Source organism: Nomascus leucogenys, chromosome 3 (genome assembly GCF_006542625.1).
Source record: "Nomascus leucogenys isolate Asia chromosome 3, Asia_NLE_v1, whole genome shotgun sequence".
In the NCBI taxonomy this organism is placed as follows: Eukaryota; Metazoa; Chordata; class Mammalia; order Primates; family Hylobatidae; genus Nomascus; species Nomascus leucogenys.
The window spans coordinates 23,388,036-23,636,199 of NC_044383.1; the positions used below are offsets into that span (position 1 = coordinate 23,388,036).

General features: G+C 41.0%; 2 protein-coding genes across 10 annotated transcripts; one reads left to right on the plus strand and one right to left on the minus strand.

Annotated features, from left to right (window-relative positions):
• Window positions 1-20,936: 20,936 nt before the first annotated feature.
• Window positions 20,937-25,578, plus strand: LOC115832293. The gene is made up of 3 exons (XM_030802310.1): window positions 20,937-21,643; window positions 23,095-23,214; window positions 24,736-25,578. The coding sequence occupies exons 1-3, from the start codon at window positions 21,594-21,596 to the stop codon at window positions 24,938-24,940; spliced, it is 375 nt and encodes a 124-aa protein (XP_030658170.1). The 5' UTR covers window positions 20,937-21,593; the 3' UTR covers window positions 24,941-25,578.
• Window positions 25,579-37,646: 12,068 nt separating this feature from the next.
• On the minus strand, window positions 37,647-211,762 carry ADD3 (adducin 3). 9 transcript variants are annotated; one of them, XM_030807295.1, is made up of 15 exons: window positions 211,742-211,762; window positions 72,486-72,709; window positions 60,048-60,186; window positions 55,948-56,099; window positions 54,951-55,031; window positions 53,698-53,847; window positions 53,084-53,227; window positions 52,876-52,974; window positions 51,501-51,683; window positions 49,505-49,762; window positions 47,836-47,955; window positions 47,280-47,366; window positions 42,884-43,007; window positions 40,967-41,062; window positions 37,647-39,884 (listed from the first exon to the last, which is right to left on the minus strand). In XM_030807295.1, exons 2-15 carry the CDS (start codon window positions 72,678-72,680, stop codon window positions 39,592-39,594), a joined length of 2,121 nt encoding a protein of 706 aa, XP_030663155.1. In that variant the 5' UTR covers window positions 72,681-72,709; window positions 211,742-211,762; the 3' UTR covers window positions 37,647-39,591. The 9 variants fall into 9 exon arrangements, with proteins under 9 accessions (XP_030663155.1, XP_030663147.1, XP_030663144.1 ...); XM_030807287.1 differs by lacking the exon at window positions 211,742-211,762 and adding an exon at window positions 170,035-170,466; XM_030807284.1 differs by lacking the exon at window positions 211,742-211,762 and adding an exon at window positions 170,031-170,466.
• Between the last annotated feature and the right edge of the window lie 36,402 nt (window positions 211,763-248,164).

Consider the following 248,164-nt stretch of genomic DNA (forward strand, 5'->3'; position numbering starts at 1 on the left):
AGGTAAAATAATATTAACTAAAAAGGGAAGATAATATGGAAGTTTAAGTAGATCTGTGGAAAAGTACATATGAAACAATTTCAGGTAAATAAAGAATAGAAAACAGTTTCCAAGCCTTGATTACACCAGTGTAAAATCATATAAGCATAGTGATAATGACAGTAGGGAGACAGCATAACATAAAAATAACAGTTGTTTTAAAGTAAATGGGCATTACTGTCATTCTTAGTCATGTTTGCTTAATACGCATGAGAAATCTTGAAGGTAGCAAGAGAGAGACACGTGACATCTGGCTGTCAGAGCACTGCAAAACAGCAACCATGCAGATTAGAAGAAAACAAGTGCACAGTAATGGGGAAAATCAGGAAAAGTTGTGGTTATTCGAGTTGGAATTTGAGTGGCTTAATGGTAGACAAATGCTCAGCTGACACCATTTCTGGGGACCCCAGAAACACAAAGCCAAACCAAAGAATGTGCAGCAGGACCTATGATAGACCTTCAGACACAGAGCCAGCACGCTGGGGGAGAGTTTTAGGGTGCAGGGCGCCCTCTTCCACATCCTTCAAATCACATCAGTAACTTGGATGCCCATTAGTCACATGAAAGACAAGTTCTTAAACTGTGGTTAAGTCTTTCTGTGATGTTTAAAAAATATAAATAAGGCCTGGTGTGGTGGCTCACACCCGTAATCCCAGCACTTTGGGAGGCCAAGGAGGGCGGATCGTTTGAGGTCAGGAATTCAAGATCAGCCTGGCCAACATGGTGAAACCCCGTCTCTACAAAAATACAAAAATTAGCCAGGCATGATGATGGGTGTCTGTAATCCCAGCTACTTGGGAGGCTGAGGAAAGAGAATTGCTTGAACCCAGGAGCAAGAGGTTGCAGTAAGCTGTGATTTTGCCACTGCATTCCAGCCTGGGCGACAGAGCAAGATTCCGTCTCAAAAAAAAATATATATATATATATGTGTGTTCGTGTGCATGTGTGTGTGTGTGTGTGTACTCTCAGACTAAAAGTGGGTTTATTTGGTGGGTTGAGTTTCAGGCTGTGCGGTTTAGGGTAAAGACGGCTTGTCGAGAGGATGGATGTGCTGGCTTCCCTTTGATCCCCAAAACATCCTACGTTGAAATTTCTGATAATAAAACGTGGCTTCTATGAAGCAAATTGGATGCACACTCATCTTTGTTCTTTCCTATTATTTTGTAGTTCATATATATATATATATATATGGTTGCATCCGTTGTTGCATCCAACATCACATAGTGGTGATTTGCGCACAGTTCTAACTTTGAAACATGAGGTGTGACATCCTCCTCCTGGGAGAGGAAAGGTAAGGTTCACTCAGCCATGATCTTAGGTGAGTCATTTCCCTTCAGATACTGCATCTATAAAGGCAGGGTTAGGCTCCCAGCGGACGACTGGGATTCTCCTCAGCTCAGAGCCTCAGGGAGTCACTGGACCTGAAAGAAAAGGATGATCTGCCCCCCACAAGGGGCAGCTGCCTTCCAACAAGGAGTCATTGCAAGACAGATCTCAGCCCTTTGTGCAAATTACAGCAAACCCTCCCGGAAAACAGTCTGGGTTTTTAATTTTTATTTTTTTTCTAGTTTCATATTTTGACTCCTGATCTCCCATTTCTGTTAGAAAGTTTATAGTTCCTCAGTGCAGTGTGAGATAGAGGAATTATTCTTTGCTAGCAGATTAAAAAAAAATGGTTTTGGCCACTGATGGACCCAGCAGCCCACAAGGACTACACAATAAATGAGCTGGGGAGGAAGGGAGAAAGGCGGGGATCCTCTCCAGGAAGGCCTGGGAGGACCACACATCAGGCTTAATTTCCCGGAGCCCAAATGCAAACAGAAAGAAAATCTACCCCGGATTGTTTAAAGTCCGTGCCTCAAGGCTGTTAGGGAGAGGAAGGATCCCATTCTGCAACCCCCCAGGCTGCCAGAAAACTTCTTCTGCAAAGCCACAACCATTCCTGCCCCTAGGGTGTCCTCCTGCTACAAGTTGAGAGAAAAGGACAAGGAAACTGACCTTCTAGGGGGGCGGCCGCCATGGCCAAGTCCAGGGTGATAAAGGGCTCAAGGGCAGCTCCAGGGTCATCACTTCAACTGTACCATGTGAGCAGCTGCTCCGGGTTGGGGATGTGGCAGAGCCCAGCCCCTGGTCCAGAAGCATTGACCCCTCCCCATTGACAAATAGCTGCTCTAGTCCCCCCACCAGCCTTTAGGCTCTAGGGGACATCGTGTGAATCTCTGACACCCAGGATGTTAAACCAAATCTGTCACTGCTGTGGAGACCCGCTGGGGCTGGTGAAACCCTCCCATTTGCAGCGCAGGAGATCACAGTAGCAAAGGCTTGCAGGATACTTTCATGTGGATTTTCTTATTTATTTCTCAATGTAATCATGTGAAGTGGATATTCGTTATTATTTCTTTTTTCTTTCTTCCTTTTTTTAACAGATGAATAAACGGAGACTTAGAGAGGTTAAGTGGCAGATGCGAGATCAGTTCCAAGACAGTCTCTGCAAAGCCTGAGCATTTAACCTCTACATCACGGGAAGATTCTGGGCTCCTCTCAGAGGTGCAAAACATGCACGATGTCCTCCATCCCCTGAAGGCCATTCAATGGGAAGTGTTCAGCCCTCTCTCTCTCCCTTCCTTCTGAAAAATGTGGGGTGGAAGCAGTTGTTCCAGAGGTCTTGGGGCACACGTTCAACACCAGTGGGGAGAAGGGAGATGAGGAGGTGGTAGGGGAGAGAGGCACATGTTCAGTGCAAGGAGGATGCTTGGGATCCAGCCACCTTGACTACCCTGGGACCCTCTTCCTGAGTATCTTGCTCCCCTTTTCTAACACATTCCAAAAGCTGTTTTGTGCTAGTGACTATTGACTGCCATTAAGTCACCATCACAAACACTTTTACCGGGGGCCTTCTAGAAATAAAGATGTGACACTTTGGGTGATTTGTGGTGCCTGGAGGGTCTGAGGGGCAGAGTTCTACCTCTTCCTCAAATTGTACCTGGGAGGTTGCCACACAGCCTTAAGAATCCTCATATTCGGGCCGGGCGCGGTGGCTCACGCTTGTAATCCCAGCACTTTGGGAGGCCGAGGCGGGCGGATCACGAGGTCAGGAGATCGAGACCATGGTGAAACCCCGTCTCTACTAAAGATACAAAAAAAGTTAGCCGTGCGTGGTGGCGGGCGCCTGTAGTCCCAGCTACTTGGAGAGGCTGAGGCAGGAGAATGGCGTGAACCCGGGAGGCGGAGCTTGCAGTGAGGCGAGATCGCGCCACCGCACTCCAGCCTGGGTGACAGAGCGAGACTCCGTCTCAAAAAAAAAAAAAAAAAAAAAAAGAATCCTCATATTCAAAGGGAAGAAAAAAATACTGGGGAGAGGAGAGTAAGGGGGATGTGGTACCTGCCTTCAGATACCTGCAGGGCTGTCACACAAAAAAAGATTAGGAGGTGGGGCTTCAGAGGGCAGAGAATCCCCTTGGATATACATCTTAGAGAGGGAGATGTTCTTTAGCATAAGAAAGAACATCAGACTACTTTCTTGCTGTTGTTGTTGTTGTTATTGTTATTCTAGCAACAGCCATTTATGGAGGACAATGTCAAGTCGTATGCTAAGCACTTTCATCTGTACTGGCTTAAGTAAACCTCCTGACCACCTGGGAAGTAGATGCCTGCAATTAATTACTGCCCCCAGATCACAGATGGGAAATTAAGTTCAGTGAAGTTAAGTAACTGGTTGAATGTGGCTGAGCTAGCACCTGGGAGAGCGGACGTCCCTACCCGCTGCTGGTTCTAAAGTCCACACTCTTAACCATTAACTCCATCCTCCTCACAACCTTTGACAGCCAGTGGTGAGTTCCGCATTCCCAGAGGTATTCAAGAGATGCTGTAACTTATTTGATACATGAATTGCCTAGATGCTCCTCCACCTCCAGATTCTCAGGCCTCGCCCTCCAGAACCATAGCTGAATCTCCGGGGAAGGGGGGGTGGGGCAGGGGTTGGTCCCCAGAGTTTGCTTTTAGCAAGCGCTAAGTAGGCGGGGGAGGCATGGCCTTAGGGAGTCCCCACTGAGAGGAAGCTGCACCCGATACTCTATCAGGGCTTCCGACTCCTGTGTGGCCTGAGATTTGGAGATTCTATTTTTAGGCAGGTCCTTCCTGAGCCACTGTGTCAGACTTTCTGGCACCTTCTGATGGCTCCAGGGCACCTGAGCTGTCTTCAGAGCCGCCCTGATGCCCCAGAGATACCTAGAGCAGGGCTGGGAGGAGCTCTGGGAGCCAGGAAAAAGCAGAGGAAAACCACATTTGCCAGATGAAGGGGAGGAGGTGAAGCGGGAGACTTTTCATTTCTAGCTGGGAGGGGATTCAATGATTTTCTCCGCCCTGAGGCTGACAGTAGAGAGCCAGTCCTCATTAAAACTCTGTCTTGCAGAGGAGAAGTTATCCCTTTCGAGACAGTATGGATGGATGGAGGGAGGTTTTCGTGGACCATTCTCCCTATTGCTTTGGTGGATGCTTTTTTGGGAAGCTGGCAAAGGAGATATTATAGAGAAGTCTTGTCTCTTGGGAACCCCTGCAGCAGCAAAATGACGGTGATGGCTGCTGAGCCTTTACTGATGCTTGCTGGATGCTGTGCTGAGCACCCTAAATCCTGCCCCCTAGTTAACCCTCACGGAAGTCTCATGAAATGAGTGCCATGGTTGCTCTCACTTTAAGGATGTGTTAATAGGCTTAGAGAGGTACAGTTACTTGTCCCCAGCCCCGCTTAAACTGACAGAGATTTCAGACCTCATGGGTGGGACTACTACACTCTTAACCACCCCACGATACTGCCTCTCGGGCCCCAAGAGAACGCCAGTGTTTCTTAACCTTCTTTTGGAACATTGACTTTTGAAGATGTGCCAAAAGCTATTATTTTGTCAGCTAATGATCAGTAATATCTACCACAGGTCAAGTGCTGTTCTAGGTGCTTTACATGTACTAATTCATTTAATCCTAGCAACAACCCATATGGTAAGTATTCTCATTATCCCCATTTTACAGATGAGAGAGCAGAGCTTCAAAGAAGTTGAGTAACTTGTGTCACTGGTTGTAAACTGGTATAGCCAGGTTTCAAACGTGGTGAGTGTGACTCCACAGTCCACACCATTAGGCACATGAGCGTGCATGTGCATTCACACACACACATGCACAATTGTGTAGTCAATTTCAAGGGATTTGTGGCTCTGAAAGTCCTCTTTTGGGGACCAGTTCCAGGTGAGCAACACTTCAGAATTAATTAAAAAAAAAAAAACTCAAAACAGGCCAGGTATAGTAGCACACACCTGTAATTCCAGGACTTTGGGAGGTTGATGTGGGAGTATTGCTTGAGCCCAGGAGTTCAAGAACAGCCTGGGCGACACAGCAAGACCCCATCTCTACCAAAAATTTAAAAATTAGCTTCACATGGTGGCATGGACCTGTAGTCCCAGCTACTCAAGCGGCTGAGATGGGAGCATCACTTGAGCCTGGGAAGTCAAAGCTACAGTGAGCCGAGATTGTGCCATTGCACTCCAGCCTGGGCAACAGAGCGAGGACCTGTCTCACAATAAAAATGAAAGAATAAAATAAAAACTCAAGACTAATATTGGGGTTTAGACTTCTGCAAAGACCATGTGCTGGAGGAGGGAAGACCCAGGCCGGGGGTCTTTGGCCAGGCTGCTTTGGGGCCATCTTTTCCCTTTCACCAATTCCCGATTCTAGGGTCTGTCCCAGGCTAGAGAAGGGGGCTGGCCTGTCCACATCATCCTTTCTGAATGACCATGCTGTTGGGCCACTCCGCCACCCACCTGACCCCCTGCCCTGAAATTACTGGGTGGGCTGACATTTGCTCCACCAGTAGAGTGTGAGCCAGGGATTGAGTCCAGGAAAGGTACCTGGGAGTGGAGCAGGTGAAGGAAGTTCTACAACTAGATCACGGTTTCTAGATTTTAGTTGACGTCACAATTACCTGTTCAAAAGCAGATTCCTGGGCCCCATCCTGAAGGATTCTGATTGAGTAGATCTGAGGTGGAGCCCAGGAATTGGTGTTTATTTTATTTTATTTTATTTATTTTATTTTCTTGAGATGGAGTCTCACTGTGTCTCCCAGGCTGGAGTGCAGTGGTGCGATCTCAGCTCACTGCAACCTCTGCCTCCTGGGTTCAAGGGATTCTTGTGCCTCAGCCTCCCAAGTAGCTGGGATTACAGGCATGCGCCACCACGCCCAGCTAATTTTTGTACTTTTAGTAGAGACAGGGTTTCGCCATATTGGCCAGGCTGGTCTAGGACTCCTGACCTCAGGTGATCCACCCACCTCGACCTCCCAAAGTGCTGGGATTACAGGCGTGAGCCACCACGCCCAGCCAGAATTAGTGTTTTCAATAAAGGTCATTATCGTTCCTGATAACATGGCCCATTGAGCAAGACTGGCTCAGAGTCCACATTGTCATCTCTGCTGATGGTTCTAGTCAAAAGTAGGACTTTCAGTTAATTCTACTCACATCTGGGGCCACGGCATCCATGGAGAATTCCAGAGGGGCGGGGGGCATCCTGGTTTTGTGCAGTGAGCAGGGAGGAGAGGAGGAGGTGGTCCCTGGAGCTGTTCCCTCCTGATTTTGAGCTAACTGCCCAGCGCTCAGTCAGGCGCCAGTCCCCACTTCAAGCGGTGGGAGCTGCTGAGGGGTGCAAGGCTGAATTTATGACAAGACAGAGTCCCTGGCCTCAAGGGACACAGAGATTAGTTGAGAAGGTGGATGAGTCAACTGAGAAATGCCAGTGAAGCTGGGGCCTTTGAAGCCAGCGAATGAGGGAGCCAGAGCTCAGGGAGCGGGAAAGCAGAGAGCGTGCATGTGCACGAGGGGTGGGGGATTCCAAGGGAGAGGCTGCAGGGAGTCCTGGGTGGGCAATAAAGGCCACCAGAGGGGGGCCTGGGAAGTAGGGTGACTAACCGACCTGGTTTGCCTGGGATGGAGGGGTTTCCTGGAATCGGGGCCATTCAGTGCAAAAATCAGGAGAAAGTCTTTTTTTTTTTTTTTTTTTTTTTTGAGACGGAATCTCGCTCTGTCACCCAGGCTGGAGTGCAGTGGCGCAATCTTGGCTCACTGCAAGCTCCGCCTCCCGGGTTCATGCCATTCTCCTGCCTCAGCCTCTCCGAGTAGCTGGGACTACAGGCGCCCGCCACCACGCCCGGCTAATTTTTTTTGTATTTTTAGTAGAGACGGGGTTTCACCGTGGTCTCGATCTCCTGACCTCGTGATCCGCCTGCCTCGGCCTCCCAAAGTGCCGGGATTACAAGCGTGAGCCACTGCGCCCGGCCCAGGAGAAAGTCTTAAGCAAAACCTATAAGGAAGGCAAGTCAAGGTCTCTTCAGAGGGCCCTGTGTGTTCTCCTAAGACACAGAAGAGTCTCCCTGAACTCTTCATGACACTAGACTCTCTCTTTCTACACAAGGAGGAGGTGGCAGGAAGCTTGGGAGTCTGGGCAGAGACCTCTGCAGGTCTGGGGACTACTTGCAAACACTCAAAGCTATTTTACAAACCTTGTTGGGTCCTTTGAAAGACACAGAAGACTGGATCAGATCACATCACGTTTCAAGGAAACAAATGAGTTATACTACAAATAAGCAGTGGGAGGAGCAGTGACTAAATTAGTTCTCATTAGCCGGGCGTGGTGGCATGCATCTGGAGTCCCAGTTACTCAGGAGGCTGAGGTGGGAGGATTGCTTGAGCCCAGAAGGTCGAGGCTGCAGTGAGCTGTGATTGTGTGCCACTGCACTCCAGCCTCCGTGACAGAGCAAAACCCTGTCTTGAAAAAAAAAAAGTTCTTAATTGAGCTCTTACTATGTGCCAGGACTGTGATAAATGTCTCGGAGAAGCTGTGTCATTTAGTCCTCATAACTTCCCCGGGAGGCAGACTTTATTACCCCCACTGAACAGATGAGAAAACAGAGGCACAGAGGGAGGAGCCCACTTACCCAGAGTCACGCAGCTGGCAGTGGCTGTGCTGGAACTTTGACAAAGCACCCCTTAATAGAGAATCAATCAATCACTAATAGGAAATGAATAAATAAAGCTTCACAGGATATTTGCTCCAATTTGTCAATGTGAAACCCCCCAGAGTTATTTATTTATTTAGAGACAGGGTCTTGCTGTATTGCCTAGCCTGGAGTGCAGTGGTGTGGTCAGAGCTCACTGCAACCTTGAACTCCCAGGCTCAAGTGATCGTCCCACCTTGGCCTCCCAGGTAGCTGGGACCACAGGTGCATGCTATTACACCTATTAATTTTTAAATTTTTTTGTAGAGATGGGTCTCACCCTGTTGCCCAGGCTGGTCTCAAACTCTTGGGCTCAAGTGATCCTCCCACCTGAGCCTCCTAAAGTGCTGGGATTACAGAAGTGAGCCACGTGCCCAGCCAGTCCCTGAAGTTTTAAACAATACTCACCCATCACAGAGAATGAGAATCAGGGCAAGGAAATGACTTATGCCCAGGCACAATATTTTAAGAAAGAAAAACACAGCAGCTAAAGAGAAATGTCCAACAGTCAAAGTCAAAATGAGTTTTCAGAATGGAAGGCATGGGAGTCACATTCTGGATGTCTAAATCTAACCTAGAAGCTTGAGCCCCCAAAACAAGCCTGTTTTTCCCAGGTGGAAATGTGCTTCTGGTCGGGAAGGCTGAGCAGCATTTGAAAAAAGAATGAAAGAATGTGCATTTCTGGGGCACACTGGATAACAAAGGGGGCCTCTGTCATTCTCTGGGTCCAGTGAGGTGACACTGCTAATCCTAAAATCTGTCCTGCAATCACGCAGCCAGGGAGAGGCCCCCGTCCCCAGAGCCCTCAGCAGACAGTCAGACAGGTTCAGTTGGGAAAGTAGGGAAGCCCTCACATGGTAATTACCCTAGTACTGAAAGGGGAGCTCTAGATCAATGTCTTTTTGAATGTTTTGACTAAAATCCACAGTAAGAAATACATTTTTTATCACAAACCAGTGCATACATGTGTGCACGTGTGCTTCACAAAGCAAAACTTACCCATGTTAAATGCCATACCCTCTGTTATTTTCTGTTCCATCCCAATTCATTTGTTTTAAAGCTAGTTGTAACCTACTGCATTGATTTCATTACCCACAAATGGTTTATAGTTTGTAGTTTTAAAAACACCTAGCATTGTGAGCAGGGCCAGGGAAACTGAATGGGAGGTTAGAATGACAGGAATTTATATTGCAGTCATTATCTCTACCATTGTGTCTTTGAATAGTGTTTTGTGTTTACCCTACTTTCACCTAATAAACTTCTCAAACTGTGCTCCATGGGTTGCCTTTATTCCAGGAGAGTTTAATAGGTGTTTTACTCCGAAGTGCTTCTGCGGTCAAACAAGTTTGGGAAAGGATACACGGGATAGCCACATCTGACATGTCCCAGTGCTTTTACCATATTTAAGGCTCTGAGAAGGTCTGCAGTGAAGGTACCTGGTTAACTCTGTTAATCCTGCCTTTCCCAGACTTCTCTCTCTCTTTTTTTTTTTTTTTTTTTTTTTTTGACCAGAGAGCCAGTTTGGGGAGTAAGCCACTTACTTCCTCATGGGAAGTTTGGTGTTCCCCAGAAACCAGTCAGAGCCTGATTGCTTCACATTCTCCTTTGCGAATCCTCACCCACCGGTGTCCCTGTGAGGTCAGGAAGAGGGATGCTCCGTGGGAGGACTGTTGGAACAGACAGTTCACTTACCTGTCTGATCTCCCACATCAACTTGGGGCCAGAGCTGGGCCAGAGCCAGGCTTCCTCCCTCACCATCACATGGGGGAGCCCTTGGGCAGTGCCATTGATCCTAAGGGGCCACATTCCTGATGGCACGAGGAAACGCCTCCCCACTGAGCTGCATGCAAGAACAGCAGAAGGGTGTGGGCACCAACAGCTGCGGTCTGCATTGCCTCCAGGGTGCCGAGTATCCCAGGAGTTCAAAGCTCAGCCTGAAGAATCTTTAGTTCCTCAACCTCCCCGGAGGCAAGAAAGGAACGGGAAGTGGCCATCCCCACCCTTTTGCTTCTGAAGCGAGGTAAAGTAACTCACACAGCAATTCTGCAGGAAAAATAGCCACCCGTGACTTTCAGTTCCTGTTGTAGCTCAGGTCAAACTTGGCTGAAGAACATGTATTCAGGTTAGTGAAACAACTCTGCTGGTTTCTTTTATTAATTTTTTCGAATATGCATTTATTTCTCTGGATACAAAAGAGACATGGGGATGTATGATAAACGTTTCTCTCCTATCTCTTGCCAAATCACCCAGTTTCTCCATGGAGTCAACCAAATGCACTAGTATCTAGTATCTATGCAAACACTCCTTTTCCCTACACATACACACACACACGCATGCACACGATAAACAAATTAACATACTTTGAACACTGTCTGCACCTTATTTTATTTATTTATTTATTTATTTATTTATTTATTTATTTATTTATTTTTTGAGACAGAGTCTCGTTCTGTCGCCCCGGCTGGAATGCAGTGGCGCAATCTTGGCTCACTGCAACCTCTGCCTCCCGGGTTCCAGAGATTCTCCTGCCTCAGCCTCCTGAGCAGCTGGACTACAGGCACGCGCCACCACACCCAGCTAATTTTTGTATTTTTTAGTAGAGACGGGGTTTCACCATATTGGCCAGGCTGGTCTCGAACTCCTGACCTCATGATCCACCCATCTCGGCCTCCCAAAATGCTGGGATGACAGGTGTGAGCCACTGCGCCTGGCCTCTGCACCTTATTTTTTAACTTAATGATGGATCTTAGAGATCATTCCTTTTTAGTACACACAGAGCTTTCTCATCCTTTTTTACTGCTACATAAATTATGTTCCTTTATGGATGCAGCATAACTAGGCCCCCACTGGTGAACACAGATTACCTCCAGGGTTTTTTGTTATGAACAATGCTGCGGCAGATAACCACGTACTTAAGTCGTGGTACACATGTGTGCGTGTGTATGTGGGTAAAGTTCTAGAAGTGGAATTGCCGGGTCAAAGCACAGGCACGTCTTTAGGTGGTGCTGAGTACTGCCTGGTACCCCTGCTCTGGCGGCTGGGATCCCAGGAAGAGACGAAGGTTTTTCCTTTTTCGTTGGATGTTTAATCCCAGGCAGCTTCAAACATTGACACCGGACACAGGAAACACGCGGTGTAGTCCTGCCCTGTCTTTGCAGGTGGATCTCCATTTGCGCCAGCACCATTTATTGAAGACTCTTATTTTCACCACTGAATGGTCCTGCCATCCTGGTTGATAATTGATTGACAGCTGGGCCTGGTGGCTCACGCCTATAAATCCCAGCACTTTGGGAGGCCGAGGTGGGAGGATCGCTTGAGCCCAGGAGATCGAGACCAGCCTGGACAACATAGTGAGACCCTATTTTTATTTTTAAGGAAAAAAAAAAAAAGAAAATCAATTGACCATAACTGTGAGAGTTATTTCTGGTCCCTCATTTCTATTCCATTGATCTCTTTGTCTGTCTTTAGACAAGTACCACACTGTCTTAATTACTGTAGCTTTGTAGTAAATTTTTAAATTGAGAAGTATGAATCCTCTATTTTTCTATTCAAAATTGTTTTGGCTATTCTGGGTTGCTTGCATTTCCACATGCATTTTACAAGCATTCCACATTCATTTGATCAGCTTATCAACTTCTACAAAGAAGTCAGTTGGAATTTTGATAGGGATTGCATTGAATCTGTTATATCAATTTGGGGAATATTGCCATCTTAGCAATATTAAGCCTTCCAATTCACAACTATGGGATGTTGTTCCATTTATTTAGGTCTTCTTCAATTTCCTTCAACAATATTTTACAGTTTTGAATGTACACATCTTGTACTTCTGTTAAGTTTATGCCTATGTACTTTATTCCTTTTGATACTACTAGATGTGAAATTGTTTTCTAAATTCTATTTTTGAAACTTTAATTGCTAGCTTATGGATATAGAATTAATTTTTATATGCAGATCTTATATTTTGAAATCTTACTGAACTTGTTTATTAGCTCTAATAGCCTGGTGTTTGGGGGTAGATATCTTAGTATTTTCTATATAAAAGATTATTTGTCAACAGAGATAGTTTTACTTCTTCTTTTCCAAACTGGCCTTTTATTTCACTTTCTTGCCTAATTTCCCTGGCTAGCCCCTCCAGCACAATGTTGAATAGAAGTGACAATAGCAGCCACCCTTGTCTTGTTCATGATCTTAGGGGAAAGCTTTCAGTCTTTTACCATTAATTACGATGTTAGTTGTTAACTATGCAATTTTAAGTTTTCTAGTAGCCACAATTTTAAAATGTAAGAGTAAATGGTAAAATTAATTTTACAGATAAATTTTATTTAACCCAATATATCAAAAATATTTCAACATGTAATTATTATAAAATATTAATGAGATATTTTACTTTGCATACTAAGCCTTTGAAATCTGATGTGTGTTTTATACTTCCAGCATATCTCGAACTCCTGACCTCAGTTGATCCACCCTCCTTAGCCTCTCAAACTGCTGGGATTACAGGCATGAGCCACTGAGCTTGGTCCTTTTAGCATATCTTAATTCAGAGTAGCTACATTTTTGGAGGGGGCGGCGGTGGGGAGTAGGTACATTTTAAGTGCTATTCTCTACTGTATTGGACAGCACAGATCTAGAACATGGCTGGCTCAAAACAAGAAGAGCTAATGTTTACTGAACACTTCCCACGGGCTGGTGACTCTTCTAAACTTTTTCACGTATTAACTAAATTAATCTTACAATGAGGAAGCTAAGGCATGGAGAGGTTATATTACTTGCATAAAATTGCCCAACTAGTGAAATAGCAGAGCTAGGATTCCAACCTGGGAAGTCAGACTTCAGAGCCTGAACTTTCTACTTTTAATAAATTTATGGAGATCTAATTCACATACCATACAATTCACCCATTTAAAGTATACAATCAGACAGTTTTTAGTGCATTAACAGAGTCCTGCAACCATCACCACAAACAATCTTAGAACATTTCATCATCCCAGAAAGAGAGCCCATACCCGTTAACAGTCACTCCCCGTTTCCCCGCAACCCCTCAGTCCTATCTACTTCCGTCTGTATAGATTAGCCTGTTCTGGGTATTTCATATAAATAGGATTATATGATACGTGGTCCTTTGTGGCTGGCTTGTTTCATTTAGCATAATGATTGCAAGGTTCCTCCCTGTTGTAGCATCTATCAGCACTTCCATTTCCAAAAAATGGTCCATTGTATGGACAGATCAACTTTGTTTATCTACTTGTCAACTGATGAACTGGGTTGTTTTCACGTTTTCAGTGTTATGAATAATGCTGCTATGACCAAGCATGAGCAAGTTTTTGGATGGACATACGTTTTCATCTCTCCTGGGTATACACCTGGGAGTGGAACTGCTGGATGATAGGGGAACCTAGAACATATGTTTTTAATAGTTAGAGGAACTGCTAGACTGTTTTCCAAAGTGGTTGCACCATGTTACCTTCCCACCAGCAGCGTATGGGGGCTCCAGTTTCTCCACAACCTTGTCAACACTTGTTATTGTCTTTTTGTTTATAGCCATCCCAGTGGGTATGAACTGACCCAGAGCTTAAACTTTTAGCTGTTATTCTAGACCGGAGGCACTTAATGAACATGTGTTGAATGAATGAAAAAATAAACACATCTTGTCATTGTCCGTTGTGGGGTGTTCTGAATAATGGAACAAGATGGCTCAAAACTTGCGAACAAGAAGCTTTAACAGAAGAGAAGGCTGTTTTCCTTTAAAATGTTGATCTGCTGGCTGGATCCGAGCCACCTGAGGGGCATTTTAAAAGTACAGATTCCCAGGCCCCATTCCCAGAGATTGATTTGGTAGGTAAGGTGGTGTCTGGGAATCCATATATATATATATTTTTTTTTTAAGAAAGCCTACCCAGATGATTCGGACATGCCATCAGGTTTGGGATCAGTCATCTAAAAGGGCATTTTGGAGTATAGTGCATGTATTTGCAATAAGCCAGTCACGTAAGTGTCTGCCAGAAAAACAAGTCTGTGGGAAGGACTGCAGTGACACCTGGCTGAGGTGTGGAAGCTGAGGCCCTGCTCAGTGCTGCTTTCCACATGATGGGGGTAAGAAGAAAACTAACAAGTAAGACTCGTTGAGAGCTTACTTCCTTCCATCTATGTCTCTACATGCAATACCTCCTTTAATCTTTAAAACTTCACCCTATGAGAAAGGTACTGTTAATGATTCCTTCTTTGCAGATGAAAAAACTCAGTCTCAGAGGAATTAAGTTGCCCAAGGTCTCACAACTCAGTCGAGTTAGGCTTGCAGCATGGTCTGTTTGACTCCTCTCTGCTGTTTTTCCTTCCTGGCCAGTTCACTAGCCTTGAGGCACTCCCAGGATTCTGGAGGAGTCAGGACACAAATTAAAATATGCAGTAGCTGGAAAGGCCAACCAGGTAGAAACAAGATGCCTCGTGGGGTGTGCAGACAGGTTATGGCTGAAGTATTAGGGAGGAGGAGGGGAGGGGGCTCAAACAGAGGAAAAAGAAGTGGTTCTTTGTGGCAGGGCCTTTGGACAACTGGCAAGCCTCCAGCTGTCCCAACTCCTGCTGCACCACAAGCTTCCTCTGTCCCCTATGCCTTCCACCAGTCGGGGTGCTAATTTGCACGCTGGCCTTGCTTGCCCCAGAATGCCTTTCCACCCACCCTCTCCAGAGAGACTCAGATACAGCAAATATCCCTTAGATGCTTTCAGGTGCCATATCTCATTTAGATGCACTTTCAGATGAGGAAACTAAGGCTCAGAGACATCAAGTCACTTGCCTAAAATCCCACAGCAAATCAGTCGCAATGCTGAGATTCAAACTTTATTTTTAACAACCTGATGTGGTTTAAATGTGTGTGCTCCTGCCCCCAATTTTTGTATTGAAGCCTAATCCCCAATGTGATAGGAGGTGAGGCCTTTGGGAGGTGATGTGGGTCATGAGGGCAGAAACCTCATGGTGGGATTACAACCCTTATAAAAGAGGCCAGATAGAGAGAGAGAGTCCTTGCCCCTTCCATCATGTGAGGACAGAGCGAAAAGATGGCCATCTATTAGCCAGGAAATGGGTCACTACCAGACACAGAAACTATTCACCAGGAAGCACCCAGGCTGGGGTGCAGTGGCGCGATCTTGGCTCACTACAGCCTTGACCTCTGGGGCACAGACGATTCTCCCACCTCAGCCTCCCAAGTAGCTGGGACTACAGGCGTGCACCACTATGACCAGCTAATTTTCTGTATTTTTTTATAGAGATGGGGTTCTCGCTATGTTGCCCAGGCTGGTCTCAAACTCCCGGCTCAAGCGATTCTCCACCTCAGCCTCCCAAAGTGCTGGGATTGCAGGCATGAGCCACTGCACCCGGCCTTATTAGTGATTCTTAATTTGGGATAAATTGTGGGGCCCTTTGGATCCTGTCAAAAGCTCCCTTCCCCGTGTTGTGAGTGCACACCCTGTGCGTGTGTGGGGCTCACTCACAGGGCATGTGCAGGGCAGTGTTCACACCCTGGTTAATAGGCTCTGCTTTATTTGTGATTTGAGGGGCCCCTCGCAGCAGCAGCAGTTTCACAAAGAACATACAAAAATCTCTCAAAGACAAAGGCAACTTAACATACTGGTTTATCACAGGGGTGGGCTGCTTCTTCACTGGCCCATGGGGACCCGGAAACCATCAAAAGCTGAGGCTGGGAAACCCAGCTTCCTGCTTCTGGCCTCAATTCCCCACCGCTGTCACCACCATGACCACTAAAAATAAGATCAAACCCAGCCCACGCCCTCTCGACGTCGTTCTCCTCATGATTTAGCTCCCCGCTTCCTGTTGATTTTTCTTGTTTTGTTTCACAGCCTCTGACTTCTGCTCACACCCCACTAGGCATCTCCCCAGTTTGAGCAGAAACAGCGTTTAACCAGAAAGAAAAAGGGAAGGTGGACGTGGGAAGCCGCAGGGGACTGAGGGTCGGTGTCCTGCCTCTCTGCATCCACACTTGCACCCTCCACCCGGTGGCTGCCCTAGGGGACTCTGGTCCAGACCCCATTCAAATGCTGCCAGGCAAGTTTGATGACTGCCTGGTCATAGGTTTTTGATAAATGTACTCAATCTCCCACCAATGCTTGTAGGAGTACGGAAGGCACAATCTCTATCCAGAATTATTCAATCACATGAGGTGAGGACTGGGCCACACAGGACACAAAATCTCTGGAAGCAGTTGATGAGAAATGCCATTTGCCCCTTCCCATTTGTCTCGTGGAAATTGAGGGTTGTATGCTCAGTTTTCTGGTGGTGCCCCCAAATGCTTCTTCCAGCCATACTTTTTTTTTTTTTTTTTTGAGACAGAGTCTCTCTCTGTCGCCCAGGCTAAAGTGCAGTGGTGTGATCATAGCTTGATGCAGCCTTGACCTCCCAGGTTCAAGTGATCCTCCCACCTCAGCCTCTCTAGTAGCTGGGACTACAGGCATGTGCCACCACACCTGGCTAATTTTTGTATTTCTTTGGTAGAAACAGGGTTTTGCCATGTTGCCCAGGCTGGTCTTGACCTCCTGGGCTCGGGTGATCTGCCCGCCTCGACCTCCCAAAGTCCTGGGATTACAGGTGTGAGGCACCACGGCCGGCCTCAGCCATAATTTCAGACTCCTTCCCTCCCAGGAGAGCTCCCTGGAGCCCTTCAGTAGAACTGAACTCCACCCTCTCCCAGTCTCTTGGCCTCCCTCTGCAATTTTTGTACTCGTCTTCCTTGCTAGATTGTGAACCCTTGGAGGGGCAAGGATGATCTCTTAATCACTCTTTTTAGAAATTTCACAACTAATAGATGTTTACTATGTGGAAATATTAGAAAATTCAGATGGCTTCCCCACCACCTCCCCTGCAGAAAGGATAAAATGTATCCCTGATGCCCAGCCGGGACCTGTAACATTTTGGTGATCTTTCCATTTTCTTACGCAGACACACACACACACACACACACGAACGCACATGCACACGCACACACGCACGCGTGCACACGCTCACCTAACAGAATGGAATCCAATACTCTATTTTGAGTCTATTACTCCTTTTTTAACTACTCAATGACCTTAAAACATTTTCATACCAACATTTTCATCATTGAAAATCACTGCAGAGATGTCTATCAGTTGTATCACAGTTTTCTCAATAAGCCCCTATTGTTGGACATTTAGGTTATAGTCATTTTTTTGAGACAGGATCTCACTCTCTCACCGAGGCTGGAGTGCAGTGGTGCAGACATGGCTCACTACAGGCTTGACCCCTTGGGCTCAAGTGATTCTCCCACCTCAGCCTCCCAAGTAACTGGGGCTACAGCCATATACCACCATGCGTGGCTAATTTTTTTTTTTAAATTTTGTAGAAAGGAAGTCTCACTATGTTGCCCAGGCTGGTCTTGAATTCCTGGCCCAATGTTTTTTTTTTTGAGACGGAGTCTCGCTCTGTCGCCCAGGCTAGAGTGCAGTGGCGCAATCTCGGCTCACTGCAAGCTCCGCCTCCCGGGTTCACACCATTCTCCTGCCTCAGCCTCTCCGAGTAGCTGGGACTACAGGCGCCCGCCACCGCGCCCGGCTAATTTTTTGTATTTTTAGTAGAGACGGGGTTTCACCGTGGTCTCGATCTCCTGACCTCGTGATCCGCCCGCCTCGGCCTCCCAAAGTGCTGGAATTACAAGCGTGAGCCACCGCGCCCGGTCTCCTGGCCCAATTTTTTAAAAACAGCTTTGTCGGGATATAATTCACATACCATAAAATTCACCATTTTAGGGTGTACAATTCAGTGGTTTTTACAATATTTACAGAGTTCTGAAACCATTACCATTATCTGATTTTAGAACATTTCCATCACACCCAAAAGAAACCCCACAGCCATTTCTGTCACTGCATTTACCCCACACCCCGAGGCCATGGGAATCCTTAAACTTCATTACGTGTTTATGGATTTTTACTATTTTTTTTTCTTTTGAGACGGAGTCTTGCTCTGTCTCCCAGGCTGGAGGTGCAGTGGTGCAATCTCGGCTCACTGCAACCTCTGCCTCCTGGGTTCCAGCAATTCTGCCTCAGTCTCCCGAGTAGCTGGGATTACGGGCACCCGCCACCGCGTCCAACTAATTTTTTGTATTTTTAGTAGACACAGGGTTTCACCCTGTTGGCCAGGCTCATCTCATCTCCAACTCGTGACTTCAAGTGATGCACGTGCCTCAGCCTCCCAAACTGCTGGGATAACAGGCATGAGCCACGGCACCTGGCTGATTTTTACTATTCTTGACATCTCAAGACATTCACATGTAAGTGAAATGTTACAATAGGTGTCTTCTTTCACTTAGCACAGTGTTTTCACGGTTCATGTTGTAGCATTTATCAGTACTTCATCCCTTTACATGGCTAAATAATATTCCTTGAATGCATATGCCACGTTTTGTTTATTCATTCATCAGTTGATGGACATTTGAGTTGTTTCCAGATTTTGGCTATGATGAATAATGCATTTGTGTGAAAATTTTTACACGGACATATGTTTTCATTTCTCTTGGGTATATAGTGAGTAGTAGAATTGGTAACTCTATGTTTAACTTTTTGAGGAACTGCCAAACTGTTTTTCAAATATGGTTGTACCATTTTACGTTCCCATTAGCAATGTATGAAGACTCTGATTTCTCCATATCTTTGCCAACACGTTATTGCCCACCAATTAATTTTTCATTCTGTGCAACACCCAGACACGTTCCTTGAATACAGGAAATGCTGAATCTGTTTGTTGGACTGATCATGCACTTCCCCTAAACAGAAACTTTTTGGATCTCTGAAATTCATTTACGTACTCTGTCCCCTAAAACACCAAGCCAGATCAGGCCTCCACACTCGTAGTGGGGGAAGGTTTCATGAAGGAGGAGGTATTTGAGCTGGGAAATAGATGTAACAGGAAAACATGGATTTAGGCTCATAATTGATCTAGGATTGAATTCTGTTTAACCACTTGAGACTTGGTTTTATCACCTACTAAGTGGGGATAATAGTATCTGTCTCATGAAATAATGCAAATAAAATGCTTAGCATAGTGCCTGCCACATAGCATGTTTCCTTCCTCCCCGGAGGATAAGAAGTTGGCTCTCAGTTGAGCAGGGTAAGGACCTGTCAAGCGGAGAAAAGAACATGTGCAATGGCCTAGTAGTGTGAATGCAAGTGGCAGAGTGAGGTGACTGGTGGGAGGGTAGCAACCAAGCCAGGAGGCAGATAAGGCCAGGGCACCAATGGACTCTCTCCCTGCAAAGGAAGTTGGATCTCATCTCTCACAAGTCATAGGCAACTAGGCTGTGAGTGACAGACCGTGATTTGCATTTTAAAGAGCTTGTTCTCCAGCAGTGGGAGGTTGGACTGAGGGTTGAGACAGGGGGTTCCGGGAAGACCAGTAAGGGTGTCAATGAATTCATTGTTTAAATGAATTCAGGTGGCAAACCAGGGGCTTAGACTGGGGCTGTGACAATGGGGACAGAAAGAGGAGCTGAATAGGAGAGAGGTTTCGGAAGTAGTGTCAGTGGGCAATGGTGGCCACGTGGCCTGTGAGTTATGGTCTGACAAGCTCTCTGCACACCTGCCAGGGAGGGAGGGCAGGGTGCTCTCCAAGTCGCACCTTATTAAATCCTCACAACACCTCGGCAAGGAGGCACCCGCTTTCCCAGTTACAGATCAAGAAACCAATACTCACAGAAAGTAAGCAACTTGCCCAAAGTCATAAAGAGCAGGGATGAAGTTTGAATCCAGGTCTGTCTGCTTTCTTTCATCTTGGTGCCTCTCTGGGAAGGACTTAGCTGCACAGGAAAGCCTGGGATGGATTTGAACAGGCAGGGAGAAGAGGCAAAGTCAGTTCTTTTTCGTGGTGAGCAGCCTTGGTGTGATTGACAGGTCAGAGCTCAGGGGATCCAGCTGAGGCCTGGGAGAGTTCTCTAAGGAGCCAAGGCAGAAATGTGGAAGTAAGAGAATTTGTCCAACAGGAGGTTGGGATGTCTCTGATCCTCTTTTCCTCAGGGTGGTGGGCACAGTAAGACGCCTTGGAAACAGAAGTAGGTTGAATGGAATGACCATGCTGGGGTGAGGGTGGTACAGGGTCCCAGGCAGAGAGCAGGCAGCTTCCTTCCTCCTTCCCCATTCAGAACCCCATCCCGTGCTGGAAGCCTGGATCCTCTGGGTTTGGGGCCACGCTGGAAGGGAGTGGAGGGTGTTCACAGGGCTGGTGGCCACAACCAGGCTCTCCCAAGCAGCGTTGAGCCTCTCCCTGAGCTCTGCCACCAGTAGGGCTGTTACAGACCCCAGCGCCTTGCAGGAAAACTTAACATTCACACTGCATGGAGCTGTCCCAGGGCCGCCCTCACAGGAGCTGCCAGGTGGTGTGGAGATGGTGCGAGATCCCTCTGAACAAGTTCGGAGCTTGGATTCCTCTCCTGGTGCCTGGGGGAGGGGACGCCAGGCCCAGACTCTCAAGCTGCCAGGCCTCACACACAAGGGGAACCCCTGGCTTCTCCTCTCCCCCAGGGCACACCTCTCATGGCCCCCTTCATGTGCACATTGGCCTTTGTCCACCAGGCCCTGCTCACTTGGCTTAAAGTTAGCAGAGGCCCAGATGGGGACATGGCAGGGAGCCATCTGGTCTTCTCCCAAGACTCTCAGCCCCCCACCCTCCCAATGCCTCAGCCTGCCTTGTCCCGACGACCCCCTGCTTCTCTCTCCCAAAGTCTTTATCCGTGTTTACTATCTGTCAATTAGGCGGCCTCAATACCCTGCACATGGAAAGCCAGCCAGCCAAGCGTGGTAATCCCTCAGCCCCCTCTCCACGCCTCTTTCCCTTTGGGTTAGGGGAGCGGGCAGGAGGAGGAAGGCCGTCTGCAGTTTCCCCTCCAGTGAAAAGTGGCCGTGGCGTGGTCTCTGTGGTCAACGTTTTCTCCCTCACTGCAGACCCCTCCCAGGCCACAGCTGGAGTGGGCGGAGGTCGGGGTGAGGAGGGACGGCAGCAAGCAGGTGCCTGTGAGTGAGGGGTGGGTAGGGGCCAGAGGCGTGGGGTGAGGCTGCCATGAGACACACGCTCCTGACTGACTCAAGGCCTGGCTCAGTTCGCCTTTCCAGCTCGAAGTGTTCCAGGCTACGGGCAGGTGTGTCTAGTGGGTCCTCCCCAAGGGAGAGCCAGGCTCAGCACATCTCCTTGGCCACTCTGAGGCCTCCATCCATGCAGAAGGAAGAGGGAAAGAAAGAATGAAAGTGGAAGAGGAAGGAGACAGGGAGAGAGGTGGTGCGGGGGGACTGGGGACAGAGGGCGCGTCCCAGGAGGAGCCTCTCGTGCCCTCCAGTGACAGCATCTGGATGCCTGCCGTGGACCCCTCCAGCACCGGGCACTGACCCACACTCCCTTCATCCCAGCCTCAGCTCTAAGAAGATGAGGGGCTCATCCCTACGCCACAGCTGAGAACACTGAGCTCAGGGAAAACACTCGGCTGGTCCCTGGCAAAACTTCTGGATCCATGGTTCTTCTTCCCCTCAGCCTCCTCACAGCCCAGCGCCTCCCCACCAGGTGGGGAATCCGCCTTCTTGCGGGACACAGGCACTCTGATTTCAGGCTCCTGGTTTGTTCTGGAAAAGCCTGTCTTGCTACAGGGATCACAGGAGCTGCCCTAACAGCTTCCCAGGGCAAGATGGCCCAGGCTCCGTCCATTCCCAGGGAGGGGGTGGAGCACAGCAGAGGCACAGAAGAGCCACAGATTGGAGGTCGCAAGCTCTGAAAGGCGACTTTTCTCAGGAGAGACACAGTGGCTCAAAGGGCTCAGCAGTCAGAGACACCAGGCTTTCAGTCCTGAACCCCACTTACTAGCCACCAGTTTGAGCAAGATGTTTAGCTTCCCTGTGCCTGCAGTTCCTCCCTCCTAAGGCAGGTAGGTGATAATGGTGCCTACCCCGTGGGGGTGTCCTGGGAGGGTGATAGTCCAGGTAAACCCTCCAGAGCCCTGCCTTAGACTTGAGGGTCCCCACACGTGCTGGTGGAATTGATCGCTTTTGTACTTTCTCCCCCCAGGCTGACCTCTCCCAGGGCCCAAGCAACACACCAGGCAAGAGTTTTTTCATCTGCACACAACACGGACTGGCTCTGACTCCCAGCTGCCCTCCAGGCAGGAGGTGGACTCCCCTGCTTTGTTCATCAATGTCAAATGTCCCAGGTTCTTGCAAGTGAGGGATAAACCCCATCTAAGAGGACAGGAAAAATTCCGGTCGAATTGCTGGCCCTAAAGCCAGCATGCAGGTCTGAGGGGAAGGCGGACAGCTGGCAGGGCAGCTAGTTTTAGGCTTGGTCGCCCCAGAGTCTCCCTTTATCCCAGTCAGTGGTGGCTCTGATCCATCCCATAAAGCCCCTACTTGGAGGGCGGCCTGCCCCACACGTGCGCTGCTCCAGCCAGGGTGGGCTGAGACCTGGTCCTTCTATTTGAGCTAACAACTTGGTGTCCTGGCCTGCTGATACCCTCTCAGTATCTGTTACTTCTTTTTCTGGAGAGGTGTTGAGCACAGAGAGAAGGGTGGAGGGCCAAGTAGGGTGGGGTGAGAGTGGCAATGGGCTTCTAACACACAACCACACCCAGAGAGAAAGGCCCTGCTGTTCACCAGATTGTCATCTTTGGCAACCAATGGATGCTAGAGGTCTCAATGCCTTCCTCCACCTCAGAGTGTTTTATCAGAGTCTTCTTTTTTAGAAAAAAATGTTTTTAATAGAGACGAGGTCTCGCTATGTTGATCAGGCTGGTGGAAATCCTGGCCTCAAGTGATCCAGCCCCGTTGGCCTTCCAAAGTGCTGGGATGATAGGCATGAGCCACTGTGCCAGCCGTAGTATTCTTTCAACCACAGACAGTAGACTTCCTACGAGGAATTCCAGGAAGTTGATGTTTTTCATCTTTTCCACCTTTGTCAGAATGGATTTTAAGTCCCTTACAGACTGGAGCGCTGGCTAACAGCTGTTGACCTGCTTCTTACTCCAGCTCTGGTTCCAACAATAACACTGGCCCCTCAAACTTCCAACCCAAGGAACAGTTTCTGCCAAGAAAATGTGCCTTAGGAGCTGAGACTACCAGTGGAGCAGAATTCCAGCGATTCTCCAGGTATGAGCTCCCAGGAGAAGGGACAGTGTTGCCTAGAGAATCCATCAGAAAGTTTGTTTTCTAGAAGGACAGGACTGGCCGATGCTGAGAAGGGAGGGGAGTAGGAGAGGCGGGAACTCCCAGCACAGACCCCGGCCACTTGACCTGTCACCCCAAAGAGCTGGTCATGCCCCGGATCCCGTTTCATCTCCCAGCGGGGAAAGGCAGCCAGCCACCCTCGGAGGAAAGCATCCATGTGGCCACCGATGACAGGGAGAGCAGTGTGGGGACAAATCTTTTTTGGAAGAGGAGACACAGTTGGATGGGTGGTTCCCTGGCCTTATCAGGCCTCTGCAGTCCAGCATGGCACTGGGAGAGATGGGCCGTCCTATCTCCGCCCTGCTGGGCTTGGCTCAGTCCTCATTAGACGGAGGGCTTTGCCTTCTCACCCCTGCACTCCATGCCACCCCGCTTCATTGACCCCACTGGCCTCCAGGCCGCAGCCAGCTGTAGTGGGAAGAGGAGTGGGTTGACTCTCAAAGTCAGGGGTAAGGACAGGCATGGCACTGCCTGGACTGGGCAAATACTGGCAATGGCAGAAAGCAGGAGAGGTGTGTTGAAGGGGAGGTAAGATCCAGAGCATTTAGAGACAAATTAAACAGCTCTTCTAGAATTCACTCAACTGGAGGTATTGATCACAATTTTCCCTGGTGGCAAAATGGACATGGCTTAGATAAGTCAAGGTAGCACATACTTGGCAATGCTTTCCATTTTCCACTGAGGTAGGTGATGGCACAGCTGTGGCTTCAGGCTACGTGCTTGACATACTCTGACACTAACAATGTGACCTCGGACAAGCCGTATCTCCACCTAGTCTCACTTTCCTCATCTGTAAAACTGAGAAAAAGTTTTCACGAAATTAAACCCAGGCCAGGCATGATGGCTCACCGTTTAATTCCAGCACTGTGGGAAGCCAAGGCGGGCGGATCACTTGAGGTCAGGAGTTCGAGACTAGCCTGGCCAACATGGTGAAACCCTGACTCTACTAAAAATACAAAACTTAGCCGGGAGTGGTGGCGCATGCCTGTAGTCCCAGCTACTCAGGAGGCTGAGACATGAGAATCGCTTGAACCCAGGAGGCAGAGGTTGCAGTGAGTCGAGATTGCACCACTGCACTCCAGCCTGGAGGACAGAGTGAGACCCTGTCAAAAAAAAAAAATTAAACACAATAATGTATGTGAAGTACAGAGCCTAGGACACAGAAGGTACTCAGTCATTGTTCCCTCCTTCTGAAAGCACCTTTCCATCATTTTCCACTTGACTAATCTGATATTGAATAATTGATTATTATAAGCCATGGTGGTTTTAAAACATGTTCACCGATTTTTTGACACTCCTTTCTTCCAAAGGTGGAAACTAATGTCCCTCCCCTTCGATTTGGCTGAACTTAGTGACTCGCTTCTAATGATTAGAATGTGGCTGAAGTGCAAGTGTGTGTCACTGTGGTTTCTGCTTTGTTCTCCCTTGGATTGTTTGCTGCAGGGGCTGCCTGTCACGAGGGCACTCAAGCTGCCTGCGGAGAGGCCCATACAGGGAGCATCTCAGGTCCCATCAACAGCTGGCACCAACTTGCCAACCATCTGGGAAGAAGACCCTCCAGCCCCAGTCAAGCTTGCAAATGGCTGTGGCTCTGGCTGATGTCTCAACTGCAAACCTCTTGAAAGACTCCAAGCCAGAACATTCCTGAATTTCTGACCCCCCAAGACTGCGAGATATATTAAATGTATATTGTTATTTTAAATTTCTACGTTTTGATTTGTTATAGAGCAATAGATAACTAGCATATATCCTGTTGCCTTCCAAAACGGTTTTGAAACTGTATATAGGTAAAGTCATAGCTCTAACTAAATGAAAAGCTATTAGAACAGGATTTAAAAGGACACAGAGAAATAATAAATAGGGTAGGTATAGGGAGGAGTCTGGCTGTACTAGAAAACCTGGCTAAGGACAAAACATGGCTCTAGGCTCCTTGCAAGCCAGGGCAAAAGTGGAAACTTGATAGGTCACATTAAAACTTTTTGTGGTGGTGGTGGTGACTCCGAATGCGGATGTGCATTTGACATGCGGACCTTTAGGTAGACAGCATCACACTGTCTGGTGGATGGTGCCGTGCAGACGCTCCACCTACTGTAGATCAGACCCTGCGTGTTTGAAATGGTGAATACAGTAGTGCATACGGTTCACGTATAACCATGCACATTCTGACAGTTTTCAGGAACTCCTGGCATCATAAAAACAGAAAAAATATATTAATACATACATACATATTCAAAAGATATAACTTTTAACATAGGTACTAGTTTTTGTTTGTTTGTTTTTTGTTTTTTTTTCTGAGACAGAGTCTCGCTCTGTTGCCCAGGCTGGAGTGCAGTGGCACGATCTCAGCTCACTGCAACCTCCTCCTCCCAGGTTCAAGCGATTCTCCTGCCTCAGCCGCCCGAATAGCTGGGATTACAGGTGCCCACTACCACACCCAACTAATTTTTGTATTTTTAGTAGAGACGGGGTTTTACCATGTCAGCCAGGCTGGTCTCGAACTCCTGAGCTCAGGTGATCCGCCCGCCTCGGCCTCCCAAAGTGCTGGGATTACAGGCATGAGCCACTGCTCCCAGCTCATAGGTACTGGATTTTTAAAAAGGCATAAAAGGGTTGATAGTGGAAAGAAAGTCTCCATTCCACCCGTCCCCCACAGGCCAGTTTCCTTTCCCGTGACCAACCCAATGTGATTTCTGGCTTAGACTTCCAGGGATATTTTATACACATACAAGCAAGTCATATAAATTGTTTCCCCTTCATTATACTAATGGCAGCATACCATAGGCATTGTTCTGCACTGCGAGCTTTTTATTACTCCGCATTGACATGACTCCAAGAAACATCTTCCCCTAACTATCACAATTTTTGATTTTCTGAGTTTCTACTGTTTCATGGTTCAACACTGAGAAATATAAAAAAGTTGGTGTTGTGGCTCATGCCTATAATCCCAGCACTTTGTGAGGCTGAGGCAGGAGGATCACTTGAGGCAAGGAGCTTGAGACAAGCCTGGGAAACATAGCCAGATCCCATCTCTACCAAAAACATTAAAAAATTAGCTGGGCAAGGTGGCATTTGTCTGTAGTCCTAACTACTCAGGAGGCTGAGGCGGGAGGACTGCTTGAGCCCAGGAGTTCGAAGCTGCAGTGAGCTATGATTGTGCCACTGCACCCTAGCCTGGGTGACAGGGAGTTCCTGTCTCTTAAAAAAATTACATATATATATATATATATGCACACACTCATATACATACATGAGTTAATATATACATATACACACACATATAAGAGTTAAGACAATAAAAGGCACTTGTAATTCCTCCAAGAAAGCACTGTTAAATCCATGCTGTTCGAGTGTGTTCTTTCCTGTCTTCCCCTTGTAAATATGAATATGTGTACCGCGTTTAATTTTCAAACTAAAATTGGCACCAAAGTGTAGAAATAATTTTACAATCTGGCTTTTTTCCCCATTTACTATACATACTTTCCCCCCTCCCCAACCATTATATTGTGAGTATAAGCAGGGTTTTCTTTTCTTTTCTTTTTTTTTTTTTTGAGATGGAGTTTCCCTCTTTTTGCCCAGGCTGGAGTGCAATGGTGCGATCTCATCTCACCACAACTTCCACCCCCTGGGTTCAAGCGATTCTCCTGCTTCAGCCTCCCGAGTAGCTGGGATTACAGGCATGTGCCACCATGCCCGGCTAATTTTGTATTTTTAGTAGAGACGGGGTTTCTCCATGTTGGTCAAGCTGGTCTTGAACTCCCAACCTCAGGTGATCCGCCCGCCTCAACCTCCCAAAGTGCTGGGATGACAGGCGTGAGTTACCGCGCCCAGCCATATGCAGGGTTTTCTTAAGAAGCAGAGTTATTTTTCTTAATGTTCTGCCAGCACAGGACCAACATGAACCTGCCTTTTCTGTGTCTGCTCCAGACTGCTGAGAACAGCTTGGTCTAACCTCTGTTACCAGAGCATCCCCAAGATGGAAAACTTGGTATCTGCAAGACACCAAGAAAACCGAAATTGTGAAGCATTAAGCTTGTTCATACAAGACTTTCCTAGATTTCCAAGATGAAATAGTCAGGGCCACACAGCCTGCAGATGACCAGCCCCCTGTGCCTCCTCAGTATTCAAGGGGCAAAGAGAGCTACAAAATGTCCTTTCTTTTTTTTTTTTTTTTTTTTTTTTTTGAGACGGAGTCTCGCTCTGTCGCCCAGGATGGAGTGCAGTGGTGCAATCTCGGCTCACTGCAAGCTCCGCCTCCCGGGTTCACGCCATTCTCCTGCCTCAGCCTCTCCGAGTAGCTGGGACTACAGGCGCCCGCCACCACGCCCGGCTAATTTTTTGTATTTTTAGTAGAGACGGGGTTTCACCATGGTCTCGATCTCCTGACCTCGTGATCCACCCGCCTCGGCCTCCCAAAGTGCTGGGATTACAAGCATGAGCCACCGCGCCCAGCCCAAAATGTCCTTTCAACAACAGCCTGAAAGGCAGCGGCTTCCACTGAACACATCTTAGAACCACAGTGACTTGTCTGTCATATTCCTCTAGAATTCTCCAGGAAGCTGCTTGCAGTCTAGGTATTCCCATTGATCTTGAAGCTGCTGCTCTACACCATCCTTGTCTTGGGGGGAGTCATCACAATCTTTTAATCCATCACCTTCTCAAGGCACAAATCATACTTCCCAACAATGGGGTTTCTTACTGGAAAAGAGTAAATTACATAACTTATCTGTCCATTACTCATCTTCTGTCCTTTTTCAAAGACTAGAAAACTGGTCACAATTCAGCAAAGAATTCCATAAAGAATAGGAATGACAAATTTCAAGTGGATAACTGTGAGAGATAAGCCAGCGATTGTTTAATCTGTCTCCTAATATGCGTTCTCTTCTAGCAGATCGAGATAGAGAAAAGTGATAATACAAACAATACCAACATCAATTGAGGGCTTCCTGATACTAAAGTCTGCTAAGTTTTTTTTTTTGTATATTATAATCTTGCTTCTTATTACAATCCTAAGAGTTTAGCATAATTATTATACCCATTTCATAGAAAAGTGAAGAGGTAGGAATCAAACTCAGGTCTCTATGACTCTACAGCAATAATGCCTTACTATTGGACAAAGAAAAAAAGTGCTACAACAATTTAAAATGTGGAAATTTCAGGGTATTATTGGTGTAAATGCTTAATGAGATAACATGCAGCATATCATGTGTCATAGCTATTCTATCATGAAATTGAGTGGGAAAGAAAACACAAGCCCGGTATAATGTAATGTTTTATTTAACTGATGCCAGCTGTCCCCAGAGATCCACAGTAAACTAAGATGATGAATAAGACAGCAAGTATTTTTGGGAATCAGGGAAAGTGGAAGTATAAACTCTCAAGTTTGATCGCTTAGGTTTGAACCCCAGCTTTGACACTAACTGTGTGATCTTGGGCAACTTCTCTAAGCTTTAGTTTTCTTCTCTGTAAAATGGAGATGATAACAATCTACCTCAGAGGTTTGTTGTATTAAATTAATGCATCAACTTAAAGTACCTGGTGCTCAGTAAATTCTAGCCATTACATTTTACTCAGAGTTAAAATGTGCCAACAACCTCTATCGATGACAGCAGCCCTCAGTTAAATAAACAATTAGTGAAGATCCAATGGACAATACATGAATTAGAAAACCACACTGCTGATCAGAATAGTGAAAGTGTGCTATCATTATTCATTTTATCAGCATGCTTGTAGTAGGGTTTGCTAAGACCAGTACCCAGTCTTTTATCCTTTTCACATCCCCAAAGTTATCCTTGGCTACCTAACTGAAGCGACACTGGTGCTCTGGAAGGCCCTCTGCACCCTAGATTAGCAAATGCCAGTGGGGGTGCCAACTCTTTCTCACCTAGAAGCCACTTTAGCCATGAGAGAGACAAGTTGGGGAAGGCTTCTCTGACGTTGCTGCAAGCTCTAATACCTGATTTTCCTGCTAGCTGGTGAGAAGGCTGCACTCAGTGAATAACCTGGCATAACAGTTAGAAACACTTAGGAGTCTGAATCCACTTACTAAGTGATGAAATGAGAAAAATTCCTTAGCCTCTCTCTAAACCTGTTTCCCCCTTTGGTGGAGATAACCATATAGTGCAGGATTGAGGATTAAATGAGATAATGTAATTAAAACATGTAGTACAAAGCCTACATGGTAGGCTCTTGATAAACTGTAGCTATTATTATTATTAGCTTTATAGATCCGACTAATGGCTCCAAGGAGGATTTTCACCCTAAGCCACTTCCTGACTTTCACTATTTAAGATATATGAGAACATCTTTCTGCTATGTACATGTTATTAACATGTCACCAACATGAACAGTGTTGTCCATTGTGAGCAACAGAAACACAGAATCTATTTTTGGCCAAGCATGGTGAAGACAAAAGGATGAACAAGGTATATACAGTCCCTGCTTTCCCAGAGCTTATGATCTTGTAGGGGAGACAGACGCATAATCAATAATGCTTACAGGACTGGCTAAGTATGATCCTGAAGTGCTACTGGAGTTTGGTAAAAGAAGAAGTCATTTTGATGAAAGGAAACATCCTCTATCAGTGTGCCCAGGTGCAGAAGGGTGCCTGGAGAGCTAAGGCGGTCACTGGGAGGGTATACGTCTTCTGCCGGGTACCCAGGTTGGGGAAGATGGGGTGGGAAAGAAGGCCGGCTTGCCAGGTGACAGGGCTGGGTGTTCTATGGACAACTGTGGGAGGACTGGATGACTCATGCAGCTGGCTCCTGAGTCCCTCGGATGATGACAGATCGGAGCTTCTACAGGTACGGTCCTAAGGAAGCCATTCTCTCCAGAAGCAGGTTGGAGGAGTGAACTGAGAGGTCATTATTTGGGCGGACGTGGCAAGACAAATCAGAGAGGCCTCTGACTCAGTGGCAAACGGCTATTGCCACGACCAGAGGGTTATGGAGGACGCCATGTGGAATCGAAGGTGTTTTGCCAGCATAAAATCATAGCCTCATTTTTTATAGGAGGAGGAAACACAAACCACTGTCTTCGATTCCCTTCTATTCAATTAGTGTTCTTGAGGTGCATCTTATAGTGACTCCTGGTAAGAGGGTGGTGGGGTCGGGGGCGGGGAAGGGCAGAGACATCACTGGAGCTAAATTTTTCTATAGTGAAACTGCCTCCAGATCGGAAAATTAGTTCACAGGAAATATGGGGCCATCTTCACAGCCAGTGTTTCAGTAGCACTTGGCCTTTGCTTATTCATCTTTGCTAGCCCTCAGGTAGGTTCTAGTGTGAAATATTAACTCATTCCTGCAGCCACTCTTACGTGGCTGTCTTGTTATCACACAGGGTTGCTTCCATTGTGTCAGGTCAGGGCGCTTCCCTGTCTCTGCAGTGCGCCTCTCCCACAACGACTAGGGTCACTTGACCCGCTTACCTGGCTGTGGTGTCCAGGACTAGTCCTAATGAGGCCAGCGGAACTGAGGTAGCTCTAGCTCCTGGCTCTGGGACTCACTCAGCACCAAGCCAAGCCTGTCCCCAGGCCAGTCGTGACCTTGTCTTGGCTCTGAGCACTGCCTGGCTCCTGGGATTCTGAGCACTATTGTGTACCTCAGTTCTGATAACAGGATTCCCACCTGTCATTTTCCTTCTATCCGAGTTCCTGTCTTGAGGAACTGATAACTATACCCAGGCCCCTTAAGCCTGAGGTCTTGCCATGATCTTGCCATTACCCCACAGGAAGTAGAGGAAGCGCTGCTCTTAGAGCTTAGCCTGTGGCTGGCACTCCTACACATGCTGCTGGGCTTCTGCCATCCTGCTGTCTTACTCCAGAATCCTGAGTGGGACTCCCACTTCCCTGATGCAGGCCATTTACCAGACTATGCTTTTGGCTGATGGCTGTGTTCTCCAGGCTCCATGTTTCACTGGCTGGGCTGGGCTTCCTACTAGCTCTCCAGCTCAAGCTGTTCCCCCAGTGACTGACTTTGCTCAGTGAGGGGGTAGAATTCCTCAGCCTGCCCCACCCAGCCTGCCCTGTTCCTCTGCAGTTAATTGAGCCATGCTCAGCTTGGCTTTGGCAAGTACATGTGCATATACCCTTGCTCAATATTAACTTAAAGGTCAAAAGGGAGAAACACGACCATACCTACATACCAAAAAGTTTCATATTTTGAAAATATGTTCTAAAGTAAAACACTATTTTAAAAATAATTTAAAAACAAAACAGCTCAATTATCACACAGGATATTTTAAATTAAATAATTTAAAAGGCTTAAGATACCCAAACATCCGGGTGCAGTGAGTCTTACCGCGATGTGGACCAGTAGATAATATTTGGGATACAGTCTTGGTTGTCCTAATAGCCGCGAATGACCTTTATTTCAGTTGAAACAATTGAAGCCAACGTTTCCAAAACAGAAATCAGGTAGGAAGAAATGTTGAACTTTAACTCCTTAGTCCAGCAGACACCTTTGGAAGAGATTGCCTGTGCATGCCAACAAGCTGGCTGTATCTACATGTTCTCTCATAAAACTAGGAGCTCATCTACTCTGAAGTCAAAGTCTAGCAAGCCAGTTGACACTGAATCCAACCTCTAGAGCATTACTCAACAGGAAAGGGGTGAGTTATAGCACGCAACAACTACTTCCTCCCTAGCTCCTGCTTAGTGAAAATCTTCAGAAGCTATTGCTTTCGGGAAAAAAAAAAAAATTAGTTTAGATCTTGACTGTCTATGAAAGAAAATGGTCTTCAAGGAAGGACAGAACACAACCGGAAAACCACTGAGAAGAGTCTAGCAGCACTGTAGCTCCAGGCCCAGGCTGGGGGCTGTCACTATATTTGTTTTATAAACCCAGAAAAGATAAGTCAGGAGTACCAGAGGGAAATCCAAAAGAGCCTGACTTTTTTTTTTTTTGAGATGGAGTCTCGCTCTGTTGCCAGGCTGGAGTGCAGTGGCGCAGTCTCAGCTCACTGCAACCTCTGCCTCCCGGGTTCAAACGATTCTCCTGCCTCAGCCTCCCAAGTAGCTGGGACTACAGGCGTGCACCACCATGCCCGGCTAATTTTTGTATCTTTAGTAGAGAGGGGGTTTCACCATGTTGGCCAGGATGGTCTCAATTCCCTGACCTCGTGATCCGCCCGCCTCAGCCTCCCAATGTGCTGGGATTTCTTGGGCCCAGCTGAGTCTGCCTCTTAAGGCCTGCATTTTGCTGGGTGCAGTGGCTCATGCCTGTAATTCCAGCACTTTGGGAGGCCAAGGCAGGTGGGATCACCTGCCAGGAGTTTGAGACCAGCTTGGCCAATATGGTGAAAACTTGTCTGTACTAAAAATACAAAAAATTAACTGGGCGTGGTGGTGGGCATCTGTAATCCCAGCTACTTGGGAGACTGAGGCGGGACAATTGCTTGAACCTGGGAAGCGGAGGTTGCAGTGAGCTGAGATCATGCCACTGCACCCCAGCCTGGGCGCGACAGTGAGACTCTGTCTCAAAGAAAAAAATAATAATCAAGCCTGCATTTTATAACTGTACTACTTCTTCATTTCCATCCCTATCTGCTAGAATATATTATATTGCTTTGGGAAATCCAAGTTTTTCTCAAAAATTTCAAGTCTAAATATCAATCTGAAGGGACATTGTTTGGTCTAAAAAGTCCAATTAACACTCTGCAATGGTCTTTCTATAGGGCTCACATATTTACCAGCTTTTTGAGTGCAAGTCTAATATGAATAGACAATGAGGAAAATCTTGTCTATAAGTCCTTTCATCTGGTGCTGCAAGTTTGTACTACATATTGATTCTGCCATTTCATAAACACTTTAAAAAAAAATCCTAGCGTTTCTTAGAAATCTAATATTCTTCAATACACATTCAAATTAGATGAATAAAATCAATACTATTAAAGCATGTTGTTTAGCAAGGAACGAGTATTTTGCCTAGTGACAGCAGTCATATAGCACTGGAGAGGTTTTCTTACCATCAGAAGCAAGGTCAGGACTGACTCTGGAGAATGACAAAACCGTTTGTGTAAAAATAAAATCTAGAAACAAAAAGGCAACTTAATAACTTTCACAGGCCGGGCATGGTGGCTCACGCCTGTAATCCCAGCACTTTGGAAGGCTGAGGCGGGTGGATCACCTGAGGTCAGGAGTTCAAGACCAGCCTGGACAACATGGTGAAACCCTATTTCTACTAAAAATACAAAAATTAGCCAGGTGTGGTGGTGGGCACCTGTAATCCCAGCTACTTGGGAGGCTGAGGCAGGAGAATCGCTTGAACCCAGGAGGCGGAGGTTGCAGTGAGCCAAGATTGCACCACTGCATTCCAGCTTGGGCACAGAGTGAGACTCCATCTCAAAACAACAACAAAAACCCCCTTCACCACAGCTTCAGTATAAAGACTTACCCAACCAGAAATTACATAGGCCTTAAAAATAATTGTGGGCCAGGCCTACTTTGGTTGCGTGAAGGAGGGTGAAAATTCTGTGTCATGGCAGCTCTGAGTCCGTGGAGTCAACACCATGAGCAAAGATCTCCTGAGTTGAAAAAATTTATAGACAAGAATTATTGTTGGATTTAACTGGTGACAGACATGTCCAAGGAATATTGCAGGGATTTGATCCCTTTATGAATCTTTTGATTGATGGATGTGTGGAGATTGCAACTAGTAGGTAACAAAATGATATTCCTCATGGTGATACGAGGAAATTGTATCATGTTAGAAGCCTTGGGATAAGTATAAATCAAGGCTGTTTTGCAGAGAAATCCATGACCTGTCTCCAAAGGGCCTATTTTACTATGATGTAAAAATTGGGTCATGTATATTTTCATATTAAACTTTTTGTTAAATAAAAAGGAATTGTGGACTGGATATATATTCATCTATTTTTCTGCTAGATAAAAAACTTTTTTTTTTTTTTTGCTACAGAAGGAATATCAAAATGTGCCCATTTGTCACTTGAAATGTAAATGGCATTTAAAATACCAGAGGTTCCAACAGTAAAGAAATCAGCAACTTGAGACAATACTGTAAAGACTCATTGGGCATCTAAAAACTTGAAATTTTAGGAAAGAATTATGGATAAATAATAATTAGGCTTGGTCTTGCAATGTGTTTCTCTAAACTGTTCCCGTAATAAAGTTCTAAACATCACAATTTGCAGTAAACTTTAGAAAATGTATCTATTATCTATTTTATCCACTCCTAGGTTATGCCCTGATGGGTTTTCAAGGAAAACTGTGGTATGACAAACATGAAATGCAGACTTAAAGACCTTTTCTTGAATGCGGGCCTTAGCCCCGCCATGAAGTGTATGACATTAGGTAAGCACCAACTCTCCGAAGGATAACTCTTACCAAGTCAGAACAAGATAACCAGGCTGTAAGGAACAAATAAAATAATCTGGTATCTATAAACTTTCCTCAACCTTAGACTGCCCCTAGCAATGCATAATCAAAATAGAGTTCTAAATCAAGCCCAAAGATACTTTGGAGTTCCCTCAATGAGCTAAAACTAAATTTGGATGCAGTATTGCCCCCTAATGGTCAGCTCTTAGAAATGAAACCCGTTTGAAAGTATGCAAATTCAGGGTTTTTTTCTATCAAGTTTCCTCAAAAGGCTTGTACATTAGGTTTTTCTCCAAGACAGATCACCTTCAATTACATTCATTTAAATAAAATTTTAGATACAGTTTATTTCTGACCTTTAAAATGACTTCTGTAACTAGATTAAGCTACCTTTTCTGGTTTTAAAAACATTTTCCTTAGAATGTCTGTTTCCAATAATGGAAATCAAGAAGAAAAAGAAAAAGGGCTTCTTCTCAAGTCTCTGCTGCACCTTAAGCAAAAGTATGATAACTTGTCTTCCAGGTGTCATGATGAAAATTTAAGAGCTGGTTCTTTATCCTAAAGGTTGCTATCACCACAGGTCATTCCTGCTTCTCAGGTATCCACCAATTTCTTCATTCTTGAGGTGATTTGTTAGGCAAAAAGTTTTCCAAATCAAAAGTCAATGTTTGATCCCAAATCTACTTACATCAAAATGCAAGTTCACCATGGCTTGACTTACAGTCCAAACTAAGGTAACTGCCTCTTCCTAAAAACCACGGAATGTACTGCAGCCACAGGGTCTGGCACACAGATGGAATGAGTAATGACAGAAGTCTGAATCTCTATGGGTGGAATCCTACCACCTACTTTTCATCTTCTACAAGCCTTAGTTTCATTATCTACAAAATGGGGATAATATCATCTACTTTGTTGGGATACTGGGAAGGCCAAATGAAGTCATATATGAAAAGCATTTAGCCTAACGTTTGGTACACAGAAGGCATCAACAAAAAATATTATCGGTTAGCTCCTTGGTAAAAAAAAAAAAAAAAATGCCAATTATTGAAGGAGGCATTATCTTGTCACTCACAGGTATGAAAACTCTGAGGTGTCACATTCTATCACAGCCTCTGAGAGCACACCGCAACAACCTTCTATGTGTTCTCCACTGTGGGTGGTATCTGTAATGGGACCTGCTAAGGAAACAAAGTCGAGAACTATCTACTGAGGAGAATAAGCAACAAAGGAAATGCCTTCTCTTTCAAGTTCTGGGTATTTCACAACAAACACGGTGCCTACAGACTAAATTTAGGGAAGTTGAGTGCAAGGACTGGAAACATTGGATTGTTAAGATCTATTACTCCCTCTAGTGGCCACAAACAAGACTGTTTTTCAAAATCCCAGTTTGGCCAAGATTGCAACTTGGATATGTGTATGTATCAACCTTGAGTTTGAAAAAAAATGACCACTTTGTATTTTCTGCCTATGTGGGGCAAAAAAGGGGCCTGATGTTAAGAAAAGCCAATGCTGTCACAAATTTTATCAGTTTCTTTTTATTCCTTGCTGAATGAAAATACTAATCAATGAAGAAAAGGCACATGCTAACTTTCGTGCTATATTGACTCTCAAGTGAGAACTGAAGATAATCGCCTTTGTTGCTTTATGAAAGGGAATTTTGAAATGAGCATCTTTCTAAAATAGCAATTTTTTACCACAGGGTTATTTACAAGCCAAGGTAATAATTAAATATGCCCAAGACTACGACTATTTTTCTCTGACCAAACCCTTCATTTTTATAATGGGTAATTATAGTAAAAACTTCAATTAACCAGAGCCCTCAATTAACATGTTATCCTCCTCTTGTACTGTATTTTTAGGACAAAGTAGAAAAATAATCACAAGAAATTATTTATATGACAGATTTAGTTTGAAAGTCTTCTAGATGGGTTACCTAAGTAGGAAAAAAAAAACCCCGAAAAATTACATTCACACCATAATATATAAAAAACACCTATATATAAATGATATATATATATATAACTATATCTACATATAACTAGATAACAGCTGGAAGGGAATATAATTTTTTAAAATGTGAATATGGACCAGGCATGGTGGCTCACGTCTATCATCCTAATGATTTGAAAGGCTGAGGCAAAAGCATCACTTGAATCCAGGACAACATGGTGAGATTGTGTCTCAACAAAAAACAAACAAAATAGCTGGGTGTGGTGGTGCATGCCTGTAGTCCAACCTACCTGGGAGGCTAAGGAAGGAAGATCACTTGAGCCCAGGAGTTTGAGGCTGCATTGAGCTATGATCACACCACTGCACTCCAGCCTGGGTGACCATGTCAAAAAGGAAAAAAGGCTGGGCGCAGTGGCTTACGCCTGTAATCCCAGCACTTTGGGAGGCCGAGGTGGGTGGATTGTTTGAAATCAGGAGTTCAGGACCAGCCTGATCAACATGGCAAAACTCTGTCTCTACTAAAATTACAAAAATTAGTTGGGCATGGTGGCGCACGCCTGTAATCCCAGCTACTCGACAGGCTGAGGCATGAGAATCCCTTGAACGTGGGAGGTGGAGGTTGCAGTGAACCAAGTTTGTGCCACTGCACTCCAGACTGGGCAAGAGTGAGACTCCGTCCCAAAAAGAAAAAAAAAAAAAAAGTGAATGTGATGAAATTGTGAACTATTTTCTACTCTTTCTGCTGTTTTTCTGTTACATTGTTATTTGTACAACAAATACATTAAAAATCAGAGAGGTACATATCCTGCAACATCTATTCTTTGATAGAGGCCGCCATACCCATTATCAAGAGACAAAACAGGTCTCTCAAGGAATATCTCCTCCAACATAAGCTGAAACAAGACAGGTTTTGTATATAGATATATAATTTTCAACTAATTTGAAAATATATTTATCAGGATATTCTTTATTCAGAAGCATCAATAACTTAAAGTTTCACTGAAGTATAAAACTCAACAGACCACGAATAGGCTAAGTAACCACCTGTGAATGGAAACCTCATGATACAAATCCGTATATTTAAAATACTGTTTATTTGTGATTTAACATTAATTAGCATTACATCTAAGAGCAACATCAGATAACATTTATACATTTTTCCACAGGACACAGAGGTTCATTGGCTCATTCTTTATGCCAAAGAAAGTAAATAGAGGCATTAGCAAAAGGTGCAATAGTTCACTGTTATGTTTAAAAAATATGTATGCACATTGCATTCATTTAGATATATATTTTTAAAAAGTTATGGAAAAGCATAGTTCACAGGTTACTGTTTCTACATACATTGTAATACAACATAAATGATGTAGAACATTAAAAAAGTCTTCCAATAGAGAGTTAAGCAACTGAAAGTTTCCACCAAGAGATTAAAACACTGATTCCAGTAGTTAGTGAGATCTAGAATGACATTTCCAGGCTCTGGCTCAACTCTGCATTATCATATGCACACAGTCAAACAGAGCCAGCTCCAAAACACACTGTAATCAATGTAATTTTTTGCATGCCAACTCACCCTTAAGAAACACTTTGAGTTATTTTTACCCACTGATCATTCCGGATCACTGATTTTGCATCGAACTGTGACATCATTTGGGTGAAAGGGGAAAAGCCTATATTAAGCCTAGGTTTAAATTTGTATTTACATTCAAGAGAAAGTTAACTGAAAAGATTTTTTTAAATCTGTAGAAATCAAGAAGTGGTAGTTTTCTTACTGGTGGGATTAGACCTGCAGATTTCTTCTAGTGCTGCCCTCTAAAGATACACAAGATTAGAAAGATTTGACCCTTTTAAAACTCAAATATCAACCAAGAAAGACATTGCTTTTGGCAGAGCAGCAGAATTGTAGAAATTTGGGACATGTTTCCAACAAATCACACTTTGTATCCTATCGTGAATACGAGTCACTATCAAACTAGAATTCTCCTTTTCACATCCCATCTTTTGTTCCCTTAATTTTTCACTTGCCCTTTCACTCTTTTTCATTTGGCTACCTTATGAGACTTTTCTTTACTCATTAGCAATACTAAGAGAAAAATACAGTATAAGACTCAAATATGAATCTAGATGTACCTTTATATGCTCTAATCCCGTTTTGACACCAAGTCCCTGGATTCTTGAGTTATATTTAAGAATACTCAGTACCAAGCAGCCTTAAGTATGCTCTACTGTGAAAAGATTGGCTAATATGCTTAGGACACTTTCATACTGAATGGTATACAAACATCAACATACAAAAAATTTTTTTTTTTTGCCAGAGTTAAACTAAATAACCCATGTTATGTGTACAAAATCCCCTTTGTTGAAAAATAAGGGGCTTTCTAAACTAATAAAAAAGGAAGTTTTCAAAAATTATAGTTTATTAAAACAACGTTTTTGGCAAACAAAGTTACTTCAGGTGAGGAAATTTTATACTGTGAATAATATTTCAAATGAATCTTTTCTTAAAACTTTTTAAAAAATTATGTGCCAGTGTATACTAATGCTATAGATTCTTGTCTTAGAAGCTTTTAAAGCATTCTGTTAATGCCCATTGAAACAATGGGACTCCAAAAATATAGTCAATAATCATGATAAAAAATTATAATCTGATTACCCAAGTGAAGCAAGTATTGAGAAATAAAAATTCTCACTTGCTCACTGGCAATTTCTTTCTAACAGATATTATGGAGAAGGCCTGAAGTAATTCAGACAGATAGCTGTTTATGGTGAATTATAATAATACTTCATGAGGGCAGAGCTAATTTAAAACTAGTAATTGCTTAAAATTCAAAGCCATTTTTGGACATATAAAATGAGAGATGAATCTGAAAGTTTTTATTTTGTAAAACCTCTTTCCAGTTCTTAAAATCCAGTTTGCTACATCCCCCAATCTGATCTACCATTGCATATTAATGGTCAACTTAAATGTGGTATTTAAATGTGCAATGTCACATTGTTATAATAATAATTATAAAAAGACTTTAGGCCTCAACTTTCTCCTTTTTTTTGTTCTTTTTCAGAAAAGAAGGAGTGCGGAATTTCTTCTTTTTCTTGGATGGCGATTTTGAAGGGGAGCCTTCAGGTGACAGGACTTCTTCGATTTTCTCTGAAGACTTAATTGTAATCTCGATGTTTTCTATGGTTGTACTTGTGGTTAACTTACTCACTCGCTTAGCAAGCTCATCTTCAACATCATGTATATCATCCTTGCCATTTACTACCATGACAGGCACTTCCATGGAGATGAAGCTCTTGGAAAACAGCTCATGGTTTTCTATGAAAGGGGAGGGTTTTTTGGGGGTTATTTTATATACTTAACATTTTTGCTTTACTTTACAAAACTGCAATGCTTTAGCAATGTAATAAGGCATTACTTTGATTCCAATGAAGACAGATCATTATTTTAATAAACTGTGATCTATTAGCATGAAGCTAATTTTCTTTAATGATATAAAGGGGAAAGGAACAAAGTTGTTAAACCAAAGAGCAAAAGCTAGATAATCCCAGTTTAATGAAATGACAGTTTCATTGTAAATCAAGTAAGCATAAATGAGGAAGACAACACATTTTTCTTTAGTTTTGGGATCATTTGGCAATCAATACCGAAAAAGATTTCATGCTGCTAATTGGGAGATGTTTATTTTAATTCCACAAATTCTTTTTTTTTTTTTTTTGAGGCAGAGTCTCGCTCTGTCGCCCAGGCTGGTGTGCAGTGGTACGATTTTGGCTCACTGCAAGCTTCACCTCCCGGGTTCACGCCATTCTCCTGCCTCAGCCTCCCGAGTAGATGGGACTACAGGTGCCCGCCACCATGCCCAGCTAATTTTTTGTATTTTTTTTTTTGAGATGGAGTCTCACTCTGTCGCCCAGGCTGGAGCGCAGTGGCGCAATCTCAGCTCACTGCAAGCTCCACCTCCCGGGTTCACGCCATTCTCCTGCCTCAGCCTCCTGAGTAGCTGGGACTACAGGCACCCGCCACCGCGCCCGGTTAATTTTTTTTTGTATTCTTAGTAGAGACAGGGTTTCACTGTGGTCTGGATCTCCTGACCTCGTGATCCGCCTGCCTCGGCCTCCCAAAGTGCTGGGATTACAGGCTTGAGCCACCGCGCCCGGCCTCACAAATTCTTAAGAACTGTGGGTTGCCAATACTCAGATTAAAGTAAATCAATATAAATGTTGAACAAAAGTAGTGCCCCATTTTTAATGATATAAAATATGTAATTATTGGGAGATATAAGTAAAATATGGAAAACTTACTGTGATGAGGTATCCAACTTCCTCACATGAAAACAAAACACAGAGGGACAGACTCAAGACTAACTCAGTGAATGCTATGCGGGAAATTACATTGAGTACCTTCTAATTTTTCAGAGACATTTTGCGGTGACTGAGTTTGAGACTGAATTTGTGAAACAGATGAAGCGTCATCTGAGAGTAATTCCTGCTCAGCATCTGTTGGATAAGAGTTTAGTTAAAAGCCATGCAAAACAAAACAAAGCAGCATATGATTTTAGGGAGGTTAGTGCATACATCAAATGCCCGTATACACAGAGATGATAAATTCTTCAGCAGTGAGCTGAGCATGCTAACAGTTATCCCATATATCCATAATTATACAGTAAGAGGAGGTTAACGTGTTAACATTTCTGGCTGCTAATGGTTATTTTACATACAGGTTACAAAAGATGCACAGCTACTGGCAGCCCAGGCAAATGATATGTTGCATGTAGCTCTTGCTAGCATTAGAAAACCAAAACACGCTGCGCAGCCAGATGAAAAAAATTAGAAAGCCTCACCAATGATGCTACATTAATGAGGCAGAACGCTTCATGGAATTTTTGAACAATATTTAATTAGTGATTCCTGTCAGAGCAATGTTACTGAGCTAATTCATAAGGTCACAATAAATGTGGAAGAAACTAGTTATAAAGTTTTATAAAAAAGGTGACGGTTCTAGAGTGCAACATTTGTTACCTGGCATCTTTAGGCTTTCAAAAAACAAGAGATTAAAGAGGGACATTTTACAAAATACGAAAAACAGAGAAAGCTCCTAACTTTATGTTAGAATAAACAAGTTCAATAACACCACTTAGAAAATTTAGTATAATTACATTAATGAATCAGGATGACTCCCTTTTGTGACAAAGGCACAGAAAACTGTTCCTTGGATGATCCAGATGTCATTAGTTTTCCTACATGATATCTAACATGGACAAAAATTCATTAACTATTGGCTTGTTTTGCTTTGCACAAAAATTTCAACCGTATGTTGTAGATGCTCTAAAGCAGAGGCTCCTTATCCTCTTTTTGGGTGACAGGCTTCTTGTTCCTGACCCTGAACCCTTCGCTCTCTAAATGTGTACCTTAAACAATTAAGCATGTGTTTTTCAGGTGGCGCATGGACTGCCTGAAGCTTATCTAAAGACTCAAGATACAGAACTCCTGCTAGGAAGAATCTCTTATTCCAGAGAAAAAGGGAGCTAGTAGTCAATTGTTTAAGATGTTTTCATTAACAAGTCTTAAATATAATCCTAACAATCTACTTACTAAGGGTTCCGAAGCCAGAAAACTCAACCTACTACAGTGTCCGTGTGCTTAAGGAAAGTCACATCAAAATTTTAGAAGTTAGTTTTAAATTTTGAAGTGACAATGTTGGCACCTTGAGATAACCAGAAATAGAGATTTTACAAAGCATCAAAACTACATACTTATGAATCTATAATTATTTAAAATTAAGAGTTAAAAAGCCACATAATTATGAAATGTTTAAATCCATTAATTTATCTACATCTACTTTGGCTAGTAATTCTTTACTCATCTGGGAATCTCACTTTCTAGAAGATTTTATTATAAAATAGTAGCATTCAGATTGTTTTCTTTTTCTTTTTTCTTTTTTTTTTTTTGAGACGGAGTCTCTCTCTGTCGCCCAGGCTGCAGTGCAGTGGTGCGATCTCGGCTCACTGCAACCTCTGCCTCCCAGGTTCAAGCGATTCTCCTGCCTCAGCCTCCTCAGTAGCTAGGACTACAGGCGTGCACCACCATGCCCGGCTAATTTTTTTAATTTTTAATAGAGACGGGGTTTCACCATGTTGGCCAGGCTGTTCTCAAACTCCTGACCTCAAGCAATCCGCCTGCCTTGGTCTCCCAAAGTACTGGGATTACAGGCGTGAGCCATGGTGCCCAGTCACACTGACTGCTTTCCATCATCCAACGTGAGGTACTTTATTGTTATCAGTGTGGCTTATCCTAGGTTGAATGGAAAGATTAACTAACCTTCTAGGCCTTGTTGTTTACGTTCGATTGTCTTCTTATACTCTTCAAGTTCTCCTTCTGTGAGATGACTAAATGGGTTAGGAGGAGCTGGCGGGCCATGATCATCATCTTCAAATTGCATAGTCTTACAAAGAAAAAATAAAAATCGATTCATTACCAAGAGTTTTACTCATATATCCATCCATCCATCCATCTATATACACACAAATGCACATATGATGTTTGTGAAGCCTTATTTCACAACAATGCTAAGAAATGCAAGGTAACATGCTTTGTTTAAAATGCTCTTGTAAGATTAATGCTCTTAAACTACTGATCCAATGGACTAAAATTGCCAGTGATATTTCCTCAATAAGCCTGTATAAGTAAATTTTTAATAATTTTTAAAAGCTATTATGCCAAGTTTTAATAAGCTTCACATAAAAAAAAAAACTTGAAAAAAACAAGAATTGCTCCATTTCAAAGACCTTTGTAAAAAAGGCTTACAGAAATGAAACTGTACCAAAAGTAGTTCTTTAAATCGTTATGAAAATAAGCTTGTAGCTGTTTTCTCCAGGAAAGGAAATAATGAGAATTTCAGTTGCAATTGGCATATGGAACCCATGTATTTATTTTTCATCCCTCCCAAAACCCCACTAAAATGATAGTAAAGGAATAGAAAAAACAACAACAACAACAAAAAAAAACAAAACGAAACAAAAAACCCTTAAGGACAAAAGAATGTGAGAGGAAACAACAAAGAATGAGAAATGTTAACATATTTTTGGAAGATGGAATGCAAGTGGAACAGCAGGTAGCAGAGCTGAGAAAGTTGAAGCCTCAGTCCTGAAAAAAAAGGATGCAAATGAGAAGCATGCTCATTTGCCCTGAAGAGGTCTGATAAGGCCCAGAAACTAGAGGCAATAGGTACCATAGAAGGTGGTGGTAAGGAAAAGGTGAAAATAGAGGAACAAGTTAAAAGTCTGAATAAGAAACAGATTCCCAGATTCACTTCACTATTCCACAGAGTGAAGCATTTCCCTCTCTCTCATCTCTGCAGAAGATCAGAGGCTTAAGAAAGAAAAACTAGGCCGGGTGCAGTGGCTCACGCCTGATTATCTCCCAGCACTTTGGGAGGCTGAGGCAGGCAGATCACCTGAAGTCTGGAGTTCGAGACCAGCCTGACCAACATGGAGAAACCCCGTTTCTACTAAAAATACAAAATTAGCCAGGCATGGTGGCGCATGCCTGTAATCCCAGCTACGCAGGAGGCTGAGGCAGGAGAATGGTTTGAACCCGGGAGGCAGAGGTTGCTGTGAGCTGAGATCACGCCATTGCACTCCAGCCTGGGCAACAAGAGCGAAATTCCGTCTCAAAAAAAAAAAGAAAGAAAGAAAGAAAGAGAAAGAAAGAAAGAAAGAAAGAAAGAAAGAAAGAAAGAAAGAAAGAAAGAAAGAAAGAAAGAAAGAAAGAAAAACTAACTAGGGGACACAAAATACAGCTGCAGGCTCCTAGAATGATGGTTGGAAACTGGCAGGAGACTGGAGTTCTTTTCCAGATAAACTAAATAGTCCCAGATAAAAGAATTACAGAGAACAATGTTTGGGGATTCCCCAGAGAAACAACCTGGTCCACATCCAATCACCCTACAGTGAAGCCCACTAATCCCCGAGCTCTGTGTATACCCAGAGCTTCTGATAGGCTTTAATGTCTCATTCTTCCATATAAACAGACATATGGAACAACTCAGAACAGACAAAGAGAACAAAGGCAGACAAAATTTAAATTGATACCCTTAGAGCAATAAGAGAAAGTGTAAAGATCAGGATGTTATTAAAAAGGAACATTCAGAGAATAAGAACTCTTAAAAATAAAAAAAGTTGGCTGGGCGCGGCGGCTCATGCCTGTAATCCCAGCACTTTGGGAGGCCGAGGCAGACAGATCATGAGGTCAGGAGATCGAAACCATCCTGGCTAACATGGTGAAATCCCGTCTCTACTAAAAATAGAAAAAATTAACCGGGTGTGGTGGCAGGCGCCTGTAGTCCCAGCTACTCGGGAGGCTGGGGCAGAGAATGGAGTGAACCCAGGAGGCGGAGCTTGCAGTGAGCCAAGATCGCACCACTGCACTCCAGCCTGGGCGACAATGCAAGACTCCATCTCAAAAAAAAATAAATAAAATAAAATAAAATAAATAAAAAAGTTAACATCAAAATAAAAAATTAAAAGGGTTAGAAAACATTCTCCCAGAAAGTAGGATACAAAGATAAAGAGATGGCAAGTAGGAGAGAAAAGAAAAAAATCAGAGGCTCAAAGAGGCCCAACATCCAAACTAACATAATATACTGACAGAAAAAGAAATGGGAAGAAAATACTCTTGAAGAAACACTTTAAAAAAACTCCCAGGCCGGGCGCGGTGGCTCACGCCTGTAATCCCAGCACTTTGGGAGGCCGAGGCGGGCGGATCACGAGGTCAGGAGATCGAGACCACAGTGAAACCCCGTCTCTACTAAAAATACAAAAAATTAGCCGGGCGTGGTGGCGGGCGCCTGTAGTCCCAGCTACTCGGAGAAGCTGAGGCAGGAGAATGGCAGGAACCCGCGAGGTGGAGCTTGCAGTGAGCCGAGATCGTGCCACTGCACTCCAGCCTGAGTGACACAGCAAGACTCCGTCTCAAAAAAAAAAAAAAAAAAACAACTCCCAGAACTGAAGGATATGACTCTGTAGATTGAAAAGGGTTACTAATTACTTAGAAAAAAGACTAAAGAGAGATCTATGAAGCACATAATCATAAAATTTCAGAACAGCAGGGATGCAGAAAAGGTCTAAAACCAAAAAAAAAAAATCCTAAACAAAGGTTCAGGAATTCCAATGCCTTCCTACTTCAACAATAAAATAGGGAACAGAATGATGCTTTTCATATTTCAGGGGAAAATTATTTCTAAACTATTCTATATCCATTATATGCACATTTGAAGGTAGAATAAAGGCATTTCAGACTGTTACCACCTATGTATCCTTTTCTCAGAAAGTTATTAGAGGGTGCGTTCTGCGATAAAGGAGGAAATCAAGAAAGCAGAAGACACAAGATACAGGAAACGGAATACAATGTAGATCAGCAGCACAGGAATCCTCCAGATTAACCTGTGCAGCTGGCCTAAGAGCAACCAATTTAGATTTGGATCAGAATGAAGGGGGGCTGGAACAGAGAGATTACCTGTTGCCTTTCACCTGATGGAAAATAATATTAGGACGGATTTTATGTTATTCTTTTTTTTTTTTTTTGAGACGGAGTCTTGCTCTGTCACCAGGCTGGACTACAGTGGCACAATCTTGGCTCACTACAACCTCCGCCTCCCGGGTTCAAGTGATTCTCCTGCCTCAGCCTCCTGAGTAGCTGTGACTACAGGTGCATGCCACCATGCCCAGTTAATTTTTGTATTTTCAGTAGAGACGGGGTTTCACCATGTTGGCCAGGGTGGTCTTGATCTCTCCACCTCATGATCTGCCCACCTCGGCCTCCCAAAGTGCTGGGATTACAGGCATGAGCCACCGCGCCCAGCCGGGACTTTACAATTCTGTTAAAAAGTTTGGGAAGAACTAAGCCAATGTACCCCAAATAATAAGGCAATGAAAAAAAGGCAAGATGAGGGTAGGGAGGGGTAACTTATGTAAGAAAGGAAATACTACCTGGCTCAGCAACAAACATGTAGTAATATAAATAATGAAAGCTGATCTAACAGAAAAAAAAAAAACCAAAAAACAAACAAAAAAAACTGTGATGTATCCTTACTAGGAGAATGGGGAGAGGGAAAAAGGGAAGCATTGTATAAACAGGCTAAATCCCCATCTTTCAAAAATATTTCATTAATTCTAAGATGAACTTTTTCCATCTCTGAAATTGGGAATCATCTTATGGCTTCCTACAATTATAACTGGCAGTGCTTTTTCTCTTTTAGTGACATATAAAAACAATGGTACTTCTTATAACGGATAACACAGATTTGATGAAAAATAGTCAAGGTCTAAAACTGATAGACCAAGAAAAAGTAGAAGATGCTCTTTAGAAACATCAAAGTAGGACCAGGAGCAGTGGTTTATACCTGTAATCTCGATACTTCAGGAGGTCAAGGCTGGAGGATCACCTGAGGCCAGGTGTTCACGACTATCCTGGGCAACAGAGTGAGACCTCATCTCAACTAACTAGAAACATCAAAGTAAACATTAGAAGCAATGAAAAGAACAGAAAGTGGCTGCACCTGGAAACTGGGAATTGTGGGTGGCATTTTAAATCTTGTGAGTTGACTTTTTAACTTGTGCTTATATTAACCTTAGTAAAAATAAATATTTGTATTTAAAAATCAATGAAATTAATGTGGTAAATCAAAAACAAAGATCATATTGCTTTGTAAACTTACAGGAGGTGGCTTATCCACAACAATTCCAGCAAGCAACTGAGATTGTGGTCCTGCTGTTTTCAAGTCATATCGATTTTGTTCCCGAATCTGAATTGAAAAACAATTCAATACAAAGTTCTTGAGGGCAACTATGCAGATGACCTTTGCTTTATCTTTTCATAAAAGCTTACTATGTGACATTTCCAGAGTGAGAGTCTCTTCAATTCCCACCTCCATAAAGACCTATTTTACCATCCTAACAACTCACATTAGTCTCCTCTACTCTTCCTGGCAAGTTATTTCCTTTTGTCTTAGGTTGTTAGAGAACTGAATTTCCCCCTAGTAGCAGGGTTCTCTAAGGCAGAAATATGTTTAATACATCTTCCCCATGTAGCCTTTCACCAATTACTAGCACAGAGCTGGAGGCATTCAATATAAGCTAAAATTATACTGAATTAAGTTCCAAATTCTTCTGTATTCAAACTTCTAAGTTTGACATTAACCAGATTCAATCACTGGTGATTTAAACATAAAACAATTAAAATGTCTCCCCTGGCTATAGAAAACCATGTCTTACCTTATTTCTCTTTTCTAGTACCTCGTTCGGGTTTGTGTTTAAAGGAACAAACTGATTTGGATCTTCAATTTTGATAGGTGTTCCACCACTAACTTTAGATGAGTCTTCCGCTTTCATCCACTAAAGAATCAAAAATTTTCTACAATGAAGCTTTGTGTTAAGAAAATATTAGTAGATTGCTAGATAACTGCTTATAGTCTCAAGAGGGGCATTGCCAATGTTTACATAATTTCACTAAGCAGTATCTTAGCAGTGAATTAGTTTCATCTCATACTAGTTAGAAAAGGCTCAAAATCAGCATTTACTTAAAAAATAAATGCCATTACGATTCACACAAATATTCAATTATACTGCTAATCTCCTCTTGTCCAGTGAAAATATGATGCTGAAACTACTTCAAGCACAGAGAGCATGATCTCACATTCACTCACATTCAGTGTTCTGTCTTCTGCACTGAAGACAGCAGTCAGATGAAGATGGCCAAGAAGTAATAATAAAAAAAAACCTTAAGAAATATCTTAAGATTTAGTTTATCAGACTTCACTTTTTATTTTTGGCTGACAGAAAAGGCCAAGCCCTAATCAGCATTTTATAATGGGGATAATCTGGTATATAATAGCAAAATAGAACCATAGGGTTGGAAGGAGCTTACATAATTCTTCTCATTTACCCCATATTATAATCCTTAAAGAAAGAGAATCTCGATCAAGATTAATGATGGCTGACCATCAAACTCTGTAAACAAAATGAATTCTGAGAAACCAATGAGTTTAATTATGTTCTTTTACCGGGAGGCAAGAAATCTTATAGACTACAGAAAAGACATTTTGATGCCTAGGTATTTTCGTATTAATGCCATTAGTTTATAGAAGATGAACTAATTCTGAATATCTAGAGCTGTGGTGTCCAATCTTTTGACTTCCCTGGGCCACACTGGAAGAAGAATTGTCTTGGGCCACATATAAAATACACCAACACTAACAATAGCTGATTAGCTTAAAAAAAAAATCACAAAAAATTCTCATAATGTTTTAATAAAGTTTACAAATTTGTGTTGAGCTGCATCCAAAGCCATCCTGGGCGATGGATTGGACAAGCTTGACCTAGAGAATGTTTGGTGGTATGCACTCCAAAACCAAACCAAACCAAATCTAATGCAAAGTTCTGAAAAAGATAAAATAACCCATCTCTCTACCTACAAGATCTTGCCTAAGGGTAGCTAGCTATGTGTAGTGATTCATGCAGCTTTGGTACAATTAGGTGTTGATAACTTTTATAATTTTAATTCACTGGTGAATTAAACTACTGCTGTAGTTTAATAGAAACTACAGAACAGTATCATGTAGTGGGCAAGAACTGGGCTCAAGAGTCAGACTGTCTTCATGCAAATCCTGAGTTTACCATTAAAACATGATTAATTAACCCTTCTTGCCTTGGTTTTCTCATCTATAAAATAGAAAAACAGCATCATTCATATTAGGAGAGTTAAATGAGATAATTCGTGTATGGCACTTAGAAGACTGTCTTGCACAAAGTTAAAGCCACATAAGTGACAGTAATATTTTTAATATCATTTTACTTTCCAAATATTTTCAATATAGAACATTCAATTCTTGAGTAACTAGGCAAAATATTTAGTAAAGGCAAACTACGTAAAATACTGGCATACCGTGATTTTGGTTCGGGGACTGGTTTCTCCATTCCGAGACTCCTCAGGCACATTCACTTTCATGTAAGTATTTGGTGAGTTCAGCCATCTTGTTTTTTCACGCTGTTGCCTCTGTGCCATGTATTTGAGAGGAGAGAGTGGCACTGTATCGTCTTCAAAGGAAAAAGCAGTCACAGTTGCTGGGATTTCCACATCACTCTTGTGCCTCGGCTTCTCCCGAATGAGAGGATGCCTGTAAGCATAGCCTGTTCTATACCCCTAAGGGAGAGAAAAACCACATTTGAGGCATCAAACCTGTATCAACAACAGCATTTGGATCCTAATTCCTTTTGTATACAAATGATTTAAAAGACTCCTTTGCTGAAAAACAAAGAAAAAAGCATCCTTCCAAACACCACATAACTTTCATGTAACACTGGAGTTGAAATTATGCAAATTTCAAGACCTAGTTAAAGCTGATTACAGCTGATATTGCAATTTCCACTCACACAACTGTTCCCAACAAAGGAACAGTTCTAAGTTGCTGACCAGAAGTGCTTTTCTATCTATAAAACTGTTTTGGGGAAGCAAATCTCAGTGCTCATTTAAGTCTTTGTTCCCGGGTCTGAAGGCAGGCAGCCTTCTGAGCCTTCACAGAAGAGGGTAAAATCTAAGATAACATTTGCCAAACCATACATCTTTTAAGGGGTTACTATCCAAAATATATCGGGAACTCAAAAAATAGCAAGAGAAGAACCCAATTAAAAAATGGGCAAAGGATCTGAATAAACATTTCTCAAAAGACATACAAATGGTCAACAAGTGTATTAAAACATCACTAATCAAGAAAATGCAAATTAAAGCATGAGATATCATGTCCTATCTGTTAGAATCGCTATTATAAAAAAGATGAAAGACAACAAGTCTTAGAATGTAGGGAGAAAGGGACCCTTTGCACACTGTTGGTAGCAATGTAAATTAGTAAAGCCATTGTGGAAAACAGTATGGAGGTTCCTCATACAATGAAAACTACCATATGACCCAGCAGTCTCACTACTGGATATATATCTAAAGGAAATGTAATCAGTATGTCAAAGAGGAATCTGCACTCTCATGTTAGGTACACCATTATTCACAATAGCCAAGATATGGAATCATCCTAAGTGTCCATTGATGGATAGGATATAAATGTGGTATATATAACATAATGGAATACTATTCAGCCTTAAAAAAGAAATTCTGTCAACTGTGACAACATGGATGAACCTAGAGGACATCATATTAAATAAAATAAACGAGGCACAGAAAGACAAATACCCCATGATCTCACTTATATACAGAATCTTAAAAAGTTGAACTTGTTAGGCATGGCAGCTCACGCCAGTAATCCCAGCACTTTGGGAGGCTGAGGTGGGAGGGCTGCTTGAGCCCAGGAGTTCAAGACCAGCCTAGGCAACATGGAGAAACTCTATCTCTACAAAAAGTAAAAAAAAAAAAAAAAAAAAAAAAAAATTAGCCAGGCGTGGCGGCACACACCTATGGTCCCAGCTACACAGGAGGCTGAGGTGGAAGAATGGTTTGAGCCCAGCAGGTTGAGGCTGCAAGTGAGCCCTGATTGTATCACGGCACTCCAAGCAAGATCCTGCCTCCAAAAAAAAAAAAAGTTGAACTCATAAAAGTAGAGTAGAATAGTGGTTACTAGGAGGTGGGGGTGGGGAAATGTTGATCAAAGGATACAAAATTTCCGTTAGACAGGAGGAAAAATTTCAAGAGATATATTGTACTATGGTGACTACAGTTAATAACAATATATTGTAATCTTGAAAAAAAAAAAAAAAAAAGGACATTTGTAAGTTCTGTTTAATTCTCAAAGGTGTGGTTAAATCACACTGAAATGCTTTCCTAGGGCCAAACTCAGCTTCTGGAAAAGTATGGAGCATGTTCTACAAAAATGGAAGCATCTGCTCTTGAATCTGAAGACATTAAACCCAAGTTTTATTTCAATTTTGCAACCTACCAAGTTGTCCAGAGTCCTCATAAGCCCTTCAAACTCAATTTCGCCAACCTTCCATTTTTGATGGGAACCCATATTCACACCTCCTCCACCAGACGCTGCTACAGTGTAAGTGAAAGCTTTATACTTCTGAAAGTCCAGTACATGGAGATTGTCTACTCCACCTGCCCCTGCTAGGGCCTGAACCTGTAATCAATGGTAAAATATACAGAGATACAAAACCATAAAGATTGTAATGAGTATTTTACTTTCAAAAAGGCACAATTTCAATCTGGCAAATATCTATAATACTTGCTCAGGCTACTAACAACAAAGACAAGATGACACTCTTGTGCCAGCAGACAGCTGAAGTGTCTTTTCCACCTATCTGAAAAAGAAACCTTCCAAGACTCTGAGAAGAGGAGGAGGGACCATTAAAGCAAAAAAGAAGTTGATTGTTAGGACAAGTTAATGTTGGTAGAAAAAGGTTTTTTTTTTGGTTGTTTTTTTTCCCCCTTTCTTGTGTCCCTTCCAATAAATTAAGATTATTACCATTTGCTTCATGAGAATCTGCCTTATTTATTTATTTATTTATTGAGACGGAGTTTCACTCTTGTTGCCCAGGCTGGAGTGCAATGGTGCGATCTCAGCTCACTGCAACTTCCGCGTTCTGGGTTCAAGCGATTCTCCTGCCTTAGCCTCCCGAGTAGCTGGGATTACAGGCACGTGACACCACGCCCTGCTAATTTTGTATTTTTAGTACAGACAGGGTTTCTCCATGTTGGTCAGGCTGGTCTCGAACTCCTGACCTCAGGTGATCCACCCACCTCGACCTCCCAAAGTGCTGGGATTAGAGGCGTGAGCTACCGTGCCCAGCCAAATCTGCTTGATTTAAAGAGAAAATTAGGGCCTTTAAATACATTCAGCATCTCTGATGAAAAAAATGGTTAATAAATGTCCAACCTCTTATCATAATGAGGCTGTGGAATTGTTGAAAACTGCAATTTCATAAAACTTCTGGTCCTAGTCAAACTTTTTACAAAAGTGACCACAAGACATTTGATTCTTGATTTGCAGCTGTTTTTCTTTTTTAATTAGCACCACCACTAGAGGGTGAAAACAGAGAAATATGCAATTGTCCTAACTTAAAAAGCAGGATTGTAGGGAAAATGATGTTTATGAGGCCCTTAGATTGTGTGTGAGAAAATTTTAATTTCCTTTACTCCTATTTTCAATTCAAGAGATAACTGAGTTGATAACCCTGTTTATATAAGTAGAGCAGAACTTCTCTTAAAAGACAAAAAGCCACTAACTAATAAGTATTTGCAAATAAGTACACAAAATCCAATGAAACAAGCAAATAACAAAGCAATTAAAAAAGGGGAATAATGTTTCCTACCTGAATCTCACAGGCTAGCTGCACATTAAAAATATAATGAAAAGCCTCCTCTAATGTTTCTCCAAGGGCTACCACACCATGATTCCTGAGTACCAGCACCTAAAATAGAATGCCCACAGCAATCACTTGAAATAACTGGCATAGCTCACAGTTTTCATCAACAGCAGCAGCAACAAAAATAGCTCCTTAGACAAACTCTACTACATACCTTACAACTTGGCCCCAGAACTTTCTGCAGTTGAATTCTCTCCTCCTGTTCTTCAAGTGACCCTTGGTAGTCATAATAGGCAACATCTCCCAGAAGAAGAGACTCTTGAGAAATTGGAAGGATCCCACATTTCATGGAGGATACCTATTTGGTTTGGCCCATACCAAGATAACACATTTGGTTACTACATTTTCATAGGAACCTAATTGTTTGGTCAGCTCAGGAAAACACTGGCCTATTCACTGTGTTCACCATTGCAGCCCACTTCCCACTTTATTCACTTCCCATTTTGTTTCTTCCACACACACACAAAAAGGACTTAGGGAATGCAACTCAACTTGAATGCTGTGTCAAATATCATGAAAGAAGCTTTGCTCCAAAAAACTCAATGACCCAATTTTCAAACTGGTTAGTTTTAAAATCCAAATGCTATTTCTCCAGTTGTTTCCTAGAATGGTAGCATTTGGTCCCAAAGGCCTTTTGCTTTCTGGGTATGCAGATTATTATATCAAATATGATTTTGAAAAGCAGATAGTAAAGCACCCTGTTGAGAAAGCCACAAAAATAATACATCTTCCAGCGTCACTGTCAGTTTTGGCCTTTCATTGACTTACAGCTGCTGTTGCAAGGGTATGGATGTGTATCACACACTTAACATCAGGACGTGTTGAATAGATTGCAGCATGGGGACTGAATCCTGTATGGTCAATTTTCAAACTGGTACTTCCCTGGTCAACCACTTCTCCTATTATATTGACTTTCACCTGGAAAAAAAATCAGAAAGACATTTAACTGGTACATATGTATCAAAGTTTATGTTTCACAAGCTAAACCAGGCAGTAGCAAACCTTTTTGTGAAAGGCCAGATAGTAAATATTTTGGACTTTGTGGGCCTGTGCTGCAATTATTCAAATCTGCAGCTGCAGTACAAAAGCAGCCATAAACAATCTGTAAGTTAACAGGTGTAGCTTTGTTCCCATAAAAACTTTATTTATAAAACAGGTGCAACAAAACTTAGTACTTGGCAAGAAGTACAGTTTCCAAGAAACGGAGAAACTTAAGCACTTCATCGGAGGTCTGAACAAGTCTGGCATGTATAGAATTGGCTAGAAAACTTCTATTTGCTAACATTGCAGCAAGCACCCAGAACCAAGGTAGCTCCTGTCACTCTGTAAGCTGATGACAGTGGCTAGGAGTAGTCATGGAAAAGATAAAATACTAAAGGTCAGATCCTATACTCATACCAGCTGAACTTTGTTTAAATCTAGCTATGAACATTGTGTGTGTGTGTTTTCTTGCCCTGTAGCCCAGGCTGGAGTGCAACGGCGCTATCTTGGCTCACTGCAACCTCCACCTCATGGGTTCAAGCGATTCTCCTGCCTCAGCCTCCTGAGTAGCAGGGATTACAAGTGTGAACCACCATGCCCAGCTAATTTTTTGTATCTTTACTAGAGATGGGGTTTCACCATGTTGGCCAGGCTGGTCTTGAACTCCTGACCTCGTGATCCACCTGCCTCAGCCTCCCAAAGTGCTGGGATTACAGGCATGAGCCACTGCGCCTGGCCGCGTGTGTTTTTTTTTTTTTAAGACAAATTTCTGAGTGTATAGGGTGGAAAAAAAATCACAATTCCCTTCAAAACACAGACAAATTAACTGATAAGACCAACTCATTTATTAGTCTCTTCAATTACGCTGTTCTCTAAAGCTTTTCTTTAAAACAACAACATGGTTCAAATTCCCTTCACTGTTCACCAGTAAACGTTTTTCCATCCATACCTTCTTATTCTGTCCTGTGCTAAAAGCTAAAAACTGTCAGAAAAAAAAAAAGAAAGCTCAGAAAAAGCAACACAGGAATGGAAAATTATACCAAATTGGAGGCTGTAGCTTCAGAAAAAGATAGGCCTCTGGGAATTATAATAATGTGGTCTTGCTCCTTACTTATTCTTACCTGGAAAAAAAAACAACAGAGAATTACTATGAAGTGGTTCATATTTTGCAGTGGAAACATGACTACAAATATATTTACAATGAATAATTGTAAGAGATCAGGAAAAAAAAAAACAACAAAGCAAAAATTAAAGGTCTACAACACGAAACTTTCCTGAAGTTTCCCTCAAGTACTTGCTAAAAAATTCTGACTTTAGTTTCTTATTTACTGGACTTACCTAAAAGCATTATTTTGGGGCTCTAAGGTTATTTAGGGTCAGCTACGTTCATGAAAAATAAATGCTAATATTATTGAAGCCAATGTGGTAATGATTATAACCTTAATTTATAACTTGGAAGTTAAGGCAAAATGGGCAAAGGAAAGAGAAAAAAATCTCTTCCTAGGAAGGAATTAAAATAAAGATGGAAAGGGGAAAGGAAGAAAGATTCTTGGTGGACTGCATCTGTACCATTTCCATTGTACAATATTTTAATCCTCTTTTGTTTCCAAATAACATCTTTTTCCAAGTGTGGCAAAATAAAAACATGATGGTGAATGGAAAGAATATATTTAAAAAATAAAGACCAGGGAGGAAACTTCCCTGACCTCCTCTATCTTCCTTGCCTCAAATGCTTTTTAAAGCCACTGATGCTCAGATACAATTATCATGGAGAGGGACAATTTTGCCAGAAGGGTTTCTTCCTGGATAGATTCTACAGTTGGTCTGAACCAAAGGAACAACACAGAGGAGAAGAAAGATGGGGGAACTGTAGCCTCTCCCTTGGGGATAAGGTTTACATCAGTATTTGGTTGTGATCTAGCATACCAGGTTTAGAGAATAAGTCTGAAAACTGGACTTCCAGGTAAAGGTAAGAAGAGTATAGTTGCCTTCTAGTTGCAATATTTTAAAAAAGGAATTGAAAGCTGAAGAACTCACTGAGATATAGGTATTTGCCAGGTGTGCCCATCCAAACAAGTCTACAAGTCTGTACAGGCTGGCAAGTTTACAGCGAGTAAGTTTTTCTCCCTTCATATATGAGGATGTATCTGCACCAGGAAGGTCATTGATAGGTGTGACCATGCCAAGACCTAAAAGAGCAAAAAATGTGGAGAGAGATACGAGTCACGCAATCCCTTACCTGGAAATTAGTTGCCAGGAAGTAGCCTGCGTCTGGGAGTATCCCAGCCTTGTATATAATAATCTGAAATTTATCAGCCCATACAATATTTTATTAGCTTATTCTCCTTCAGAGAGGTACACTGAGAGTAAAAATAAGTATCAGCTATCTTTGATTGCTTAGTAAAAGTTGCTTCATCTAGTGCTTGCTAAGGAGTGACTATATCAAAGGCTCACACCACTGGGGAAAAATGGTTACATATAATCTCCAAGGGTAAAAGTGTTAAATACTGAGGTTACTGCTAGTTTTATGATGAAAAGACCTCAACAGAAAGCTACTTTTCTATTATCTCTCTTGACTTTTATTCAAACACAAAAAACATTTGAGATGGAAAATAATGCGTGCAAATAGTAGTATGATTTCTATCCTATTGAAGGTCTTGAAGGAGTCTTGAAGGTCTCTAATGATCTAACTGCCAAGTTCAACTGTTACCAAGTTCAACTTTTGCTCAGTCTTCATTCTCCTTGACCTCTTTACAGCTTGACACGATTTACACTGCCTCATTCCTAGAACTCTTCTCAAGGCCCATGTAATACTATCCTAGATGTCTTGTTCCTTGTCTACCTGCTTTTCTCCTTTAACAAGTTCATCTGTTCCTTTGCCCAACTTTGGCTCTTTCTCAAAGCTCAGTCCTCCACCATGTTCTTTCTCATTTTACTTTTCCCTATAAAAACATTATAGACTCTCGAGCCTCCCTACTGTTATTTTTGTGTAGATGACTCACTCCCTGGTCTTTAGTTCTGATCAGGTCCTCCTCCCCATTTTCCAGCCTGCTTTTTTGTTTTGTTTTGTTTTGAGATGGAGTTTCACTCTTGTTGCCCAGGGTGGAGTGCAATGGCACGATCTCGGCTCACTGCAACCTCCACCTCCTGGGTTCAAAGCGATTCTCCTGCCTCAGCCTCCTGAGAAGCTGGGATTACAGGCGTGTGCCACCACGCCCAGCTAATTCTGCATTTTAGTAGAGACGGGTTTTTTCCTTGTTGGTCAGGGTGGTCTCAAACTCCTGACCTCAGATGATCCACCTACCTTGGCCTCTCAAAGTGCTGGGATTATAGGCGTGAGCCACTGCACCTGGCCCCAGCCTATTTTTTTTTTTGAGGCAGGGGTATCACTCTGTCACCCAGGCTGCAGTGCAGTGGTGTGATCATGGCTCACTGCAGCCTTGAACTCCGGGGCTCAAGAAATCCTTCCACCTCAGCCTCCTGAGTAGCTAGGACCACAGGGCACACTGCCACACCTGGCTAATTTTTTAATTTTTTAGTGGAGATGGGGGCTCACTATGTTGCACAGGCTGGTCTTGAACTCTTGGCCTCCAGTGACCCTCCTGCCTTGGCCTCCCAAAGTGCTAGGATTATAGACATGAGCCACCATGCCCAGCCTAGCCTGCTATTTCTAACTGCCTACAACACAGTAACATGAAAATTAAAAGGGTCTAAAGGTGATTTTATCTTCTGTCTCCTGGTTTTTCTTACCTTCTCTCTTCTCCTTACTTTGCTTTTAATACTGATATTACCATTCCCATATGCTCAAACTCTGAGTTTGAGTAACCTCTACCTCTTAACCTCTCCTGGGTTACCATATATAATGTCACATTTCATGACTGTTTTCTTCAAAAGGTCCCTCGTTGTCCACACTTGAGTTCAGCCCTTAACTCATGCGTGGATCCCTGCAATAACCCTTATTCTTGTCCTTGACTGTGTAGCCCCTTTCTTTGTAAATTCATTATGCATAAAGCCATTGAGTTTTCTAAAGCACTGCTTTTTACCTGAGAATATGAGCAAGAACTTTTTTTTTTTTTTTTTTTTTGAGACGGAGTCTTGCTCTGTCACCCAGGCTGGAGTGCAGTGGCCCGATCTCGGCTCACTGCAAGCTCCGCCTCCCGGGTTCACGCCATTCTCCTGCCTCAGCCTCTCCGAGTAGCTGGGACTACAGGCGCCCGCCACCACACCCGGCTAATTTTTTTGTATTTTTAGTAGAGACGGGGTTTCACTGTGGTCTCGATCTCCTGACCTCGTGATCCGCCCGCCTCGGCCACCCAGTGCTGGGATTACAAGCGTGAGCCACCGCACCCGGCCGAGCAAGAACTTTTAAGAGAATATTTCAATGGAAAACCTTTTAATTTTGAGATGTTTTGAAGTAATTTGAATAGTTTTAATACATAAGCCACACAAAATAGTACAATTTCTGACAAAATTTTAGAGTCGGCCATTAACCTGTCCCCTATTCTCCCCGTAACCTTCCAACGTTAACTTCTGCTTTTCACAACACCACGTAAGTATTTCAGGCAACTGGTCGCTATTTCCTGATCTCCAAACTGTGGCACATGGCTTTCCTCCTGCCGTGCCTTTGTACATTCCAGCCAGCAGGCCAAGGTCTCCTGTAGCTCCTTGTTCCCGCCATGGAATCCAGGACACTTGCAGGGCAGCTTCTTTTACTATTTCTGTTTTCCCTGACTAGTCTTCCTCTCTGAGCTTTTGAGGTTTTCTCTTTGGAATCTTTTGTCAGCCCATACTCTTGTACGATTATTTAATCAATGTCCACAGCTTTGAGTACTACTTCCCTATGGCCATCTGCCAAGTGTTTCTCCTAAGCTCTCTGACTGCATTTCCAATTGCTGCAATGTCTTGGCAATGCAAATGGAGCATGCCCAAAGTTGAACTTCCTCTATTTCCCAAGCCAAACTAGATCCCCAACTATTCTATTTTTGTTAATACTACTATGAAATCTCCAAGTTCATTCTTCACGCAGAAAATATAGTGGTCTTGGCCGGGCGCGGTGGCTCACGCTTGTAATCCCAGCACTTTGGGAGGCCGAGGCGGGCGGATCACGAGGTCAGGAGATGGAGACCACGGTGAAACCCCGTCTCTACTAAAAATACAAAAAAAAATTAGCCAGGCGTGGTGGCGGGCGCCTGTAGTCCCAGCTACTCGGAGAGGCTGAGGCAGGAGAATGGCGTGAACCCGGGAGGCGGAGCTTGCAGTGAGCCGAGATTGCACCACTGCACTCCAGCCTGGGTGACAGAGCGAGACTCTGTCTCAAGAAAAAAAAAAAAAAAAAAAGAAAATATAGTGGTCTTTTAAAATCATCTTTCTGCTTAAAATGGCTTCCCATCAAAGGAATAAAACCCAAACTTCCAAATCCAACTGTGATATGATTTATATCCAGCCACATTAAAATCAGATTATTTTAGAAAACAGAGACAGGGTCAGCCTGGTGCAGTGGCTCATGCCTGTAATCCCAGCACTTTGGGAGGCCAAGGTGGGTAGATCACGAGGTCAGGAGTTCAAGACCAGCCTGACCAACACGGTGAAACCCCGTCTCTACTAAAAATACAACAAATTAGCCAGGCGTGGTGGCGTGCACCTGTAATCTCAGCTACTCAGGAGGCTGAGGCAGGAGAATCGCTTGAACCTGGGAGGTGGAGGTTGCAGTGAGCCGAGATCGGGCCACTGTACTCCAGCCTGGGCGACAGAGCAAGACTCCTGTCTCAAAAGAAAAAACGAACAACAACAACAAAAAACAAAAATAGAGACAAAGTTTTCACTTTGTTGCTAGGCTGGTCTGGAACTCCTGGGCTCAAGCATTTCTCCCACATCAGCCTCCCATGTGGCTGAGACTACTGACACATGCCACAAGTCCCAGCCCAGAATCATGTCTTATATCATCTTATAATCTGTATAAAGTGTAGTAAATGCCTGGTTGATATGAAAAGGTAGGACGTTCTAACACTATGTTACTCTAAGTATTAGATGTTATAAACTTAAGGACTGAACCTGAGCATAATATGCTGCTAGAGATGTACAGTGTTCCAAAGTGGAAGTAAAATTATAACGTTTAAAACTCTCCAAAACTGACATACTGAGAGGAGGTGAAGAAAAACCCGAGAAAGAATTGGCCATGATGTAATCTGCAATCTGCTGTAATGCTAGTAATCCAGTTGGGTTGTGGCCTTTCTTCATCTGTTCTTGAATAAGGCATTCCAAGTCTTCCCGAAAGGCCTGTAATACACAAAAATAAAGACTGAGCAAGCAAGACTGAAAGGCCCAAAAGTAACTTGTTCCGATACAATCAATCTTTCCCCCATCCCTTTTCTGAATAGCTTTTACCTGTACTATTTAAAAACAAATATAAAACACAAAATAATAAAATCAAAGCATTGCAAGAAGCAGCAAGAAGCTTGCTTTTAGGGGAGAAAACCACTAGGCATTCTTCATGTCAAAGAAAATGAGATATTATAATATCTACACTAGACAGGCACAGATAAAACTCCTCTAATTAATATACAACTCAAGTACCAAGAAACCGTTGTAAAAAAAAGGTGACCCACTCCTTGCTTAGCTAAGACAGAGTCCCTGGCCGGGCGTGGTGGTTCACGCCTGTAATCCTAGCACTTTGGGAGGCCAAGGCGGGCGGATCACCTGAGGTGGGGAGTTGGAGACCAGCCTGACCAACATGGAGAATCTCCCTCTCTGCTAAAAATACAAAATTAGCCCAGCATGGTGGTGCATGCCTGTAATCCCAGCTACTCGGGAGGCTGAGGCAGGAGAATAGCTTGAACTTGGGAGGAGGAGGATGCGGTGAGCCGAGATCATGCCATTGCACTCCAGCCTGGGCAACAAGAGCGAAACTCCATCTCAAAAAAAAAAAAGAGTTCCCATGTGAATGGGGCACAACTTTGAATACAGAGTGACTCAATGGCAAAAGTTTTCACTGAGACATACTAAAATAAATAATTTCTATTTTATGATTTCCATGGCAATTCCTTAGCTCCATAAACTCTGAAAGTAAATTAATAAGAGTTGAGTTCTAATTACTCTTCTGCAACACTGTGGTAAATGACAGTTTTTTTGTTTTGTTTTGTTTTGAGACGGAGTTTCGCTCTTGTTGCCCAGGCTAGAGTGCAATGGCGTGATCTCAGCTCACCACAACCTCCGTCTTCCGGGTTGAAGCGATTCTCCTGCCTCAGCCTCCTGAGTAGCTGGGATTACAGGCATGGGCCACCACCCCAGCTAATTTTGTATTTTTAGTAGAGACTGGGTTTCTCCATGTTGGTCAGGCTGGTCTTGAACTGCTGACCTCAGGTGATCTGCCCACCTCTGCCTCCCAAAGTGCTGGGATTACAAGTGTGAGCCACCGTGCCCAGCTAAATGACAGTTTTTAATGGAACTTGGGTTCCATATGTTCCCATCCTGGAGTTCTGTATCTTTTTGGGGATGGGGTGGGGTGGGGTGAGGTAGTGGCAGAAACAGTGTTTATAGAGATCAAAATCCTGAACATTAAGAGAACACCTCTATTCCAGTAACCCTCGAGTTACTAATATGGCTCATGATCTGAAACTTCTCCCAATCCTTCACATCACAAATAGTTGGTTCTGACTTTCCATCACACCCAATCAACACTTATTTTATTAAGTTTGTCATTTGTTCTCTTGCTCATGTCTCCTTCATTTTAAAGATGAAGGTTCTTGCAACAAAAGTCACTTAAAACCCTTGCTCTTCCATTTGAGATTAGTTACTTATGTAGCAGGATGCCCTGCCAGAAATTAAGTTCCATTTCCCCCACTTTGCCTAAGAGGGAGAAGGCAGAAAATTATTTTGGAATCACTCCCTCCAAGAAGGGTAGGTATGAAAACCTGGGAGATAACTGAGAAAACCTCCTTTAGAAGGGTGAATCTCTTTTGAGTCACTGACAGTGGTCTGCCTCATGACAGTAGGAATAAAATCTCCTGGAGTCTCCACTCAGACGGAGCCTTTCTGAGAGGGTGGGTATATAACCCAGAGGTCTAGGAAACTTTTTTTTTTTTCCGCTCTGTTGCCCAGATTGGAGTGCAGTGGTGCAATCTCGGCTCACTGCAACCTCCACCTCCTGGGTTCAAGTGATTCTCCTATCTCAGCCTCTCAAGTAGCTGGAATTAAAGGTGTGCACAACCATGCCTGGCTAATTTTTGTAGTTTTAGTGGAGATGGGGTTTCACCATGTTGGTCAGGTTGGTCTCAAACTCCTGTCCTCAAGTGATCCACCCCTCTCGGCCCAAAGTGGTGGGATTACAGGTGTGAGCCACCACACTCAGCCAAGAACTTTAAACAAAAAAAAAAATGGCATAGGAGCTCATGGTGGTTAAGGGGAAATGTGGTTCTAAGGGTATGAGGTGGTAGATGTTAGAACCAGTCCTGACTCAGTGTTTGCAGTGCACTTAGAACAATAGTTGAGAAGTTTCCATGATGTGAACTCTAAGAGCTGGGTGCTAAGAGTTGTCATCTTGGGTGCTCAACCATAAAGGACTGAGCTTAGCACTGGAAGATCCCTCCCTAATGCACTGTGGTGGCCTGCACAAACATCTGGGTCAACAGTGAACCTATAGCTCCTGTTGGACAGTTTAAGACTGGTTTTCAACATTCTACCATAGGGCAGGGAAGTACAGTGGCAGTGGTGGGCTGAACAGACTCTAGTGTGTCTCCCTCACATACATATATACAGATGCATGGACACACGACCCACACCCATCTTGGATATGGCGGCCACTGATTAACCCAGTCAGTGTAAGTCACTAAAGTTCTGGAAAAATTCAGAGAAAAGCAGAAATTCCAAGAGAAAGATGGTGTACTTTCCGCTAATAAGGCAAGTGGATATTTGAGTGATTAATTTTTAAAAATACTAATTGTGACATTTGAATCCTAAGTTCATGGAACAGTTTACACCAGTTAAATATGGCTTTTCTTTTTACAAATTCAAGGCTTATTAAGTATCAATCATTCACACAATATAATAAAAGTTCAAAAACATCTGGTTCTATTGACGGTATCTAGTTCATTTAAATATACTATTTAAATCAGAAAAACTGTCCTGTAAAATATCCTCTACAAAGATATACTTCATTGATCAGAAAACTCCATTAGGGAGTTTTCTTGTTCATCCAAGACCCTGTGAAGATAAGATGGCTGAGAGCTGTATACAAGATAGATGGACACCTTCATACAGATAAGCAACGTAACTATCTTACCATACTTAAGGCTGAAAGGAAAAAAAATGTTCCAGATATCCTCATTTATCTTTATATAAAGTACAGAAAACTTCTGGACACATGGTAACAGGCCAGTCTGCTCTTTTGGAACTCTATCTTCCCTTCAAAACCAAACTATTTAAACTTTTCTCAGTTCAAAGTAGTTATTAACCAATATTCTTTGATTCAGTTTTTAAAAACACAAAATTAATGATACCTACTATGTGTATCACTCATTACATATATTACAATAGCTTGGAGAAGCAGGCATTATCTATTTTATTAAATATCTTGCACCCATGTTCTTCCAGGAAAAATTTAAGGCAGCTTCCATAGATTAAAATGCTACAAAAGTAAATATAGGTAAGAAAAATAAAGCTGAAGAGAAAATAAGCATAAGGAGGGTAGACAGAGCCAGGAATGAGGTTAAGATATGAAGTGAATGCCATAAAATTGTATGCATTTGCTAGAGATGGGACAAATTTTATCTCAACTCTGGCAGTCAACATGAATTAAGACAGCCTGCTCAGTGTATTGATTTACAATGGTTTTTAGATTAAAAAAAAAAATCAACCGGGTACTCAAGAGAATCACAATTATTTATTAAACTGGTGAGAAATTTCTGCTGGGTGGGATGAGAAAGTTAAAGAAAGGTTGAAAACCTGTTCACGGACATACAGCTAGTAAATGCCAGGGGCAAGGACACAGGTCCAATGCTCTTTTTACATTAGTGAAATGCTTTCTTCATTACCATATATCCCATAATATGTGAATACCATTCTAAAACCTTTGGGATAGCTATGGTGTCATAAACAGATGTATAAGCCCTTCTGAAATCAAATTAAGAGTAAGAGGGAAAATACAAACATCTCCTTTAAAGCTGACGAATAGCTTCTACACAGTATAGGTACAAAAAAATTTTTTTTTCAAAGTATATGAAATCTCCCCAGCCTTGTTTACAGTTCACAGTGCTTCAACAGGTAAGAATTCTTCCAGTGCAAAAAAGGTTTAATATTTTGTCATGAACATTTATTACTCATTTCCACATGTTTCAAATGTTTCTCAAATATTGTTCAGATAATTACCTAAGTCATAAAACAGTAAGTGTAAAAATTACTAATATAAGACTAATATAAAAAATAACTAATTACTAATTTCAGCTGATTTTTAAATTTATCAGTAAATTTATTGAGCTTTCATTAAAATATTAAGATAAAAGTTTTATTTATCTTTGAGATGGGTAGTTAATCATATTTTTACTAAAGTTCAATGTTAATAATCCTTTATAGTTGATTCATTTGAGTCTCACCACAAAGTCCTGAGATAGGCAATGACTTGCTCGAGGTTACAAAGCTAATAAGTAAATGGAATAAAGATTTGAATCTGGAACCCTTAACTGGGCACAAGATCTTTTCCTAATTTTATTCAGACTTGGATTGTATCTCTGAAACCAAATACAACTAATAAGCTAGCAGGCATGTTGTGATCTGAAATGTTGAGTAAACCTCTTAGGCTAGATTAGAGCATTAGATTGCAATGGCAGATAAAGCAAAAATATATATATACTGGCAGATTATGGTGATCCTGGAATACCAGGCTAAGTACTTGCCCTCTTGTAGCTAAGAATTCATCAAAACATAATGAGAAACATAATTTCTAATCAGGGTGGTGAGGCCACATACTGGGCTTAAGTCAGATTAGCCAAGAGTTCCCTGGAGTCTCCACTAGAGAAGAACTGGGTTAAGAAGATCAAACAACATATACACAAAACCATGGCATAAACTATGTCTTCTTTCTCAGATACAGAAGAGCATAGAAGAGGAGGTAGTGGAGTTGTTAAATTTTGTGAAGATGAATAAACCAGAATGCCATCAGGGTGAAAGATTCAAGACCTTCAAAACCCAAAATAGAGTCTAAGGAATTAAAATCTTCAAGTGTTGCCACAAAAGCATAATGTACTTCAAATTAGCAGTAAATATATAATTTCCAAAAAATAGTTGCCCACTACGTGCTGCGTGCTGTACTGCATGCTCTTATGTTATTTTATTTGTCACAACCGTGTGAGGTATTTTCCCCATTTTATCAACAAGGAAACTGAAGCTCAAGTTAAATGAGCTTCCTAATGTCACATAGCTAGTAAGTGGTAGGCAAAGTAAAATTTGAACCCAGATCCCAAACAAACACTTTTATAAAAAATTGTGTAAACAAAATGGGCAATGATGAGAAAATGTACTGACTCCTAACTTAGGTCAAAAAGGCTTGGTACTGCAAAATTTCCATAGTCTGCTGCTATGTAATTTTTTTTGCTTTATCTGCCATTACTACCTCATGCTTTAGCCTATGAGGTTCTTGCAGCATTCTCTGATTGCAACTTGCACTTCTCTAGCCCTGCTCGATCTACTTCATCCAATGGAAGTACTGACTTCCACTGTTCTTCTTCCTAATGAATTCTTTCCTTTATTCAACACATCATAAATGCTACCTTCTCCTTGAAGTCACCTAATCATCCAAGTTAGGAGAGATCTCTGTATTTCTTCTCTTCTACACTTCACTGTGAACTTTCCCTATACTATACTTAGGGTACCTATTGTATGACTGTGATTGTTTAACTATTTTCCTACTCTACTATACCATATTATCTGAGGACTGAAACTGTGTCTTTCACATTTCTAGATTCTCCCTGAGTGTGTAGTTCAGTGCTCAATTAATACTAAGAGTTTCTTTTCATTTTCCTAGACATAAAGAAAGCGAAGAATCTGATCTCAATCTTGACTCAGTTAACGTAGCAAATATCCATTTCATAGGTTATTAGCTAGAAAACAGTCTTATCAGTCTACTACTTGAATGAGAAATCCCTCCTGCATAATTAGGCCTACCCATAATCTACTAGGTAAGATTTATTTTCTTTAAATCAGAAATTCATCCTCATTGAATGTTATAAACTTTTAAAAAGCCATTTAATTCTTCAACTCAAACAAAATCTTACTTGAAAACTTAATTTGCCCCCAGAACATTATAGTTTGAACAACTCTTCAAACACAGGTCCAAAAAGTATGGTAAAAAAATCACTAGGTGAAAAGCAAAATGTTTAAGTTAGAGACAGGGTGCCTTAAAAGCCTTATCTGAATCTCACATCCTTTGATTTTATGTGTCTATCAATGTCAAGGGAGTGAGGCTATAAACTTTGAATTCATAAAGTATGGACATAAGTGGACTTCTAAAAATGTCAAATATTCAAAGATTTGAGATTCATGTAGGCTAAGAACACACTTTAAGTACTCACATATTCCGGAATACTATAAACCAAAAGTAGAATTCACTTGAGGCATCACATTTTAAGGCTCTGTATCCAAGGTCAGAACTTTCAGGAGAAAGTGGCAGGAGATAAAATACTTACGTCACAGAAAAGAGAACCAATCTGATTTTTTAAAAAAAACCTGACCTGATAAAATTATTTCAATTAATGCTTAAAAAAAACCAAAACTCCATGTTGGCTCATTTATCAGTAATGTCTAACTTACACTCAGATAATAACACTGATAAATATTGGCGACATCAGAGATGAATTTTAAATATCCACATCTGGATGTTTTACCTCAAAATTACTAGAGAGGAAAATTGGGGCAAAAAGTAAAAAAAAAAAAAAAAAAAAAAGATTACAGACTTGCTGCTCCCAAGGCACCCTATAATTATGTTATTAGAGCTCTCCTAAAGCAGGATTAGGAGCATAACAAACTTACTTAGAATTTCTCCATTAAGAAATGTACTCATTTGGAAATAGAATACCACTGGCCCTGTTGAAAGCAGAAAAAAAAAATAAACCATATTTTCTTCTGGATGGTCTTCCTTCTGTACCTAAGTCTTAATTAACATGAAGCTAAAGGTTAGAATATTTTTCTTGAAGCTGTGTACAACAGAAATGTAAATAAAGTTAAGAATACTTGCATCTTAAACTTCTCAATGGACCACAGATCATGGTGATTTTGACCAATTTGAATCAAGGAACCCTGTTAACACGTAGGCCTTACTTCCAGTGATATCCTAAAATGTATACGCCTTTGACGTTTCTCCTTGCATCAAAATAAGCTTGCAGCAGTATGCATTGCCCTGTTATTAAAAACTGTTAGTATGTCATGTGCCCAGGCTACCATCACATACACTCCTGTTATTTTTCAGAATAACACTGCACATTTGTGTCAACCAGTCTAAACTGCTTCCCAAGGTGGTAAGGCTTAGGAAGCTCAGCAACTGTTTTCCTTGTTAAGCAGTCAAGTTCAGTAGGAGCCTGTTGGACAATATTCAAATGTTTAATGTTTCAAAGCCCACCTAGCTATTCACTATCCATCCATGCATTCAGAATTTAATAACCATCTCTTGTATTCAATGTGCTATTGCTTAGTTTTTCAATTTATATGCTTCTTTAACTTTGAAAAGGCATCACTTAATTCCAATAGTTTGTGACACTTCGTTTTGAGAAAAGGGGGTAAATTACAACTTAGGGTCTCCACAGACATCATATACGAATACAGCGGACAAAGAGAACTTGTGGATTTTCTCTACTGCAACAAAATCTCAAGCCAAATTAATTTACCAAGTGGTATTTGATTTCTAAGATAAATATTTTATTTTAAAAAATTAAGTATGATAAAAAGGCTGTGAAATTCCTAGAAATAAGTAATACCTGAGGGCCAGAATAAGAAAAATTATTTGTTATTTTCTCAGCTCAAAGCAATAAGGGGTGGTTTTTGTCATCCAAATTTACATTTACACCAAAACGTCTTGTGATTATAAACTCTTCCAGGTTGCGTTGAATTAACTTGAGCAGCAGGCTTTGAAGATGAATAGGATGATATAAAAACATATAGGCAGAATTTTTTCATTGTCATTGAATGCTGTAAGTGGTAAAGCCTAGTGATTACAGGTGTAAGCTTTGCAGTTTAAATTCTGACCACATCATTTAACTAAGCTGTAAAACTTCAGCAAGTTATCTAATGTCTCTAAGTTTCAGTTTATGCCATCTGTAACTTAGGCATCTTAATACTTCTTTAACTGAATTGCTTTGAGGATTAAAGATACATAATAGGTGCTTGGCATATAGTAAGTGCTTAATAAAAAAGTATTATACTTTGCTTTTATTAATTTCTCTCCCGATTTCTCTTCTACGCAAATTAGCTGAGAATTTTAAATAGAAGGTGTACAAATTTGTCACTTACAAACATGAATTAGTAAAATCTGACTTTAATCTTTATTGGTTATGGATTTTGTTTAACAGAGTGAATCCCAATATTTACAGGAGACTGACAAATTTTTTAAAGAATTATATCAGCAGAAACCCTGTAAGCTTGGGCTGAAAGGAACAAAGGCAGTACAAAAGGAAAAGGGGCCTTTGGACCCCTAAAACTTCTGTAAGAAGAAAGCAGACTAAGAAAAACACAAAGTGGCAAACACAGCCTACCTTTCAAGAAAAAGGAAGGATGATTTAGACAGTGGAACCAAGAACCTAGTGGGCAGAGTCAAGCACCAGGGAGGTTCAGTCCTGGTAAATAGTAGGACTGAGTCCTAATCAAAACACTTCCGAACATTTGTCCAGATGGATTTCACAACTGCTTTGGACCAGTGTCTCCTTTGTATTTCTCAATTTTCTCCTTTTTGAAGAGGAATGTCTATAGCAGTTATCTTATGCCTTCTCCTGCCACTGGGGAGAAGATAACATGAATCTTTATTTCACAGGTTAATAGATTTACAGGACCTGTACTTAAGGTTCTACACCCTGAGGACAATCATCTGCAGCTGGATTACATTTAGATGATGAGATTCTGGATTCAAGCTAATGTTGGAATGGGATAAGACTTTTTAGGAGGTGCTAAGAGAAGAAGAGTGTATTTTGCACGTGGGAGGAAGAAAAATAAATTGTGGCAGAAGGACAGACTGCGGTTCCTTTAAAATAAATTGTGACCTACCAGGCATGGTGGCACACACCTGTAGTCCCAGCTACTCAAGAGGCTGAGGCAAGAGGATCGCTTGAGCACAGGATTTTGTGTGCTATGATTGTGCCTGTTAACAGCCACTGCACACTAGCCTGGGCAACACAGTAAGACCCTGTCTCTAAATAAATAAATAGTAACTAGAGAGTGGACAATTCTCTCCTCAAAAGATGGAGCTTAATTTCTCTCCCCTGGAGCATGGGGAGAATTGAATGACTCACTTCTAACTAATAAATATGGTAGAAGTGATAGTGTGTGATGTCTGAGATTAGTTCAAAAGCAGCATTGCAGGCTGCTCTCTCTTGGATCCTTGCTCTGGGGAAGAACACTCAAGCAGCTTTAGAAAAAGGTCCACGTGGCAAGGAATTGTGGTCTTTTGCCAAAAGCCATGTGAGTGACCCAACTTAAGAGTGGATCCTCCAGCCCCAGTAAAGCATTCAAATGACAGCAGCTCTGGCTAACATATTGACTGCAACTTCATCAGGGAACTTGAGCCAGAAAAACTCAGCTAACCTGCTCCTAAACTTCTGACCCACAGAAATGGTGAGATAATGAATGCTTGTTTTAAGCTGCTAAGTTCTGGAATAATCTGTTATTTAGCAGTAGATAACTAATACAAGCCACCAAGCATCATTTCCCTTGGTAAAGTTTCTGTTGCATTAAAAGAAACTTAAAAACCACTGTCCTGAAATATGGCAGGAAGACAAAATGTATACACTTTCTTAAGTCTTTCACAAAGAAGATTTTAAATTCATTAGCCAAGATCTAGGAAAAAAAGTATCAACTTTTAATTCTTTTAAATCTCAGCCTTCTTTGTTCCTCTCTGGGCAGAAAGTGATCACTCTTGTTAAGTGAATAGGGAAATGATACACTATGTGTTTGCCCTTTCACATTATTTCACTAAGTTCCCCAAGGCATAAGTAAAATTGTTACTTTTAAGCCAACTTACAAATAGAAATACTAAGTATAAAAAAATTAATCTACTTAACATTATGCACCTTTAGTTTAATAGGTAAACTATAAGACAAAAACCCTGGCATAAAAATGGAGTTTAGTACTTTCTTTCATTTAAACTCTACAGTTAGAATTCAATGGTCCTCTTTGAGATACTTCCTAAAGAAATCTCAATATTTAACAACCTTAACCAAAATTGAAACTTCATTCTTTCAGTTACTATATGCTATCTGTTACTACAATCATTTGGTTGATAAGTTCTCTTAAAATTTTTTTTTGAGACAGGGTCTTGCTCTGTCACCCAGGCTGGAGTGCCATGGTGTGATAACGGCTCACTGTAGCCTTGATCTACGGGGCTCAAGTAATCCTTTCACCTCAGCCTCCCAAGTATGAGACTACAGACTCACACCACCACGCTCGACTAATTTTTTAATTTCTTGCAAAGACTGGGTCTCACTATGTTGCCCAGGCTCTTCTCAAACTCGTAGGCTCAAGCAATCCTCTTGCCTTGGCATCCTAAAGTGCTGGGATTACAACAGGCGTGAGCCACCATTTCCAGTCTAGTAAGTTAGTTCTTAAAAATGGGGTTTCTTTGGAGAAGGAAACAAATCTATTTTGATCTAAATAATTAATGTGCTCTTCAAGTCTTTATAAACCTTGACACTCAAGTTTGCATAAAGTAAGGCACTGAACATTTACTCTCTCATCATGACTTTTCTGATGAATCTTTCCATTTGGAAAGAGTTTCTTTAAAGTGGGCACTATAAAAAAATAAAATTACTCAAAGCTTACATTGTTTTTATAACTTGTACTTCAATGCTTTCACCAAGGCCACTGGTATGGGAGAATTAATTACTCAGAGTGGAATTCCCCTTTGGTTTTGGACTTACCTCTATGAATAAATTCACAAGGACACAACAAAAATGATTTACCAGGGCTATTTCAGGCAGCTCTATGCCTTGGTGCTAATTTTGATATCCAAGTTGGAAACCTAATATAACCCTAACCTGGGCATCACGTGTCTGTGTGCTGAACTCTGCCTTAAGGGTGCATGATCTTCATTATGCAGAAAGTTACGAATTCCTTTTGTATTTTAAATCAAACTGTTCTCTCATTTTCCATCATGTATTAATACATTTCCACTAAGATTTTGTAAGAAAACAGATCACTTGAATATGATTCACAAAGTCTGACTATTGCTGTGCAGACATGATTTTTCAGCTTAAGTTGAATTTTTTTTTTCTTTTTTTTTTTTGAGATAAGGTCTCACTCTTGTTGCCCAGGCTGGAATGCAGTGGCATGATCACGGCTCACAGCAGTCTTGACCTTCTGGGCTCAAGGGATCCTCCTGCCTCAGCCTCCCAGGAGTAGGTGGGACTACATGTACACATCGCCACACCCAGTTAATTTTTAAATTTTTTTGTAGAGACAAGGATTCACTATGCTGCCTAGGCTGGTTTCAAACTCCTGTGCTCAAGTGATCCTCCTGCCTCAGCTTCCCAAAGTGCTGGGATTACACCGTAAGCCACTGAGCCTGGCCTATAATCTACTTTTAATTTAGTTAATTTAGTGTGTATGCACGTGTGCCTGCAATAGGCATATGTAATACTAGGCTGCCAAATCACAGATGTCCTCAAAAACCTTAAGTCTTTTCATGCCGCTCTGGGCGTCAAGGTACCCAAAGGAAGAAGAAAATACGTGCATGGGATATACCTAACTTATTTATTGGTTTCCTATGACTTGAATCATGCCTTTCTTTTCTTTACATATTCAGTCTGAATGGGGTATCCTCCTTTAATAAAGTGCTATACCTGGCCGGGCGCGGTGGCTCACGCTTGTAATCCCAGCACTTTGGGAGGCCGAGGCGGATGGATCACGAGGTCAGGAGATCGAGACCACGGTGAAACCCCGTCTCTACTAAAAGTACAAAAAAATTAGCCGGGCGTGGTGGCGGGCGCCTGTAGTCCCAGCTACTCGGAGAGGCTGAGGCAGGAGAATGGTGTGAACCCGGGAGGCGGAGCTTGCAATGAACCGAGATCGCGCCACAGCACTCCAGCCTGGGTGAGAGAGCGAGACTCCGTCTCAAAAAAAATAAAATAAAAAAAAATAATAATAAAGTGCTATACCCAGAAAACACACAAAATTCAAACCACCAAACACAATACTAGTTTGTCATTAAGGCTCTGCAAAGCAAATACACAAATTAGATGTCCATTTCTCCTTTGAAAGACTGGAAGCAACTGGTCATCACTCCTCCTCTACCCCTCTTTTAACCTGAGGGTAGTTTGAGAAACCTTCTACCTTATTATACTAATATTTCCAAAGAGGGAGAAAAATTACAGCTTTCTAATTCAACTCACAGGACTTTGCAGGATCTGAGTAACTCGTTTCCTCTGCTCCATCATGTTGAAGTCTTGTCGTAGATCAGGAGACATGTTCCTCTCCCTAATGTATTCTGGGTCATTTTCATTGATGCGGTCAAAATATCTCTCTTTGTGAGGCATGCTGGGAGGAGGAGGAGTGGTAATCACGCCTTGGCTGGCATCTGAGCTCATGTTTTAAGTCTGTGGATTACTCTTGTTATCTGTGTTAATAAACACAAAGAAGGACATCCATGATAAATTCATTAAATTCAAAATTTACATGGGTCAATCAGAACTTTTACATTTTGCCCTCAGAGTTAACAGGTGCACTTTAAAAAGTAGCTTCTCAAAAATCTTAGAACAATTTTTTATTCATATAAAAAGATCTTAGATTATAATGCTCAATTTGAAATTGGTATTTTCAGAGCTAACAGAAACTCATGGTTCAGTTAAATTATGTTAATGTTATCAACTGCCTTTTTTTTTTTTTTTGAGATGGAGTCTCACTCTGTCACCCAGGCTGGAGTGCAGTGACGTGATCTTGGCTCACTGCAACCTCCACCTCCTGGGTTCAAGAGATTCTCCTGCCTCACCTCCTGAGTAGTTGGGACTACAGGCACGTGCCACTACGCCCAGCTAATTTTTGTATTTTTTTTTAGTAGAGATGGGGTTTTACCATATTGACCATGCTGGTCTTGAACTACTGACCTCATGGTCTGCCCACCTCGGCCTCCCAAAGCATTGGGATTACAGGCATGAGCCACTGTGCCCAGCTGGGCTGAAGTGACCCTCCTGTCTTGGCCTCCCAAAGTGATAAGATTACAGGCATGAGCCTCTGTGCCCGGCCCCCAACTCCTACTTTTAATACTACATATGCAAAGTCATACTTTCTAAGTATTTCAGAGTAATAGGAACTAGTACAAACCAGTACAAATTACATTAGGAAAAAAATAGTCTTAAAAAACATTCCTTTAAAATGCTGCAAAGAACAAATTTTTAAAAAGTAGTTATGAAACTTGTGAACACTAAGGGCTTCCCTCTGATGTAGCCTTTGGCCATGCAGATTAGAAATAAGGTATCATGTATATACAAAATTCTAGTTCTAAAAATCTTATGCAAATATTTATGCAACAACTATCCAACATGCATGTTTAAAAAACATTAGGTTCAAAACACAAATAGATGAAACACTCCAGAATGGTGGCTTTCAAACATTTTATATTGTATTCACATACAAATATATAAGATACATAACTGAAATAAATTAATGACATACTTTCCCTTACTATGTGGTATATTCCGATATTTTCTATTTTAATCTATTTCATTTTAATAAACGCTAGTCAAATTGATTCATGATCCACTAATGGGTTGTGACCCACAGCTTGAAAAACAATGCCCTAGAAACTCTGAAGTTATGGTCAGGTAGGAAACGGAAGGGAGAAGGGGTAGGAAATGTTAATTGAGAATGAATATATGCTAGAGAGGAGAGTAAGACCGTTTTTTTGAAGAAATGTTGCAGCTTATTACATATTTCTTTACATATTAATATTTTAAAAATAGTACCCTTACAGTAAATCACATTTTTGTATTTTTTTTTTTTTTTTTTTTTTTTTACGTAGAGTTTAGGCTGGGCATGGTGGCTCATGCTTATAATCCCAGCATTTTGGGAGACTGAGGTGGGAGGATCACTTGAGCCCAGGAGTTCCAGATCAGCCTGGGCAACATAGTGAAACCCTGTCTCTACAAAATAAATTAAAAAAAAAAAAAAAAAAAAAAAAAAAAACCCAGGTGTGTCGGCATGCACCTGTAGTCCTAGCTACTTAGGAGGTGGAGATGGAGGATTCCTTGAGCCCAGGAGGTTGAGGCTGCAGTGAGCCATGATCACACCACAGCATTCCACTCTGGGTGATGGAGTGAGGCAAAAAAGTTTCTGTATTCAGGCCAGCACAGTGGCTCATGCCCATAATCCCAGCACTTTGGGAGGCCAAGGGGGCAGATCACAAGGTCAGGAGTTCGAGACCAGCCTGGCCAACATAGTGAAACCCCGCCTTTACTAAAAATACAAAAAATTAGTCGGGCGTGGTGGTAGGTGCCTGTAATCCCAGCTACTCGGGAGGCTGAGGCAGGAGAATCGCTGGAACCTGGGAGGCAGAGGTTGCAGTGAGCTGAGATCACGCCACTGCACTCCAGCCTGGGCAACAGAGAGAGACTCCATCTCAAAAAAAAAAAAAAAAAATTTTGTATTCAAGAAAATAGTTCACAATTTGCTTTAAGAAACATGGGTGTTCAAAGAACTTTAGCCAGTCACAGATAAAATGTCACAACTATCTGCTTAGTTTAGATAGAAGGCTTTGCAAATAGCACAATGTCTACCCATTTAAAACACATCAGTGTCAGCACTGCAGAAAGATAAAAACATTTTCAAGCTCTCTGAGGATATTACAAAGGGCTGTTTATGATTCTATGAATTATACATCTGAAAGCACATTTTTGGGGAGGATTTTTGAAAACAAGTACCTATAAAACAGATACTCTAAACACAGAGCCACTTAAAGATACTCCCAATGATTACATTTCTATCCAGTCCCTTAGCCATCCAACTCCTAGGATTATTATTCACAGATAAGAATAATATTTCTGCAATGTTTCAGTATATTCAACCATTTCAAAACAGAACTACAGAAGACTAGGTTCCTCTGAATGAAATCAATTGACTGCCTTAAATTGAGGATCATCGTACAAAACAACTGGCCAGTACTCTTCAATCACGTCAAGATCATGAAAAATAAAAGACTAAGCTGGGCGCGGTAGCTCACGCCTGTAATCCCAGCACTTTGGGAGGCCAAGGCAGGCAGATCATGAGGTCAGGAGATCGAGACCATCCTGGCTACACGGTGAAACCCTGTCTCTACTAAAAATACAAAAAAATTAGCCAGGCGTGGTGGCGGGCGCCTGTAGTCCCAGCTACCCAGGAGGCTGAGGCAGGAGAATGGTGTGAACCCGGGAGGTGGAGCTTGCAGTGAGCTGAGATTACGCCACTGCACTCCAGCCTGGGTGACAGAGCGAGACTCTATCTCAAAAAAAAAAAAAAAGAAAAAAAAGAAAAACAAAGACTAAGGAACTGTTCCAGATTAAAGACAAACGAGACTAAGACATGACAATTAAATGCAACATGTAATCTTGGATCAGATCCTAGACCAGGAAAAGGACATTAGGGAGACAATTGGTGAAATTTAAATAGAATCTGTAAATTTGATAACAGTATTTACATCAATGTTAATTTCCTGAAACTGATAATTACAACGTGGTTATGGAAGATATTATCATTTAGGGAATCTGGGTAAAGGACAAACAGGAATTCTTTCACTATTTTTGCCAACTCTTTTGTAAGTCTGAAATAATTTCAAAACAAAGCACAAAAAATCCAAAATATATACATAAACATTAATCCAATATAAGACAAACCCAATCGCAACACAGTCAAAGGAAAATATTAATACCACAATTTTCAGGGCCCTCCTGAATTTTATAGTATACCATGTTCTTTCCTCACCAAAGAATTTTTAAAAGTTTGCTCACAGGTAAGATAGGATACAAAACACACTTACGAAAAGAAAACCCCCAAACAATACCTCAGCTATTACACAAAAACAGTCATACATATGAAAACTATATTCCCAATCCACTTAGATTGGTATAAGAACCCTCAAAACTCAAAGTAACAGAGGTAACATTGTATAACTGTTAATATACTTAAACAGTATCTGACACACGCTTATACCATATATTTTGTAAAGCTGTTCATTATCAAATTAACCCAAAGTGTTCACAGACTGAGAAAAATATCCCTACGTTCACTTTCGAGCTCACCAGCACTGCTAGTGCCAAGCTTGCCTATCTTACAATCTGGTTTGCTTGTATTCAGGTCCACTTGTAGAGCCCTTTCCACCTGAGTTACGTTAGATGTCTCTAGATGAGCTGGACTCCTGATTTGGGCTCTGCGGTACATGGTTTTTCGAAGACAGCCTCAGGAATTCTTCCATGCTTCCCTGCAATCCACTTTTTCCACTAAAAAGTAGAGACTATTTTCCTATCCCTTAAATCTGGTTTGGACTTGCGATTTGCTTTGACTAATAGAATGTGGCTGAAGTGACATTATACACTTTGAGGGTTGTGCAGCTGCCACACCATGAAGAAGCCCATAATGAAAAATGAGGAGAAAGAGGCCCAGCTGTCCCCAGTAAGCCAGGTTCCCAGCAGACCCCACCAGCTAACTATTGCAACATGAATGAGTCCAGGTAAAAGCAGGTAAGGTGCTACTCAGCCAACATACAGAATCATGAGAAATAATAAATTGTTAAAGACACAAAGCTTTGTTTTTTTGTTGTTGTTGTTTCTTTTTTTTTACACAGCAACAGATAACTAAAGTGAAAACTGGTGTTACTGGTGCTGTAATAACAAAAACTGAAAACATGGCATTAGCTCTGGGGCCTAGGCAGTGGGGAGGCTATTAGTGGAGGCTGACAAAGCAGTGAGGAGACTGCTACTGGAGGCTGGAGAGAGGGTTATGTTGCATAATGAAAGCACAAACTAACAAGAATGTGTTAACTTGAAAACTAGAAAACATGCTTAACAAATGTGGAGCTGGCTAAGATTTCTAGGTAGAATGCTGAAAGAGCCAACTGAGTTTTGTTTTTTTCCAAAAAAATATTTTTATATAATTATCTATAATAAATAATACAGACATCCCTTATGCCCTTTTCCCCAGTTTCTCCCAATGGCAACACATTGCAAAACTATATTACAGTATCACAACCAGGACACTGACAGTAATACAGTCAAGAAGGAGATTATTTCCATCACCAGAAGTACTCCTCATGCTGCCCTTTAATAGCAATGCCCATTTCCACTCCCTCCTTAATCAGCAGCAACCACTAATCCATTCTCTATTGCTATAATTGTCATTTAAAGAATATTATACAAATGAAAATATGCAATATATAAAACCTTTGGGGATTGGCTTTTTTCACTCAGAATCATTTACTGAAGATTTATGGAGGCTATCGTATCAATAATTTGTTCCTTTTTACTGTTGAATGCTATTCTATGGTATGGCTGTATCATTATTTGTTTAATCATTTGCCTACTCAAAGACAACTGGTTATTTTCCGTCTTTGACTATTATATAATTATAGCATATTTTTTCATTAATAGCAAAAAGTAGAAACAACCCAAACATCTATCAACTGACAAACACATGGTATTTTGTCATATGGTAATCCAGAAAGTGGAATATTATATGGCAATAGAAGGAAATGGAATACTGATATGTGCTTCAACATGGATGAACCTTGAAACATTGTAAGTGAAAGAAGCTAGTCACCAAGGACCACATATTGCATGACTCCATTTATATGAAATGTTTAGAAGAGACAAATCTATAGAGGTAGAAAACAGATTAATGGCTGCCTAGCACTATGGGAAAATGAGGAGTGGCTGCTAATGAGATTTATTTTTGGAGTGATGAACATGTTCTAAAATTATTGTGGTGATAGTTGTACAACTCTGTGACTACATTAAAAACCACTGAATTGTATAGTTTATATGGGCAAATTGCATGGTATTTGAATTATCTCCATAAAACTGTTATTTTAAAAATCCAACCTGAGAAGCTACTGACCACCTTGCAAGCTTGGGAATGGGGACTATCTTGTAGTCCTCACAATGGAAGAGAACTCCATAAATGGGGGCTGAATTAAGTTACTTTACTATATCACAACTCCTTCCAAATAAATCTGGTTTGCATTATTTCTAGGCTGGGAATAGTAAAAACAATCTTTTGAAAAGAAGTTATTACTTACAAAAAATCTTTCCAAACTTAAAATTCTTGGCAGTTTGAACAGCTTTCTTTAGAATAAGCAAAGAGATGGCTGTACTTTCAAGTACCAGACCTATTGTTCCACACTTAAAAGAATAATCAAAGATATGCCAAGACCACAAAGCAGCATATTTGGTTAAAAAACAAAACAACAAAGGCTATTTTAGTTTTTCTTGATGAAAGTTATTATGAAATTTTAAAGTTATTTGAAGTTCTAGAAAACAACTTAGACCCTACACAAACTATGACAAGCTACTATCCTTAGATCACTAGTGAAATTTTCTTCATTTTAAGTTCTAAAAGACATGAGCTACTTTTAAATGCTAGCCAAAATTTTATATACAACTGACATGGAAATTGACAGATCTGAAAACTTGAAGCAGAAATAGATAAAAATGAAGAAAAATGGGAGAAAAACCCAAATGAACCAGGCATTGAGCAGCACTGAGTAATACAGATGGCACTAAGTGCGCAAATGGAGAAAAATTTAATTATCCCACAAAGCACTAGGCTCTTATTCCTAAAAAGTTATTGATTTTATATGAGCTTCTCTTGAAATATTTCAGACTAGATTCAATGATCACTTTTTACAGATGAGAGAAAACTATACTCAGTGGTGTTGAGTGACTTTTCTAAAGTTACGTTGCTCAAATATCATATTATAAAATCATAATAATGATGTTTATTAGCATTACCATGTCATCCAGATTGCCCCATAATCAAAATTTACTCCTTCAATGAAATATAAGAAAGAAAACAGACCCATCACACCATGTTTATGTATGTATTTTATAAATACCATCCACTGAGAGGAACAGGCTATTAAGAAGAGCTAAAATTCTAGTGCTTGTAATAGACTTTTAATAGTCCATTTGCCTAGCATGCACAGAAAAATAGATGTACAAGTGGGGTAGTTGTATAATGGTGATTTATTTGACCTAAATACCAAAGGGACAAGTTTTAAGTAACTATGTCATTAAATATTAAAAAGTACTCACTACCATTTTATCAATACAGTAGTAGTTCCCCTCCTTAACTACAGTTTCAGTTACCTGTGGTCAACCACTGTTCAAAAATAGGTGAATATAGTACAAGAACATTTTGAGATAGAGGGAAAGAAAGACCACATTCACATAACTGTATTTTTCATACATACACACACACCCCCACACATCATAAAGACACTTGGTATCTTTGCCATTGGTACTTAGCAAAACATATAAATAAGATGCATAAAGACAAAGAGTATTAGGAGATGGGCAGACCAAGAAGCTCAATGAGCAGGCAGATAAATGGTATAACAAAATATCATGGAACATTCCACACAACTTTGAGTTCCAAACAAAAAGGAACTACATGCAAGGTACGGACCACTAAATTGGCTCAAGTCCATCTGAAAAGGAGACTACGTTGGCTATTGATCAGTATATAGGAAGTCTTAACTCTTTACCTGACAGATGACCACTATGACTTAATTAGAAGCTATTAACAAAATGACATTGATTGTGCTCTGGGTAATAATAAATTGTATTTAAGTTTCACTTTAATATAATTTAGCATCATATTAAAAGAGTTGAGGGCTGTATTATGAAACAAAACAAACCTCAGAAAAAGATTCTGTTGGGACCTAAAGAGTTAAGTATAATACACCAACTGAAATGAGTGGTAATAGAAATTGGTCTAATATAGATACTAAATAGAAATGCATGTATACATAAACATGCCTAAACTACAAAATCAGTAATTTAATGAAACATTTTAAAGCAATCACAGAATTCCAGGTACTATGCTCTACACAGATTATCTCATTTAACATCCTTTACAACTCTGGCCAGGTGTGGTGGCTCACGCTGGTAATCCCAGCACTTTGGGAGGCCAAGGTGGGTGGATTACTTGAGGTCAGGAGTTGGAGACCAGCCTGGCAAACATGGTGAAACCCCATCTCTACTAAAAATGCAAAAATTAGCTGGGCATGGTGGCATGTGTCTGTAATCCTAGCTACTCAGAGGCTGGGGCAGGAGAATTGCTTGAACCCAAGAGGTGGAGGCTGCAATAAGCCAAGATTGCACCACTGCACTCCAGCATGGGTGACAGAGTGACACTCTGTCTCCCCAACCTCCAAGAAAAATCCTTCACAACTCTGAAAAGGCAACCAGTATCCCCAACTTTATAGATAAGAAAACTGAGGGGTTTTTTTTTCCAGTTTAAAAAATAAATTGTATTTATTTAAAGTATACAACATAATGTTTCCCCACCTCTTTTATGTTAGGTTCAGGGGGTACATGTGCAGGTCCGTTACATAGGTAAATTGTACGGCATTGGGGTTTGGAGTACAAATCATCTCATAAGCCAAGTAAGTGAGCGGAGGACCTGATAGGCAGTTTTTCCGCCTTCACGCTCCTCCTACCTTCCCATTCAAGTAGGCCCGGTGTCTATTGTTCCCACCTTTGTGTCCATGTGTATTCAATGTTTAGTTACCATTATAGGTGAGAACATGCAGTATTTGGTTTTCTGTTCCTGTGTTAATTTGCTTAGGGTAATGGCCTCCATCTGCATCCATGTTGCTGCAAAGGACATGATTTCATGTTTTGTTATGGCTGCATAGTATTCCAAGATATATATGTACCAAATTTTCTTCATCAGACCACTGTTATGGACATCTAGGTGGTTGATTCCATGTCTTTGCTATCATGGATAGTGCTGCAATGAACATACTTGTGCTTGTGTCTTTTTGGTAGAATAATTTATATTCCTTTGGGTATATACCCAGTAAATGGGATTGCTGGGTCGAATGGTAGTTCCGTTTTAAATTCTGTGAGAAGCCTCCTGCTTTCCACAGTGGCTGGACAGCAGTGTGTAAGTGTTCCCTTTTCTCCACAACCTTGCCAACATCTGTTATTTTCTGACATTTGAATAACAGTCATCCTGACTGGTATGAGAAGGTATCTCCCTGTGGTTTTGATTTGCACTTCTCTGATGATTAGTGATGTTGAGCATTTTTCCATATGCATGTTGATTGTGTCTATGTCTTCTGAGAAGTGGATGTTCATGTCCTTTGACTATTTTCTTACGGGGTTGTTTACCTGTTGGGTTAAGTTCCTCATAAACTCTGGATATTACACCTTTGTTGGATGCATAGTTTGTAAATATTTTCTACCATTCTGCAGGTTGTCTGTTTTCTATGTTGATAGTTTCTTTTGCCGTGCAGAAGGCTCTTTAATTATGTCATACTAGTTTATTTTTGTTTTTTGCAATTGCTTTTGGAGACTTCATCATGAAATCCAGGTTTTCTCCTAGAGTTTATAGTTTTAGGTCTCACATGTAAGTCTTTGATCCACCTTGAGTTGAATTTTGTATATGGTGAAAGGAAAAGGTCCAGTTTCAATCTTCTGCATATGATGGCTAGTCAATTATCCCAGCACCATTTATTGAATAGGGAATCCTTTCCCCATTGCTTGTTATTGTTGACTTTGTCAAAGATCAGATGGTTGTAGGTGTGTGGCTTTATTTCTGGGTTATCTAACCTGTTCCATTGGTCTATGTGTCTGTTTTTGAACCAGTACCAGGCTTTTAGTTACTGTAGCCTTGTAGTATAAAAACTGAGGTTTAATAAATTTGTCTCAGATTACCAAAGGTTCTTCACAAGTAAGGAAATTACTCATGGTTATAGATCTTAACAGGTATGGTGGAGTTAGCCAAAAAAGATGAGATGGCTCAAAGGACTATCATTTCCTAGAGATATATCCAGCCATTAGATCACTGACTTTATTGGGGGGCGGGGGGGCTGAAAATATTATATGATCACAATACTCAACACCAAAGTGGAAATAGTAAATATTCTGAAAGTAGCAATAAAATTTGCACGAAGTCTTCCATGGCTATCAAACCTACACATGTGGAAACCTACCTAACTCTCTGGCCTGCTGCTGGAATTGTCAGATTGATCTATATTATTCTTAAATTCCTGAATCCCCTTTTTGTTCTTTTGAAATGACTTCTGTTATCTTTAAAACTAAATTCTAAACATCAATATGAAGTCCAGGAAACAATAAATCTATAGTTGTTTAGTAAAAGTTAGGACTGAGCCTTAGTTTAAAATCCAACTTAAAGTCAAGGGAAAAAAACTCCACAACAATAACAAAATGAAATAAAATAGTAACAGCAACCCACTGTGGTACTAAATGTTCTGTACTTAATGGAAGCTGATGTCTGACTAAGCAGTCATTCAAAAAAGATAAAATAAGTGTCAAATGGAGGCCACAGCTAAGAGGGTGTTTCAGTTTCAAATTTTGTTTTATAAATAAAAATATAATATGAATTAATATAAACTCTTAGCAAACATGAGTCTGCTTGTGATTGGAACAAAGCAGTTAGATGTAGTCATAACACACACATTGTTCACAATGTAAATGCAGAACAGTAAGTAAAAAAATGTCAAGTAGGGGCTGGGCATGGTGGCTCACACCTGTAATCCCAGCACTTTGGAAGGCCAAGGCAGGCGGACTGCCTGAGCTCAGGAGTTCAAGACAAGCCTTGGCAACATGGTGAAACCCCATCTCTACTAAAAATACAAAACATTAGCTGGGCGTGGTGATACATACCTATAGTCCCAGCTACTTGGGAGGCCAAAGCATGAGAATCGCTTGAATCCAGGAGGTGAAGGTTGCAGTGAGCTGAGATCACGCCACTGCACTACAGCCTGGGTGACGGAGCGAGACTCTGTCTGTCCCCCCGCCCCCCCAAAAAAAAAGTCAAGTAGGTCCTTGTTATGTCAATATAATCATTCAACAGGGTGATTCAAAGACTAAAGACAGAGTTGGACAATGCTGAGGATCAATCTAACCTCTGTGTCACTAACGATGAAGGATATTTTATTGATCTACGTTACCTGTTACAAGGAACAGTGAGGAAAACAGATTTCTGTACTTGAGGTGATGGTGGGGGCTGGGAGAGGAAGAGAGGCAGTTACTTGCTTAGACATTGGTAGAGGTGAAAATAACATTCATTGGTAACTTGAAATAAAAATCTTTATTATAATTAGGTCAAATTTACCAATTACAACGGCCATACAAGGGGCAGGGTTACAAAGTTGAAAACATGTACAGAAAGTTCAGAGAAAGTATTTCTTCAAGTCCAAACTCAATCATTAGTCATTATCTAACATTAACTTGAATTGTTCCCAAAATAAACCATTTGGAAAAGTAAATATGAAACATTTTATACATATTATAATATATATTATAAACATATATCATATGTACACATGTGTGTACATATATATATATTTTTTCCTATGAAATGAGTAAAACAACCACAGAAAGGCAATCCCTCAAGTATCTTACAGAACCCAAAGACACATGGCCTTGGTGTGCCTTTACTCTCCTTTCTACAAAATATGATGAACATTCTATATATATTCCCTTAGTCACCATTTGTCTTCAACATGGAGTTTTGGAAAATGGTTGAGAAACAAAAGAAGGGTTCCCCACCCCACATCCCAACCCCTTCCTTAAAGAAAGCTGACAGAGACTAGTGGATTGATTACTTGGATGTGCGTCTCAGACATTTAGTTTCTGTTGAGTTCCCTCCTATTAGAGAAAATTTTAAAACTGAGATCCAGGAAACTATCCAGAACTTGACAGCTCATGATAAACGAGAGGTTTTAAAAAGAGGAATCACTAGAAATTATTTTTAAATAAACACTCATTGCTCTCAATTTCAGGAGATACCTTAAGTCTCTGACTCTTCTTTGGTAGTCTTTCTAGGCAAAAAGCTTTTTTATTTTTATTTTTATTTTTTAAAGAAACATCAACTCTCATATACTGCATACCCACTCTACAAATCTCAGTGGACCTTTTCTAAAATGAATATTCAAATACAAATAATATAAGAAATTTAACTTCCCCAAATTCCAATCTTACATCTACCTATTTCACAAGCTGAAATTAGATTTTAACTGAAGAAATGCAAATAATCCAACAAAGCTTATTATTAAAAATGAGCTGAGTCTGCAAAATATGCACTGAAAAAGCTAGTCTAGGAAACGGATTTGTTACCATGGACTCTATTTCTGTGTTCCATTCCTAATACAGTCATTGTGACATGCCACGGTGGGGGAAAGGGAGGGATGGAAAGGCATAAAAAAATGAGACAAAGTTCCTTATTTTAAAAATTGGAGGAAAATACACAAAAAAATATTAAAGAACCACAGGGCATAATTACCAAGAGTTCATTTTGATCTACTATTTCAGATATTCAAGCTAAAGACTTTTGGCTTTCATAACTTATAAAATACAGCTGCAAAAGTCAATCCAAAAACTGTAGGTAACTCAACACACTGCAACTGCAAAGCAGTCTGATTTGAAGGAGGAGTTTCTGCCTTCAGATTTTGGCTGCTAAGGAACATTTCAAGATCATCACAACTTGATCTGTTTTCTTTATGAAACGCCTAATATTGTGCCATGAAAATGCATCTTATTAAGCACAGATAACGGTACTTGAAAATTACTTTCAAAAATACTTTTTGGTTATAACCTGCCACTTCAGCAATTGGTTAATGGTTTTAAGTGGAAGTTCACGAAAAGAGATTTTTATCAATCTCAGAAATCTGTTTCTCAAAATGGATGTGTCAAAAACTGGCTTTTTCAAATGAATCATCTTTTAAATCTAAAGACTGACATTCAGCCATACTACCATACTATAGTGGTTGAATAGTGTCTTCCCTAAAAATTCATGTCCCCAGAAACTCACAATGTGGCCTATTTAAAAATAGGGTTTGTAGATCAAATTAAGATGAGATCATACTGGATTAGGGTGAGTCCTAAATCCAACGACTAGTATCTTTATAAGAGGAAAGTGAGAGAGATTTGGACAACATAACAGAAAAGACACACAGGAAGAAAAAAGCCCTGTGATAACAGGACAGGGATTGAAATGCTGCAGCACAAGCCCAGGGACCAAGCTGCAAGCTGGGAACCATGAGAAGCCCAGGGAGGGGCATGGAATAGATTTTTCCCTCAGACCCCTCAGAACGAACCAATCCTGCCAACACCTTGATTTTGGACCTCTGGCCTCCAGAACTGTAAGAGAATAGATCTGTTGTTTTTAGCCACCGGGATTACAATACTTTGTTACAGCAGTTCTAGGAAACTAAAACATACACTGTTCCAAAGGAATTTCCATCCTAATATCTATTTTTGAAAGCATTTTACCATCAACAGTGTGAATAGATAGCACACCTTTGCAGAATCAATGTCAGCTCTTCAGAAATAACAAATCATCAAAACACTAACCTGAACAAGACATCTGATATACATAAGTACAATGCAACATTCTGGTTTTCCACAACGGCATGTGGAAACCCTGTCAGTCAGTGTTTCCAAGGAAATCTAAAGCAAGAAAAATATGAACATTCTTGTCACATCAAATGAACAAACATTTCTTTGTAAAAGTGAAGATTCATAATGAAGGCCAACCACAAATTAAAGATGCAGCAGGCTGTACTGCTTCCATCATAGCAGAAACACTGTTAACGCAGTTATTAAATCATAAAATACTATGGAATATATTTTCACTTAAGCAAGGGTGGACTTAAAAGCCACTTGCTCAGGGCCAGGTGTGGTAACTCATGCCTGTAATCCCAGCAATTTGAGAGGCCAAGGCAGGTGGATCACTTGAGGTCAGGAGTTCAAGACCAGCCTGGCCAACATCTCTACTAAACTCCATCCCTATTAAAAATACAAAAATTAGCCAGGCGTGGTGGTGGGTGCCTGTAATCCCAGTTACTTGGAAGGCTGAGGCAGGAGAATTGCTGGAACCTGGGAGGCAGAGGTTGCAGTGAGCTGAGCTGGCGTGCCACTGCACTCCAGCCTGGGTGACAAAGCCAGACTCAGTCTCAAAAAAATAAAATAAAAAAAGCCACTTTCTAAGGCGAGTGGGTTTCTTGCCATGTGTACATACATGCTGCATTTCTGCTATTCTACTCACATTGGAGACTGCTGAACCAACACCTTGCAGGTTCATGCCAGGCTCTGGGACCCTTGGATTATGAGAAACCCTAAGAAACTAGTTCAGCATCTCAGCATCAAGTCAGTCTTGCAGTTGTTCCCACTCTGATGTTCTGACACTGATGTAAAGAACTATCTGAGACTAAGTAATCTATAAAGAGGTTTAATTTACCACAGTTCAACAGGCTATACAGGAAGCTTGGCTGGAGTGGCCTCAGGAAACCTACAATCACGGCAGAAGGGTGAAGGGGAAGCAAGCATGTCTTCGCATGGTGGCAGGAGAGCAAGCGAGCGAAAGAGGAGATGCTACATACACACTTTGAACCAACAAGATCTTGTGAGAACTCTATCACGAGACAGCACTAAGGAGATGGTACTAAACCATTAGAAACAACCCTCATGATCCAATCAACTCCTGCCAGACCCCACCTCCAATACTTGGAATCACAATTTAATATGAGATTTGGGTAAGGACACAAATCCAAACCATATCAAGCCTGTTTTTTGTTGTTGTTTTGGAGATGGAGTCTCACTCTGTCCCCAGGCTGAAGTGCAGTGGCATGATCTCGGCTCACTGCAACCTCTACCTTCTGGGTTCAAGCGATTCTCCTGCCTCAGCCTCCTGAGCAGCTGGGACTACAGGCACGTGCCACCATGCCCAGCTAATTTTTGTATATTTAGTAGAGATGAGGTTTCACTCTGTTGGCCAGGATGGTCTCGATCTCCTGACCTCGTGATCCGCCCACCTCGGCCTCCCAAAGTGCTAGAATTACAGGCGTGAGCTACTGCGCCCACAATTTTTCTTTTTCTTTTTGTTTCTTAGACGGAGTTTCGCTCTGTCACCCAGGCTGGAGTGCGATGGTGCGATCTCGGCTTACTGAAACCTCCGCCTCCCAGGTTCAAGCGATTCTCGTGCTTCCGCTGTCCTAGTAGCTGGGATTACAGGCTTGTAACACCACGCCCAGCTAATTTTGTATTTTTAGTACAGAAGGGGTTTCTCCATGTTAGTCAGGCTGGACTCGAACTCCCGACCTCAGGTGATCTGCCCGCCTCGGCCTCCCTAAGCGCTGGGATTACAGGTGTGAGCCACCATGCCCGGCCCAAGTCTGTTTCTTAATCTTTAAACTCTGAGCCACTCCACTCACTCTCAAGCAGCCTAATTCACTTTCTTGTTTCTCTATCAGGTAACTTCAAATACTTTTACAATTGAAGGTCTATGCCTGAACCCTAGGACCCACGTCTCAGTCTTAGACCCTTCTATCATTTGCCACTGTTCCCTGAGGTCACCTGATAGCTCACATCTTTGCATATGGCAGTAGATCTCTGATGCCATGCAGATCTCCCTGGTACTGATTGGATCTGGACTTCTACCAATCACCACCCTTTACCAAAAATTCCCTGTCCCTAAACTGCCTATGTGCTACCACTTTGACACCTACTGAATCTCACTCATATTGACTTTTCACATACCTGGACTCATTCCTATTGAGAGGTGACAGCATGCTGGCAGTCCTCACAGCCCTCACTCGCTCTCGGGGCCTCCTCTGCCTGGGCTCCCACTTTGGCGGCACTTAAGGAGCCCTTCAGCCCACTGCTGCACTGTGGGAGCCCCTTTCTGGGCTGGCCAAGGCCGGAGCCTGCTTCCGCAGCTTGCAGGGAGGTGTAGAGGGAGAGGAGCGAGTGGGAATCGGGGCTGTGAGTGGCACTTGCGGGCCAGCTGGAGTTCTGGGTGAGCTGGGCTTGGCAGGCCCCACACTTGGAGCAGCCGGCCCGGGCAACGAGGGGCTCAGCACCCAGGCCAGCGGCTGCAGAGGGTGTACTGGGTCCCCCAGCAGTGCCAGCCCGCCGGCGCTGCACTCGATTTCTCACCGGGCCTTAGCTGTCTTCGCGGGGGGCAGGGCTTGGGACCTGCAGCCCACCATGCCTGAGCCCCCCACCCCCTCCGTGGGCTCCTGTGTGGCCCGAGCCTCCCCGATGAGTGCCACCCCCTGCTACACAGCGCCCAGTCCCATCAACCACCCAAGGGCTGAGGGGTACAGGCGCACGGCATGGGACTGGCAGGCAGCTCCACCTGCAGCCCCGGTGCGGGATCCACTGGGTGAAGCCAGCTGGGCTCCTGAGTCTGGTGGGGACGTGGAGAACCTTTATGTCTAGCTCAGGGATTATAAATACACCAATCAGCACCCTGTGTCTAGCTCAGGGTTTGTGAATGCACCAATCGACACTCTGTATCTAGCTACTCTGGTGGGGCCTTGGAGAACCTTTATGTCTAGCTCAGGGATTGTAAATACACCAATTGGCACTCTGTATCTAGCTCAAGGTTTGTAAACACACCAATCAGCACCCTGTGTCTAGCTCAGGGTTTGTGAATGCACCAATCGACACTCTGTAGCTACTCTGGTGGGGACTTGGAGAACCTTTGTGTTGACACTCTGTATCTAGCTAATTTAGTGGGGATGTGGAGAACCTTTGTGTCTAGCTCAGGGATTGTAAACACACCAACCAGCACCCTGTGTCTAGCTCAGGGTTTGTGAATGCACCACTCGACACTCTAGCTACTCTGGTGGGGACTTGGAGAACCTTTGTGTCCATACTCTGTATCTAGCTAATCTAGTGGGGACGTGGAGAACCTTTGTGTCTAGCTCAGGGATTGCAAACGCACCAATCAGTGCCCTGCCAAAACAGACCACTTTGCTCTACCAATCAGCAGGATGTGGGTGGGGCCAGATAAGAGAATAAAAGCAGGCTGCCCGAGCCAGCAGTGGCAACGCGCTCGGGTCCCCTTCCACACTGTGGAAGCTTTGTTCTTTTGCTGTTTGCAATAAATCTTGCTACTGCTCACTCTTTGGGTCCACACTGCTTTTATGAGCTGTAACACTCACCGCGAAGGTCTACAGCTTCACTCCTGAGCCAGCAAGACCACGAACCCAGCAGAAGGAAGAAAACTCCGAACACATCCGAACATCAGAAGTTCGGAACAAACTCCAGACGCGCCACCTTAAGAGCTGTAACACTCACCGCGAGGGTCCGCGGCTTCATTCTTGAAGTCAGTGAGACCAAGAACCCACCAATTCCGGACACACTATTGCCCATTTCTGGGAATCTGCTCCTGACTGTTTACCTGGATTCCAGTCAGTAAAATCCCCTGGGTATTCACCAAATTAAATCTTCAACAAAGTGTAATCTAAACTATAATTATGAACTTCAGAAAAAGTTCTCTAGATCCTGGTCTCCAGATTATATATGCCCCATTATTTCATTTTGAACTGTGTTGGACATTAACTGCCATGCAAGCTTGTGGGTGCATTTAAAGAGGTCTAGGCTCTGTCCTGATAAAACAGGATTTAGCTTTGAAAAGTAGGCCTAGTTGATATGAATAAGAATTCTAAAAATGTACGCATACATTGATATGTTATGACACCAAACTAATTCATATCAAAAAAAGGGGGGGGGAATTAAAATTATTTCTAACATGAAGAAACTGGAAATAATGAGAAGATAAAGAGACAACAACCCAAGTCTCCAGTCCACTGCTAGAAACTGAACTCTCAATAAAAAATGAGAAAATCTGGCAAAAGACCTGAGAAGTCTAATATCAAATTCAGGAAAAAGAGATAATTAACTATTTAATTTATGGAGGAAAGTTTATCAAAAACAAAAGAAATGCAGACTTTAAAACAACGAAGAATAACTTTCATACCTTTTTTAGGGTTGTAGAGAAACAACATTGCTTTGTAAATACAACTAAGAACTCTTCCAACAAGAGGAGTTTTTCCCTGATATTACCTAATGAGAGCAAAAAGAGGAATAGTATCCTTAGAATTTAAAGGTGTTAGAGCTTAAAAGGATGTAAGATATTATCAAATCTTATTCTACCTCATTTCTCATATGGAGAAAGGTATAACAGATACTAAGAGAGAGAGTGACGTGTCCCAAGTCCCTCAATTTATCTTACCCAATACTTTTCACTTTATCTAGATTAGAATGAGATACATAAGACTGTAGACCATATGATCTGTTCATATAAGAAAAATTTAAAACATGAACTGCACTTAGAAATTTATTTAACTAAAGATTTTGGTAAGCACAATTTTAAGCACATTTCAGGTGCTACTGTACATTAAATAAACTGTTAACTTTTATTTTTAAAAAGCCAGGTAATGCCTCATGTTACAATTTCTTGATTTTAAGGGGTTTGTAGGTATTTGCTCATGATTAATATACAAAACATTTTGTTGGTGTTATTTCCATAAGAATCTAAAACAATTTTTACTATTTTAAAATAGAGAGTGCTTTTCTTTCAAGCTTTCATGGTAATTCACCAGGAAGAGTAAACTTCATGACTCAGCTTTTTGTGCCCACTCACACATGCCTGAAAGGTCCACTGAAATTGCTTGCTATATTTTAAATTCCAGCTTGAAGTAGGACTCTTGTTTTTCTGAGGCTCACAAAGACTAGACTCACAGCTTAGTTCTATAGTGTCTATTTAGCTGGACTTAAAGCCTACATCAAGTACTTTATTGTCAAATAAAAAGCTATCTATGAGGAGCTTAGTAACTTAAGTAGCTCTCCAGAGTTTGGTAAATATTTTGTGTCTACTTTTGATCTCTATTGTCTAGGAAAGGTTCTGTCAAGTTGTAAAGTGCTAGAAAGTGTTATTTTAAACCTTTAAAAGGTAGTAAGAGTACTACAACCCTGGGATCCTTGGTTGCAACAAAGAAGCACAAAGCCAACTACTATAGTTTTCCAAAAACACCATTTCCTCAGTCCCTCCCCCAAGGAAATAAAAAAGCATCCAGGAAGTCCCATCTTTAAAGAATACTTAGCTATCAGCCTGGGGCTTCTAAAATTCAGGCCCTGAAAAAACGATAGGAAAGACTTCAAAGTCTATCCCTATTAGGTTTAGAGGGAAATGACTCTTCCTAAAAAAAAAGCCATCCCCCTGATTGTTGCTTTGCTCACTATACTTCTTTTTCTTTTTTCTTTCTTTTTTTTTTTTGAGACAGAGTCTTGCTCTGTCACCCATGCTGGAGTGCAGTGGCATGATCTCGGCTCACTGCAAGCTCCGCCTCCCGGGTTCACTCCATTCTCCTGCCTCAGCCTCCTGAGTAGCTGGGACTACAGGTGCCCACCACTATGCCTGGCTAATTTTTTGTATTTTTAGTAGAGACGGGGTTTCACCGTGTTAGCCAGGATGCTCACCGTATCTTATACACTTGGACTGTTTTCCCCTCTCATCTCCATCCATCCATCCAGTATTTGTCTATACTTTGAATTCTTATTCAAAAGCCAACCCCTTCCATAGTGACTTTCCTAAGTTCCTCCATCTTAGCTCTCCCCGCAACCTTAGTGTTAAAAGCACTTTGTCATAGTCTGTATTGCCTTTTAATTATTTGAGTATGTCCGTTGGCTCCAAGTAACTGGGTCAATATTTTTTCCTTTCTTTACTGTCCACTTAGAGTTACTCAATAAGGGTTTATTAACTCACTGAGGTGAGTAAGGCTCTTGACTCATAATACCCCCATTCTCTACTTGTCTTAGAATAAACCAGGACAGGGAATCTAGAGCAAACTCTGAAAACTGGGCTATTCATGGTTTGATAAGACTGGCCAAGTATCCAAGATGGTTGAGGTAATGAATATTGTGACCTGAATATGAAATGTCTTATGAGAAGAGCATTATCTGTATCTGGAAATACTTAAAATAAGTAAATACATACATAAAAAGAGCAATTTCTAAAAATCTATATTTACCGCCATGTTTTGAGACCAGGTACAAATAATGATACAAAAATGTTATCTTCAAACACCAAAGAAACTACTGATCCAATCAATCAGCAAATGCTAATTCAGGTGTTAGGAAAAGGCTATAACGACTATTTAAGGCACAGCTCTGATTCCTGCCCTTAAGGACTTTCCAGTTTATTAATAATTGTGGAGAGAAGTAAACCAAATAAGCTAACTCGTAAGACAGTTTAATGTTTTATAGAACTTGAATTTGTGGCTTCCAAAACTCAAAATAGGTCTTTAAATGGACATTTTTCATACCCAAAAGGTATGTTTAAAATAATTCATTCTCATCTAAGGACAGGAAGTGTGTAGAGAGTAAGCTAAGCCTGCAAAAGGTCATAACCACTATTAAAGCATTTTTTTTCTGATCTTTTTAACTGTCATGACTTTTATGCTCAACAGTTACTGATGGTCAAATGTATTCTGAAGCTCAGCCAAAGCTTTTTTTTTTTTTTTAAGAGTGATACTCAAAACAAAGCAAATATTGGCTTAGTCATGACACTTGTTGTTCTAAAACGTTAATAGCCTATTGTTCACTGTGGTTGTCTCAGCAAGATAATACATTGAAAAACAGCATTTCCTGATAGGAAGTGAATTCCCACTGTGTGTCACAGGACCCTAGCCAAATGCTGGGCTCCAAAAGAGAAACAGCAGTGCCTTCTGGGACTGCGTAACAGACCAGGGTAATGAGACTTCCCCCTCTCTCGTTTAAAATCTCTGTTTCAGCTCAAACTACAATCTATTTGACTGACTTTGCTACCATAGGACTGTTTTCCTAAAATGGCTTCAAATGCTTTAGACAAAGTTTGTTCAACATCCTGTAGACAGCAGCATCCTGTATATTTCTAACTATGAAGAATTTCCTTAGTTATATATGCCACAATGGATGGGGTAATTTGACAAAGAAGCCATCAGGATGTATCTTCAAAACAGTGTGTGACCATTTTCAAGCGTGGTTTCATGTAAGCAATTGTTAAAAAATCGTAATATGTGAAGCACAATAATTGCAACAGATTTTCATACATCAGATACGTTTTAGTAGACAAAAATTTAGGCTCAATTAGTTAGTCCAAGCACCACAGCATTACTTAGAGTTCAATTAGTTAGAAACTGATGTCACCAGCAGAGCCTCATACAGAAGAGTGTGCCTCCAAAGTAACTGACACTGTACTAAGACATTAAGACCTCCTTTTTAAACACTGAAAACATACTTTTCATCTATTTTCACAGATTCGAATTTAAATAATTTTTTTTTTTTGCCAAGTTCCAATCACCAGTGGATATGAGAAAGCTCCAACAACGCAAGAAACAGGAGCAGTTGTCATTTTAGAGGATTCTAAGCAAGACTGTCTCAGTTACCTAGGTACTCCCAGCATTTAATTCAGTGCTTGGCTGCTAGAAGGTCTTCGATACATTTTGCTAAGTGGAATTGTATGTCAAAAAATGTGTATGAAAATTAACAAGGAATACTAATAATTATCTAGCATTATTTGAATAATAAATAATGTCTCAGATTCTCAGATTATAGAAAAGTATATTCAAGGTATATTAAGCCTTCTGCCAAGAAACTAAGGTAACCACCACACAAACATACAAACTCTCCTACCTTCTGGCCAAGAAAATGTCTTTTATCTTCCAGTTGTAATCACACAAACTAAATGAAGTCCTTACATCATTTTATCTTTAGAACAGCTGTCATTTGATTGAATTATGAAACTAAAACTGTGAAACAGGCAATGCTACCCAATGCTAAATATCCTATGTGTGATGCAGCAAAAATACTGCTTTTGTTACTTTATAACTTTGCCATGTAACTTTGTAACTCTTCCGGCAGGATATAGTTCACCTCTAAAGCAGCTTCCTCAGCATCAAATCTGAAAACTTTAGTTAAATAATGTCAGTTTTAGCATTTAACGAAACAAGGAGATGGATTAAAGGGCTAGAATGTGCAAACAGTTTAAACAAGAAACCTGAAGCCAAGTTTCAAAGCCCTAGGATTACTTCTGAATGGTCGGACTCACTGAAAATTATAAGGATCCATTTTAAAAACAAACATAACCTCACAATCTTCTTCCTCAAGTATTCAAGCTTGATAAAAAGGATTTGCTTTTAATTCTGGAATGGGTTTTATACTTTTGAAATTGACTTTTTAGAAAAGGATAGTTTACGTAAAATATAGAATGATATTCAACTTTCCTTTTTTACATTCTTAAACTTTAAATAGCTTAGGCCATATGGAAGGTCAAATAAATTACAGACCACACAATATATACAAAAGATGTTTTTAATTTAAATACGAGAAACGTCATATAATTTGGGTTATCCAGTTTAAATCAATATTCCAACAAAAATACTACATAAATATGGAAGTTGGATGGGACATTAAAACTCATCTATTTCAATCTCTCATTTTATAGATGGTAAAACTGAGCATTCAAGGAGGTCAGGTGACCCACCCCAATACCACACCCAAGTTACCCAACTTTGAACCCAATGTTCTTTCACTGCTCTGAGGAGAAATGACTTCCTCCCGGGGCAGTTCTTACCCGCCCCCCCGCCCCAACCCATGAATGCCTGGGATAGTGCGGCCTACTTTTGGAGCCCTAGTCTGATAAATAGAAGTTGGTGAGGGAATTTTCTATTTCCACACAGCACTATTATACCTTCCCTATAGTACCCGAGTTCTGGGTTCTATCCCAAAATGGAGGTAGGAGAAGACTGATAGCGTAAGTACGTCTGATGGAGAGGGGATGGGAACAAACTTGGAAATGATCCAAATATCCATCAAAGGAGAAATAACTGAGTTACAGTACATCCATCCACACAATAAAGTACTATAAAGCCATTAAAAAGAATGAAGTAGGCTGGGTGCAGTGGCTCATGCCTGCAATCCCAGCACTCTGGGAGGCTGAGGCAGGTGGATCACTTGAGGTCAGGAGTTTTGAGACCAGCCCGGCCAACATGGTGAAACCCCATCTCTACTAAAAATACAACAATTAGCCGAGCTGTAATCCCAGCTACTCAGGAGGCTAAGGCAGGAGAATCCCTTGAACCTGGAAGGCAGAGGTTGCAGTGAACCAAGATCGCGCCACTACACTCCAACCTAGGCGACAAAGCGAGACTCTGTCTCAAAAAAAAAAAAGAAAAAGAAAAGAGTAGATACATAATGGTATGCATGGTATAATTTTATATGGATTAAAAAGATATTCAGGTAGATCACACACACACACACACACACACACACTCTGTCTCTCTCTCTCATCGACATTTTTTTGAAAAATAAATTCCCCTCTGGGGAGTGGGGCTGAGGGATTAGGGTGGGAAAAACATTTTGTCACATGCCCTTTTATATTATTTCATCTTTTTACCATATGCATTTTTTAGCAAAATTACCTTTTTAAAGTACATTAAAGCAGAGAAAGGAAATTCCGTGGAGCTCTGGGAGATAACTCTGGTGATGAAGATAAAGAAAGGGTTTATCAATGGTAATTTGACACTGTATATCTAATGTACATGACACATTATATCTAGTTCCCTAGAAAAGCCCTCTCAATGCTTTTCATGTCGCGATATGTGTATTAGTTCTCACTAATAGGGTATGCATAAATAAGACAAAGCTTGCATAGCAGACTGGAGTAAACAGGAGGAGATTGAGGGGCAGATGCACAGGGCTTGGTAAAAAAATATTCCATTTTCTTTATATTATGTACTTAGGAAAAGATAGAGTATTATTGGAGATATTAACTATGATTTTCTATTAAAGTTCCAAATAAAAATCTATTTAAAAATCTTCTAATTTCAATATTTAACAGCAAATTCGTTGGCAAGCTTTGCTCCAGCATAACTGTAAAAGTCGAAGTTTAACTGTATTCCTCCAGAGTTTAAAGGGATAGTAAAATGTAACCAATATTTTTTGAAATGAAACAGAACAGAAAATAGCGTTTTCTGTGTTGTAAGAGAAATTTATTTCAGAGATGTAAAGTGGTTCATGTGTGTCATGATTGGGTCATGATACAAAATATACTGAAAAAAGTTTGAAAGCCACTTTTACCCAAGGCTACACAACTAATAGCTGTACACTGAGTAGCCAATGTTTAAGGTCCACGAAAACACTTGTGGCAGGAGGTTGGCCTAATTTCAACTTGAAAATGCTGATGAGATGATTTATATAGCTAGTTCTACTACTCAGATATTAAAAAGTAAATTTCAAAATTCCTGACAGACACAACTTCTTAAAGTAAAGCTTTAGTTTTCATGTCACTTATAAGAATGACTGAGTTAACATCCAAACATTTTTCTCTCAATTCTAGTATATTCCCTTTAGCATTGCTGGAATAGTCATGTGTCTTCACAAAGAAAATTAGCGTACTCAAAGCTAGAAAAGATCTTAGAGGAGGCTAACCCAAATTCCTAATTGTATAGGTAAAGAAACTAATGTCCAAAGAGGTAAAACAGTCTCTTGATTCCCAGGCTAGTGCTTTTTGCTATGATACCACACCTGTGCTTTATTCTTACATCCTTATGAAGTTAGAAGACAGCTAAATCCAATTACTACCAAGTAAAAAGGAGGAAGCTGAAGCAAGGAGATGCTAAGCCAAGTCTTAGTTCAAAAAGGATGACACAATGTCACCCCTGCAAGCTTTACAGAAATTAGCCATTTTCAACATTCAGCTTTGATTTCAACAGAGGCAGTTGTTCAATTTGCTTGCACCAAATGAGTGTCTACCCAAAGTGTACACGTGACCACACACCAGAGAGTATCGATAACACAAAGCACAGCCTCTCTCTCTCCACATGCCCACTTCAGTCAGTGAATAATTAAACACTCCAAAGGCATTTAAAACTCAGGTACAAAGAGAAAGTGTGTGAGGGGGAAAAAAGATCAGACAGAACCCAGTTGCAAAAAAAAAAAAAAAAAAATTGCTGAACATGGACCTCAATGAACAACAATAATTCTCCTATAGTTCAACTCACCATTCACGTCACAAACTCTAGAAAGAACACAGAGGCACGGAACTGATGAGGCATGGAACAGAACTTTGGGCTGCAGCCTGCCCCAACTCTTCTGACAAATACCCAACAGCAACAGGACAAAGCATCATTATGACAGAAATAAAAGGCTCTTTAGATGCTGCCTTTTTTTTAATTCAATGAACCCACTCTTACACACAAAGTTCATGTCACGATGTCTCGAAATACAGTATTGCCAGATTATGCTATTAATGGGTCCAATAAATTCAGTACAAAACACTACTTCAAGCATTTTCAAGTTAAATAACCAGCATATTTGGGGGAATACTATTTGCCTTCATTTGAACAGTCAGTGTCATCCCCAAAATCGTTAAAAATAACAATTCAGTAAACTGTTTAAGAAACGGAAAGAAAAAAAAAGCAGACAAGTGAACTAAAAGAAAAAAAACTTAGTTGAGTGATAAAGCCAGAGGCTCCTCCCAAAGAAGAATATTGCAATGTTACTAGCAGCTGGCACAAAGCTTAACCATCTATCTTATCTGTGTTTCCCCTTAAGCTGTGAGCAATCAGTATTACAATAGACAATCCATTACTTACAAAAAAATTGAAGGGCTGTACATTTCTTAAGCTGGTTTTTGTATGGCAATTCTGTTGCAATACTGCCCTAAAAATGAACTTTGTTTTAAAGAGCAAGATATCCACACTCAATGTGGTTAGAGCAAGGGTGGAGCTCACTCTGGGGGAAACAACACACCCAGGCAGACTTCAGTGAGAGCAAACTGCACGTTAATATTGCCACACATTTTTCAGAGCCTCAGAGTCACAATTAATTGATTAGTCCTCCTAAAAAAGTGGGGGAGAGTTCACGTTTGTAGATCAGCTTTCCTGCCTTGAAGTAAAATGTATTCTCATTTCTTGTTTGTGAAGAAAGTAAAGATAAAACGCAAGACAGATCACACAGTTCAACCAACACAATGTTAGATGGAAGTGGAGTACTATAAAGGAAGTCCAACCATGCCAACTTCTAAGTTTAGCAACAGCAGCTTTTACATATCTCAAGGTGTCAGAAGCATTGCTCATTCTAAAACATTACTTCAGCCTGTTTCCAGAGGTCCTGAACATGAACACAAATTACCTCTTTCTCTCCTCACCAGTGCTCTAGTTCTCCTAGCAATGCACAAACAATAAAAACATTTTATTATCAACTAGCAATAGTTCCTTTCAAAATAAGATGTCATTTATGGAGTTGCTTTGGTAGAATATTGAAATGTACATGTAAAAAAAGAAAATTATTACACATACCATACTTTTAAAAATTTTATACTCACCCACTTTTTCAATAATTTTGTAGGAATTTTATTTTAAAAAGTTTTCCACAGTATGTGTAAATACTGTACAAATATCTTTAATAGGATCTAAAATAATTTATCAGTTATTGAAACTATTATCGAACATCTGATAATTATTCAAAGTGATTTTAACCAATACTATTTTCTGTATATGCATATTCAGAAACACAACCAAGAGTTATTTTTAATTGAATTCCTATAATCATAAAATTAAAGTTTGAGTAAAATAAGCATATAAAAAACTATATAATTGTTTACAAAGAATTTAAAATGAACAATGGAAAAGGATTTGAGAGAACACCAGGAAAATATTATTTTTAATGATGCATGTTGTCACGTTACTCTAACCAAGAGCTACTCTCTCACATTGGAACAATAAATCAGTTTGGAGTATTGAACATTTCAATATTTTGAGAGATGGCCTAGAACATCCTCTCTCAGGACCTTAGTGAGGGTCTGTTGATTGATCTTGCCTTTGTTGGATTATGAGGTCACTTCTGCCACATGATAAATTAACCATTCCAACATACTCTTCTCATAGTCTACCAGCCTGATTTATTTTTTCAACCATCTATGTAATTATGATTATCTACTATCTCTTCCTCATCTCCCCCTCAAACTAACAATTCAAAGTTACCAGTTGGTTATTATAGTAGAAGAATCCTGTCTTGATACTTTTTGGATTTGCACTGGCAGAATGTGTTTTCAAGTCAAACTTCACTTTCACAGCTGCAAAGGAAATGACAAGGAAGAAAAACACAGCCAATATATATCAGCAATTAATTCCATCCACAACTGCCCAGCTGTTTGTGCATGGAAGAATCAATCTGTTTCCTTTTGGGGCTTTCACCACTGAAAATTGATACTGCACATTCAGAGACACAAGCTGTTTGTAACATGTCAGGAATGTGCGCAAGATCACATAGAGTTGAAGAGACAAAATGAAATCCAGATCTAGTTTTCTTGGGACTTGCCAGTATTATTTCATAGCTTTAAAACAAAACAAAACAAAACAAAAAAACAAAAAACCATAAAAACACCGTAATCACAGAGAGAGCAAAATACATGAAAAAATATTCTCCCTTCTGAATATCACCCTTCCAATAAAGAGAAAATCTGCCAATGATACCAGATTTAGTATCAAGAATAGACACTGATTTATTGGCATAGACAAGGTGTGACATTCTTAGGAATCCGCATGCCCTCAGTATGTTAAATCCAGCCAATACTCCGGACTACACAGCTACTTGCCCAATGTGTAGTTAGTCCCTTTAAAAAATCCTTATAAATGTGAAAGTTGTTGGGAACCAATGCTTTCACCACAGTCATGCAGAAAAGCAAGTTTTTCTTGGTTAGTCTTGATATTATTTGGCACTCACATACATGCCTGTTTCAGGGATTCATGTAAATTTACAGATCCAATCTTCTAGGGTAACTTTCAAGCAATGAAATTTCTCCTTCCCTCCCCCCTCCTCAGTTTTGTGGATTTTAAATAAAAATACTCTACTGAGTGCCAGAGGCTTAACAACTAAAGTATGGGCTTGTGTGCAACTCATGAAGCATGCTATCCCCCTTCTCTCCCTGTCCTCCAACTCCAATTTTATTTCAAATATTTGTTTCATTTAAATTTTGTAAAATGTCATTTTGTCATATTGTATTTTCAGCACATAAAATGACTTGCGATTAGTTATTGTTATGAAAGTTAGTGAAAAAAGATAGCATTTTTAAAACAAAATAATTGAAAACATCTTTTAGCTTTGTTTAAGATAAAAAAAAAAAAAAGGAAATGAGGTAGCCCCATGACTGAATTCATTGTCCTAAGGGCCTTCACCTTCCCCTTTTGCCCTCCAATCAACGTCAGCTGCACAAGAGTTCACGCACTCCTGATGCCTGTACATTCTCAAATACAACACAGACAGGACATTCACTCTGGGCACCACTAGGGTCTAGGGCTTGATCAATGAAGAGAAGACAAACTGTCTACTCCAAATAGGGGAGTGAATGAAACATTCCATAAGCTTCCAAATGGAGATGTTTTCAAGTGCCAGAAATCAAACCAGCACAATGAGAAACTGTCTCTAACTAAAGTGCTATGAATCCTGAAGTCACGAAGTTTGATTTGTTAAGGAACTACTAGGCATCTCAAACATGTGGTAGACGAAAAGCACAAAACCAAAAAAAAGGGCTTTTTCTTTTGAACAAACATCATCTGGTCAAGGATATATCGGGTTGGCAGAGGAGAGGAGAGAAGTTTAATCTTTGGCTGATGGTGACACCAACTTCTAGAAATGTGGTATAACTATTAGTGACTTAAAACAGCCACAGAGATGAGCTTTGCTTGGCAAGCTTCAGCTCTGTGGGACATTCAGTCTAGCTTGAAATGTCTATGGAAAGTAACCTCTCCACCTACTACAAGACTGGCTAAGGAAAAAAAAGTCCTGTCTAAACTGTTTAAATCAGGTTAAATTCATGTCAGTCTGGGGGTGGGAAGCTGGCTGCTTCCATGGGTTCCTCTACTCAGTTGGGAGCACCTTTGTATTCCAACAGATAGCAGAGCTTAGAGCTTAGCCCACTGAAATCATCTGTAAGTGCTGAATGGTAATAGGCATTTAGTTATAATAAAAACAAAACAACTAAGAATGAACACTCTCCAAAAAAGAAAGCAAAATGACAGAAAAATAGGGGGCAAGGAGATGATCAGAGTAAAATGCATGAAATATTAAAAAGATTAAAAGCCAACTGTGCAAACTTGTGTGTTCTCACAGATCTAAATGCTGCTAAGCAGTTAAAGTGCCACTGGAATAATTCAGACTGCTGTGCAGTGCACTTTACATACTTATTCCATGTACTTCCATGGCAACCCTATCGGTAGTACTGTTATGATGCCTCCTTTACAGATAAGAAAACTAGGGCTGGGCGCGGTGGCTCAAGCCTGTAATCCCAGCACTTTGGGAGGCTGAGGTGGGCGGATCACGAGGTCAGGAGATCAAGATCATCCCTGCTAAAATGGTGAAATCCTGTCTCTATTAAAAATACAAAAAATTAGCTGGGTGTGGTGGTGGGTGCCTGCAGTCCCAGCTACTCGGGAGGCTGAGGCAGGAGAATGGTATGAATCTGGGAGGTGGAGCTTGAGTGAGCCACTGCACTCCAGCCTGGGTGACAGAGCTAGACTCAGTCTCAAAAAAAATAATAAAAAAAGAAAACTAAAACTCAGAGGTTAAGCAAATAAGGTCATACAACTAGTGGCAATAGAGATAAGTCGAACAGTGATTTTTTCATCGCTGGTAATTTTCACAATAGGCCAATTTTACACATACTATGGAGGTTCTAGGTTGAAGAAAACTCAGTTGTGGGATTCAGCTGAGGGAGTAAAACTCAAGGGGAGAAAAAAAGGCCTGGACAAAAGGTAAACCAAAGCCAAGGTGTAAGAGTTGTGTGAGTTCTATGTAGGAGGAAGCTTCATGAAACAGTCTGCCATCCTATAGTTAAAATTCAGAGATGTCCCTTGAACTGTAGAAGGGCTCAAGAGTAGCTCTTACTCTCACAGCTTTTGTTCCCCCAGTTAACTGTTCTCACAAGTGATAATACCACATAGATAACTCCTTGATAAAAATGCTGACCATGGTGTTCATGCTTCAGAAGATAGTGAGAGCCTATCCAAGTTGGTGAAATCCAACTGCTGTCTGCAGGCATTTCTGACTATATTCTATAATTTCCTATTTGAGGGATGCCCTGGTTTAGCCTCTCCTGCAAAGACGGATTTGTGAAGAAAAGCCTCCTACAGGCCTCCACCCGGTAAAGCCTCAAGTCCCACAACCCTCTGGCTTACTTCCAACATAGCACTCCTTACACTGTTCCCTGGGTATACCTCTCACACATACAGTGTGCAACTTGAGGGCAGGGCCCCTCAGGACCTAGACCAGGGGTTGAAAAAGGAGTTTAAAAAATATTATACATGGTGGCCAGGCGCGGTGGCTCACGCCTGTAATCCCAGCACTTTGGGAGGCTGAGGTGGGTGGATCACAAGATCAGGAGATCGAGATCATCCTGGCTAACATGATGAATACAAAATACAAAATACTACTAAATACAAAAAAATCAGCTGGGCGTGGTGGCAGGCGCCTGTAGTCCTAGCTACTCGGGAGGCTGAGGCAGGAGAATGGTGTGAACCCAAGAAGCGGAGCTTGCAGTGAGCTGAGATCGCGCCACTGAGCTCCAGCCTGGGTGACAGAGCGAGACTTCGTCTAAAAATAAATAAATAAACAAAATTATACATGGTAAATGAATAATGTCCCTTGCCTATTTAATATGTAATAGATGGTTATTTGTTAAAACAGGTAATCCAGGATTTAAAAAGGAAGAATTATAGAAAAGGCAAGGTTGGGGATAAGTGAAATATGGTTAACGTTCAAAATAGGCTTTTTCTGGATAAAAAAATGTAAACAACATAACCTACAATGATTGATAAGTTCAGCTTATTAAAGCTGAGGTTGAAATTCAGTTAAGTCATTAGGTCTAAAGATCAGGCATGATCCCCATTTAAGACAAAAATTAACCAAACTAGTGAGGTTGTATTATATCTTCAAGGTTGCCAAACTAGAGGTAGAAAGACATAATACGGCTTTGACTCTATTGATGGCATAATACTTCTGAAATCTATGCATTTTATTAACACCTTGTGAAGACACAGAGTACATGAAAAAGAAAAAAGCACAGAATAAAAAGTGAAGAATAAATCTATTTGTGCCATTAAAAAATCTGCAATCATGAATAATTTCTGTTTTGGGAAAAGTTCTAAAACGGAATAGAAAACAAGTAAAAACAAAATGAAATATAGCCACAATATACGAAATATTCATGACACATGCAACTTGTTTTTACGTTCTAAATCTTTGAGGTATAACTTTTATTTTTAACTGTGGTAAGAATACATGAGATCTACCCTCTTAAATTTAAGTATACATTACTGTTGATTATAGGTACAATGTTCTATAGCAAACCTAAAGAACCTTTTTATTTTGTTGGACTGAAATCCTCTCCCCTGCAATTTGTTAAAAAAGTTACTTTTGCTTTGAGCTGTTCCATCTAAGGATATGGGGCTCTGTAGGCATCTTTAAATTGCTTTTTCCCACTATGAGACATCTCTTTACTTGGAAAAATATGTTTTATGTTTCAAATACTTTATTCAGTAAAAGCCATTCCCCCAGTGTTTTTTAATCTTGGGAAATTTAAGTATTTATCAATGATGTTTCTAAAAATTATCCTCCTAAAACAAATTCAAGCACTTAGCTTCAAACACTGCTGTCGGATAGGTAGGAGGCAAAGCTGGCTCCCCACCCCCCCCAAAAAAAACAACAAAAAACTAAAAACAAACAAAAAAAACCACATGAAGTGTTTGTAGGCCTAGTAACAATCTCAGCTTCTCTGAGATCTAGCTCTAGAACTTGGGCTGCCTGTATATGACAAGAGCCACATCCCAGCCTCTAAAATTAATGCTTTAAGAGTCCTCAGATATGATAAGTAAGCTTTTTCCAAGACAGAGCGAGAGACAAGTTTGGATATCCGCACCCCTACCCCCCAATCTTTATCTTTCAACCCCTGCATAACTCTGCCTGCCTTAAAGTATCTTAATGTGTTTTTCCACTCAATGGTTGATAGATTTGCTATATACTCAGTAACATGATAGAAGGTGTAACAAAAACCAAAACAAAACTGGTCTGTAAATGTATCTCTTCTGTACATTTTAGAGGGATTGCAGTTTACAGAATCATACATACTGCTCCCAAACATAACTGAAGTGTAGATTATCAATTTATTTTCTGCAACCTACAGCTGTACTGATCACATAACCTACTTTGATCTTAGATTTTTTAAATTTATATTTAAATTCTGAGTTGGTAAATCAATTCACCATATATTTCTTTTCTACTTTTTTCTTAAATACATTTATTCTACTAACTATTCATTCCCCAACTATTACATGCTACAATTGAACAGGTAGCATGGTAGAAAATGTAGAAATGAATAGACATTGTCTCTGACCCTAAAATACTAGCAATTTAGTGGGTTGGGGCAGGGAGGAGGGAGAGACAATTGTAGCACACTCTGTTATTATGTTTTAATAGATATACTACAGATTCAGAGAAAGGAGCCTATTTGAAAGGTTACAGGGCAAGTTATCCTGGAGCTTGGTCTAAAAGGAATGAGTATATATATGTATGGAATGAAGAGAAGAAAGATTAAAAAAAGACAATATATGTTTTAATAAACTTTTAATACATGGCTTTACTTTAAATAAAAGTATCACAGATTACAACTAATACAAAAGGGAAATCAAAATTGCCACTGGGTAACAGTTTACTGTGGTTTGTATAATTTAAGCTACAGGAAGCCTACAATCTATTAGCGAACCACACAGTTTTGTGTCATGTGCTTTTGCTTTCACTCTAATCTGACTTGCATGCTAGGAAAAGAAACTCAAAAGCCATTTATATTCTTTTTTAAACAATGCTTGTTCTTACACTGCATTAACCAATGACTTAGAAATAATTAAGACCAATTATCTTAAAAGCCAATCAAATTGTAATCTGACACCACATCACCATGAGAAGAGGCTAAGAATGTTCTAGGTTAATACTAAGGTCAGTAAACAAATTTCATGGTCAACGTGGCACTATAGTATATTATACCCTATGGGCTCAAATCCTTAAAGGCATTAAGCATAAGCAAGGTAGATTTAATGAGAGAGGGTGGGAAGGGAAAAAAAAAAACACAACTAAAAAGCATTATGTTTTGTAAGGCACTTAAGTTCTAAGGTTCACTGGCCCAGAAAGCTGTTGATATATGAGAAAGGTTACTTTTGTGGATTGAAAAATGGGCTAAGGTGATTAAATATACATTTAAAGCTGAATGGGATGATATGTTAAATTGCTGAGACTGGGTCACTCATTTGATCAACTTATTATTGATGAGAAAATGCCACAGGATTAATGTTTAAGATGCTTCCACATTGAAGTACAAATAAATAACAAATCTTCCATTTTTATGAAGAAGAATATGCAGATCATTTGCAGCATATACAATCATGACAATCTGAGAGGAAAAATCCTTTAAAACGGAAAAATTAAGGTAGGATTATTTATGTAAATTATTTAAAGATTCCTTGCCAGGTTCTCTTAAATAGTAATCGCACCTGCATTTAACCATGTTATATTGAGATACAGGCAATTTTTTTTTTTTTTAAGACAGGGTCCCACTCTGTTGCCCAGGCTGGGTGCAGTGGCATGATCATGGCTCATGGCAGCCACAACCTCCCCAGGCTCAAATAATCCTCCCAGCTCAGCCTCCTAAGTAGCTGGGACCACAGACTCACATGACGACGCCCAGCTAATTTTTCTATTTTTTGCAGAGACGAGGTCTCACCATGTTGCCCAGGCTGATCTCAAACTACTGTGCTCAAGCGATCCAGCTCCCTCAGCCTCCCAAAGTGCTGGGATTACAGGAACGAGCCACCATGCCCAGCCACTAGCCAACTTTTTAGGAGCATATACTTTATACAAAGCAAGGGCTATAAGTACTTTATACTAATTAATTCACACCTACAAATCTAAACTTCTACAAAAAAGAAAAAATCCTTTTGCCTTTCAAAACGTTCACTTCAGGAGTTTAATCCTGGAGTAGGAAATCCTCAATGAATTCTTTGGACAGTGTGTATGTACAGCTGTCCCTGGGTATCCATCAGGGATTAGTTCCAGGACCTCCCATGGCCACCAAAATCCAGGATGCTCAAGTCTCTGATATAAAATGAAGTGGTATCTGCATAAAACTTTGTACTTCCTCCTGTATACTTTAATCTCTAGATTACTTACGATGCCTAATACAATGTAAATGCTATGTAAGTAGTTATTCTGTATTTTTATTCTAATATTTTCAATCTGCGGTTGGTTCAATCTGAGAATGTGAAACCCTCAGAAGTGGAAGGCCAACTGTAACTTCCTCAGAAGATTCAGAGAAAAGGGGTGGGGGGGGTGGAAAAGCTCATGACAATTGCTTCTGAACCTCTGAGAAGGAAAGTGACAGGAGTAGTACAAAAACTGGGTGGAAGGGGGAAAAGGACGAGCTAAGAAAGCAGATGAAGAGACAATATAGGGAGCCAAGGGTGACATGAGATAAGGCGATCAAGTAACTGTGGCAGCCAAAGAGGCTGGGCCACACCCATAGAGAGCTATGTGGCTTATTTCAAGGGGGTGGAACACTGAGCAAGTGAACAATTTTGGTTTTGTTTAACTGAAAGGTTGCACAATCCTGTAAATGGGGGAAGGAAAGGGGGTGTTTTTCCAGTATAGAGAAAGTTAGGATAAATAGCTATCACTTTAAAAAATATTAAACAAAGAGAAGTAATAACTAAATCATAGGAATATGAAAAAAACAAAGCAAATCAAAGCAAAAATAATCTGGCATTGTTGGTATTTTAGAAAAGCAATGTATACCTTATACATGAAAATGAAAAACTGAGAACCTTCAGGAAAGAAATATAAACTCTATGTAAACCCCGAACATTACTTATTGACTGTCATGATGAAGCTTTTTATCTTGTGGACCATGCCATCCTTCAAACTACAAGATCCCCATAAAGTACACTGACACGAATTCTGGGGTATGTGGATCAGTGTAAGGTTCTTCCTCAGTCCAACTTTAAATCTGGCAGCTTATAGAAATAATTCTCAATGACTGGATTCTTAAAACTTAATCCAAGATAAGCAATACTGTGACTCCTGTGGGATATTTCCAAGTTATTAATCTGAAACAGTTCCCAGCCTCTTTAAACTCATTCCTGCTGGTCCAATATAATAAATGATATGATGCTTTAAATAAAAAGGGGAGGCAGAGGGAAGAAAGAAGGCCCAAGTTAGCACCTCTGAAGTTGCTTTAAAGTTTAAAAAAACTGCAAATGAGAAGTAATAACATAATATACATTTATTATATTTTTCAATCATGTGGCTAAAAACTACAGAAAAAATTTTAGAAAGGCTTTCTTCCAGATGCAAATTACTTTATTTGATCTCATGTTTAACAGTTAGTGCCTTTACTACACTCTAGGAAATGCAAGTTGAAAAAATATTTCAGGTTTTTTGTAGATGATTTATTAATCAAATCTATCTGATTTTTCTAAGCATTAATATCTTCCTACAGGGATTTTTTTAAAAGCCACTATACATTTAACAAGCGTTTGCTTTCACCATAATACAAAAGTCAAGGTGTGCTTGCTAAACCAGAAACCAATCAGTGCACCTAGACCCGTGTTCTTAACACAGTCAGAACACAGCAACCAAGTGTAGCTTTAACATTTTGGCTTACCAGTTTGTAAACAAAAATTTGTAGCTAGAGTGCAAAAGAGGGATCTAAATATACAAACCTCTCTCAACATCATGTCATTATATAGATCACACCATTAGTAAGAAACGCTCATGGAAAAGCTCTTATTTTAGAATTTCCAAAAAATTCTAGACAATTATATCTCAAAGAAATATAAGCTGCTTAACATTTACAGAAGAATTTCAGAGTCATAGTCAACAACTAGAAACCAGGTTTTCTTCAAGTCACAAATTGTGGGGCTAGGCTTATCGAAGCCTGTAACAGACTTCTATAAGATGGGGAGTTGTTACAGAGAACCCCACACACACAAAAAAAATGTTGAAGGGTTCATTCTTAGTTAAAAGGTTGACCAAAAAGAAAGAAAAAAAAAATATATCCCTTAACGGAGAGAATTAAAAACCCAAATCAAGGTCCGGGCACAGTGGCTCACACCTGTAATCCCAGCACTTTCGAAGGCCAAGGAGGGTGGATCACGAGGTCAGGAGATCGAGACCATCCTGGCTAACACAGTGAAATCCTGTCTCTACTAAAAATACAAAAATTAGCCAGGCATGGTGGCACGCACCTGTAGTCCCAGCTACTCAGGAGGCTGAGGCAGGAGAACTGCTTGAACCTCGGAGGCAGAGGTTGCAGTGAGCCAAGATCGTGCCATTGCCCTCCAGCCTGGGCGACAGCGAGAGACTCCGTCTCAAAAACAAACAAAACAAACACTCAAATCAAAAAGCCTTCTCTGTCTTTTCCAGAACACTGAATGGAAAAAGTCTCCCTTGCTAATCTGTAACAAGAGGCCCACACTCACAAAGATTTGAGATTTGGGTTTATACACCAGCATGGTCCAGAAAACCCCAAGTCAAGAGAGAAACATGAAGTGGTCTTCATGTTTCAACACCCTTAAATTAAGATAAGTGTTCAAAACCCTTAAAGATAAAATTAGAAGCATGAGAAAGGAAGATTTTATAAAGACCAGCAGATTTTAAGGACTACTGAATAATCGAAAAAACTTAATGGAGTAACAGTATATGAGACCCAAGAGAGTAAACTAAAATACAGACTTGAAAAAACTAGCCAGAATGAAGCACAGAGAGACAAAGAAACGAAATATACAGAAGAGAGGCTAAAAGAGGTCGGGCGTCGTGGCTCACGCCTGTAATCCCAGTACTTTGGGAGGCTGAGGCAGGTGGATCATTTAAGGCCAGGAGTTCGAGACCAGCCTGGCCAAAATGGTGAAACCTCATCTCTACTAAAAATACAAAAATTAGCCGGGCATGGTGGCACACACCTGTAATCCTAGCTACTCAGGAGGCTGAGGCAAGAGGATCACTTGAACCTGGGAGGCGAAGGGTGCAGTGAGCCAAGATCGAGCCACTGCACTCCAGCCTGAGCAACAGAATGAGATTCTTTCTCAAAAAAAAAAAAAGGGGGGGGGTGGAGAGAGAGAGGCTAAGAAAAAACAAGACAGAGAGAGAGACAGACAGAGACAGACACACACTAAGGGACTTTAGTAAAGTCCAACATACCAAAGTTCCTGAAGAGGAAATAGATCAGGGGAGATATTCAAGGAAATCATGGCTAGAGACTTTCTGCAGAGTGGTCCAGGGACAGATTGCCTACAAAGAACTGACAAATAAATCTACAACAGACTTCAAAAGAAAACTAAATAAAAACAATGAGACAAAGAAATATATTCAAATTGCTGGGAGAAGATGTCAGTCTAGGAATTGTATATCTAACAAAACTATCTTTGGAGAATAAGACTAAAATAAAACACTGTCTCACTAAAAAGTTCTATGAACTTACTAAAGGAACTTTTAAAGGACAAATTCCAGGAAGAAAGAAATTAAAACTGGAAGGGCAGGCTGGGATGGAAGAAACAACAGTGAGTGAAGAAATTTTTAAGTTTTTTTTCTTTTCTGAAACAGGGTCTCGCTCTGTCGCCTAGACAAGATCTCAGCTCACTGCAACCTCTTGCTTCCCAGGTTCAAGCGATCCACCCATTTCAGCCTCCTGCGTAGCTAGGACTACAGGTGCATGCCACCACCCCTGGCTAATTTTTGTATTTTTTGTAGAGATAAGGTTTTGCCATGTTGCCCAGACTGGGAAACATGTAGTTTTAAAAATACTATATAAAACAATAGCAATAACAAATGCAGGTGTTTAAAAACAAGGTGAACTAATATCCTGGTTAATAATAGCATATAAAATAAGAATAGAAAATAAGAGTGTTTTAAGATCCTGTATTGTTCAGAAAAAGGGAAGAGACAGCTATTAACTTTGGATTTTAAGAATGGATGTTAACATTTTAAGGGTATCTGATAAAAGATAATCCAGAATATATCTTTTTAAACCATTGATATCAATAATAAGAAAAATAACCCAATTTTTCTATTAGTAAAAGACGTGAACAGCACTTTGCAAAAGAACATCCAAAAAACCAGTAAGTACATTAAGAAGTGCCCATCATCATTAGTTATAAGGGAAATAAAAATTAAAGCCACAGTGAGATACCACTATCTACCTACCAGTATGGCTAAAATGAAAACAGAAACAAAAAACTGTTAATATCAAGCACTGGCAAGGATGTGGAACATCTGGAACTCAAAGTTGGTGTGTCAATTAGTACAAATACTTCCGGAAACTGGCCTTATCTGCAAAAGTTGGAGACACACATGCCTGTAAGCCAGCCACTCCTCTCCCAGAAATACACTCAAAAGAGCTGCATGGACATGAACACCAAAAACCATACAACAAGGATGTTCATGGCAGAATTATTTTTAATAGATGCAAACTGGAAACAATCTGAATGACCATCATCTAAATGAATTATTTTATGTTCATAAAATGGAATACAGTACATACAATAAAGAGAATGAATTATTGTTACATTTAACAACAAAGACAAATCCCGCAGGGAAAAAAATGCTGGGCCAAAGAAGCGGGAGACAAAAGAGTAGATACTGAATGATTCCATGTATACAAAATCCTGCAACAGGCAACGCTACTCTATGGTATTCAAAACTAAATTTTGAATTTAGAATATGGTATGTTCAAAACTAAATTATGTCAGGATTATGGCTACCTTGCAGACAGAGGGGAAATGCCTGAGAACCCAGAGCAGGGTGTTGCTAGCCTAGCATTCTAGTTCTTGACTTAGGTAGGTCACACACGGTGTTCACTTTATATATATATATAGAATATATATATAATGAATATATATATACATATTCATCAAGCTGTACTGTTATGATTTCTGTACTTTTCTATATATATATATGTTAAACTTGCATTTAAAAGTTTATCCGAAAAAATTAAGTGATTTAAAAGAAAGAAAAGCCCCCCCTCTTTCTATAGCAAGAACTTCTAACTTGATGCCATTTTTTCTGTTGGTTAGCTTAGCTCTCTGGAGACACTGTTAAATCCTCTTTCTCACAAAACCAAAGCATTTTCGTATCCACTTTCTTATAAGAAGTAATCTAAGTTCTCTTATATGAGCTCTATATATACTCCTATACAAAATATAAATGATCCATGTAATAACTACTTAGCATGGAGGCATAATAAATAAAGAAATTCAAGAAAATTTAGGTCTCAAATCAGTATACTAGTTACTCCGCTTCTCCACCTCAACAATATAATGGATTTAAATATACAGTGCAGCATAAATTATCAATGTTCAATCACTGTGGCCAACAGCAGTGTTACAGTATTAATGCACTCTGTTGTCTGAATTCAACAGCTTCTCCCATCTTCAGCTCCTGATGCCATTTTTCAGTGGTAAGAAACATTAACAACACATTCACAAAACACAATCTAAATCAGGCCTTCTAGTCGTTAAAAAAAAATGAAGATATTGTTCAAAACTAAATTATGTAAAATGAGAACAAAAACCTACATGTAACCACTAACCCACAACAAATAATTAAGAATCATTTTTTCCCTTAATCACAATCTTTCTGCTGGGCAGAGATAATCAGAACAGATCCTGAAATATCTGTTCAAGACTAACACATTTCAGGGTTACACAATCTTGCCCTATCCAATCTTGTCCTAAGAGAATTTTCTGAATTCTCAGTGTAATAGAAATTTTATATCCATATTATGCTACTTTTGACTAATACTGTTTTATCTCATAGTTTAAGAATCTGATAGAGAGTGTGATATGGAAACATATCTGCTGGTAGAATGCTACTTTCTGATATGTTACTGAAGAGCAAAGGCTGGGAGGAAGATTCCTAGAAAAAACTAATTTTGTCTTCTTCACTAACTTATTAAAATTGGTTACCATTTTGAAAATTTTGGGGGCACATTTCATACTTTCAAATATATACAGGTAGGTTTGTATTATTTTTATTTAATTTTTGAGACAGGGTCTTGCTCTGTTGCCCAGGCGAGAGTGCAGTGGTGAGATCACAGCTCACTGCAGCCCTGACCTCCTGGGCTCAAGCAATCCTCCCACCTCAGCCACCTAAGTAGCTGGGACCACAGGTACACACCCTCACGCCAGCTTTTTTTTTTTTGAGACGGAGTTTCACTCTTGCTGCTTAGGCTGCAGTGCAGTGGCATGATCTCGGCTCACCGCAACCTCCGCCTTCCGGGTTCAAGCCATTCTCCTGCCTCAGCCTCCCAGGTATCTGGGATTACAGGCATGTGCCACCACGCCCAGCTAACTCTGTATTATTATTATTTTTTTTTTTTTTTAGTAGAGACAGGGTGTCTCCATGTTCGTCAGGCTGCTCTTGAACTCCCGACCTCAGGTGATCCGCCCGCCTCGGCCTCCCAAAGTGCTGGGATTACAGGCATGAGCCACTGCACCTGGCCTCGATTTTTTATTTTTTGTAAAGATGGGGTATCCTCCTGTTGCCCAGGCTAGCCTCGAACTCCTGGGCTCAAGGGATCCTCCTGCCCTGGAACCCCAAAGTGTTGGGATTATAGGTGTGAGCCACAGTGTCTGGCCTGGCCAATTTGCATTCTTAACAGTGAAAATCTAGTAGTCAGCAGAACTAGGTTCTAGTTCCAGTTCTAGCTCTGATTTTAACTCACACAATGATTTTGGTTAAGTTACTCAGTCTTTCTAGGCCTCACTTTGCTCAAGTGAAAATGAGAGGACTGAATTAGATGCCCTTGAAGATTTCAAACAATTCTAATATCCTATAATGGATCTAGTGTAGAATGTATCGCAGACTAGAAATTTACAAGGATGATTATGGTACCCAGATAAAGATAATACAGCAATAAAAAAGAAAAGCAAATAGTTAACCCTTAATTAGCCAGTCCAATTTGTTAAGTTAGGTCTCTGTCCAAATGGATATTCCTTCCTCTACAAGCACCTGGATTTCATCTATTTCAGCACTTACGTGCACTGCAGAAGTGTTTATGAAATACAGTACCTATTTGCTTTATACCTTGCAAAAGTACTTCTTGAAGATGCTATCATTCTGCTTTCCCAAAGGAAAGCTGACTCCAGTCAATCCTCTCTCATTTAGACTTTCAACATCAATTAGCATTAAGGGGACACACACAGAAACCACCACCCCACCCAAAAAAAGACTGACAACCCTTTTCCAGGCTGCACTACACCAATAAAACTGTCATTGAGTAAGTCAATCCCATAAGCCCCTCTCTACTACATACACTGTCAGGAAGCCATCAGCATTACCTGTATCTACTTTGGCTGTCATTTATGGCTCTGCTGGATGAGCCTCACCATCTGGAATACCATGGCTTCATCTTTCTAAATTAAACAGCTCAGCTGGCTTACCTCTTTCTCATCTTTCATATTATATAGTGGTGGGTCTTTCAGAGTAATAGGCACTAATACAATGAGAGGGACAACATAGTCGTAGCACAAAGCTCAAGGCTCAGTGAATGTCACATACGGTCGAAAGGACCGTATAGGTCATCTAGTCCAATTCTTTCTTTTCACTTGTGAGAATTCAGAGGTGCCCAATGTCACTATCTAAGGTCATACAGAATGTGCATATCCTAACTTCAGGCTAGTACTCTTTCTACTCTATAAAATTTAAAGTTGCCTCTCAGGAAAGAACGCTTAAATTGGAAGCCACCTCCTATAGAACACGGTAATTGTCATTCCTCTATATCAACAATGAAATATCCACTTCAAATGAGATGAGATACTGAAAAACTTCAAGTTCTGTCTGTCCAAATGTCAAAAAATGAATTTGTGCTAATAGACACAATCTACTAGCATATTAGGCTCAGACAGAGTGCAAAATACCAAGGAAGGAAGTAGTTTAATATTGTTCCAGCAGCAAAGATTTTTAGGATAGTGAGATGAAAGAAATGTCCCGAAGTTGTCCTCAAGCTTTGAGAGAGAATAAAATGGTGGAATGGTTAGAACACAGAGCAAGCATTTGATTCTCTATAAAGAAATTATGTGATTTGCAAAGAAATAAGACAACTGCTTCAATTATAGCACTAGGCTAAAATATCCAAGTGCTTTTGGGATTTTCTTGTAAAAATTTATTCGGGGGGCTGGGTTTCCTTGTCATTTAGTTTTTGCAGCACACACACCCCATATTTAATCCACTATCTGCCTACAACCTAGTATTTAGCTATTATTCACATTCTCATGTGGGCATATACCCAACTTCTTACTCCATCAAACACTGGAATAAATGGTAATATATTAGGAAATTAGAAAAACGAAATGAACAGGAGGGAAAGCAAATACATTTTCACACAAAGTACAGGATACAGCTGTGATCTGTCAGGCTTACAAGACTGTCTCCTTAGCTAACAGCAAAGCTACAGGACTATCTTCTCAGCTGAACAGGAAGTCGCAGTCTAAAAAATATAAATGTTCCCAAGCCTCAACTCTATTCCCTTCACTTCACATTTCTAGCACACATTCACCCTTTGACCAGGCCTGTGTAATACACCCATTCAAGTAGCCTTGACGAGGTGTCAGCAAGTCTATGGATGACAAGTACTTTGAGAGTCCACAGAATAACCTTTAATCATGATGTCCCTAAATAAAAAGCCATGTGGGACTAATGTGTTTGGTTGTACTCTTCAGAATAAACAGGTTGTAGCAAGTAAGACAAAACCAACTTTGGCCTTTAAGAAAGTCATACTTGTATGAATGATCTTTACTTTTTTTTATTTTTTTTGAGACAGAGTCTCGCTTTGTCACCCAGGCTGGAATGCAGTGGCACCATCTTGGCTCATTGCAACCTCGGCCTCCTGGGTTCAAGCGATCCTTCTGCCTCAGCCTCCCGAGTAGCTGGGACTACAGGCGCAAGCCACTACAGCCAGCTAATTTTTGTATTTTTGGTAGAGACGGGGTGTCTCTATATGGTGATAGTGGCCAGGCTGTTCTCGAACTCCTGATCTTGTGATCCACCCGCCTTGGCCTCCCAAAGTGCTGGGATTACAGGCGTGAGCCACCACATCCGGCCTATTTTTTATTTATGAGACAGAGTCTTGCTCACTTTGTCACCCAGGCTGGAGTATAGTGGCGTGCACTCAGCTCACTGCAACCTCCGCCTCCCGGGTTCAAGCAATTCTCCTGCCTCAGCCTCCCGAGTAGCTGGGATTACAGGCATGCGCCACCACGCCCAGCTAATTTTTGTATTTTTAGTTTAGACAGGACTTCACCATTTTGGCCAGACAGTCCTCAAACTCCTGACTTCAAGTGATTCAACTGCCTCAGCCTCCCAAAGTGCTGGGATCACAGGCATGAGCCACAGCATCCAGCCTGTATGGGTGATCTTTAGTTTTCCAGTTCTGAAAGTGTTTCCATGGTACCAAAATATAACTAAAAAAAATAGAATTTCCTTTATCTTTCATAGGATCCTATGTCAGCTAACAGACAAGGCACCTAACCCAGGCCCAAGGCAATGGAGGTGAAAAGAGAGCACTTCACAATGGATCTAATGTAATTTTTAAGTTATTTATAAATTAAATGTCCCTTATAAACTATAATTTTAAAAGATGAGAGTCTAGGAAAGAAGGAAGACAGTGTTGTAGGCACTGGGAAAAATTTTGCAACCAATGATAATTTAACAGTAATATGGCAGATCCTTCCTACAGTTCCACTTTAGAATGGACTTGTGATACTGAAAAGAATCATGAGCTAGATACTTAGATGCTGATTAGAGGTGCCCAGGTACATCAGCAGATCATATTCCAAATGGTAGTTCAACATACATGAAAGGCTCAATACAAAGGAAATAGTGATATCCTCAAATGGTGTGTTTAGAAAAGAGAGGAGGTGGTGAGCATTTTTTCCCCAAGAAAATGCTACAGAATTATTTTCAAATTAATACTCCTTTCAATGTCTTGATTTCCCAGCTTACGCTTTACATCAGAGGAGAGCACAGCACTGTTGCCACAGTCCTCACAAAGTACTATCACCATGGGTATGATACACACAGAATGGAGCTAACTCTCAAACAGGAAGTCACCATCTTGTCAATCAGATGGTACACATTAGAAATGAAAAGATCAGCAATATGTGTAGAAAGCAATAAAGAACATGTAGAATCGAGAGAAGGAATTCTGAGATCTTGCCCTTTTTCACAGGCGGCTCCACAATTTATGAACAGCTGGGAAATTTCCTGTTCACAGGAAAAGGATGACTTCTTAGTTCACATTAAAGTGGAAATGACAAAAACTGACTGCATCACACAGAAAAAAGGTGTTTCCTGAAAAAAGGAGAGACAGAGTGCTGCCTTTATTTGCAAAAGAAATCGCCCTCCTCAAAAAATAGACCACAAAAACCCAAAGTACAAAGGAAAAGCAAAATAACATGCATATGGCAAGCCAAAAAAAAAAAAAAAATCTTCAGGAGATAAAGGAGAAAATAACTAAATCAAAAATATTTCATGGTAAGAGTTAGCTTCAGTGGGAAAATCATTTTGTCCCTGTGGGTTATTTTAAATGCAAATATGCATAAGGGAAATGATAGCATATTTCTACTTGATATTCATGCAAAGATTTTTATCTGTAATTTTTAAAAATGATTATCTAGCATCAGCTTTTCTACATACATACACAGAAGAATCCATACTTCATCACTAACTTATCATTAGCTCCTATAGATTATTTCAAAGAATCAATGCTTGGTTTATTCTTTAAATTATAGTGATTCTTAAAAAGTACATTCTTTCATTGCAACAAAAAATATTTGCTGGGTGCCTACTGTTTACCATTTTACATGCTGGGGTCTCAGCGGAGAACAAGCTCCCTGCCTTCCTGGAGTTTTGCCTAGTTTTGTTTTATTGACTAGAGCAGTGGTTTTCAAACTTCACTGTCAATTAGAATCAGATGAAGAGCTTTAAAAAAATCCCAGTACCCAGACTGCACCGACACCATTTAAATCAAAATCTCAGCAGTGATACCCAGACATCAATAATTGTGAAGCACCAAGTGACTCCAAAGAACAATAATGTTTGAATACCAGTAGATCTAAAGCATTAGTTCCTAGCTAGGAGCGGTAGCTTAGCCCATAATCCCAGCGCTTTGGGAGGCCCAGGCAGGAGGACTGATTGAGGCCAGAAGTTTGAAAGCATTAGTCCTCAACTTTGGGTCTTTGAAAAAACACCTCTTGGTCAGTAAAACTGTTTTCCTGCATCTTTAAGGAAGACGAATTTTCCAGAACTACTAGGAAAAATTACTGGCAACTATTTTTGGATAAGTAACAATATAATACATTCAATGCAGAGAAGAGTTAGTTGTCACATAATACCCAATTAGAAAAATGCAGAGTGGGGTACAGAAAGGGTTGATATGGGGAGAATTGGGGGTATGAAAAAATGCACTGGGTCACTAACCCCAGCCCATCTCTTATCCACAAAGGCATCAAAATATTTTGCAACCTAAGGAACTCTTGAAAAATAATTGGAAACTGTTAAGAACCTAGAGTTTCCCTATATCACTGACCACAGGAATCCAAAGAACTTTCAAATAAAGACATGGGTCTAGAAAGAACCAAAACTAACCTAATTATAATCCCATCTTCCCATTAGTATAGCCACTGCCCAAATAGTCCCTGTGATAGCTAAAGAAGACCAGTAAAAAGGAAGAGTTTTTCCTTTGCTCCAGGTGCATGGTAAGGGTACTTTTGAGGAAGGTGAGATAAAAAGGAACTTCAAGTTTTACTCGGTATAGAGATCTTAGAATTTAAATTTGTGACAATTGTTTCAAATTCAATACTTTAAGGAATCTATTCAGTGTTGACTAGTTGACTAGAAAAATCTGATTTGTCCATTTCCCATTTCCTTCTATTAACTCTTAGAGCAAATTAATACTCTAAACCACAAAATTATTTTCACTTTCTACTCCAAGTCCTGTAATTATTTTGCAAAAAATTCCATTTATTTCCCAAGCATAAGGAAAGGTATTTTCTACTTCTAAAAATTAATGCCTACTACTGTTTGTGATAAGGAGAAAAAACCCTTACTTCGGCTGTGCTGTCATCTTCAAAGCAGTTTTAATTCCCAATATAAAATGGGGTTGACACTAATTCTCTTGATCTTCGCTAGTTTTCAATTGCACTTTCCTGCTTTTGTAAATATTATGTTTATGCCTAAAATTAATCATTTATCAGTTGATTAGAAAACATATCAATGTAAGAACAGAATGTCTGCAAATGCAAAATGAAAGTAACTCTAGTATGCAATTTATTATTGAAACTAAAGATTATATACATTTGAGCATCATCAGAACCTACTGTGAATTATGTTAGTTTGAGGATTAAGGCTTTCCCTAAACCCAAGAGCCAAGGAAGGGTAGCAGTGATGCAGCTAGTTATCTCATTAACACTGGAATTGTGATGTGATTTCAGATGTCTTTGCTGACTTATAAAAATCTGCTTGCAATACAACAGTCTTCAGGTCACAAACTCATACATATGCTACTAAAGGGATTATATAGTCTGCATATTTAGCTAGGCCAAGAGATTTCATAGTGGTTAGCATGAATTTATGTTTCATTTGACCATTACTGTCTTATTCCATTGAGAAAATTTGTATAATGAGCTTTATGTCATTTAATAAACTATGCGAAGAAAGTCTTGATTAGAAGGAGCTGTGTAATCTCTTTCTATCAGCATAGTGTCTTCAAGTTTATAATGCACTTTTACATCCTTCATTTCATTTTATGCTCAAAACAACTTTTAAAAACCATAGCTCCAATACATAGACTAAGATCCGTCTTGTGGCTTAGAGAAGTTAAGGGATTTACTCAAGGACACAGAGTTACTAAGTTGCTGAGTTAGGACAGGAATCAAAGTCTCTGATGCCTGCCTCTTTGTTGTTAGACAATTGAGCTGCCATAGTTACTCACTTATACTTTATCCATTTTTGTTTTAATCTGGGCTTTTCTTAGAAAAAAAATCAAGAAAAAATAAGATATTAATATTGTAAATATTCATTAAAGGCTGAATCCGAGATAATACCATCGCCAAATAACTTATGCTGTGAAACTTCAGCAACCCATATTTTTTTTTATCAACTGCCAAATACGGAACACCAAACTCAGTACTTGTCCCAAAACATGTTTATTTCTCAGCAAATTAACGTTCAAGAAGTACCACATGTAATATTTCTGAAATTAAGGGTAATAGCGACAAGCAGCTGAGTGGCTTATGTAAACAGACTGGTTTACCACTATTTTCTATGGTCATGCAATACCATAATTCAGAACACCCTGGCAAGAAGTTCAACAGTTCAATAAAATATTTTGACTACACCTGCCCGTATGTTTTTATCATCATAACTTATTCCTGTTTCTTGTCTGATATTTTTTCCAGACTGACATGTCAATCAAGAAAGACTTCAGTAGCATTAAAACAGCTAATATTATTGGGCACTTACTAGAGGTAAACACTTTACATGAATTTCATTTAATGAGAAAACTGCTGGGTGCGGTGGCTCATGCTTGTAATCCCAGCACTTTGGGAGGTGGAGGCAGGCGGATCACGAGGTCAGGAGTTCAAAACCAGCCTAGCCAACATGGAGAAACCCTGTCTCTACTAAAGATACGAAAAATTTGCCAGGCATGGAGGCCGGGCACAGTGGCTCACGCCTGTAATCCCAGCACTTTGGGAGACCGAGGCAGGCAGATCACGAGGTCAGGAGATCGAGACCATCCTGGCTAACACGGTGAAACCCCATCTCTACTAAAAATACAAAAAAATTAGCCGGGCATGGTGGCAGACACCTGTAGTCCCAGCTACTTGGGAGGCTGAGGCAGGAGAATGGCATGAACCCAGGGATGTGGAGCTTGCAGTGAGCGGAGATCATGCCACTGCACTGCAGCCTGGGTGACAGAGCGAGACTCCGTCTGAAAAAAAAAAAAAAAAAGAAATGTTGCCAGGCATGGTGGTGCGTGCCTGTAATCCCAGCTATTCGGGAGGCTGAGGCAGGAGAATCACTTGAACCTGGAAGGCAGAGGTTGCAGTGAGCCAAGATCGTGCCATTGCACTCCAGCCTGGGCAACATGGCGAGACTCCATCTCAAAAAAAAAAAAAAAAAAAAAAAACCCAATGAGAAAACTGGCTTTCTCCCAAGATCTTGCAGCTAGTTGAGCGATAGTCCTAGATTATCAATCTAGGGCTTCTAATTCTAAACCCAAGACTCCCTGTACTACACACAAATAATAGCATTATCTGATAGTGCTAAAATATTTTGCGACTCAGATTTATGGCTCTTAATCTTTATACTACATTCTTGATTTCTGAAAATGTATTATAAAAGCAACACATACTCAATATTCACATACCATTCCCCCAAAATAAATTTTAATCAAAGTCAGGTACATCTTTCATACATTTTCTCAGCATATATAAATAGAAACTTTATTGTTCATACTTTTAAAAATCTATTATATTGCATATTCTGTTCTACAGCTTAGTTTTCAAACATTTATAGTGGACATTTTATTCTAAGTCAGTACACATCAAATGACCTCATTCTTCAATGGTTGCTGTGCGTGATTATGGCATACACATCTCCCATTTCCAGGTCGGTTTGTTTTCTTGTCATTACCAATTCTGCTATGATAAACATCTTCGTACATAGAACTTTGCATTTTCTGGAACTAAAATGTAAATTTCTAGAAACGTAACTGACAAGTCGAGGGTAGGCGCATTTAACCTCTGACAAACTGCCTTCCATAAAAGTTAAACTTATTAATACTTTCATCACCAGTGTGTACATGAGAATTGGAGTTTTCTGTTCTAGGGGAATTTTACCTACTCTTATTTTACCTATTGATGAGAACAATAATCCTCAAGGAAAATGAATCAGTCATTCTATTAACTTCACAGTGAAAATTAAGACTACTGATGGTTAGTAAAGGTTCCAATTACTATTTTTTTAAAGTTAAAAAAATGAACAAAATCAAGCTAGAAAACAAATTCGTAACACAAGTACACCCTGTGAGAGAAAATGTACTACTTTAAGTTTTTTCATAGAAAAACAATAGTCTTGGATGGGCGCGGTGGCTCACGCTTGTAATCCCAGCACTTTGGGAGGCCGAGGCGGGCAGATCATGAGGTCAGGAGATCGAGACCACGGTGAAACCCCGTCTCTACTAAAAATACAAAAAATTGGCCGGGCGTGGTGGCGGGCGCCTGTGGTCCCAGCTACTCGGAGAGGCTGAGGCAGGAGAATGGCGTGAACCTGGGAGGCGGAGCTTGCAGTGAGCCGAGATTGCGCCACTGCACTCCAGCCTGGGTGACAGAGCAAGACTCCGTTTCAAAAAAAAAAAAAAAAAAAAAAAAAAAAGAAAAACAATAGTCTTGGGTATTACAGCATATGTACTAATTTCTAATGAGTATTACTAGAAATGCAGACATAAAATTTAAACATAGCACTGAACTTTATAGAATCCAGATAGACAGTTTCTAACAGTTATAACCAAAAAGAAGATACATTGAGAAATGGTCAATGAAAAGTAAAAAGCTATTTTATATTCCATTATCATTTGCCACAACAACAACAAAAAAATCCACATTATACCCAAGCAGAAACTGGCATTATGTAAATTCGTCTACTTGAAAGTGAATCCAAGAGCATTCTTTTTATTACTATTGAACTAAATGTGAAAATGTAGACAGATCACTATGGCAAATTGTTCAGCTGATTTTTCCCCATTCTGCTATGCTCTTATGCTCTCAGCCATCTGGCTTGTATTTACTGTACTACTGGGAAGCTGTATTTGCTCACTAACAAAAGTAAAACTCTATTTTTCCTATTGTGTTTGCATAGTTATTCCCATGTGTGTGTTTGTTTTTTTCCATTTTCTAATTTTTTTGCCCACCTCAGGACAAACTCTTCAAGGCCTCATTATTATTTGTATCTTCACAGAACATACTATATTTACGGTCGTTCCTGCACTCCGTTTGAACAATGATTTCTTCAAGCTCTAAGGAAATTCACCTTTTCTACTTCAACTTCTACAACCCTGTCTTTGAATGGACCTTAGTTCCTTTCATTTGAGTCACTGACTTTCCTATCAAATATAACCTCTGAAATGGTTTTCAGGCTTAAAAATATAACTATTCACTTATTTACGTTTTTGATATAAGCTATTTGTCAAAGTAACCACGTATCTTTATGTACAGAAGGAGCCTGCAGTTTAAGAAAGCTGTTTTACCCTAAACATTTATTAGCATATACCATCAGTCCCCAACTTTTTTGGCACCAGGGAAGACAATTTTTCCGCAGACTGGGGGTGGGGAAGAAGGGGGATGGTTTCCCGATGAAACTGTGGCTCTGATTATCAGGCACTACATTCTCATAAGGAGTGTGCAACCTAGATTCCTCGAATGCACAGTTCACAACAGGGTTCGGGCCCCTATAAGAATCTAATGCTACCACTGATCTGACAGGAAGTGGAGCTCAGGTGGTTATGCTCACTTGCCTGCCACACAGCCCGGTTCCTAACAGCTACTGGTCGGGGTCCCAGGGAATGTGAACCCCTGGCAGGGACCATTAGGCTGAAGTAGGTATCTTATGAGCAGTGATTCTTTGGTGTTTTCCTAAAGAGGGAGAGGGTACCTACTTCTTACTTTCCAGGTAGACAGAGACGATATGAAAGATCCCTCTATAAAAGAACATTATTGGTATAATTTTTTTTTCAATTCACTTATAAGTAATACCTGTACATAGTAAACAATTCAGTGGTACAGAAAAAGCCAAACTGGGCTGGGCATGAAGGCTCACACCTGTAATCTCAGCACCTTGGGAAGCTGAGAGAGCACCTTGGGAAGCCCGGGTGCTTGAGACCAGCCTGGGCAACATGGCAAGACCTTGTCTCTAGAAAAAAAAATTTTAAACTTAGGCATAATGGCGTGGACCTGTGGTCCCAGCTACTTGGGAGGCTGGGTTGGAGGATCACTTGAACCCAGAAGGTTGAGGCTGCAGTGAGCCATGTTCGTGCCACTACACTTCAGTCTGGGCAACAGAGCAAGACTCTGTCTCAAGAATAAGTAAATAAATAAAAAGCCAACTGTAAAAAGGAATCTATACAATTAAGTTAGTCTTCCTCTCAACCTCGAACTCCTTCCTAGAAAGAACTACTTTTGCCACCTTGTGATTCTTTCTATGCATTTCCTGTTTTTACAAAAATTGGAGAATGCACACTTCTCTACATCTTGCTTTGTTCTACTTAATGGTATACCCTAGAATATGTTCTATTTCAGGACTTAGAGAGCCATCTAACTTATTTTTAAATGGTTGCACAGTATTCCATTGTATGAATGTATCACTATTTAGCAAATTCCCTACAACAGGCATATAGATTTTCCCTAATATTTCACTATTATAATGATGCACTTATATATACTTATTTGCAAATATTTATATAAATTTTGTATTATGTTTAACTTTTGGAGGAACCACTGTATAGTTTTTCCATAGCAGTTGCACCATTTTACATTACCGGCAGCAATTTCTAATTTCTCCACATCCTCATCAACATTTTAGATTTTGGTAAAGTTCAATTATCTAGTTTTCCTTTTGTTGCCTGTTTTTGGTGTCACATCCAAGAAATCATTTCCAAATCTGATGTCATGAAGATTTCCCTCTGGTTTCTTCTAAGAGTCATGGTTTTAGCTCTTTATTTAGGTTTTTGATCCATTTTGAGTTTATTTTTGTACGTTGTACAAGGGTCTTACTTCATTTTTTTGCATGAGGACATCCAGTTTTCCCAGCGCTATTTCTTGAAAAAGACCATCTTCTCCCCCTTGAAAGGCACCCTTGTCAAAAAAATCAATTGACTGTATATGTGAGAGTTACTTTCTGGGACAATATTAATTTTGATACTGGCAAACTGCCCTCCAAACACCAACTTATACTCCAACTGATACATGAGAGGGTTCATTTTCCACATCATCCAAACACATTTGAGAGCAATATAATACGGCTTGATGTACTAGTCCATTTTCACACTGCTAATAAAAACATACCTGAGACTGGGTAATTTATAAAGGCACGGTGGCTCATGCCTGTAATCCAGCACTTTGGGAGGCCGAGATGGGGAGATCACTTGAGGTAGGGAGTTCAAGACCAGCCTGGCCAACATGGTGTAACCCTGTCTTCACTAAAAAACGAAAATTAGCTCGGGGTGGTGGTACACACCTGTAATCCCAGCTACTTGGAAGGCTGAGGCAGGAGAATCGCTTAAACCCAGGAGGCAGAGGTTGCACTGAGCTGAGATTGTGCTACTGTACTCCAGCCTGGGCAACAGAGCGAGACTCCACTTCAGGAAAAAAAAAAAAAAAAAAAAAGAGGTTTAATGGACTCACAGTTCCACGTGGCTGGGGAGGTCTCGCAATCATGGTGGAAGGCGAAAGACATGTCTTATATGGTGGCAGACAAGAGAGAATGAGAGCCAAGTTAAAGGGGAAACCCCTTATAAAATCATTAGATCTCAGACTTATTCACTACCACAAGAACAGTATAGAGGAAACTGCCCCATGATTCAACTACCTCCCACTGGGTCCCTCCTACAGCACATGGGAATCATGGGAGCTACAATTCAAGATGAGATGTGGGTGGGGACACAGCCAAGCCATATCATTCCACCCCGGCCCCTCCAAATCTCATGTTCTCATATTTCAAAACCAATCATGCCTTTCCAACAGTCCCCCAAAGTCTTAACTCATTTCAGCATTAACTCAAAGTCCACAGTCCAAAGTCTCATCTGAGACAAGACCAGTCCCTTCTGCCTATGAGCCTATAAAATCAAAAGCAAGTTAGTTACTTCCTAGATACAGTGGGGTCCAGGCATTGGGTAAATACAGCTGTTCCAAATGGGAGAAATTGACCAAAACAAAGAGGCTACAGACCCCATGTAAGTCCAAAATCCAACAGGGCAGTCAATTTTTTTTTTTTTTTTTTTTTTTTTTTTTTGAGACGGAGTCTCACTCTGTCGCCCAGGCTGGAGTGCAGTGGCGCGATCTCAGCTCACAGCAAGCTCCACCTCCCGGGTTCATGCCATTCTCCTGCCTCGGCCTCCCGAGTAGCTGGGACTACAGGCGCCTGCCACAACGCCAGGCTAGTTTTTTGCATTTTTAGTAGAGATGGGGTTTCACTGTGTTAGCCAGGATGGTCTTGATCTCCTGACCTCATGATCTGCATGCCTTGGCCTCCCAAAGTGCTGGGATTACAGGCATGAGCCACCGCGCCTGGCCAAGGCAGTCAAATCTTAAAGTTCCAAAATGATCTCCTTTGACTCCATGTCTCACATCCAGGTCACGCTGATGCAAGAGGTGGGTTCGTATGATCTTGAGAAGCTCCGCCCCTGTGGCTTTGCAGGATATAGCACCACCCTGGCTGCTTTCCCAGGCATTGAGTGTCTGCGGCTGTTCCAGGCACACAGTGCAATCTGTCAGTGGATCTACCATTCTGGGGTCTGGAGGACAGTGGCCCTCTTCTCACAGCTCCACTAGGCAGCACCCCAGTGGGAACTCTATGTGGGGGCTTCAACCCCACATTTCCCTTCTGCACTGCTCTAGCAGAGGTTCTCCATGAGGGCCCCAGCCCTGCAGCAAACTTCTGCCTGGAATCCAGGCGTTTCCATACATCCTCGGAAATCTAAGTGGAGGTTCCCAAACCTCAATTCTTGACTTCTGTGCACCCACAGGCTCAAAACCATGTGGAAGCTGCCAAGGCTTGGGGCTTGCACCCTCTGAGGCCACGGCATGAGCTGTAACTTGGCCCCTTCTAGCCTTGGCTAGAGTGATTGGGACACAAGGCACCAAGTCCCTAGGTTGCACACAGCAGGGGGACTCTGGGCCCAGTCCATGAAACCATTTTTTCCTCCATGCCTCTGGGCCTGTGATGGGAGGGGCTGGCACAAAGTTTTCTGACATGCCCTGGAAATATTTTCCCCATTGTTTTGGCGATTAACATTTGGCTCCTCATCACTTGTGCAAATTTCTGCAGCCAGCTTGAATTTCTCCCCGAGAAAATGGGTTTTCCCTTTCTATCACATCATCAGGCTGCAAGTTTTCCAAACTTTATGCTCTGTTTCCCTTTCAAAACTGAACGCTTTTAACAGCACCCAAGTCACCTCTTGAATGCTTTGCTATTTAGAAATTTCTTCTGCCAGATACCCTGTCATCTTTCTCAAGTTCAAAGTTCCACAGATCTCTGGGGCAGGGGCAAAATGTTGGCAGTCTCTTTGCTAAAACACAGCAAGAGTCACCTTTACCCCAGTTCCCACCAAGTTCCTAATCTCCATCTAAGACCACCTCAGCCTAAATTTCATTGTCCATATGATTGTCAGCATTTTGGTCAAAGCCATTCAACAAGTCTCTAGGAAGTTCCAAACTTTCCTATATTTTCCTGTCTTCTTCTGAGCCCTCCAAATGGTTCCAACCTCCGCCCGTTACCCAGTTCCAAAGGAGCTTCCACATTTTGGGGCATCTTTACAGCAGCACCCCACTCCTGGTGCCAATTTACAGTATTGGTCCATTTTCATGCTGCTGATAAAGACATACCCAAGGCTGGGTAGTTCATAAAGAAAAAGATTTATGGACTCACAGTTCCACATGGCTGGGGAGGCCTCAAAATCATGGTGGAAGGGGAAAGGCCATGTCTTACATGGTGGCAGACAAGAGAGAATGAGAGTCAAACGAAAGGGGAAACCCCTTATAAAATCATCAGATCTCGTGAGACTTATGCACCACCACAAGAACAGGATCAGGGAAACTGCCCCCATAATTTAACTATCTCCCACTGGGACCCTCTCACAACACATGGGAATTATGGGAGCTACAATTCAATATGGGATTTGGGTGGGGACACAGCCACACCATATCACTTGAGAAAGGATACATTTCATATTATACTTAGCTAAATATTTTTAAAGTATAGTAATAATATGTTTGTTTCTAATGGGATAGTGGTTCTCATTAGTTCAGTTGGATTTTAAACATACTCATTTTTACCTTACCAGCTGAAGACACTCCCAAGATATTCTCTGAGGATATATATTAAACAATTTTTTTCCCACAGATAATTCTCTAGAATTTACATTTTTTTCATTTGTGCTTCTGTGAAGCTATCTCACTTCTCATTTTGCAACAGAGACTTTTTCCTATAACTGTCTTTCCTTATTTTCCTAAGTCATACGATAAGTGGCATGACAAGTTTCTCTATTAGTTCCCAAATACTTAAGATTCAAAGAATATTAAAAGATAGTATCTGCACAAATTTTCATTTATAAAATGGTTTTTAGGGATACATTAAAAAATTACCTAGGCCTCAACCTATACAGGTTCTGATTTAGAAGACCTGGAATGGGACCCAGATATATATATTTGGAAAATGCTAGCACCTGATTTTAATAGAGTTCCCCCACTTAAGAACCACTAGAACTCATTTGATCATCATGACAATTCTATGTACTAATTCTGTGTTATAGTGTGCATTTACAGATGAGCAATCTGAGGCTGAGAGAGCCAAGCAACTTGCCCAAAGTCATATACTAGAAGCCAAGTCTCCAACTATAAGTACACTATGTAAAACTGTCTAAGCCTAATAATACTCAGACTGTTGCTAAAAGTGTGTTAATTCAGTACATCTACTTTGTAAATTGTAAGTTACCCATATTATTGAGTTTTAAACATATAAATGATCTATTAATAGCATGACTTTTACAACTGTCCTAAAGGTAAATAGAAAGATAATGAATAATATTTATTTAGCTACTGGAACTAGCTATCTGTATTATTCAGGGCACATTAGAATAGCATGGCTTTTAAAATATCTATCACAAAGAGTGATCTGGTGGAAATTCCATTCTGCTGTCTTTGGGGTGAAAACTACTATGTCTCAGTAGTCAGCACTTGTGACCCTTTGGGCTTATAGTAGACATCACTTCAGAATTACTGAACTTCAGCATTGCTTCAATACAAACTTCATAAAACCAAAAAAAAGGACAAAATTATCCTGGATTATGACAGTATTTATTTAAGGTGTTGTTCTTTTTCAATTTCAAACCAAGTATTTCCAAACCAGTATTTAGTGCTTGATTACCAGCTACTATTTTTAAAGCACCTATTATGTAAAAGGCATCATGCTAAGTGATTTACATATTTATTTTATTTAATACTCACCACTGCCTTAGTGAGGCAACAATTACCTCCATCTTGTAGATGAGGAAAACAAGACCTAGAAAAGTTCAGCAACTTCCCCAAAGTGACAACAGTAGGTAGAATTTGAATACCCTTGCTCTTGTAACTTTGCTTTCCATTTAACCTATACATCTATGTATATTCTATAAAAATTTCACTTTAGATGAGATTTTATATCCTTCAAAGCTTTTGATCCTCCCCATCTCTAGAATTACATACAGATGACCCTTGAACAACATGGGAGGTTAGGGGCACCAGCCTCTGACGCAGTCAAAAAAAAAAAAAATCCACATATAACTTTGGACTCTCCCCAACTATTAATAGCCTACCATTGACTGGAAGCTTTAGTGATAGCATAAACAGTTGATTATGTATGTTATATATAAAGCAAGCTATAGAAAATACTAAGAAAATATTAAGAAAATCATAAGAAAATACATTTACAGTACTGTACTGTATTTATTGATATCATAAATTTATGTCATCTGTTTACAAGACGAATCATTTGTCTGAAATGGTGGCAACAGCAGCTGCAGACCTCAATCTATGGTACGCATCAAGCAATTCAACTTTTTCTTAGAATGTCATGACTTTTCTCTGCTTCTTGAAAGCATCACTTGAAAGCAGCACTTTGTATGGGTCTCATGGTGTTATTCAAGGTTTACACTTCTGCATTAGACACAATGAAAGATACACAATACTGAGAGGTCACTTTTTACTGAAATACGCAATTTACTGGAAGGATGAACTGTTCACATAGATGATTAGCATCACACAGCTTTTTAAGTAAATACTCCTAACACTGGAGCTCACAGCAACAGCAACAAGAGGTGGCTACATGATTACAGGACTACAGTATGTACTAGAGTTAATTATATGCAGCTATGATTTAATACTGCCTTTTTATGTTTGTTTACATTTCTCTCAACTGTGACAGTGCCATGTATGGTCCGTGTTTGTGTAAGTTTTGATAAATTTTAATTTTATAATAGATGTGTGTATATTTTATGGTGGTAAATGACAAAAGTAGACTAGAATCTACATATATTTTCTGCATTCATGACTTTATTCTTATTTTGATATTTCTAGTTCATCCATTTTTCCAAATTGTCACAAATCTCCAAATAATTTTCCAAAAGATGTACTGAAAAATATCTTCATGTAAGTGGACCTGTGCTGTTCAAACCCACATTGCTCAAGGGTCAACTATAAGGCGATAAAATTTATACAGATCTTTGCTATAACTAATATTATAGCTCAAAAGTGCTAAACAGCAATAGAGGAACCAAAACCATTCTATTCTTTCACCATAGGTACTTTCTCTCTTTTTTCTTTTTTCTTTTTTTTTTTTTTTTGAGACAGAGTCGTGCTGTGTTACCCAGGCTGGAGTGCAGTGGCACAATCTCGGCTCACTGCAACCTCTGACTCCTGGGTTCAAGCAATTCTCTTGCCTTAGCCTCCCGAGTAGCTGGGACTACAGGCGCACGCCGCCACGCCCAGCTAATTTTTGTATTTTTAGTAGAGACGGGGTTTCACTATGTTGGCCAGGCTGGTCTTGAACTCCTGACCTTGTGATCCACCCCACCTTGACTCCCAAAGTGTTGGGATTACAGGCATGAGCCACTGCGCCCAGCCAGGTACTTTACTTCAAACTACCCAGTGTTTGGGAAAAGTATTTTCTACTGAGTAACCAACTAGTCCCCCAACACCTTGAATAATTGATGTTCTTCCTCAGGTCTGGAACTACTTTACAGTAAGATTCCACTTGTAAGACTGTAGTCAAAATTCAAATGCACATAGCCAAACGCACATAGCAATCTATTTTGAGGACTATGCATAGTTATACACATAGTTTTACTACGAGTATAGCACTTTTAGAAACAGCATTTGATAAGGTCATACAGTTACCTAGTCCCAAAGTATAAATCACATAGCTTCATTTTGAATTAAAAGGGTCTTATTAATTGAATCTCATGGGAGAAATCTGAAGACTCTCTGCTACCTCCTCTTTTGACACCTATTACTTCTTTAGTCTACAATTTTATTTTGAAGGAATATATTTGTTCTCCTCCCCATTACATCACTAACTGTATCTGAAATAAAAATTTCATTGGTGTTACTTATCAGCTGTGGATGTTCTATGAATATTTTTAACATTTTGAAGCTCATGTACAGAAGGCAGCACCTATGTTACATTAAACAAAGAATATATGAAGTGCTTGTCTGATTTTGTATGGAAAATTCTAGCTTCCTAGTTGATTCATCTCTCAAAAATCATATGATAAGCATCAATTAAGTAGGAAGTTCTAGAAACACAAAGATAAAAATATATGATTCTCACTGTCAAGGAGCCAATGGTCTAATAGGCCAGAAGACACAATAATACAAAGCGATAAATTCTCACATCAGCTGTCCTAATATAATCAATCTATAAAGTTTCATTTATAGAATCAGAAGTTTCCTTTTTCTAAATGTTCAACAAAATTTTTTTTCTTTTTTTTTTTTTTGAGACAGAGTCTCGCTCTGTCACCCAGGACGGAGTTCAGGGGCGCGATTTTGGCTCACTGCAACCTCCGCCTCCCAGGTTCAAGTGATCTCATGCCTCAGCCTCCCGAGTAGCTGGGACCACAGGTGTGTGTCACCACACCTGGCTAATTTTTGTTATTTTAGAGACAGGGTTTCACCATGTTGATCAGACTGGTCTTGAACTCCTGACCTCATGATCCCCCCACCTCAGCCTCCCAAAATGCTGGGATTACAGGCGTGAGCCACCACACCCGACCTGTTCAACAAATTTTATAAGTCTCATATCTCCCCTAATTTTCACTCCTCTCAACCCAAAAATAATATTTCCTTTGAGCTACCACAGCTCTTAATCTGTACTTTTCACTGTAGTTATTTAAGCACACAGTGTATCTTCTCCATTGACCAGATATTCCTTAAGAATCTATTTCTGATTTATCATTGTATCCCCCATAATGTTTATTATCAGCAAAAATTAAAATATTTACTGAATGAAGAATTTAGAGCCCTGATGCAATAATTTGAAAATAACACCTTAGTTTCAAGAGACTAACATAGCTTTTACAATTTCCCAATCTACTCTTAGGAGAACTTACGCAGTGGAAAAATGTGGCTCCAACATTTCTCCCTAAGAAATACACGTTAATTTTACTGTATCATTCTTACCAAGCTATTTATCCTTGGTTAAAAAAATACAAATAAAGCAGCAGGCTGCTAAGTTAACCCTAAAAATGGAATAACAGCAAATAGGTGAGTGATATATCTAGAAACATCCAAACGCAACTTTTGTAGTAAAGATAGAAAGTCACACAAAAAAAGATCAGCCATACTTAAAAAATAAATAGCATTTGTTTAAAAAGAAAACCTGGGAGGGGGTCAATTTCTTTATTTAAGTTATAGATTTCTCTAAAGAACATTAATTCGGATGCAAGTTAAAAGAAATACTCATTTGGAAGAGAAGTCCACCTGTAAAGGCCAAGCCGTTCAACTGAAAACTGGGCTGGCCCAACAACCACACACACCAAGATCTTCAGGACATAATTAAAACACAAACAAAATTGCTATGTCCTCTGTAGGCTATTCCACAGCCTGCAAATAAGTTTTTAAAGTCAACATTCTTGATCACTGAGCCAAGATTAATCATTACTAGGCCAGTGCATGCCATTTGCTGAAAAGCTGAAATACGTGATCATTAATTAAAAATATTAAATGTGACCCACTGAAACTCTGAAGTAGAAAAATACACATTCTATGTTTTCCCCTCAAAGTTTTAATAACTACTTTGAAAAAAATTAATTTAAATTATCTTGGTATGGATGTACTTTAGACAAAGAACAAAATCAAACTGCTTTACCATTACTGCAAACTTTCTCATGAAATAACTGGATGATAGAAATTGAAGCAGTACTTATTACCAGGAGATTACCAGGAGAATTCGATTTGGTTCCCAAACCTAAGAAGTAAAAAAACTGATGGAAAAAAAAAGAGCACCAGACAAAATTCAGTTATCAATAAGACTATTAATATTTTATTAGTGTGCTAATTCTAACTTTTTCTAGATAACACCAAAATCCAAATTCCATGTTATTAGACTATTTCTTGATTAAAGATAGCATTATTTTAATTGAAATAAATTTATTTTAAAAATCATGAGTGGTTTTTTTGGTAAGAAGATTTAAGATTATTTCTCAGCTCACTGAACATACACTTCCAAGCACCTCTAAGTCACTTGAGCAAGACTGACTGACAAACATGAACAAGAAAGGCTTTACTTGCACTAGGAAAGCCCCCTGAATGCCTGGACTCTTTGTCATCTCCTGGCTGCCTTACTACCACTGCCCTTGCTGACACCCTCCCCTCACCCAAGTAGTACAGAACAGAATGTTTAAAATAACTAGTAGTTATTCCAATATAATTGTGCTCCAAATCACCTTATTTTTCTTAAAGTGGCACTAGTTTATCCACAGAATAGGTGGCTGTCTTCTAATTATGGCAAGCTCAAACAACACTATTTAAAAATTAAAACTACTATAGAAATACTTACCTACAAAGATCTAATCACAAAGTTTATTTCCAAAGAAATATGCTTCTCCTTTTACAACTAATAAAGTCATAAAATATTCCAGAAGTGGATTTTTATCTGGAAAAGGAATTTCTTAATACAGGGTCATGGATCCTAAGAGATGCTACCAACTTTAGAATATTTTTATTTGAATTGTCTCAAATATAAAAAAATTATCCACACATTTTTTCGGGGGAGAATCCATGGCCTTTATTAGTTCTTACAGGGGGTCTGTGATCCCAAAAGAATTTTAAAAGTAGTCTAACTAGCCTGGGAGTTTAAAGTAATGGTTTTGTTGCTAAATGCCTATCAGCTGTGAGGTGTCTATTGCAAGTAACTTGTCGTTGATTAAGTACAAAAATTTCTGAACTAGTTGCTTTTCAAACATGTAACAGAGCAGGCCCAAGGTTACTGTTATAATAGCATAGTTCTCACAATCTTGCATTTCTTGTATGACAGAGAACCAGAGCAGTGGAAATTGCCCATAATTCTAAGCATGTCTGTGGAAATGTGAGTGTGAACATCCTATGTCACACATAATCTAGAAGAAAAAAGCTTGAGAACTGCTGATTTGAACCAACTCTTTGATTTTACAGATGAGGAAACCTAGGCTTAGAGATGTTAAATGATTTATTTGAAGTCACAAAGGGGTCTGATACCTTATTCAATGTAACCTCAAGCAGGGCTGGGATTGAAATGGATCCCTACACTGGCATTTTCTTAGTCTGGATTGTGGCTATAAAAAGGATGATTTTATACCTTGGTATTCAACAAAGTTCCATCCCTGGTGTACTTCTCTCACTCTGCACATTCACCTTAGACAACCTCATCTGCCTCCCACAACTTCAACTCTCAATTCTCCTGCTATTAATTCGCAGATCTGTTATTTACAGTCCTGTCAAACTTCTAGCTTGTGCTCCAGATCTCTATGTCCAACTGCCTACTTAAAATCTCCTGCTGTGGTCTGCTGTTCAAGTATCTCAATCTTCACATGTTGAAAAATCAAACTCTTATCACCCACATATTCTTCCAAAGACAGAGAGACAGCGAGAGAGACAGTGAGACACAGCATGAGCAAGAGATACAGCGTGAGTGAGACAGAGAGGGACAGAGAGACAGAGAGAGAGACAGACACAGAGAGAGAGAGCGTGTGCACGCAAGCTCTTTGTTCCAGTTTTCTTTCTCCATGCCAGAAACTAGGCACTTCTTTAACCTGAGATTCAACTCCATCATTGCTTCTGTTTTACCATTTTTCCTTTCAGGAAAAGTCTCTTCCTCTCTATCCGAGTCCACTGATTTAGTTCAGGCACTCATTCTCTCTCTCTCCTGGAATACTTTAGTAATCTCTTTACTTTCAACCTTCTCAGTCTACTCTCAATACTGTTGCCAAAGAAAGATTTTTAAAACACAAATCTGACCACATCATTCCACTTATTATAAATCTTTCATTGGCTCCCTATTTCCCACAGAAAAAAAGTCCAAATTCCATAACACAACATTTAGGGTATGTAAATTCCATAACATAACATTTAGGGTATGTAAATGTCTCCATGGTATAATCTTTGTTATAAAACTATCTGCTTTATACTGCAATGGAATAATGAGTACTTAAATATGCAATTAAGTATTCCTAATTATGGATGATAATCATCAAAAATTACTGGGTACATATATTAATTGGCCAAACTAAATTTGTGCTGTGTGATCCTGCCAGTGTCAATCTGTTCCATCATGTTTCAGGTAAGCTGGCCTATTAATCACCTTCCAGTCTTGGCAAAGGTTTTACATAATGTATCTCCACTAGGTTAAGAAAGCTGCATCACATGTTCCACTAAGTATATTCTCACCCAAACCTCATGCAAACTTGAATGTCTAACATATCTTTATGAGGTAAAGATTGGAAATCTGAAAAAAAAAAAATAACTTCCCTAACGATTTACCTAACAACAGCCTATGTATTTGCAGCAGGCAACCTCTAAGAAGTCCCTAACCATCCCATCCTCCTGGTATTCACAACCATGTGTAGTCCCTTCTCACGTTGTATCACAGTTGGTCTGAGAGAGCAATAGCAATAGGGGCAGAAGTGGTGGTATGTTCACAAGATGAGATTATTTTTAAAACTGGCTTCCATCTTGGGTCCTCCCCGTCCTTCTACTTGTTCCAAGGGAAGCCTGCTGCCACATCTTAAGAACACTCAGATGGCCCTGTGATGAAGCTCACTTAGCAAGGAACTGAGGGTCTCCACCATAAGCTCATGAGGAACTATGGCATGCCAACAAACAAGAGCAAAGTTAGAGGCAGCTTCTCTAGCCCCAGTCAAGCCTTGAAATGACTGAAGCCCCAAGCCGGCAGCTTGACTGCAACATCATAAAACATCCTGAGCCAGAACCCAGCAAAGCTGCTCTTGGATTCCTGATCCACAGAAACTGTGAGATAATAAATGTTTGTTGTCTAAAGCTGCTTAGTTTGGGGGTAATTTGTTATGTAGCAATAGATAACTAATACAGTATTTTATGGTTTTGCTTTTTTCTTTGAACAAGAGGCTCATTGTATGCTTTCCCACTGGAAATAACTTCAGCAGTTTATAATAGCTTCACTTTGATATACATAATTAGCATTAACTTCAAAAGACAATCCTCCTAGATTATATCCAGGTGGCTGGGACTCTCTGCCACTGCATCATGCCTCAAGGGCAGGGCCACACTCCTCCTTCCTCATTAGTCCCTCCACCTAAATTGCAGCCCTGAACATTTTTTTTTTTTTAACTTCACCAATTCAAGCTCTTTCCCAATCAGTTCCTGAGTGCTTAAACTGGGGTAGGAGAACTTTTAAGTCAGAAGGTCTTGAAGGATGGGAGGAGGTGGTGGCAGAGTAATTGAGTGGGGCAAGCAACGACATGATTACTCTGGAAGGAGAAGAGTTAGGAAGACTCAAAGCCAGAAGCAATGTGCAAGGTAAGGGAGAGGGTCTGGTGAGAGTGGGCTTAAATAAGAATCATTGTTACAATTGAAAACTACAGAAACATTTCTGAAGAGTTTCTGAAAAGTTAAAAATCACCACAAATCTGCCAACGCAGAGATAATCGCTAGGAAACACTGTGGTAATAGCCTCCAAACACACATAAGGGTATCTGTTCATATATACATGTACATTCATGTAATTAATTTTTCATATTACACATATTATAGCCTATCATTTACTGTAACATCTTTCTAAGCAAATAAACATCATTGTTAATGGCTGTGTTATATTCTAATGTTGTATCATGTGTGTAGTTACTAACACTTATTTGACCAGTCTCTTTCAAACATGCCCAGTTTTTTCTAGTCTTTACTAGTTCACAAATATAATTTTCATCCTTATGCATTTAACTTTTCACATTTGGACTCTGCAGGTAAATTCTTTGGAGAATTATCAAGTCAATGAATACAAACATTTTAACACATATATATATATATGTGTGACCCTTAAGAAACAGTGCATCAAGACAACGTGCTTTTAAAGAGCAGCTAAAAGAGTCCTTTTATAGTAGACAGGCTTTTATATCTGTTTAAAAAGAACAGTTAATAATAAGACAGATTGTAAGGGCTGCATAATATTCTAATAGTACTTAATGATTAAGGACAAATGTTAAACAAATGTTTTAATAAAACAGCATACAAAATTGTTTTTACGCTGCTGTCCCAGATTTGAGCTCTAGTTCTTAAGACCTACTATGGATTCTTCCAAGGTCTCTCCTTCCTTACAGGCTGGCTGCAAAAGATCCAAGATGCAGGGCAGAATTCAAAGGCTCTGGGGGATGGGGGCCACCAGATGAATTAGCCTGGGTCCACAAACCCTCTTCTACCCCCACCTAGTCTACACTGAACTACACGTAAGTGGAAAATAAGTCACTGAAATCTGGAGATGTTAATAAGCATAGATAACCTATCTTAATATAAGAGGCTATCTCTGGGTGGTGCTTTACTGCTAATTTTTATCCACCAATTTATTGCTGTATTTTCCAAGTATTTTTTTTTCTTTTTTTTTGAGACGGAGTTTTGCTCTTGTTGCCCAGGCTGGAGTGCAATGGCACGATCTCGGCTCACCACAACCTCTGCCTCCCGGGTTCAAGTGATTCTCCTGCCTCAGCCTCCCGAGTAGCTGGGATTACAGGCATGCGCCACCACACCCGGCTAATTTTGTATTTTTTAGTAGAGACGGGGTTTCACCATGTTGGCCAGGCTGATCTCAAATTCCTGACCTCAAGTGATCCGCCCGCCTCGGCCTCCCAAAGTGCTGGGATTATAGGCGTTGAGTCACCTGCCTGGCCTATACAACTTAAGAAGCTGAACTGTGTGGCTGGTCACTACGTGACTGTGTCACAAAATTTCATGCCAGTATTAAAGAACAGCAGGAACCCATGGTAAGACTGAAACAGTGGTCAACTGATGAGTGTTTAACTGGCTGTAAAACTTTAGGCAAGTCCAGGAAATGTTCCATTTCCTACCATATAAATTGAGAAAGCTGAACTCGAAAACCTCTGAAGGTCTATGGTCAATTCTTTCCAACTGGTATTTTCTTTCTTATGATGTACCTAGTGCTCTCAGAATGCTTCATATCCTAGAAAACCCACCTCTTACCCTCAGAAATTAGAACCTGACCACTTAACGGGAAGCAAAAAGCACTAGTTCTAGTTAACTGTGGCCCAAGTAAAAAAGAGGCTGTATTTTTTGTGGCTAAAGCAGTGGCTGCCTGAAGAGGAATATGCAAAAGCTCTTTCTCCTCACCTAATATCTAACTCCAGAAGGCTAGTCATAACACTACTTTCTACTGCTGGGGAATGACCTGCATGTTCCTCTATGAAATGCTATCCCCATGCCTTAAACAGCCAATATATATTTAGAAGATTACGTATATGACAATACCTCAGAGAGTGAAAGCATCTACTTAAATATTGAAATGTAATCATGTAAAAAAAAAAAAAGAAGGCTGGGCGCGGTGGCTCACGCCTGTAATCCCAGAACTTTGAGAGGCCCAGGCGGACGGATCACGAGGACAGGAGATAGAGACCACCCTCACAGTGAAACCCCGTCTCTACTAAAAATACAAAAATTAGCCAGGCGTGGTGGCGGGCGCCTATAGTCCCAGCTACTTGGGAGGCTGAGGCAGGAGAATGGCATGAACCTGGGAGGCGGGGCTTGCAGTGAGCCAAGATCACGCCACTGCACTCCAGCCTGGGTGACAGAGCAAGACTCCGTTTCAAGAAAAAAAAAAAAAAAAAGACACTTTCTAAACTATGTAAGGGGATTATCACATGAGAAATATAACTTGGAGAAGGTATGAACAATTCCAAAACTGGTAAAGATATTCTAAGTTATAATAATGAAACTGGACTCCATGGTAAAATGCTGCCTCACTGTAGATGAAACCAATATAGGAACAGCTAATAAGAAAAGAGCTTCTGGGACAGTCCACAACAGATGACAGGTTTGTTTTTTTGAGATGGAGTCTCGTTCTGCTGCCCAGGCTGGAGTGCAGTGGCATGACCTCGGCTCACTGTAACCCCCACCTCCTGAGTTCAAGCGATTCTCCTGCCTCAGCCTCCTGAGTAGCTGGGATTACAGGCATCCGACACCACACCCAGCTCGTTTTTTGTATTTTTAGTAGAGACGAGTTTCATCATGTTGACCGGGCTGGTCTTGAACTCCTGACCTCAGGTAATCTGCCTGCTTCAGCCTCCCAAAGTGTTGGGATTACAGGCATGAGCCACCACGCCCGGCAGATGATAGGCTTTGATGGGGACAGCAGTGGCATAAGAAACAGGAAAAGAGAAAATTCAAAGACATTTCTTAGTCTAAAAAAAACACTGAGTCTCAAACTTGGTCTCAAACCAATAGCATCACCTGGTAACTTGTGAGAATGCAAATTACTGGGCCTTACTTCAGACTTAAAGAATCAAAGTATAGGGTGTGGCCTAGCAATTTATGGTTTAACAAGCCCTCCAAGTGCTTCCAATGAATGCTAAAGTCTGAGTACCACTAGTCTAAAAGGATTCATACTATTACTGGTAGTAGAAAGGAGAGAGGGTCAAACTACAGGCAGCTGACAAAGCGCCGCAAGTGCAATTTCTGTTTAGTCAGTAAGTCTAGCTTGGATTTAGAGCCTTTAATGGCACTTCTGTTGATGGGCAGTTGCTTCGCTTCCTGATGGAGTCAGTTATCATTAATCATTAGGCTTCCTCACCAAGCAATATCCTTCAGAATAAAGACTGTTCTAGTCAGTTTACTCCCTTTACCTGTAATTTCTTTAAAACATGGGATGCAGTTAGGTGGGGTTGGGGATAGAGCAGAGGGTGGAAAGGGAATATCAATGAAGGTATAGCAGCAAAGGGGCACTGAGATAATGATGAGAAATGGATGAGCTCATTACCTTACAGATCTTGTACCATCTAATGAAACCCTAAGGACAAAAAGTTTATTTTATATTTCAGTGTGAAAGAATCCCTCCCTCAGAATTCCACTTGGTGTTTGATGGTCTGGTTATAAATACTACTTAGCATTAAACATGCCATTTTTATTTATTCAGCAAATGGTAAGCCAAAGCTAACAAACATGGTCTTCCAAATGCAACTGAAAAAATTGTCTCATGATTTGGTTTGAGGGTTAATGGCAAAGAACTATTTTTCTAGTAGGTTACATTTATACATTACATGTTCCAAAACCTGAAACATGGCTGGTTAATCTTTTTTGGTTTAATTTACTTAATTTATGCATTGGCTTACACTTAGAAGCTTGTCTATACTTAGTATTTCCTATTACTCACAAAATGACACAACTTTCCAGTTTTACAACCTGGGGATGATTCAGGATCCACATTTAGATATAACATTTTTTAAAAAACATTCTCAGATGTCATTTTTAAGGAATTCATGGAAAGCAAAGAAATGTTTAAAACCCTTTATATTCAGATTAGAGAATACAAACAGTAGACTGGTATACGTAAGTAATTTGCTTATCTTTAGAGTGTGATTGTCTAGGTTGAGAGTCTCAAAACCTCATTTAATATAACTGATTACATGGCAGTATCTTGGATTACTGAAATCTTTGGTTTTCCTTTCAGCTCAAATGAGAATTATAGACTAGTTTAATTGCTACTAAAACATTTATCTTACAGTTGAATTTAAAATAATATTTTATTTTATTAATGAAAAATATAATTTTAAATTATAAAATACTTGCTAAAGAAATTATCTGGTTTATCAAAAAATGTAATTTTTTGAAACAAAAGGAAAATTATATTTACAAAATATCAAAATGCCCCAAGATATATGTCAATATCAATTCAAAGACATACCCTATAGAAATTAACATTTCTATGTAAAATGACCTTATGAATACTGATTTTTAAAACAAAAGCATTATATCCCCTAGGCTGAGATATTTGTAACTACAAATTTTAATTGTAATAGTTCCAAAATGTAATAAAAAAAATAAACTCTAGAGATTTGTTAACTCATAACTTAAGGGCAGTGTTTTCCCTAAGAGTGTTCTAAGAAACAGGAGCTCCATGGGATGGAACTAAAGAGACTGATTTCTGTGGTCTAGTGACATACTTGAGACACACTGAGTTTTAACAAAACAAGGCAAACCCTGTACTTAATTGCAGTACTTCTCAGTCTTTGCTATGCTAAGGTACAATATGAACCTTTAAGAGATGGTACAGAAAGTAGTTTCCCAAACATATTTGGCACTATTTATCCTGAGAAATCTCTTAGAACTAATGATCTACATTAGTGGGAAATGCAGATGAGTTAATCCTAATAAACACTACAGGCAACTAGCAAATTATGGTCCCGGAGACTCAAAATAGAAATTAAAGGCAGCTGAGTACAGCACAATGACTTTATTGTCCCTGCTATTTATTATTTACAAGATGCACAAAGTATTTGCACTATATACATAATACTTGTACTATATACATTTTAATATAGCACTTATGAGAATTTTAAAATTAAACATTAACTGGTTTTTAAGTGACTATACTTCAAGAACACTGCTCCCTCTATGAAATCCCATTCCTCAGAAACGGGCCCATCTGATTAGCACAGCTGATCTGCCAGCTGGATGGATCCCAAGTAAATTTCAAACCAGGACTTGGCAAAATATCCCTGTACCCAGCATTTTACATGGAACACAAACTAAAGATGCATTCTGGGACTGCCCTGAGAACCAAACAATTGTATGGCAACATGAACATATTCAGTTTATCCTCTTTATATTAAATTTGCTAGATGACCAATTTAAACAATACTTCACATGTTGTGCTTGAATTCTGGTTACATCTATTCTGTTATTAGTCTGTTGGCATCTAACACTGGATCAGAAAAGACTGCCATCTGGTAGTTATAGCAACCCTTCACTAACTTGGTCAGAAGTTGAAGACCATAAGCCTCAAAGAAATGCAAACCAAGTTTATTACTATGAATATATCAAAATCTTCTTTTTGTAAAGCCATTCAATAGGGTTTTTCATTCAAAGAGAAACACTGTGCTCACACACATTATATAATCGACCTACAAAAGTCAGGTTTTAAAGGAGTTAAAGGGATGAATGATTAAATTAAATGAGTAATTAGGTCCACATTCCCCTCACCCACAAGGCTGCCACTGTCTCTTTTATAAAGCCGAGGGATGAGAGCCAAATTGGCCCTATTTAAATTGGCTATTTAATATAACTCTAACTTCTCTTAATCATAATGTGTGTGTTCTTGGGTACAATTTTTTTCCTCTTGATAAAGTTTCTGGTAGGCAATACTTTAGATGAAGAGAAATAATTAACAGTATAAAAACAATAACAACATATATACAGCATATGAGCATGCACAAAGTGTTTTCAAACTTAACATGAGCTTAATCAGGAAGGAAAGCCAGAGAAGTATTAATAAAATAGCGATTAATTCAGATTCTACACTTTCATAAGGTTACATAGTTAGGGTAATGGTAGAGCTGAGAAAGCTGAATCCACACTACCTAGTTAGAAATTCTCTTTCTAGCATACTATACTCTCTTTCCTGAAATAGTATTTTACAGTTTACATAGCTCTTAGTATTATAAACACAATATGCATGTACATGTACAAATACTATGCACTCTGAATTTGCCCAAGTATCCCTGCTGCCCACTTCCCCAGTCAGGTTTTACTCCCTTTTTCCTTTTTTGTCCTTCCTTTTCTCTCCTTATCTTTCCAAAGTCACCATCACTTGCTTGAGCCTGAACGAAGGCAGAAGTGGATGAGTGAATGCAGAAGCACGCATGATTTGTGATCACACCTATTCTTAGAGACTAGCATGCCAACACATGAACTATTTTCCCGAGCTCTCATTCTTAATGCAACAATGTCAAGGACATGGCCATTAAGAGATGACCTAGGATTATGTAACACTTATCCAGCTTAATATGCTTATTCTATCCCATTATTTTACTTCAACCCTCTTTGTCTATAAAAATTCCTTTTCCTTATATGGCCAGTCTCTGAAATCCAAGATTTGATATTCCTGGCATTTAGCAAAGGAGATTCTCTTCTTGTATCTCTTCCTGAAGGCAGCTGAAACATTTTTTGTGACTGATTTTCCAGGTGGCAAAGTCACAGGCTTGATCTATACTGTTCAACTGGCTGCCAATAAGATTAAATCTCTTTGAAGTTGCTAAGAGGGGAATTTTAAATGTTTTTGCCACAAAAAAAAAAAAAAAAAAAAAGTATTGAGGTAATACATATGTCAATTAGACTGATTAATGCATTCTCATAAATCATATTCCAAAACCTTATGTTCTAAATGTACACATATTCCAAATCATGTTTTACATAATACATACATGTAACTTTTGTCAATTTTAAAAAGTTACTTAAAAAAAAAAAACAGCTCACGTCTCTTCATTAACATCTAGGCCACTCAATAGGTATTAGATAGGGTAGCGCATTAAAGTCATCCACCAAGACAAAGGAAAACAACTTAAAGATCCTAAGTATTGATCAGTCAACACCATTCGCCAAGAAACTCCTTTATAAACAGTACTCCACTTCATGTTAAAGGACACACATAGGAAATGAAAACATAAGGGAGTATAATACAGCTGAAAGAACACTGGTTCTAGAACCAGGCTGGCTTGGGTTGGAATTCCATTCTGCCACCTACTAGCTGGCCACTTACCCAGGACAAAGTCACACTGTATCTGAATCTGTTTCTTTGTAATTTATAATATAAATCCGGTGGAACTGATGTGATGATTCATGATTTTACGTAAAGTACCTAGCACAGTACCTCACACATGGCAGGTGCCCAATGGATAGTGGCCATAAATTTATTTTTTATTTTTATTTTTTGAGGGACAGAGTTTTGCTCTTGTTGCCCAGGCTGGAGTGCAATGGCACAATCTCAGCTCAATGCAACCTCTACCTCTGGGTTCAAGCGATTCCCCTGCCTCAGTCTCCCGAGTAACTGGGATTACAGGCATGCGCCACAACGCCCAGCTAATTTTGTATTTTTAGTACAGACAGTGTTTCTTCATGTTGGTCAGCTGGTCTTGAACCCCCGACCTCAGGTGATCCGCCCGCCTCGGTCTCCCAAAGTGCTGGGATTACAGGCATGAGCCACCGCGCCTGGACTTATAAATTTATTTTTATCACCTGTTTTCAAGAAGCTGGTCAGGAGTTAGCAACCATTAAAAGATAGTGGGTGGAGCAAGTGGTTTGGTTTCGTTTTTTAAACTTCATCAATGGGAGAGTTAGAGAAGGAGTAGAGGTTGCTTGTAGGCAATAGCTCTCAAAACAGCACTGTAATGCAAATTGGCCCAGCCAAGTCAGCTGGAATAGCTGTACCTAATGTAATCAATATAAAAAAAAGTTATTTTATGTTCTTTTTCTTGTACTAGGTCTTTGAAATCTGTATATTTTTATAATTATAGCACATCTCAACTAGGACTAGCCACATTTCAAGTGATAAACTGTTGCGGGAAGTCAGGGACCCCAAATGGAGGGACCGGGCTGAAGCTGTGGCAGAAGAACGTGGATTGTGAAGATTTTATGGACATTTATTAGTTCCCCAAATTAATACTTTTGTAATTTCTCACGCCTGTCTTTACTGCAATCTCTAAACATAAATTGTAAAGATTTCATGGACACTTATCACTTCCCCAATCAATACCCTTCGTGATTTCCTATGCCTGTCTTTACTTTAATCTCTTAATCCTGTTAGCTGAGGAGGATGTATATCGTTCCAGGACCCTGTAATAATTGTGTTAACTACAAAATTGTACAGCATGTGTGTTTGAGCAATGTGAAATGTGGGCACCCTGAAAAAAGAACCGGATAACAGCAATTGTTCAGGGAATAAGAGAGATAACCTTAAACTCACCGCCGGTGAGCCAGGCAGAACAGAGCCATATTTCTCTTCTTTCAAAAGCAAATAGGAGAAATATCGCTGAATTCCTTTTCTCAGCACGGAATGTCCCTGAGAAAGAGAATGCGCACCTAGGGGTAGGTCTCTGAACTGGCCACCCCAGGGCGTATCTGTCTCTTATGGTCGAGATTGCAGAGGTGAAATAAACTCCAGTCTCCCACAGCACTCCCAAGCTTATTAGGAAGAGGAAATTCCCACCTAATAAATTTTGGTCAGACCGGTTGATCTCAAAACCCTGTCTCCTGATAAGATGTTATCAATGACGGTGGTGCCCAAAACTTCATTAGCAATTTTAATTTTGCCTCAGTCCTGTGGTCCTGTGATCTCGCCCTGCCTCCACTTGCCTGTGATATTCTATTACCCTGTTAAGTACTTGATGTCTGTCACCCACACCTATTCGTATACTCCCTCCCCTTTTGAAACTCCCTAATAAAAACTTGCTGGTTTTTGTGGCTTGTGGGGCATCACGGATCCTACCAACGTGTTATGTCTCCCCCGGACACCCAGCTTTAAAATTTCTCTCTTTTGTACTCTGTCCTTTTATTTCTCAAGCCAGCCGACGCTTAGGAAACTAGAAAAGAACCTACGTGATCATGGGGGCAGGTTCCCCGATAATAAACAGCCACACACAGCTAGTGGTTACCATAATGACGGTGGAACTCTATAATTCTGGCACCAAGCCTGGGCCCATTCCAAAGAATCTACCCTAATACCTTTTTCATAGGTTAGCCTAGATCCATGCCACTTAAAATCATCTCACAAATCTCTAGGTTACCAAGAGAATCTAGTTGCTTAGACTACTATAAAACACCTATATGTCAAAAGCTCACAGTCAGCTTGACAAACATATACACAAGTATATAACTAGTACTAGCTGTCAGAAGGTTTCAGAAATTGGTGGAGCAATGCCAATCACATAATAATCAACACTGTCTTTTTTTTTTTTTTTTTTTTTAAAGATGGAGTTTCGCTCTTGTTGCCCAGGCTGGAGTGCAATGGCGCGACCTCGGCTCACCGCAACCTCCGCCTCCCGGTTCAAGCGATTCTCCTGCCTCAGCCTCCCGAGTAGCTGGGATTACAGGCATGTGCCACCACGCCAGGCTAATTTTGTATTTTTAGTAGAGATGGGGTTTCTCCATGTTGGTCAGGCTGGTCTCGAACTCCCGACCTCAGGTGATCCGCCCGCCTCAGCCTCCCAAAGTGCTGGGATTACAGGCATGGGCCACCGTGCCCGGCCATCAGCACTTTCTTGATTGTCTATTAGTAGAGTACATTCCAATCAGGTGAGCTATCTTCAAAATTCCACAAATCTGAAGGAAGTTTTAATAAATAAGACTCCTTAAGAGTGTTACTAAAATAAAGTACAAGTCTGGGCCATTTTTAAAGGCCAATAATAACTTTAAAAATTCTTTATCTCTGATTTGTCAGGATATTCCATGCATTTGGACAATCATACCTTTAGTTAAGTTTGTTAAAAATTCAACTAAACTGTAAGCAACTTTCAATCAGGTAAGAAAAGTCTTGTCATATGGTTTGCTTTTTTGCAATTCAAAAAATACTTTCAAAGTATATAAAGTGCAACCAGATGCTACTGGCAAGAAAACTGGATTTTTCAAATGTGACTGATTTCCAAGAACATTACCACAGATGAGGCCTACACATTGGTGAGCTTAAAGCTTTGGAAAGCTCTTATCTAATCATCTGTTCAGAACTCTCCATGTTTTCCCACTTTTCAGTATTTCAAATTTTCAAATAAATATCTCAAAATATATAGCAAATCAGAAATATGATACGTATAGGAGGACTTCTCCTTAACAGATTCGGAACACATTGTTACACAGCTAACGTCATAGAAAGTACAAATTAATGTTAATACCGGAAGAACAATATGCCATTTGCATTATAACAAGAAGTGTAGTCGCCAAGTGGCTGTTTTCTTCCATTTAGAGATGTTTTCCTTAGTTCCAATTACTACAAGTTTATAATCATCACAACAATCTATTACTCTGTATATTAAACTTGCAAAGTAGACATAAAATGTTTACATTCCAAATTGCAATAACTACTGTGATAAAACTTTTAAAGAAATGGAAAGTGAGCCAGGCACAGTGGCTCACGCCTGTAATCTCAGCACTTTGGGAGGCCGAGGCAGGTGTATCACCTGAGGTGGGGAGTTTGAGACTAGCCTGACCAACATGGAGAAACCCCGTCTCTACTAAAAATACAAAATTAGCTAGGCATGGTGGTGCATGCCTGTAATCCCAGCTACTCGGAGGCTGAGGCAGGAGAATTGCTTGAACCCGGGAGGCGGAGGTTGCAGTGAGCCGAGATCGTGCCATTACACTCCAGCCTGGGCAACAAGAGCAAAAACTCCGTTTCAAAAAAAAAAAAGAATGTAAAGTAATGAATTTGTATCATATGTAGGGAAAGATGAAAAGTTAATTGTGATTTTTCTCTTAACTGAAACAAATTCAGAAACGTTTACTAATGCTATTAATGGTGTAAGTACATGGAAATAAAATTAGCAAAATTCATTTCTTTCTATTTAAACAATGCAGAGTATGAATGATTCCACATCATTACTTTCTGAACTTTTCAGATAAAAGTACTGAATTGAAATCTCAATCACAATGCTTAGAGACTCATTTGCTCAGGTCAAACACTGAGTCCCAGTCAAATTTGTAAATGGGCTATTTATTTTTTCTTTTGCTTTGAGACAGAATCTCACTCTGTCGCCCAGACTGGAGTGCAATGGCATGATGTCAGCTCACTGCAACCTCTGCCTCCCGGGTTCAAGCTATTCTCCCTGCCTCAGCCTCCTGAGTAGCTGGGATTACAGGAGGCGCCTGCCACCACGCCCAGCTGATTTTTGTATTTTTAGTAGAGATGAGGTTTCACCATGTTGGCCAGGCTGGTCTCGAACTCCTGACTTCAGGTGATCCACCCACCTCAGCCTCCCAAAGTGCTGGGATTACAGGCATGAGCCACCATGCCCAGCCAGGCTGTTTATTTAATATACTTCTACATTCATTTTAGGCTTTTCTCCTCTCTTTTCCTGTCTCATAAGGGGAGACGGGGGTCAGGGATGTAAATAAGCAGCAAGCATTTATTCAATACATATTTATTGAGCACCTACTATGTACCAAATATTACCCATATTACACACTTTATGTACGTCATCTCATATAACCCTCATAGCAACTTGAGAGGTATTTAAGCCCAATTCTATGTATGAAGAAAATAAAAAGGCTCAGAGAAGGTAGCTAACTTGTTCAAGGCCAACAGGATTCTAAGATTTGAAGTCAAAACCTGTCCCAACTTTTCTTTCCCTGCAACCTTTTCTACCCAAGCTCTCCTCTCACTTAAGCATAACCAACTGAACCTGCCCCTCTGAAGTTTTCATCAGTAACAGTTACATTTTTTCAGTAGTACTAGCTTTTGGTTATCACATAAAGCACAAATGGTTAAAACATGCCCCAAGAATGGTTTAATGTGTTTTTTTCCTCTCTGAAGTGTCTCATTTTCCTTTCAATTATAGAGGGAGCATACGAAGAAATGGCAAGACTTTAGTCCCCCCTAGAAAAACCGCTAGTGGAGGAATTCTCACCCGAGGTGGGATAAAAGAGAAAGATGTTCCAGGGATATGCTATCCAATTTGATAGCCACTAGTCACATGTGACTACTGAAAACTTGAAATGTGGCTAGTCTGAATTAAGATGTGCTAAGTGTAAAATACAGACAGGACTGAGCAAAAAATTTTTATGCTGATTACATGTTGAAATTATATTTTAAATGTATTAGGTTAAATCAAATATATTGAAACTAATTTCACGCCTGTTTCTTTAAAAAAAATTTTAATGTGGCTTCTACAACATTTTAAATTACATACATGGCTCACATTTTGGGGTGGAGAGAACAGTACTATTTCAGGGCCTTCCTATGAGACTTCAAATTATACCATGCAGGTAGTTCTAGCTACTCAACGTGTACAAAAGGCTCGCTGAACAGAAGGCCTAATCCTTATGATTACAACTCTTGATAGCTCACTAGATTTTCTCTTAAAAGACAAACATTTTGGGAGGAACCCACCTTATTACTCTGATCAGAAATGGCAAACAAATTCTTACAGTAATAAGCCAAACTAATGCAGTCTTCTCCCTCATTCCCCCATCTTAAAAGCCATTTTTCCAATTTTTGGTTTCATATACTTTCATGAACATATTTATCTTTACTGTTTAAGAATTATGCAAGTATTAGGATCTTCATTCTAAATATTGATTCTAAGTATAGAAGACCAGAGAAGGTATAGTTAGCATCTGCTGATTTTAGGACCCAGCCAGAAGATACCACTTCGAATACATTACTGAAATCCAATGGTATTCTTAATCATTTGGTCCTCATTAAAATGAAGAACCCAAACTTTCAGGTAATTGAAGTTTCCGCTTAACTGACATATTATTCTCTACCAACCAAAATCTCAGGCAAAGGCACTAGAAGTTTAAAAAAAAAATCAATCATTAACTTAAAAGAAATATTACATAGTTTTTATGAAAACTGACCTACCAGATTTTTAATATGAATATTGTCACCAGGAAACACAACCAGACTCCAACCAGTTTAAACCAACGTAAAACATTAAATCCAAAATTCTCAAGTACCTTGACCTTGTACCTGGTCCTATTAAAATTGACTTAAAAGTACGATCAGCCGGGTGCGGTGGCGCACGTCTGTAATCCCAGCACTTTGGGAGGCTGAGGTGGGCAGATCACCTGAGGTCGGGAGTTCAAGACCAGCCTGACCAACGTGGAGACACCCCATCTCTACTAAAAACACAAAATTAGCCGGGCGTGGTGGCACGTGCCTGTAATCCCAGCTTCTCAGGAGGCTGAGGCAGGAGAATCGCTTGAACTGGGAGGCCAAGGTTGCAGTGAGCCGAGATCACGCCACTGCACTCTAGCCTGGGCAACAAGAGTGAAACTCCGTTTAAAAAAAAAAAAACAAGAAAATTAGCGTCATAAGTTCTATATCTATTTCACTCAAATGACCTAAAACTATTCCTTTTCATTGAGGGGTAGAACTGTTTCTCATTTAAATACATTCCTTTCCAAAAGAAAAAGGAATGTCAAGGCAGCCAAATACATCCATTCTGAATTTTCAATATAATGTTCCTAAACATGTCAGAAACATTTACCATGTACATGACTTGCTTCAGCGGTGAGCACACTAAAATTGGAACAATATACAGAACATCAGTGTGGCTTCTATTAAGAAAACAAGAAAGTTCCTGACACATTACAGATTTTGGAAAAAACTTCACAAAACTTTCCCAAATTCAATGAAAATTTTTTTTCTTTTTTAAGGAAAAGGAAAAAACAGGTACCTTGAAAAGAAGCCTCAAATCTGAGAAACCGGGGTCTCTCATCCTGTCCAAACCCTGCTCTAGGGAAGGTCAGGTGGAATTCTGACAAAACCCCTCACCCCAGAATTGCATGAATGGAGTTAAGATGGCTCATAATGTAATGAAGTGAAAAAGCACTGGACAGAGGCAGGAATCTTAGTTGTGAGTCTAGATCTGCCACAAGCAACATGTTGCCTTAAACACGGCACTTTCTTTAATCAGACCAGGTTCTTCATTCTTCTTTTTTTTTTTTTTTTTGTACACAATACAGTTTATTTTAAAAAAAAAATTGCCTTTCTCTCTTAAGGAATTCATGTAGAAATGTTTCTATGTGATTATTGGTCATTTCCTTTTTTTATTATTATACTTTTAAGTTTTAGGGTACATGTGCACAATGTGCAGGTTTGTTACATATGTATCCATGTGCCATGTTGTTGTGCTGCACCCATTAACTCGTCATTTAGCATTAGGTATATCTCCTAATGCTGTCCCTCCCCCTACCCCCACCCCACAACAGTCCCCGGAGTGTGATGTTCAGGTTCTTCATTCTTAAAATGAGGTAAGGTTTCGCAATTCTATGAATCTAGATTTTATCACCCTCTCTCTCTTTATTCCTATTTGCTTCTCCTTTAAAGTATACAGAGAATTCCTACGTCTACTCATATAACAGAAAGTCTGATTTTACACAAAGGCATAATTTTAGCATCTGAAGAAACTTGCAAGCCTAGAGACCCCTTACTTCTATTACTAGGGGACTTGCTTTTAATTGAACCATGGAGGCAGAAGTTGGCTACCATCACTCTGAAGATTCCCATCTCTCCCATAAATATTGAACTAAAATTAAAAAATATGAAATTAAATTAGTATTATTAAATTTAAAAAGTTTATTTATACTACAGTACGAGTTAAAGATTATTATAGCTACCACCTCCCACTTTCTGTACCTCTGCCTTAGCGGAAGGGACGCTAGGAAAGGAAACGTTTTAATAAAATCAGACAATGGATCCAGAAACCACATCTAGGAGAAGAATTCAGGTGGTTCTTTCCCCAGGTTTTTCTGAGCCTAAAGCTATTTCTTATGCAGCAATTCATTTCCCAGGTGTAGGCAGGCCAAGTCTTGATTCAGGAATTTTAAAATAAACAATGAAAAACATTTCTGACCTAATGTACACGAAAAGACAGCCAGCCAGGTGCGGTGGCTCACACCTGTAATCCCAGCACTTTGGGAGGCCAAGGTGGGTGGATCACTTGAGGCCAGGAGTTTAAGAGCAGCCTGGCCAACACGCAAAACCCGACTCTATTAAAAATACAAAAAAATTAGCCAGGCATGGTGGCGCATAACTGTAACTCCAGCTATTCAGGAGGCTGAGGCACAAGAACCCACTTGAACCCACTGCACTCCTGCCTGGGTGATGGAGTGAGACTCTGTCTCCAAAAAAAAACAGAAAAGAAAAGAGGAGGAAACTTCAGTGGTTTGGGGGTGACAACTTACTTTTCACTGTATACGCTTTTGTGCCTTATTTTGTTCCATGTCCTTATATTTCTTATTCAAAATTTCAAGTATTTAAAAAATAAAATGGATTTTATAAAAATTTGATTCAAATAGTAAGTTTAACTTTAAAACCAATAAAATCATTATTGCTTTTAAAAAACTGAGTGCTTTTCACTGATTTTCATTTTACTAAGAATTACTTTTGAGTAAGTTATTTTAAACATCTAACACTTAAAAATTTTAAGCATGGAAATTTTACATTGAAATAATCTAGAAGTTAGTTCTGTCAAATTCAGTGTTTTCTCCCACCCATTTATGAAATCACTATGTCCTAATATAAAGCCCTGTGTTAAATATCTTATTACAAGGAGCTACAAACAAAAATGGTCAACTGTGCCTGTAACAAAGCTACTAGAAGAGCCAAATCATCTTCTTTCACCATTCAAATGTGCAAAAAGTCTTACTGGATTGGATTCTCCACTAAATTCACATAGCAAAAATAATTCTGCATGTGATTTTTTTTTTGGTAATAATTTATTATAGGTGCTTACTCTATGTTTACTTTTGAAGTTCCAAGATAAACCACCATATGTTATTAACGGGAAACCAAGATGGCACAATGACTTCCTGTAATGACAACATGCAATACTTGATATTGCAAAGCCCAATGCCTTCAATTCTTTTGTTATTCCATTGCACAAAAGTTCTGTTTACAATTTCAACTTTTATTTTAGATTCAGGGTGTGTACCTCTGCAGGTTTATCACACGGGTATATTGTGTGATGCTGAGCTTTGGGGTACAATTGATCCTATCACCCAGGAAGTGAGCATTGTGCTGGACAGTTTTTCAGCCCTTATCCCCTCCCTCTCTTCTGCCTCCAGTAGTCCCCAGTGTCGACTGTTCTGTCTTTATGTCCACGTGTATCCAATGTTTAGCTTCCACTTTAAGTGAGAACATGTGATATTTGGTTTTCTGTTCCTGTGTTAATTTGCTTGGGATAATGCAATGCACAAAAGTTTAAAATTAAATGCAAAAACATAGCATAGGGGAAGCACCTTCATTTGGAAACAAAAAGACTATTCTTTAGCCAAAATGATGACTATTCAACCACTTCATAAATGAAAACAAATTCAAAGACTGGACGATTGGGTAATACTTGAGCAGTAAAGGAGATTAAGAGCCAGTCAAGTTTCTAAAATGTTTATGTTTGGGAAGAAAAATACACCTTCAAAACTTGCTGAATCTACTTCATTTCTAAGTAGTACAAGTGTTATCTTTCCTCTGTCATAAATCAGAGTATTGGAAATGGAGTCAAATGCCACATTTAGATTTCGACCCTCAGTGACTATATATTTCTTCAGCCTCTCCATTGTTCAGCAAGTTGCACAGATTTCTGCCTCCAAAATGTCCCATTCCTTCCTGTCTTAGTCTGTTCAAGCTGCTATAATAGAATACTATAGACTGGGTAGCTTATAATATAGCAACAAACATTTATTTCTCACAGTTCTGAAGCCTGGGAAGTCTAAGATCAAGACACTGGCAGACTCAGTGTCTGGTAAAGGCCAGCTTCCTTGTTCATAAATAGTTGTCATCTTGCTTGTCATCACATGGAGGAAGGAGTGAGGGAGCTCTCTGGGGTCTCTTTTGTAAGGGCACTAATCCCTTATAATCACTTCCCAAAGGCCCACCTCCAAACACCATCACACACCAAATACTGTTCTCTTTCGAATCTCAAAGCCATGGTCTTAGTTCATTTGCTTATCTCTAAATGCCTCCTAACCTCTTTGCCAACACTCTCTCTCTCCATCGTGACTTTCTTCACACCACCAAATCTCAGACACATTTGATTATGCCTCTTATCAACTGAAAGAGGTGCCACAGAATAAAATCTAAATTTCTTAAAGTAGCACCCAGGGCCTGCATGATCTGGTCCTCTCAACTCACCATTCCTACTTCCTCTCCCATTATCATAACCATCCCACAGACTTACGTGGCTTTGCATATTCTAGTATTATGGCCTATAATTCACCCTCCTCCCCAACAGCTGAAATGCTACTGGATCCTCTAAAGCTCAAGTCAAATGCCACTCTCCTCCCTGAATTGTTTCTCCCCAATGAGATATTTCCCTTCTCTGTGCCCACCTGTACTTCCTTTGAATTGTTGCTATAGTGTAGCTCGCAGGTTTGTGTTGGAGTCCGTTACTTACATAAATGTTACTTACACTAAGGTTTCTGTCTGGTTCACATATGCTTCCCTTAAAATACTGAAAAATTATCAAGCTATGAATATGGCAGCCATTCAAATAATATGGACCACTGTTTTCTAGAAGTTTTCATTCTAATAAATTATATATATATATATTCAAAATAAAATTAGGAGGTGAATTTTATGGTATGTGAATTATAGCTCAAAAAAATAACTTTAGGATAAGTGGTATATGAAAGGTAATTTAGAAATATTTTAGCCAACCCAGTATCATCCTCTTTGATGGTTCTGTTTTCTTTATGAAGATAAATATAACTTTGGGTTGGCTAAAAAAAAATTATTGGGAATTGATTATTTTGTATTTTAAAATTATAGATATGGAGAAAAAAGTAGACTATCTTTATTGCTTAAGACCTAATAAACTTATTCATAAAACAGTTCCTACTCTCTGAAAACCCATGGAAAGGATCATCATAGAGGCTTCTTCAGCTTCTCTAGATCATCCCCCACAAAATCAAGTGCTAAAAAAAAAATTAGACTCACCCCTGAGTTATCAAGCATAGGATCACAAACCACCTCCTGATTTCTACCTGGACAAGAAAAGCATCTTAATCCAGCCTCTTTAAGCAAAGAAGGCTAAACCAGGTTGAGTGCGGTAATTCTTGTTTCATCCAACTTTCTACTGGAAAAACAGTTCTGTTTTAGAAATAAGGTCCACATAAGTTATTTTAGTTATTCTTTCATACACCTGAATTTGCGCGCACAGATTTTTTCCTGGTATTTTTGAAAACTTGAGACATAATTCACATACCATAAAATTTACTAATTGTACATTTCAGTGGTTTTCAGTATATTCACAATGTTGCACAACCATCACCACTATCTAGTTCCAGAACTTTTTCATCATCTTTCCTTTTCAAAAGGAAACCCAGTACCCATTAAGCTACCACTCCCCGTTTCCCCCTCCCTGCAGCTCCTGACAACCACTAATCTCCTTTCTGTCTCCATAAATGTCTATTCTAGACACTTCATGTCAGGGGAACCACATAATATGTGGTCCTGGGTATCTGGCCTTTTTACTTAGCATGTTTTCAAGGTTCGTTTATAATATAAAATGCATCAGTACTTCATTCCTTTTTATGACTGCATAATATCCCACTGTATGGATACCACATTTGTTTATCCATTTACCAGTTGATAGGCATATGGGTTGTTTCCATTTTTTGGCTATTATGAATAATGTTGCTACGGTTACTAGTGTACAAGTTTTTTGTGGGAATACGTTTTCAATTCTCTTGGGTATATACCTATGAGAAGTGCTGGATCGTAATAACTGTTACCATTTTTAACCACGTTAACTCTGAGGAACAGCCAGACTGTTCCATTTTTAAAGGGCAGTAACAACACTATTTTTATTTTCACATTTTGATTAAAATAAAATTGTTCAATCCCTAGAGAAAATGGTTTCCTTCAGGACCAAGTGTCCTTGGCAGTTAAAATAAATTCAAGGTTTTATAAGATAAATTAAATCCCTTCAAAGCATAAAGATGTATAGAAATACCTCAAACCCATATTACAGCGAAGCTTATTCTAGTCATCAAAGGGATTAAATATGCATCCATTTAAAAAATGGAGAAGGAAAATGACAACTCACAAGTTTATATAGTTAGCTTATAATTATGCACTGATCTCTCCTCATAGCAACTTCCAAATAGATGTCTAATAGACATTTCAAATGAATGTCTCAGACTGAAATCTTATTCTCTCCCATTCTCCAGACTGCTCCTCCTTAGACTTTTGCCTAGGCCCAAAACCTTGGTGTCAAGTTTGACTCCTCTCTCTCAACATATACCCCCATATTCCAGTAAGAAAATCCTACTGATTCTATCTTTAAAATATATCCAGAATCCAATCAATTCTCACCACCTCTACCAGATACATCATCTCTCACCAAGAGTATCGCACTGACCTCCTAAGTAGTCTCCCTGCATCTACACTTGCTCACTATGGTCTAGTCTCAAAACACAGCCAAAAGAAACTCTTTAAAACATCTGTCAGATTGTGCCACACCTCTGTTTGAAGTTATCCAGTGGCTTCCCATTACCCCCACCACGTTCCGCTTTATCATGCCAGTTATGCTTGGGCCTCGGGGCCTTTGGCTTGTTTCCTCTGCCTGCAATGTTCTTCCCCCCAGACATCCACACGCATGCTCTCTCGTCGTCTTCAAGGTCACCTTCTCTGTGAGGACTTTTCCTGGCTGCTCTATTTAAGTCTGCAATTACCCCCAAACACTCCCTTAGTTTTCTTTCCCTGCTCTATATTGCTCCATAACATTTATCACTAACGTGATATATACTTTATTTCTATTTACTTCCAAGAATATAAACTCCATTAGGTCAGGAGGACTTGTCTGTTTTGCTTACTGCCAAATTCCCAGCACTTAGAACGGAACCTGACACATAATAATTGCTCAATAAATACTTGTTGAATGAATAAATGAAGGATGCACTGAGCTGCTCAAAAAAATAAGGGCTAAACAGGTCACAAATATTTATGAGGAACTAATATTACTACATCTGATAAAGTTAAGATGAGAGTGGAAAGCATTTATGGGAAAAGGTACCACCATGTTTCTACAGTTTGCTTTAGGAAAAGTTGCTATCCTTGCTCATTTCATGTATTTTGGAAAGAATCTGTCCTTTGCCAAAGGCTCTTAGCTTCCGAAGAGCTGAAACAAACTCTGGGAGTTGACAAGCTCCTGGGGTAATGATGTCCTCTTAAGTGCCACATATACATAGAGCCAAGGACCTTCATGGTCTTCATCTTCTATTAGCCCCATTCCCAGAATCTTCACACAATACAATCAATAGGTTTCTTGACCACTCTCCAAGTAAACCTACAAACTGGTGAATTCAGCTTCTTCAGAAGCATAATCACAGCACCTTCAAGCACAGATGAATCTTAAAAAAATGCTTTATCCCAATGGCTCACATATCTTATATAAAAGAAAACTAGCCGGGGGCGGTGGCTCACACCTGTAATCCCAGCACTTTGGGAGGCCGAGGTGGGCAGATCACGAGGTCAGGAGATCGAGACCATGCTGGCTAACACAGTGAAACCCCGTCTCTACTAAAAGTGCAAAAAATTAGCCAGGTGTGGTGGCAGGTGCCTGTAGTCCCAGCTACTCAGGAGGCTGAGGCAGGAAAATGGCATGAACCCGGGAGGTGGAGGTTGCAGTGAGCTGAGATGGCACCACTGCACTCCAGCCTGGGCAACAGAGCAAGACTCCGTCTCAAAAAAAAAAAAAAAGCAAACAGTTACTTGCTCAAAATGTCTTGAATAGTTACAGTAAGAATTTTTCAAATAGTAAGGGAACATGACAAGTCTGAGTGAGAGAACTGAGACACTTTGGAACAAATCTAAAATCTGAAAATGGACAATTTTACAAAAATTTTAAGTAAAATGGTCATATCTCGTATCAACTGTATCCATCCATCATCCACCTATTAGATTTAAAAGTTACATAACAGATATTGACAGAATATGCTGTAGCATTAGGCAAACAAAGTAAATGATGGACAAATACAGATTTTTAAAAACGTACACCTCTTCCCCAAAATGAGGCTTTCCTTGTCCAGTGCTGGGAATGATGAGGATTCCTAAAGTCTTTCTATTAATACTAACTTTCCTAAGCATTATGCCTTCAAAACAGATGTATAAGGATATTCCTATAAAACCAGTAATTTTCATATGGAGCTAAGAGGGACCACTGTTAAAAGTCTCCATGCGACCACCACCGCCACTCCATCCCCTCCCTTCACTCCTGCCATATTCTAATATATTTCCTAGGGAGGCCAGTCCTTGACACTGTTACAAATAAGTCTTCACTGTAGCCGTTAAATGCCTTATAGTGCCAAGATACTGTGAACCACTATTATAAACTATCTCCCATCATGCTATAGAAAAAGAATCATTTTCGTGGACAGTAATTTCTGGCCAAAATCCTTTCCATCTTCTCCACTTAATGAAATCTTAACTCCTCCTTCAAGGTCCACCCTTGTTCTTCTTTCCCGTGAGGGCTTTTCTGACCACTCCATCTCTTTTTTTTTTTTTTTTTTTTGAGACAAAGTGTCGCTTGTCACCCAGGCTGGAGTGCAATGACATGATCTCAGCTCACTGCAACCTCCGCCTCCCAGGTTCAAGCGATTCTCCTACCTCAGCCTCCCAAGTAGTTGGGATTACAGGCGCCTGCCACCACATCTGGCTAATTTTTGTATTTTTAGTAGAGACGGGGTTTCACCATATTGGCCATGCTGGTCTCGAACTCCTGACCTCTGGCGATCCAACCACCTCAGCCTCCCAAAGTGTTGGGATTACAGGCGTTGAGCCACTGCACCCAGCCCACTCCATCTCTTTTCTTGATCAGTTGACCTGTGGCATTTGTTTACTGTATCTATCATCTGGCATTCATCACATACACTGGCAAGTAACATCTTTTGCATTGTTGTCTTAGTTATTGCTGACCGTTTCTATGTTTGACTGGGAAAGCCTGAGTCTCAAGGAGTGATGTGTCTCATAGCTTACGGAGATTTTCTGGAAGACACATATTAAAGTATAATTCCTTACAGATAAAGGAGAAGGGCCAGAAACCCTAAGGGTGACTGGGTTAAGAATACACAGCACAACCATCATTTAACTGCAATTTTAGAAGCTTTTGGTTATACGAAAACAATGATCCCCAATCTTTTTAAACAAGATACCTTTTATGCTCAAAATGTGTTAACAAACAAGACCATTACTCATAATAGTAGTCAGGTATTAAATATCTCTTAATTTAAAAAATACACGGATTCAATGAAGTTTTAGTACATACATGTAAGGTATGGTACTTATTCAGTACACAGAACGTACTTGGTATGCACAAAAAGTTGGTTTCCCCTAGGACCTCAGGATGGCACATGGTTTAATTTTATCGTACTGTGGACATGGATTATTATTGCCATGTTGAAAAATATTACCACATAAAAATATTTAGAAGGAAGCAAAATAAATACATATATTATATATATAAAAAACAAATCCCCACTCCCCTACAAAAAATAAACCCAGCCAAAAACTCTTCAGTAACTCTTCCCATGGAGGGTATATTTTAAGCACCTGCCCCAGTGTGAAACAATTCACTTCATGTTTCAATAAACTTTTCTTGTGGTTTTAAATATAGCAGAAAGAACAAAAGTTAACATAGACGAAATCATACAGAAAACATTTGGAAGTTCATCTCATGTATACGTCCTGATTCTAGTGAAATCTCAATCCTATTTACCCATGTTACCATTCTCTTAAAAACAACAACAGAAACCAAGAACCCTAGCATCAGTATTTTCCAGCCAAGGCAGAAATATTCTAATCTTGGTTCAACTCTTCTATGCAGTCACCAACAAAAATAAACATAAATAAATCAGCAGTATAGCATAGTGCTTAAGGGTATTAGCCCTGACCTCAAATCTTGGCTCTGCCCTTTATTAACGGTATGATCTTGGGCTTACTTCACTAAACTTTGGATAATTTATGTGCAGTGCTTAAAATGATCCTTGGCAAGTTTTAAAGGCTAATAAAAATGGTTACTAATTAAGTAATTATATATAATAGATATAAATATATAACAATAAAGTGTATTTTTATAGCAACAATTTCAAAGCTTCCTTTCAATTCATATTTTCAAAGTTCCTTCTTGTCTGGCTTTAACAAGCCTATTCCAGATACCTTAAACCTCCACTGACCTGTAACCTGTTCTACTACCTCCAGTTCTACCCATGGCTGCTACCAGAGTAAGTTTTTGGAAAATAGGGAAAGAAAAAACAAACAAAAACCAGGAAACCACTACCATACACCAAAACAACAAAATCTACTTTGAAACAGTGAATTCACTCAAGTAGTAATCATTGCCTTAGAAAATGAGACAAAAAGGGCAGGAGAAAAAAACAATCAAAGTATTCAAGTATTCTTAAAACCCTTACCTCCAGTTAGGCAAATGATTTGTTTGCTGACTCTAAGCCCAAGCAGATTTTAACATTTATTGTCTGCAGGAGCCATCAATAACCAACCAGACCTGCTACTGAAAGACTGCTCTCATTAAAATAATTTTCTTTATCACTTAATTTAATTTCACCTCTACTTGGTTGTTTTTAATGTAAGACCCAACAACTTCTTCAGGTTTCTCTTTTCCCATGCATTCCAACAAGTACTGAATTAGTTCTTCATCATGTGTTTAGGCCTCCTGCTGGGAAGCATAATTAAAATTAAGCAGGCAACAATTCCACTTGGTACTAAGATCCTGTCAAATCCTCCAAATGAAGCTGGGCCTGGTTTCTCCAGGAATTGGCTGAGTTCTGTAAGGAAAACAGGAGCTGCTCAACTTGATGCTGGCCATTCAGTAGATGGCACTCTTCCCTTTGAGCCCAAATTAAACAGCCCCAAGAAGTCTGTTCTGCTACATTCAGGTGTGACACGAAGTAGGGGTTCTCTCTTCAAAGCACTTAACTGATAGTCACAGTCCCTCCTGAAATGCTGACTGGTCAAGGCAGACACTCTTAAAAGAGCACAGGGATGTTTAGATTATAAGACATCAAACAATATAAAATCATCTAAAGTGATTACCAATTAATCAGCTTCTCAGAGGTTATTACTATCTCAAGTAAATACACCGTTCTTATTCAGGCATAAAATGCTCCTTCCCTATTACATTCTGCTGTAACAGTGACAGCCTTTCTGTGGCTAGTGACTAGACCCTTGTCTATCCCATGTTTTACTAAGGTATTTAGTGATGGCAAATTGCTTGAATACAATTTTATCATTATTAACATTCACTATGACAGATGAAGTAAAAATGTATTACTTTCAGCATTTTTAACTGAAAATAAATTTGATGCCCACTTAAAAAAAAAAAAAAATCAAACATTCTGCCGGGCGTGGTGGCTCACGCCTGTAATCCCAGCACTTTGGGAGGCCGAGGCGGGCGGATCACGAGGTCAGGAGATCGAGACAATCCTGGCTAACATGGTGAAACCCTGTCTCCACTAAAAACACAAAAAATAGCCGGGCATGGTGGCGGGTGCCTGTAGTTCCAGCTGCTTGGGAGGCTGAGGCAGGAGAATGGCGTGAACCCGGGAGGCGGAACTTGCAGTGAGCCGAGATCACACCACTGCATTCCAGCCTGGGCAACACAGCAAGACTCCATCTCAAAAAAAAAAAACAAACAAACAAACAAAATCAAACATTCTAATACGAATATCAGTGCAGATCTAGTTTTTCTAAAAACAAGTATTTTTAAAGCAACGAATTTCTAATTGATAACGTGTACTTTAACAAATAATAGCTCCCAATTATTAAATGTTGAGTAAAGTTTGTCACACTTCTATTTTGAAAATCTTTATTTGAAATTTAACAAGCAGACAGTTGTGCAGAAAGAAAAAAATTCCTTTTAGTGCAACCTCCAGTTGAAAGCTAAAATTTTAAGCAATCAGATAGAATTCACCTTAAAAATTCTACCTTCCTATCCTGGCCAACATGGTAAAACCCCATCACTACTAAAAATACAAAAAATTAGCCAGACGTGGTGGCCCATGCCTATAATCCCAGCTACTCGGGAAGCTGAGGCAGCAGAATCACTTGAACCAGGGAGTTGGAGGTTGCACTGAGCCGAGATCACACCACTGCACTCCAGGCTGGCGACAGTGCGAGACTCCGTCTCAAAAAAAAATTCTACCTTCCCTTAGGAAAGTGAACTCAACTCTGACAATAAAAACTGTAAAAGAAGGCCAGACGCGGTGGCTCACACCTATAATCCCAGTACTTTGGGAGGACGAGGCGGGCGGATCACCTGAGGTTGGGAGTTCAAGACCAGCCTGACCAACATGGAGAAACCCCATCTCTACTAAAAATACAAAATTAGCCAGGCGTGGTGGCATATTCCTGTAATCCCAGATACTTAGGAAGGCTGAGGCAAGAGAATCGCTTGAACCCGGGAGGCAGATGTTGCGGTGAGCTGAAAATCGTGCCATTGCACTCCAGCCTGGGCAACAAGAGTAAAAAACTCTGTCTCAAAAAAAATAAAGATAAAAAAACTGTAAAACAAAGGCAAGGTAAGAGGTACACTGTTTTTACCTTTAAAAAGTTGGCTGTGGAAATAAGGAATATGAACAACGCATCAACTTCATTGCAAATCCCTTTCTACCTCCCATTTGTGCAGCTCAGGCAATGAAGCATTCCACTCATCCAAGGCACTTATGTCCAATCACAACTCCATTTGAGCTCTGACCATTCATTGCCCTTTTCCAACCACTTCCTTAGATATTAAAAGGCTGACCTTTTAGAATTTTGTCATGTATTAAGACAAATGAGAACAGAAGTCATGATGCAGCTAACAGTTGCTCACTCTAACTTCCTAGGGCATAAAAGTGGAGTGTTCTCAGAAGTCCCTGGGGAGGCCTTGATTTCCAAATATACTTCCTTAGATATACCAAGTAAGCCTAACTATCTTCTCCAGGAGGATGAGTAAACCCATCTTTCTGCTCTAGCATTCAGTCATTCTAGCAAATCAAAAGATGATAGGATGAGAATATTGTATGGAAAAGGAAAACGGAAATGCTGTCCTTGCTCAGTATGAGCCAAGCCATTGTGGAAGAACTGCACAGAAACACTGCTAGGGGTGACAAAGACATACACTGAGTTCCCATGACACTAAAAACTCAGCACTTCTCCAACCTGATTGCTTTTACATTGAGTTCCACCTCCTCTAGCAGGTGACCAACAAACAGCCATGGGAGCAGAGTTAAACAGGCTGAGTCATTCACATCAGCACCCTCCTCTTCCATTCCATCTGAAAAGGTGAGCACTTCCCTTGGTGAGGGAGGGGAAAGTAAGAAATCACAAGAATAAATTTAAAGAGGTATGGAAGCTTAAAAAAAGAATTTCGTGTATATTACTTGGAGTTAGGTTATCCTGCTTGATCCATTGCTTGCCTTAACGTATCTGTGATCACTGTTATTTTATTGCTTCACTAATATACTTCTAGAGACATTGGTTTTAAAGATATTATGTTACTGTCCTTAAATTTCTCAGAAGTGTTTTCACCCCCTAGCTGGTTGAGGGAAATGTTTATCCTACGGAAATTGCATACGCTCACTGCAGAAAAAAATGAGTTTCATAACCCTAGATTAAAACCTTAGCCTTGGCTGGGTGCAGTGGCTCACGCCTGTAATCCCAGCACTTTGGGTAGCTGGGCAGGGAGGAACACTTGAGGTCAGGAGTTCAAGACCAGCCTGGCCAACATGGCGAAATCCCATCTCTACTAAAAATACAAAAATGAGCAGGTCGTGGTGGCAGGCGCCTGTAATCCCAGCTACTCAGGAGGCTGAGGCAGAAGAATCACTTGAACCCAGAAGGCAGAGGTTGCAGTGTGCCGAGATCACGCCACTGCCCTTCTGCCTGGATGACAGAAAGAGACTCCGTCTCAAAAAAAAACAAAACAAAAACCTAAAAAAACAAAAAAAACGTAGCCTTGTTTGAAGAGGTAGTCATCTTGAATGCCAGTTAATGTACTGCGTACAAACCAATCTCCTCAGGCCCATTTTCATTGAAAGAAAAAAAAAGTAAACATAACATATGGTGCTGATACAGATCAGTCTGACATCAAGTAAAGGCTCAATTTAGATCTAACCTTACCTTAAAGATATAAACCAGGCCTGTGGCTCATGCCTGTAGTCCCAGCTACCTGGGAGGCTCAGGTGGGAGGATGGCTTGAGCCCAGGAGTTCGAGACCAGCCTGGGCAATATAGTGAGAGCTGTCTCAAAAATACAAAAAAAGAAAAAAAAAAACGACATAAACATATGCCAAGGCCTATACATGTTGTACAATAACGGTTCAGCTTTTAGTGGAGTTAAAACTAAGCAATATTATCTTCAAGAAACAAACTTACAAGAACAGTAAGCCTTTTAAAATCAAAGATAGGTTTCATCCATTTAATACCTTTTGGTGATCATGCTACTACTATTTGGATTATGCTACACAACTCTGAAAGCCGCATTCATTCTTTCAGGTTTCTAGGATACTCTAAATTTATTCCTTCAATGCAGTTAAGTAATGTCCTAGAAGCCTGAAAGGGATTGTTAATGCAGCTTTTCAAACATACTCAACCAAAAACAGTTTAAGGAAACAAGGGGCTCTGATTTTCATTATCTGTGCTACCATCTAAGACTTTAAGTTAAACAGTACTTTCTTAACATTTAACATGTTTTCAACTGTGCAGTTCAGTTTTGAACTTTGAGACTGGTCCAGATATTCAGCAACATTAAAATACACATGAAATAAATAAAAGATCCACAAACCTTTTTTCTCCAACACTTTTTTTCCCACATAAAGGTATTACTCTATGCATACTGTTGGTACTCAATAAATATTACATTAATATACCAGGTGAATAATTTTTAACTTTACCCAAAAGGAAGAGAATCCCTCAAGTAGCATGGTTTGACATACACATACATACACACACACATCCATAATTAGCTACTTCCAAGAATAAAAAATAATTATATTCATCTAAGGGATAACAGACTTTTTCTTTCAAGCAACAGCCAATGAAAGACTTCTAACCTGTATGTTTTAGAGGATTCTTGATATATACAACTCATTACAGTAAAAAATTACAGTAAAAATTTGAGACTGTCTTGGCATTTGGCCAAGAGAATTGAATCTCTGGCAGAACCTGAAAGACCTCATAACAATCTCACCTATAAATACTCTGGCATGGACCCGGAGTTCAAACCATAGAGTATTAACAAAGAAGACAAAGTATTAAGGCACTCATTTTGAATCTCAATGACATGACAGTCTATGACTGTCCAATTAATCTTAAATTGGGTTTAAATAACTTCAAATAGGTCTATGTTTAAGAGGAAGAATAGCACTCAATTAGATATTTAAAGTTTTTTTAAAAATTCAAACTCTACATATTTAATATTTTCAAAGGAATCTGAAAAGCACTAATTATAACAAAAACAGTGTTTAGTGTGAGAAACAGATTAGTAATCTGTGTCTTCAATAAAGCTTGCACTTTCTCAATTCAACGCATGCTTGTTTTTAAGCATTTTTTCCTAACATTACATTGCACTAAGTTGTCAAAGGACATATCATCTATCTACAATAATTCTAAACATTACTTAAAACAGCTAATTTAGTTTATAATTTGTTTGACATATCAACTACAATGGTGAAGCAGCAACACACAGTTCCTTGAGGAATGTGAATGACAAAGTATAAGCCACAAGTTATATTTTTGCATTTAGGGTTCATTTTAGGAAGCAACTCAGGTGGTATTTAGAACAAATTTAAGTTAAAATTTATCTCAGGTTGATATGATGTTGGTAATCAGAAAGGTGATAAGGTTTACTGATTTACTGCAGAACTGGAATCTCCAATGGGAATTAGTGCCCTCTGGGCCACCTGGGGCCCTACATGTCTGGTAAGCTTCAAAAAAAAAAGACTTTAGTATCTTTAGTAGTTAGAAAGATAGCATACTCTAGCACAAACTCTAGCACCCTAAACATATGTTGTGTATCAAAAGAGAATACTCTTTCAACGTCAAAAGGTGACTGTATTTAATGCAGATTAACCACCACTCTTTAGATTTAAGCACAACTTGGTGGTATTAATGCCAGAGGATGTGGTTAAACAAGACATGCACACCTGATAGTCTTGGGAATACTATGAAGACCTCTCACTGGTTTGCAGTAATTACCATGAGCTCAATAGCAACAAGGGGCAGTGGTTACATGGGCTCACTCTTGGGCCAGATTCTGGGTTCAGAACCAACCTGTGTCACCTTGGGAAGATACTTAACCTCTCCATGCCTCTGTTTAGTCACTGGGTTGTTGGAAGGACTAAGTAAATTAAATCATATAAAACTCTTAGTGCCTGGCACAGAGGTTAGGCAAATAAATATTGGCTATTACAAATATTTGCTGAGTCTTCACATGCTGGGTAGCATGACCTAACAGCCTTCAAAAAGATATGTCACTTTATATACTGATAATGATAAACACAAAAAGCACTGAGTACAAACCCTATTCTAAGCACTTTACATATAACAACTCGGTTAAGCTAAAGTTCTGATGTGACTGTTCCCCAACACGCTACACAGTTTGTTCAGAGCCAGGCTTCTATGCTTTTATGTGATTTCTTCGCTCAAACACTTCGTATACTCTGATGACATGCATACATGCCACGCAGTACTGCTAACCAACTGCTTTGAAATGGGAGAGATTAACCAGCTAACCACCTGTAGGCTTACATGTGACAAAAGCACTCAGACATGATAGGCCTACTTCAGGAAGCCTCAAAACCTCAGAAGTTGGGCACCACCCTGTATCTAGGTTTTAGGATTGTGTGTAGGAGTTGGGCTGTTGCTGATGGTATGTTCTCTTGGTCTCAAGACATTCTGGTTTTACAAAGACCAGATCTACACTTTAAACATAACTAAGCAGAATTCACATTCATCCCAGCATAATATTGAAAAAAGGGGTGAGACAGCAAAGTGTATAATTTTCTCCCTTTCAGTCAATGCTTGAAACTTACATTCCGAAAATACAATCCTTCTATCATGCAAAATATTTCCCAAGTGTCATATGATCAACAATGTCAAATGTTTACCAAACATTTCCTATCATATACGTAAAATGTAGCAATATATTGAATGTCTCATAACCAACTATCTCAAGAACTCCTTCAAATTATGTTTAACATTCAAAATGGATACACCCGTTTCTTCTTTAAAAACTATTACCAACATGCCAGCACTTCCGGGCACCTTAAGTGTTAGCACAGACTGAACTCTTCAGAAAGATGAAGAGTTAAATGTAGCGGCCTTTATTTTATCCTGGTCCTCCTTCCATAAAGTTAATCTGCTCCATTTAAGCAAAGGAAAATAAGTTATAATGCAAATGCAATATTATAGAGACTTCGATATAAAAACTTTCTACAAATGCTCCATTTATAATGTTCCAGTTATTTATAGGGTTAGGTAACTTAACCCTATAAATGGGTTGGTCCCATAACTTAATTACACAAATATTTTTAACAGTCAAGTATTTAACTTAAAAATGACAAATTGCACTGTACTCTTATTTTTTCAATCTTTAAAAACACTCTCACTAGGAGTCTTCTAGAGCCAAAATTAGGCACGTACCCTGCACTATGTAGTCAGAAGCCATTCCAAGAAAAGCAACCATTTAATACTGCTAAATCTAAAATCCTACATAATTTAACGTAAACGTGCACGCACGTGTATGTAGCTAGTCCCATACCCCAGAATCTTATCAATCCCCTCCCCAAACTTGCATATAATCCTCCCTCAAAGCCTCTTGGTTAAGTTAAATTCCTTAACACTCTACCAGGTTAACTGCAACAGCACATGTGCCAAGGAAATTAGTGGTTTTCCTTGCGCTCCCATTTTCAATGGGCACCTACTTGCAATTAAATCTCTGCAACAAAAAAGTTCACCCGAGGCCGTTCTTGCCATTTTAAAAGAGGCCCAGATTATGCTACCTGTCTGTGGTCTTGCCTGAGCTATAATAGCATACCTCCAAAGAGGCTGGACGTGCCCCAAACACCAGCACACCAGACCTGCTGCCAACTTCGCTTGTCACCCCTAGCAGGAAGCTCAACCTAACATGTATACGTTTGTAGGGGTGGTGTGTTTGTGTGCGTGTATGTCTGTTTGGGGGGTGGGGAAGCGGATTATAGAAGAAAGGTAACTGAACACTTTCAACTTGTAACAAAAAAATGTTTTTTTAATGAGGAGAAAAAAAAAACTAAAACCAACATTCTCTCTTTCCTCCACCTTTTCCAAGCGCAGGAACCTCCCACTCCCCTGAAGCGCACCTTCAGGGCTTAAGGTCCCCGGGGTCACCTAAGCTTCAGCTAGCATCTGATTTTAGTACTCCCCGCCTTCGGAGGGAAAACCAGAGGCCGCGCGAAGCGTCGGACCCACCCCGCGGCGCCGCAGGCCGTGCACCGCCGCCCCCGGACCCTCCCCCGCAGGTACGCTCCCCTCTGGCCTGGCCGTGGTCCCCACTCCCGCCCCGGAAAAGGGTTCACCTGAGGCCACAGGGACAGCCAATGAGAAGTCCCCTCGGCCCCGCCAGCCGCCGCTCCCTACCCCAGCGCGACCCCCGGTAGCGTCCCCGCTGCCAGCCCCCGCGCGGGTGCCCGCGTACCGGCCCGGAGGAGAGGCGGGACGACGGCGCGTCCTCTCCCCGCAAGATTACCTCGCAGCGCGTAGCCGGCTTTGTGTTTCCCCTCCCTCCTTCTCCGCAGCCGCCGGGGCTGCAGTGGCCGCCGGATCCGCCGCTGCCGCCGCCTCTTAAGCGCCGCAGAGCCCCAGAGGGTAGGGCGGGAGAAGGGGAGGGGGCTTGAGGAGGGAGGGACCTGTACGCCGAGCCCTGTGCAGCAGGAAGCGGCGACACCTGGGATGCCGACGCCTCTAGCTCTTGCTCTGTGTTTTAAAAAATCTAATTTAAACCCCTCTTCTTTCCCTCCCGCCCCTCACACTGGCGACCGTTAACGGGCTGGCGGCTCGCGCTCTGGCGGGACTCGCCGAGCGCCCCTCCAGCGTCCCTTGTTCCCGCCCCCTAACGCCCCGCCCCTAGGTCCCCAAGGTCCGCCCCTCGCAGCCCCCTACGCCTCTGGCCCCGCCTCTTGGGCTCTGAAGCCTCCCGGCCCCGCCTCCTCAAGACCTCGCCTCTGGCAGCCCCGAGCTCTCTCTGGCCCCGCCCCGAGCGTCCCTCTAGAGCCCTGGCCCCGCCCCCGCAGCCCCCTCCGCGCCCTCAAGCGCTAAGTCCGTGAAACTGCGGCGGTGGGGGCCTGCAGGCCCTGCAGCCGGGAGGGCCTGGTTCGGGGCGGCTGCCTGGCGCCTCTTCAACGTCCTCCTCTGGCTGTGCAGCTCGAATCCACGGCGTCCCCGGAGGGCCAGAGGGGGAAACGACCCCGACAGAAACCCGACCGCGAAGGGGAGGAGGGGCGCCTCGGAAATGTCTCCCGCCCTAAATGAGCGAGCCCCCCACTCCTACTCCCGAGGCTGAGCCGCCGCTTTGAGTCAGCCTCGGCCGCCCACACTGGCTGCTGGGGCTTTAGGGGGAGGCCACTGCAAAGGTTCAACCTCCGCACGCCCCCCATGGGGCCTGGACTTCGCTCTCAGCACAGCTGCCTTCGCGGGCGCCTAGTCCCTACAACCCCTGCTTCACCTCCACACAGAGGGAGGACAGGGGCTCTCGTTTCTGCTTCATTTGGACCTCTCGAGAGTCTTCACTCCCGCTTTGGCTCCCGGCCTCTGAACCTTATGAGAGCTCACTTCTTTGAGGCGAAAAGTCGAGGCATCGCCAAGAACCTTCAAAATGAATGCGGGGTCCGGCAAACTTTCCAACACGCAATAGCAGGGCTGTGGATCCATCCACAGGTGACACCGGGTCGCCCACCCCTGTCGCCCAGACATGTTTCTCACCCCAACCTATTCTCGAAATAGACCTCCCAGCGGTGCACACTTTTCTCTGCCACCCACGACTTCCACGTCCCTCCTGCACCAGTACACTTGCAAGCACACCCCTCCGAGCGCCATTCTAGTGATTCATGGTCCCTTGGGCCAACCCCACCCTAACACACACAACAAACTTCGTTCCCCACCCTTATCTCCCTTCGTTTCCAAGGCACTGGCGACAATCCACTTCATTTCCTTTCCTCATCTGCAGACTTGTCCCCCTCAAATACCTCACGCCATCCCCCTCATCTTCATCCCCTCCCTCCTCCCTAAAAATGTGCTAATTAAAATGTAGTTTCCTCTTCCCACATACGAAGTGTGGAAAATGAATCTTGGCACAAACTGTGATGCATTTATCGTTTTCTCTCTCCACTGGACTAAGGCTGTAGAAATTTTAGTCTACCACCATCTCCCATTTGCTCAAAAATCCAACCATGCCTTATTATTTTTAAATACGCTTAACGAATCGTGGGGAAGACTTCCTAGTTTGGGGAAGAAAATTGTTTAGAAAATGCTCAGCCTGACATTCTATTTGGGATTTAAAAATATCTGCAATATTTGAGAGAGATATTGGGAGTGGCTGGATATTTTCTTGCATTTAAAAAGCAAAAAAATGAAAAGCTTTGCATGCATCAAGGTTAGCCTTTTTATGAATAGCAAAAAAAGTATCCTAAGGGCACCTATCAGCATATAGTCCCCACTGTATTTTGCTAGTCGCAAATCTAGACACCCCCACCACCACCAAAGGAAGACAAATTAACATAATCCATTTTAAGCATGTCTGATGAACAGTCTTTTCCATGATCATTCCTTTTCTCACAGTTTCTGGACAAAATAGCTAGATAGAGCTCCTTACCCACCGAAGATCCAAAGCTTCCTTCTAACCAGGGTAGTAGATGTACGTGTCTGTGTCTTCTGTTCTCTAGGTGTGGATTCTGCAATGCTGCACAGAAACCCACTGCAGCCTCAGACCAACAGCAGCAGCGGCGGCGGCGGCGGCGGCAGCAGCAGCAGCAGCAGCAGCAACAGCAGCAGCATTAGCAGCAGCAGCTTCTCTCAGTGCTGAGTAGTAAAGTGTTTGACTTAGTAGACTCTACAATTACCATTAGGCGCTTGCTTAAAGAGAGGAGGCGGAATCTTTCTTAAAGGGATGGGTTTTGTTTTTCCTCTCTAGTATTGCTTCATAAGAGGCAGAGAGGGTGGAATCAGGGAGTTTTGTGGACTGAGTAAATCAGTACAGCTGTGGGAGGTCAAGGTTAAAATTAACTGGGTGGTTGAGGAATGGAGGCAATGATTTTAGTGTAAGTCAATGAGATGCTAGAAGCACCAGTTTTAAAGAGCCCTGCTAATTTCAAACATTGGGGTAATGGCAAAATAAAGTTGTATGCCTTGAAACTGATAGTAATTTGTGCTAATATTTAATTTCCAATCATCGTACTAAAATAATAACTATGTAAAGGAAAGCTATTTAGTATTTAATATAAGAATAAAAAGAAAAATGAATTAAAACTAGTTTATGTGACTAGAAGCAATGGATTCAAGTTCTACCTATAAGCCTACTTGGAACTTCAGTGAATACCAGTATTAGAAAATATATTGTTGACAGATTTCAATGTGTGCTCATGTGTTATAAAAATCACAATATTATATATAGAAAAAACAAAATATATCTAAAATAATTTTCGGATAATAGCACAGTATTATGCTATTTCAGTGGCAATTCAAAGGTCAGCAAAATTAAGAAACACAAGTGGATTGACTGACTCTAAGTGCATATGAATCTACTATTTACACTATTAAAATGTGTTGTGTCCACACAAGAATCTGCATTATAACCTTACATTTTATCTTTATATTACTTGATTTAAGCACTGACCAGTTATGTTTTTTTCTCTATAAGTAAATGAAGAGGTGTGATCTCAAAATATGAATAGAAAAAAATACAGAAAATATTCTGCCATTGATTTTCTTTGCACAGCTTTTGTTAATTCTGTACCTGTGTGATCTTGAACAAGTAAATAACCTTATTTGGTTCTTAGTTCCCTGTTTTGTAAAGTGAGGAAGTTGGATTGAAATTTCCCAGAGTCTGGCTGGGCATGATTGGTGGCTCACGCCTGTAATCCCACCACTTTGAGAGGCTGAGGCGGGCGGGTTACAAGGTCAAGAGATAGAGACCATCCTGGCCAACATAGTGAAACCCTGTCTCTACTAAAAATGCAAAAATTAGTCGACTCACTGCAATCTCTGCCTGCCGGGTTCAAGCGATTCCTGCCTCAGCCTGGGACTACAGGCGCATGCCACCACGCCCAGCTAATTTTATGTATTTTTAGTAGAGACGGGTTTCACAGCGTTAGCCAGGATGGTCTCAATCTCCTGACCTTGTGATCCGCCTGTCCTGGCCTCCCAAAGTGCTGGGATTACAGGCGTGAGCCACCGCACCCGGCCTCAATTTTTTTTTTTAATGCCTCCTACAGGGAGAGAATTAAAAGAAATTAGTTGCCCAGTTTCCTTCATCTGTTTTTGTTTTCCTTGCTTCTCTGCAAGGAGGGCTTTTTATTTCATCTACCAGGTAGTATTGAACAATGAATAAAATGGTGATTATTTTTATAATTCAAAGCATTCCCCCACATCCCCTCGCCGCAGATTGAATGCATTTCTTTACCTCTTCCCAAAGTGCTCAGCACAGTCTCTTATATAAAGGCACTTAATAGATACTTTAAAAACTGAATACACGATTTAATGAATGAATTGCTCCCAACATATCCAGAAACTGACTACAAAGTGTTTTTGTTTGTTTTTAATTTGCATTGTCCAAAACAACTGACTCCATTCTTTACCTCCCTTTCCTAACACAGTCATGATCTAAAAGAAACAATCTCTTTTCTGTAGAGCTCTTTAGAAATGCCTGATTTGTATTCTCCAATTAAATTGTAGCCACAAATCTCAACAGGAACTCTGGGTAGATCAAGCAGTAGCAGAGGCACTTTCTGCCAAGAAAACACAGTCTTCAGTTTCAGAATTCTGGTGTTCCAGTTCTAGATGTAACACCAACTGGTTATATGGCCTTAAACAAGCTTCTTGACATGCTTGTGCCTCAGTTTAGCTATCTTTTAAGTGGTGGTGGTGGTGGATTATAATACCTGCTGTACCTACTTCATAGGGTTGTAGTGAAGTTCAAATGAGATAATAAATATAAAAATGCTTTGAACTTTTCAAAGCACTGTGTAAATATAAGGTATTATTATAGGCAAATGTATTTAAAATCAATTATCTAGTTCAAGGGACTTTACCCTAAACAACCTGTTTTACTACTTGTTGTTTCAGAAAGCAAACAGGTTTATCTTTCTCTCTTCCTCTTTCTCTACACACACACACACACACACACACACACACACACACACACACCCTTACTGTTCCCAATTTAACAACTTCTCAGCTTTGAGGATTTTCCCTTGGGCTGGGAAATATGCATATGCCATTTGAATATGAAGAGCCAAGAATTTATAGAATCCTCTCCCTATCCTACCCCCTAAAATTTACCTTTTTAAAGCTCTCAGACAGAAAAGTAAACTTAATGAAGCACAACAGCCTCTTCAAACTACGTAATGTTATGTATTTAATCAGTGGAGTTAGATGAGCCATTCATTTGAAACTTGGCCATGCTACATACACTTTGATCACCCTTTTATGCCAAGCCAGTCTGGAAAGTACTTGGGGAACAAGGCAGGGAGGACTAACATGGAATTCATGCTAATGAGTTCTCCATTCCCCAAGGAGATATAATCAGGGCAATACTCAAGGATTCGTCAACATATTTTATTAGTACTATGTGACCTATATGGTTTATTTTAAAGGAATTAACCAGGCCGGGCGCGGTGGCTCACGCCTGTAATCCCAGCACTTTGGGAGGCCAAGGCAGGCGGATCACGAGGTCAGGAGATCGAGACCATCCTGGCTAACACAGTGAAACCCCGTCTCTACTAAAAATACAGAAAATTAGTCGGGCATGTTGGCGGGCGCCTGTAGTCCCAGCTACTCCGGAGGCTGAGGCAGGAGAATGGCGTGAACCCGGGAGGCAGAGCTTGAAGTGAGCCGGGATCCCGCCACTGCACTCCAGCCTGGGCGACAGAGCAAGACTCCACCTCAAAAAAAAAAAAGGAATTAACCTCAGCTAAATATCTGAAATATCTTTATACAACTGTTTAAGTAATCAAGCCTGATATATTTCTGAAACTTTAATGAAATATCACCCTTAGGGTCCTCCTTTTTTTTAAGTGTTTATTCTCATTTATTCATTTTCTATTTGGTAACTTAAAATCATCATGGCTAAATAAATATGCAAACAACTGCTACAAATAAGAAACTCCTAATGGGAGGCTCACTCATATGTAGAACATAAAGACTCATATAAACTCAACTTAAGAATCACTAGTTTCTGGCTGGGCACAGTGGCTCACGCCTGTAATCCAGCACTTTGGGAGGCCGAGGTGGGCAGATCACGAGGTCAGGAGATCAAGACCATCCTGGCTAACACCGTGAAACCCTGTCTCTACTAAAAATACAAAAAATTAGCCCGGTGTGCGAGGCGGGAGCCCGTGGTCCCAGCTACTCGGGAGGCTGAGGCAGAATGGCGTGAACCCGGGAGGCGGAGCTTGCAGTGAGCCAAGATTGTGCCACTGCATTCCAGCCTGGGCGACAGAGCGAGACTCCGTCTCAAAAAAAAAAAAAAAAAAAAAAAAAAAAAAAAAAAACACTAGTTTCTTTTTGTTTGTTTGTGTTTGAGATGGAGTCTTACTGCGACCTCCGCCTCCTGGGTTCAAGCATTTCTCCTGCCTCAGCCTCCTGAGTAGCTGGGATTACAGGTGCGTGCCACCACGCCTGGCTAATTTTTGTAGTTTTAGTAGAGACGAGGTTTCACCATGTTGGCCAGGATGGTCTTGAACTCCTGGCCTCAAGTGATCTGCCCACCTCAGCCTCCCAAAGTGCTGGAATTACAGGGGTGAGCCACTGCACCCAGCCAAGAATCACTAGTTTCTATGTAGAAAAACTTTAAAATGAATGCAAAAAATGCAATTGCTATGTGAAACCTAAAATACGTTAGTTGCATATACATCTCTTCTTTTTTTTTTTTTTTTTTTTTTTTGAGATGGAGTCTCGCTCTGTCGCCCAGGCTGGAGTGCAGTGGTGTGATCTCGGCTTACTGCAAACTCCACCTCCCGGGTTCACACCATTCTCCTGCCTCAGCCTCTCCGAGTATCTGGGACTACAGGCGCCCGCCACCACGCCCGGCTAATTTTTTTGTATTTTTAGTAGAGACGGGGTTTCACAGTGGTCTCGATCTCCTGACCTCGTGATCCGCCCGCCTCGGCCTCCCAAAGTGCTGGGATTACAAGCATGAGCCACCGCGCCCGGCCAGTTGCATATACATCTTTTCATCACATGGTCATATGCCTTCACACTTCAGCTACGAATCTCTAGTATATTAATTACATGATCTTAAAACCAGATGCTTTACTCCTTATGACAGTATTTCTAGAAAGTAATCAGGAACTACCTCCAACAGAACCATTTGGAGTGTTTCCTAAAATACTGATTCATAGGCTGTACTCCAAATTTACTGAATTAAATCTTTTAGGATGGGGCCCTGGATTGAGACTTTTTTTTTTTAAATCTCTGAATGAAGAAGAGGATTGAGGACTTTTTAAGCACCCCAAGTGATTCTCATGTACCACTAGTTTGATCACAGCTATCCTATAGAAACAATGCACTGTGTAGACAGAATCTCAGAGACATGAGTGAAATGCAGATGGCCCCCTTTTCATTATGTGAAAGAGATTCAGATAAGGACAAAACTGGCTACACCTTTTCTGCTGCATAAATGTGTGCAAAATATTTAACCTCTCTGAGTCCTAGTTTTTTTTTTTTTTTTTTTTTTTTGAGACAGGCTATTACTCTGTCTCTCAGGCTGGAGTGCAGTGGTGTGATTTCAGCTCACCACAGCTTCAATCTTCCAGGCTCAAGCGATCCTCCCACCTCAGCCTTCCTGATAGCTGGGACTACAGGTGTGCACCACTATGCCTGACTAATTTTTGTGTTTTTTGTGGAGACGGGGTTTTGCCATGTTGCCCAGGCTGGTCTTGAACTACCGGGCTCAAGTGATCCACCCACCTCGGCTTCCCAAAGTGCTGAGACTACAGGTGCGAGCCAACATGCCCAGCCCCTAGTATCTTAATCTGTAAGATAATACCTGTTTGACATGGTTGTGAGGATTAAATGACATAATATATGGAGAGCTTCTAATGCCTGACACCATATGGAATTTAAATATTTGTTTATCCTCTCACTCTTTGTTCAAAAATGAGTTTCCAGGTGCATTCTTCTTGTCTAGTGTTCTTAGTATGTTTGGTAGAGTAATGTGAACTAGTAATTTAATGATAGCTAAAATTTTGAGTTCTTAAAACATACCAGTACTGAATGTCTTATATTTGTTATTTCATCTCATACCTACAATAACCCTTAAAGGTAGACATTACTGTATTATTATCTTCACTGTACAGATTAAGGAACTGAGCCTTGGAGAGGATAAGTAACTTGCCCAGGATATCAAAGCATAGAATTAACACTGCTGGGGTTCAAATCCAGGCTTTCTGACTCCAGAGCCTAACAGTTCATCATGCTGTATGTTCTTTACATTCTCTAGGTACTTAGATTCTAAAATGTGAGCCAGTTTCTTGGGAAGAGTAAGCAACTGCAAAAGTGGAGTTTATAAACATAACAGAAATATTGACAAATGAATGTCATAATTTCCCTATTTTAGAAGCCTTTACCAATTGCTCATAACAGAGTGTGGCACATAGTAGGTGTTCAAAAGTACTCGTGGAATGAATGGAAGGGACAGGTTGCATCAGCACACTATTTAAGCAGCTGACAGATCCAAACCCAAGTTTTCACACAAAAATTGCAGACTGAATTGATCTGATTTTTCAGACCAGCTTATATTCTGACATAATGCAAATCACTAACTCTCAGAGCTATAAATCATCTTCTTATTTACAGCAGATAGTTCTTGAGCATGTGTTATTAACAGCACACTAGTCTGGTAGTGGAAGGATTATTTTAAAAAACCTTAAGACGCCAGGTGCGGTGGCTCACGCCGGTAATCCCAACACTCTGGGAGGCCGAGGCAGGCGGATCACCTGAGGTCAAGAGTTCAAGACCAGCCTGGCCAACATGGTGAAACGCCATCTCTACTAAAAATACAAAAATTAACTGGGCATGATGGTGCATGCCCGTAATCCCAGCTACTCGGGAGGCTGAGGCAGGAGAATCACTTGAACCCAGAAGGCGGAGGTTGCAGCGAGCTGAGATCACACCATTGTATTCCAGCCTGGGTGTCACAGTGAGACTCTGTCTCAAAAAAAAAAAAAAAACCTTAAGACATAGCTTATGGTCTCAACATCTAGCTGGAAAATGAAACACAAATGTATGAAACAACTAGATTGCAGAATTATTTCACATGACATAATAAATGTAAAGCTCCTAGGAAATGCTAAATGTTCAATAAATAACTGCCTTATCAATATTTTTATTTTAATAATTATTAAGATATAATGATAGTTTTATTAATAATGAGGAGAAATAATATTTGTTATAGCTACAGTTTAAAGAATGATTATGTGCCAAGCATTATGCTTGAAGTTTATATTACATTTAATCATGATATCAGTCTTGCTAAATCAGTATCATTGATCCTGTTTTTCAAATGAGGAAACTGAGGCCCAGGGAGGTTAAATAATTTGCCCAAGGCACATATTCTGTAAGTATAATATACCAGAGTCAGGGAATAAGAGACTCCAAAAGGAGTCAGGGAAGATAGAGGTCAATTCCTGCTGGAGAAAACAGGGAGGATGTCTGTGAGTAGGAAGAGCAGAACTTTGATGGGGGAAAGAGGAGGAGAAGGGCCTTAGGTGATGGCGGTGGCAGGAAGTGTATGTATGTGAACTTTGTGAGACAGGTCCCACAGTGCTTTGCTCAGGGTCAAGCTCATTATGAATGCACAACTTAGATCTCTTCACTGAACATGGACAGCAAAATATAAAGTGTGTTGGTAGAACAGCAAACAAATCTGTTTGCCTGGAGTAGAGAGTTTGTGTAGGACAAATTTAGAATGTACGTAGTCCCCAAACCCTGAAACACCCAGCCTTCATTTACTGAGAGCTTATTTAAGTCGCCCCACTTCCAGTTACTGTCCATTAATTCACTCAGTTATTTTCACTCATTAAGGCAACAGTATTTGTTGAACTCCTGCTATGTGCCAGGCAGTATTCTGGGTGGTAGAGACAAAGCAGTGAACAAAATGGACAAAAATCCCTGTATTCATGAAGCTTTTATTGTACTGGGAAAACAACAGACGTTAACATGTAAACAAATCAATAAATAAGGTGATTTCAGATGCTAAAGGCTAAGAAGAACGTAAAATAGGCCATTGACAATGACTAGCGTGGGGGAGGGGTACTGCTTATAGTTAGGATGGATGAAGAAGGTGTCTTTGAGGAGGTGACATTTGAGCTGAGACCTGAATGATCTGTAGTTGGCAGCTGGAGAGACAAGTAAGTTCAAAGGTCATGAGGCAGGAACAAGTTTGGTATGACTGAGGGATTGAGGGAAAGGCATGGTGGTCGAACACTGCTACTGAGGGAAAGAGGCCTAAGACGGGAGAGCTAGGTGGGGGCCGGATCATGTGGGTCTGGCAGATCACAGTGAGGAGTTTGACTTTCAGAAGGTTTTAAGCAAAGGAAGGCTACAGTCTCGTTTGCATTTTTGGAATTTCCTGGCTGCTATGTGCAGAATGAACACTAGAGAGATGTGACTAGAGACTGGGAAGCTAGTTAGGAAGCCATTACAGTCATCCCGACAAGAGGAAATGGGGTCTTGTTGTAGGGGTAGCTGTGGAGAAGAGAAGTGAAAGGTCTTGGGTATATTTTGGAGACTTGCTGATGGAGTACATGAGGTGAGTGCAGAAAAGGAGAGAAAGAGAGGACTCAATCCAGAGTGGTCTCCAAAGCCTTTGACCTTAGCGTCTTGGTGGATGGTAGTACCATTATCTGAGACAGAGAAGACTTGAGAAGAAGTAGTATAACAGATAAAAGTGAGCCCTTCTGCTAAGTTTGAGATTACCCTCTTTCTTCTCTTCAGAGTACAAACTCCACTCTATAATTATTTTGTTAATTAATTTTGTTGTACTTATTTATCATTATTTTCCTCCCCATAGGAATCTTCAAAAGAGTAAGAACTTTATCTTGTTCATTGTTGTCTCCCTAGTACAGTCTAGAGTCTAGAACATTGATTGTCACAGAGTATATACCCAATAAATATTAGGATTTGTTGAGACTGGTTCAGTAGTTCTCAAATTTAAGTGTACATGAAAACCACCTAGATTTAGATGGTTATTAAAAGTTTAGCATCAGCCACCATCTTAACCCTTCCCCATCAAAACTCTTCTGTAGTAGGTCTGGTGTTGCACTCTGAAAGCTGCATATTTAGCCAGCACTGTAGGTGTGCAGTGGACTACAAGCTAAAGCAGTGGTTTAGATGTATCAGTGTTCTTTCAAATATTTGCCTTAGAAACTACATTTCAGTGGCATCTGTGTAAAAGACCATAAAGCATGGCTTTAAGAATTCAATGGCATTCCCAAATATAGTCAAATCATACAGTGTGATTTAAAAGCTTTTGAGAGAAAAGCAGCGAAAGAATCCTAGAGTCCCTTCTTTCTCATTTGACTTATAGACTGTCATTGTGAAGGGGTCCTTCAGAAGGATTCATCATGTGAAGAAAAATGGCTACCTAAGTGCAGGGATTTCAAGGGCAGCAACAGCCTTCTCTGACCATATCTCCAAAGTATCCCTATTTACAGGTCTGTGAAATTCCTTTACTTGGTGATTATAGTAAATGTATGTTTTTGTTTGCACAGCATTCCTTCCCTTTTCCAGTAAGAGTGCCCCAATATTCCTTTGGAGCCTTTTTTACCTCATTGCTGCAGCTTGGCACCCCGCCCTCTTCTGAGATAGGTGTTGACCCCATGCTGAACCAAACAGATAATCTCTCCCTAGCATTTGAATCTTGAGTAGTAACACAAAGACTTAAGGTTAGAATTCCACCTAAAAGAGGTCCTGGAAGAAAATGAGATTAGATACTGCTACAAAGACCTCATAAAACCCACTTAGTTCCTGTCTTTACAAGACCCGATTCTTCAGCTTTCTCTTCAATTCCGTGAGCTCTGTGCCTTATTCTTCCAATAAATTCCTGCTTTGCTTAAGTTAGAGTGACCTCAGTTGCTTGAAATATAATCTATGGCATAGCAATAAAAACCTTGTGATCTATAGTTAGAGGCAAAGCTTTCAAAACAAATCCTTCCTGGGAGTAGTAACACATTAACTTAAATTCTCACTAAAGTGTAAATGTATGATAGCAGAGCCTGAACAGCACAATTCATTGAGGCAGAAGAGAGTGAAGAGCTCCATGGCTTGACATCCAGTCCCACCACTGAGGTAGGAAGGAAAGTTTACACATGATTTAAATACCTTGCTGCAAACTGTCTACACTTTTATTTCATAGTTTCTACTAAGCCCTCCCAGATACTGAGTTTCTACCTTCAGACTAAACTTTCAGAGCAAGGCTTTCCAAAGCAGGGCGTAATTACTAGGACACATAAACCTAAGACATTAATTTATGAACATGAGAATTCATAACATTAAATTTAGTTCTCATTTCCTTCTCTGGCCCCAGGGGAAAAAAGGGGAACATCCTGTCCTTTTAATCATTTGAGTTAAATCCTAGTCATTTGTTGACCTTCCTCCTTTCCCCATTTTTGAAAAGACTTATAACTCTTTAAAACGCTAAGAAATTAATGACTTACCTCATGCCTTATGCACAATATCTTCTGAACAAGACAAGTTTCTCACAGTCTCATTCACAATGATTACTGAAACTAAAGTAACAACAGAAAGCATACTGAACAAAGCCAGCAGTTCTGTGTGTAAGCCACACCCAGGGAGAGATAACAAGCATGTTGTAGTTTAACAAGAGCAATAAAAATGAAATCTAATCACTCGCAGATTATATGCAGTATAGAGATCAAGTTGTAAAAACCAGTCTAGTTAATATTTTTTATTTTTAATAGTGGTTGGTATTTGTGAAAATTAAACATAACAAAATCTGGATATAAAACAATATTGATTCTTCATGGCCAATCATTTTCATTTCAAATGGGGGTGGAGAAAAATCACCATTCTTATTAAAACATAATAGTATTACTAACATTTGCTGAGCACTCACTATGTGCCAGGTACTATGTTAAGTGCTATTTAATGTAGATTGTTTCATTTAATACACTTCCATGTGGTATTGCCCTAATATACCTATTTAGAAACAGTGGAACTAAGGCACTGAGAGGTTAAGTAATTTGCCCAAGATCAAAGAGAAGGTAAATAGCAGTGGTTGGGTTTTGAATCCAGGTAACGTTAGACACACCTGACAGTGATAACTTGACTTGTGCATATCCTGAGAATGATCCTACATGGCAGATGCACCTGAATGTGTGTTCAGAATTCTGAGCTAAGAAATCCAAAAGTGGCCAAATCAGGGATCTATTCCTTATCTTATAAGGACCATCTGAGCCCCCATGCTGTCCAGTGGAATGAGGGCTATACAGGGGATCGAGGTCCTTTGTTTTGGGTTAAATGAAGGTTGCCAGGTGGAGGTTTTAGGCGCAGGGAGTTAAGCGAAAATGCTATATAAACTGCATGCTTTTTTCAAGTGGTTCTCATACCCAGCCCACCACCACTGGCCTTTCTCCTCTGTAAAACTCCATATCTCTGAGTCTCTTCTTTGGCCTCTTGAACATGGTGCCATCCCCATTGGAGTCTATAGGAGTTCAGCACAACACCAGGCAACGAAACGGCTTGAGTCTGGGCTATCAGTCCCTTCTCTTTACTGCCTTCCAACATTGCTTGGCCAGTTAGTGGAAGAGCACCTGGTCTTTGCTTTTGCCTGTACTTGAGGCCCTTCTAACCCTCATTTTGAATGTTTAAAAATTACATTTTGAAAACTACCTGAACCAGGTAATCAAAGTAAATAGGCTTTCCAGGAGTCGAATTGTTTGGATGTTAATTGTTAACTCAATGATAAGCCTTTCTAGCAGCTTTTACAGAAATTTACTTATCCACACTTTACATTAAGTTAAATAGTAAGGATTTAGGGATCTAATCAAAGTCTCCAAATGCATGAGCAAGGCCTTTGGTTTTCAAATGCAGTTTATACTCTGTTACAGTGAATTTGGGATGAGGAGGTGAGTGGCATTCTCTCTCAGAAAGGTAAGTTATTTTTCTGATAGGTGGTTTCACTTCTCTGCCAGGGAAGTAACTGAGAAACCAGACTGGAACTTGTATCTGCGACCTGGTATGGAGTGTGGGTGGCACATAAATCAAACAGCCGGCTCTTAAACATTCAGGATTTCTTCAAATACAGTGTAAATTTTCTGAGCCAGTCTTCCTGAAGTCTGGCCATGACCCAACATGCTTCAGTCCAGAAGGTGGTGGTTTCTGAAAGACCCTTCATTTTTTTTCTTTTCCATGAAATGGGATGATAGAATTGATACAACCCTGACTGCTTTTAAAAAGATTGCCAGAGTTTTTACTGGATGTACCTGTGGTTGGGATGGCTTTTGTATTTTTGAGGAATATTTCAGTCCTCTTTCTCTATGCTATTGCTTTCTTTATATATAGCGTCAGTACTTTTACTACTAGATGAGGAATTCAAAGCATTAAAAAACGTAGGGTGGCCGGGCGCTGTGGCTCACACCTGTAATCCCAGCACTTTGGGAGGCAGAGGCGGGCGGATCACAAGGTCAGGAGATCGAGACCATCCTGGCTAACATGGTGAACCCCCTTCTCTACTCAAAAGTACAAAAAAATTAGCCAGGCGTGGTGGCAGGTGCCTGTAGTCCCAGCTTCTCGGGAGGCTGAGGCAGGAGAATGGCGTGAATCCGGGAGGCGGAGCTTGCAGTGAGCCTAGATCGCGCCACTGCACTCCAGCCTGGGCGACAGAACAAGATTCCGTCTCAAAAAAAAAAAAGTAGGGTGATGTAGGGTGACACCAAATGGTCCTGCGCTAGACTGCCCCTTGTGCCTTTGTTCTTGGAAGAGATAGGAGGAGAAAATAAAAGCATGACACTCTCTGCCCCAATCCTGTGTTTGTTTAAGATATCAAGGCAGAACCTACAAGAACAAACAAGTGACTAAAGGGATTCAAGATAATATAGACAAGATGGAAGAAAGTCTACAAACTTAGAAGTAGGTCTTTTCTTGTGGAAAGGTCAGTAGAAGAGCCACCACCATGCTTGGGGTCTGCACTAATTAGCTGTGGACTTGAACGAATCATTTAATGATTCTAAACTTCTGTTTCCCTATCTGTAAAATGGATATGGGCGTCAAAGTATACATATGTAGACTTGGAAGAGGACTGATCTAGCCTCTGACCCACTGCAGAAATATAATCTACATTATTCCTGAAAAATAACCCATCATCCCACCTCCCATGAAAAGCGACTCATCTTCTTATGTTCCTTATGCTGAGCTAAGTTCTGCATCTCGGCACCTCCATTCGTTGGCCTTGATTCTTTTTCTTGAAGTTCTGAGTTGGCAACTTGGATGGCAAGAGAAACAACAGAGTACAATGGAAAGAAAATCGGATGAATCTGAGTCTGAACCCAATCTTAATCACTTTACTGGATATGAAATCTTGACCCAATCGCATCAGTTCTGTAAGGCTCAGTTTCCTCAGCTACCTGACAGAGATATTGCAACTTACCTGACAAGTTTATTGGGAGGATTAGAAATAATTTCTAGGCCAGACATGGTGGCTCACGCCTATAATTCCAGCATTTTGAGAGGCGAAGGCGGGCAGATCACGAGGTCAGGAGATCGAGACCATCCTGGCTAACGTGGGGAAACCCGTCTCTACGAAAAAATACAAAAAAATTAGCCGGGCGTTGAGGTGGGCGCCTGTAGTCCCAGCTACTCAGGAGGCTGAGGCAGGAGAATGGAGTGAACCCGGGAGGTGGAGCTTGCAGTGAGCCGAGATTGCACCACTGCACTCCAGCCTGGGCAACAGAGCGAGACTCCGTCTCAAAAAAAAAAAAAAAGAATTTCTATAAAATGCCTTCACATAGAGAGTGCTTGGTAAAATTACAATTAAGAATTATTTTCTTAGAATATATTGAAGTCAGTATTTCTTGGGGCCTGAGGTGTTTATGGCATGATTTCAGGTTCCTGTTATGATGATTTGTTCTGAAATGTTCTCAACTTTTCCCTTGTTCCTGTTTCAAATAAATAACCACTTTCTGTATATTGCCTTGCATTTTCTTTCTCAATAAAACCACCTGTTTGTTTGCTTGTACAATAGAAAAGAAGGAAGCTTAAACACGGACTTAATGAAGCTGTACGCAAGTGTATGCTAACTAGCTAGAAAAAATCCACGGTGGAGGTAGAGTTTAATCTTTACTTTGCAGCATGAGAGGCTTCTGAAATAAAGGATAGTTTGGAAAGGAGTTCAAATGTGCTCTGGGATAAGAGATTGTCGTAATGCAGGAAACATGCTAACTTTACTAAAGTGAAAGGAATTCCATGAGTTTAGGAGTGAGATAACCCAGAGCTGTGGACCTCACAGTCATTTGAAACTTCACAGAAAGTTTCCGTAGGAACAGAAGCTTCAAAACATCTCTTTTTGAACTCGGCCATAAGTATGAAAAATTAAAACATGTGACTCTTTGACTAAAAAAATCCGTGGTAATGAAGTTACTGTGCAGAAATTCTTGTGTGAACATTTAAACAAGATAGTTACAAGGATGTTCACTGCCAGGTGGTTTCCAATGTCAAACAAACAGAACAACAGTGACAACAACAATCTAAAGCTTTCAATAGGAGAATAGTAAAAACAACAGTAATGGATCCATAAAATGGAATACTATACAGCCTTGATGAAACATCATGTTAACCTGGTATGATGTCCATGATATATTGTTGAGGAAAAAAGTAGGTTTTAGACCACTATATGATGAGCTATATTTGTATATATGTATCTATGTATGCATGGGCATGTGCATATATTTATGTGAGTATATAGATATAAATATATAGTGTATGTCCCATTTAGAAAAAAGTTTGGAAATCTGTATGAAAACTGTTAACAGTAGTTAATTCTGAGGGGTGGGATTAGGAGAAAGAGAGATTTTCATTTTTTGCTTTAAACGTTTGGATATTTGAGTGCTTTTACATGTGCAAGTATTATTTGTATAATTTCAAAAAACAGTAAAATAAGAATAGCTAAATTCACAAACATATATTTAAGCACTTGGTTACCTTTTCACAAAGTTCAGGAGTCCTCACTTGGAGAATACCTTTTTAAAGGAAATAAATAAGTTAATATGTTTCCTTTGGATAAAAGTCAGAACTGAAAGACCATCTGGTTTAATACCCTAGAAAGACCCTCACCTATCTATGCCCCCAAGACAAGGGAGGAATCTGGAACCCCTGACATCTAGGGTTCCTTTATATCCCTCCACAGCTTCCTTTGGATCTCAAATAGGGCAAAATGCCCTAACTGGCATATGACCATTATGAGTGTTTTTCTTGAAAGGAAGTGAGACTTGGTCATCAGATAATTTCCCACAAAAAACCTGATGTGAGCACTTGGAGCTTAGTACTGGTTACAGTGACTAAAGCTCTGTGGCCCAGGAGCTTGCCTGCTAAAGCTGGGCACTGCAAACATCTATCATCCAACATTTGCCAGATGCCAGTTCATTTGATTAAAGAACAGTGTTCATGAGCACTTGAGCTTAATTTTTTTCAAGGAGCCAAATTGCCTCATGCAAAGAAATATTCAACAACCACCCTGCATCACTAATTCCAGCCAACTGCTTCTTGAAATTGTTCCACTAGTTGTAAAAATTAGTGGAGTAGAGTGTGTAGTTGGTTAAGTTTATCCATTTGTTCATTCATTTATCTCTTCATTCAATTGTCAGTAGTAAACACAGAAGTTAGCAGTCAGCTGGGGGCTTAGGGGGGTCAGAAACATTTGAGTTTAAATTCCTGCCCTGACACCTACTGGCTATAAAATCATGGCAATTTATGTAACCTATCCAAGTCTTTGTTTTCTCATCAGTAAAATGGAGGCAGTAATCAAAAAGCTGTCATGAGGATTTAAGAACATTTAAAGTACCTAGCATAGAACCTGGCACATATTACATGCTCAGTAAAAGTTAGCTGTTGTCATTCATGAGTTTGTCATTCAAAAAATATTTGAGCACCAACTGTGTGCCAAGTTTTGTGCCAAATTCTGAATTTTTAATGTGGTTAAGATATGATCCTTGCCTTTAAGGGGGTTAAGTCTAGGTGAGAGGTTATTAACCTAACAGAATTCAGAGGCTTCTTGAATTTGGATGGGGAAAAACAATCACATGTCTATTTTCCACTAACCTCTAACTAAAATTTTACATTTCCTTCAATTGTAAATGTATTCACCAAAGCACAGAAGTACTCACAGTATGTGTGACTTTGTTACCAAGAGAAATCATAGATATTTTCATAGCATATAGTTTGGCAGAAATTTTAAAATGTCATTTATGCACATCATAACTTTGAAATTATAATAGTTATTATACTCACTGCTAGATGTAGAAATTGTATTAATGAAGCACATATGTAATTATATCTGAAATTTTTTTGTATTTTGAAAGCTGTACATTTATTTCTTTGTGTTCCTATGTATTTATTCATTTAAAAAGTATTCTGAAATGGGTACATATATGTACTGTATTACATGCATGAGGATGTTTATAATAGCACTATTCATTAAATAAAAAACTGAAAACAAAGTAAATGTCCATCAAGAGAAGAATGAATAAATCACCATTGATATAATCATGCAATGAAATACCACCCAGAGATGAGAATGAATAAACAATTGCTACATTCAGCAACATGGATGAATCTCACAAACATAAGTTTAAGCAAAAGAAACCAGACACAAAATAGAATGTACTATATTTTTCCATTTACATATAGTTTAAAAACAGACTAATTTTAAAATAGTTTACTTTTTTGTGGGGTGGTGGCTGGGACAAGGGGGCTTTGGGGTTAGCTAATTATTGATCCAAATGCTAGTAATATGAATATATTCAGTTTGTACAAATTCATTGAGTTGTACATGATTTATGCACTTACAGTTGTAAAAACTTACTTTAGAGAATCACTTGAACCTGGGAGGTGGAGGTTGCAGTGAGCCAAGATTGTGCCACTGCACTCCAGCCTGGGTGACAGAGTGAGACTCTGTCTCAAAAAACAACAAACAAACAAACAAAAAACATACTTTTAAAAAGGAGATCCAGGCCAGGTGCTCCTGCCTGTAATCCCAGCACTTTGGGAGGCCGAGGCAGGCCGACTGCCTGAGGTCAAGAGCTTGATACCAGCCTGGCCAACATGGTGAAACCCTGTCTCTACTAAAAATACAAAAATTAGCCGAGCGCGGTGGCACACGCCTGTATTCCCAGCTACTTGGGAGGCTGAGACAGGAGAATCACTTGAACCCAGGAGGCGGAGGTTGCAGTGAGCCAAGACCAGGCCATTGCACTCCAGCCTGGGTAACAAGAGTGAAACTCAGTGTCAAAAAAAAAAAAAAAGGAGATCCATAGACTTCCCGAGGCTGCCAAAGGGGTTCATGACACAGAAATGATTAATAATTTCTGGTCCAGATAGAGAGATAAATCCAGAGAAATTACTATAATACAATGTGTTATAGACAGCCTGGATTTTCCAGGCCATTCCTGATCCCTGTATTCTAATCCTATTGCCCCATTAAGTATAACATACTTTTCAGAGCATGCATCTTTTTATATATATAGGAAAAATAAGAAAGGAAATACAAAGTAAGGGAAGTCAGGAAGAAATCTCATGAAGGAGGTGATATTTGAGGGGATCCTCAAAGAATAACTTGACTTTCAGTTGAAGAGCTTGCTGGCAAAGTGAGCAGCATCAGGAGAAAATGGGAAGCATGCTGTGTTTGGAGAACATCAGGTGATCTGGTGTGGCTGGTTCATAGGGCAGATAATTGGTAGGGGGAATGGGTGGGAGATATGAGAATGACTGTGCATTATGCTAAGGGAAATTGGCCAATGTTTTTTGTTTGTTTATACTTTTTTATTGACAGAATAGACATAGAGAAGAGTGACCCAAATGTAAGAGTACAGCTGCATGGATTTGCATAAACTGAACCTATCTATTTTTCTAGTATTCAGATCATGAAATGGGACATTAACAACCTATCAGAAACCCCTTTCGTGCTCCCTACCAATCACTACTGCTCCACATCCCTGCCAATTGGAATCACTATCCTGACTTCTAACCCCATAGATCGGTTTTCTAACCATTATGAACTAAACATATTGTTTAATCCTTGAACAACTCTGAGATAGAATTTATATCCATTTACAGCTTTAATGTGTGTACTTTTTTTGTGTCTGGCTTCTTTCACTCATGTTTATAAGTGAAATGGAATGTCCTTGCCCATGGTTATAGATTGTTGCCACCTAAGTTTTAAGCAAGGGAGTAGTATGGGCTGACCTCTGGGTTAGAAAAGCTACTTTAGCAGCTTCGAGGAGGGTAGAATAGAAAGACAAGAAGACCCATGGAAGGAGCTAGAGAAATAATCCATGCAAGAGATGATGAGGACTGACCCAGAGCCCAAGCAGTGGGGATAGAGAAGGGGTGGACAGATCAGAGCTCTGGAGAAGCAATTCAAAACGTGTTCCATTTACAGTGCCCTTCAAACACAGAGGAGAACACTCAGCTGAATGCTCAGAACCCAACCAACATTAATTGACCACGGCATTATTTTGGGTGCTTTTCAAGATTTAAATGAAACAAGCTACATCCCTCTGAGAGTCTATTGTCATAAATGACAGGGATGAGACAGAAGAAGCTAACAAAATGTGGATGAATGACAGTGTCCCTTGAGGCTTTAATGACCTCAAATGTTGTTGGAAGAGTTTTGCAGCTGATTTCTTTTTCTTACATATATTTTGAGTAGCAGAGTTTCAACATAAAATTTAGATTAGTAAGGAAAACAAAACCAGAATTGAAGAGAAAACAGGGGTAGGGAAGAGTTTTAGCAGAAAGTTGAGAGGGATGAGGCGGTGAGTGGGTGTGTAGTACAGATGGAGGGGAGATGGCTGGTGAAGCATGAAGTGAGAACTCATTCTGCATCTATCTTAATCTCACGCTTCTCAAACCTGGGTGTACATATCTCTGAAAGCATGTCAGGAGGAACTAGAGCGCCCAATAAATACAGTACATTTTGTTGGAATGTTCATTTTATGCTAGGACTGAGGAGAAAGATTCCATTTATCTGGAAACAAACAATATGTTATGGAGCAGAATGCAAAATTCATGTGATGTTTTAAGATAAAACATAAGACTTTAAGTATATTTCTAGCAAATGGTTTTTTGGCCTTCAGCCCCAATGCCTCCCTTGCGATTAGGTAAAATCCAGAAGAAGAGTTTTGCAAAATCTCATCTCCATCACTTTTGACTCCATGCTCCACTCTATGCTGCTAGGACCTACACTGAGCTCTTTTCCAGACTGTGGTGTTACTCATTCAGCCACATTCCTTCTTTTCTTTACTCACTCATTCCAAACATGTTAAGTAAGGGCCTGCCCTATTGTAGGACCTGGGAGATAGTTTTCTTCTGTACAATACTGTAAGCTCCAGAAAGGACTGTGCCTTAAAAGAAAACATTTAGAATCCCTACAGCATTTGTCAAAACTTGCACATATTAAATGTTTTATAAATATTTGTTGACATAAAATGAAATGGGATATTTGCCAAATCTTTGCAAAAACTCAGAGAGGAATTAGGAGAGGGACAATAAAGAGGAGAGAAAGGTATGAATATATGTGAACTGCTAACAATTATGAACTAAACATATTGTTTAATCCTTGAACAACTCTGAGATATAATTTATATCCATTTTACAGCCAAGGAAACTCAGGCTGAGAATGAATAAAGTAACACGTTTGAAGCAACACAGCTAGTATCAGAGTACAGATTCAATCCCAGCTTTGTCTGGTACTAAGGTCCATGGATAATATCTATAGAAATGTAAAATGCATGTGCCCTTTGACCCAGTAATTCTAGGAATTTATCCTCTAAATACAATCAAATAAGTGCTTAAAGATACAAACACAAGGATGCTCATTTTGGTGCTAATTGCTAATTGTACCACCATGCCCAGCTAGTTTTTGTATTTTTAGTAGTGACAGGGTTTCACCATGTCGACCAGCCTGGTCTCAAATGCCTGATTTCAAGTGATCCACCCAACTTGGCCTCCCAAAGTGCTGGGATTACAGGGGTGAGCCACCACTCCCAGCCAAAGTAAACGTAAACATGAGTGTGTATTATTTTTATAATAAAAAGCAAACAAGTTAATAAAATTAAATGAAAAAAACCAAACAAGTTAATAAAATTAAATGAAAATAAAGTTAATAAAATTAAATGAAAATAAAGACTTAGATTTAAGTCCTTGATCTATCTTGAGTTGATTTTTATATAAGGTAAGAGATGAGGATCCAGTTTCATTCTCCTACAGGTGGCTTGCTAATTATCCCAGCACCGTTTGTTGAAGTGTGTCCTTTCCCTATTTTATGTTTTTGTTTGCTTTGTCAAAGATCAGTTGGCTGTAGGTATTTGGCTTTATTTTTTGGTTCTCTATTCTGTTCCATTGGTCTATGTGCTTATTTTTATACCAGTACCATGCTGTTTTGGTGACTATGGCCTTATCGTATAGTTTGAAATCAGGTAACATGATGCCTCCAGATTTGTTCTTTTTCCTTAGTCTTGCTTTGGCTATGCAGGCTCTTTTTTGGTTCCATATGAATTTTAAGATTGCTTTTTCTAGTTCTGTGAAGAATGATAGTGGTATTTTGATGAGAATTGCATTGAATTTGCAGATTGCTTTTGGCAGTATGGTCATTATCACAATATTGATTTTACCCATCCATGAGCATGAGATGTTGATCCATTTGTTTATGTCATCTATGATTTCTTTTGGCAGTATTTTGTAGTTTTTCTTGTATAGGTCTTTCACCTCCTTGGTTAGGTATATTCCTAAGTATTTAATTTTTTTGCAGCTATTGTAAAAGGAGTTGAGATCTTGATTTCTCAGCTTGGTTGCTGTTGCATGAAACTATACAAATTCTAGAAGATAACATCAGAAAAAACTTTCTGGACATTGGCTTAGGCAAGGATTTCATGACCAAGAACCCAAAAGCAAATGCAATAAAAACAAAGATAAATAGCTGGGACTTAATTAAACTAAAGAGCTTTGCATGGCAAAAGGAACAGTCAGCAAAGTAAACAGACAACCCACAGAGTGGGAGAAAATCTTCCCAATCTATATATCTGACAAAAAACTAATATCTAGAATCTACGATGAACTCAAACAAATTAACAAGAGAAAAAAAACAATCCCATCAAAATGTGGGCTAAGGACATGAATAGACCATTCACAAAAGAAGACACACAAATGGCCAAACAAACATATGAAAAAATGCTCAACATCACTCATGATCAGGGAAATGCAAATCAAAACCGCAACGTGATACTACCTTACTCCTGCAAGAATGGCCATAATAAAGAAGTCTACACTTCTACACTGCTGGTGGGAATGTAAACTAGTACAACCACTATGAAAAACAGTGGAGATTCCTTTAAAAACTAAAAGTAGAACTACCATTTGATCCAGCAATCCCACTACTGGATATCTAACCAGAGGAAAAGAAGTCATTATACGAAAAAGATACTTGCACATGCATGTTTATAGCAGCACAATTCACAACTGCAAGATCATGGAACCAATTCAAATGCCCATCAATTAATGAGTGGATAAAGAAACTCTGGTATATTTATCGAAGATATATAAACTGTGATATATATATATGTATAAAATATATATATGATGGAATACTACTCAGCCATAAAAAGGAATGAATTAATGGCATTCAAAGCAACCTGGATGGGATTGGAGACTATTATTCTAAGTGAAGTAATTCAGGAATGAAAAACCAAACATCGTATGTTCTCACTCATAAGTGGAAGCTAAATTATGAGGCTGCAAAAGCATAAGAATGACAAAGTAGACACTTTGGGGACTCACGGGGGGAAGGGTGGGAAGGGGGTGAGGGATAAAAGACTATGAATCGGGTTCGGTGTATACTGCTTGGGTGATGGGCACACCAAAATCTCACAAATCCCCACTAAAGAACTTACTCATGTAACCAAATATCACCTGTTCCCAAAAACCTACGGAAATAAAAACATTAAAACAGAAAGAAAGAAAATAAAGCCTGCACATACTGTAACACACCATGGGGGCCAGGCACGGTGGCTCATGTCTGTAATTCCAGCATTTTGGGAGGCTGAGGCAGGCAGATCACTTGAGATCAGGAGTTCGAGTCCAGCCTAGCCAACATGGTGAAACCCCATCTCTGCTAAAAATACAAAAATTAGCCAGGCATGGTGGTGCATGCCTGTAATCCCAGCTACTCAGGAGGCTGAGGCAGGATAATCACTTGACCCCATCAGGTGGAGGTAGCAGTGAGCCCAGATGGCGCCACTGCACTCCAGCCTGGGCAACAGAACGAGATTCTGTCTCAAACAAACAAACAAACAAACAAAAAACCCACCATGGTGCATAGGGTGGGAGCCTAGAGGGGCAGGGAAACTTTGGAGGGAAGAGAGCTGGCTAATTCTAAGTTGAAAAAAAGCAGAAGGCGCTAAGAGGCAAAGGAATTGAGAAAGGAAGATGGTGGTGTTAATGAAGCTCATATCAAGGCAATGATTTTTATTTATTTTTGGCTTAAACAATAGAAATGTATTGTCTCATAGTTCTGAAGGCTGGAAATCTGAGATCAAGGTGTGGGCAGGGTTGGTTTCTTCTCAGGGCTGTAGGGAAGAATCTGCTCTATGCTTCTCCCCTAGCTTCTGCAGGATTGCTGCCCATCTTTGGCATGCCTTGGCTTGTAGATCTCTGCCTTCATGGTGTTCTCTCTGTGTATGTGACTGTGTCCAAATTTCCCCATTTTGTAAGGACATCACCCTACTCCTCTGTGACTTCATCATAACTTAAATCTGCAATTACCCTTTTTTTCAACTAAGGTCACATTCTGAGTTGTGGGGGTTAGGGCTTCAACGTATAAATTTTTTTTAGGAGAGGAACACAGTTTCACTCATAAAGGTAGGTATAAAAAAATTTGGAGGGAACTTGTGTCACAAGCAAGGATTTGAACTTCAAGAATTTTGGTTTGTCCATTTAAAAGATAACCATTTTTTTCCCTGTGAAATCAACAATCTCTAAGTGTTAGTCAAAATCATAACTTATGCAAAGGAACTCTAGGGATATTGACAAAACTGGAAGGGTAGATATCTCTAGCCAACTGGAGATCAATATGAGCCAAGAGGCCAGGTGCGGTGGCTCACGCTTGTAATCCCAGCACTTTGGGAGGCCGAGGCGGGTGGATCACGAGGTCAGGAGATCGAGACAATGGTGAAACCACGTCTCTACTAAAAATACAAAAAAATTAGCCGGGCGTGGTGGCGGGCGCCTGTAGTCCCAGCTACTCGGAGAGGCTGAGGCAGGAGAATGGCGTGAACCCGGGAGGCGGAACTTGCAGTGAGCCGAGATAGCGCCACTGCACTCCAGCCTGGGCAACAGAGCGAGACTCCATCTCAAAAAAAAAAAAAAGTATGAGCCAAGAGGAAACTTGACAAATTTGGAGGAACATTCAGGTATATATAATGGTCATGGTTGTTCGCTGTCTATTTACACTGCCTTAAGCTGGTGCTTTTGGCAGACTTAGTGCCCTGAGATTTCAACACTGAACCTTCATAACTATGACTGAGAAGCATGATAAGACTAATGAGACTATTTAAAACAACTATTTAGGCTGGGGGTGGTGGCTCACACCTGTAACCAGCAATTTGGGAGGCCAAGGCAGGCAGATTGCTTGAGCCCAGGAGTCCCAGACTAGCCTGGGCAACATGGCAAAACCGTCTCTACTAAAAATACAAAAATTAGCCAGGCGTGGTGGCACGCGCCCGTAGTCCCAGCTACTCAGCAGGCTAAGGAGGGAGGATTGCTTCAGCCTGAAAGATCGAGGCTGCAGTGAGCCGAGACTGCACCATCGCACTCTAGCCTGGGCGACAGAGTAAGACCCTGAATCGAACTAAAATATAAAATAAAATAAAATAAAATAAAATAATAAAAAATAAAATAAAATAAAATAAAATAACAGAACTGTTTAAAACAATGAGACTATGTAATACAAACTGTGCAGGATGCATTCTATCCTGCCTCCCCATCTCTCCTTCTCTCTCCCTCTTATTAAAAAAAAATTAAAAATGTTTAACTGTGATAAAATAGACAACATAAAATTTATCATCTTAACCATTTTTAAGTGTATAGTTCGGTATTACTAAGGATATTCACATTGTTGTGCAACCAATCTCCAGAGCTTTATTATCTTGCAAACCTAAAATTCTAGTCTCCCTAAACATCAACTCACCATTTCCCTCTCCCTCCAGCCCCTGGCAACAACCTTTGTACTTTCTATTTCTACGAATTTGGCTTGTCTAGTTATCTCATGTAAGTGTAATAATACAATATGTCTCTCTTTTTGTGACTGGCTTATTTTACTTAGCTTAATGTCCTCAAGGTACATCCATGTTATACCATGTGTCAGAATTTCCTTTCTTTTTCAGGCTGAATAATATGCACATTTTGTTTATCCTTTCATCTGTCAAAGGACATTTGGGTTGCTTCTACCTTTTGGCTGTTGTGAATAATGCTGCTATGTTTTGTTTTGTTTTTGTGTTTGAGACGGAGTCTCGCTCTGTCGCCCAGGCTGGAGTGCAGTGGCGCAGTCTCGGCTCACTGCAAGCTCCGCCTCCCGGGGTCACGCCATTCTCCTGCCTCAGCCTCTCCGAGTAGCTGGGACTACAGGCGCCCGCCACTACGCCCGGCTAATTTTTTGTATTTTTAGTAGAGACGGGGTTTCACCGTGGTCTCGATCTCCTGACCTCGTGATTCGCCCGCCTCGGCCTCCCAAAGTGCTGGGATTACAAGCGTGAGCCACCACGCCCGGCCGAATAATGCTGCTATGAACATGGCTGTACAAATATATCTTGAAGATCCTGCTTTCAATTCTTTTGGATAAATACCCAAAAACGGGATTGCTGAATCATACGGTAATTCTTTTTTAATTTTTTGAAGAGCTGCCATGCTATTCCAATGTTTTTAAATTGTGATCTACTCATTGCTCAGTTAGAAAGATAGAAAGCAAGAAAGTGGCTGTTTCTCAATACATAAATCACATAAAACCCAAGGAAGTAAGCTTGTCATCAGTAGAATCAAGAGATTTTTAAAGAACTCTGTGATATCTAAAGCAAATGTAGGAGCATGCTTTAGGCTGTTTTCCTGGGAAGTGGAGAAGAAAAAGCAATTGCTGACTAAGCTGAGTGAGGAGCTAAGTATTTTCTACTGGGAAATATTTATCTGCTTGGTGCAGTTGCAAGTTCTGGGGAGTGTCCTTATTAGAAAACAGCTGATAATTCCAGGAAAATTTGGAAGAATCACCATGGTGATGAAGAGTGACCCATTTAAAGTGTAAAGCCTATTGTGAGTTGAACTTTAAAAGATACTTGTATAGAAGTTTCTCTTTCATGTTGCATTGGACGTAAAATATGATATAACGTAACATTATTATTATTATCTCCATTCCTCCTGCTGCCTGATGTACTGAGGGAGACCCTAGGACACGTTTAGAGCCTGGTCCTGACTTGGCTACTCCTTAGCCACTTGACTTTGACAGGCCACTCAACCTCTGCAGTCTCAGAGGGTTGATCTGAAGAGCCTCTAAAGTCTCATTAGTATGTGGGCTTACTTCTATGGGTATATAATTGTTTTGGCTCCTTTTCGTTTATTACTCATTTTCTGTAGAACTTGGCTATTGAGCATACTCACCACATCAGACACAGAGGAGAAGGAGGAAATAAGCCAAGATGTGCTAATGGACAAACACAATGGCAAAGTCCATGTGCTAAAGCTCCTTCTCCTTATTGCTTTTCTTCGACCTCAGGAGCATGAGGTTGAGTAAATCATACTTGTGGGTTCATGCACCCTTTCATCATTAGTCTGGATAAGGCCTCTCTCTGTGTAATTTTACTATATTATTTTCTTTTTTTTCTTTTTCTTTTGCGGGGGGAACAGAGTCTCACTATGTCGCCCAGGCTGGAGTGCAATGGCACAATCTCAGCTCACTGCAACCTCTGTCTCCTGGGTTCAAGCAATTCTCCTGCCTCAGCTTCCTGAGTAGATGGGATTACGGGTGTGCGCCACCATACCCGGCTAATTTTTGTATTTTTAGTAGAGATGGGGTTTCACCCTGTCGGCCAGGCTAGTCTCCAACTCCTGACCTTGTGATCCACCCACCTTGGCCTCCCAAAGTGCTGACCTGGCCTAATTTTACACCAGACCTGGCCTAATTTTACTATATTATTTTCTTCTCCTTCACCTCCCATCCCCTTTCCCTTTCCAGGTGCTGTGCTTGTGGTATAAATGGACTATCTTATTTAATTCTAATGACAACACTGGAGTAGACAATGCAGACAATGCTGTCATCCCCATTTTACATATGGAGAAACTGAGGCTTTAGGAGGCTAAAGGGAAGAGGCAGAATATCAAACTAAATAGACAGATCCAGAATCCACACTCCTAAACACCACAGAAGCTAATCAAGAAAACTGATTTAAAATACAACTTGTCTCTAAGTTATTCTGAATTGTCTGTAGGACGCCTCTCCCCCATTATTCAAAGGAAATATTAACATATCTATTTTGAGGCACTTTGTTTCTCCTCATTCATCTTTTGCAGGACATTATCACCAGAGATAGTTTCGAAAAACTGGGATGATAGTCTCTCTGGATTTCCTTTTCCTCTGTTCTGTTTCTCTTGCAAAACTTGGAGCTATAATTGTCAACTTGTGCCTTGACTCTATGGCTTGCTGGGCGCATAATTGAAATGATGTAAAATAGCATTTCCCCTCCTTAAACAGAACACCTGTCCACTCACATGGTACTCTTTCTGAATCTCATTTATAAGAAGAAGATTGTTGATGGGCAGAATATGCTACTGAAGTGACATTTCTCCCCTATGGGAGAGAAACATGAATAGTGCAGAGATTTATAATAGGATGAAGTGTGTGCCACTTCTAAGGTAAAGCCGCACGAATTGATGGTTACCTAAAGTGATGGCCATTCCTGGTAGTCTTAGCACAACTTAATATGTGATGGGACAAGATTTTTAGTATTGACTACATTTTGTTTGTGAACCCTGGTGGGAGGGGAGTACAACCCTCAGGGGAGATGCACAGATAGGAGTGGTTAAGGGCTTGTTTGACTAGGAGAGTTCTTTCCAGGGAGCTCTGAGGATGGATTACCAGGATGGGGAGGTCAGATCATACAGAGAGGGACCATACTGGAAATTAATAATAATAATAATAATGTTGTGGATGATGATAACAATGTCAATCTCTACTGAAGGCTTACTGTGTGTCAGATGCTGGATTATATTACTTTATATGCATTATCTTATTTATTCTTCTCAACAACTTTAGATAGATACTATTATGGGGACCTGAAGTAGATATTATTATAATCTCTATTTTACAGTGGAGGTAACTGAGGCTTAGAGAGGTTAAGTAACGTAGCCAGGTCAAGATCACGTGACCAGCAACAACTCATTGGTCCATGCTTTTACCAGCACACTTACAGAGCCAGTGAGCTTTGGATGCAAGGAATAAGGTCAGGAGAGAATGGGAAAATGCCTTTTGAAGGGGATAATTGAAAGGGCCACAGTGGGATTGTGTGAAGGGCCCAGGTTTGATCGAGTGGTTCAGTTTTACTCAAATAGGAAGAAAGAAAACATCAGGTTGGTCCCTCTGGTTTGAGAGATGGGGTGAAACTGCTTAAAGAATTCAGACCAGAGCCACACTCTGCCTTTAGAATCATCTCTTCACTATTTTCCACCCAATTTTAAGGCCATGTTGTTATATAATTTGGATATGACAGCCAGAGATAATTTTCTGCTTGAAACAATTAGTCATATTTTAGGTTGGATAGGTTTGACTGAGTAAATCTTTCTTCAAGTGAGCATTTTATTAATTATAGAAAGGGCTTGGAAAGACATCCTTTCAAATAACGGAATCAAACCCTTTCTCTAAGAGAGGAATCCCTAAGCCTTACTGGATCTTGCACAAAAATCATATACCATCCCACAGCTAAATTCATTTAGAATCCCACCAGAACATTCTAATGCAATTTTTATGAGGTGCCTTTTATTTTGTACTTGCTTACTCTGTAACAAATGAGTCACTGATTTTCAAAAAATTTTAAATGTATCCAGAGGGTTTTTTTTTTCCAGTTTTTGTTTTGAACAGCCATTCAGAAGCCAAACCCAGTAACCCTAAGTTCTCCTGGCTGCTTTGCTGTAAAGATAGCTTTCCTCTGAATTGATTGTAGTGGTTGCTTTGACAAGAACGAACCACTTTCTTGTTTTAAAAAAAATTTTTATTATATTTTATTTTAAGTTCCAGGTTACATGTGCAGTACGTGCAGGTTTGCTGTATAGGTAAACGTGTGCCATGGTGTTTGCTGCAGCTATCAACCCATCACCTAGGCATTAAACCCCGCATGTGTTAGCTGTTTATCCTGATGCTCTCCCGCTACAGGCCCCAATGCGTGTTGTTCCCCTCCCTGTGTCCATGTGTCCTCATTGAAGAACGAACAACTTTCAACCAGCCAAATTGCTGAGATGTGAAACAAGTACGTTACAAGTCTTTCTAAAATGTTGTCCAGCAATCCATGTTTTAATATTTGTGTGTTATGTCGGGGAAGGTCTGAAAACAACAACAATAAAAATGGAAATTTAGGGACAATCCTAGTTTTCTTTGTGATCATGAGGTATTCTAATCTAGAGTTCCTTTGGGAGCCTTTCCTTGTGAGTTTAAGCAGGAAAGCCGACAGGAGCCTCACCATACAGCTGTGGTCGGGTACAGTAATCCCCCGATGACTAGTCAAAGACAGATTCACTCGATGCCTATGTTTTTTTCTGTCATTCAAGAGTGGCCAAGGAGACCAAGGGTGGGAGTGAGAATTCACTAGAGTTTTCAACAAAGCATTCCAATAAATTAAAAAAACAAACAACTTTTGTAAGAATGAGGTGTTTGGTAATGCTGGTTGGTTACAGCGCCCTCATGTGTCTCGGCATGGAAATGTCATTTTAGGGCTTTCCAAGGGCATGAGATTCTCTTCTAATCATTAGACCAATGCTATTGAACGGAGTCCTTTTCCTCCATGTTTGTTTCTAGGGTCACAAATAGACTTCTTTCTTCTTTAGGTGTCAGTTTGAATCTCCAGTGTGATTATAATTTTTATTAGAAGCTGTAAACATAAACTATCTCGTTTTCCACAGTCTATTTCTGTGCATGCTCGTTAAACGCTTGCTGAATTTGAGCTCATTTAAATATCAATTCCTGCCAAAAAGTGAAAATAACCCAAATGCCCGGCTGGGGAATCAATAAACAAATTGTGGCACATCCATACAATAGAATACTACTTAGTAATAAAAGGAAAGAACTACTGACACGCAGCAACAAAAGGCTGTGAATTATAAGGTTCTACTTATGAGACATTCTGGAATCAGACAGATACCAGATCAGCAGCAGCCACAGGGCTGGGGAAATATGGTGGGATTGGTTGCAAATGGGTATTAGGGAACTTTTCAGGGAGATGGAAATGTTCTTTATCTTACTTGATGTTGGTGACTTGACTACATACATTAGTTAAAACGTATCGAACTGGCAATGGTGGTATGATGATGAGTATAGCTGCTTTCCAAAACTCATTGAATTGTGCACTGAAAAAGGGTAAAATTAACTGTATATAAATGATACCTCAGTAACCCTCATAAAAACTTTCAATTCCTTAAAAAATTATCATGGATTTCTTCCAGAGTACTAAACACCAACCCCTCTGGGATGGCTTCCTTTTCTTTGCCTATCTGAAAAAGATGCCACGGTTAAACTCTTAGACTCTGCAAGTTCCAGCCCAATTCAAAGTCCCAGTGGGGCCAGACTGCATTCCAAACAGTCTGCTCCCCGCCTCTGCCATGATACCAGAGACGGCGTATGCAGTGACACAGTCTCTGTAGCATTTGGATACTGAAAAGGAAAACATCAAAGTTCCAGGCCAGTGCTAGCCCTGCCACCAACAAGCACAAGCCCCTTGAGGAGAAATGAGATCTGGGCCCTGAAGGCAAATTCATACTGTCAGTTTGCTGGCTCTCCTCCGTGAAGGACAACAACCACGGTTCCTGGGCAGAAGCTGTGCTTTGCACAGATCATTTATTAGCCACCTTGACTGAATGTTCTGCCCCAGGCAGTGCCCAATAACTGATTCTGGAAAACAACTTTGGTTCCCGCAGCTCCCAAGATGTTCTACCTACCCTCATTCCCTATGATGGTGACCTACAAATGTTGATACAGGCCAGTGGTTCTTAAACTTCACTGGGTTCAGGAATCACTTAAGGCGTGTATTTTCTAAATGTCAGTTCCCAGTCTTCACTTGCACTCTGAGATTCTAGTGTAATAAGCCTGGGAGCAGTTCCTGGAAATTGCATTTTAGAAAAGCACCTCTGGTGATTCTGATGCAGGAGGTCTAAGGCTCACACTTTAAAATATGATGATCTGAGGCCTGGAAAAATTCATATACCATCTAGGCTTCTGTTTTCACTTGAAATAGTTGAAAAATTAATTCATTGGAAACATCTGACCCATCACGTGGTTAAGTAACACAGTGACTAACAGTGGGGCTCTAGAGTGGGGTTCCTGGGTTCAAAGCCCACCTACACCTCTTATTACCCATGAGGCTTTAGACAGGTTACTTAATCTCTTCACAGCATGCGTGTAAGAGGAAGTAGGATCAAATGAGCTAACACTTACAAAGCACTCAGAGTGAGTGCCAGTAAGCATTAGATAAACATCATTATTATTCTGCCCAGATCAATAAAGACTGAAGGGAATATTGCAAACCATGAACAAAGAAAGATACTTCAAAGAGCTTTTCATTTAAAGCTTGGACAACTCTAAATACTTCAAATGGTAGAGGGAAATGTAGCCACTTTATGTATGCCAAGTTTCCTACATTCCAAATTTCTTTGGAATTTAGGAAATTTTTTATATTAAAAATATAAGCTGAACGAATATGTAAGCTGAACTTAGCAGTACCCCTTTTCTTTGATTAAGGAGCTTATGACAACTCACATATATCAGCTTGCTCATCTTTATAAGTTATCCATAATATTTGGTGCTTCTTAAAGATGCAAATCAGAATCATGTGTAGAGCTTTTGGAAAGGACAAATTTTGACTCAGTAGAGATTGGGGTGGGGCCTAGGGAATCTGAATTTCTAAAAAGCTCTCTCCATGATTTGGCTGTATATTCCAGGTAGAGAACAACCATTACAGGTGAAAGTGGGATAATCTACCTTGTTTTAAAACGTAAGAAACAGAGACAAAAGATGTTAAATACTTTGCCCCAATGTCATTCAGCAAATCATTTGCAGAGGCAGGAGTTGGATTTTTGTCAGTAATTCCAGGGGCTACTATATTAGTACTTTCCATTATGGCTTATACAGTATAAGCTATTTGTATAAGGTAGGATAAGCATAGTAAATTTTTACTCCCTCATTTGCTTATGAAATAGTACTCTGATCTGAATATGTAGGAACTTTAGAACTGCTGATCTGGGATTCTGAATTCCTTTCAGATTCCACTTCTTACCCTCTTAGCCACATATCCCCATTTACTGATTATCTCCATTAAATCCCTGGAAGTGTAAAGGAGAGATGGCTTACGCAGCGCTTGGGTCAAATCCCTATGGGAAATAAGATCATGTGCTTAAGGACTTTTTCTTCCCCATTCTTGGAGCATAAGGACCACAGCTTCATCATGATCAAATCCAAGATAAATTAGTACATAAATCTAGGAAAATGAGGATCTCATAAGATCATGAATCTAAGAATATTATCTTATAAATTACTGACTCATAAATCACTAGGGCATGAATCACACGAATATCAAAAAGGCCATTCTAGTGGCTGAAGGCAGTGGCATTTTGGTGGCCTCTACTCTTGAGTTGACATTTTTGTGGATTCCCTTCTCATCTTGGGAAATATCTGTAACCTATGAAGTCCCTCAGAAACCATTTTCCTTAAGGTATTATCAGAGAAGAAAATCTGTTAAAGTCTATCACTGGGAGGAGGGTGGCCACCAATCAAGTGAAATCATTCTGCTGAACTTGAGCCAGGGAACCAAATTGGGGCAGTATCATTTTGCATGCAAGATGGCCCAGCAGGCTGGAATCCCTGCCTGCAGACCTTCACACATCACCAACTTCTTGCTAATAAAACAGACCCCATTATTTAGTTACTTGTTGGCATCCACTGGCTGCTTCCCTTTCAGACTTTCTGTTGCCCATATTTCAATATCCCGCCTTTGCATTCTCCTCCTGCTCTTGTTAAAATACTGTTTCTTTTTTTTTCTTTTCTTCTTCTTCTTCTTAAAAAAAAAAATCCCTTTTAATCAGATAGCTCCTGCTGGCATGAGCCGTCAGAGGTATTCATTTCAGTGGACTCTGGCCTTATGCTGCATTACCTTGGCAACAAGATTTCGAAGCAAAGCCTTGGCCTTGAACTTGTCAGAGTCTCCAACGACGTGAACTCAGCACATACTACTCTCTAGCATATCAAGTTGTCATGCCAACCACTAACAATAAAACCCATCTCTGTCTTCTAAGGTTTTAATTCAATAACTTTTCAAATTGGTTCCTTCTGTAATTCAATTGGTCTGGAAATGTAATATATGAACGTGCACGTGTGTGTGTGTGCTCACTGTGTTTAACCAGTCACTAATGGCCTTCCACTAAAAGACTGGAGATTGGAAATGCAATATAGGTCAAAAGTTCATCAAAAAGCAAAGAAAACCAGTGCTGGATCTAACAAAAAAAGCCTGAAAATTTGGAAATCCTGACAAAGAGGTAACTAAACGAAGCCTCAAGAGCTGATTTCTGCCTTCAGATATATGCACATGACTTCTATTGGCATGGGTGCATAGCACATTTGATACTCAGAGTAGCTGTTTCCCCATACATATTTAGAACTCCTTTAGTTTTGAATACACAACCAATTTCCATTTCTTTTTTTTTTTTTTTTTTTTTTTTTTTTTTTTTTTTGAGACAGAGTCTTGCTCTGTCGCCCAGGCTGGCGTGCTGGAGTGCTGGAGTGCAGTGGCGCCATCTCGGCTCACTGCAAGCTCCGCCTCCCGGGTTCACGCCATTCTCCTGCCTCAGCATCCCGAGTAGCTGGGACTGCAGGTGCCCACCACTACGCACAGCCAATTTTTTGTATTTTTTAGTAGAGACGGGGTTTCACTGTGTTAGCCAGGATGGTCCCGATCTCCTGACCTCGTGATCCGCCGGCCTCGGCCTCCCAGAGTGCTGGGATTACAGGGGTGAGCCACCTCGCCCAGCCAACCAACTTCCATTTCTTTTTGAGATGGAGTCTTGCTCTGTCACCCAGGCTGGAGTGCAGTGGCGTGATCTCGGCTCACTGCAAGCTCCGCCTCCTGGGTTGACGCCATTCTCCTGCCTCAGCCTCCCAAGTAGCTGGGACTACAGGCGCCCACCACCACGCCCAGCTAATTTTTTATTTTTGCATTTTTAGTAGAGACGGGGTTTCACCATGTTAGCCAGGATGGTCTCGATCTCCTGACCTTGTGATCCACCCGCCTCGGCCTCCCAGAGTGCTAGGATAACAGGTGTGAGCCACCGCACCCGGCCCCAACTTCCATTTCTTAAAAGCATTCCTATTTTTAGATTTACATTTCATTTTCCTCTGAACCAGAAAGCTCTATAAGAACCTGTCCCCTTTGAAAGACTCTTAATCTTCTAAGGACATTCAAACAGGGATTGCATGGAATCTAGGGGCTGGAAGTAACCAGGGGTCGGGGTTTCTCAAACTTACGTGTTTCAATGCCTCCTTATCCTTGTGCCAACTCTGTGATTATTTGCTCCTTGTTTTTCTCCTTTAATTGACAGGTTTTAATAAATTTAGAGAGGGAACTTTATATCATTAGTCTGATCCTCTGCTTTTTAGACCCTCTACCCCTAGGGGCATAGTTCTCTGTTAGTTTTCAATAATTAACACGTATAGGGTTGTCAGTGTGCTAGCTGATGACCACTAACTCGTTTATCTTCACAGTCATCACAGCAACCCTTTGAAACAGGTAATTATTTTTAATCATCACAGCTTCACAGAGGAGGAAACAAAAGATACCGAGAAGTTAGGCAGCACATCCACAGCCTAGTATAAGTAAGGACTGAGTTTCAAACCCTGCAGCCTAGTTCCAGAGTCTCAACTCAGAATACTGCTTTATTGGATTCTGGCTGATACGTGAGCCTGTCTGCAAAGTTTTATACAGGAAGAACTGATTACCTAAAATTGCAAATTTCTTGAAGGCAGAGACCGTCTTTAATACTTCCATCTCTCTCTTAGTGCCTACTTGAGTACCTTTGACATAATACTTGCTTAGAAATATGCTCAGCTTGTGAAAGAGTGATCTGGGAGAATCCTAGAATATCAAATTCAAGGCCACTTTGAAAAATCTAGTTTTTGTATAAGTTGGAACAAGAGGGGCTATCTTCACCTCTAAACCATACATATATAAATTCTTCTGTAGAACAAATTCATTGACATTAAAGGCCATGTTTGGTGGTGTGATGGATATTCTCTGTTGGCACCCCTACCCTGGCCCGACCCAGAGACACTTTCCACCCTTCCCCACTGTGCCCTCTGCCCTGGGCACCTGAACTTTACCAACTGCATCAACTGGACTTTTTTGCTTTCCAGCTTTGCATTGGGTTGGAAGGCACTGGCTGGAGAATGAGAGAAAGGTTGAACTATTTATTCCTGTAGCTTACTCTTTGCTGAGGCACAGTTTGTTAATGCTTTCTTCTACCCAAGACCATTGGTTCTACTGCATAGCCCTCTCCTACAGCTACAGCTCTTGCTGGTATGGAAACAACTTCCTGCTGGTACTAGTTCCAGGGCACTTCACCATTCCTTATTGGTGTCCTCCTGTAAGTCTAACTTAACTTTAATTAATAGTCTCTTCAATAAATGTATCATCTGTCTCCTGACAGGATCCTGGCTCTTAACACTTGTCATCTGGCCAAGTGCTTCTCAAATATTAATGGACATGAGAATCACTTACAGATCTTGTTAATATCCAGATTCTTATTCAGAGGACTGGGGTGGGACCTGAAATTCTGCATTTCTAACAAGCTCCCAGGTCAACGGATGCTCCATAGGTCACACTTTTGGTAACAGTGATCTAGTAGATGGTCTATAGTTGTCACTTGACAGGTATTTTAAGTTGAATTAAAGAATGGCTAAATGAATGCCTTGGATGCAATGCTGCATTCAATACTGGTGAAGGAAGCTACACCTTCACGCCACACCTATCTTGTAATAACTTACCCCTGAGGTCCCAGCAGGGCTGCAGCAGACCCACCTGGTCACACCACAAAGTTCACAGCTGCTTGGACACCCGTATCTCTGTTTTTCTCATTGGCACAGCCACCCTGGTGATTCTCATCATTTTCAGTTAATACTGTTTATTAAAAACAGCAACTACCACATCTAACTTCCTAGAAATTGAATTCGCACACACAGGTATTTTTTTCTTCAGAGATGAAAGCAAAACTGATTATTTTCAACATCAGAATCAATAGCCACTGAGGGACAATCCTTGATGAATGAAAGGTGGAAGAGAAATTCATGGTTTGCCAAATAGTAAGTTTTATTTGCTCAGATTCTGTATAATCTTGTACAAACAGGCTCTATGTGCAAAGGCAAAGTTAAGCCGCAAGGGATCATTCAAAACAAGACCCAGCTGATGGCAAACTACACCTAGCTGTGCTTGTAAACAGATCAAGCTGTCGGGAGATCTGAATTCCCTTTTACATTTAGCTGACCAACATACGATTTTTGAACACAGACTAAGTGCCAGGTACTACATCTCTTTGTAGGACATGATTATGTACAAAGTAAAATGTTATTAATTTCAAATCCAAATATACTGAATATTGTGATAATTCAGGCGGATGCTAACCTGTATTTGACTATTTCACTAACCATGCAAAAAAGACTTACCATGCCAATCAATAGGTCAACAAATTACAAAAAACTACTTAAGAAAATAAATGATTTTCAAGACCTCTCAAGTGGTCTTGAAAGGTACATGTAGGGTTTTTTGTTTTTTTGTTTTTTAAATCCCAGCCCTTTGGGAGGCTGAGGCAGGAGGTTTCCTTGAGGCTAGGAGTTCAAGACTAACCTGGGCAACAACGCAAGACCTCATGCTGGGATTACAGGAATGAGCCACCGTATTTGGCCCCACATTTAGGTTTTTAGAACAGAGACACTAGTTGATTGATTAATAATGTTGATTGTTGTGCTAATTAAAAAACATTCTTCTAAATGCAATGTGATATTCCAGATTGCATCCTGGAGCAGGAAACTGAAATATGGATAAAAATAAAATGTCGAGTTTAGTCAGTAGTAATGTATCAAAGCTGTCTTCTGAGTTTTGGCAAATGTACCACGGTAATATTAAGATGCTAACATTAAAAAAAAAAATCTGGGTGAAAGGTATGTGCTAACTCTCTGGGCTAGCTATGCAAATTTTCTGTAGCTGTAAAATTATTCCAAAATTTAAAAGTTTATTAAAAATTCTCACACATTCATAAAGTGTGATTCTCCAAGAACCCCTACCAACAACAATAGAAACTATTTAGTGAAAGATACCCTACTTGGCACAAGGCCAAGTGCCTTATACATTTGTTCACAACAACGTTATGAAGTAGGTATGTATGGTTTTTTTTTTGAGACGGCATCTCGCTCTTTGCCGAGGCTGGAGTGCAGTGGCACGATCTTGGCTCACCGCAACCTCCGCCTTCCAGTTTCAAGTGATTCTCCTGCCTCAGCCTCCTGAGTAGCTGGGATTACAGGCATGCGCCACCACACCTGGCTAATTTTTGTATTTTTAGTAGAGATGGGGTTTCACCATGTTGGCCAGGCTGGTCTCAAACTCCTTACCTCGAGTGATTCGCCCGCCTCAGCCTCCCAAAGTGCTGGGATTACAGACGTGAGCCACTGCACCCAGCCGGTACGGTTATTATCTTCAATTTGCAGATAAGGAAACTATAGCTCACAGTGATAAAGTGCCCAAAGACACACAGACACTAATTCATCGATGCAGTTAGGATGTGACAAGGTCTGTCTAACCCCAAAGCCTGGGCTCTCAGCAGTTCCACAGCTATACTGTCTTGCCTTTCCTAGCTTGAGTTTTGCTGTAAGAAAGAGTCATCATTTATGCAGATTGGCCTTCATCTTTTATCTGAATTGGTGAAACATGTGAACCCAATTATTTGCACCGTACCTTTAAGTAAACCAGAGCATTATTTTGAAATAACAAAGTTTAATAGAAGGTCAAATCCCTCACATTTCTGCTTTGTTAAACTGGGCCTCGGTTCTCCAGAAGGAGGGGGCAGGGAGAGACCTCTCTTCCAAGGAACTTGGAATGCTCTCAGAGCTAAGCAACTGGCCCTTTCCCCTTGGCTTCTGTCTTATTTTGCCCATCATGTGTTGGGATGCTGGGCCTGATGCCCAGGATTCTCCCAGAACTTTCCAGTTGGGCTTTGGCTGTAGATGGCTTACTCGGAAATGGAAAAAGGTAGCATGCTACAGCACAGTGCGTGGTTCAGGGTCAAGACAGCCAGTTCTTTATGCAGAAAGAGAACTGGATCCCTTAACTGAAGAGGTCCTGGAATGCTCTCTATCTCGAAGTATCACTCCTGCTGCTCCAGCAAGGCAACTGTGATCACCTAATTTGTGTTAAATGCAGCACATCGTTTGTCACGGGCACAGAGTCTGTTCACAGCTCCTCAAAGTTTTGCTCAGATACACCCTCGGCACATTCCATGTGTCTCTGCAGCCCAGCTGGGGATTGGCTCAGTTTAAGCCATCATTCATTCATTTGTAAAGGGACAAATATTATTACCCAGCACGGTTCCCACCCTTTCCACCCCGCTGTTGACAGCCAAAGAGGATTGTGTATTTGTGAATTGTTTCTGCCCTCTGAGAAGGATTCTGTCTTCTAGACCAATGGTTCGTTGGGCTTTCTTGGGATAGAATCAGAGAGGAAGTGGAGAGAGGAGGAAGACGTGAACGAACTAGTGAGAAAGAGTCTTTAGAGAAGATTGGTGGGTGGCTGGTTTCGTAACAGAAGCACAAGAACAGCCGCAGGATATGAGTGGAGTCCTTGAGAAAGAAGTGGGGCTTAAAGAAATATCACTCTTCCCGGTATAATGCCTTCACGGTGTTCAGAAAATGCAGATAAAGGAACAGAAAGATCTTTTTGCTTGCCAGACAGTATTTCTTTGACTAAGAACGCCTGCCTGCTCTGAGGCTGGAGCACGCAGTGCAGAGCTTCAACAAGGATGCACGTGTTCAGCACCAACTGCCTCCTATCCTCGCCAGCCGCTGCGCTACCCCTGCTGCCAGCTCTGATCTCTGCCCATAGCACTCCCCTGAGCTCTGTGGCTGAATCTTCATTGATTTTCCAACTGCCAAAGTCAATGAGCACTTCCAGTCCTTATCTAATGTCACCTCTCTGCAGCTCTTTTCTGTTGCCAGCTATCTTAGCCGCGCCCCAGGTACTGATAATCCTTCAAGTTCAAGGTTCCAGGTGCTTTCTATTCATTATTCACTCCTCACAACTTCAGGAAGGAGATTTTATTTCTCACCCCACCTTCATTTTGCTAAAATGGCTCAGAGAAACCAGCAACTTATCTAAATTCTTCGAACTAGAAAATAACAGAACTAGAACTTAAGCTCAAACCCATTTGAGTCTGAAACCCTTTTACTATTATTATTAAATAAATAATTATTATGTCTTATATATGATATTATATTATATTACAATAATATAATTTTACAATTATTATTATTCTTCATTAGTATTATGTTCCTGGCTTTAACTTTCAGATTTCATGGACTAGAAAAAAAATGTAAAAACATTTTTGGGGCTCTGGTATGGGGCCGCCAAATATGCGTGTATGTGTGTGATTTTGTGGGGTGTTTATGTGTTTGTGTGTGTGCAGTCTTTAAGGCATTTTAAGAATACCCAACTATAATATATCATCACTGTCACTTAATTTTATAAAATTCCCCAAATATACTGATATAGAAGTATCTCCACAATATATTGTTAAAGAAGATGCTACCTGCTTAATTAGAAATGAGTTCTACAGATTTATCTCCTTGAATAAGCATTTTTTGAAGAAAAAGAAATCAGTAACTGTTTTGGGATGGGAAGGAGGCTTCCTACATAGTCAAGGTAGGAGGTTTTTGAACATTCTAAGTTTTGTGCAAGGGGTATCAGGTATTAACCATTCAAAAAAAACCACATAAATTGGAAATAAATCTCTAAAAGAACAGCTATTTTAGGACTTCAAGAAAGATATGGCTAAAATAATCACAAAATCATCTGAGTGAATTAACTTTATCCTTGTTTTTCCCATTTTGACGTGCCTTGGTGGGAAGCTGGTCAGGATCTGACTGTAGTCTGCAGGCTGACCCCGCGTTATGCGAGGTTCTCACTATCTGCCCCCTAGGAATGCATGAAGGTGATGTCCTAAAGCATTCCTGTGCCCATAAACAGAAGCATCTCTCTTTTTTTTGGAGGAGTCTCGCTCTTTCACCCAGGCTGGAGTGCAGTGGCACGATCTCGGCTCACTGCAGGCTCCGCACCCCCGGAGTTCACGCCATTCTCCTGCCTCAGCCTCCCGCGTAGCTGGGACTACAGGCGCCCGCCACCTCGCCCGGCTAATTTTTTTTGTATTTTTAATAGAGACGGGGTTTCACCGTGTTAGCCAGGAAGGTCTCGATGTCCTGACCTCGTGATCCGCCCGCCTCGGCCTCCCAAACTTTTGGGATTACAGGCGTGAGCCACTGCACCAGAGGCATCTCTTTTTGTGGTCCCTTCTAGGTGCCCAAAACTCTAAACAAGTTTCCCAGTATTAGAGTATAAATAGAAGAGTTGGGCCTGGCTGGAGTCAGTGGCCTGCATTTGAGCAGTTCTCATTCTGATGCAAGTTCTTGAGTTTGGCTGTACTTCAGAATCACCTGGGTAGTTTGTTTAAATAGCATCTTCCTAGAGACTGTGTCAAACTCTGCATTTTGAACAAGTGTCCCACAGACTACTCTGAGAAACCTGAATAGCTCAGACTGTATATCCTGTTAGACTGAGGATGATGACTAAGTTTTAATACTAATCCTAGAATTTCCTGGAGAAAAAGAGGCCCTCGGATCAGTGACGGTCAAAAGTCAAACAGACCATTTCCCCTCCCCCGCCACACCAGAGGTCAAACAGGATGTGTCTCATATGGAGTCCGCTGATGCAAACAGGATCTGGAGAGAAATAGCAATTTTTCCTTTTCACTCTGAACCTCACTCTGACCAGTTCCGGAAACAGTCCTGATTAGAGCATAATTGATTTGGACTCCACTAGCAGAGCAGCCAGGCACCTTCCCGCACTGAGCAGGCTGTGCGGTATCATCTGACTCTTTACTGCATTAAAAACAATGTAATATGACATGTGCTGGTCTCCTAACAACATTTGCAAACTCAGTAAGATTACCGAGTCAACGCCTGTGCCAACCATACTTTAGAGAAACAGCAGAACATTTCTACCCATCCCCCAACAACAGCAAACAAACTGGAGGCATTTTAGTTGCATAAATATGAACCGGTCACACAGGATTTGGGGTCTTTTGCTGGCCAGGAAATGATCATGTATTACTTTCAAAGCTGAATCAGTGATTCCAGTTTAAACAAGGATTCTAAACAGTTTGCTTTTTTGCTTTTCTCCATAGCACACATCATAGAGTGACTGTAATTCAGATTTATCAGGGATTGAAAAGACAAACCAAATAAACAAAAAACCCATCATACCAGAAGGCTGGGAGGAAATGAATTGAGTCAGAGAAGAATTCCAGCAGGGACTTTTTGGTCAGTGTGCTAGACTCCTTTCTTTCACGGAGTTGTTTCCTCTTTTTGCCCCAGTCTAAGTCAAGACCCCACTGAACTGCAAATGGGCCCCCAACCAGCAAAGCAGTAACTGCTACTCTGAAGCATCTCTTAGACATACATCATAAACTCTCCTCTCTGAATTTACTGTTTCCCAAAATGAGGTGAACACAATCCAGTTATCTGAAGAAGCGAGAATACCAAATGTGCTATACACATATTATCTGTGACTTTATAGGAAAGCACAGATATTCTGTCATAAAATATTCAGATATGTAAAACACTTATTTATGCTTTATCTCCAAATGGCTTAATTCTGCGTCTTTTCCATTTCATTGTGTTTTATGCAGACCTAAAACAGGGATCTTTTATACTTAAAAAAAAAAAACCCTAAATATTCTGTTAGATCCTACTTTGGTTATTTCTATGAGATAAAAATAAATGCATCTTTGACAACTTTTATTTAAACCTTTGTACTATGAAAAATTTTAAGCATCATATATGAAAGTACAGGAAATAATATAATGCTCTCCAAGTTCAAAATTGTCAATTTTTGGCCAATCCCCAGCCTCCATTCCCAGATTATTTTTAAGAAAATGCACAACATCGTATCACTTCATCTGTAAATGTTCGATAGATAAAGATTCTTTTAAAGGTTGGGCACGGTGGCTCAAATCTGTAATCCCAGCACTTTGGGAGGCTGAGGCAGGTGGATCACTTGAGGCCAGGAGTTTCAGATCAGCCTGGCTAACATGGCGAAACCACTTCTCTACTAAAAATACAAAAAATTAGCTGGGCGTGGTGGTGCACGCCTGTAATCCTAACCACTTGGGAGGCTGATGAGGGAGAATCGCTTGAACCCGGGAGGGGGAGGTTGCAGTGAGCCGAGATCGTGCCACTGCACTCCAGCCTGGGCAACAGAGCAAGACTCCATCTCAAAAAAAATTATTTAAAAAATATATGCACAATACTATTCTTATACTAAAAAAATTAACATTACTTCTTTAATATGAACAAGTGTCCAGTCATCTACTGATTTTTAAGCAGAAACCTTACAGAAAAGCATGTTGATGAAAATCTAATGATTCCTGAATTGCTACAGGAACCGTGGGATCTCTCCCCCACAACCCCCTCCAAGGCAGGGATGCTTAAGAATCAGATGCACAAAAGTTCTTTCAAGGACTTGAGACTGAACTCACGTGTCGAAACCTCCCCGGCTGTGGAGACAGGGTTGGACTCTCCAGCACTGTTGACTTTGGTCTGGATGTTTATCCATTCATTTTTCAGACCTCCAGTCGCTTGTTTATTTTGGCCATCCCTTTCCAGCCTGAGACTTCCCACACCCTGCCATCTGGCACCCTCTCTGGTTTCATTCCCACAGCCTCAGCTCTGAGCAGAAGCCTCAGCGGAAACAGATCCAGCAAAAGGTCCCGAGCGCTGGGTCTATGCTTCTGTGCCCAAGTCCTCCTGCAGAAGAGAAGGGGCAAAAGGAACTTTTGGAGGGGATCCTCAAGGTTCATTACCAAGAGAGTACAACTCTCTTTATTGCCAATCGATAGATAGTCAATAAATATCTTAGTGCCTTGGTGAATGTTATCTTGTTGTGATAAGCTTAGAAATGAGGTGCAATGACAGATATCAATTGTCAGAACTATCCCTGCTTTTTCCCTTAAAAAAGAATCATGTAGGGTAGGGCGCGGTGGCTCATGCCTGTAATCCCAGCACTTTGGGAGGCCGAAGCAGGTAGATCACGAGGTCAAGAGATTGAGACTATCCTGGACAACTTGATGAAACCCCGCCTCTACTAAAAATACAAAAATTAGCTGGGCATGGTGGCGGGTGCCTGTAGTCCCAGCTGCTCCGGAGGCTGAGGCAGGAGAATCACTTGAACCTGGGAGGTGAAGGTTGCAGTGAGCTGAGATCGTGCCACTGCACTCCAGCCTGGCGACAGAGTGAGACTCTGTCTCAAAAAAAAAAAAAAGAATCATGTCACCGAATATTCAACTTGTGTCCCAAGACCTGTCAATTGCTCTAGCCACAAGAGCAAATATTTAAGCTACGAGGACTATTAGTTAATTTAGATTAACAGAGCATTTTGATTCTAAACAAGGTTTTGCATTAATCCCATGCAGACTGAAGCAGCTAGGTAAGTCTACCTACCACATCCTAAAAAGGCCTTCCACTTTCTTGCTGTCCTGGGAATCTTCCCTGACTCGTCACACTTATCAGTCCTTGTAGGCCTAGTGAACACTCAGGCCAAAGAGCTCCCCCTCTAAGTTCCATCAGAACGATACCATCTCCACTACCACCACAACAATGTCTACCGTTTCCTGAGTACCTACCACGTGCTGGGCACCTTGCCACTCCCTTAACGTATTACCTACTTTATTTTGTTTAATTTTTGGAGACAGGATCTTACTCTGTTGCCCAGGCTGGAGTGCAGTGGTGTGATTTCAGCTCAATGCAGCCTTGAACTCCTGGGCTCCAGCGATCCTCCCACATCCATCTCCCAAGTAGCTGGGACTACATGCACATCCCACCATGCCTGGCTAATTTTTGTAATTTTTTTTTGTTGAGATGGGGTTTTGCCAGGTTGCCCAGGCTGGTTTCGAACTCCTGAGCTCAAGGGATCCACCCGCCTCAGCTTCCCAAATTGCTGGAATTATAGGCATGAACCACTGCGCCCAGCTGTGTATTACCTACTTTAATCTTTACACAGTTCTGGGAGGAGAGCGCTACTAGCATCATTATTTTGTAAATGAAGAGAATAAGGAGAAATTAGGTAAAGACCCAAGGTGGTAAGGACAGTAAATGACAGTGCTGGGCTATCTGGCTTAAAGTGTCTCCCCTCAATCTTGAAGCTACATTGCCTTAAAAAAAAAAAAAAAATTCGACCTTGCATTGTCAATGACATATTTATGTACATGTTTTTGGACCCCCTCTTTGACGTGGTAGACCTAAGCAATTTAGCCTAGCGTCTGGCAGTAAGTGCTTGGTGCTTGATAAATGTTAGCCATTATCGTTGTTGTTGTTGACATCAGTAATTATTTGTAATGTGGCCCAGGACAGTCTCACCTCCGCAATGCTGTTGCAGATGCAGAAGCATAAGAATGTGGCCTTACTGCTGCCAGATTTGGCAAATAAAAATATGGGATGCAATACTTGAGAGGTACTTATACTAATACATTTTTTGTTGTTTATCTGAAATTCAAAGTTAACTGGGCATCCTGTATTTTATCTGGCAACCATCGTCGAGAATCTTAATAGCAATCAAGAGAGATGAGCACAGCGCTATGGAGCAAGAACAACGTTCCCTGCTAAGCCATATGGTGCTGATTAGCAGTGTTGCAAGATTTCTGAGAAGGGAGGGCACAATGTGAACTGGGCAACCAGAGAAGGCTTCACAGAGGAGGTGGGACTTCCCAATCTAGCAGAGTGGGGGTTTTAAAGGTTTCTGGGCTATAGAAAGTGTTAGTGGAAATAGCAATAGACTAAGTGATGTCTAAAATGTGCTTATTATGGAAATAAATTCACAGAAACAGAGCTGAAAGGGATGATACCCCTATATGTTCGTTTTTGTTTTTTTACATCTGGGTCTTGCTTTGATATAAGTTGGTTTTGAAAGTACATAAGGCCAGGCGCGGTGGCTCATGCCTGTAATCCCAGCACTTCCAGAGTTCAAGGAGGGCGGATCACCTGAGGTCGGAAGTTCGAGAGCAGCCTGACCAACATGGTGAAACCTCATCTCTACGGAAAAAAAAAAAAAACAATTAGCTGGGCATGGTGGCGCATGCCTGTAATCTTAGCTACTTGGGAGGCTGAGGCAGAAGAATTGATTGAACCTGGGAGGCAGAGGTTGCAGTGATCCAAGATCGTGCCATTACACTCCAGCCTGGGCAACAAGAGTGAAAATCCATCTCAAAAAAAAAAAAAAAAAAAAAAAAGAAAGTGCATAAGACAATGAGTTGTCCATGACATTAACCTAAATTGGCCCAAGCAACACAGTTGCTGCAAGGCTAGAGGCTTCGTCATTCCTGGTCTCTTGTTAGAAGTGGAATAAGCACAGATGTAACTTCTGAAGCCCACCAGGCCCCAGGGAGAAGCAGTTGAGGTGTGCTGAGGAATAGGATAAGTCTGAGCTTTGTTGGAGAAAAGAAAATGGGGCATATCTGCTGTCAAGGTGCTGCCCTAATCCTCTCACATGGAGATGTGAAGTCAGAGAGATCTGCACGATGCATTGCATGGATACAGCAGCCATTCCATGTCTTTATGTGTTAGGCAGTGTAAATACTTGATATAATTTAATCCTCATAGTACTCATACTTTATATTGTTATCCTTATTTTGTACAAGTGGAAACAGAGGCTCAGAGAGTGGTTCATTCACTGCTGGTCATGCAGCTAGAAAGTGGCAGAGCCAGGATTCAAATTTAGGTCTGCCAGATTTCAGATCCTGTTCCTTCTCTCCTCCACCACCCTGACATGAGTCAGTTTTCTGCCAGTCATCTTTAAAGAAACATTCTTCTTGTCCTCCACTTAAGGGACAAGGACTATGTTCTCATCCCCAGTGATAAGATTTCTTGTGGTTCAGATGGGTAACCAGATTACTCCTGGTACTCAGGGTTTCCTATCAATAGTGGGGCATGTCAGCAAGCCTTCTTTTTCATCCTCTTGTCCTTAGGAGGGCAAATTCTCCCCTGAGGCATGCCTCCCAGATCCCTAGGCATCTTTTACTGGAGTGCTAGGTGAGTCCTCAGTACCACCAAAGCCCCCTAAGGCACTTCGGTCTCTTAGTGACTCGAGAGGCCCCATTTCCCCCCCAGCCTCTCTGTGTTTGGTGTCTCCACCAAAGAAAGGAAGGGAATGAAAAACGCTTCCAATTAAAAGAACTTTCCAGGTGCAGGGAACAAAATCCAGGCAGATTACCGCTCAGGACAGGCTAGCCGCTAGAGTTTGCAAAAGTCTAAAAGGAGCCCACTTACGGCACAGGGTAGAGGGAAAGACACTTCAAACTGTAAAAAGCAAGATGTTGTTAAAGGGCTATGAAAACAATCTATCTAATTTATTGGAACATGTTTTTCTAGCAGCTTTGAGTTGGAGCTGTGATTGCCTCCTGCAGGGATTTGTGACCTCATCCTTCCTCCCCCACCCTCCCCGAATGTAACTATAGGGTTTTCCCGTCATAACCTGACATATGGTTTGCAGCAGGAAGTGCGAAATCCCAGGAATGACTAGAGGGTCAGGTTTCAGACTCGAGAGACTCAGGTGAGCTACAAGGAATGGGCTTTGTTTCGTATAAAAACAGTTGAAAAGAGAGTGGTTGGTGACTTCCTGGTTTGGAATGAGGTAATTAATTCTCCAGAAACTCCCACCAGTTTCCTGGGCAACAAAATCAATGTGTTGTTGCTAGAAAAACTGGGAATAATAAATTGGTTAAAATTACAGATTTCCTTTAAAAAAAAAATACAGACTTCTTCCTTACCAACCCAAATATAAAACAAAACAATTCCGAAACACACACACACACACACACACACACACACACACTCCCTCTTTACCCTTTCACTCACCCTCACTCTTTAAAAAAAAAATTAAGTTTATTGCTATCTAAATATTATCATACTTGAGAAGATAAGAAAAGAGAAAGGTGGATCAAATCCCATGCAGAATTGTACACAGAACAAGACAGTTTTTGAATATGTTTTAGGCCAAATATTCTCACAGAGTGGGGTGATGGTAGGGTCAGCATACAGTATCAGAATTCCTGGGGGTGTCATAGGGAGGGGACCAGTATGAGGTCTTTGTTTATCAAAAAGCATTGAAGATTTCTTTTTTAAAAGACTGGAAAACTGCTTAGGCTGCCTTAGCTTTTTATCCATTTCAAAACAAAGTAAAGTTTTCGTTTCGTTTTTTTTTTTTTCTTTTTGATGACCAATTTAAGAACTAGGTGAATGGTGAGGTCTCAGAAATCCTGCGTACAGAATTTTCTGAACTCCTAGTTGAAATCAAAGTCAATTTTTTTCCCCTCCTCTTCTTCCTGGGCAGCTGGGAATCTCTCATTGCCTGGCCTGAGAACACAGACTCCACAGTCAAACTGCCTGGGTTTTACCCTGGCTCTCTCTCCCTGACATTTCTCATCAATTTAAGATACTGTTGCTGTAAGATGAAATATTATTTTAAGCATCACCGAAAAAGAAAAAATGTGGTTAAATTATGACACAATGCTAACATGCCATCAATTGTAGGACACATTCTAATTTCAGTGATGTTAAAATGTGACAAAAACTATTTTAGAATTGATGAACTATGGTATTTGTTTAGGAAATTTAATCTTTCCCTAACTTAACATCTCTCTATTTCATTTTTTCATTTAAAAAATGGGAATAATAAGGGCCGGGCGCGGTGGCTCACACCTGTAATTCCAGCACTTTGGGAGGCTGAGGCAGGCAGATCACAAGGTCAGGAGATCGAGACCATCCTGGCTAACATGGTGAAACCCCATCTCTACTAAAAATACAAAAAATTAGCCGGGCGCGGTGGTGGGCGTCTGTAGTCCCAGCTACTTGGGAGGCTGAGGCAGGAGAGTGGTGTGAACCCGGGAGGCGGGGCTTGCAGTGAGCCGAGATTGCGCCACTGCGCTCCAGCCTGGGTGAAAGAGCGAGACTCAGTCTCAAAAAAAAAAAAAAAGGGGGGGGAATAATAATGTACCTACCTCAGGGTTGTGAAGATTCAAGAGTCAGTTCATGTAAAATGCTCAGAACATTCCTTGGAACATAATAAGTGATCAATTAGCTATTGTTATTATTCACTATATCCCCCTCAAGCCGACAAATACTTGCTCAGTTGAAGTATGGAGGTTTTCCTGGTTGTCATTCTACCAGGGGAAAAAAACAGCACAGTAACACCCACATACTGCAAACCACGATTTTAGAGAAATAAAAGCAGGCCAAATTGGGAGGATGGTAACAGATCGTTTCTCGCTGCCTTGGTCTCTGGGTGAGTTTTTCAAGTACACCCTGGTTCCCACAGAAAAGTGCCTGGCTCCTCTGGTGATTATTCTGTTATGGGAAGAGTTTTTGCATTCATGATGCTCTTGTGGATTATTTTTGCCAAGTTTTTTGTTGCTCTAAGCACTTCCTGGAGCCACCCCAGCCATAGGAGGATTCTGACCTCAGAGGGATGCCAGGCGGGGTTTGATGCAAACAATCCATGCTGTGCATGGGCCAGATGGTTCCACACAGCAAACACTGTTATTTCATTCACAAAAAGTCAAAAACAAGCTGATTTCGCCATTTTAGGCCTAACGAACGGAAAAGTGAACAGCCCTTTCTTGATAGGCAGGCGCATCTTGATGTAACTCAGTTTTGCAAATAGATGAACATAGGTGCAAATGAGAATTCCCAAAGTAATTGCTGGCTAGATGTAGATGGCTCCAAAATAAAACCCACAAGGGCAAGGCTCCAACTCCACATATGTTTTCCAGTCTCTTGGAAACTTTTGCATTTTGTTGTTGTCCTTAGCCTTCTGCTATTCCTAACTTCCTCCCAAGGTTATTGAAGAAATAGATATTTGGATGACTAGAATGTGATCTAGCTGGCACAAATTTAAAGACACATGGCTGTTTTTGTACCCAACCAAGTTTGATTAAAAAAGAAACTGCGTGGGAGTTGGCACACTGGGGCTTAGGATATCTAGATCCAGAGTTTGAAAAAGCACAGGACTGGGTTTAGGAGGCCTACGTCCTTGCCATCTTTTGGGTGATCCAGGTATCACTTTCCACCATACTCTCTTCATCTATACTCTACAGATAAGGAATCTAAGGACCAGTTCTTAGATTCCTTACCTATAGAGTATCTCCTAGCCCTACATCTCTATGAGTAAGGAATTTTGTAAACACTTCGGTCTGTTGGCATCTTTAAACACTCCACAATGGTTAATTTTATGTGTCAACTGACTAGGCTATGGTCTCAGTTGTTTGGTCAGACACTAGTCTAGATGTTGCTGTGAAGGTATTTTGTAGATGTGGTTAACATTCATAATCAGTTGACTGTGAGTAAAGTAAAGTGGATGACTCTCCGTAATGCAGGCGAGCCTCATCCAATCCAGTTGAAGGCTTTCAGAGTAACAACTGAGGGTTCCTGGGGAAGAAGAAATTCTGCCTCTAGGCTGCAACATAGAAATCTTGCCTGTGTTGAAATTCTGTTGGTCTGCTCTAAAATTTTAGGCAGAAGCCTGCAACACGACTCTCGTTTGAATTTCCAGTCTGCTAGCATGCTCTATGGATTTCAGACTTGCCATCCTTCACAATTGCATGAGCCAATTAAAAAAAAATAAATCTCTCTTTTTCTCTCGCTACAGCAATTTGCCCTGACTCACCTTGCACTTGACCTCCCTACCTGACCTCAGTTCTGGCTTATTTTTCTGTATTTGCGTCACCCCTCAGCTCTATATTTCTAGCTTCAACCTGTGCTTTTCACCTAGATGACCATTATTTAAACTTTCTTTTTGGCCTTGGCTACCACCTATTTCCCTGAATAAAACTTCCTCTGATCTTCCTCCAGCTCCGAGACTTCATAGATTGACCCAGAGGGACCTGGACGGGTATGACTGAGCTCAGCTTGGTACAGGCATGACTGTTTACATGCTTACAGCCTCCAGGGCTTCTGCCTTTCGGTGCTTCCATGGCTTACAGCATTCTTGTCCTACATACCTCTGCTCAGAAACCACCTCCTTTATACAGTGTTCCCATACTTTTACAAAGGGTTAAAAAACAGCAGGACTCATTTCCACCTCCTGGGTGTTGAATTTCTTATTCATGTCACAGGAGACATGTGGTTACAAGAGGACACGTTTGTTAATTAAATGGGAGTGTGTATAATCACCCTTATTCACAAGGGTGATTTTTAAAAATATGGGTGTGTGTGTGTGTGTGTGTGTGTGTGTATATAAGGCTTCTTCACAGCAAATGTTTGCAAAGCTCCTGGAGATCCATGGAAAGAGGTTGCTTGGCCAACCCCAAGAATTATTAGAAATACAAGCTTTGCTGTTGTTGGCTCTACTCTAGAAGACTCTTATCATATAACAAGTGCTTGCGTTTATAAGGGGCACTGTACAGGAAGTCTAGGGTGTATTATGACTTCAATGCATTGCCCGTCTGTCAATGTCTAAAGAGTCCTATATATGGTCTCAGTCTGCAGTGTGTTTAAAGACATTTAGACATTTTCCTCTCCCTTGTACTCTAGTGGAAATCAGGCTGAGCTTGTGTTATATAACACCACCGTCCCACTCTGTAATGAGCAACTTCTAAAGAGGAGGCAGCAGGGGGAACAAAGCCACCTGGCCTTTGCCAACCTCTCCAGGCTCTGCCAGTACACCTGCAGAGAGCTCCGAGAGCTCGGCCTGGAAGAGAAACTGGTTATTATGTTTCATTGCGTGAGATGACACAGTGCCTTTCCAGGACAGGCTGGACTGAAAAAATCTCTGCCTTCATTTCTTGGCCAAATTTTATCCAGGGTCTCCCAAGACTTAGGGGATCATTAAGCAGCTGCCTCATTGAACCCCTGCCTTTCACTCTCACCTCAACTGCTTTGATAAATTTGATCAACTCAGACAGAAACATGAAATATTCATAAGAAGCTTTCGGTGAGCAGTGTCTCAAGAGCTTGCAGGGCTAAACTGGGGAAGTGTCACATGTTGGTTTTACGCCTCAGTAGCACTTGTGCGTGGTCTGTGTCCGACCCATTGGTGTACTAAATCAGACTGAAGTTTCATCACTATGCTTTGAATATAAGACAAATATCACTCCCTCTCACATTGCCTGCTATTGCTAGAGTAGGAGAGGTTATCAATTAGGGCCCTTTCTGTTGGGACAGGAAACCCAATTCAAATTGGTTTAAGTGACGAATGAACTGTATTGAATCAACGAAAAAGCCCAAGGCTAGCTGGCTTCAGGAGTGGGGCTTCAAGACTCAAATGAGGTCATCAGGGCTTGGTCTCGCTCCATCTCTAGGCTCTGCCTTCTGTTTGATTGGCTTCATTTTAAGCCTCCATGTTGTGGGCCCCAGTATTTCCAGACTCCCCCTTGTGGTGGCAAGATGGCAGCAACAGTTCCAGCCTCCATAGTATAAAGCAGGGGTCAACACATTTTTTCCATCCAGGTGCCAGAGAGAAAAGATTTTAGGCTTTGTGGACAGTGTGGTTTCTGTTGCAGCTACTCAGCTCTGCTATTATAGTGTGAAAACAGCCATAAATAATACATAAATGAATGAGCATGGATGTGTTTCAATAAAACTTTATTTTCAAAAACAGACAGTGGGCTGGATTCAGTCAGCCAGCTGTAGCTTGCCTACCCCTGTTAACTACATAGAGTTGTTGTTGGAAAATGGCTGCTCAGCGGGGGATGTACCTTCTGGCTTCTCTTGTAATTGGATATGGCCATATGACTGAGTTCTTGCTAAAAGAACCTAGGTGGAAGTTATGTGGACCCTTTCTAGGTCAAAATTGTAATAAACAGGTATGCCCCTTCACATTCTTTACCTTCTGCAGCTGAATGCAGATGATGAAGAAGTTTTAGGAGTGGCAGAGCCACAGGATACGGGAGTCTGATTCCTGAATCACTGTGTGGAGTGGACCCACTTAATGACCAGGAACAACTGCCTCAGACTGTTACGTGGGAAGGAAATAAATTTCTATTGTGTTTGAGTCATTATACATTTTTGATTTATTTTCAACAGCAGTTTACTTACCCTAAGTAGTAAAGAAGTCAGTGTCAGAAAGAGTGCTAATGTATGAAATAATCATAATATGTAGTACTCAGTAGTTGTGCCATGGGAAGCAAGAAAACAGAATAGGCTGCAAAAATGGTGACCTGTATTATGCCGTGGCAAAATAGTTCTTAAAACCATTTGGAAGGCCAAGCAAATATCTGCTGCCCCTATAACTCTAGGGAAAGCCATTATAAAGAGACAGAACATTAGTGTGTGTTACAGTTGAGTTATTTGCTGCTTATCGCACGTTATTACTAGAAAAATATATTCCCTGGCAATAATTGGCCAGTTTTTAAGCAGAAACAAAAGAGAATAAAGAGCCCCCAAATTTGGAAAAGCCTATTGATTCTGGACACCCAACTGGAAATAAGACTGAATCAGAAAACAAAAAAACAGAGACCCCCCAAAAAAACTGAAACCAAAAAACACAAACCCAATTGCCCTCCTCTAAAAAAAGAATAGAAACTTTGAAGGGAGAAAAGCCCATTAAGAAATCTCAGTTAAATACAGCAACTCAACTCTGCAGCAAAGGGCTCCTTTCCACCCAAACCTATTGTTCAGATGGTCTCAAGGTGGCTGCCATTAAATTGAGAGAAATCTATGGAGACAAGGAAGAAAATAATTTGGGCTTCAGAAATAGGTCTAGGAAAGAACTTTGGGTGTGGTTATTGGCACTTGGAATTTACTGGAAACAAATAAAGGAGAAACTTTCTATTTTTGAGGGAATTGTATTACAAAAAAAGAAAAATCACAAGCTTGGATGAAATAATCTTTGATTGGTTAAGCCTTACCCTTCCGTCCTAAATTTGTATGAGCAGAAAGTGAGCTGTGTTAAGTAAAATTTACAGGAGGCTGTTGGCTTGGACTGAGCTCCTGCACTGGGCCCAACAGACTAAATCAAAATGGTGTCACTCATGCTAAAGTTCCACATCACCAAACTGAAATTAAGTTGTTTATGTGACCTTCCAAAAAACCAGGAGAGAGAAAGGGATAACAGTTAAATCCCCAAGCAGGCCAGTTTTAGCCGACGTAAGAAAGTCCCCTCTGCACCAGCCTGGGCAACAAAGTGAGACCCTGTCTCTGCAAAAAATAAAAAATTAGCCAGGCATGGTGGTGCACATTTGTAGTCCCAGCTACCTGGGAGGCTGAGGCAGGTGGATCGCTTGTGCCCAGGAGTTTGAGGTTGCAGTGAGCTGTGATTGCGCCAAAGTACTCCAGCTTGGGCAGTGGAGCAAAACCCTGTCTCAAAAAAAAAAAAAAAAAAAAAGAAAGAAGAAAAAAGAAAAGAAAAAGAAAAACAAAGCCCCCTTTGCTTTAATCTTTACCCTTTACCAGAAATGTAACTTTGAGACAACCAATCCACATTTTGTTTCCTGTGTCTGCTTTCCTCAGCCCTTTTCTGTCTATAAAACCAACCTCCTCTGCTTGGCTCATCAGAACACTCACTCTATTTTATGGGATGAAGTGTTGCCCGATTCTAGAATTGCAAATAAAGCCAATTAAGACCTTTACATTAAATTTATTGTAATTCTGTATTTTGACAGCTCTATAAAGGGGGTACAGTCTCCAAGGAGGACACTCCAGAAGTGGCTAAAAATAATAAGGGACATGGAAGGATACCCAAGAGGGTAGTGTAAGGGGCCCTAAACAAAAATAGACAAAAAATTCTTCCCAGAGAGCAGATTAAGGACTAAGCAAGGAATTTATCTCCCCTGCCAGGCAGAGGGTCTTTACACTGTTGGCCCAGCAGAATTCCATCATGCTAGTAAGTAAGTACTGTGTTCTTCTCATTTTTCTTTTTTTTCTGAATGGGAGTCTTTTTGAGGTTATCAGGTCTTGGGTCCGCCGCAATATAGTGGACATGTGTTAGAGGGACAGGTAACTGGTCTTTGAGTTCATCAATTGCTGGACCAGGAGGAACCGCATATAGACCTGATTAAGAAGACATTGTGTCCTCAAGCATCCTGGACTTTGAGGTGGATGTAGTGGCTGAATGGGACTTTGGGTTTTCTTTCTTGAGGAGGGCATGGGTGTAGTCTCCATGAGGGAAGAAGGATGCAAATGGACAGTTGGCATACAGGAGGGTGGACTGTGATAGACTGATAGCTGTTTACTAAAAATCCATTTCCTTTTCATCCTGAACACAGCTGGACCACATGTTCCTGGCTGTACAAGCAGTTAGGTGTGGCTACATGACTGAGTTCTAGCCAACAGAATGTGAGTGGAAGTGATGTGGGTCGTTTCCAGGCCAAGAAGCCGGTGTGTCCTCTCCTGGCTCTCATTCCCTTCCTGCTGGTTGAATACAGATGATCATGAGGCCCAAGACCCTAAGGAACAGTGCAGCCAGGAGTTGGAAGGAGCCTGGGTTTCTGAATCATCACATGGAGGGGAGCTGTCTTCAGTTGGATACTGGGTGAGTGAAAAATAAACTCCTATTGTTTTTGAGCAATTATAAGATTTTGTATGCTCGTTACCACAGCTTTGTTTATTTAATTAATGTAAGAAACAACATGATCTCTTTTTCTCTGTGTGTGCTAAACACGTTCTCTCTCTGTAGGCTGCCTTTTGTTGCAATTCTGCATGTAACTCAGTTGTTAGCTGGAGCTTCCCTTTCCCATAAGGTCTAGGTGAAACTGGAATGATCGCCTTATCATATGGGTATCTAAAGCTTTCCCAAGATATCTCTGAATTCCCAATGGAGCTTCTGTTTTCTGTTTTTAAAGATTCCTTTCCCTTTTGAAGTCTTCAGCTCAAATGGTCTCTGTCTCTCTCTCTTTTTTTTTTTCCTTCTTTTTTTAGAGACAGAGTCTTTCTTTATTGCCTGGGCTGGAGTGCAGTGGCACAATCACAGCTCACTGCAGCCTGGAACTCCTGGGCTCAAGCAATCCTCCTGTCTTGGCCTCTGAAAATGCTGGGATTACAGGTGTGAGCCACCGTACCTGGCTGGTCTCTGTTCTGTTCCACCCTTTTTCCTTTTTTTTTTCCTTTGAGTTACACATGCATACATATATACTTCTCACTCACACAAATTATTTATGAGAGTAAGAGACTGTAGTGAGAAATTGGTGAGGAATAAGTAGAGGAAGGGCTTACACTCACAGGGGTGCAAACCTCAAATGAAACAGACGTGTCACCACCCTGAAGTCAGCTACCACTGGTGAATATCCCTGGCCCTTCACTTCACCTGGCCCCAATTTGTCTCCTTAGTTTTCATTCTTCTCTCTCCCTCTATTTGTCTTTTTTCCTTTTACTTGTACCAAGAGCCAGACAAAAGCCCTTGGATATTCTGGAAAGACTAACAAGTTGGTACATTGGGAAATCTAACAATTGGATGATTTTTCAAATTGCTACTTGGAGGGGAGGCAGAATCCTGCCTGGGGTACAAAGCAAAGTGGGAGGACCACAGTCAGCCTCTACTCTGTCATCCTGAACAATTCAGCTCTGGCCCCAACATGCACAACTTACTAAAATAGAAGAAATGTATAGAATAAAATAGAATAAATGGATTTTGCTGAACCCACCCTTTTTAGAGGTTTTTTGTTTTTTTCTTTTAAAAACAACTGTCTGTTTTTATGCAATCATGTCCCTGGGGAATCACCCCAACCCCATATGGCTTATCAAAGTGTTCATTAAAAATGTACCCTTCTCTTTCTGAGTTTTGTTAGCCTAAATTTTCCATTTTTAGTGACATTTAAATTATCCTAATGAGGTTTCACTACTGCTTATAGATTGGCATTCCAGGCCGGTCTACCAGCTTCCTCCTAATATAGGATTGCTCAACTCTTTCTCTACATTTTAGGAGAAAAACCGAGAAGATTTCTTCTTTATCTCCAGTGGAGTGTCTTTTGTTCTTCTCTGATGTCTTGGCATCAACTTATGTTTCTTATTGAAGGATTTCCTGAGCAGCTTATCATAGTACTTTCCCATACAAAGATAATTCTTTCCCTAAAATAAACTTAGGTTCTAGCTGGTAATATCATAAAAGCTTTTCTTTTTTAACCTTGTTTCATATGTACTTGATAGAATGCAGTCATTTTAGCCCTGGAACTACATTAACTTTCAACTCCAGTGGGGTTGTCATGTACACTTGTATAGGTTGTACACTAAGCCACCCTAGGGAGCACCTTTTACCTATAGTCTATGTCACTACTAATTTCTTTTCTTTTTTTTTTTTTTTTTGAGACGGCATCTCACCCTGTCACCCAGGCTGGAGTGCAGTGGCATGATCTCGGCTCACTGCAACCTCCGCCTCCCAGATTCAAGCAATTCTCCTGCCTCAGCCTCCCTAGTAGCTGGGATTACAGGCATGTGCCACCACGCCCGGCTAATTTTTTTTGTATTTTTTTTAGTAGAGACGGGGTTTCACCATATTGGCCAGGCTGGTCTCAAACTCCTGACCTTGTGATCCACCTGCCTTGGCCTCCCAAAGTGCAGGGATTACAGGCACGAGCCACTGTGCCCGGCTGTCACTGGTAATTTCTAGAGTTGTGTAGTCTACAACCTGTACAACCATATGTTGTATAGTCCTGTCTCAAGGACCACCCACCATCCAACTAACTATTAATCTCAATGGCTGAATTCCAAATTTCTGGAAGAAAACATTTGGTGGTCCATTTTGGGCCAGTTGTCCACTCTTCTCCAATCAGATATGCTCAGATTGGAAACATCATGTTGTAGGCACATAGGTCCAGAGCCTCACTGCCTTTAGAGAGCCCATCTGGGGGAAGTGGAAAACTGTTCTCAGAGAAAGGGTTGTATGAGAAAGGCAGACATCTCAAAACACAGCATTACCAAGGGCCAGTGATAAAAAAAACATGAATAGTCCAAAGGTATATTGAATATAATCTAAGCTGATGCTTTTCAAACTATGAGGTATGACCCATTAATGGGCTATGAAATCAATGTAGTGAGTCGTATTTCTAAACAACATAGAAATGAAATAAAAGAGATTAGAAATTAGGAAATACTAGCATGCAACCCACCCAGTAAAGGTAAACTAGTATATAAAGTATGGATTGTGGTGCAACATGATCAAAAACCAAACCAAAGCCCAAACCATTTCACTCCTATCTGCCTGCCCACAGGTTTGATGCAGGTGCCCTAGGGACATTTATCTGAGAGGATCTTTCTAGGCCTTGTCTCCCTCACTACTTCTGTGATCTTGCCTTATTTTCTTTGCTGAAACTTTGTTTTGAATCTGATTCCTGCTCCCCATTCACTCAGGTCTCAGACTTTCTTTCTCTCAGCTCCATGTCCAGGCCCAACTCTGGGAAGTTCAGCCTGGTTTGACCCCCCCAGTGCCCCAGGAAGTGAAAGTTGAAAAAATTATAACACTGTGAGTTGCCAAGCCCAGCCTTCCTTTGCCTCACTTACTAGGAAATCGAACCCTTCTTTGGTTCCTGAGCCCACCCTTATCTTGGCAGATGGTTTGTTGGAGTCTCCAGTCTGCAGAAGTAGGACCTCAATTTAGTTGTGCTCATCTGAGCCCAGTATCCCAATGGCATGGGGTGTGTCCCAGAGGCTTGCTTGCTTCCTCAACTACAGCCTATGGCTACCTTTGCCTAATTGAAACAATTGAGCTTTTGCTTAAATTTTCTGCCCTGTAGTCTCTGTGCTACAGTTTTGTAAGCCAAATCGTCCTGGAGACTGGACAATGTCGTTAACATCTCCCTCTTCCCATTGATAGGCACAGGTTATGTCCCTTGTCTGGATGAACCCATGAGCAGAATCCTGCTGCCTGCCTGCCTTCCAGAACCCCCTCCCACATGTTGCCTATGGAGATCACCTACAAGCTAGCTGGGGACAACAGTTTTCTGTATCAGGCACGTACATGGGACCGCCCTCCTCCTACTTCTCCCACCCATGGATTCCTTCTCCGGATCTATGGGTTTATCGTCTCTGGCTTCCTATACCTGCTTCCTGTCCCTTGGTTTTGGTGACTAGTTTGGATGTCCTTCTCTGCATCCATGGCCTTAGCTCTCCTACCTCCTTTCTCTTTTGAACTGGCCAAGCCTTCGAAGAATATCTACAAGTTCTTCTAATAATTCCCCTTACATAGGGTTGCTGCATTTAACAAGAATACAGGACACCTTGTTAAATTTACATTTCAGCTTAGCAACAAATTTACATTTTAGCTTAGCAATAAATAATATTTGCACGTCCCATGCCATCTATGGGACATACTTCCTTTTTTTTTTTTTTTTTTTTTTTTGAGACGGAGTCTCGCTCTGTCGCCCAAGCTGGGGAGCAGTGGTGCAATCTCGGCTCACTGCAAGCTCCGCTTCCCGGGTTCACGGCATTCTCCTGCCTCAGCCTCTCCGAGTAGCTGGGACTACAGGCACCCGCCACCACACCCGGCTAATTTTTTTTTTTGTATTTTTAGTAGAGACGGGGTTTCACTGAGGTCTCGATCTCCTGACCTCGTGATCCGCCCACCTCGGCCTCCCAAAGTGCTGGGATTACAAGCGTGAGCCACTGCGCCTGGCCTGGGACATACTTCTATTAGGAAATTATTCACTGTTTACCTGAAATTCAGATTTAACTGTGTATCCTGTTTTTTATCTGGCAACCATACACCTACAGTTCCTTGCTGAGGAAATGGCCTTAAGCTCTTTATGCACAGGTAGGTGGTCATGCTGTGTCCCATAGGACCCCACCCCTACCCCATCCCCAGTGGCATAGCTAATTGGATCAGGAGTGAGCACTTGACCCAAGGTCAGCTAGTGCATAGGTTGGCCCACAGTCTAAAAAGTAGCCTGGTGCAAGACCTTTGCACCAGAGGGAAATAGCGTTTAAGTGAACCAATCAGAGGTTTTCCCTCAGTAGTCAGAGAGTAAGAGAATAATCAGTAAGAGAGAGTGAGAGAATCAGTTGGTAGGAAGAACAAAAGCCAAAAGATACATAGAGAGAAAAAAACAGTAAATAGAATTCATGAAGTCGTAGAAGTCCTGAACAAGCAGCTCTATGGGGAGGGAAGAAGGGTGGAATCAGGACTTGGTCAGTTGCAACAGGAGCAGCTGAAGTAGAAGGAGAGAGAAAGGAAACAGCGGAGGCATGATAATGGTAGGATGCCAGGGACCAGTCAGCACCAGACCTGAAAGTCCATGAGATAACCTGCTGATTCGACTACCAGTTTCCAGACCCCAAACCAAGAGCAAAACTCCCTAAGACTCCCAAACTCCCTAGGCTGGGCCATGGATTTTTTTCTTTCTGTGCGGGCTTAGCTTGGTTCACACGAGAGGCCTACCAACTTGGCTGAGCTTTCTTATTTCTATTTCTATCATTATAATGAATCTCCATAATTTCTGGTGTGAAGTTAACCTAACCTAGAAGGGAAGCACTCTTAGCTTTGTTTGTGCTGTTCAACACACCATCCAGGTGAAGGGGACCCACACCACCCCTGTCCATCACTCACTGCCATGCAAATCTCCAGATACTGGTACCTGCTGCAACTGACCTGAAACTTCTGACCCTAGGCCTTATAGCACTGCCTGCCCCTGTGAAATCTTGGTTCGGGAATCTTCCTGTTCTCACTGACCTAGTGCCTAGCGCAGTGTCTGACACATGCCTGGAGAACAATGACTACATGCATAAATGCAGTCAAATTCATCTCTTTTGGCTTGAGTGGTTGTGGTGGAGAGGAGATAGAAGCCCTGAATGTGAGTTCTGGCTCTGCAACTTCCTCACTACATAACCATGGGCAAGCTACTCAAATCCTTTAAGCTTCCATTTTCTCCTCTGTGAAATGAGGATGGCGTTATCCACCTGTTAGAGCTATTGTGAGGTTTAAAATAGCAGACATGTGAAAACCTATATATAATAGGTCCTCTGAAAACTTTACTGCATCTAAGCATAAGGAAGCTGCATTTTGTTAGGGTTGTACTTTATGAGACCTCAGATGAGTAGAAAACAAACAAACAAACAAATCTCATGATATAAGATTCCTCTTGGCAAAGGATGGCAGCCATTTATGTTGGCCAGCTGGCAAGAGAAGAAGCAGAGTTTATAGTTCGCTGGGATTGGAGGTCAAAAATCTTGCAATTTTGGACAAATTTTTATTTTTAGATTATGTGGATTATTTTCTTTTTTTTTTTTTTCTTTTTTTTTTTTTTGAGATGGAGTCTCGCTCTGTCACCCAGGCTGGAGTGCAGCGGCGCAATCTTGGCTCACTGTAACCTCCACCTCCCGGGTTCAAGGGATTCTCCTGCCTCAGCCTCCTGAGTAGCTGGGACTACGGGCACCCACCACCACGCTCGGCTAATTATTTTTTTTTTTTGTATTTTTAGTAGAGATGGGGTTTCACCGTGTTAGCCAGGATGGTCTTGATCTCCTGATCTCATGATCCACCCGCCTCGGCCTCCCAAAATGCTGGGATTACAGGCGTGAGCCACCAGGCCTGGCTTGGATTATTTTCAAAATTTCAAAAAGATAAATCTTTATTATTACTTTTGTATTAGTCTCTTTTAAATGTACTTAAATCAAATTTGCTTAAAATGCCCCTGCCCCCAGTTCCATGATTTGAGGGAGAAGAAGATGAAAAACGTACTTTGTGATACAAAATGGATGATTCTTTGTGGTCCTGCACAGCTGCGTGTTCCAGCATCACATTAACCTCTGGATCTTCTCAGCATTCACTCTGGAATTTTTAAAATGTCATAACAGTGTACTTTCAAAATAATATCCTTGTGCACCCCCTCCTCCCCAATCGTGTAATATTGTCAGGATGTTTTATCTGGTGCCATATATCCTGCACATGACAAATCCATTTCCCCAAACAAACCATCGCATATGTCCACACTGTCTATAAATTTTGAATCCTGACATCAACACTATTACCCTCGACGTTTGGATTGGCCTCAGTTGTGCAAAATTGAGGGGGTGATGTTTTTAAGGAATGAGGGGATGTCACTCTTTTCTTTCTGATGGGTCTCCTCTGGAGAAAGTGATGTCAGGAACATGCAAAACTTAACCCTGCTGGAAAAAGCCCCAGATACTCTCCCCAGGGTATCCGGAGATTAAGCCGGCCAGATCTGTAAGCATCTCCACCTCTGGGGGTGATAACAAGGTCACCCTATACTTAGATTTGGCTTTATAATAATACATCTGGCATCAATAGAGATTCTTTCTTTTCAAAGTGCTTTCCTATTTATGATCTCATTTTGCCCTTGCAGGAGGAAGAAAGGGAGCTGGTTAGGAAGCAAACTTGAGTTTCCCGTGCTCTGTGGCTGAGCAAGTCACTTCACCATTCTCAGGTTCAGTTTCTCCATCTGTGAAGTGGTATTATAAGGGCTGTTGACTGCTTAGGGTTGTCTAAGTGCAAATGTTGCTGTGGGTTGGGCGGGGAATGCTTAAGGAAATACAAAAAGCCATAGACAGAACTGCACTGTGATGATAAAAGTCATTTAGACACTCTGGAAGTTGTAGAGCTGGAAGGAACTTCAGAAATAATAGTAAAGAGGTTTTAGTCTTTTATCTTGTGAAGATGCACAGATGAATCGTGGGCAGGAGCAGGACACATTACTTTGGTGGCTCAGATTTTTGGTCTCTCACTTTAAAAGGCACCTAAACTGTAAGCAAAATGCCATTGCTGGCATTGGCTCCTTCTCCACCCCACTCTCACTCACTCAAGAAAGTATACCAGAATGTTAGTGAGAGAGGTTATTATAAGGGTAACCTTGATTTCACTCTATTTTTCAAAAATGCAAACTCAGGATTCTCACATGGAACAAAACCCTGACCCAAATCGACTTAAGCAAGAGTTGATATTTACTGACTTGTGAAATTAAAGAATATCCAGCAGTAGATGCTTTAGTTCTGGCTAGATCCAGGGGATCACATGGTTTTGTCAGAACTTAGACTATTTATTCATCTCTAGGTTCTGCTTTTCTTTGAATCGACACTGTCAGACAGAGTCTTTTCATGAGTGATAAATGGCTGTTGGCAGGCTTCGGTTTGTATCCCCAAAGCTTAGCACCCTCTGTGAAAAGAGAGCTTTCTTCTCCCAATAGTTTCAGTGTTAAGTTCTAAGATTAAGACTCATTGGACTGAATTGGAATCACCATCCCCTATCCTTGAATCAGCCACTGTTTTCAGGGCGGTGGGATATGCTGACTGCCTAGGACTACATCTTCTCTCTCTTTTTCTCCAGGATGGAAGTGGGGATGGAGGTGGCATCAGCCTCATTTGAACCACATGGACTAAGAGAGGCTATGGGGGTATTCCCCAAAGGAAGACTGAGGGGCGTTACTAGAAAATGGGAGAATGGAAGCAGGGTGGGCAAAACCAACAGATGTTCCCTATAGTAAATAAAAAACTTGGACAATTATTAGTGAGCAAGTACTTATAACACATGTGGCACATGGGCTTGTGACTCACCAGTGTGTTAGCACGGTATGGTCAAAAACCTCTGATCCAATTCAACCTACTCATCTTAACGATTTTATCAGCATTTAATAAGTTTGTTTTGGCCATAATGTGTTATAGTTTTGTTTGTGGTTTTGACACCTCATTAGAGGTTTCATCAGTGTAAGGCGCAAACCTAAGAGCTCTTCTCAGAAGTTTCCCAAGAGAGAAATTGCCCCTCCAAATGTGAGGAGTCTCACTTTATATAGATAGCATCCACACTTCTTGCAGTGGAAAACAAACCTTATAAAATGTAATACGTTTGGTTTCCTAACTTTTTCATGACCCTTGGGTGGTAGAAGGAAGTGCAAGTTTTATCACTTGGATTTAGAGACACGGAAATTGAAATGGAGAGAGAATTGGGCTCACATGCAGGCAGCATGTCTAGCTGCCTCCATAGCGTGATCTGAGGCACCCCATGAGGCCTATGATTACTGTAAACCTCTAAAATAAATAAAAAATAAATGAAACAATCTCTGCCACTGAAGTGCTTCTTAATGAGATGTGTGTAGTTTAATGGGATCAAGGCATTGGATCACTTGAAGGACAGTGTATAATTAATGCGTTTTTACAAGTTGGTTCAATTCAACAAATAGTTATTGAGGATCTACTACCAGTTCTATCACTGAGGATGTTTTGGTTATGAATACAGGCATACCTTGAATATATTGCAGGTTCAGCTCCAGATCACCGCAGTAAAGTGAATATTGCAATAAAGCTAGTCACATGAATTTTTTGGTTTCCCAGTGCATATAAAGGTATGTTTATACTATACTATAATCTGTTAAATCTACAATAGTATGATGTATAAAAATGTACATACCTTAATTAAAAAATACTTTATTGCTAAAAAATACTGACACAGAGACACAAAGTGACTACATGCTGTTGGAAAAATGGTGCCGATAGACTTGCTTGACACAGAGTTGTCACAAACCTTCAATTTGTGAAAAATTCAATGTCTACAAAGTGCAATAAAATGAGGTATGCCTGCAATAGTAAACCCCATTTCAACAGTCTTAACATATAAAAGGAATTTATTGACAACCCCAGTGATAAGGTGACCTTCAGGTGAGGCTTGATCCAGAAGTTCAACAATGTCATAATACCAAAGATCTAGTTCTTTCTCCTTTTCTTCTCAGGCTCCCAGGTATTTGCCTCATCCTAAGACTGGCTGCCTGATGATCACAGGGTGGCTGCCAGAATGTTCTGAGAATTACATGCTTCCTTATTTATACTCGTGATGAGAAAGCAGCTGTCCAAGGAGTTTTTAAGTGTGAGACAGTTCCTTCCCAGGCAGCATCTCCTCACATCTCCCTAGTTCAAACTAGGCCACGTGCGCTGCCTATTCCTAAACCAAACTTGGTGGCTAGGAGGAGGGGATGTGCTGAAAACCAAGGATCATGCCTGACACCACCTTCTCTAGTGGCATATGGGCTGTGGGGAGAGGGATCTTTCCTGAATGAAAACCTAGGTACTGTTAACAGGAGGAAGGGAAATAAATGCAAAACCGCCCCTCATTAGGAGCTGAATCTTTGTCAAAGAGTAGAATAGTAATGAATATTTGTAAATAGAACAAAGGAAATCAAGTTTCAAGGGCAGAAAGAGAGAATAATTTTAATTTTGGACATGTCGAGTTTGAAGTATCTGCAGAATATGTGAACAATGCTGTTGAGGAGTAAGCTGGAAATAAGGACCCAGGACTCAGCTTTGGGCTGGTGCTGTTGATATGGTGGTTAAAGCCACGACAGGAGAGGCCAGCAGGTGCAGGGCAAGCCCCCCTGGGTGGTGCAGGGAGGGTGAGTGGAGCCCTGACACCGCATGCTCTGGACTTATGAGGGAAAAGGAAGGGGGGCCCACAGGATTGGAAAAGTGAGGAGAACACTGTATTAAGAAGACGTAGGGAGAGGCCGGGCGCAGTGGCTCACGCCTGTAATCCCAGCACTTTGGGAAGCCCAGGCGGGCGGATCACGAGGTCAGGACATCGAGACCATCCTGGCTAACACAGCGAAACCCTGTCTCTACTAAAAATACAAAAAATTAGCCGGGCATGGTGGCATGTGCCTATAGTCCCAGCTGCTTGGGAGGCTGAGGCAGGAGAATTGCTTGAACCCAGGAGGTGGAGATTGCAGCGAGCCGAGATAGGGCCACTGCACTCCAGCCTGGGTGATAGAGCGAGACTCCGTCTCTCTCTCTCTCTCTCACACACACACACACACGCACACACACACACACATACACACAAGAAGGCATTCGGAGAAAAGCAGTTCATGAAGTGGGGAGGCAATGTCTCAGACGTAAGATGAGGCCTTAGCTGTTTCTGTTCAGTTTGGCCACAGGTAGGTCCCTGGTGGTCTCTGTGGAGGGATGTGGAGTGGTGGAGGAGGAGTCAGTGAGGGAAGTGATGAGGCGGAGGATCTCACCTAGCAGAGCCTGTCTCTGAAGGCCCAGGGGAAAGGAAGACAGGGCAAAACTCAGAGAAGAGGGAAGACACTATTTTTTTTTTCCTGAAACGGCTTTGAAGATGTTAAGTACTTTTTGTACCAGGCCACCTAAACTGATGATGCTCCTCTCCCTGGACAAGGGAGCAGATGTGGACAGAGAAGGTGGGGACTGGGATCTGCTACAGATGATGTACTACAGTATATAGACCCCAAATACTTCCTTCCTGTTATAGTTAGGATATTTTCCCCTTCCCAAATCTCATGTTGAAATGTAATCCCCAATGTTGGAGGTGGGGCCTGGTGGGAGGTGTTTGGATCACGGGGTCGGACCCCTCATGAATGGCTTGGGCCGTCCCCTTGGTGGGATAAGTGAGCTCTGGGTGTGACTTCACATGAGATCTGGTCATTTAAAAGCGTGTGGCATTCCCACACCCCACACCCACGCTCTCTCTCTCTCTTTTACTTTTGCCATGTGAAGTGCTTGTTCTTGCTTCACCTTCCACAATGATTGGAAGTTTCCTCAGGCCTCCCCAGGAGCAGATGCCAGCACTATTTCCTGTACAGCATGCAGAACCATGAGCCAATTAAACCTCTTTCCTGAGAAATTACCCAGTCTGAAGTATTTCTTTATAGCAATTCAAGAATGGCCTAATATACCCCTCCTAGACTGGATAAGGATGATGCCACCTTGGGGTGCCCATCTGTAATGCACTCAGGTATCCAGGTACCTTCCCACTCTTCTCATTGACCCTGAGCCAGCCCAAGGACATCTTTCAGTGGCCATTTGGGCATCCTGGGTGGTAGCAGGTATCTCCATTGCACTCTATTTGCCACCTCACCCTGAAGGAAGGTACAAGGGCCCCTTCAAATGCCATACAAAGACCTTCCAGAGTGCCCAGTGTGCAGATTGCCTGGTACAATGTCCAGCCTCCCCAAACCTTCTATCTTCACTTCTATCTTTCTCTTGCAACTTGACTTTCGTCTGTTTTGAAATCCCTAATTGACCTGGGCCTGGGCATGGGCCTTGGGAGGATCTGATGAACATTCTTTTTATTTTCTCACTCACCCCTGCCACGAACATTCTTTAATAGGCCTTAGCCCCTTTATCTCTTCTTCTGTCTTCTTGTCTCAAGGGCCCCCTTGCCTCTTTCTTTCTTTCTTTCTTTCTCTTTCTTTCTTTCTTTCTTTCTTTCTTTCTTTCTTTCTTCTTTCTTTCTTTCTTTCTTCTTTCTTTCTTCTTTCTTTCTTTCTTCTTTCTTTCTTTTTTCTTTCTCTTTCTTTTCTTTCTTTCTTTTCTCTCTCTCTCTCTCTTTCTCTCTTTCTTTCTTTCTTTCTTTCTTTCAGACAGACTCTTGCTCTCTTGCCCAGGCTGGAGTGTAGTGGTGCAATCTCGGCTCACTGCAGCCTCCGCCTCCCTGACTCAAGCAATTCTCCTGCCTCAGCCTCCCGAGTAGCTGGGACTACAGGCGCACACCGCCATTCCCGGCTAATTTTTGTGTCTTTAGTAGAGACAGGGTTTCACATGTTGGCCAGGCTGGTCTTGATCTCCTGACCTCAGATAATCTGCCTGCCTCAGCCTCCCAAAGTGCTGGGATCACAGGCATAATTAAAGGCCTTCCCCTTTCATTTCAATCTGTTCCTGAGTGTCCCTGCTGACCCTGTCCCTCACTGCCTGTCCCAATGGGAAACACCCGAGACTGGAGGGCAGGGCCTAAGGACAGGCTGCAGGGTCGGGGCATGTCAAAGGTTTTTCTGCTTAGCTGCTTCTCTTTCCCACTCTGCTGTTCCTTACTACTTCAGAGAGAAAATCCCAAAGAGGGTGTTTCTGCGGCTTGGCGAAGGGAGGAGAGAGTTCATGGGTTCTCAGGAATGCTACAGTTAATGCCTCTAATTAGCACCCCAGGCACTTCTGCTATGGCTACACTGCTGCTTTGTAATCGTCTCTCTGCACTCTGCCTCAGACATGTGCTCTGGAACTGTGAACCATTTGGGAGGTGCAAGAGGATTCCAGGAAATGGCAGCAAGACCTCAGAGGAGTTTAAGTATGTACTTGGCCAGGACTAAAATCTGTCTTCATCTAGGCTCTAGGTGCTGACTTCTGTAACAGGGGAGCTGTTAACTTCCTCCTGGGAATCCACCTTCTACCCCACACCCAAAAGCAGAGCACCATCCACTCAGGCCTCCAAGTGCTCCAGGCCTTGTGTTCCACCTCTGTCTACTTTGAGCCAGCAACTGATTTCAGCAGGAGTTCACTGAGACTGACGTCCTCTATGCTCAGCACTGCGTGCCAATAGTATGGCCACACAAGTAGATTTTTCCTATTTCTCTTTTTTTATGCTAATGGTTCAGCTCTAAAGATAAGACTTATGTAAGTAAAATAAGCAGAAGGTGTATTAACTTTCTATTCAGTTCCTGAAGGAATATAATCAAGGCAATACAGGGAGTCGGTATAAGGTAAAGTTGTGTGTTCAATATGGTAGCCACTAGCCACAAGCACCTATTTAAATGTAAATTAAAGAAAATTAAATGAAATAAAAAATGTAGTTTCTCAGTCATACTAGGCATAGTAGGCGCTCAACAGCCACATGTACCCAGTGGCCGCTAACCGGGAAAATGCAAAATTAACCTTCTCACTAGAGAAAGTCCTAGTGGACAGTGTTGGCTTGCAGTAATAGAGGCCAACTTCAGAATATAGGTGTGGCTACACCTGGGCCTGGAAGTATAGCAGAATTAAGTAGAAGAGGGGGGAAAGGGAAAAGGTCTTCCAGGTGGGACAAACGGTGTTCAGAGATTGGAATGAACCTGGCATACCGGGCCAACACACAGCAGTAGAGGACTAGCTGGATGGAGTAGAACATTCCTTTTGAGGGACTGGGAAAGGCATCATCACTGATGATAACAGGCATAGAGAATGCAACAGAAAAGCCCAAACTCCTCCTCTCAATTCTTAATTGAAATTGAGATTGATGGGATTCCCATAACCCCACCCTTCACATTTACTCCACCCCATCAAGAGGACAGGGTTCTGATTCAACCTGGGGCTTCTGATCTTGGGGGGTGGGAGCTTGGAGTCATAACTAATTATCTGCTCTATTTGAAAACACTGCTGGGACTGGACCGTGTTGGGGACCTGAACCTGCAATCTGTGACCTTCCTCCCCACTCGAGCTGGCCTTTGAACCTGCTTTGTCACTGAGAAACGATGAAAAGCTCAGAAGTCAGACCCACTTGAATTCAATTACTGGCACTTCTACTCACCAACCAAGTGCTCATAGGCAAGTAATTTAACTCCTCCAAACCTCAGTTTACCCATCTACAAAATGGGGATGATAATAGCATTGGCCTCACAGAATAGTTATGATGGTTCAATGGGATAACAGTTGCAAGGGGCTTGGCATAGTTCACAGCAAAATGAAATGAATAATGTATTCATTATGTTATTCCCCTATCACACTGAAGCTGTTTGCAGGTTCACTGCTGTTATTGTATCTGCTTCCTTCTGAATTAAAAAATTTTTAAATATAATTGAATCTATCAGTTTTTTTCTCTAATCATTTGTGTTCTTTGCGTCTTATATAAAAAAATTTTCCCTACCTCAAGACCTTAAACATTGTCACCTATCTTTTCTTCTAAAAGTGTTTTTAAGTATATTTTTAATTGTAGAATATTACACTTACAAGGTGCACAGATGATAAAAGTATAGCTCCAGGAATTTTCATTAAGTCCACACATCTATGTAAGCAGACCCAGATTAAGAAAGAGCATAATCAGAAGCCAGGGAGCGTCACTCAGGCCTCCTTTAGTCACAAGCCCCCTAGCCAGGGTAAGTATTAATCTGACTTCTAATGTAACAATTTAGTGTTTCTTGTTTTTGAACTTTATAAAGGCCTACAGATGCAGCATATACTCTTAGGTGTCTGGGTCCTATTTGTGTGATTCATTCATACTGTGCATACAGCCACAGCTTTCTCATTCTTATGGTTTTACACTTTTCAACTGTATGGATAGACCACAATTTATTTATCCATTTCACTGTTTTTAGACGTTTGAGTAGTTTCCAATTTTTGACTACAATGAACAGTGCTGCAATTGTATGTGCCTTTTGGTGAACATATGTACATATTTCTGTTGGGTGTGCAGGCTCAGGAGAGGATCATTCCTCAGTTGTTACCATAGTCTCCAAATGTCATAGCAGGAAGAAGGCTTGGGGTACATCCAGTCTGCCCTGTTTCAGAGAAGGGGAATACAGCCCAGTGTGGACAGTGATCTGCTGAGGTCCTTCAACTCACATGTGGCAGAACTGGGTATCCTAAGAGCCAGAACCCTAATTTGTCCTGCTTTTCTTCCAGTTCTGTACCAGCACACCCCTGCTCACCTCCTCCAACTCCTCAACCTAGGAGCTCCAATTAAGAAAACTGTAGCCCCTTAGGACATTTACAATATTGCTTTCCTTTTTCTTCCCCTTTTTTAGAGACATGGCTTCACTCTGCTGCCCAGGCTGGAGTGCAACAGCACAATCACAGCTCACTGCAGCCTCAAACTCCTGGGCTCAAGTGATTCTCCCAATTCAGCCTCCTGAGTAGTTCTGACTACAGGCATGTGCCACCATGCCTGGCTAATTTTTAAAAAAATAGATATGCGGTCTCGCTATGTTGCCCAGGCTGGTCTTGAACCCTTGGCCTCAAGCAATTCTTTCACGTGGGCTTCCCAAAGCACTGGGATTACAGGTGTGAGCCATCACATCCAGCTTAATACTGCTTTCTCAACTCAGCTTCAATTTTCCCTCCTTTTTGGTCAAACGTTCCCTAAAAGCCCAGAATACCTCCATGCCTTTTTGTTCCAAGTCTGCTATAACTATTGTCCTCCATGGTCTTCCCTGAACACGTCCTACTGCCCTGCAACCTCTTCTTTTCATTTTCAGCATGCCTGGTAGCTTCCTTCTCTAGGGCTCTCTAGCATGTCTGGTACGTGGTATGGACCTGTCTGATAATTCCATTACACTTATAATAAAAGCCCCTGCCCTCACCTGGCTCCTTGACAGCTGGTGATAATGCATGCATGACCCACCAACCATGGCTCCTTCCATTGGCTTACCTGGACCTCCTTGGATTTATAATGTCCAACCGTATTGCTATAATCCTAGGGTGTGGGAGGCAGCATGGAAAGGGGAGAGATGCTGCAAACCTAGCTGTAGAAGTGACCTGCCTAGGCTGGGCTGGGTCCCCTCGGCCAGGCACTACTCCGGGGCACTGGCACATCCCACCCAGGGCAGCTCTTTCTTCTCTTCTGTGACTTTGTCAACTTTGGTGCTGCTGAACCATCAAGATATTACTCTGAGGGCCCACTCCTTTACCTCCTTTAAATGTTAGGCTTCCAAAGAGGCCTTTCCTGACACTCCTAGAGAGATTACACCCCACTCCACTTCCAGCAACCCAATTTCCCTTCCCTTCCTTTTTATTTCTCTTTAACACTTATCACTGCCTTACATACTATATTTTTATTTTATTGCTTGTCTTTTCCCACTAGAATGTAAGCTCCACATAGGCCAAGATTTTGGTTGATTTTGTTTTTTGCTCTATTGCTGCCACTTAGACTGGTGCCTGGCATGTTGGAGGACAAAAAAAAATTTGCTAAATATGTGAATAAATTCAGAAGTTATCTAGAATTGTTGTCTCAGTCCTGCTCACCATCCTTTTTAGATCTTCAAACTCTAAAGCGTTGATCTTACTGTCTTTCTAAGGCTACATGACATAACCTTTGCCACATAAAAGATCTGCTTGCAAGTGATTTTTATTTGATGAGGGGGGAAATTTCTCCTTTTTTACTGCAACACAAGGTCTGGCATGTGAGTTGCATGGAAGAGGACAATTCAGCTGAATGGTAGGTCAACTTTGTCTGACGCTGGAACAAAACAGCCCCCAAGTTTGATATCCACTGAGTGTTCTGCTGCCAGGTAGGGGCAGGGCTCAGTCATCATTGACTCCCTTGTGGTGCCACTGAGCACAGTGCCTGGAACATAACAGGTGCTTAATAAATATTGCCCAATCCAGTCTTTCTCATGTACTTCATTCACTGCTCTTCTCAGTCAGTTGAGTTTTGCAAAGAGATGGTTCTTCTCCAAGTCGGTACATCTAGACTTGAGGAATCTGAGCTCCTCGGAGAAGGAAAAAGTCCTGAGTATTGTGGGCTGCATGTGCTATCTACACATTCATTGTCGTATTAAATGAAAGTGAGAATCTCACATGTTCTGAGAATTGTGCTAAGCCCTAAGAATGTAGTGTGGGAACAGGACTGGGATAGGCCCTGCCACCATGGAGCTTACTGTTGTGGGAGGCTGGCACAGATGACACTCATAAGGCCAGGAGGGCAGGGAGGGCTTCCTTATGGAAGACATTTCACCTGATCCCTGAAGAAGAGTAGAAGATATACAGGTGAACGGTAGGTCAACTTTGACTGAAGCTGGAACAAAACAGCCCCCAAGTTTGACGTCCATGGAGTGTTCTGCTGCCAGATAGAGGCAGGGCTCAGTCATCTTTGACTCCCTTGTGGTGCCACTGAGGATAGTGCCTGGAACATAATACATGCTTAATAAATATTGCCCAATCCAGTCTTTCTCATGTACTTCATTCACTGCTTTTCTCAGTCATTTGAGTTTTGGGAAATTGCATAAAGGAATATTTTTCAGGCTTTAAAGAAAGGAGGTCCACCTATTTGTATCAACATGGATGAACCTGCAGGACATTATGCTAAGTAAAATAAGCCAGATACAGAAAGAAAAATACTGCGTTATCTCTCATTTTATTTGTGGAACCTAGAAAAAAAGAAAAAGTCAAATACATAGAAACAGAATTAAATGGTGGTTATGGCAGGGGGCAGGAAGATTAAGATTTTTTAGAAAATAGTTGCCAACTTGCTGGCCGGGCATGGTGGCTCATGCCTATAATCCCAGCACTCTGGGAAGCTGAGGCGGGCGGATCACGAGGTCAGGAGATCGAGACCATCCTGGCTAACACGGTGAAACCCCGTCTCTACTAAAAATACAAAAAATTAACCGGGCGTGGTGGCAGCCTCCTGTAGTCCCAGCTACTCAGGAGGCTGAGGCAGGAGAATGGCGTGAACCTAGGAGGCAGAGCTTGCAGTGAGCCGAGATCGTGCCACTGCACTCCAGCCTGGGCGACAGAGCGAGACTCAGTCTCAAAAGAAAAGAAAAGAAAATAGTTGCCAACTCATAAAAACAAAGAGATTTCACACCACCCCTCCCCCAAATCTGTTAGCATTGGACCTGTGGTTCCTGCTTAAATTTTGCATTATTGGGGCAGAGGTATTGGGGCAGAGGTGGTGTGTAGAGGGGCTCATTCTGAGGATGTGCAATATCCTCAGACTGTGGAACAGGATGTGCAACAGTCCCGAGGCACAAAGGAAGGTGAGACAGGGGCCCAGAGAAGGTGCATGGATGAAGCGGAGGGTTGGGCAGAGCCTTGCCCAGCACAACAGCTTAAGGTTTTTAGCCTTTGAAAGCCTGTTTGCAGTTTTCTTTTATTGTTTATTTAAGGTGTACAACATGATGTTTTGATATACATAGTGAAAATCTCACATAGTTACCCTTTATGTGTGCGTGTGTGGCAAGAGCACCTAAAATATATTATTTTAGCAAATTTCCAGTATACAATATTATAATTGTATACCTCATGTTGTACATCTCTAAATGTATTTATCCTACATATTTGAAACTGTGTACCCTTTGCCCTAAATATCCTCATTTCCTGCCCCCTGCCATAACCACCGTTTAATTCTGTTTCTATGTATTTAACTTTTTCTTTTTTTCCAGGTTCCACAAATAAAATGAGAGATAATGCAGTATTTTTCTTTCTGTATCTGGCTTATTTTACTTAGCATAATGTCCTGCAGGTTCATCCGTGTTGATACAAATAGCAGGATCTCTTTCTTTTTTTTTTTAAGGCTGAATAATATTCCCTTATGCAATTTCTTTATCCATTCATCTGTCAACAGACAGGAGTTGTTTCCATATCTTGAGGCTATTTGCAGTTAAAGGGCACTGGAAACTGGTGATTGTGGTGTAAACATGAGATTTTCAATCTATTACTTTTTTCTTCTTTACTTTACACCCACATGATTCCAATCCCCTCTAACTTCAAAGGAAGGAAGGAAGACCTGGTTGGTGACGAGGTCATACAATAGCAGCTTTTTGTTTTGCTCTCTTTCCATTTAAGAGTAGCTCCTCCTTTGTTTGAAGCTGCTGGAAGGTCTCTTTGTGCCAAAGAGCTGGGGGAAGCCATGGGAACAGGTTGTTTTCACAGCTGTGCTGACCTCCAACTCAGAGCTGTCCATCCCACTGCTCACACACTCGGGCAACTCTGGCGAAGAGGGAAAGGATGTAAGTCGTGCCCTCCCACATGTGTTCTGAGCTCATTTGTCTCTGAGCCTCACCCAGGGGCCTCTTAAGCTCTGACTATTAAGGAGTGAGCCAAGGCTGCAGGAAAGGTGACTCTTTAGCATAACAGTAAGGCCTACCCCATGGGCAAATCTACTCTGGTGTCTGCAGGTGCGCCTTGGTTTACACAATAAGGGCATTGACAAAACCCTAGACTGATGGGACCACATGCTGGCCAGGGCCACCACCTCCTCTTGTGGAGGAGGAAACTGCTTTCCTCATAAGTTTAGCGGACTAGAAGGTCTCCAAAGACTCTTCCAGTTTTGACCGTCTATGGTTTTATGAAGATGTATAGATATCAGATTTGTACAATGCACTGTGGGAGCCCTCTAGGAATAATAGAGCCAACATTTGTGGTGCTTTCTGTGCTCCAGACAGTGCAAAGTACTTTTCTTGTGGTCTTTCTTTTAGCCTTCAGAGTCAGGTATCCTTTTTCCCACTTTACAGATGAGGCTTAGAGAGAAAAAAGTAAGTTGCTCAAGATCTTACAGCAACTAAGGTGCAGAACAGGCATTCAAGCCTTGATCTATTTGACACCAAGCCTTGTGGTGTTAAATACCTAAGGTAAGGTGAGACTCCTTTCAGTGTCTGTGACCCAATTGCAGACTAAGCTTTGGTCACCTCCAAGGACTAAGAGCTTGCGAAGAGTCAAAAAATGTGCAGTATGCTTTTCACAATCAACACATGAATGAATCCAGGCATACCAGCTGACAGAGGACTTCAATATGCAGAGTGCTTTGCTCCACAGAATCTGTTGGCCTGGGATCCACCGAGGCCTGCAGGTTACCACGGTGCACACTACCAGTTAGCAATTGACTAGGAGAGCGGATGTGCTGCACAGCAGCCTGAACTAAATGGCAATTTATGGAAACAAGTAAGGCCCAGCTCTTCACACTTGGGAAAGTGAAGGGCTTCAGTTCACAAGTCTGCATGCTGTTCCCACACCTATCCTTTGGGGTGACATGTGCTCTGATGCAACATGCTTTTTTTTTTTTTTTTTTTTTAAATCTGCAGAGGCTTTGCTGCATCTGCTGCTTATTTTGTGAACTTAGGCCAAAGGCAGGCCCCACAGAGTCCCCACAGCCTCCTGCTCACCCTGCTGCTTCCCTCACAAGCCCTGCAAGCCTGCAAAGATCTCAGTTGCCAACCAGTATCTGTCTGTCTGGTGTCTATCTCTTTCCCTCTCTCCTTAACCGGGACCAGGTGGGGTGGGGGTACTTCTACAGAGCAAATGCATAAACACATGTCTCAATTATCTGGAATAAGGGTCCCGAATTAAAATACTTTCAGGAACTAGGCAGGTGACATGGTAAGAGAGGCTCACTGGATGGGTACTGGGAGGTACTGTTCAACTCTAGCCTGTTGCTTGCAAAATTTAAGCAGGAACCATAGGTCCAATGCTAACAGATTTTTTGGGGGGCGGGGTGAAATCTCTTCATTTTTTTTTTTTTGTTGAAACGGAGTCTCACTCTGTCACCCAGGCTGGAGTGCAGTGGCAGGATCTCTGCTCACTGCAAGCTCCGCCTCCCGGGTTCACACCGTTCTCCTGCCTCAGCCTCCCAAGTAGCTGGGACTACAGGCGCCTGCCACCACGCCCGGTTAATGTTTTGTATTTTTAGTAGAGACAGGGTTTCACCATGTTAGCCAGGATGGTCTTGATCTCCTGACCTCGTGATCCACCACCCTCGGCCTCCCAAAGTGCTGGTGTTACAGGCGTGAGCCAACCAATGCGCCTGGCTGAAATCTCTTCATTTTTATGTGTTGGCAACTATTTTCCAAAAAATCTTAAAATACCTTGTAGGGTAAGCTAAATACATCTATGGGCTAGAATCAGCCCATGGTACCCGGAATCACCTAATTCTCCACTCTGTTGTATGTATGAATGCAGCCCTTGCTCTTGGAATTATAATTGCCCCAGTGTTTGCTAAGCACAGCTGGCTGAGAGACTATAGGGTGAACCCACCAGAGGAATAGAAGGGAATCAGAAGACCTGGGTTTCAGTCTCTATCTGGGTTATCAGTTCTCTAATAAGCAGCTGTGTGGCCTTGCTCACATGAATCGCGGTTTGGTTAGAGCATCTTTATATATAAAATGAAGGCATTGATGAAGGAATCCTTAGGGCCCCTTCTAGTTCCAAATTTCCATGTCTATGCCTTTAAATGATTGAATTACTTTATTTTGTTTGTATCTAAAATACCTAGGCTAGATACTTAGAGACTTTGGCTTAAGTAGCACTGTGGTAACAAATCTGATTTACAAGAGTGAAGGGACCCTTGAACTGTGATTTTTCCAATGGAGTCCTCAACAGGAGAGGCTAAAGAAGGGTTCACTCTAAAATTAAATGCCACTCCACTTCCCCAATGGCAAAAGCAGTTAGGAATTTCATTTGAATTCTGGGGACAGTTGATGGAAAAAAGAAAACAAATATATTAATAAAGAGTAGTAAGAATAGGCATTACTGGTGGGAATGGTGCAGCTACTTTAAAAAAAAAACAGTTCGTCAGTTACTCAAAATGTTAGTCATAGAGTTACCCTATGACTCAGAAATTCCATCCTAGGTATTTATCCAAGAAAAATGAAATCTACCTACAAAAAAACTTATGCACAAATGTTCTCGCAGCATTATTCGTAACAGCCGAGAAGTAGAAACAATCTAAAAGTCCATTTGAATGGATAAGTAAAATGTGGTACATTCATACAGTGGAATATTATTCTGCAAAAAAAGGAATGAAGTATTGATGAATGCTACATTACAGATGAATCTTGAGAACACTATGATAAGTGAAAGAGGCCAGTCACAGAGGATGACATGTTGTAGGATTTCATTTATCTGAAATGCTTGGAAGAGGCAACTCTATAGAGATAGAAAGCCCATTAGTGGTTGCCTGTGGCTGGGGAGGATGGGAGGAAAGAAGAGTGATGCTAAAGGATATGAGATTTCTTTTTGGGGTGATAAAAATGTCCTAAAATTGGCAGGGCACAGTGGCTCATGACTGTAATCCCAGCAATTTGGGAGGCCAAGGCAGGAGGATCACCTGAGGTCAGGAGTTTGAGACCAGCCTGGCCAACATGGTGAAACCCCGTCTCTACTAAAAATACAAAAATTAGCCAGGCATGGTGGCAGACGCTTGTAATCCCAGCTACTTGGGAGGCTGAGGCAGGAGAATTGCTTGAACCCGGGAGGCAGAGGTTGCAGTGAGCCGAGATTGCACCACAGCATTCCAGTCTGGGCAATAGAGTAAGACTCTGTGGCAAAACAAACAAACAAACAAACAAAACCAAAAAACAAAATCCTAAAATTTCCTGTGGGGAATGGTTGTAAAACTCTGAATATAATAAAGACATGAATTGGACACTTTAAAGAGGCAAATTGAATGGTAATGTGAACTATATCTCAATAAAGCTGTTTGAAAAAGAAAAAGTAAGGGTAAAAAGTTTATTAAATTGAAGGAGTAGATGAATAAAATGTTAAACAAAGGTTAATGAGAAACTAAGGAAAAGAATATATATGACTAGGTTATGTTACTAACACATCTTTTAGAACTACTCATTGTATGTTGAGAAGGTGCTGCTTTTAGCAGGCAAATTGTGATGAGGGAAAGGGATGATTAACAATAATAAATAGTGATTTTCATTCTTGGATATGGTCCTAGGCACTAATTGTTTTTCTGAGTATTTTTATGCACTGTTTTGAAGCTCAGGCAGCCTGTTACTCTGTTTTTCAGCTCCAATTGTTTGAGTTTGGCAGATTTGAGTTAGTAATGAGGATGCATTATGGCAAGGGACACTCATGACATCAGTACACACAGGGCTGCCAGAATTCTGGGGGCTCTGCCAAGCCCCAGTGAGTTGCCCCATGCCTTGCAAAATCCAAATTGCAAAATAAGAAGAGTGAGGACTTGCTAGTTGGTGTTAAGTTTGGGGGATTCTATGTTTAAGTGCCAAAGGTGAAACCATTCTGACAAGAAGTAGTTACCTTAGCTTAGTTGCAAGGGCAATTTCAGTGAAGTTGAAATCCAGGCCGTGCTTTGTCAGATTCTCCAGGAGGAGGAGTCACAAGTTTGGATATCAATAATGGTTTGGCACTAACCAGTGTAAGTGGTTTGGCATTAACCAGTGTAAGTGGTTAAATGGAGGGCTCTCTGTCCCATTTCATGGGACCAGTCCCTGCGCTGTTCATGTTCCTTGTTACTGTATAGAAGGAAAGACCAGTATTGCCAAACCAACCTTCCAATTTTTCAAAAGAGACCGAAGACACAGATTTTTATTTTTATTTTTATTTTTTATTTTATTTTATTTTATTTTGAGACGGAGTTTCACTTTTGTGGCCCAGGCTGGAGTGCAATGGCGCCATCTGCACTCACTGCAACCTCCGCCTCCCGGGTTCAAGCGATTCTCCTGCCTTAGCTTTCCCGAGTAGCTGGGATTACAGGCAGGCGCCACCACACCTGGCTAATTTTTTATTTTTGGTAGAGATGGGGTTTCTTCATGTTGGTCAGGCTGGTCTCGAACTCCTGACCTCAGATGATCCATCCGCCTCATCCTCCCAAAGTGTTGGGATTACAGGCGTGAGCCACTGCGCCCGGCACGGATTTTTAAATAGTGAAATCTTCCTCTTTGAATGTCTCCATCTAATTAGAATTTTAAAAGAAATGTAATAGCCCATAGATTGGGAGAAAGTATTTGCATATTATATAATTGATAAGGGACTTGCATCTAGAATATATAAGGAATGCTTACAACTCAATAATCAAAAAAACCTAATAACCCAATTTAAAATGGGAAAGGGACCTGACTAAACATTTCTCCAATAAAGACATATAGATGGTGAATAAACACATGAAAAGAGGCCCAACATTGTTAGCATCAGGGAAACGGAAATTGAAACCACAATACTACTTGAAATACTACTTCATATCCACTAGGATGGCTGGAATTGTAAAAAAGATAACCAGTATGGATGAGGATGTGAAGTTGGAACCCCCAAACAGTGCTGCTGGGAATGGTGTAGCCACTTTGGAAAACAGTACAAAAGTTTTCCACAAGGGGTTAAACATAAAGTGACCATATGACTCCGTATTTTCTCTCCTAGGTATATACTCAAGATAAATGAAAACATATGTTCACACAAAAGCTTGCTCATGAATTATCATAGAAACATTCTTCACAATATCCAAAAGTGGAAGCAACCCAAATGTCCATCAACTGATGAATGGATAAACAAAGTAATATTCTGTACGATGGAATTTTAATTGGCATATTTGGTAATAAAAAGGAATCAAGTACTGTTACATCCTACAACGTGGATACATCTTGAAAATGCTACGCTAAATGAAAGAGGTCAGTCACAAAAGACCAGATATTAAATGATACCATTTTTATGAAATGTCCAGAGAGGCAAATCTACAGAGACAGAAAGTACATTAGCAGTTGCCTAGGGTGGAGAGGACAGGGGGAAATGGGGAGTGACTGCCCTAGGGTATGAGTTTCTTTTTGGAGTGATGAAATTTCTAAAATTGTGGCGATGCTTGCACAATTCTATGAATATAGTAAAAACCATTG

What these genes read in the sequence shown, in the direction of transcription:
- ADD3 (XM_030807295.1), bottom strand. Translation starts at nt 72,680, where the DNA reads ATGAGCTCAGATGCCAGCCAAGGCGTGATTACCACTCCTCCTCCTCCC. An exon ending in AGCTAGCCTGTGAGATTCAG is followed by an intron (nt 51,684 to 52,875) that starts GTAGGAAACATT and finishes CATTGATTACAG; the next exon opens with GTTCAGGCCCTAGCAGGGGC. An exon ending in TTGTGGATAAGCCACCTCCT is followed by an intron (nt 43,008 to 47,279) that starts GTAAGTTTACAA and finishes TTTCTTTGTAAG; the next exon opens with ACTATGCAATTTGAAGATGA.
- LOC115832293 (XM_030802310.1), top strand. Translation starts at nt 21,594, where the DNA reads ATGGTTCTTCTTCCCCTCAGCCTCCTCACAGCCCAGCGCCTCCCCACC. An exon ending in GCCCAGCGCCTCCCCACCAG is followed by an intron (nt 21,644 to 23,094) that starts GTGGGGAATCCG and finishes TTCTTACTCCAG; the next exon opens with CTCTGGTTCCAACAATAACA. An exon ending in GAATTCCAGCGATTCTCCAG is followed by an intron (nt 23,215 to 24,735) that starts GTATGAGCTCCC and finishes TGTTTGCTGCAG; the next exon opens with GGGCTGCCTGTCACGAGGGC.